Source organism: Oncorhynchus mykiss, chromosome 1 (assembly GCF_013265735.2).
Source record: "Oncorhynchus mykiss isolate Arlee chromosome 1, USDA_OmykA_1.1, whole genome shotgun sequence".
Lineage (NCBI taxonomy): Eukaryota > Metazoa > Chordata > Actinopteri > Salmoniformes > Salmonidae > Oncorhynchus > Oncorhynchus mykiss.
This window is the reverse complement of record NC_048565.1, coordinates 86,903,805-87,160,066: the sequence shown is the minus strand read 5'-3', so window position 1 is coordinate 87,160,066 and position 256,262 is coordinate 86,903,805. Positions and strand designations below refer to the sequence as shown.

General features: G+C 43.7%; 2 protein-coding genes across 2 annotated transcripts; both read left to right on the top strand.

The window, feature by feature from the left end:
• Window positions 1-110,976: 110,976 nt before the first annotated feature.
• Window positions 110,977-202,169, top strand: LOC110532959 (protein eyes shut homolog). Its single transcript, XM_036990006.1, has 14 exons — window positions 110,977-111,109; window positions 129,399-129,570; window positions 130,016-130,094; window positions 131,076-131,275; window positions 135,342-135,466; window positions 142,282-142,406; window positions 143,137-143,333; window positions 155,422-155,701; window positions 155,807-155,958; window positions 174,434-174,468; window positions 180,267-180,457; window positions 187,529-187,620; window positions 199,377-199,527; window positions 202,053-202,169. The coding sequence occupies exons 2-14, from the start codon at window positions 129,509-129,511 to the stop codon at window positions 202,167-202,169; spliced, it is 1,806 nt and encodes a 601-aa protein (XP_036845901.1). The 5' UTR covers window positions 110,977-111,109; window positions 129,399-129,508.
• Window positions 202,170-205,505: 3,336 nt separating this feature from the next.
• On the top strand, window positions 205,506-233,628 carry LOC118966043 (adhesive plaque matrix protein-like). Its single transcript, XM_036987970.1, has 2 exons — window positions 205,506-206,587; window positions 233,458-233,628. Exon 1 carries the CDS (start codon window positions 205,614-205,616, stop codon window positions 206,490-206,492), a length of 879 nt encoding a protein of 292 aa, XP_036843865.1. The 5' UTR covers window positions 205,506-205,613; the 3' UTR covers window positions 206,493-206,587; window positions 233,458-233,628.
• The last annotated feature ends 22,634 nt before the right edge of the window (window positions 233,629-256,262 follow it).

Genomic DNA, 256,262 nt, shown 5'->3' with positions numbered 1-256,262 from the left:
GCCATAAAAAAGCCATACTACGGTTTGCAACTGCACATGGGGACAAAGCTCGTACTTTTTGGAGAAAAATGTCCTCTGGTCTGATGAAACAAAAATAGAACTGTTTGGCCATAATGACCATCGTTATGTTTGGGGGAACAAGTGGGAGGCTTGCAAGCTGAAGAACACCATCCCAAACGTGAAGCATGGGGATGGCAGCATCATGTTGTGGGTGTGCTTTGCTGCTGGAGGGCTGGTGCACTTCAGAAAATAGATGGCATCATAAGGCAGGAATATTATGTGGATATATTGAAGCAACTCAAGACATCAGTCAGGAAGTTAAAGCTTGGTCACAAATGGGTCTTCCAAATGGACAATGACCCCAAGCATACTTCCAAAGTTGTGGCAAAATATCTTCAGGACAACAAAGTCAAGGTATTGGAGTGGCCATCACAAAGCTCTGACTTCAATCCTATCGAAGATTTGTGGGCAGAACAAATGTGCTGCGTGTGCCGTGCAAGGAGGCCTACACACCTGACTTAGTTACACCAGCTCTGTCAGGAGGGATGGGCCAAAATTCACCCAACTTATTGTGGAAACACAACACCAGTTGTGATCACGTAGCAGTTCAATAACAGAAACACCACTGGCACCAGTTGTGATCACGTAGCAGTTCAATAACAGAAACACCTCTGACACCAGTTGTGATCACGTAGCAGTTCAATAACAGAACCACCACTGACACCAGTTGTGATCACGTAGCAGTTCAATAACAGAAACACCACTGACCCCAGTTGTGATCACGTAGCAGTTCAATAACAGAAACACCTCTGGCACCAGTTGTGATCACGTAGCAGTTCAATAACAGAAACACCTCTGACACCAGTTGTGATCACGTAGCAGTTCAATAACAGAAACACCTCTGACACCAGTTGTGATCACGTAGCAGTTCAATAACAGAAACACCTCTGACACCAGTTGTGATCACGTAGCAGTTCAATAACAGAAACACCTCTGGCACCAGTTGTGATCACGTAGCAGTTCAATAACAGAAACACCTCTGACACCAGTTGTGATCACGTAGCAGTTCAATAACAGAAACACCTCTGACACCAGTTGTGATCACGTAGCAGTTCAATAACAGAAACACCACTGACCCCAGTTGTGATCACGTAGCAGTTCAATAACAGAAACACCTCTGACACCAGTTGTGATCACGTAGCAGTTCAATAACAGAAACACCTCTGGCACCAGTTGTGATCACGTAGCAGTTCAATAACAGAAACACCTCTGACACCAGTTGTGATCACGTAGCAGTTCAATAACAGAAACACCTCTGACACCAGTTGTGATCACGTAGCAGTTCAATAACAGAAACACCTCCGACACCAGTTGTGATCACGTAGCAGTTCAATAACAGAAACACCACTGACACCAGTTGTGATCACGTAGCAGTTCAATAACAGAAACACCTCTGACACCAGTTGTGATCACGTAGCAGTTCAATAACAGAAACACCTCCGACACCTTTGTTGAGGTCTGTTTTACGAAGTGAAGTCAAGCAAAGTAAATTAAAGCAACATAACTTGACAGCCTATAGCAATCCACTGTGTAATTAGCTATGCTAATATTCCTATATGCATGTAAATTGATGCTGTCCTGTACGAGAGGTGTACAACCATTATAACTATGTCAATGTTCATTATGTTCAATACACTGGGTTGTGTCCCAAATGGCACCCTATTCCCTTATAGTGCATTACGTTTGACCAGAGCCCCGGTTAGCTTATCACTGCTCTGGTCAAAAGTAGTGCACTATAAGGGAATAGGGTGCCATTTGGGACCGTGCTGGGTCATGTAAGGTCATATTGAAAACATAAGGGATAATTTATCTAATGTCAGACGAGAGGTCTCTCTATTATTTCTCAGTTCATTTCAATCTGAATTGTTAGGAAATTGTCTGAGTTAACTAGATGAATATATGCAAATCGAGGGATCCATATTTTAGTAACCCATCTTGAACTGAGTTTCTCTCTTTTATTTTTAGTTCAGAAGGTGGATAGCTCGGAGGAGTTTAAGATTTCACTTGAAAAGGGGATTCTTTTTAACACTTGGTTTATAATTGGTAGGAATGGGAGTTTTCATGAAACTGTTCCTTCCTCTTTCATTTTGTCTTTCCCTACAGGTGACTACTGTGAAATCAACATTGATGAGTGTCTGTCAGGGCCATGCAGACACAATAGCACGTGTTTGGACCTGGCCAATGGCTATGAATGTGTCTGTCTACCCGGCTTTACTGGTCAGTGTATCTAACTTACTGAATTGTAATGCATACTGAACTAAACAAGCATTGACAATATAACCTACTGAATATGAATCCTGTAGCTTTATCTTAGCAAACTATAGTAGGCTCTATTCACTCTAATCTGCATAGCCATATTCATGCTCTACCATAGCCTCACTGGTAGATGCTTCCAGTTTTCACCAAGAAAATCCTTCACACAGAAGTTTGTGTCCGTGGGCGGTATCATCTACAGACGAAGATGTCTGTGGAGTTTGATTGTTTTCCAGTGTACCTCTTCAACAACGTGCTGCTTAGACTGTGGTTGCCAGTGTACCTATGTTTTGAACTCTAGTGTTGCTAGGCAGCGGTGGAACAATGGAAATAGATTCCTATGGGTGAAACACCTTAATGAAATAGATCTGCCAACCCCAGGGGAGAAGAGTGAGTAAAGGGATGTTTACATGCCTGTAGTCTGGACAAAGCACATCACACGTCGACAGCGTCCCAAACGGCACCCTGTTCCCTACATAGTGCTGGACCCTGGTAGTGCGCCGTATAAGGAATAGGATACCATTTGGGATGGATCCCATTGTTGTGTTCTCTGACTAACTGATGAGGAGTGAAGACAGAAGATACACAGTTAGTTACTGCTCCATGGGCTCATTAGATCCTGTTTCCTGTGTCCAACCGAAGAGATTATTAACTGTCCTGGTTTGCATCCCAAATGGCACCTTGATCCCTTCATAGTGCACTGCTTTTTGACCCATATGCCTCTGGTCAAAAGTAGTGCACTATATATGGAATAGGGTGCCATTTGGGACGTAGGCCTGCTACTAGTCTCACTGACCCCTAAAAACATGACTTATTTATTTGTTTATGTTGTTGTTTGTATCAAAGGCGCTGGGTGTGAGTTCGACATTGACGAGTGTGCCTCTTCTCCCTGCAAGAACGGAGCCACTTGCATTGACCAGCCTGGCAATTACCACTGTCAGTGTGTGGCTCCATTCAAAGGTAATGAACACTGAGAGGGTGTGTGTGTGTGTGTGTGTGTGTGTGTGTGTGTGTGTGTGTGTGTATTCCTGCATGCGTGTCACTGTGTGCATGTGTCTCCATTTGAAAGGTAATGCACACTGAGGGAATGGGGACGATCACCAAAGTTAATTAACCTCCCTGAGCGTCCCTCTCTCACCTGCCTGAACTCATTCTGCTGCAGTCTTCAGCAACATTAGTAAGGCTTCATTCTCTGGTTGTGGCGATGCTCGACAAAGATGAAACCCATTGCTAATCCTCCAGATGGTATATCTATTTGCCTTGGTCCCCACTAAAGTGTTGTGTCTTAGTGCTGTATAGCCTTGGTCTCTACTAATGTGTTGTGTCTTAGTGCTGTATAGCCTTGGTCCCCACTAATGTGTTGTGTCTTAGTGCTGTATAGCCTTGGTCCCCACTAATGTGTTGTGTCTTAGTGCTGTATAGCCTTGGTCCCCACTAATGTGTTGTGTCTTAGTTCTGTATAGCCTTGGTCCCCACTAATGTGTTGTGTCTTAGTGCTGTATAGCCTTGGTCCCCACTAATGTGTTGTGTCTTAGTGCTGTATAGCCTTGGTCCCCACTAATGTGTTGTGTCTTAGTTCTGTATAGCCTTGGTCCCCACTAATGTGCTGTGTCTTAGTGCTGTATAGCCTTGGTCCCCACTAATGTTGTCTGTCTTAGTGCTGTATAGCCTTAGACAACTAGTGCCCTATAAAATCTGTTGAAGTTTTCACCAAATTCCGTTTTGTTTGGTCTCAAAATCACACATTTTAATAGAAAAGCAACAACATTGGATGTTCTATGTCCACAGCAATGTTTAAAGGATAATTTCACTATTTCTTTTTGATGTAAATTACATGTTATAGAAGGTTACAGATACATTTTTTTTTAGAATTTCACTTGTTTTTGAGAAACTTACCCCAACAGCAGTTGACTTCCTGAAGCTCATTTTGAAGGTTCAGATCCAGGACGTCCACTTCACGGCCGAGCCGTTGTTGCTCCTAGATGTTTCCACTTCACGGCTAAGCCGTTGTTGCTCCTAGATGTTTCCACTTCACGGCCGAGCCGTTGTTGCTCCTAGATGTTTCTACTTCACGGCCGAGCCGTTGTTGCTCCTAGATGTTTCTACTTCACGGCTGAGCCGTTGTTGCTCCTAGATGTTTCCACTTCACGGCCGAGCCGTTGTTGCTCCTAGATGTTTCCACTTCACGGCTGAGCCGTTGTTGCTCCTAGATGTTTCCACTTCACGGCCGAGCCGTTGTTGCTCCTAGATGTTTCCACTTCACGGCCGAGCCGTTGTTGCTCCTAGATGTTTCCACTTCACGGCTGAGCCGTTGTTGCTCCTAGATGTTTCCACTTCATGGCTGAGCCGTTGTTGCTCCTAGATGTTTCTACTTCACGGCTGAGCCGTTGTTGCTCCTAGATGTTTCCACTTCACGGCCGAGCCGTTGTTGCTCCTAGATGTTTCCACTTCGTGGCTGAGCCGTTGTTGCTCCTAAATGTTTCCACTTCGTGGCTGAGCCGTTGTTGCTCATAGACGTTTCCACTTCACAATAACAGCACTTACAGTTGCCAGGGACAGCTCTAGCAGGGCAGAAATTGACGAACTGACTTGTTTGAAAAGAGGCATCCTATAATGGTGCCACGTTGAAAGTCAAGCAGCTCTTCAGAAAAGGCCATTCTACTGCCAATGTTTGTCTATAGAGATTGCATGGCTGTGTGCTCGATTCTATACACCTGTCAGCAACGCGTGTGGCTGAAATAGCTGAATCCACTCATTTGACGGGCTGTCTACTTACCTCTGGCCATGTAGTGTAGGTGGTGGTGCCATAGCAACAGTTGTGTGTGTATGGAAAAAGACTGTTTCAATCTTGACAAAAGGCTATATTTTATTGCCATGTCTCCTGTGGATGACATGCTACACACTCACTCACTCACACACACTGACACTACACTCATTTCATTTGCTCACACACATATAACATGCACACTCACATACAATCATCATATATGCTGCTGCTACTCTGTTTATCATATATCCTGATGCCCAGTCACGTTACCCAAGTCAAAAGTTTGGACACATCTACTCATTCTAGGGTTTTTCTTTATTTTGACTATTTTCTAAATTGTAGAATAATAGTGAAGACTATGAAATAACATATATGGAATCATGTAGCAACCAAAAAAGTGTTAAACAAATCAAAATATATTTTAGATTTTAGATTCTTCAAATTAAACACCCTTGATGACAGCTTTGCACACGCTTGGCATTCTCTCAACCAGCTTCATGAGGTAGTCACCTAGAATGCCTTTCAATTAACAGGTGTGCCTTGTTAAAAATTTATTTGAGGAATTTGAGCCAGTCAGTTGTGTTGTGACAAGGTAGGGATGGTATACAGAAGATATCCCTATTTGGTAATAACAGCTCAAATTATGGCAAGAACAGCTCAAATAAGCAAAGAGCAATGGACATTAGACCGGTGGAAATCTGTTCTTTGGTCTGAGTCCAAATTTGAGATTTTTGGTTCCAACTGCAGATTCTTTGTGTGCTGCATGCAGGAGTGCTGCATCAGATGACCTGGCCTCCACAATCACCCAACCTCAACCCAATTGAGAGGGTTTGGGATGAGTTGGACCGCAGAGTGAAGGAAAAGCAGCCAACAAGTGCTCAGCATATGTGGGAACTCCTTCAAGACTATTGGAAAAGCATTCCTCATGAAGCTGGTTGAGAGAATGCCGAAAGTGTGCAAAGCTGTCTTCAAGGCAAGGGGTGGCTACTTCGAAGGATCTGCAATCTAAAATATATTTGTTCTAAATTATATTTGTTTAACACTTTTTTGGTAACTATATGATTCCATATGTGTTATTTCATAGTTTTGATGTCTTCACTATTTTTCAACAATGTAGAAATAGTAAACAAAACAAAAAACGTAGGTGTGTCCAAACTTTTGACTGGTACTGTACATATCTACCTCCAGTATCCCTGCACATAGGGCGGCGCGCAATTGGCCCAGTGTCGTCAGTGCCGGTGTAGGCCGTCACTGTAAATAAGAATTTGTTCTTAACTGACTTGTCTAGTTAGAATTGTAACTGTGGTATTGGAATTGACCATGTATATAGCATACCTACTTTCTCATGTTCTTCTTATTTCCTGTGTTTTTGTTGTACCTTACTTGATGCGTACTACATTGATATCGATTAACTGCATTGTTGGGATAAAAGCTTGCAAGAAAGGCATTTTCTTGTACTTGTGCATGTGACATTAAAAACTTGATGCGTGCAACATTGACTTGAGTAGTTTGCTACTATTATGGAAATCAAACAGACATCCAAATTGGCCTAATCCAGTTTTGATTACCATTTGTGTGGTGGCTGTGATTAAGGAGCAGGAACTCTCAGTGGGGTGTCGGCACCAGAGTGGGAACGTTTATTTGGTCCCTGTGCCCAAGAACACTAAGGTAACCTGCCTAAATGACTACCGACCCGTAGCACTCACGTCTGTAGCCATGAAATGCTTTGGAAGGCTGGTCATGGCTCACATCAATGCCATTATCCCAGAAACCCTAGACCCACTCCAATTTGCATACCAATGATGCAATCTCGATGGCACTCCACACTGCCCTTTCACACCTGGACAAAAGGAACACGGCAGGTAGCCTAGTGGTTAGAGCGTTGGGCCAGTAACCGACAGTTTGCTGGATCGAATCCCCGAGCTGTCGTTCTGCTCCTGAACAAGGCAGTTAACCCCACTGTTCCCCGGTAGGCTGTCTTTGTAAATAAGAATTTGTTCTTAACTGACTTGCCTAGTTAAATAAAGGTTAGAAAAATATAGACAGATTTTTTAAAACACCTATGTGAGAATGCAGACAAGTCGTTGAATGCAGGCTCAGCGTTCAACACCATAGTGCCCTCAAAGCTAAAGACCCTTGGACTAAACACCTCCCTCTGCAACTGGATCCTGGACTTCGACGGGCCGCCACCAGGTGGTAAGGGTAACAACACATCCACCACGCTGATCCTCAACACAGGGGCCCCTCAGGGGTGCATGCTCGGTCTCCTCCTGTACTCCCTGTTCACTCATGACTGCACGGCCAGGCATGACTCCAACACCATCAAGTTTGCTGATGACACAACAGCCTGATCACCGACAGCGATGAGACAGCCTATAGGAAGGTCAGAGACCTGACCGTATGGTTCAAGGACAAAAACATCTTCCTCAACATGATCAACGTGACCACTGAGTGCGTCCTGACAGGTTGCATCGCTGCCTGGTGTTGCGGTTGCACGGCTTCCAAGTCTAGGACCAAGACATTTCTAAACAGCTTCTACCCCCAAGCCATAAGACTCCTGAACAGCTATTCAAATGGCTACCCAGAATATTTGCATTGCCCCCTCCCCCCTTCTACGCTGCTGCTATTCTCTGTTATTATCTATGCATAGTCACTTTAATAACTCAACGTACAAGCACATATTACCTCAATTACCTCGTCATCGGTGCTCCCGCACATTGACTCTGTACCGGTACCCCCTGTATATAGCCTCCACATTGACTCTGTACCGGTACCCCCTGTATATAGCCTCCACATTGACTCTGTACCAGTACCCCCTGTATATAGCCTCCAAGTTGACTCTGTACTGGTACCCCCTGTATATAGCCTCCACATTGACTCTGTACCGGTATCCCCTGTATATAGCCTCCAAGTTGACTCTGTACCAGTACCCCCTGTATATAGCCTCCACAGTGACTCTGTACCGGTACCCCCTGTATATAGTCTCCACATTGACTCTGTACCGGTAACCCCTGTATATAGCCTCCACATTGACTCTGTACCGGTACCCCATGTATATAGCCTCCACATTGACTCTGTACCGGTACCCCCCTGTATATAGCCTCCACATTGACTCTGTACCGGTACCCCCCTGTATATAGCCTCCACATTGACTCTGTACTGGTACCCCCTGTATATAGCCTCCACATTGACTCTGTATTGGTACCCCCCTGTGCATATAGCCTCCACATTGACTCTGTACCGGTACCCCCTGTAAATAGCCTCCACATTGACTCTGTACTGGTACCCCCTGTATATAGCCTCCACATTGACTCTGTACTGGTACCCCCTGTATATAGCCTCCACATTGACTCTGTACTGGTACCCCCTGTAAATAGCCTCCACATTGACTCTGTACTGGTACCCCCTGTATATAGCCTCCACATTGACTCTGTACTGGTACCCCCTGTAAATAGCCTCCACATAGACTCTGTACTGGTACCCCCCTGTATAAAGCCCCGCTATTGTTATTTACTGCTGCTCTTTAATTATTTGTTATTCTTATCTCTTCCTTATTTAAAAATGTTTTTTCTTAAAACTGCATTTTTGGTTAAGGGCTTGTGTGCAGCTACAATCTCTGCCTTGTCTGGTCCTGAAACTGGCTATGTTATTGGGAGTTGTATATAGGCGAGGGGGTCATTGTACACAACTGGGCCCTACAAATGCTATGGTCGACACTCCCATCGGAGTTGGCTATACAGCCCAAAGAGATCTGGGTCCAGGCTAAGGTTGCATAACACTGATAGCCCACAGCTTTGCCTCCTCAGCATACTGTTCTATGATGAATCACTGGTCACTGACCTCTCAGTCTGTCCTGATCCTGCAGTAGAATCAGAAGCATGAACACAAGCCGGTGGGCAAAACTGTTTGATAACGACATCATTACAACAGTATTACAACCAATTCTATTCTGGACACTTTCAGATTTCGTTATCAACAAATGCGGAGGAAAGTACAGTAAATGTAAAATGCACATAAAATCAACAGTGTGATGTGTGGATACAGTCTTGTTTCAGGTGAACTGTTGTGTCTTCAACTTTGGTCTAATCATTTTCCCATAATCTCCAAATGGTTTCCTTTCATTTGCTACCATGCTTATGCATATGTGTTTCATATTTCTCTAACGATTGCATTTAGCCCTATCCATATGGGCCAACTCCCACAAGGGTTAACCCGTTGATAATGGCTGACCCTGGCCGTGACCCCACTCCTCTGCTTGGTTACATATCCTGTGTTTCTTTTGAAAATATGTTTTCTATACTGTAGCTTGTACTGGTCGTGACATGTTCTATGCTTTCACCAGGGTTGAAGACGGAGTTCAGTGTCATGGTAGATGGCTCTATAGAATTACACATTTTATAGGATCTCTGTGGATAGCTCAACACATTTTTCAACCCTCTAATGACATGTTCTATGCTTTCACCAAGTTTGAAAACTGAGACCTACTGAGTTCAGTGCCATGGTAGATCTTTAAATATTTTACCTCATGCTGTTCCAGTTTTGTAATCATGTACTTTTCCCTGCCTTTAAAAAAAAAAAAAAAAAAATCATCTTGCAGAAATTATCAGAGGTAGGAAAGATAACTACTTGTTTTGATATGTCAGGCTTGCATGGAAATGATGCTCTTCCCCAAAACCTCCTCTGTGTCCCAAATGGCACCATATTACCTATTTAGTGCACTACCTATAGTCCCTGGTCAAAAGTAGTGCACTAAATAAGGAATAGGGTGCCATTTTCGTGTTCTCATTTATTCACACTGTTCATTGCTTGGCTCTGTCATGTTTTTTTAACTGTCTTTGTTGAAAACACTTTGCCTTGTTCATATGTTTTCTTATTTAAATAGTTTTCCAAGAGTGCGCTTTCATCAAAACGTGTTTTGATACTGAGCTTCTGGCATGCTGGTTCTTCCAGCTAGCTATTATTTTAGGCCTGAGTGGAGTTTTCTGGCTTGTTATTCTGCTTTGTAGAAGTGATGTGTGCGTATTCTTGTAAATGTCTATCATTTGCTCTCGCGATAAAAATGTAACTTTCCTTGATTACATGATAACAACTAAACTTTCCCTCTGAGAAAACAGTCACGAGCATAGTGTTGCTACTATTCACGTGATTGAAGAGGTGCATGATTGTGTCAATATAGTCTGTTTTATTGTTGTGAACAAGGAGTTTTGAAAGTGACTCCAAGATGTTCATACCAAATGGAACCCTATTCCATATATAGTGTACTACTACATAGGGAAGCAACAGTAGTGTACTACATAAGGAATAGGGTGCTATTTGAGATGCATCCCTAGTGCTAAACTGGATTTCACAATAAAAACACTTTTTTTTTTTTACAGTTTTCAGTAAAAACACGTTTATTAGGTAATTTACATATTTTCTCCTAAGAAATACTTCCATTATTCTCCAAAAAGTACATTTTTTTGCATTATATAGGTAATTATACCATTTTTATTTCCGTTTTTTATTTCAGATATAGTATTCAAAAGATCAGAAACCTTCAGCATTTGAGATCTGTCGTCACACCAGAGGGAGTTTGAGACGTTACTAAGCATTGGTACAAATGAAATGTTAATGATTGACTAATTAGCAGTAAATGTATTAGCTCCCCATATTATCCAGTATATTGGCACCATCATAAAGCAGACTGTCAGTGGTGTCAACCAGGGACATACAGTTTTTCATAGTCATTCCCCACTCCCTGTTCAGTTATGTATTGTTAATTTCATTCAAAGATTTGAGATCAAATATACTTTATTACACAGATGAGCTGAAATACGTTTGAGAATGTCTTTATTTTATGCACCAGTGAGCAATTGTGTACAACAATGAACTTCTATGTCTGTCTGACACTGTTTCTCTCTGTCTGCCTGTTTGTTGCTGGTCGCTGCTCTTCCTTCTCTGTCTGACACTGTTTCTCTCTGTCTGCCTGTTTGTTGCTGGCCGCTGCTCTACCTTCTCTGTCTGACACTGTTTCTCTCTGTCTGCCTGTTTGTTGCTGGCCGCTGCTCTACCTTCTCTGTCTGACACTGTTTCTCTCTGTCTGCCTGTTTGTTGCTGGCCGCTGCTCTACCTTCTCTGTCTGACACTGTTTCTCTCTGTCTGCCTGTTTGTTGCTGGCCGCTGCTCTTCCTTCTCTGTCTGACACTGTTTCTCTCTGTCTGCCTGTTTGTTGCTGGCCGCTGCTCTACCTTCTCTGTCTGACACTGTTTCTCTCTGTCTGCCTGTTTGTTGCTGGTCGCTGCTCTACCTTCTCTGTCTGACACTGTTTCTCTCTGTCTGCCTGTTTGTTGCTGGCCGCTGCTCTACCTTCTCTTTCTGACACTGTTTCTCTCTGTCTGCCTGTTTGTTGCTGGCCGCTGCTCTACCTTCTCTGTCTGACACTGTTTCTCTCTGTCTGCCTGTTTGTTGCTGGTCGCTGCTCTACCTTCTCTGTCTGACACTGTTTCTCTCTGTCTGCCTGTTTGTTGCTGGCCGCTGCTCTACCTTCTCTGTCTGACACTGTTTCTCTCTGTCTGCCTGTTTGTTGCTGGCCGCTGCTCTACCTTCTCTGTCTGACACTGTTTCTCTCTGTCTGCCTGTTTGTTGCTGGCCGCTGCTCTACCTTCTCTGTCTGACACTGTTTCTCTCTGTCTGCCTGTTTGTTGCTGGCCGCTGCTCTTCCTTCTCTGTCTGACACTGTTTCTCTCTGTCTGCCTGTTTGTTGCTGGCCGCTGCTCTACCTTCTCTGTCTGACACTGTTTCTCTCTGTCTGCCTGTTTGTTGCTGGCCGCTGCTCTACCTTCTCTTTCTGACACTGTTTCTCTCTGTCTGCCTGTTTGTTGCTGGCCGCTGCTCTACCTTCTCTGTCTGACACTGTTTCTCTCTGTCTGCCTGTTTGTTGCTGGCCGCTGCTCTACCTTCTCTTTCTGACACTGTTTCTCTCTGTCTGCCTGTTTGTTGCTGGCCGCTGCTCTACCTTCTCTGTCTGACACTGTTTCTCTCTGTCTGCCTGTTTGTTGCTGGCCGCTGCTCTACCTTCTCTGTCTGACACTGTTTCTCTCTGTCTGCCTGTTTGTTGCTGGCCGCTGCTCTACCTTCTCTGTCTGACACTGTTTCTCTCTGTCTGCCTGTTTGTTGCTGGCCGCTGCTCTACCTTCTCTGTCTGACACCGGTTTCTCCAACTAGCTATCACAGTCTCGCGTCAGAATTAGACGTTCATCCATATTTCTAAAAACGTCAAATTTAGAAGTTGTTCCAAACATCAAAATATATCTATATTTTTTTTTATTAACTCTGGATTCTTAAGATTAGACATGAACTCTGAATGGTTAAGGTCGGGTTCAGGTTTGGGATTGGCTTAAATATCAAAACTAACTTTCTATCACTAGATTAGAATATTCAACCTTTGGAACCATCCCCATCCACAACGCCCTAGCAAAACCAAAGCCTATTTGAAGGTAACAGAGCTCACTGTTGCCCCTAGTGGTCGTTTTGCCCCTAGTGGTCGAATAGTGGCTTGTATGACAGGTGACCTGCCTGATCTTCTCTCTCCATCTGCCTATTTGTTGTTCCTACAGTATGTCGGAAGAAATGATGTCCATCTGAAAATGTTTCTCACTCGTCCTGTTTGCCTATTCATTCTTGGGCTCTGCTCTTCCTACCATACTAGAAGTAGGAACTGTGAGTTCTATGTCTGACTTTGTGTGTCTCTCCCCCCACCCCTGCTGGTTGCTGGGCCCTGCTCCCACTACCTCCTACTATAGGTAGGAACTGTGAGTTCCTCCCCTGTGAGGCCAACAACCCCTGTGAGAACGGTGCTGAGTGTGTAGAAGAACCTGATCAGGTCCATTTCCCACTGGGTTTCCACTGTCGCTGTCGACGTGGCTTCACAGGCCCCCGCTGTGAGATCAACATGGACGAGTGCAGCTCCAACCCCTGCCTTCACGGCTTCTGCTACGATGGTGAGACACACACCACTACAGCCCTATAGCGAGAATCAACAGCCCACATGTCACAAACACGTTTAATAACCACGCAGAGATAGGCCCCAGCTAACACATCTAAAAACACCCCCACACACTCTCTCTCTCTCTGTTTATCTCTCTCTCTCTCACCCTCTCTATTTATCTGTCTCTCCCTCTCTCTCTCTATTTAACTCCCTCTCCCTCTCTCTCGCTCTATTTATCTCTCTCTCTCTATTTATCTCTCTCTCTATCGATCGCTCTCTCTCTCTATCAATTGCTCTCTCTCTCTATTTATCTCTCTCTATTTATCTCTCTCTATTTATCTCTCTCTCTATTTATCTCTCTCTATTGCTCTCTCTCTCTCTCTCTCTCTATTTATCTCTCTCTCTCCCTCCCTCTCTGTCTCTCTCTCCCCCTCCCCCCCTCTCTCTCACCCCACCCCTACTCATACCTTGTGCATCACAGTTGTTTTAGCTCACTTGCTTTCTGACAGGTACTGTTCCAGTGGGTCACCACCACTGTGACTAATAAGGAGCGTTATGAGACTGGAGTTATTCCATCTGATGGTAATGACTTCATCCCAAATGGCACCCTGTTCCCTATAGGGTCCACTACTTTTGACCATGGCACATGTACCCTATTCCCTATGTAGTGTACTACTTTTGACCAGGGCAAGTATCCAGGGCACTGCAGGGGTCACCGTCTGATGAGTTCTGTAACCTAACCACTGAGAGACCATCTGATAAGTTCTGTAACCTAACCACTGAGAGACCATCTGATGAGTTCTGTAACCTAACCACTGAGAGACCATCTGAGTTCTGTAACCTAACCACTGAGAGACCATCTGATGAGTTATGTAACCTAACCACTGAGAGACCATCTGAGTTCTGTAACCTAACCACTGAGAGACCGTCTGAGTTCTGTAACCTAACCACTGAGAGACCATCTCAGTTCTGTAACCTAACCACTGAGAGACCATCTGATGAGTTCTGTAACCTAACCACTGAGAGACCATCTGAGTTCTGTAACCTAACCACTGAGAGACCATCTGATGAGTTCTGTAACCTAACCACTGAGAGATCATCTGATGAGTTCTGTAACCTAACCACTGAGAGACCATCTGATGAGTTCTGTAACCTAACCACTGAGAGACCATCAGATGAGTTCTCTAACCTAACCACTGAGAGACCATCTGATGAGTTCTGTAATCTAACCACTGAGAGACCATCTGAGTTCTGTAGCCTAACCACTGAGAGACCATCTGATCAGTTCTGTAACCTAACCACTGAGAGACCATCTGATGAGTTCTGTAACCTAACCACTGAGAGACCATCTGATGAGTTCTGTAACCTAACCACTGAGAGACCATCTGATGAGTTCTGTAACCTAACCACTGAGAGACCATCTGATAAGTTCTGTAACCTAACCACTGAGAGACCATCTGATGAGTTCTGTAACCTAACCACTGAGAGACCATCTGATGAGTTCTGTAACCTAACCACTGAGAGACCATCTGATGAGTTCTGTAACCTAACCACTGAGAGACCATCTGATGAGTTCTGTAACCTAACCACTGAGAGACCATCTGATGAGTTCTGTAACCTAACCACTGAGAGACCATCTGATGAGTTCTGTAACCTAACCACTGAGAGACCATCTGATGAGTTCTGTAACCTAACCACTGAGAGACCATCTGATAAGTTCTGTAACCTAACCACTGAGAGACCATCTGATGAGTTCTGTAACCTAACCACTGAGAGACCATCTGATGAGTTCTGTAACCTAACCACTGAGAGACCATCTGATGAGTTCTGTAACCTAACCACTGAGAGACCATCTGATGAGTTCTGTAACCTAACCACTGAGAGACCATCTGATGAGTTATGTAACCTAACCACTGAGAGACCATCTGATGAGTTCTGTAACCTAACCACTGAGAGACCATCTGATGAGTTCTGTAACCTAACCACTGAGAGACCATCTGATAAGTTCTGTAACCTAACCACTGAGAGACTATCTGAGTTCTGTAACCTAACCACTGAGAGACCATCTGAGTTCTGTAACCTAACCACTGAGAGACCATCTGAGTTCTGTAACCTAACCACTGAGAGACCATCTGAGTTCTGTAACCTAACCACTGAGAGACCATCTGATGAGTTCTGTAACCTAACCACTGAAACCATCTGAGTTCTGTAACCTAACCACTGAGACCATCTGAGTTCTGTAACCTAACCACTGAGAGACCATCTGAGTTCTGTAACCTAACCACTGAGAGACCATCTGAGTTCTGTAACCTAACCACTGAGAGACCATCTGATGAGTTCTGTAACCTAACCACTGAGAGACCATCTGATGAGTTCTCTAACCTAACCACTGAGAGACCATCTGATGAGTTCTGTAACCTAACCACTGAGAGACCATCTGATAAGTTCTGTAACCTAACCACTGAGAGACCATCTGATGAGTTCTGTAACCTAACCACTGAGAGACCATCTGATGAGTTCTGTAACCTAACCACTGAGAGACCATCTGATGAGTTCTGTAACCTAACCACTGAGAGACCATCTGATGAGTTCTGTAACCTAACCACTGAGAGACCATCTGATGAGTTCTGTAACCTAACCACTGAGAGACCATCTGATGAGTTCTGTAACCTAACCACTGAGAGACCATCTGATAAGTTCTGTAACCTAACCACTGAGAGACCATCTGATGAGTTCTGTAACCTAACCACTGAGAGACCATCTGATGAGTTCTGTAATCTAACCACTGAGAGACCATCTGATGAGTTCTGTAACCTAACCACTGAGAGACCATCTGATAAGTTCTGTAACCTAACCACTGAGAGACCATCTGATAAGTTCTGTAACCTAACCACTGAGAGACCATCTGAGTTCTGTAACCTAACCACTGAGAGACCATCTGAGTTCTGTAACCTAACCACTGAGAGACCATCTGATGAGTTCTGTAACCTAACCACTGAGAGACCATCTGATGAGTTCTGTAACCTAACCACTGAGACCATCTGAGTTCTGTAACCTAACCACTGAGAGACCATCTGAGTTCTGTAACCTAACCACTGAGAGACCATCTGATGAGTTCTGTAACCTAACCACTGAGAGACCATCTGATGAGTTCTGTAACCTAACCACTGAGAGACCATCTGATGAGTTCTGTAACCTAACCACTGAGAGACCATCTGATAAGTTCTGTAACCTAACCACTGAGAGACCATCTGATGAGTTCTGTAACCTAACCACTGAGAGACCATCTGATGAGTTCTGTAACCTAACCACTGAGAGACCATCTGATGAGTTCTGTAACCTAACCACTGAGAGACCATCTGATGAGTTCTGTAACCTAACCACTGAGAGACCATCTGATGAGTTCTGTAACCTAACCACTGAGAGACCATCTGATGAGTTCTGTAACCTAACCACTGAGAGACCATCTGATAAGTTCTGTAACCTAACCACTGAGAGACCATCTGATGAGTTCTGTAACCTAACCACTGAGAGACCATCTGATGAGTTCTGTAATCTAACCACTGAGAGACCATCTGATGAGTTCTGTAACCTAACCACTGAGAGACCATCTGATAAGTTCTGTAACCTAACCACTGAGAGACCATCTGAGTTCTGTAACCTAACCACTGAGAGACCATCTGAGTTCTGTAACCTAACCACTGAGAGACCATCTGAGTTCTGTAACCTAACCACTGAGAGACCATCTGAGTTCTGTAACCTAACCACTGAGAGACCATCTGATGAGTTCTGTAACCTAACCACTGAGACCATCTGAGTTCTGTAACCTAACCACTGAGACCATCTGAGTTCTGTAACCTAACCACTGAGAGACCATCTGAGTTCTGTAACCTATTCACTGAGAGGCCATCTGAGTTCTGTAACCTAACCACTGAGAGACCATCTGATGAGTTCTGTAACCTAACCACTGAGAGACCATCTGATGAGTTCTCAAACCTAACCACTGAGAGACCATCTGATGAGTTCTGTAATCTAACCACTGAGAGACCATCTGAGTTATGTAGCCTAACCACTGAGAGACCATCTGATCAGTTCTGTAACCTAACCACTGAGAGACCATCTGATGAGTTCTGTAACCTAACCACTGAGAGACCATCTGATGAGTTCGGTAACCTAACCACTGAGAGACCATCTGATGAGTTCTGTAACCTAACCACTGAGAGACCATCTGATGAGTTCTGTAACCTAACCACTGAGAGACCATCGGATGAGTTCTGTAACCTAACCACTGAGAGACCATCTGATAAGTTCTGTAACCTAACCACTGAGAGACCATCTGATGAGTTCTGTAACCTAACCACTGAGAGACCATCTGATGAGTTCTGTAACCTAACCACTGAGAGACCATCTGATGAGTTCTGTAACCTAACCACTGAGAGACCATCTGATGAGTTCTGTAACCTAACCACTGAGAGACCATCTGATGAGTTCTGTAACCTAACCACTGAGAGACCATCTGATGAGTTCTGTAACCTAACCACTGAGAGACCATCTGATGAGTTCTGTAACCTAACCACTGAGAGACCATCTGATGAGTTCTGTAACCTAACCACTGAGAGACCATCTGATAAGTTCTGTAACCTAACCACTGAGAGACCATCTGATGAGTTCTGTAACCTAACCACTGAGAGACCATCTGATGAGTTCTGTAATCTAACCACTGAGAGACCATCTGATGAGTTCTGTAACCTAACCACTGAGAGACCATCTGATAAGTTCTGTAACCTAACCACTGAGAGACCATCTGAGTTCTGTAACCTAACCACTGAGAGACCATCTGAGTTCTGTAACCTAACCACTGAGAGACCATCTGAGTTCTGTAACCTAACCACTGAGAGACCATAAATTATTCATCAATGCTGAGTCCTAATTTGAATAATGGATGATACATTTCAGACTTAATACAATCAAAGAAATCTCACCACACACACAAACACACACACACACACACACACACACACACACACACAGTCAAATCCCCAAGGCAGAATGTTGTTTTTCCTTCTCTGGCTGGCTGGCGATTAATCCAGGCTTCTACGTATTCCATCTCCAACAGAAATGATGAAGCAACTCCTACATCAAATGACCAGTGTGGGTTAAGGATCATAGATGACCAAAGTGATACATGATGGAAGCTGTGGTATTTCTCTAAAGAAAAAACAGATATTTGGCTTTCAGCATATTTGGCTTTTGTTCATAACATTGTCAACATATGGTTGGTCAAAAGGTGTATTATATGAGGTTATTGCGTTGCCACACACGTCGATACAATATGTCCGTCATGTCACATGTAACTAGCAGCTCTCTCATGAGACTTGAAACACACCGGGAAACACATGTAGAATATTGGGAGTGACAGAAGCTTTATGAACTGTGATCCTTATGAACTGTGATCCGTTTTCCATTAGTTGACGTGGCCTCGCATTCTTTTCTGTCGGTTGAGATCTCTGCCCACACACTGTTGAAATCCTCTCTTTCACAGTATAGTACATAAAGAAACACACAAAAACGAGATATGGAGGTCAAGTTTATTCTCCAAATGTATCAACCACATTGGCAGAAAGCCTAGTGGTTAGAGTGTTGGGCCAGTAACCAGCAGGCAGCCTAGTGGTTAGAGTGTTGGGCCAGTAACCAGCAGGTAGCCTAGTGGTTAGAGCGTTAGGCCAGTAACCAGCAGGTAGCCTAGTGGTTAGAGTGTTGGGTCAGTAACCAGCAGGTAGCCTAGTGGTTAGAGCGTTGGGCCAGTAACCAGCAGGTAGCCTAGTGGTTAGAGTGTTGGGCCAGTAACCAGCAGGTAGCCTAGTGGTTAGAGCGTTGGGCCAGTAACCAGCAGGTAGCCTAGTGGTTAGAGAGTTGGGCCAGTAACCAGCAGGTAGCCTAGTGGTTAGAGCGTTGGGCCAGTAACCAGCAGGTAGCCTAGTGGTTAGAGCGTTGGGCCAGTAACCGAAAGGTTGTTAGATCGAATCCCTGAACTGACAAGGTCAAAGTCTGTCATTCTGCCCCTGAACAAGGCACTGTTCCTAGACCAGTTAACCCACTGTTCCTAGACCAGTTAACCCTCTGTTCCTAGACCAGTTAACCCACTGTTCCTAGACCAGTTAACCCACTGTTCCTAGACCAGTTAACCCACTGTTCCTAGACCAGTTAACCCTCTGTTCCTAGACCAGTTAACCCACTGTTCCTAGACCAGTTAACCCACTGTTCCTAGACCAGTTAACCCACTGTTCCTAGACCAGTTAACCCACTGTTCCTAGGCCAGTTAACCCACTGTTCCTAGGCCAGTTAACCCACTGTTCCTAGGCCAGTTAACCCACTGTTCCTAGGCCAGTTAACCCACATTTAATAACATCCTGATGTCCACTACAGAGGACATTTAATAACATCCTGATGTCCACTACAGAGGACATTTAATAACATCCTGATGTCCACTACAGAGGACATTTAATAACATCCCGATGTCCTCTGTAGTGGACATTTAATAAGATCCTGATGTCCACTACAGAGGACATTTAATAACATCCTGATGTCCACTACAGAGGACATTTAATAAGATCCTGATGTCCACTACAGAGGACATTATAAACATCCTGATGTCCACTACAGAGGACATTTAATAACATCCTGATGTCCACTACAGAGGACATTTATAAACATCCTGATGTCCACTACAGAGGACATTTAATAACATCCTGATGTCCACTACAGAGGACATTTAATAACATCCTGATGTCCACTACAGAGGACATTTAATAACATCCTGATGTCCACTACAGAGGACATTTAATAACATCCTGATGTCCACTACAGAGGACATTTAATAACATCCTGATGTCCACTACAGAGGACATTTAATAACATCCTGATGTCCACTACAGAGGACATTTAATAACATCCTGATGTCCACTACAGAGGACATTTAATAACATCCTGATGTCCACTACAGAGGACATCTAATAACATCCTGATGTCCACTACAGAGGACATTTAATAACATCCTGATGTCCACTACAGAGGACATTTAATAACATCCTGATGTCTACTACAGAGGACATTTAATAACATCCTGATGTCCACTACAGAGGACATTTAATAACATCCTGATGTCCACTACAGAGGACATTTAATAACATCCTGATGTCCACTACAGAGGACATTTAATAACATCCTGATGTCCACTACAGAGGACATTTAATAACATCCTGATGTCCACTACAGAGGACATTTAATAACATCCTGATGTCCACTACAGAGGACATTTAATAACATCCTGATGTCCACTACAGAGGACATCTAATAACATCCTGATGTCCTCTGTAGTGGACATTTAATAAGATCCTGATGTCCACTGCAGAGGACATTTAATAACATCCTGATGTCCACTACAGAGGACATTTAATAACATCCTGATGTCCACTACAGAGGACATCTAATAACATCCTGATGTCCTCTGTAGTGGACATTTAATAAGATCCTGATGTCCACTACAGAGGACATTTAATAACATCCTGATGTCCACTACAGAGGACATTTATAAACATCCTGATGTCCACTACATAAAGGTAAAAAAACAAGCTCTTATTTAATATGAAAAAATTATCACACTGCTCTGAAAACTCATCAAACTATTCCTGCGATATTGGCCTTTTAGAAATAATCTGAATATCAAACTCACAAAAAATGCTAATTACAGAAATATACACTTACCATAAAATGTGCTAACGGGGATGGTAGCCATTTTAAAGAACCAGAAAGAATAAATTATCAAGGCGATACCCCCACACGTGATATCATTGAAAAGTCCAGGGCCCGGCTTCCCAATAGCGATGGAATTTAGGCTTCCGAGTGTTCGCTAAGTGCATCGTTGAGGCATGTGTCGATACTGATAGGATCAAAAGAAAGGAAACACTGGTCTCGGATCAGCTTTCTCCATTCAAATCTTACCTTAACATTAGAATTATTCTACAATGCTGACAACGGATCAGCTCCTAGATAGATATCACCTATGGCTGCAAATAGTCAGGTGGCTTATTGTAATGCTTACTCTATAATAATGTGCTAAATCAAGATTTGGCACATCGTTATGCTACACATCAAGAAATATGTTGAGACAAATTACAGACAGGAGCCTCTACAAGGAGTAAAATAGAACTCCATTGATTGAACATGAAATATGTTGAGACAAATTACAGACAGGAGCCTCTACAAGGAGTAAAATAGAACTCCATTGATTGAACATGAAATATGTTGAGACAAATTACAGACAGGAGCCTCTACAAGGAGTAAAATAGAACTCCATTGATTGAACATGAGATGTATTTGAATATTATTGAAGGCCTATTCATAGGTCACATGTTTCGTCACAAAATAGTTTTGAACGTTCGTTTTGGACTAGTGCCCAACTGAGCATTCTACTCAATGCGTCGTCAATGAGAGCTGATAAAGAGTTACAACATTGCCATCCGTCTAAAGTAAACTCGACGACGTGATAATGCTGGCAAAGTTGTTTGACTCCTTTAGCAATGTCATGGTATTTCCAGGCACTATAGCCTCCATCCAGAATGGCTGAGCTTATCACCACCTTAGTGCACCACTATGGTGCCGCCAATATAGGGTGGCTTGACAACGGGAGGACAACAAAAAAACATCTAAGGACGCACTTAGCTGTTCTACAAGTGGTATGAGGTAGACGTTAGATTACGAGTGTTTACAAGTGTAACGTTACGAAGGTTCTAACGATGAACTTAACCTTAAGATACTTTTGGGAAGCTCCGGGCCCAGAATATTCTCTTAAAAACTTTTTTGAGATCAGTGTCCCTTCCACGGGACGGTTGAGCTAACGTAGGCTAATGCGATTAGCATGACGTTGTAAGTAACAAGAACATTTCCCAGGACATAGACATATCTGATAATGGCAGAAAGCTTAAATTCTTGTTAATCTAACTGCACTGTCCAATTTACAGTAGCTATTACAGTGAAATAATACCATGCTGTTGTTTGAGGAGAGTGCACAGTTTTGAACATGAAAAAGGTATTAATAGACAAATTAGGCACATTTGGGCAGTCTTGATACAACATTTTTTAAAGATCAGTCTAAAACTTTGCACATACAATGTTGCAATCTAGTGGCCAAAATCTAAATTGCAGCTGGGCTAGAATAATACATTATGGCCTTTCTCTTGCATTTCAAAGTTTTTTTTTTTTTGTTCTTTGTATTATCTTTTACCAGGTCTATTGTGTTATTCTCCTACATTCCTTGCACATTTCCACAAACTTCAAAGTGTTTCCTTTCAAATGGTACCAAGAATATGCATATCCTTGCTTAAGGGCCTGAGTTACAGGCAGTTAGATTTTGTTATGTCATTTTCGGTGAAAATGGGGAAAAAATGGGCGGATCCTACGGCCCAAAAACAACTTAATTGCTGGGTCTCAGGAGGATATTATAGCATTAAAAACAGTATTCAAAAGTTGTAATAAAGATAACAGTAAGACTGTCATAAGTGGTACGTCCCTGTTCCCTATATAATGCACACATTTGACTAGAGCCCTGTGGGCCCTGGTCAAAAGTAGTGCACGGAATAGGGAGTAGGGTGTCATTTGGGAAGCAATCAGGCTTTTCTCCTGGGTACTTAATGTAAACAACATTAAGCCCCCCTGGAGGCTGTACGGCTTCAGCATGCTTCAAGTCGGCTAGGCCAACTGAACGAGTGTGCTCGCGTGCGTGCTCCCTTAAAAGACCTTCACTTGAACAACAAGAAAAAAGCAGCGATGGTGCTGTTTGTCCATTTTGAGACGTCGTAGCCAGTATACACTTCTTTAAAATAGTTGAAGATAACTCAAGAATTCTGTCATTAATTTAATGTTGATGTTTTTGCCTAGGAGATCTTAGTCAGGCAATTTTACATCTAGCTAAGTAAGATGTTTGGTGCAAATTTCTCAATGAAAGAATTTACATGAAAATGAGTCGTCTCTCGTTGAATGACAACAAATACTTAATTGAAGAATCCCTACTGTTGACCAATCACTGATGAAGGGTCATAGACTTCGGTTACCGACTTCGGCTTGCCTCCAAAAAAAATGTAGTCTGCCTGAACAGCCGGAAAAAAAAACGTCAGAAAATGTAATGATAATATATGCACAAACTCTTCCAAACTGTTTCGGCTGGGAAGGATGCAGATGCCTTTATTTGGGGCCAGTTGGCTTGAGTGGTCCTGAGAGCAGAAGGGACCGAGTGGCTGGTCGTGTCCCTCCAGGCTCACAGGCTGGCCTTCAAGACCTGGAGCTCAGCTACACCAACCAAACATGGAGTCACCAGAGATAGCAGAGACCTGGAGCTCAGCTACACCAACAAAACATGCAGTCATCATAGATAGCAAAGACATGGAGCTCAGCTCCACCAACCAAACATGGAGTCACCAGAGATATCAGAAACCTGGAGCTCAGCTACACCAACCAAACATGGAGTCACCAGAGATAGCAGAGACCAGGAGCTCAGCTACACCAACCAAACATGGAGTCACCAGAGATATCAGAAACCTGGAGCTCAGCTACACCAACCAAACATGGAGTCACCAGAGATAGCAGAGACCTGGAGCTCCGCTACACCAACCAAACATGGAGTCACCAGAGATAGCAGAGACCTGGAGCTCAGCTACACCAACCAAACATGGAGTCACCAGGGAGAGCAGAGCTCCTCACAATCCCATCCATCCAGCCCCAGTCACCCAGCCCCAGTCACCTAGCCCCATAAACCTAGCCCCAGGCCCCCTGGCCCAGCTACCTAGCCCCAGCCACCCAGCCCCATTACCCAGCCCCATCTACCCAACCCCAGCCACCCAGACCCATTTACCTAGCCCCAGTCACCCAGCCCCAGCCACCCAGCCCCAGCCACTTATCCCCATATACCTAGCCCCAGCCACCCAGCCTCATATACCTAGCCCCAGTTTTCCAGCCCCAGTCACCCTGCCCCAGCCACCCAGCCTCATATACCTAGCCCCAGTTACCCAGCCTCATATACCTAGCCCCAGTTACCCAGCCCCAGTCACCCTGCCCCAGCCACCCAGCCTCATTCCTAGCCCCAGCCACCCAGCCTCATATACCTAGCCCCAGTTACCCAGCCTCATATACCTAGCCCCAGTTACCCAGCCCCAGCCACTTAGCCCCAGTCACCCAGCCATAGTTACCCAGCCCCAGCCACCCAGCCTCATATACCCAGCCCCAGCCACCCAGCCTCATATACCCAGCCCCAGCCACCCAGTCTCATATACCCAGCCCCATCTACCCAGCCTCATATACCTAGCCCCAGTTACCCAGCCCCAGCCACTTAGCCCCAGTCACCCAACCTCATATTCCTAGCCCCAGTCACCCAGCCTCATATTCCTAGCCCCAGTCACCCAGCCTCATATTCCTAGCCCCAGTCACCCAGCCTCATATTCCTAGCCCCAGCCACCCAGCCTCATATACCTAGCCCCAGTTACCCAGCCACAGCCACCCAGCCTCATATACCCAGCCCCAGTCACCCTGCCCCAGCCACTTAGCCCCAGCCACCCAGCCTCATATACCTAGCCCCAGTTACCCAGCCCAGCCACCCAGCCTCATATACCTAGCCCCACTTACCCAACCCCAGTTACCCAGCCCCAGTACCCAGCCCCATCAGCTGGGATGAGTAATGCCACTGCCACCCATGACCTAAATCATTTAATGAGAGTAATAGCAGCTACACACACCAAAGACAGAGTGACAGCATAGATTACATGGTAAATCTTTGGGATAATGAAGGACCCATGGCTACGGGTTGTAATAAATTCACTCCCCTGGAAGAACCGTCGCAATTACCCCTGTCACTGCCACTGACTGTGTACTACTGTTGTGGTGGTCTTTGTCCCAAATGGCATTCTATTCTCTACATAGTGCACTATTTCTGACCACAGCCCTATGGGTGCCATTTGGGAGACAGACTTGGTAAGAAAAGGAGATGGCGATGAATCTCCCTTTAACATCATCAATGATTAATAAAGAGAAAATAAGAAATAGGAATTGGATTATTAGCCCTGGGAGATTTTAATTTCTGACATGGTGCACTGAAATCGGCACATTTGTAACAGTTCTTTCTCTCTCACACTTCCCTTTTCAGGTCCATTTACTATGCTGGCTTCACTAGATCACTCAAGAGAGGAAGCACATGACCAGGCTTTCATCGAGAAAGAGAGGGGGGAATAGGTAGAGAGAGGTAGAGAAAGACAGGGTGAATAGGTAGAGAGAGGTAGAGAAAGACAGGGTGAATAGGTAGAGAGAGGTAGAGAAAGAGGGTGAATCGGTAGAGAAATGTACTATCAAATCCATCCATAGTACATTGTAAGTTATACCTAATTGACATATTTCTCTCTTTTTAGTGGTAGATGGGTTCTACTGCCTGTGCAACCCTGGCTATGCTGGTGTGAGATGTGAGCAAGACATAGACGACTGTGCCAGCAACATGTGCAGCAACAACTCAACCTGCAGAGACCTCCACTTGGTGAGTTTGATTTTGGGTAAAAGGCTAGGAAGGATAAAACAATATCACGACATGCATCGTTCATGTCCATATCTAACAATATCAATATGGTATTGAATTATCGATATTGTTGCCAACCACTAATAGAAATCTACAATCCAAGAGGGTGACACATTAAAGCATGAAACAACACTTATTTCCAATGTGGTCCTTGACGTGGATTAAGTCATATATTACATGCTTATGCAGATATGAGGTGACAAAGCAGTTTTAATAATGGGCAGGGGGGTAGATAATGGAGAGTAGGGGGTCCAGCACAGAGCCCTGGGGAACACCCTGTATAACTGGAATGGAGGTGTGGCCAGTGAGGGAGTTTTCAAGTTTCTATGTATGCTTATTTCATATTATTGTATGTCTTTGGTTTTGTAACACTTGAGAACAATCCACATCTATTACTGTGTGTGTCAGTCATCACTTCAACATTTACATAGTCTAACATGCTACATCCTGTTTCTCTGTGTGTCTGCCATCACATCTTCATTTACATAGTCTAACATTATGCTACATCCTGTTTCTCTGTGTGTCAGCCATCACATCTTCATTTACATAGTCTAACTTTATACTACATCCTGTTTCTCTGTGTGTCTGCATCACATCAACATTTACATAGTCTAACATTATGCTACATCCTTTTTCTCTGTGTGTCTGCATCACATCAACATTTACATAGTCTAACATTATGCTACATCCTGTTTCTCTGTGTCTGCATCACATCAACATTTACATAGTCTAACATTATGCTACATCCTGTTTCTCTGTGTCTGCATCACATCAACATTTACATAGTCTAACATTATACTACATCCTGTTTCTCTGTGTGTCTGCATCACATCTTCATTTACATAGTCTAACATTATGCTACATCCTGTTTCTCTGTGTCTGCATCACATCAACATTTACATAGTCTAACATTATACTACATCCACACGTTTCTGTTTTTCTTTTCCTCTCTTCTCGGCCATTTCTCTTCACCATCTCTACTGTACGCCCTGTCGTTTGCCCTTTCCCTCTCTCCCTTGTTCATCTGATATGTATCTTCACACTCTTTCTTTTCACTTTGTATTATCTCTCTCTCTCTCTCTCTCTCTCTCTCTCTCTCTCTCTTCTAGCCTTTCTCCTGTTTGTTCTCCTTTCTCTCTGCTCTCTGTTTTCTCTCTCTCTCTCTTCTAGCCTTTCTCCTGTTTGTTCTCCTTTCTCTCTGCTCTCTGTTCTCTGTTCTCTCTCTCTCTCTGTTCTCTCTGTTCTCTCTCTCTCTGTTCTCTCTGTTCTCTCTCTCTCTGTTTTCTCTGTTCTCTCTGTTCTCTCTGTTCTCTCTGTTCTCTCTCTCTGTTCTCTCTCTCTCCTCTAGCCTTTCTCCTCCTGTTTGTTCTCATTTCTCTCTGTTCTATCTGTTCTCTCTGTTCTCTCTCTCTCTGTTCTCTCTGTTCTCTCTCTTCTCTCTGTTCTCTCTCTGTTTTCTCTCTCTGTTCTCTCTCTGTTCTCTCTCTCTCCTCTAGCCTTTCTCCTCCTGTTTGTTCTCATTTCTCTCTGTTCTCTCTGTTCTCTCTCTCTCTCTGTGTCTCTCTCTGTTCTCTCTCTCTCCTCTAGCCTTTCTCCTCCTGTTTGTTCTCCTTTCTCTCTGTTCTCTCTCTCTGTTCTCTCTCTCCTCTAGCCTTTCTCCTCCTGTTTGTTCTCATTTCTCTCTGTTCTCTCTGTTCTCTCTGTTCTCTCTCTGTTCTCTCTCTCTCTCCTCTAGCCTTTCTCCTCCTGTTTGTTCTCATTTCTCTCTGTTCTATCTGTTCTCTCTCTCTCTCTCTCTCTCTCTGTTCTCTCTCTCTCTCCTCTAGCCTTTCTCCTGTTTGTTTTCTGTTCTCTCTCTCTCTCTGTTGTCTCTCTCTCCTCTAGCCTTTCTCCTGTTTGTTCTCCTTTCTCTCTGTTCTCTCTCTCTCTGTTCTCTCTCTCTCTCTCTGTTCTCTCTCTCTCCTCTAGCCTTTCTCCTCCTGTTTGTTCTCTGTTCTCTCTGTTCTCTCTCTCTGTTCTCTCTCTCTCTGTTCTCTCTCTCTCCTCTAGCCTTTCTCCTGTTTGTTCTCCTTTCTGTTCTCTCTCTCTCTCCTCTAGCCTTTCTCCTCCTGTTTGTTCTCTGTTCTCTCTGTTCTCTCTCTCTCTCTGTTCTCTCTCTCTCCTCTAGCCTTTCTCCTCCTGTTTTTTCTCCTTTCTCTCTGTTCTCTCTCTCTGTTCTCTCTCTCTCATCTAGCCTTTCTCCTGTCTGTTCTCCTTTCTCTCTGTTCTCTCTCTCTCTGTTCTCTCTCTCCTGGCTCCCCTCCTCATTCGCTCCCCTCGGACTTTGCTCCCATCTTCCTTCTCTCCCCTCATGCTTCTCAAGCTACATGAGGGACAACCACACACACACACACACACACACACACACACACACGCACACATGCACGCATGCACACACACCCTCCCTCCTCCTCTAAATTAATAAACAAGGTGTTAGGATTCATACACTCCAGACTCAGAACTGTAGGGTAGAAAATAGGATACCATTTATTTCTGTTGAATAATGCAAAACTCTGTTCTAGCTGGTTAAAATGGAGACGGGGCCAGGGAGGAATCCATTTATTTCACCAGTAGTGGAGCAGAACGGCTTTAAATGAAAGATTTCCACTTAGTAGGGGAGTTGGCGAATGTTTTATAAATCCTCTCATAAGAATCTGAAGTATTTATGTTTAGTGTAAGCACTATGGTCAGAGTGAGATGATTTGTCTGATGTGCTAAGCATTTCAATTTCCACTGCCAAGGATGACTGCCATTTGTACTGTACTGTTATCCCTGTAGCATGTATCTCTTTGAATCCCATTGTTAATTATTGGAATGTATCCATTACAAGTGGATATGTCCCGTACAGCACATACTCCATGTTGCCTAGCTTCTATGATAATATTAAGAGACATCATGTATTGATTAGATGTAAAAAGTAAGCCATCAAAGATACATGAACTGTGCAGCATGTTTAACAACACACCATGATGATCAAACAGTAGACCAGACACTTGACTGTTTAACAACACCATGATGATCAAACAGTAGACCAGACACTTGACTGTTTAACAACACTCCATGATGATCAAACAGTAGACCAGACACTTGACTGTTTAACAACACTCCATGATGATCAAACAGTAGACCAGACACTTGTCTGTTTAACAACACACCATGATGATCAAACAGTAGACCAGACACTTGACTGTTTAACAACACTCCATGATGATCAAACAGTAGACCAGACACTTGTCTGTTTAACAACACTCCATGATGATCAAACAGTAGACCAGACACTTGTCTGTTTAACAGCACTCCATGATGATCAAACAGTAGACCAGACACTTGACTGTTTAACAACACCATGATGATCAAACAGTAGACCAGACACTTGTCTGTTTAACAACACACCATGATGATCAAACAGTAGACCAGACACTTGACTGTTTCACAACACTCCATGATGATCAAACAGTAGACCAGACACTTGACTGTTTAACAACACCATGATGATCAAACAGTAGACCAGACACTTGTCTGTTTAACAACACACCATGATGATCAAACAGTAGACCAGACACTTGACTGTTTAACAACACCATGATGATCAAACAGTAGACCAGACACTTGTCTGTTTAACAACACACCATGATGATCAAACAGTAGACCAGACACTTGACTGTTTCACAACACTCCATGATGATCAAACAGTAGACCAGACACTTGACTGTTTAACAACACCATGATGATCAAACAGTAGACCAGACACTTGACTGTTTAACAACACTCCATGATGATCAAACAGTAGACCAGACACTTGTCTGTTTAACAACACTCCATGATGATCAAACAGTAGACCAGACACTTGTCTGTTTAACAGCACTCCATGATGATCAAACAGTAGACCAGACACTTGACTGTTTAACAACACTCCATGATGATCAAACAGTAGACCAGACACTTGTCTGTTTAACAGCACTCCATGATGATCAAACAGTAGACCAGACACTTGACTGTTTAACAACACCATGATGATCAAACAGTAGACCAGACACTTGACTGTTTAACAACACCATGATGATCAAACAGTAGACCAGACACTTGACTGTTTAACAACACTCCATGATGATCAAACAATAGACCAGACACTTGCCTGCATGGTTGAAGAGGTTATTGTCATCCTGTATGAAGAGGATTGCTGACTGATTAATTGTGTGTTCCAAATGACATCATTGTCCCTATATAGTGTACTACTTTTGACCAGGGCCCATAGGGCACCCTATTCCCTATATAATGCCCTACATTTAACCGGGGCCCATGGGGCACCCTATTCCCTATATAATGCCCTACATTTAACCAGGGCCCATAGGGCACCCTATTCCCTATATAATGCCCTACATTTAACCGGGGCCCATGGGGCACCCTATTCCATATGTAGGGCCCTATGGGCCCTGGTCAGAAGCATTAATTTGCTCTGGATAGGAGTGTCTACTAAATGACTCAAATGTAAATGTAAATTTGGGAAGCGACCGCTGTGTTAGTTATTACATGTTTGATGTGATGCAAATCATCTTCTTCTGTTTTGTCACTGTGTTAGCGTTTATGGAAATGAACATTGTTAATGATACACCTGTGGAAGAAGCAGCGAGGCCCCCATGGGGCCCCTTCTGTAGATGTTGTTTGGTAACATTGTTTGTTGCTGTTGCAGTAATGATCTAATCTTTTATCACATTAGCATGGCTGACACACACATACATTTTCACGCGTAAGCATGTACACACACATGCGCGCAGACACACACATAGAACTGATTACTGTACATTTTGTGTTAATTGATTTTGAAAGAATTGATGCTGTTGGATTTATTGGTGTTTGGATGGATTCAGAGGCAGAGGCCATTACTGTTGAAGGAATCCTTTAGGATCCATTACTGTTGAAGGAATCCTTTAGGATCCAATACTGGTGAAGGAATCCTTTAGGATCCATTACTGATGAAGGAATCATTTAGGATCCATTACTGTTGAAGGAATCCTTTAGGATCCATTACTGATGAAAGAATCCTTTAGGATCCATTACTGATGAAGGAATCCTTTAGGATCCATTACTGTTGAATGAATCCTTTAGGATCCAATACTGGTGAAGGAATCCTTTAGGATCCATTACTGATGAAGGAATCCTTTAGGATCCAATACTGATGAAGGAATCCTTTAGGATCCAATACTGGTGAAGGAATCCTTTAGGATCCATTACTGATGAAGGAATCCTTTAGGATCCATTACTGGTGAAGGAATCCTTTAGGATCCATTACTGAGGAAGGAATCCTTTAGGATCCATTACTGATGAAGGAATCCTTTAGGATCCATTACTGGTGAAGGAATCCTTTAGGATCCATTACTGATGAAGGAATCCTTTAGGATCCATTACTGGTGAAGGAATCCTTTAGGATCCATTACTGATGAAGGAATCCTTTAGGATCCATTACTGATGAAGGAATCCTTTAGGATCCATTACTGATGAAGGAATCCTTTAGGATCCATTACTGATGAAGGAATCCTTTAGGATCCATTACTGGTGAAGGAATCCTTTAGGATCCATTACTGGTGAAGGAATCATCTAGGATCCATTACTGGTGAAGGAATCATCTAGGATCCATTACTGGTGAAGGAATCATCTAGGATCCATTACTGGTGAAGGAATCATCTAGGATCCATTACTGGTGAAGGAATCATCTAGGATCCATTACTGGTGAAGGAATCATCTAGGATATATTACTGGTGAAGGAATCCATTAGGATCCATTACTGGTGAAGGAATCCTTTAGGATCCATTACTGGTGAAGGAATCATTTAGGATCCATTACTGGTGAAGGAATCATCTAGGTTCCAATACTGGTGAAGGAATCATTTAGGGTCTGTTGCTGGTGAAGGAATCATTTAGGGTCTGTTGCTGGTGAAGAAATAATTTGTATTGTTTTTGCTCTGAACTTCATGTCACTGTATCCTTGATCCACCTATCAAAGCTCCTCAGCTATTTCAATTTTTGATGCAGTTTTATGTTTTTGTATGGACGTCTTTTCAAGGTTTTGGTTCATAACCTTGCTGGTAAAACAGCTGAAACACAGACAATACAGCTTGGTTTTGCAATAGTGTACATCTAGAAGACAGGACAGTATCACAACATGTCAATGTGAGGGACAAGGTGACAGTTCCACTGACTTGAAGTTAGTGAAAGATAAGATATTCCTAGTCTTGGTCACAGTGTTATTGTGTTCCTGGGTCAGCGGTCGTGTTTCCTGTCTCTTCCCCATTCTTCCTCTCATTATTCAGATAGACAGCCAGGTACTGGAACCCACTTCACACCTTGATAACATCCTAAATGGCACCCTATTCCCTACATAGTGCACTATTTTTGACCAGGGCGTAGTGCACTACGTAAGGTATAGGGTGCTATTTCTGCCTCAGCCTTGTTTACCATTGCAGTTGTTCGAGGTCCCTCTCTGCAGCAAAGTGTCCCACAGAGCATCAGTATCTTATTAGGGATAATTGCATCTCCATGAAGGTGATTTCAAAGGAAAAATTAGATTATGTCTTTGTCCCAAATTATACCCTATTCCCAACATAGGGAACTACTTTTGACCAGAGCCCTATGGTAGAGCCATATATAAGTAGTGCTTTATGAAGGGAGTATGGTGCTATTTTGTACTCTATATTCTCCATAGCCCGAGGTGAGGAATTGGTGTCTCCTGGAGGCATCTCAGTTATCATGAGATGACTGTTAGATTTTCTCTTTCTCCTCCTACCCTCCTCTTATCAATAGGGCCCTGCAGTGTCCTACCCTCCTCTAATGAATAGGGCCCTGCAGTGTCCTACCCTCCTCTAAATAATAGGGCCCTGCAGTGTCCTACCTCCTTATATGAATTGGGGCCTGCAGTGTCCTACCCCCCCCTCTAATGAATAGGGCCCTGCAGTGTCCTAACCCCTCTTATGAATAGGGCCCTGCAGTGTCCTACCCCCTCTTATGAATAGGGCCCTGCAGTGTCCTACCCCCTCTTATGAATAGGGCCCTGCAGTGTCCTACCCCCTCTTATGAATAGGGCCCTGCAGTGTCCAATCCCCTCTAATGAATAGGGCCCTGCAGTGTCCTACCCCCTCTTATGAATAGGGCCTGCAGTGTCCTACCCCCTCTTATGAATAGAAAGAAGCCTGCAGTGTACAAATTATATCAGACAAAGTTGAACAGCTCCCCTCCAGTTTATGAAATGCAGATTAGCAGGTGTTCAAACAGCAGCAAGCACAACACACACACACACACACACACACACACACACACACACACACACACACACACACACACACACACACACACACACACTCACACTCACACTCACTCAAACACACAAGCGCATGCACACACACACACACACATACACACACACATGAACACACACCGGACCTTAGACATACACAGGACTTTGGCTGGCATTGAAGAATTCTGTATACCCCTTGACAGTTTGACCCCCTTCGTTTTGTATGCAAAGAGGATTGTGTTAAATTAAACCTGCCTGTTCCTGGCCAGGAAACTAATAGACAACAACCCATTCATCTCCTACACCCTGATTAATTATCATAATGAAGATTTTAATGACCAACTGGAGGACAAGTAGTCCACACACTTTAACGAAGAGAAAGCAACTCAAGTAGTCCACACACTTTAACGAAGAGAAAACAACTCAAGTAGTCCACACACTTTAACGAAGAGAAAGCAACTCAAGTAGTCCACATACTTTAAAGAAGAGAAAACAACTCAAGTAGTCCGGAGACTTTAACGAAGAGAAAACAACTCAACTCTAAGCATGGTACTTTCAAAGTGGCCTTCCCGCCCCAGACAGAGGCCCAACACAGAAATATTGAAGCATTAACTACAAGCTACAAACACATCAGCAGAATCCTCCTTCGTGGCCTGATCCAACAACAGAAGGTCACACGTTCTTCCCTAAAAGCGTCCCGGGTTCAAACCAAACACAACTTGCCCTTCACAGATGTGGAGGTATTTAAAAAGTGCATGGTGACAGTTTGAGGATTTGGCTACTGAAAGTCTATGGATAGAATAATTGCGTCTGTCAAACAGGTGTCCCGATCTGCGTCATCAGCCAGACGCCTTGTCCGTGCCCTGGCAGATGATGTCCATAGGATTGTTCTGGAGCTGCTCAGTCAGGCTGGGCATTCTTTCCTGGCTATTGATGAGAGAACTGACAACACCGATGTAGCACAGTTGTGTGTATGTCCGTTATTTTCATGGAAATGACTTTAAAGAAGAGCTACTGGCACTGATTCCCCTCGAAGGACACACCACCGGGGATATCCTATTGACAAAGCTGGAAGAATTGTTTACGCAGCATAGCTTGTCATTTGAAAAAGTCAACTTTGTGGCCACCGACAGGGCTCCTGCTATGGTGGGCAGACACGGGGCCTGGGCAGCAGGTTGAAGGAAATCGCCCCACAAATGAATGGCTTGCATTGTCTCATCCATCACAGTGCGCTGAGCTAAAAGATGTGATGGATAAAGTAATGCACATAATCAACTTGGTCAGGGGGACGTCAGGCAACACAACACCATCTTTTCCGCAAGCTTGTCACAGAATCAGAGGAGGCCATCCACGATGATCTCCTGCTTCACAACAACGTGCGCTGGCTGAGTAAAGGAAAAGCAAGCTGATGACAGAATCAGAGGAGGCCATCCACGATGGTCTCCTGCTTCACAACAACGTGCGCTGGCTGAGTAAAGGAAAAGCAAGCTGGTGACAGAATCAGAGGAGGCCATCCACGATGATCTCCTGCTTCACAACAACGTGTGCTGGCTGAGTAAAGGAAAAGCAAGCTGGTGACAGAATCAGAGGAGGCCATCCACGATGGTCTCCTGCTTCACAACAACGTGCGCTGGCTGAGTAAAGGAAAAGCAAGCTGGTGACAGAATCAGAGGAGGCCATCCACGATGGTCTCCTGCTTCACAACAACGTGCGCTGGCTGAGTAAAGGAAAAGCAAGCTGGTGACAGAATCAGAGGAGGCCATCCACGATGGTCTCCTGCTTCACAACAACGTGCGCTGGCTGAGTAAAGGAAAAGCTCTAGAGCCATTCCGTGAGCTGCATGACCAGGTTGTGGAGTTTGTCAGAAAAAGCTAAATGAGGGCAGCAGCTGACCACCTTCGTATTCTGGAAATTGAGGAATTCCTCTCTAATGTAGCATTTTTGGCTGACATTCTGTCACTTAAACGGGTTAAATCTGCAGTTACAAGGAAGAGGGAAAACTTGTGGCCTTTACTAAGAAGCTTGAGTTGTTCGATTTATACTTGTCACCTGGAAGGCTACTGCACTTCAGTACACTGAAGAAACGAGGTACCAGGCCGCAGCATTGTCACAGAGGTGATGGAAGATTTCAACAAGCAGCTGAGGGACAACTTCTCCACCAGGTTTGTAAACTACATATACAGTGAGGGAAAAGTATTTGATCCCCTGCTGATTTTGTATGTTTGCCCACTGACAAAGAAATTATCAGTCTATCATTTTAATGGTAGGTTTATTTGAACAGTGAGAGGCCACCAAGTACTAAGTCATATTTTGCAGAGGGGTCAAATACTTATTTCCCTCATTAAAATGCAAATCAATTTATAACATTTTTGACATGCGTTTTTTTGTTGTTATTCTGTTATTCTAAAACCCTTGTTGGTAATCACAGAGGTCAGATGTTTCTTGTAGTTGGCCACTAGGTTTTGCATACATCTCAGGAGGGATTTTGTCCCACTCCTCTTTGCAGATCTTCTTCTTGCAGATCTTCTCCAAGTCATTAAGGTTTCGAGGCTGACCTTCGGCAACTCGAACCTTCAGCTCCCTCCACAGATTTTCTATGGGATTAAGGTCTGGAGACTGGCTAGGCCACTTCAGGACCTTAATGTGCTTCTTCTTGAGCCACTCCGTTGTTACCTTGGCCATGTGTTTTGGGTCATTGTCATGCTGGAATACCCATCCACGACCCATTTTCAATGGCCTGGCTGAGGGAAGGAGGTTCTCACCCAAGATTTGACAGTACATGGCCCCGTCCATCGTCCCTTTGATGCGGTGAAGTTGTAGTTCTGGGCTGATTCCTCACCGTTCTCATGATCATTGCAACTCCACGAGGTGAGATCTTGCATGGAGCCCCAGGCCGAGGGAGATTGAGAGTTATTTTGTGTTTCTTCCATTTGCGAATAATCGCACCAACTGTTGTCACCTTCTCACCAAGCTGCTTGGCGATGGTCTTGTGGCCCATTCCAGCCTTGTGTAGGTCTAAAATCTTGTCACTGACATCCTTGGAGAGCTCTTTGGTCTTGGCCATGGTTGAGAGTTTGGAATCTGATTGATTGATTGCTTCTGTGGACAGGTGTCTTTTATACAGGTAACAAACTGAGATTAGGAGCACTGCCTTTAAGAGTGTGCTCCTAATCTCAGCTCGTTACCTGTATAAAAGACACCCGGGAGCCAGAAATCTTTCTGATTGAGAGGTGGTCAAATACTTCTTTACCTCATTCAAATGCAAATCAATTTATAACATTTTTGACGTGTTTTTCTGGATTTTTTTGTTGTTATTCTGTCTCTCACTGTTAAAATAAACCTACCATTAAAATTATAGACTGATCATTTCTTTGTCAGTGGGCAAACGTACAGAACCCCTCACTGTAATTGCGTGTCTACATGATCCTTTCACAGTCCGCCCAGGTGGGGAATTCTCCTCCCTTGCTAAGAAAATGATACCCTCCTGGATGAGGCCGCAATTCAAACTGAGCTGATTTTAATTCCAAACATTGAGCCAAATCAGGGATGCGCTCAGGAGTGCTGAGTCCTTGTGTGCGTTGTGGCTGGCATGCTCAGAGGAATACAGGACAATAAATAAACGTGCCTTTTATGTGATAACAATGTTTGGACTGACTTACACCTGCGAGTCCTCCTTTTCCTCTATGAACGTAATGAAGACTCACGACAGGAACCTGCTTTCACGTTAGTCAATCGAGGACTCAAAATCACATCCCTCTCACCCGACATCTACAAGATCGTGCACGAGGGGAAACTTTTCCCATTAAGTAAGTAACTTTTTTTTTTAAATAATATGTTTATTATTTTACAATAAAAAAATCAAATAAAAAAGACAGCAACACTAACAATGACATTCATTGTACTGTTGAATGGGACGGCCAATTTAGAGGACAAAACTAAACTTAACTCACACGTACACAAAATAAAACAAAATCCTATTAGGTGGTACATGTATAATGTTTGTTTAGTTGTTACAGGAGCAGGTTATCCCGAGACTCCCGGTACAAGGATACAGGCATTCAGACAATGAAAACACCTTTTTTTTTCTTTACATTATTCTTTTTAGTAGGATTCCACCTTTTTGGCCAGTTGCAATTGTACGTAGGCCTAATAAATGAATACAAATAGCACTTCTATTAGGCCATTTTGTTTTCTTTTTAATAACAGTTAAGTTATTTTATATGGGCCTTCGCTCAGAAGAAATAGACCCCAATTAAGCCCTCTTGTTGTTTGTAAAATCAAATTCAAATGAAGATTATTGTTGAAATGAATTACTCGACTGGTGTAGTTTTTCTCCATCTGTTTCTTGGTGCCACTTGCAGAAGAAGTTATCTATATTTTCAGCACCAGGCGCTGTTCACCTCATATTGATTGCGCTGTGGTTGCAGCTTTACATTTCAGCATCTAAAAAAAATGGTCCGCTGCCTGCTTTATTAGTTGACTGTCTCCTGCATCCAAGTTCAAATGTAACTTTTGCATTATTTAGGTAGGGTGACTTCCTTCTTGGGCATTTGGGACTTTTTGAATCTCAGGTCCAAGATTTTTTTTTTAAATGTTTTTTTGAAAGAACAAAAATATTCATAATTAATTTGATAATATTGCTGGCAGGCCAGATTTGGCCCACAGGCCGTCAGTTGGGGAACCCTGACATAGAGCCCTGACTCCATGGAACTCTATTCCACATCAAGTAGCTCATGCAAACAGTAGAATCAGATTTTTTTAAATGATAAAAATACACTTTTGGAAGAGTGTGAAGAGACACACACACACACACACATGATAACATATGCACTATACACCCACGTACACATGTCTTTTGTCTTGTAGATATGTGGTAGTGGCCAGAGGGCATCCACTTAATGTGTTGTGAAAAGTGTGATGAAATGCAATATAATGTTTTCTTAATTGTATGTAACTGCTTTAATTTAGCTAGACTCCAGGAAGAGTAGCTGCTGCTTGGCAGTAACTAATGAGATCCATAATAAATACAAATACAATACAAATATGAATAGAAAGTCTAAAAAGAATCAGCCCTCTCCTCAAACATAGTTTACATTACTATAAATATTTTAAGAAACACACAATGCCCTGTATAATTGACTCATACACTGTCTGTGCAAAACATTAGCAACACCTTCCTAATATCGAGTTGCAACCCATTTTTCCCTTAGAACAGCCTCTAATGCTTCCCACATTTGTGTCAAGTTGGCTGGATGTCCTTTGGGTGGTGGACCGTTCTTCATACACAGGGCAAACTGTTGAGTGTGAAAAACCCAGCAGCGTTGCAGTTCTTGACACATTAAAAACGGTGTGCTTAACACCTGCTATCATACTCCACTCAAAGACACTTACATATTTTATCTTGCCCATTCACCCTCTGAATGGTACACATACACAATCCGTTTCAATTGTCTCAGGGCTTAAAAATCCTTCTTTAACCCGTCTCCTCCCCTTCATCTACACTGATTGAAGTGGATTTAACAGGTGACATCAATTAAGGATTGTATCTTTCACCTGGATTCACCTGGTCAGTCTATGTCACGGAAAGATAAGGTGTTCTTAATGTTTTATACACTCAGTGTACACAGAAGTAACAGATGCTAACAAAGTTATACCTTGAAAAGCAGGCCCTGAATATGTTAAAAAGAGGTGGGTGGTGTTTGGAATATACCGTAGTGGAAATTCCAAGTCAACCATGACTATTCCACAGATTAAAGCTACAATCTGCGATAAACGCAATATTCAACAATTTCAAAGATTTTACTGAGTTACAGTTCATATAAAGATATCAGTAAATCACAATATATTCATCATCTATGGATTTCACATGACTGGGAATACATATATGCATCTGTTGGTCACAGATACCTTAAAACAAAAGTAGGGGCGTGGATCAGAAAACCAGTCAGTATCTTGTGTGACCACCTCATGCAGCGTGCCTGTGGAATGTTGCCCCACTCCTCTTCAATGGCTGTGTGAAGTTGCTGGATATTGGTGGGAACTGGAACACTCTGTCGTACAGCTGTCGTACACGCTTCGATCCAGAGCATCGAAAATATGCTCAATGGGTGACATGTCTAGTGTGTATTCAGGCCATGGAAGAACTGGGACATTTTCAGCCTCCAGGAATTGTGTGCAAATCCTTGTGACATGGGGCCGTGCATTATCACGCTGAAACATGAGGTGATGGTGGTGGATGAATGGCACAACAATGGACCTCAGGATCTCGTCACAGTATCTCTGTGCGTTCAAATTGAAATCGATAAAATGGAATTGTGTTAGTTGTCCTTAGCTTATGCCTGCCTGCCCATACCATAACCCCTCCGCCACCATGGGGCACTCTGTTCACAACATTGACATCAATCTGCCATCTGCCCGGTACAGTTGAAACCGGTGAAGAGCACACTTTTCCAGCGTGCCAGTGGCCATCGAAGGTGAGCATTTGCACACTGAGGTCAGTTATGATGCCGAAGTTCTGTCAGGTCAAGACCCTGGTGAGGACGACGAGCACATAGATGAGCTACCTTGAGACGGTTTCTGACCGTTTGTGCAGAAATTCTTTGGTTGTGCAAACCCACAGTTTCATCAGCTGTCCGGGTGACTGGTCTCAGATGATGTGGAGGTCCTGGGCTGGCGTGGTTACTCAGGGTCTGCGCTTATGAGGCTGGTTGGATGTACTGCCAAATTATGTAAAATGACATTGGAGGCGGCTTATGATAGAGAAATGAACATTCAATTAACTGGCAACAGCTCTGGTGGACATTCCTGCAGTCAGTATGCCAATTGCGCCCTCCCTCAAAACTTGAGACATCTGTGGCATTGTGTTGTGTGCCAAAACTGCATATTTTAGTTTATTGTCCCCAGCAAAAGATGCACCTGTGCAATGATCATGCTGTTTAATCAGCTTATTGATATGCCACACCTGTCAGGTGGATTCATTATCTTGGCAAAGGAGAAATGCTCACTAACATTTTTTTGTGCATATGGAAAATGTCTGGGATCTTTTATTTCAACTCATGAAACACAGGGCCAACACTTTATGTTGCGTTGATATTTTGTTCTGTATGCATTTCCCCAGCCCTCTGTTTACCAAAACCCAAAACAAGTGGTGGGACTAATTATTTTCCTTAAGAACAAATGCTAGATTGTAGCTTCAAACATATTTCCCAGGAGAGGTCTTTTTGTAGTATAACATTCTTAAGTATTCATATGAATATAATTGAATGCTGTATTTGGTAACAGCAGTATCATGATATTACTCTAAATGTGGGAGGTTTAACTTGGGTACAATATTGGGAGAAAAAAAAACTATTGGACGATAAGCTCATTCAGTGAAACATTTGGTAACAGCAGTATCATGATATTACTCTAAATGTGGGAGGTTTAACTTGGGTACAATATTGTGAGAGAAAAAAACTATTGGACGATAAGCTCATTCAGTGAAACATTTGGTAACAGCAGTATCATGATATTACTCTAAATGTGGGAGGTTTAACTTGGGTACAATATTGGGAGAGAAAAAAACTATTGGACGATAAGCTCATTCAGTGAAACATTTGGTAACAGCAGTATCATGATATTACTCTAAATGTGGGAGGTTTAACTTGGGTACAATATTGGGAGAGAAAAAAACTATTGGACGATAAGCTCATTCAGTGAAACATTTGGTAACAGCAGTATCATGATATTACTCTAAATGTGGGAGGTTTAACTTGGGTACAATATTGTGAGAGAAAAAAACTATTGACGATAAGCTCATTCAGTGAAACATTTGGTAACAGCAGTATCATGATATTACTCTAAATGTGGGAGGTTTAACTTGGGTACAATATTGTGAGAGAAAAAAACTATTGGACGATAAGCTCATTCAGTGAAACATTTGGTAACAGCAGTATCATGATATTACTCTAAATGTGGGAGGTTTAACTTGGGTACAATATTGTGAGAGAAAAAAACTATTGGACGATAAGCTCATTCAGTGAAACATTTGGTAACAGCAGTATCATGATATTACTCTAAATGTGGGAGGTTTAACTTGGGTACAATATTGGGAGAGAAAAAAACTATTGGACGATAAGCTCATTCAGTGAAACATTTGGTGGCAGCGGTGGGATAATATTATGTGTAGCTGTGGCAGGTTTTTAGGTAGAAAACACTACAACTGTGTTCTCTTTACATAGTTGGCCTGTTGAACCAGGAAGAGGAGTGGTGGAGGGCAACGGGTGTACTGTATTACTGTATTAGGTAATGCAATCTGTGCCTGGAGGTCCTGAGCTCTGATGGCTTTCTCTTCTACCTGATAATAATTGCACCCACCTGATGTCCCAGGTATAAATCAAATCAAATGTATTTTGTAAAGCCCTTTTTACATCAGCAGATGTCACAAAGTGCTATACAGCAACACAGCCTAAAACCCCAAGCAAAATCAAATCAAATCAAATCAAATCAAATTTTATTTCAAAATCAAATCAAATTTTATTTGTCACATACACATGGTTAGCAGATGTTAATGCGAGTGTAGCGAAATGCTTGTGCTTCTAGTTCCGACAATGCAGTAATAACAAGTAATCTAACTAACAATTCCAAAACTACTGTCTTGTACACAGTGTAAGGGGATAAAGAATATGTACATAAGGATATATGAATGAGTGATGGTACAGAGCAGCATAGGCAAGATACAGTAGATGGTATCGGGTACAGTATGTACAATGAGATGAGTATGTAAACAAAGTGGCATAGTATAGTATAAAGTGGCTAGTGATACATGTATTACATAAGGATACCGTCGATGATATAGAGTACAGTATATACGTATGCGTATGAGATGAATAATGTAGGGTAAGTAACATTTATATAAGGTAGCATTGTTTAAAGTGGCTAGTGATATATTTACATCATTTCCCATCAATTCCCATTATTAAAGTGGCTGGAGTTGAGTCAGTGTCAGTGTGTTGGCAGCAGCCACTCAGTGTTAGTGGTGGCTGTTTAACAGTCTGATGGCCTTGAGATAGAAGCTGTTTTTCAGTCTCTCGGTCCCAGCTTTGATGCACCTGTACTGACCTCGCCTTCTGGATGATAGCGGGGTGAACAGGCAGTGGCTCGGGTGGTTGATGTCCTTGATGATCTTTATGGCCTTCCTGTGACATCGGGTGGTGTAGGTGTCCTGGAGGGCAGGTAGTTTGCCCCCGGTGATGCGTTGTGCAGACCTCACTACCCTCTGGAGAGCCTTACGGTTGAGGGCGGTGCAGTTGCCATACCAGGCGGTGATACAGCCCGCCAGGATGCTCTCGATTGTGCATCTGTAGAAGTTTGTGAGTGCTTTTGGTGACAAGCCGAATTTCTTCAGCCTCCTGAGGTTGAAGAGGCGCTGCTGCGCCTTCTTCACGATGCTGTCTGTGTGAGTGGACCAATTCAGTTTGTCTGTGATGTGTATGCCGAGGAACTTAAAACTTGCTACCCTCTCCACTACTGTTCCATCGATGTGGATAGGGGGGTGTTCCCTCTGCTGTTTCCTGAAGTCCACAATCATCTCCTTAGTTTTGTTGACGTTGAGTGTGAGGTTGTTTTCCTGACACCACACTCCGAGGGCCCTCACCTCCTCCCTGTAGGCCGTCTCATCGTTGTTGGTAATCAAGCCTACCACTGTTGTGTCGTCCGCAAACTTGATGATTGAGTTGGAGGCGTGCGTGGCCACGCAGTCGTGGGTGAACAGGGAGTACAGGAGAGGGCTCAGAACGCAACCTTGTGGGGCCCCAGTGTTGAGGATCAGCGGGGAGGAGATGTTGTTGCCTACCCTCACCACCTGGGGGCGGCCCGTCAGGAAGTCCAGTACCCAGTTGCACAGGGCGGGGTCGAGACCCAGGGTCTCGAGCTTGATGACGAGCTTGGAGGGTACTATGGTGTTGAATGCCGAGCTGTAGTCGATGAACAGCATTCTCACATAGGTATTCCTCTTGTCCAGATGGGATAGGGCAGTGTGCAGTGTGGTTGAGATTGCATCGTCTGTGGACCTATTTGGGCGGTAAGCAAATTGGAGTGGGTCTAGGGTGTCAGGTAGGGTGGAGGTGATATGGTCCTTGACTAGTCTCTCAAAGCACTTCATGATGACGGATGTGAGTGCTACGGGGCGGTAGTCATTTAGCTCAGTTACCTTAGCTTTCTTGGGAACAGGAACAATGGTGGCCCTCTTGAAGCATGTGGGAACAGCAGACTGGTATAGGGATTGATTGAATATGTCCGTAAACACACCGGCCAGCTGGTCTGCGCATGCTCTGAGGGCGCGGCTGGGGATGCCATCTGGGCCTGCAGCCTTGCGAGGGTTAACACGTTTAAATGTCTTACTCACCTCGGCTGCAGTGAAGGAGAGACCGCATGTTTTCGTTGCAGGCCGTGTCAGTGGCACTGTATTGTCCTCAAAGCGGGCAAAAAAGTTATTTAGTCTGCCTGGGAGCAAGACATCCTGGTCCGTGACTGGGCTGGGTTTCTTCCTGTAGTCCGTGATTGACTGTAGACCCTGCCACATGCAAGCAATGCAGGTGTAGAAGCACGGTGGCTAGGAAAAACTCCTTAGAAAGGTAGGAACCTAGGAAGGAAACAGGCTCTGAGGGGTGAACAGTCCTCTTCTGGCTGTACTGGGTAGAGAGGAACCAGGCTATGAGGGGTGGCCAGTCCTCTTCTGGCTGTACTGGGTAGAGAGGAACCAGGCTCTGAGGGGTGGCCAGTCCTCTTCTGGCTGTACTGGGTAGAGAGGAACCAGGCTCTGAGGGGTGGCCAGTCCTCTTCTGGCTGTACTGGGTAGAGAGGAACCAGGCTCTGAGGGGTGGCCAGTCCTCTTCTGGCTGTACTGGGTAGAGAGGAACCAGGCTATGAGGGTTGGCCAGTCCTCTTCTGGCTGTACTGGGTAGAGAGGAACCAGGCTCTGAGGGGTGACCAGTCCTCTTCTGGCTGTACAGGGTAGAGAGGAACCAGGCTCTGAGGGGTGGCCAGTCCTCTTCTGGCTGTACTGGGTAGAGAGGAACCAGGCTATGAGGGGTGGCCAGTCCTCTTCTGGCTGTACTGGGTAGAGAGGAACCAGGCTCTGAAGGGTGGCCAGTCCTCTTCTGGCTGTACTGGGTAGAGAGGAACCAGGCTATGAGGGGTGGCCAGTCCTCTTCTGGCTGTACTGGGTAGAGAGGAACCAGGCTATGAGGGGTGGCCAGTCCTCTTCTGGCTGTACTGGGTAGAGAGGAACCAGGCTCTGAGGGGTGGCCAGTCCTCTTCTGGCTGTACTGGGTAGAGAGGAACCAGGCTCTGAGGGGTGGCCAGTTCTCTTCTGGCTGTACTGGGTAGAGAGGAACCAGGCTCTGAGGGGTGGCCAGTCCTCTTCTGGCTGTACTGGGTAGAGAGGAACCAGGCTCCGAGGGGTGGCCAGTCCTCTCCTGGCTGTACTGGGTAGAGAGGAACCAGGCTCTGAGGGGTGGCCAGTCCTCTTCTGGCTGTATGGGTAGAGGAACCAGGCTCTGAGGGGTGACCAGTCCTCTTCTGGCTGTACTGGGTAGAGAGGAACCAATTTCTGAGGGGTGGCCAGTCCTCTTCTGGCTGTACTGGGTAGAGAGGAACCAGGCTATGAGGGGTGGCCAGTCCTCTTCTGGCTGTACTGGGTAGAGAGGAACCAGGCTCTGAGGGGTGACCAGTCCATCTTCTGGCTGTACTGGGTAGAGAGGAACCAGGCTCTGAGGGGTGACCAGTCCTCTCCTGGCTGTACTGGGTAGAGAGGAAACAGGCTCTGAGGGGTGACCAGTCCTCTTCTGGCTGTACTGGGTAGAGAGGAACCAGGCTATGAGGGTTGGCCAGTCCTCTCCTGGCTGTACTGGGTAGAGAGGAACCAGGCTCTGAGGGGTGGCCAGTCCTCTTCTGGCTGTACTGGGTAGAGAGGAACCAGGCTCTGAGGGGTGGCCAGTCCTCTTCTGGCTGTACTGGGTAGAGAGGAACCAGGCTCTGAGGGGTGGCCAGTCCTCTCCTGGCTGTACTGGGTAGAGAGGAACCAGGCTCTGAGGGGTGACCAGTCCATCTTCTGGCTGTACTGGGTAGAGAGGAACCAGGCTCTGAGGGGTGACCAGTCCTCTCCTGGCTGTACTGGGTAGAGAGGAAACAGGCTCTGAGGGGTGACCAGTCCTCTTCTGGCTGTACTGGGTAGAGAGGAACCAGGCTATGAGGGTTGGCCAGTCCTCTCCTGGCTGTACTGGGTAGAGAGGAAACAGGCTCTGAGGGGTGACCAGTCCTCTTCTGGCTGTACTGGGTAGAGAGGAACCAGGCTTTGACGGGTGACCAGTCCTCTTCTGGCTGTACTGGGTAGAGAGGAACCAGGCTCTGAGGGGTGACCAGTCCTCTTCTGGCTGTACTGGGTAGAGAGGAACCAGGCTATGAGGGGTGGCCAGTCCTCTTCTGGCTGTACAGTGTAGAGAGGAACCAGGCTCTGAGGGGTGGCCAGTCCTCTTCTGGCTGTACTGGGTAGAGAGGAACCAGGCTCTGAGGGGTGGCCAGTCCTCTTCTGGCTGTACTGGGTAGAGAGGAACCAGGCTCTGAAGGGTGGCCAGTCCTCTTCTGGCTGTACTGGGTAGAGAGGAACCAGGCTCTGAGGGGTGGCCAGTCCTCTTCTGGCTGTACTGGGTAGAGAGGAACCAGGCTATGAGGGGTGGCCAGTCCTCTTCTGGCTGTACTGGGTAGAGAGGAACCAGGCTCTGAGGGGTGGCCAGTCCTCTTCTGGCTGTACTGGGTAGAGAGGAACCAGGCTCTGAGGGGTGGCCAGTCCTCTTCTGGCTGTACTGGGTAGAGAGGAACCAGGCTCTGAGGGGTGGCCAGTCCTCTTCTGGCTGTACTGGGTAGAGAGGAACCAGGCTCCGATGGGTGGCCAGTCCTCTCCTGGCTGTACTGGGTAGAGAGGAACCAGGCTCTGAGGGGTGACCAGTCCTCTCCTGGCTGTACTGGGTAGAGAGGAACCAGGCTCTGAGGGGTGGCCAGTCCTCTTCTGGCTGTACTGGGTAGAGAGGAACCAGGCTCTGAGGGGTGGCCAGTCCTCTCCTGGCTGTACTGGGTAGAGAGGAACCAGGCTCTGAGGGGTGACCAGTCCTCTCCTGGCTGTACTGGGTAGAGAGGAAACAGGCTCTGAGGGGTGACCAGTCCTCTTCTGGCTGTACTGGGTAGAGAGGAACCAGGCTCTGAGGGGTGGCCAGTCCTCTTCTGGCTGTACTGGGTAGAGAGGAACCAGGCTTTGAGGGGTGACCAGTCCTCTTCTGGCTGTACTGGGTAGAGAGGAACAAGGCTCTGAGGGGTGGCCAGTCCTCTCCTGGCTGTACTGGATACTGAGGAACCAGGCTCTGAGGGTTGACCAGTCCTCTTCTGGCTGTACTGGGTAGAGAGGAACCAGGCTATGAGGGTTGGCCAGTCCTCTCCTGGCTGTACTGGGTAGAGAGGAAACAGGCTCTGAGGGGTGACCAGTCCTCTTCTGGCTGTACTGGGTAGAGAGGAACCAGGCTTTGACGGGTGACCAGTCCTCTTCTGGCTGTACTGGGTAGAGAGGAACCAGGCTCTGAGGGGTGACCAGTCCTCTTCTGGCTGTACTGGGTAGAGAGGAACCAGGCTATGAGGGGTGGCCAGTCCTCTTCTGGCTGTACAGTGTAGAGAGGAACCAGGCTCTGAGGGGTGGCCAGTCCTCTTCTGGCTGTACTGGGTAGAGAGGAACCAGGCTCTGAGGGGTGGCCAGTCCTCTTCTGGCTGTACTGGGTAGAGAGGAACCAGGCTCTGAAGGGTGGCCAGTCCTCTTCTGGCTGTACTGGGTAGAGAGGAACCAGGCTCTGAGGGGTGGCCAGTCCTCTTCTGGCTGTACTGGGTAGAGAGGAACCAGGCTATGAGGGGTGGCCAGTCCTCTTCTGGCTGTACTGGGTAGAGAGGAACCAGGCTCTGAGGGGTGGCCAGTCCTCTTCTGGCTGTACTGGGTAGAGAGGAACCAGGCTCTGAGGGGTGGCCAGTCCTCTTCTGGCTGTACTGGGTAGAGAGGAACCAGGCTCTGAGGGGTGGCCAGTCCTCTTCTGGCTGTACTGGGTAGAGAGGAACCAGGCTCCGATGGGTGGCCAGTCCTCTCCTGGCTGTACTGGGTAGAGAGGAACCAGGCTCTGAGGGGTGACCAGTCCTCTCCTGGCTGTACTGGGTAGAGAGGAACCAGGCTCTGAGGGGTGGCCAGTCCTCTTCTGGCTGTACTGGGTAGAGAGGAACCAGGCTCTGAGGGGTGGCCAGTCCTCTCCTGGCTGTACTGGGTAGAGAGGAACCAGGCTCTGAGGGGTGACCAGTCCTCTCCTGGCTGTACTGGGTAGAGAGGAAACAGGCTCTGAGGGGTGACCAGTCCTCTTCTGGCTGTACTGGGTAGAGAGGAACCAGGCTCTGAGGGGTGGCCAGTCCTCTTCTGGCTGTACTGGGTAGAGAGGAACCAGGCTTTGAGGGGTGACCAGTCCTCTTCTGGCTGTACTGGGTAGAGAGGAACAAGGCTCTGAGGGGTGGCCAGTCCTCTCCTGGCTGTACTGGATACTGAGGAACCAGGCTCTGAGGGTTGACCAGTCCTCTTCTGGCTGTACTGGGTAGAGATTATAAGAGTATATGGCCATTAATTCCAGATCGTTCTTCATGATGTTCAAATATTCATAGATGACCAGCAGGGTGAAATAATAATCACAGTGGTTGTAGAGGGTGCAACAGCACCTCAGGAGTAAAGTAAATGTCAATTGGCTTTTCATAGCCGAGCATTCAGAGGGTGAAACAGCAGGTGTGGAAGAAAAGGGAGGGAAAGAGAGAGGTGACAACTGCAGGTCCGGGACAAAGTAGCATATCCGGTGAACAGGTCAGGGTTCCATAGCTGCAGGCAGAACAGTTGAAACTGGATCAGCAGTATGACCTGGTGGACTGGGGACAGCCAGGAGTCTTCAGACCAGGTAGTCCTGAGGTATGGTCCTAGGGCTCAGGTCCTCCGGGAGGGAGGGAGGGAGGGAGAGAGAGACAGATGGGGGAGAAAAAGAGATGGGGTGGGAAAATTGAAGAGAGCATACTTAAGTTCACACAGATAAGACAGGAGAATTACACCAGATAAGACAGGAGAATTACACCAGATAAGACAGGACAATTACACCAGATAAGACAGGAGAATTACACCAGATAAGACAGGACAATTACACCAGATAAGACAGGACAATTACACCAGAGTGGACAGAAGGATCCTAGACCTCCGGCACATAGACTAATGCACCCACTCTTCCAAAGCACAGCCCCCACACCACTAGAGGGATATCAACAGACCACCAACTTACTACCCTGAGACAAGGCTGAGTATAGCCCACGAAGATCTCCTCCACCCCATGAGCCCGAGAGGGCCGCAAAACCGGACAGGAAGATCACGTCAGTGACTCAACCCACTAAAGCCTGGCACGACATGACGCAGCCCTCCTAGTGACATAATAGGATCAGAGGCAGAGAATCCCAGTGGAGAGAGGGGAGCCGGCCAGGCAGAGGCAGCATGGGCGGTTCTTCGCTCCAGTGCCTTGCCGTTCACCTTCCCACTCCTGGGCCAGACTACACTCAATCAGTGTAGTCTTCAGTAAAGACTTAAAGGTCGAGACCGAGTCTGCGTCTCTCACATGGATAGGCAGACCATTCCATTAATATGGAGCTCTATAGGAGAAAGCCCTGCCTCCAGCTGTTTGCTTTGAAATTCTAGGGAAAATAAGGAGGCCTGCGTCTTGTGACCGTAGCATATGTGTAGGTGTGTACAGCAGGACCAAACCGGAAAGATAGGTAGGAGCAAGCCATGTAATGCTTTGTAGTTGAGCAGTAAAACCTTGAAATCAGCCCCAGCCTTAACAGGAAGCCAGTGAGGCTAGCACTGGACTAATATGATCACATATGTATCAGTCCCTAATAAGAGGAGAAGAATGGAAATCATCAGTGGAACTCACACTGGATCCCTCCTCTATTATTTAGTGACATCATCACTGTACCATTTCACTTCCTGTATTAGAGACCTACGATGTACCACTTCACTTCCTGTATTAGAGACCTACGATGTACCACTTCACTTTCTGTATTCCAGACCTACGATGTATCATTTCACTTCCTGTATTAGAGACCTACGATGTATAATTTCACTTCCTGTATTCCAGACCTACGATGTATAATTTCACTTCCTGTATTCCATACTTACGATGCGTCATTACACTTCCTGTATTCCATACTTACGATGCGTCATTTCACTTCCTCTATTCCATACTTACGATGCGTCATTTCACTTCCTGTATTCCATACTTACGATGCTTCATTACACTTCCTGTATTCCAGACTTACGATGTATCATTACACTTCCTCTATTCCAGACTTATAATATATTATTTTACTTCCTGTATTCCAGACTTACGAGTGCCTCTGTGTCCCCGGATGGGAGGGCGAGTTCTGCCAACAGGAAATAGACGAGTGTTCATCACAGCCGTGCTTAAACAACGCCACCTGTACTGACCTCCTCAACAGCTACCAGTAGGTACCACAGTAGGGTTGTGTCTGATTCAGACATAGGACAAAGCTACAGGTAGGTACCACAGTAGGGTTGTGTCTGATTCAGACATAGGACAAAGCTACAGGTAGGTACCACAGTAGGGTTGTGTCTGATTCAGACATAGGACAAAGCTACAGGTAGGTACCACAGTAGGGTTGTGTCTGATTCAGACATAGGACAAAGCTACAGGTAGGTACCACAGTAGGGTTGTGTCTGATTCAGACATATTGGACAAAGCTACAGGTAGGTACCACAGTAGGGTTGTTTCTGATTCAGACATATTGGACAAAGCTACATGTAGGTACCACAATAGGGTTGTGTCTGATTCTGGCCTGGTTAAAGATCCCCAAACTGAAAATAACATATCAGACTGTACAGTCTGGGTCCACCCTATAGTGATAATCAGACAGTACAGTGTGGGTCCACCCTATAGTGTTAATCAGACTGTACAGTGTGGGTCCACCCTATAGTGTTAATCAGACTGTACAGTGTGGGTCCACCCTATACTGTTAATCAGACAGTACAGTGTGGGTCCACCCTATAGTGATAATCAGAGAGTACAGTGTGGGTCCACCCTATAGTGTTAATCAGACAGTACAGTGTGGGTCCACCCTATAGTGTTAATCAGACAGTACAGTGTGGGTCCACCCTATAGTGTTAATCAGACTGTACAGTGTGGGTCCACCCTATAGTGTTAGTCAGACATTGTCATTGCCATTGCATCAGTCTATACAGACACACAATAAATGCAAGGAAGCCTTGCTCAGATAGCCTGGGGTTGTCTAGCTCACTGCCCATCTTTCCTCTCACTCTCTCTATCCAAGAAAGTATGAAAAATATGAGTGTGTGAGAGAAAAGGAGGAAAATGCTCAGATAGTGATTATATTTTCCACCTAGCTAACAGCATCAGCAATAATGAACTGCAGATGGCAGGTCAAACTAATGAATCAATCAATGGCTCGCAGCATGAAGGGTTTCTGGGGATCTGTGAGTCATCAGGAGGGAAAACGGCTGTATTTGCTCAACCTAATGTGTCTTCACACTGGGGGAGAGAGAGAGATGGAGGGGGAGGATGGAGAGACTGAGAGAGATAGGGGGAGGAGAGAGCGAGAGAGAGAGAGAGGGGGAGGAGAGAGAGAGCGAGAGAGAGAGAGAGAGAGAGAGAATGTGAGGATGGAGGGAGAGGAGAGAGAGATGAGGGGGAGGAGAGAGCGAGAGAGAGGAGAGAGATGAGGGGGAGGAGAGAGAGAGAGAGAGAATGTGAGGATGGAGGGAGAGGAGAGAGAGATGAGGGGGAGGATGGAGAGACAGAGAGAGGATGGAGAGAGAGGAGGGGGGAGATAGAGATGCAGGAGGAGAAGGATGGAGAGACAGAGAATTTGAGGATGGAGGGAGATAGGGGGAGGAGATAGAGAATGTGAGGATGGAGGGAGAGTGGGAGAGAGGAGGAGGAGAGAGAGAATGTGAGGATGGAGGGAGAGTGGGAGAGAGGAGGAGGGGGAGGAGAGAGAAAATGTGAGGATGGAGGGAGAGAGAGGAGGAGGGGAGGATGGGAGGAGAGAGAGAGAGAATGTAAGGATGGAGGGAGAGTGGGAGAGAGAGATAATGTGAGGTTGGAGGGGGAGTGGCAGAGAGGAGGAGGGGGAGGAGAGAGAGAGAGAATGTGAGGATGGAGAGAGAGGAGGAGGGGGAGGAGAGAGAGAATGTGAGGATGGAGGGAGAGTGGCAGAGAGGAGGAGGGGGAGGAGAGAGAGATAATGTGAGGTTGGAGGGAGAGTGGCAGAGAGGAGGAGGGGGAGGAGAGAGAGAGAGAATGTGAGGATGGAGAGAGGGGAGGAGGGGGAGGAGAGAGAGAGAGAATGTGAGGATGGAGAGAGAGGAGGAGGAGGGGGAGGAGAGAGAGAGAACTTAAGTTCACACTGGACACCACGTGAGAGAGAGCATGGAGGGAAATAACATGTTGTTAGTTAAATCATTAACACACATCATTTATTTTGTAGAAACCATCCCCAACCTTTGTATTATATGTGAATATCAAGATCAACCAGAGCTCCCCTTTCCTATCTGTTCCCCCTTACCGCTATGTTGCTAGTTACATCATAAACACATAGGCATATCATTTATTTTTAAAGAAACAATCTCCAACCTTTGTATAGAGAACATCAATACCAACCCTAACGCCTCCTGTTTCCCCAGGTGTCTATGCCCTCAGGGCTGGGTAGGTGTGGACTGCTCTGAGGATGTGGATGAGTGTGACTCTGGGCCCTGTCTGAACGGAGCTCAGTGTCAGGAGTCACCCCTACCTGGGGAGTTCAGCTGCACCTGCCCCCCCTTCTTCAGTGGGCCCTTATGCAACATGCCCTTTGACCCCTGTGACCCTGCCCACGATCCCTGCCTGCACAATGCCACCTGCCTGACTCGTTCTGATGGAACAGCAGCCTGCAGATGCCGACCCGGTGAGCTACTATTAGTTCCTGTGGTGTATTTCAGTGAGCTACTATTCGTTTCTGTGGTGTAGACCAATGAACTACTATTAGTTCCTGTGGTGTAGTCCAGTGACCTACTATTAGTTTCTGTGGTGTAGTCCAGTGACCTACTATTAGTTCCTGTGGTGTAGTCCAGTGACCTACTATTAGATCCTGTGGTGTAGTCCAGTGACCTACTATTAGTTCCTGTGGTGTAGTGCAGTAAGCTATTTGTTCCTGTGGTGTAGTGCAGTAAGTTACTCTTAGTTCCTTTGGTCTAGTCCAGTGAGCTATTAGTTCCTGTGGTGTAGTCCAGTGAGCTATTAGTTCCTGTGGTGTAGTCCTTTGAGATACTATTAGTTCCTGTGGTGTAGTCCAGTGAGCTATTTGTTCCTGTGGTGTAGTCCAGTGAGCTATTTGTTCTTGTGGTGTAGTCCAGTGAGCTATTAGTTCCTGTGGTGTAGTCATTTGAGATACTATTAGTTCCTGTGGTGTAGTCCAGTGAGCTATTTGTTCCTGTGGTGTAGTCCAGTGAGCTATTAGTTCCTGTGGTGTAGTCATTTGAGATACTATTTGTTCCTGTGGTGTCGTCATTTGAGATACTATTTGTTCCTGTGGTGTAGTCATTTGAGATACTATTTGTTCCTGTGGTGTAGTCATTTGAGATACTATTAGTTCCTGTGGTGTAGTCATTTGAGATACTATTAGTTCCTGTGGTGTAGTCATTTGAGATACTATTTGTTCCTGTGGTGTAGTCCAGTGAGCTATTAGTTCTTGTGGTCTAGTCCAGTGAGCTATTAGTTCCTGTGGAATAATCCAGTGAGCTATTAGTTCATGTGGAATAATCCAGTGAGCTATTAGTTCCTGTGGTGTAGTCCAGTGAGCTATTAGTTCTTGTGGTCTAGTCTAGTGAGCTATTAGTTCATGTGGAATAATCCAGTGAGCTATTAGTTCCTGTGGTGTAGTCCAGGGAGCTATTAGTTCTTGTGGTCTAGTCCAGTGAGCTATTAGTTCCTGTGGTGTAGTCCAGTGAGCTATTAGTTCCTGTGGTGTAGTCCAGTGAGCTATTAGTTCTTGTGGTGTAGTCATTTGAGATACTATTTGTTCCTGTGGTGTAGTCATTTGAGATACTATTTGTTCCTGTGGTGTAGTCATTTGAGATACTATTAGTTCCTGTGGTGTAGTCATTTGAGATACTATTTGTTCCTGTGGTGTAGTCCAGTGAGCTATTAGTTCTTGTGGTCTAGTCCAGTGAGCTATTAGTTCCTGTGGAATAATCCAGTGAGCTATTAGTTCATGTGGAATAATCCAGTGAGCTATTAGTTCCTGTGGTGTAGTCCAGTGAGCTATTAGTTCTTGTGGTCTAGTCTAGTGAGCTATTAGTTCATGTGGAATAATCCAGTGAGCTATTAGTTTCTGTAGTGTAGACCAGTGAGCTAATACAGTAGACAACAATACCAGTAGTATATTTGGTGTATTCCAGTGAGCTAAAACAATGTTGGATAAAATAATGGCCTTTAGGTTGTGTAGAGCTGCCAAAATGCCCAATTAAATGTTTTTGAAATGAGAAGAAAATGTAAAAGGGTGAGCTGCACAACACAATATTATACACAGAGTGCCTTCATGTAACCTGCTTTCAGGTGGTGTAATGGTTCATAATGCCCAATTAAATGTTTAGAAGTACCCAGAAAAGATATGATGGAGCAATCTCCTACACATGCTGACTCAGTAAGCTATTATAACACTACAGATGGTTAGTACCTTGGTGTGTCCTGCTTTCAGGTGGTCTGGTGATGCCATAATGTCCAATTAAATGTTATGAAATCAAAACAGTGAGTTGTCACAAGCACAGCACACATACACTGAGTGTACAAAACATTAGGAACAACTGCTCTTTCCATGACATACAGTAGACTGACCAGGTGAAAGCTATGATCCCTTATTGATGTCAAATCCACTTCAATCCGTGTAGATGAAGTGCAGGAGACAGGTTAAATAATGATTTTGAAGCCTTGAGACAATTGAGACATGGATTGTGTATGTGTGCTATTCAGAGGGTGAATGGACAAGACAAAATATTTAAGTGCCTTTGAACGGGGTCTGGTAGGCGGTTTGAATGTCAAAAACTGCAACACTGCTGGGTTTTTCACACTCAACAGTTTCCCGTGTGTATCAAGAATGGTCACCACCCAAAGGAGTGGAGTCAATATGGTCCAGCATCCCTGTGGAACGCTTTCGACACCTTGTAGAGTCCACGCCCTGACAAATTGAGGCTGTTCTGAGGGCAAAAGGGGGTGAAACTCAATATTAGGAAGGTGTTCATAATGTTTTGTACACTCAGTACATACACGGACAACCTTGGTATAGGTCTCTCAGGTCATGAGATGAGACTTGAATGTACAATTCATTATTTATAAATGTGCGAAACAAAATATGTTTTTGTTTCAGTCAGCTGAACATGTTGACATTCCATCCATTTAGTCAGATTCTGAGAATGAGACCTGTTGTATAATAGGTGATACAAGATGGACTGGCTTTGTGTTTCTCTGTTTTCTACTAGCTTCTGAATAATTACCTGCACTGCTACAGTAGTTGCATTGCATGAGAACAGTATTTGGTTCTTACACCTCAGTGTTTTGGCCTGCAGGGGTGTGGTGTGTGTGATGTGTGTGTGTGTGTGTGTGTGTGTGTGTGTGTGTGTGTGTGTGTGTGTGTGTGGTGTGTGTGTTTGCTTGTGTGTGTGTGCTGTGTGTGTGGTGTGTGTGTGTGTGTGTGTGTGTGTGTGTGTGTGTGTGTGTGTGTGTGTGTGTGTGTGTGGTGTGTGTGTGTGTGCTTGTGTGTGTGTGTCTATGTGCCTGTAGGGTTGCTTAGCCCACATGGAGGATTGCAACAACTCTGTAGTGGCGTTTGTTCCTTATTGTCCTCAGCTTGTGGTTAGAATGATCAATGGCTCTGAGAACTAAAGAACTGAACGGAATGACCTGTAGAGTTCTGGGTTCTAACTAGACTAGTAGACTCTCCCTCCTGTGTGTGTTTCAGTGTGTGTCGGTGGGGGGGGGGGACTGCAACACCCTACCAGAGGCTGTTTTTCATTCACTGTGGCATGTATGATGAAGAACAACAGATCTTATCAAATCACTGGCCAATTCACCCTGTAGATTTGATTTGCACTTGTTCCAAGCTGTGCTGCAACAAACTGCTTATGAGGCAAGTTTGATACGTGGTAGATACATCTAATCAAATAAAACCATTTATTTGTTACATACTTCCTAAAACAACAGGTGTAGACTAACAGGGAAATACTTACAGGTCCTTCCCCACAATACAGAGATAAAGACAGGAGAGAAATAATAGAAAAGTAAAACACATAATAATAGAAGTAATAATAGATACAGAATTAGTCATGATAACGTGTCTATACTGTCTACAAGGAGTACTAGTACTGAGTCATGATAACATGTCTATACTGTCTTCAAGGGGTACCAGTACTGAGTATTGATAACGTGTCTATACTGTCTACAAGGAGTACCAGTACTGAGTCATGATAACATGTCTATACTGTCTTCAAGGGGTACCAGTACTGAGTCATGATAACATGTCTATACTGTCTGCAAGGGGTACCAGTACTGAGTCATGATAACATGTCTATACTGTCTTCAAGGGGTACCAGTACTGAGTCATGATAACGTGTCTATACTGTCTACAAGGGGTACCAGTACTGAGTCATGATAACATGTCTATACTGTCTTCAAGGGGTACCAGTACTGAGTCATGATAACGTGTCTATACTGTCTACAAGGGGTACCAGTACTGAGTCATGATAACGTGTCTATACTGTCTACAAGGAGTACTAGTACTGAGTCATGATAACATGTCTATACTGTCTGCAAGGGGTACCAGTACTGAGTCATGATAACATGTCTATTCTGTCTACAAGGGGTACTAGTACTGAGTCATGATAACATGTCTATACTGTCTACAAGGAGTACCAGTACTGAGTCATGATAACGTGTCTATACTGTCTGCAAGGGGTACCAGTACTGAGTCATGATAACATGTCTATTCTGTCTGCAAGGGGTACCAGTACTGAGTCATGATAACATGTCTATTCTGTCTACAAGGGGTACCAGTACTGAGTCATGATAACGTGTCTATACTGTCTACAAGGGGTACTAGTACTGAGTCATGATAACATGTCTATACTGTCTACAAGGGGTACTAGTACTGAGTCATGATAACATGTCTATACTGTCTACAAGGAGTACTAGTACTGAGTCATGATAACATGTCTATAGTGTCTGCAAGGGGTACCAGTACTGAGTCATGATAACATGTCTATACTGTCTGCAAGGGGTACCAGTACTGAGTCATGATAACATGTCTATACTGTCTACAAGGAGTACTAGTACTGAGTCATGATAACATGTCTATACTGTCTGCAAGGGGTACTAGTACTGAGTCATGATAACATGTCTATACTGTCTGCAAGGGGTACCAGTACTGAGTCATGATAACATGTCTATACTGTCTACAAGGAGTACTAGTACTGAGTCATGATAACATGTCTATACTGTCTACAAGGAGTACTAGTACTGAGTCATGATAACATGTCTATACTGTCTACAAGGGGTACCAGTACTGAGTCATGATAACATGTCTATACTGTCTACAAGGAGTACTAGTACTGAGTCATGATAACATGTCTATACTGTCTGCAAGGGGTACCAGTACTGAGTCATGATAACATGTCTATACTGTCTACAAGGAGTACTAGTACTGAGTCATGATAACATGTCTATACTGTCTGCAAGGGGTACCAGTACTGAGTCATGATAACATGTCTATACTGTCTGCAAGGGGTACCAGTACTGAGTCATGATAACGTGTCTATACTGTCTACAAGGAGTACTAGTACTGAGTCATGATAACATGTCTATACTGTCTGCAAGGGGTACCAGTACTGAGTCATGATAACATGTCTATACTGTCTGCAAGGGGTACCAGTACTGAGTCATGATAACGTGTCTATACTGTCTACAAGGAGTACTAGTACTGAGTCATGATAACGTGTCTATACTGTCTACAAGGAGTACTAGTACTGAGTCATGATAACGTGTCTATACTGTCTACAAGGAGTACTAGTACTGAGTCATGATAACGTGTCTATACTGTCTACAAGGAGTACTAGTACTGAGTCATGATAACATGTCTATACTGTCTGCAAGGGGTACCAGTACTGAGTCATGATAACATGTCTATAGTGTCTGCAAGGGGTACCAGTACTGAGTCATGATAACATGTCTATAGTGTCTGCAAGGGGTACCAGTACTGAGTCATGATAACATGTCTATACTGTATGCAAGGGGTACCAGTACTGAGTCATGATAACATGTCTATACTGTCTGCAAGGGGTACCAGTACTGAGTCATGATAACATGTCTATACTGTCTGCAAGGGGTACCAGTACTGAGTCATGATAACATGTCTATACTGTCTACAAGGGGTACCAGTACTGAGTCATGATAACATGTCTATACTGTCTGCAAGGGGTACCAGTACTGAGTAATGATAACATGTCTATACTGTCTACAAGGGGTACCAGTACTGAGTCATGATAACATGTCTATTCTGTCTACAAGGGGTACCAGTACTGAGTCATGATAACATGTCTATACTGTCTGCAAGGGGTACCAGTACTGAGTCATGATAACATGTCTATACTGTCTTCAAGGGGTACTAGTACTGAGTCATGATAACATGTCTATACTGTCTACAAGGGGTACTAGTACTGAGTCATGATAACATGTCTATACTGTCTACAAGGAGTACTAGTACTGAGTCATGATAACATGTCTATAGTGTCTGCAAGGGGTACCAGTACTGAGTCATGATAACATGTCTATACTGTCTGCAAGGGGTACCAGTACTGAGTCATGATAACATGTCTATACTGTCTACAAGGAGTACTAGTACTGAGTCATGATAACATGTCTATACTGTCTGCAAGGGGTACTAGTACTGAGTCATGATAACATGTCTATACTGTCTGCAAGGGGTACCAGTACTGAGTCATGATAACATGTCTATACTGTCTACAAGGAGTACTAGTACTGAGTCATGATAACATGTCTATACTGTCTACAAGGAGTACTAGTACTGAGTCATGATAACATGTCTATACTGTCTACAAGGGGTACCAGTACTGAGTCATGATAACATGTCTATACTGTCTACAAGGAGTACTAGTACTGAGTCATGATAACATGTCTATACTGTCTGCAAGGGGTACCAGTACTGAGTCATGATAACATGTCTATACTGTCTACAAGGAGTACTAGTACTGAGTCATGATAACATGTCTATACTGTCTGCAAGGGGTACCAGTACTGAGTCATGATAACATGTCTATACTGTCTGCAAGGGGTACCAGTACTGAGTCATGATAACGTGTCTATACTGTCTACAAGGAGTACTAGTACTGAGTCATGATAACATGTCTATACTGTCTGCAAGGGGTACCAGTACTGAGTCATGATAACATGTCTATACTGTCTGCAAGGGGTACCAGTACTGAGTCATGATAACGTGTCTATACTGTCTACAAGGAGTACTAGTACTGAGTCATGATAACGTGTCTATACTGTCTACAAGGAGTACTAGTACTGAGTCATGATAACGTGTCTATACTGTCTACAAGGAGTACTAGTACTGAGTCATGATAACATGTCTATACTGTCTGCAAGGGGTACCAGTACTGAGTCATGATAACATGTCTATAGTGTCTGCAAGGGGTACCAGTACTGAGTCATGATAACATGTCTATAGTGTCTGCAAGGGGTACCAGTACTGAGTCATGATAACATGTCTATACTGTATGCAAGGGGTACCAGTACTGAGTCATGATAACATGTCTATACTGTCTGCAAGGGGTACCAGTACTGAGTCATGATAACATGTCTATACTGTCTACAAGGGGTACCAGTACTGAGTCATGATAACATGTCTATACTGTCTGCAAGGGGTACCAGTACTGAGTAATGATAACATGTCTATACTGTCTACAAGGGGTACCAGTACTGAGTCATGATATCATGTCTATACTGTCTGCAAGGGGTACCAGTACTGAGTCATGATAACATGTCTATACTGTCTGCAAGGGGTACCAGTACTGAGTCATGATAACATGTCTATACTGTCTGCAAGGGGTACCAGTACTGAGTCATGATAACATGTCTATACTGTCTGCAAGGGGTACCAGTACTGAGTCATGATAACATGTCTATACTGTCTTCAAGGGGTACTAGTACTGAGTCATGATAACATGTCTATACTGTCTACAAGGGGTACCAGTACTGAGTCATGATAACATGTCTATACTGTCTACAAGGAGTACCAGTACTGAGTCATGATAACATGTCTATACTGTCTGCAAGGGGTACCAGTACTGAGTCATGATAACATGTCTATACTGTCTTCAAGGGGTACTAGTACTGAGTCATGATAACATGTCTATACTGTCTTCAAGGGGTACCAGTACTGAGTCATGATAATGTGTCTATACTGTCTGCAAGGGGTACCAGTACTGAGTCATGATAACGTGTCTATACTGTCTGCAAGGGGTACCAGTACTGAGTAATGATAACATGTCTATACTGTCTGCAAGGGGTACCAGTACTGAGTCATGATAACATGTCTATACTGTCTGCAAGGGGTACCAGTACTGAGTCATGATAACTTGGTTATATACAAGGGGTACCAGTACTGAGTCATGATAACTTGGTTATATACAAGGGGTACCAGTACTGAGTCATGATAACTGGGTATATACAAGGGGAACCAGTACTGAGTCATGATAACTTGGTTATATACAAGGGGTACCAGTACTAAGTAATGATAACGTGTCTATATAGAAGGGGTACCAGTACTGAGTAATGATAACTTATACAACGGGTACCAGTACTGAGGGGATGTGCAGGGGTACAAGGTCATTGAAGTAGACATGTACATATAACTAGGAATAAAGTGACAGATGGTCAACAGTAGCAGCAGCATGTCTGATGAGGCAAAAAGGGTTAATGCAGAGGGTCAATGTAGCTATCTGATGAACTATGTAACTATTTATCAGTCTTATAGCTTGGAGGTAGAAGCTGTTCAGGGTCCAGTTGGTTCCAGACTTGGTGCATTGGTTGTGCTTGCTGTGAGGTAGCAGAGAGAACATTCTATGACTTGGGTGGCTGTAGTCTTTGACAATTTTTATGGCCTTCCTCTGACACTGCCTGGTATAGAGGTCCTGGATAGCAGAGAGCTCAGCCCCAGTGATGGACTGGGCTATACTCACTACCCTCTGTAGCGCCTTGCCGTCAGATGCTAAGCAGTTGCCATACCAAGCAGTGATACAGCCAATCAGGATGCTCTAAATCACCAAACATTTCTGTAAAAAAAAACAAGTAGTTAAGCCTTGTGTTCCTATTTTTCTTATTTGTTTTGTGCTGTTGGCAGAAGGTCAATCAATCAAATAAATTTTTAAAGCCCTTTTTACATCAGCCGAAGTCACAAAGTGCTGTACAGAAACCCAGTCTAAATCCCCAAACACCAAGCAATGCAGATGTAGAAGCATGGTGACTAGGAAAAACTCCTTAGAAAGGCAGGAACCTAGGAAGAAACCTAGAGAGGAACCAGGCTATGAGGGGTGGCCAGTCCTCTTCTGGCTGTACTGGGTAGAGAGGAACCAGGCTATGAGGGGTGGCCAGTCCTCTTCTGGCTGTACTGGGTAGAGAGGAACCAGGCTATGAGGGGTGGCCAGTCCTCTTCTGTCTGTACTGGGTAGAGAGGAACCAGGCTATGTGGGGTGGCCAGTCCTCTTCTGGCTGTACTGGGTAGAGAGGAACCAGGCTATGTGGGGTGGCCAGTCCTCTTCTGGCTGCGCCGGGTGGAGATTATAACAGAACATGGCCAAGATGTTCAAATGTTCATAGATGAGGAGCAGGGTCAAATAATAATCACAGTGGTTGTAGAGGGTGCAACAGGTCAGCACCTCAGGAGTAAATGTCAGTTGGATCTTCATAGCCAAGCATTCAGAGTTAGAGACAGTAAGTGCGAGAGGGAGAGAGAGACGAAAGCAGAAGGTCCGGGACAAGGTAGCACATCCAGTGAACAGGTCAGGGTTCCATAGCCGCAGGCAGAACAGTTGAAACTGGAGCAGCAGCACGACCAGGTGGACTGGGGACAGCAAGGAGTCATCAGGCCAGGTAGTCCTGAGGCAAGGTCCCAGGGCTCAGGTCCTCCTTGAGTGGAGGGAGAGAGAGAATTAGAGGGAGCATATTTAAATTCACACAGGACACCAGATAAGACAGGAGAAATGCTCCAGATATAACAGACCGACCCTAGCCCCCCCGACACATAAACTATTGCAGCATAAATACTGGAGGCTGAAACAGGAGGGGTCAGGAGACACCCCGTCCGACGATACCCCTGGACAGTGCCAACCAGGCAGGATATAACCCCTCCCCACTTCAAACCACCAACTTACTTCCCTGAGACAAGGCTGAGTATAGCCCACGAAGTATAGGGTATAGTATATGAGTATAGCCCACGAAGTATAGGGTATAGTATATGAGTATAGCCCACGAAGTATAGGGTATAGTATATGAGTATAGCCCACGAAGTATAGGGTATAGTATATGAGTATAGCCCACGAAGTATAGGGTATAGTATATGAGTATAGCCCACGAAGTATAGGGTATAGTATATGAGTATAGCCCACGAAGTATAGGGTATAGTATATGAGTATAGCCCACGAAGTATAGGGTATAGTATATGAGTATAGGTGCACTTGATTCAGCAGCCCCGAGCCATAGATTGTAAAAGAAACCTTGAACACAAAGCAAAACTTTTTAAACCATGACTAGATAGAAACTCAACGAATACAGCAAAGAGACTCTGTTTTTAATTTTTATTTTATTTAACCTTTTTTAGATTCTTATTTTTCAGAGTAAATAACCCACAGACACTAGAGAAGCTTTAACCAAGTTTAATTATTCCCAATTGTGGGACTCCTATGGGACTCCCAATCACAGCCGGTTGTGATACAGCCTGGAATCGAGCCAGGGTGTGTAGTGACACCTCTAACACTGAGAGGCAACACCTTAGACTGCTGTGCCACTCGGGAGCCCAAGCTCATGTTTAAGTAAGTTAAGTAAGTATGAGTAAGTTTATGTTTAAGTAAGTATGAGTAAGTTGAAGTAAGTATGAGTAAGTTTATGTTTAAGTAAGTATGAGTAAGTTCATGTTTAAGTAAGTATGAGTAAGTATGAGTAAGTTCATGTTTAAGTAAGTATAAGTAAGTTCATGTTTAAGTAAGTATGAGTAAGTTCATGTTTAAGTAAGTATGAGTAAGTTCATGTTTAAGTAAGTATGAGTAAGTTCATGTTTAAGTAAGTATGAGTAAGTATGAGTAAGTTTAAGTAAGTATGAGTAAGTTCATGTTTAAGTTAAGTGTGACTAAGTTCATGTTTAAGTAAGTTTAGTAAGTATGACTAAGTACATTTTTAAGTAAGTAGGATTAATGTTAGGGCTGGCGCACACAGACACGCACACAGACACGCACACAGACACGCACACATACACGCACACATACACACACACAGACACACACACAGACACGCACACAGACACGCACACAGACACGCACACAGACACGCACACAGACACGCACACAGACACGCACACACACACACGCACACACACACACGCACACAGACACGCACACAGACACGCACACAGACACACACACAGACACACACACACTTTATCAGGTGTGTGTTTGTGTGTCATAGATTTGCCCTTTAACTTTTTTCTAGTTTCTCCATATCCTCAAGGTCGGCTCTCAAAGCCAACCAAAGGGTGATCTAAGGGCTAATGGTTGATTGAATATACAGCAACAACAGTACAGTATAGGGGATGACACTGTATACATGCCTTCTCTTAGCGCTTGCTTTGAATGGACTGCAAGTCATTATAGATCTCTATAGCAGTGGAATCACAGTCATGAATTTGTTCCTTTTGGTTGTGGAAATGACCCTTTTTAGTGGTCAGTCATTCACACAAGATGGATTCTTCTTCTGAGTCGCTGGCTACTAGTAATTATGTTTGTGTGATTTTTGTTGTCGTTGACCTGTCCAGGGTCTGTGTTCACAAGGCATTTCAGAGTATTAGTGCTGATCTAGGATCAGGTACCGCTGGTCTACGCAGTCATATTCATTATGATATAAAATGTCAAACTGCACTTCTACTAATGCTTTGCGAATGTGGGTCCTGGTCTCACATGTTATTGGATACAGCCAGAGTCAGACAAAACGCTCTAGAGGAAGCAGAGGAAAGAGTCTACGAGTCTAGGTCCCCCCTACACACACATACACACACACTGCACATTAGTCATGATTAACATTCACTGTTTGTAAAGTCAACACCACTCCTTGCCATGTTCTAGGTTAATTACTTGTACGAACGTTCTACATTTTTAATTGGTGGTTGTACGTCGGCCGAGGTGCGTGGCACAAAGAGTGAACCTGAAGGGCCCACATCAGAGATCGGATGATATGACTAGAGATGGCACCACGTACATTATCACACAGATAGGATGATATGACTGAAGATGGCACCACGTACAGTATCACACAGAGATGGGATGATATGACTGGAGATGGCACCACGTACAGTATCACACAGATAGGATGATATGACTGGAGATGGCACCACGTACATTATCACACAGATAGGATGATATGACTGAAGATGGCACCACGTACAGTATCACACAGAGATGGGATGATATGACTGGAGATGGCACCACGTACAGTATCACACAGATAGGATGATATGACTGGAGATGGCACCACGTACAGTATCACAGAGATAGGATGATATGACTGAAGATGGCACCACGTACAGTATCACACAGATAGGATGATATGACTGGAGATGGCACCACGTACAGTATCACACAGATAGGATGATATGATTGGAGATGGCACCACGTACAGTATCACACAGATAGGATGATATGACTGAAGATGGCACCACGTACAGTATCACACAGATAGGATGATATGACTGGAGATGGCACCACGTACAGTATCACACAGATAGGATGATATGACTGGAGATGGCACCACATACAGTATCACACAGATAGGATGATATGACTGTAGATGGCACCACGTACAGTATCACAGAGATAGGATGATATGACTGAAGATGGCACCACGTACAGTATCACACAGATAGGATGATATGACTGAAGATGGCACCACGTACAGTATCACACAGATAGGATGATATGACTGGAGATGGCACCACGTACAGTATCACACAGATAGGATGATATGACTGAAGATGGCACCACGTACAATATCACAGAGATAGGATGATATGACTGAAGATGGCACCACGTACAGTATCACACAGATAGGATGATATGACTGGAGATGGCACCACGTACAGTATCACACAGATAGGATGATATGACTGTGTGTGTGTGTGTGTGTGTGTGTGTGTGTGTGTGTGTGTGTGTGTGTGTGTGTGTGTGTGTTTAGGTGTGTGTTTAGGTGTGTGTGTGTTTAGATGTGTGTGTGTGTGTGTGTGTGTGTGTGTGTGTGTGTGTGTGTGTGTGTGTGTGTGTGTCATCAGAGATGGCATCACAGGCAGAAAGAAGTCTTGGGTAAAGTGTTTATGTAATATTAATCACACCATGTACGATTGCTATCTGGTACAAGCACCTCCACACACACTCACAAAAACTCACACACATGCATAAAAAAACACACACACACACACCTCACACTGCATTACAGGAACAAGGGTTTGTACAAGATAGAAGTATTTTAAAAGCAGAGTAAGAAGACAGGAATGGAATAACATGTTCTCACTTAAAAGACCTGTGCTTCATTTTAACAGCCGGGGGTTAAGATATTGGTGTTGCCATAGTTTCCTCAACAGAGAAGGAAGAAGAGGAGGAGGAGAAGAAGGAGGAGGAGGTGGAAGAGGAGAAGAGAAGCTAAGGGACGGGTGAAGTGGCATTAGAGTAGCATAGTAAAACAGATGGCACTCTGGGAAAAAATCATTCTTCAGAACCTCTCCCCTTCCCTCCTCTCCTTTTCTCTCTTCTCCTCTTAGAGAAAAAGCTATCTTCAAAAGCTTTGTGGATATTTTTTATATTTTTAGGAGTGGGCGAAAGGATTCTACCTTGAACCATGAAGGGTTACTGAACAGGGAGGAGCCAGAACAGCCCTTTGTCTAAGAGTGTAGGTTCAGCAGAGCAGGTTGACTGGAGACAAATAGAGCCCCTTCAGCCCCCCAGAGCCATGGTGTCACCTCTGGACCTGGTAGGCACATGGTGATGACCATGGCCACTCATGGAGCCCTTGAGTATCTGTTTGTTCTCCGTGTAACCATGGTAGCGGGAAGGGCTTTCTTCTTCAAGGGTCTCTCCTGGGAATTGAAACAGGTGTCTATAAGAAGAAAGATATTCAAGGCATTGCTAAGATAGTTCCAAACCAGTAGAAATGCTTACAGACGTAGCAGTGGAAAAACCTGTAAGGCTCTGGTCAAAAGGAGTGCACTATAAAGGGAATGAGGGGCCATTTTCCACCTGTTTGTTTCACCAGCAGGTCTCTGATGTCTCTGTTAGCTCCTCTCAGTGCCACAAGGAGCTGTTTGAGGAGAGAACCATTATATTGATGGACTTGTATTGCAGCCAGAGAGAGAGGCGAACCAAACTAAAAGAATCAGATTATCTGGCAAGGTAGAGTGAAATAATTCAGGAGCGTTGTCGTCCGTTGGTCGCTCCGCAGCGCTATGCATTTTCACTCTGCAACATGGAGCTGGGTAGGAATATCCCTCAGGTATCCCAGACCTGTCATCAACTAGGAACTGGGTAGGAATATCCCTCAGGTATCCCTGACCTGTCATCAACTAGGAACTGGGTAGGAATATCCCTCAGGTATCCCAGACCAGTCATCAACTAGGAACTGGGTAGGAATATCCCTCAGGTATCCCAGACCAGTCATCAACTAGGAACTGGGTAGGAATATCCCTCAGGTATCCCTGACCTGTCATCAACTAGGAACTGGGTAGGAATATCCCTCAGGTATCCCTGACCAGTCATCAACTAGGAACTGGGTAGGAATATCCCTCAGGTATCCCAGACCTGTCATCAACTAGGAACTGGGTAGGAATATCCCTCAGGTATCCCTGACCTGTCATCAACTAGGAACTGGGTAGGAATATCCCTCAGGTATCCCTGACCTGTCATCAACTAGGAACTGGGTAGGAATATCCCTCAGGTATCCCTGACCAGTCATCAACTAGGAACTGGGTAGGAATATCCCTCAGGTATCCCAGACCAGTCATCAACTAGGAACTGGGTAGGAATATCCCTCAGGTATCCCAGACCAGTCATCAACTAGGAACTGGGTAGGAATATCCCTCAGGTATCCCTGACCTGTCATCAACTAGGAACTGGGTAGGAATATCCCTCAGGTATCCCTGACCAGTCATCAACTAGGAACTGGGTAGGAATATCCCTCAGGTATCCCAGACCAGTCATCAACTAGGAACTGGGTAGGAATATCCCTCAGGTATCCCTGACCTGTCATCAACTAGGAACTGGGTAGGAATATCCCTCAGGTATCCCTGACCAGTCATCAACTAGGAACTGGGTAGGAATATCCCTCAGGTATCCCAGACCAGTCATCAACTAGGAACTGGGTAGGAATATCCCTCAGGTATCCCAGACCTGTCATCAACTAGGAACTGGGTAGGAATATCCCTCAGGTATCCCTGACCTGTCATCAACTAGGAACTGGGTAGGAATATCCCTCAGGTATCCCAGACCTGTCATCAACTAGGAACTGGGTAGGAATATCCCTCAGGTATCCCAGACCTGTCATCAACTAGGAACTGGGTAGGAATATCCCTCAGGTATCCCTGACCTGTCATCAACTAGGAACTGGGTAGGAATATCCCTCAGGTATCCCAGACCTGTCATCAACTAGGAACTGGGTAGGAATATCCCTCAGGTATCCCTGACCTGTCATCAACTAGGAACTGTGTAGGAATATCCCTCAGGTATCCCAGACCTGTCATCAACTAGGAACTGGGTAGGAATATCCCTCAGGTATCCCAGACCTGTCATCAACTAGGAACTGGGTAGGAATATCCCTCAGGTATCCCAGACCTGTCATCAACTAGGAACTGTGTAGGAATATCCCTCAGGTATCCCAGACCTGTCATCAACTAGGAACTGGGTAGGAATATCCCTCAGGTATCCCTGACCAGTCATCAACTAGGAACTGGGTAGGAATATCCCTCAGGTATCCCAGACCTGTCATCAACTAGGAACTGTGTAGGAATATCCCTCAGGTATCCCAGACCTGTCATCAACTAGGAACTGGGTAGGAATATCCCTCAGGTATCCCTGACCAGTCATCAACTAGGAACTGGGTAGGAATATCCCTCAGGTATCCCAGACCTGTCATCAACTAGGAACTGGGTAGGAATATCCCTCAGGTATCCCAGACCAGTCATCAACTAGGAACTGGGTAGGAATATCCCTCAGGTATCCCAGACCAGTCATCAACTAGGAACTGGGTAGGAATATCCCTCAGGTATCCCAGACCTGTCATCAACTAGGAACTGGGTAGGAATATCCCTCAGGTATCCCAGACCAGTCATCAACTAGGAACTGGGTAGGAATATCCCTCAGGTATCCCAGACCAGTCATCAACTAGGAACTGGGTAGGAATATCCCTCAGGTATCCCTGACCTGTCATCAACATGGAGCTGGGTAGGAATATCCCTCAGGTATCCCAGACCTGTCATCAACATGGAGCTGGGTAGGAATATCCCTCAGGTATCCCAGACCAGTCATCAACTAGGAACTGGGTAGGAATATCCCTCAGGTATCCCAGACCTGTCATCAACATGGAGCTGTGTAGGAATATCCCTCAGGTATCCCAGACCAGTCATCAACTAGGAACTGGGTAGGAATATCCCTCAGGTATCCCAGACCTGTCATCAACTAGGAACTGGGTAGGAATATCCCTCAGGTATCCCAGACCAGTCATCAACTAGGAACTGGGTAGGAATATCCCTCAGGTATCCCAGACCAGTCATCAACATGGAGCTGGGTAGGAATATCCCTCAGGTATCCCAGACCAGTCATCAACTAGGAACTGGGTAGGAATATCCCTCAGGTATCCCAGACCAGTCATCAACATGGAGCTGGGTAGGAATATCCCTCAGGTATCCCAGACCTGTCATCAACTAGGAACTGGGTAGGAATATCCCTCAGGTATCCCAGACCAGTCATCAACTAGGAACTGGGTAGGAATATCCCTCAGGTATCCCAGACCTGTCATCAACATGGAGCTGGGTAGGAATATCCCTCAGGTATCCCAGACCAGTCATCAACTAGGAACTGGGTAGGAATATCCCTCAGGTATCCCTGACCTGTCATCAACATGGAGCTGGGTAGGAATATCCCTCAGGTATCCAAGACCTGTCATCAACATGGAGCTGGGTAAGAATATCCCTCAGGTATCCCAGACCAGTCATCAACTAGGAACTGGGTAGGAATATCCCTCAGGTATCCCAGACCAGTCATCAACTAGGAACTGGGTAGGAATATCCCTCAGGTATCCCTGACCTGTCATCAACTAGGAACTGGGTAGGAATATCCCTCAGGTATCCCTGACCTGTCATCAACTAGGAACTGGGTAGGAATATCCCTCAGGTATCCCTGACCAGTCATCAACTAGGAACTGGGTAGGAATATCCCTCAGGTATCCCAGACCAGTCATCAACTAGGAACTGGGTAGGAATATCCCTCAGGTATCCCAGACCAGTCATCAACTAGGAACTGGGTAGGAATATCCCTCAGGTATCCCTGACCTGTCATCAACTAGGAACTGGGTAGGAATATCCCTCAGGTATCCCTGACCAGTCATCAACTAGGAACTGGGTAGGAATATCCCTCAGGTATCCCAGACCAGTCATCAACTAGGAACTGGGTAGGAATATCCCTCAGGTATCCCTGACCTGTCATCAACTAGGAACTGGGTAGGAATATCCCTCAGGTATCCCTGACCAGTCATCAACTAGGAACTGGGTAGGAATATCCCTCAGGTATCCCAGACCAGTCATCAACTAGGAACTGGGTAGGAATATCCCTCAGGTATCCCAGACCTGTCATCAACTAGGAACTGGGTAGGAATATCCCTCAGGTATCCCTGACCTGTCATCAACTAGGAACTGGGTAGGAATATCCCTCAGGTATCCCAGACCTGTCATCAACTAGGAACTGGGTAGGAATATCCCTCAGGTATCCCTGACCTGTCATCAACTAGGAACTGGGTAGGAATATCCCTCAGGTATCCCAGACCTGTCATCAACTAGGAACTGGGTAGGAATATCCCTCAGGTATCCCTGACCTGTCATCAACTAGGAACTGTGTAGGAATATCCCTCAGGTATCCCAGACCTGTCATCAACTAGGAACTGGGTAGGAATATCCCTCAGGTATCCCAGACCTGTCATCAACTAGGAACTGGGTAGGAATATCCCTCAGGTATCCCAGACCTGTCATCAACTAGGAACTGTGTAGGAATATCCCTCAGGTATCCCAGACCTGTCATCAACTAGGAACTGGGTAGGAATATCCCTCAGGTATCCCTGACCAGTCATCAACTAGGAACTGGGTAGGAATATCCCTCAGGTATCCCAGACCTGTCATCAACTAGGAACTGTGTAGGAATATCCCTCAGGTATCCCAGACCTGTCATCAACTAGGAACTGGGTAGGAATATCCCTCAGGTATCCCTGACCAGTCATCAACTAGGAACTGGGTAGGAATATCCCTCAGGTATCCCAGACCTGTCATCAACTAGGAACTGGGTAGGAATATCCCTCAGGTATCCCAGACCAGTCATCAACTAGGAACTGGGTAGGAATATCCCTCAGGTATCCCAGACCAGTCATCAACTAGGAACTGGGTAGGAATATCCCTCAGGTATCCCAGACCTGTCATCAACTAGGAACTGGGTAGGAATATCCCTCAGGTATCCCAGACCAGTCATCAACTAGGAACTGGGTAGGAATATCCCTCAGGTATCCCAGACCAGTCATCAACTAGGAACTGGGTAGGAATATCCCTCAGGTATCCCTGACCTGTCATCAACATGGAGCTGGGTAGGAATATCCCTCAGGTATCCCAGACCTGTCATCAACATGGAGCTGGGTAGGAATATCCCTCAGGTATCCCAGACCAGTCATCAACTAGGAACTGGGTAGGAATATCCCTCAGGTATCCCAGACCTGTCATCAACATGGAGCTGTGTAGGAATATCCCTCAGGTATCCCAGACCAGTCATCAACTAGGAACTGGGTAGGAATATCCCTCAGGTATCCCAGACCTGTCATCAACTAGGAACTGGGTAGGAATATCCCTCAGGTATCCCAGACCAGTCATCAACTAGGAACTGGGTAGGAATATCCCTCAGGTATCCCAGACCAGTCATCAACATGGAGCTGGGTAGGAATATCCCTCAGGTATCCCAGACCAGTCATCAACTAGGAACTGGGTAGGAATATCCCTCAGGTATCCCAGACCAGTCATCAACATGGAGCTGGGTAGGAATATCCCTCAGGTATCCCAGACCTGTCATCAACTAGGAACTGGGTAGGAATATCCCTCAGGTATCCCAGACCAGTCATCAACTAGGAACTGGGTAGGAATATCCCTCAGGTATCCCAGACCTGTCATCAACATGGAGCTGGGTAGGAATATCCCTCAGGTATCCCAGACCAGTCATCAACTAGGAACTGGGTAGGAATATCCCTCAGGTATCCCTGACCTGTCATCAACATGGAGCTGGGTAGGAATATCCCTCAGGTATCCAAGACCTGTCATCAACATGGAGCTGGGTAGGAATATCCCTCAGGTATCCCAGACCAGTCATCAACTAGGAACTGGGTAGGAATATCCCTCAGGTATCCCAGACCAGTCATCAACTAGGAACTGGGTAGGAATATCCCTCAGGTATCCCTGACCTGTCATCAACATGGAGCTGGGTAGGAATATCCCTCAGGTATCCCAGACCTGTCATCAACTAGGAACTGGGTAGGAATATCCCTCAGGTATCCCAGACCTGTCATCAACTAGGAACTGGGTAGGAATATCCCTCAGGTATCCCAGACCTGTCATCAACTAGGAACTGGGTAGGAATATCCCTCAGGTATCCCAGACCTGTCATCAACTAGGAACTGGGTAGGAATATCCCTCAGGTATCCCAGACCTGTCATCAACTAGGAACTGGGTAGGAATATCCCTCAGGTATCCCAGACCTGTCATCAACTAGGAACTGGGTAGGAACATCCCTCAGGTATCCCAGACCAGTCATCAACTAGGAACTGGGTAGGAATATCCCTCAGGTATCCCAGACCAGTCATCAACTAGGAACTGGGTAGGAATATCCCTCAGGTATCCCAGACCAGTCATCAACTAGGAACTGGGTAGGAATATCCCTCAGGTATCCCAGACCTGTCATCAACTAGGAACTGGGTAGGAATATTCCTCAGGTATCCCAGACCAGTCATCAACTAGGAACTGGGTAGGAATATCCCTCAGGTATCCCTGACCTGTCATCAACATGGAGCTGGGTAGGAATATCCCTCAGGTATCCCAGACCAGTCATCAACTAGGAACTGGGTAGGAATATCCCTCAGGTATCCCAGACCAGCCATCAACTAGGAACTGGGTAGGAATATCCCTCAGGTATCCCAGACCTGTCATCAACATGGAGCTGGGTAGGAATATCCCTCAGGTATCCCAGACCAGTCATCAACTAGGAACTGGGTAGGAATATCCCTCAGGTATCCCTGACCTGTCATCAACTAGGAACTGGGTAGGAATATCCCTCAGGTATCCCTGACCTGTCATCAACTAGGAACTGGGTAGGAATATCCCTCAGGTATCCCTGACCAGTCATCAACTAGGAACTGGGTAGGAATATCCCTCAGGTATCCCAGACCAGTCATCAACTAGGAACTGGGTAGGAATATCCCTCAGGTATCCCAGACCAGTCATCAACTAGGAACTGGGTAGGAATATCCCTCAGGTATCCCTGACCTGTCATCAACTAGGAACTGGGTAGGAATATCCCTCAGGTATCCCTGACCAGTCATCAACTAGGAACTGGGTAGGAATATCCCTCAGGTATCCCAGACCAGTCATCAACTAGGAACTGGGTAGGAATATCCCTCAGGTATCCCTGACCTGTCATCAACTAGGAACTGGGTAGGAATATCCCTCAGGTATCCCTGACCAGTCATCAACTAGGAACTGGGTAGGAATATCCCTCAGGTATCCCAGACCAGTCATCAACTAGGAACTGGGTAGGAATATCCCTCAGGTATCCCAGACCTGTCATCAACTAGGAACTGGGTAGGAATATCCCTCAGGTATCCCTGACCTGTCATCAACTAGGAACTGGGTAGGAATATCCCTCAGGTATCCCAGACCTGTCATCAACTAGGAACTGGGTAGGAATATCCCTCAGGTATCCCAGACCTGTCATCAACTAGGAACTGGGTAGGAATATCCCTCAGGTATCCCTGACCTGTCATCAACTAGGAACTGGGTAGGAATATCCCTCAGGTATCCCAGACCTGTCATCAACTAGGAACTGGGTAGGAATATCCCTCAGGTATCCCTGACCTGTCATCAACTAGGAACTGGGTAGGAATATTCCTCAGGTATCCCAGACCAGTCATCAACTAGGAACTGGGTAGGAATATCCCTCAGGTATCCCAGACCAGTCATCAACTAGGAACTGGGTAGGAATATCCCTCAGGTATCCCAGACCTGTCATCAACTAGGAACTGGGTAGGAATATTCCTCAGGTATCCCAGACCAGTCATCAACTAGGAACTGGGTAGGAATATCCCTCAGGTATCCCTGACCTGTCATCAACATGGAGCTGGGTAGGAATATCCCTCAGGTATCCCAGACCAGTCATCAACTAGGAACTGGGTAGGAATATCCCTCAGGTATCCCAGACCAGCCATCAACTAGGAACTGGGTAGGAATATCCCTCAGGTATCCCAGACCTGTCATCAACATGGAGCTGGGTAGGAATATCCCTCAGGTATCCCAGACCAGTCATCAACTAGGAACTGGGTAGGAATATCCCTCAGGTATCCCAGACCAGTCATCAACTAGGAACTGTGTAGGAATATCCCTCAGGTATCCCTGACCAGTCATCAACTAGGAACTGGGTAGGGTTATCCCTCAGGTATCCCAGACCAGTCATCAACTAGGAACTGGGTAGGAATATCCCTCAGGTATCCCAGACCAGTCATCAACTAGGAACTGGGTAGGAATATCCCTCAGGTATCCCAGACCAGTCATCAACTAGGAACTGTGTAGGAATATCCCTCAGGTATCCCAGACCTGTCATCAACTAGGAACTGGGTAGGAATATCCCTCAGGTATCCCAGACCTGTCATCAACTAGGAACTGGGTAGGAATATCCCTCAGGTATCCCAGACCTGTCATCAACTAGGAACTGGGTAGGAATATCCCTCAGGTATCCCAGACCAGTCATCAACTAGGAACTGGGTAGGAATATCCCTCAGGTATCCCAGACCAGTCATCAACTAGGAACTGGGTAGGAATATCCCTCAGGTATCCCTGACCAGTCATCAACTAGGAACTGGGTAGGAATATCCCTCAGGTATCCCAGACCAGTCATCAACTAGGAACTGGGTAGGAATATCCCTCAGGTATCCCAGACCTGTCATCAACATGGAGCTGGGTAGGAATATCCCTCAGGTATCCCAGACCAGTCATCAACTAGGAACTGGGTAGGAATATCCCTCAGGTATCCCAGACCTGTCATCAACATGGAGCTGGGTAGGAATATCCCTCAGGTATCCCAGACCTATAGTGTGTGTGTGTGTGTGTGTGTGTGTGTGTGTGTGTGTGTGTGTGTGTGTGTGTGTGTGTGTGTGTGTGTGTGTGTGTGTGTGTGTGTGTGTGTGTGTGTGTGTGTGTGTGTGTGTGTGTGTGTGTGTGTGTGTGTGTGTGTGTGTCTGTCAGTTACAGTGGAAAGAAAAAGTATGTGAACCCTTTGGAATTCCCTGGACTTCTGCATAAATTGGTCATACAATGTGATCTGATCTTCATCCAAGTCACAACAATAGACAAACACAGTCTGCTTAAACTAATAACACACAAACAATTATACATGTTCATGTCTTTATTTAACACGCCTTGTAAACATTCACAGTGCAGGGTGTTAAAAGTTTGTGAACCCTTGGATTTAATAACTGTTTGACCCTCCGTTGGCAGCAATAACCTCAACCAAACGTTTTCTGACCTGCACCATTCTTCTTTACAAAACTGTTTCAGTTCAGCAATATTCTTGGGATGTCTGGTGTGAACCACACTCTTGAAGTCATGCCTCAGCATCTCAATCGGGTTGAGGAAAGGACTCTGACTGGGTCAATCAACCAATCAAATGTATTTATAAAGCCCTTCTTACATCAGCTGACGTCACAAAGTGCTGTACAGAAACCCAGCCTAAAACCCCAAACAGCAAGCAATGCAGGTGTAGAAGCACAGTGGCTAGGAAAAAAAGGCCAGAACCTAGGAAGAAACCTAGAGAGGAACCAGGCTATGAGGGGTGGCCAGTCCTCATAGAGATTATACCAGAACATGGCCAAGATGTTCACATGTTCATAGATGACCAGCAGGGTCAAATAATAATAATCACAGTAGTTGTCAAGGGTGCAACAGGTCAGCACCTCAGGAGTAAATGTCAGTTGGCTTTTCATAGCCGATCATTCAGAGTACCTCTACCTCTCCTGCTGTCTCTATAGAGTTGAAAACAGCAGGTCTGGGACAGGTGGCACGTCCGGTGAACAGTTCAGGGTTCCATAGCCGCAGGCAGAACAGTTGAAACTGGAGCAGCAGCACGGCCAGGTGGACTGGGGACAGCAAGTAGTCATCAGGCCAGGTAGTCCTGAGGCATGGTCCTAGGGCTCACCTCCTCCTCCTCCTCCTCCTCCTCCTCCTCCTCCTCCTCAGAGAGAGAGAGAGAGAGAGAGAGAGAGAGAGAGAGAGAGAGAGAGAGAGAGAGAGAGAGAGAGAGAGAGAGAGAGAGAGAGAGAGAGAGAGAGAGAGAGAGAGAGAGAGAGAGAGAGAGAGAGAGAGAGAGAGAGAGAGAGAGAGAGAGAGAGAGAGAGAGAGAGAGAGAGAGAGAGAGAGAGAGAGAGAGAGAGAGGAGAAAGATAATTAAATTCACACAGGACACCGGATAAGACAGGCAAAATACTCCAGATATAACAGACTGACCCTAGCCCCCCCGATACATAAACTACAGCAGCATAAATACTGGAGGCTGAGACAGGAGGGGTCGGGAGACACTGTGGCCCCATCCGATGATACCCCCAGACAGGGCCAAACTGGCAGGATATGACCCCACCCACTTTGCCAAAGCACAGCCTCCACACCACTAGAGAGATATCTTCAACCACCAACTTACCATCCTGAGACAAGGCCGAGTATAGCCCACAAAGATCGGCACAACCCAAGGGGGGACGCCAACCCGGACAAGAAGATCACATCAGTGACTCAAACCACTCAAGTGACGCACCCCTCATAGGGACGGAATGGAAGAGCGCCAGTAAGCCAGTGACTCAGCCTCTGTAATAGGGTTAGAGGCAGAGAATCCCAGTGGAGAGAGTGGAACAGGCCAGGCAGAGACAGTAAAGAGTGGTTAGTTGCTTCATGACCTTTCCGTTCACCTTTCGCTTTATCCGGGTAGCCCGGAAAGTAGAGCATTGCAGTAGTCTAACCTAGAAGTGACAAAAACATGGATACATTTTTCTGCATCATTTTTGGACAGAAAGTTTCTGATTTTTGCAATGTTACGTAGATGGAAAAAAAGCTGTCCTTGAAACAGTCTTGATATGTTCGTCAAAAGAGAGGGTCCAGAGTAACGCCGAGATCCTTCACAGTTTTATTTGAGACGACTGTACAACCATGAAGCTTAATTGTCAGATTCAACAGAAGATCTCTTTGTTTCTTGGGACCTAAAACAAGCATCTGTTTTGTCCGAGTTTAAAAGTAGAACATTTGCAGCCATCCACTTCCTTATGTCTGAAACACAGGCTTCCAGGGAGGGCAATTTTGGGGCTTCACCATGTTGCATCGAAATGTACAGCTGTGTGTCATCTGCATAGCAGTGAAAGTTAACATTATGTTTCTGAATGACATCACCAAGAGGTCAAATGTATAGTGAAAACAATAGTGGTCCTAAAACAGAACCTTGAGGAACACCGAAATGTACAGTTGATTTGTCAGAGGACAAACTGATATCTTTCCGACAGATAAGATCTAAACCAGGCCAGAACTTGTTCGTGTAGACCAATTTGGGTTGCCAATCTCTCCAAAAGCATGTGGTGATCGATGGTATCAAAAGCAGCACTAAAAGGTCTAGGAGCACGAGGACAGTTGCAGAGCCTAGGTCTGACGCCATTTAAAGGTCATTTACCACCTTCACAAGTGCAGTCTCAGTGCTATGATGTGGTCTAAAACCAGACTAAAGCATTTCGTATACATTGTTTGTCTTCAGGAAGGCAGTGAGTTGCTGAGCAACAGCTTTTTTTTTATTTTATTGAGATTAATGGGAGATTCGATTTCGGCCGATAGTTTTTTATATTTTCTGGGTCAAGGGTTGTCTTTTTCAAGAGAGCCTTTATTACTGCCAATTTAGTGAGTTTGGTACACATCTGGTGGATAGAGAGACGTTTATTATGTTCAACATAGGATGGCCAAGCACTGGAAGCAGTTCTTTCAGTAGTTTAGTTGGAATAGGGTCCAGTATGCAGCTTGAAGGTTTAGAGGCCATGATTATTTTCATCTATGTTTAAAAAAAATTATATTTAACCTTTATTTAACCAGGTAGGCTAGTTAAGAACAAATTCTCATTTGCAACTGCGACCTGGCCAAGATAAAGCGTAGCAATTTGACACATACAACAACACAGAGTTATCCATGGAATAAACACAACATAGTCAATAATACAGTAGAAAAAAAGAAAACAAAAAGTCTATATACAGTGAGTGCAAATGAGATAAGGAAAGGGCGTTAAGGCAATAAATAGGCCATAGTGGCGAAGTAATTACAATATAGCAATTAAACACTGGAATGGTAGATGTGCAGAAGATGAATGTGCAGGTAGAGTTACTGGGGTGCAAAGGAGCAAGATAAATAAATAAACACTGTATGGAGATGAGGTAGGTAGATAGATGGGCTGTTTACAGATGGGCTATGTACAGGTGCAGTGATCTCTGAGCTGCACTGACAGCTGGTGCTTAAAGCTAGTGAGGGAGATAATAGTCTCTAGCTTCAGAGTTTTTTGCAGTTATTTCCAGTCATTGGCAGCAGAGAACTGGAAGGAAAGGCGACCAAAGGAGGAATTGGCTTTGGGGGTGGCCAGTGAGATATACTTGCTGGAACACGTGCTACGAGTGGGTGCTGCTATGGTGACCAGTGAGCTGAGATAAGGCGGGGCTTTACCTAGCAGAGACTTGTAGATAACCTGTAGCCAGTGGGTTTGGCGATGAGTATGAAGCGAGGGCCAACCAACTAGAGCGTACAGGTCGCAATGGTGGGTAGTGTATGGGGCTTTGACAAAACGGATGGCACGGTGATAGACTGCATCAGGTTTGTTGAGTAGAGTGTTGGAGGCTATTTTATAGATGACATCACCGAAGTCGAGGATCGGTAGAATGGTCAGTTTTACGAGGGTATGTTTGGCAGCATGAGTGAAGGATGCTTTGTTGCGATTTAGGAAGCCAATTCTAGATTTAATTTTGGATTGGAGATGCTTAATGTGAGTCTAGAAGGAGAGTATACAGTCTAACCAGACACCTAGGTATTTGTAGTTGTCCACGTATTCTAAGTCAGAGCCGTCCAGAGTAGTGATGCTGGACGGGCGAGCAGGTGCGGGCAGTGATCGGTTGAATAGCATGCATTTAGTTTCCCTGTGTTTAAGAGCAGTTGGAGGCCACGGAAGGAGAGTTGTATGGCATTGTACCTCGTCTGGAGGTTAACACAGTGTCCAAAGAGGGGCCAGATGTATACAGAATGGTGTCAGAAAGGTGTACCAGATAATCACCAGAAGCAAGAGCAACATCATTGATGTATACAGAGAAGAGAGTTGCCCCGAGGATTGAACCGGATTGAACCCTGTGGCACCCCCATAGAGACAGCCAGACAACAGGCCCTCTGATTTGACACACTGAACTCTATCAGAGAAGTAGTTGGTAATCAGGCGTGGCTGAGGTGCACCCATGACCAGTTCTAACTAGCTCTGAAACCAGATTGCATAGCGGAGAAGGTACTGTGGGATTCTAAATCGTCGGTAATCTGTTTGTTATTAACTTGGCTTTCGAAGACCTTAGAAAGACAGGGTAGGATAGATATAGGTCTGTAGCAGTTTGGGTCTAGAGTGTCACCCCCTTTGAAGAGGGCCGCGGCAGCTTTACAATCTTTGGGAATCTCAGACGATACGAAAGAGAGGTTGAACAGGCTAGTAATAGGGGTTGCAACACTTTCAGCAGATACTTTTAGAAAGAGAGGGTCCAGATTGTCTACCCCGGCTGATTTGTAGGGTTCAAGATTTTTCAGCTCTTTCAGAACATCAGCTATCTGGATTTGGGTAAAGGAGAAATGGTGGGGGCTTTGGTGGGTTGCTGTGGAGGGTGTCGGGCAGTTGACCGAGGTAGGGGTACCCAGGTGGAAAGCATGGCCAGCCGTAGAGAAATGTTTGTTGAAATTCGCAATTATAGTGGATTTATCGGTGGTGACAGTGTTTCCTAGCCTCAGAGCAGTGGGCAGCTGGGAGGAGGTGCTCTTATTCTCCATGGACTTTACAGTGTCCCAGAACTTTTTTGAGTTAGTACTACAGGATGCAAATTTCTGTTTGAAAAAGCTAGCCTTAGCTTTCCTTACTGCCTGTGTATATTTGTTCCTAACTTCCCTGAAAAGTTGTATATCACGGGGGCTATTCAATGCTAATGCAGAATGCCACAGGATGTTTTTGTGCTGGTCAAGGGCAGACAGGTCTGGAGTGAACCAAAGACTATATCTATTCCTAGTTCTACATTTTTTGAATGGGGCATGCTTAATTAAGATGGTGAGGAAGGCACTTTTAAAGAATAGCCAGGCATCATCTACTGGCGGGATGAGGTCAATGTCATTCCAGGATACCCGGCCAGATCAATTAGAAAGGCCTGCTCGCAAAATCGTTTTAGGGAGCGTTTGACAGTGATGAGGGGTGGTCGTTTGGTCGCAGACCCATTATCGATGCAGGCAATGAGGCAGTGATCGGTGAGATCTTGTCTGAAAACAGCAAAGGTGTATTTGGAGGGCGAGTTAGTTAGGATGACATCTATGAGGGTGCCCATGTTTATGGATTTGGAGTTGTACCTGGTAGGTTCATTGATAATTTGTGTGAGATTGAGTGCATCAAGCTTGGATTGTAGGATGGCCGGGGTGTTAAGCATGTTCCAGTTTAGGTCATCTAATAGCACGAGCTCAGAAGATAGATTGGGGGCAATCAATTCACATATGGTATCGAGGGCACAGCAGGGGCCAGAGGGAGGTCTATAGCAAGCGGCAACAGTGAGAGACTTGTTTCTGGAAAGGTGAATTTTTAGAAGTAGAAGCTCGAATTGTTTGGGTACAGACTTGGATAGTAATACAGAACTCTGCAGGCTATCTTTGCAGTAGATTGCAACACCTCCCCCTTTGGCAGTTCTATCTTTGTGGAAAATGTTATAGTTAGCGATGGAGAGTTCAAGGTTTTTGGTGGTTTTCATAAGCGAGGATTCTGACGCGACTAAGACACCCGAGTTGGCAGAGTGTGCTAAAGCAGTGGGTAAAACAAACTTAGGGAGTAGGCTTCTAATGTTAACATGCATGAAACCAAGGCTTTTATGGTTACAGAAGTCAACAAATGAGAGCACCTGAGGAGTGGGAGTGGAGATAGACACTGCATGACCTGGATTATCCTCTACATCACCAGAGGAACAGAGGAGACGTAGGATAAGGGTACGGCTAAATGCTATACGAACTGGCCGTCTAGCACGTTCGGAACAGAGAGTAAAAGGAGCAGGTTTCTGGGCACGATAGCATAGATTCAAGGCATAGTGTAGAGACAAGGGTAAGGTAGGATGTGAGTACATTGGAGGTAAACCTAGACATTGAGTAATGATGAGAGAGATATAGTCTCTAGAGACGTTTAAACCATGTGATGTCATCGCATATGTAGGAGGTGTAACAACATGGTTGGTTAAGGCATATTGAGCAGGGCTAGAGGCTCTACAGTGAAATAAGACAGTAATCACTAACCAGGACAGTAATGGACGGGGCATTTTGATATTAGAGAGAGGCATGCATAGCCAAGTGAACATATGGGTCCAGTGAGTGTCAAGAGATATAGTACTAAAAAACTTGAGTGTCTCCCTTTACCCTAGGTCCTGGCAGAGTTGTGCAGACTCAGGACATCTGAGCTTTGTAGGAATACGCAGATTTAAAGAGGAGTCCATCATTTGCTTTTCCTCAAAGAAGTTCATGAATTTATCGCTGCTGAAGTGAAAGCCATCCTCTCTTGGGGAATGCTGCTTTTTAGTTAGCTTTGTGACAGTATCAAAAATACATTTAGGATTGTTCTTGTTTTCCTCAATTAAGTTGGAACAATAGGATGATTGAGCAGCAGTGAGGGCTCTTCCATGCTGCACGGTACTCTTTTTCCAAGCTAGTCGGAAGACTTCCAGGTTGGTGTGGCGCCATTTCCTTTCCAATTCTCGGGTATTTTCTGTATACCAGGGAGCTAGTTTCTCATGACAAATGTTTTTTCTTTTGAGGGGTGCGACTGCATCTAGGGTTACAAGGCACAAGGTTAAATTGAGTTCCTCAGTTAGGTGGTTAACAGATTTTTGTACTCTGACAAATCAAATCAAATCAAATCAAATTTTATTTGTCACATACACATGGTTAGCAGATGTTAATGCGAGTGTAGCGAAATGCTTGTGCTTCTAGTTCCGACAATGCAGTAATAACAAGTAATCTAACTAACAATTCCAAAACTACTGTCTTGTACACAGTGTAAGGGGATAAAGAATATGTACATAAGGATATAAGAATGAGTGATGGTACAGAGCAGCATAGGCAAGATACAGTAGATGGTATCGAGTACAGTATGTACAAATGAGATGAGTATGTAAACAAAGTGGCATAGTTTAAAGTGGCTAGTGATACATGTATTACATAAGGATACAGTCGATGATATAGAGTACAGTATATACGTATGCATATGAGATGAATAATGTAGGGTAAGTAACATTATATAAGGTAGCATTGTTTAAAGTGGCTAGTGATATATTTACATCATTTCCCATCAATTCCCATTATTAAAGTGGCTGGAGTTGAGTCAGTGTCAGTGTGTTGGCAGCAGCCACTCAGTGTTAGTGGTGGCTGTTTAACAGTCTGATGGCCTTGAGATAGAAGCTGTTTTTCAGTCTCTCGGTCCCAGCTTTGATGCACCTGTACTGACCTCGCCTTCTGGATGATAGCGGGGTGAACAGGCAGTGGCTCGGGTGGTTGATGTCCTTGTTGATCTTTATGGCCTTCCTGTGACATTGGGTGGTGTAGGTGTCCTGGAGGGCAGGTAGTTTGCCCCCGGTGATGCGTTGTGCAGACCTCACTACCCTCTGGAGAGCCTTACGGTTGAGGGCGGTGCAGTTGCCATACCAGGCGGTGATACAGCCCGCCAGGATGCTCTCGATTGTGCATCTGTAGAAGTTTGTGAGTGCTTTTGGTGACAAGCCGAATTTCTTCAGCCTCCTGAGGTTGAAGAGGCGCTGCTGCGCCTTCTTCACGATGCTGTCTGTGTGAGTGGACCAATTCAGTTTGTCTGTGATGTGTATGCCGAGGAACTTAAAACTTGCTACCCTCTCCACTACTGTTCCATCGATGTGGATAGGGGGGTGTTCCCTCTGCTGTTTCCTGAAGTCCACAATCATCTCCTTAGTTTTGTTGACGTTGAGTGTGAGGTTATTTTCCTGACACCACACTCCGAGGGCCCTCACCTCCTCCCTGTAGGCCGTCTCGTCGTTGTTGGTAATCAAGCCTACCACTGTTGTGTCGTCCGCAAACTTGATGATTGAGTTGGAGGCGTGCGTGGCCACGCAGTCGTGGGTGAACAGGGAGTACAGGAGAGGGCTCAGAACGCACCCTTGTGGGGCCCCAGTGTTGAGGATCAGCGGGGAGGAGATGTTGTTGCCTACCCTCACCACCTGGGGGCGGCCCGTCAGGAAGTCCAGTACCCAGTTGCACAGGGCGGAGTCGAGACCCAGGGTCTCGAGCTTGATGACGAGCTTGGAGGGTACTATGGTGTTGAATGCCGAGCTGTAGTCGATGAACAGCATTCTCACATAGGTATTCCTCTTGTCCAGATGGGTTAGGGCAGTGTGCAGTGTGGTTGAGATTGCATCGTCTGTGGACCTATTTGGGCGGTAAGCAAATTGGAGTGGGTCTAGGGTGTCAGGTAGGGTGGAGGTGATATGGTCCTTGACTAGTCTCTCAAAGCACTTCATGATGACGGATGTGAGTGCTACGGGGCGGTAGTCGTTTAGCTCAGTTACCTTAGCTTTCTTGGGAACAGGAACAATGGTGGCCCTCTTGAAGCATGTGGGAACAGCAGACTGGTATAGGGATTGATTGAATATGTCCGTAAACATACCGGCCAGCTGGTCTGCGCATGCTCTGAGGGCGCGGCTGGGGATGCCGTCTGGGCCTGCAGCCTTGCGAGGGTTAACACGTTTAAATGTCTTACTCACCTCGGCTGCAGTGAAGGAGAGACCGCATGTTTTCGTTGCAGGCCGTGTCAGTGGCACTGTATTGTCCTCAAAGCGGGCAAAAAAGTTATTTCGTCTGCCTGGGAGCAAGACATCCTGGTCCGTGACTGGGCTGGATTTCTTCCTGTAGTCCGTGATTGACTGTAGACCCTGCCACATGCCTCTTGTGTCTGAGCCGTTGAATTGAGATTCTTGTCTCTGTACTGGCGCTTAGCTTGTTTGATAGCCTTGCGGAGGGAATAGCTGCACTGTTTGTATTCGGTCATGTTACCAGACACCTTGCCCTGATTAAAAGCAGTGGTTCGCGCTTTCAGTTTCACACGAATGCTGCCATCAATCCACGGTTTCTGGTTAGGGAATGTTTTAATTGTTGCTATGGGAACAACATCTTGAACGCACGTTCTAATGAACTCGCACACCGAATCAGCGTATTCGTCAATGTTGTTATCTGACGCAATATGAAACATCTCCCAGTCCACGTGATGGAAGCAGTCTTGGAGTGTGGAGTCAGCTTGGTCGGACCAGCGTTGGACAGACCTCAGCGTGGGAGCCTCTTGTTTTAGTTTCTGTCTGTAGGCAGGGATCAACAAAATGGAGTCGTGGTCAGCTTTTCCGAAAGGGGGGCGGGGCAGGGCCTTATATGCGTCGCGGAAGTTAGAGTAACAATGATCCAAGGTCTTTCCACCCCTGGTTGCGCAATCGATAGGCTGATAAAATTTAGGGAGTCTTGTTTTCAGATTAGCCTTGTTAAAATCCCCAGCTACAATGAATGCAGCCTCCGGATAAATCGTTTCCAGTTTGCAGAGAGTTAAATAAAGTTTGTTCAGAGCCAACGATGTGTCTGCTTGGGGGGGGATATATACGGCTGTGATTATAATCGAAGATAATTCTCTTGGTAGATAATGCGGTCTACATTTGATTGTGAGGAATTCTAAATCAGGTGAACAGAAGGATTTGAGTTCCTGTATGTTTCTTTCATCACACCATGTCACGTTGGCCATGAGGCATACGCCCCCGCCCCTCTTCTTACCAGAAAGATGTTTGTTTCTGTCTGCGCGATGCGTGGAGAAACCCGTTGGCTGCACCGCTTCGGATAGAGTCTCTCCAGTGAGCCATGTTTCAGTGAAGCAAAGGACGTTACAGTCTCTGATGTCCCTCTGGAATGCTACCCTTGCTCGGATTTCATCAACCTTGTTGTCAAGAGACTGGACATTGGCAAGAAGAATGCTAGGGAGTGGTGCACGGTGTGCCCGTCTCCGGAGTCTGACCAGAAGACCGCCTCGTTTCCCTCTCTTTCGGAGTCGTTTTTTGGGTCGCTGCATAGGATCCACTCCGTTGTCCTGTTTGTAAGGCAGAACACAGGATCCGCGTCGCGAAAAACATATTCTTGGTCGTACTGATGGTGAGTTGACGCTGATCTTATATTCAGTAGTTCTTCTCGACTGTATGTAATGAAACCTAAGATGACCTGGGGTACTAATGTAAGAAATAACACGTAAAAAAACAAAAAACTGCATAGTTTCCTAGGAACGCGAAGCGAGGCGGCCATCTCTGTCGGCGAGGTGGCCATCTCTGTCGGCGCCAGACATCCTCGGGTAGGCGGAGGGAGTCTGGAAGGGCATCTAGGAATCTTTGGGTTGTCCGAAAATTTATAGCACGACTTTTGATGATCCTTGATTGGGGTCTGAGCAGATTATTTGTTGCGATTTTAAACGTAATAAAATTGTGGTCCGGTAGTCCAGGATTATGAGGACAAACATTAAGATCCACAACATTTATTCCACGGGAAAAAACTAGGTCCAGAATATGACTGTGGGCTATTCCAGAAGACGTATTTTCTTCTGTTGATGCCATTCTGTTGTTGATTTACTTCTGTGTTTTGGGTCGTTGTCCTGGTGCATCACCCAACTTCTGTTGAGCTTCATTTGTTGGACAGATAGCCTTACATTCTCCTGCAAAATGTCTTGATAAACTTGGGAATTCATTTTTCCGTCGATGATAACAAGCTGTCCAGGCCCTGAGGCGGCAAAGCAGCTCCAAACCATGATGCTCCCTCCACCAGACTTTACAGTTGGGATGAGGTTTTGATGTTGTTGTGCTGTGCCTTTTTTTCTCCACACATAGTGTGGTGTGTTCCTTCCAAACACCTCAACTGTAGTTTCATCTGTCCACATAATATTTTGCCAGTAGCGCTTTTGAGAACTTGCAATGTTTTCTTTTTGACAGCAGTGGCTTCTTCCATGGTGTCCTCCCATGACCATCATTCTTGTTTAGTGTTTTATGTATTGTAGACTCGTCAACAGAGATGTTAGTATGTTCCAGAGATTTCTGTAAGTCTTTAACATCACTGAGCATTCTGCACTGTGCTCTTGCAGTCATCTTTGCAGGACGACCACTCCTAGGGAATAGCAACAGTGCTGAACTTTCTCCATGTATAGACAATTTGTCTTACCGTGGACTGATGAACATCAAGGCTTTTAGAGATACTTTTGTAACCCTTTCCAGCTTTATGCAAGTCAACAATTCTTAATCCTGGGTCTTCTGAGATCGCTTTTTTTCAAGGCATGGTTCACATCAGGCAATGATTCTTGTGAATAGAAAACTCACATTTTGTGAGTGTTTTTTTATAGGGCAGGGCATCTCTAACCAACATCTCCAATCTTGTCTCAATGATTGTGCTCCAGGTTAGACTCCTGACTCCAATTAGCTTTTGGAGAGGTCACATACTTTTTCCAACCAATGTTTAAATGATGTATTCAATATAGACAAGAAAAATACAATAATTTCTGTGTTATTAGTTTAAGCATGCTGTGTTTGTCTAGTGTTGTGATTTAGAGGAAGATCAGATCAAATGTGATAACTAATTTATGCAGAAATCCAGATAATTCCAAAGGGCTCACATACTTTTTCTTGCCACTGTACACATGCTAGGGCTGTTGCTGTGACTGTATTACTGCCACAGTGGAAGTCACGTGTCATGACCGCAGTGAAATTCCACTTGACGGTAATCTCCTTTTATGCTCTCTGGATATGTGTTAGTAGGACCCAACTGCTGACGATCGTCAGGTCCTAATGGCCTGGTACCCAGCCCTCTATTGTTACCATCAGATCCTAATGACCTGGTACCCAGCCCTCTATTGTTACCATCAGGCCTAATGGCCTGGTACCCATCCCTCTATTGTTACCATCATATCCTAATGACCTGGTACCCAGCCCTCTATTGTTACCATCAGATCCTAATGGCCTGGTACCCAGCCCTCTATTGTTACCATCAGGCCTAATGGCCTGGTACCCAGCACTCTATTGTTACCATCAGGCCTAATGGCCTGGTACCCAGCCCTCTATTGTTACCATCAGGTCCTAATGACCTGGTACCCAGCCCTCTATTGTTACCATCAGATCCTAATGGCCTGGTACCCAGCCCTCTATTGTTACCGTCAGGTCCTAATGGCCTGGTACCCAGCCCTCTATTGTTACCATCAGGTCCTAATGGCCTGGTACCCAGCCCTCTATTGTTACCATCAGATCCTAATGGCCTGGTACCCAGCCCTCTATTGTTACCATCAGATCCTAATGGCCTGGTACCCAGCCCTCTATTGTTACCATCAGGCCTAATGGCCTGGTACCCAGCCCTCTATTGTTACCATCAGATCCTAATGACCTGGTACCCAGCCCTCTATTGTTACCATCAGGTCCTAATGGCCTGGTACCCAGCACTCTATTGTTACCATCAGGTCCTAATGGCCGGGTACTCAGGGCTCTATTGTCCCTCCATCAGGTCCTAATGGCCGGGTACTCAGCCCTCTATTGTTACCATCAGGTCCTAATGGCCTGGTACCCAGCACTCTATTGTTACCATCAGGTCCTAATGGCCGGGTACTCAGGGCTCTACTGTCCCTCCATCAGGTCCTAATGGCCGGGTACTCAGGGCTCTATTGTCCCTCCATCAGGTCCTAATGGCCGGGTACTCAGGGCTCTATTGTCCCTCCATCAGGTCCTAATGGCCGGGTACTCAGGGCTCTATTGTCCCTCCATCAGGTCCTAATGGCCGGGTACTCAGGGCTCTATTGTTCCTCTAACCACTCTGATATCAATGCAAATGCAAGCTAAAATCACATCGAACACTGATCATCAAAACAGTGGTGTGCTTTTAAAACTCACCTCACTGTGATCAGTCAATTTGAAGAAAAAAGTTCAACAACAGGTTGAAACTGAGTGGAAAACATGGTTCTTGTTTCAAAGTCTAACACAACTAAATTGACATCTCTTTCTAAGGTGATGATTCATTTAAAACACCCACACTGTTAGAGCTTATTCATACCATAGACCTAAAAAACTGACTTAAAATAATGATTGTGCCATTATACAATACATAGCCTAATAGCCTACCGCATATTACACATGGCAGAAAAACTTTTAAAAACTGATTTAAGATATCTTTGGTACATAATTGGTCTAGCCTGTACTGCAAAATTAAACACATTTTAGTAATTGCCATTAAATGTGGATTCTATGATTATGCATACTAGATGAACTGGTTACCTTATGCTACGCTTCAAAATGTCTATCTACGAGTCTGGGAGAGAACGAATAGGCCTTGGCGATGCTGTTGGTTCATTGATTGTGCAGGGTGGCTTACAGTTGGCCTACATGTATAGTGAATTTGTATTTTATTTTTAAATAGCCTAGTAATAGGGCATTTTTTACATGTTCATAATTAATAGGCTGACACATTAACTTTAGCTACAGAATATCTCACCACCATGCATTTCCATCTCCTTCTTTCTCCCTCATTCCTTTCTCGGTTGCGAAGAGAGAGGGGCTGTCAACAGTTTAATGAAATATGTTTTGTTGTGAAAACATGTTACTATCGATGTTCCCGAACAGATTCCACTTGGTTTGCCTAATTAAGCACTGGGTAGCAGCAGGAACAGGGTTGGAAAGCCCATGGTATACAGAGTACTGGGTAGCTGCAGGAACAGGGTTGGAGAGCCCATGGTATACAGAGCACTGGGTAGCTGCAGGAACAGGGTTGGAGAGCCCATTGTATACAGAGCACTGGGTAGCTGCAGGAACAGGGTTGGAAAGCCCATGGTATACAGAGCACTGGGTAGCTGCAGGAACACGGTTGGAAAGCCCATGGTATACAGAGTACTGGGTAGCTGCAGGAACAGGGTTGGAGAGCCCATGGTATACAGAGCACTGGGTAGCAGCAGGAACACGGTTGGAGAGCCCATGGTATACAGAGCACTGGGTAGCAGCAGGAACACGGTTGGAGAGCCCATGGTATACAGAGCACTGGGTAGCTGCAGGAACAGGGTTGGAGAGCCCATGGTATACAGAGCACTGGGTATCAGCAGGAACAGGGTTGGAGAGCCCATGGTATACAGAGCACTGGGTAGCTGCAGTAACAGGGTTAGAAAGCCCATGGTATACAGAGCACTGGGTAGCAGTAGGAACAGGGTTGGAGAGCCCATGGTATACAGAGCACGGGGTAGCTGCAGGAACAGGGTTGGAGAACCCATGGTATACAGAGCACTGGGTAGCTGCAGGAACAGGGTTGGAGAGCCCATGGTATAAATCAAAATCAAATCAAATCAAATGTATTTATATAGCCCTTCGTACATCAGCTGATATCTCAAAGTGCTGTACAGAAACCCAGCCTAAAACCCCAAACAGCAAGCAATGCAGGTGTAGAAGCACGGTGGCTAGGAAAAACTCCCTACAAAGGCCAAAAGCTAGGAAGAAACCTAGAGAGGAACCAGGCTATGTGGGGTGGCCAGTCCTCCTCTGGCTGTGCCGGGTGGAGATTATGACAGAACATGGCCAAGATGTTCAAATGTTCATAAATGACCAGCATGGTCGAATAATAATAAGGCAGAACAGTTGAAACTGGAGCAGGAGCACAGTCAGGTGGACTGGGGACAGCAAGGAGTCATCATGTCAGGTATTCCTGGGGCATGGTCCTAGGGCTCAGGTCCTCTGAGAGAGAGAAAGAAAGAGAGAATTAGAGAGAGCATATGTGGGATGGCCAGTCCTCTTCTGGCTGTGCCAGGTGGAGATTATAACAGAACATTGCCAAGATGTTCAAATGTTCATAAATGACCAGCATGGTCGAATAATAATAAGGCAGAACAGTTGAAACTGGAGCAGCAGCACGGCCAGGTGGACTGGGGACAGCAAGGAGTCATCATGTCAGGTAGTCCTGGGGCATGGTCCTAGGGCTCAGGTCCTCCGAGAGAGAGAAAGAAAGAGAGAAGGAGAGAATTAGAGAACGCACACTTAGATTCACACAGGACACCGAATAGGACAGGAGAAGTACTCCAGATATAACAAACTGACCCTAGCCCCCCGACACATAAACTACTGCAGCATAAATACTGGAGGCTGAGACAGGAGGACTGAGTACTGAGGGTACAGAGCACTGAGTAGCATTAGGAACAGGGTTGGAGAGCCCATGGTATACAGAGCACTGGGTAGCAGCAGGAACACGGTTGGAGAGCCCATGGTATACAGAGCACTGGGTAGCTGCAGGAACAGGGTTGGAGAGCCCATGGTATACAGAGCACTGGGTAGCAGCAGGAACAGGGTTGGAGAGCCCATGGTATACAGAGCACTGGGTAGCTGCAGTAACAGGGTTAGAAAGCCCATGGTATACAGAGCACTGGGTAGCTGCAGTAACAGGGTTAGAAAGCCCATGGTATACAGAGCACTGGGTAGCAGCAGGAACAGGGTTGGAGAGCCCATGGTATACAGAGCACTGGGTAGCTGCAGGAACAGGGTTGGAGAGCCCATGGTATACAGAGCTCTGGGTAGCAGCAGGAACAGGGTTGGAGAGCCCATGGTATACAGAGCACTGGGTAGCTGCAGGAACAGGGTTGGAGAGCCCATTGTATACAGAGCACTGGGTAGCAGCAGGAACAGGGTTGGAGAGCCCATGGTATACAGAGCACTGGGTAGAAGCAGGAACAGGGTTGGAGAGCCCATGGTATACAGAGCACTGGGTTGCAGCAGGAACAGGGTTGGAGAGCCCATGGTATAGCGAGAGCCTGCATGCTCCTCAAACAGTGGTTGATGCGTGGGGTGAAATAAGTGTTGTTATAAACCCAGACATTTCTTGGCTTATAAGTGTGAAAGCAGAGTTTTGATGGTTGCTACTAAAAGAGGAGGATCCCAGCTGCTACTATATGTATTTCTCAGCTGCTCATATTAAGCACATGCTCCGCTATAAAACCGGAGTACCCTACCTAGCATCATTTGAATAAACAAAGTGAGGGAAAGCGGCCTCCATTCGCTATTCCAGTGCATACGGATGTCATGTATTTTTCCCCTTGCCACTGTTCCTGCCCATTTGATAATGGACCATTTGTAAATTGAAACAAATGTAGCATATTATTAAAGACCAGATTAAATTGAGAATAGTCTGATGGGTGAAAATATGATCACTTGATGAGAGAACAGCATGTGTAGCCTGAGGCAAGGAACAGAGCACATGTTTTTTTGTGACTTTCTCAAATCATCAATTGCCTATAGTCACATCATGTGGCCATATTTGTTTTGATTTCTAAGACAATCTAAGGTTCGTATCATTCATAACTAAAGTTGCCAAATAACTAAAACTAACATAGAGAACTTGTTATAAATGATCACGTTTATGCTCAACAAAGCCACTTCATATGAGCACTCGCTACAGAAAGGGAAAAATATCCTTTCTATAATATTATTCTTACTATAAAATGATATAATATAAAACAATGGCACTTATAAGCATGTCTTCTCTGCTAAATTAATAAGCCTATATCCAATGTCATGGCACATAGCCAGGTAACATACAATAGCAACTCATATTCTGTTCTTCTGAAAAACATTTTCTTCATATCATGTTTCTTTAGACTTGCCTAAAATAAATAATGGATTTATTGTGATGGTGTATATTAAATGGATTTGACTTTTTAAATTGTAGATGTTCCAAAAGGTCAGCACCCGGCCTCCCGAGTGGCGTAGTGGTCTAAGACACTACATCACAGTGCTAGCTGTGCCACTAGAGATTCTGGGTTTGAGTCCAGGCTCTGTCGCACCCGGCCGCAACCGGGAGACCCATGGGGCGGCGCACAATTGGCGCAGCGTTGTCCGGGTTAGGGGAGGGTTTGGCCAGCAGGGATGTCTTTGTCCCATCGCGCACTAGCGACTCCTGTGGTGGGCCAGGCGCAGTGGACGCTGACACTGTCACCAGGTGTACAGTGTTTCCTCCTCCGGATTGTATGTGTGGAGGTCTGGAGATGCTACATGTAAATGAACGGTCAATTACTATGAAACCGGCAGTCTTTTTCATGACAATAACCGTCTGATAAAATATCATAACCGCAACAGCCCTAGTTAGTACGTACACACAACAAGTATGTCACATGGGGGAGAAGCGTTGTGCCGTTTTCAAACCAGGTTTGTTGTTCACTTGTGCTATATAAGATGAAAGAGTTCCATGCATTCATGACGGTAAAATACTGTACGTTTCCTTGAATTCGTTCTGGACCTGGGGACTGTGAAAAGACCCCTGGTGGGATGTCTGATGGGGTAAGTGTGTGTGTCAGTGCTGTGTATAAGTTGATTATGCAAACAATTTGGAATTTCCAACACATTATTGTTTCTTATAAAAACAAGAATTGATGCAGTCAGTCTCTCCTCAACTCTTAGCCAAGAGAGACATGCATTATATTCATATTAGCCCTTTGGATTACAATGAAGAGCAAGACGTGCTGCTCTGTTCTCGGCCAGCTGCAGCTTAACTAGGTCTTTCTATGCAGCACTTGACCACATCACTGGATAATAATCAAGATAAGATCAAACTAGAGCCTGCAGGACTTGCTTTGTGGAGTGTGGTGTCAAAAAAGTGAGAGTATCTCTATTATGCACATACCTCTTCCCATCTTTACAACCATTGAATCAATATGTTTTGACCATGACAGTTTATAATCTAATTTAGTCTCCTCAGCTTGTTCAACAGCCACACTATTCATTACCAGATTCAGCTGAGATCTAGAACTTAGAGAATGATTTGTACCAAATACAATGCTCTTAGTTTTAGAGCTGTTCAGGATTAGTTTATTACTGGCCACCCATTCTATAACTCTTTGTTTAGGGTTGCAGTGATTTCACTGGCTGTGGTTGCTGATGCGTATCGGGTTGTATTGTATTGGTATTTATTATGGATCCCCGTTAGCTGTTGCCAAAGCAGCAGCTTCCTGGGTCCAGTAAAATTAAAGCAGTTTATACAATTTAAAAAAACATTACAATACATTCACAGATTTCACAACACACTGTGTGTCCTCAGGCCCCTTCTCCACCACTACCACATATCTACATCACTAAATCCATGTGTATGTGTAGTGAGTATGTTATTGTGTGTATGTGTATGTATGTGTCTGTGCCAATGTTTGTGTTGCTTCACAGTCCCCGCTGTTCCATAAGGTGTTTTTTTTAATCTGTTACTTTAATTGTAATTTTACTGCTGGCATGAGTTACTTGATGTGGAATAGAGTTCCATGTAGTCATGGCTCTATGTAGTACTGTGTGCCTCCCATAGCCTGTTCTGGACTTCGGTAACTGTGAAGAGACCTCTTGTGGCATGTCTTGTGTGGTATGCATGGGTGTCCGACCTGTGTGCCAGTAGTTTAGACAGACAGCTCGGTGCATTCAACATGTCAATACCTCTCATAAATAAAAGTAGCGATGAAGTCAATCTCTCCTCCACTTTCAGCCAGGAGAGATAGACATGCATATTATTATTAATATTAGCTCTCTGTGTACAACCAAGGGCTGACTTTACGGAATTCAAAAGTACAATTTTTGTCTTTCATCATTTGGTCCGATATACTTGGATGTGTAGTGTCAGCGTTTGTTGCTGGCATGTCATCACTAAGTTTGTTTATCTTGCCAATGAAAAAGTCATTAAGGGTAGTTTGCAGTATTCATTGGCCTTTGTGATAAATGAGCCATCTGATTCAAAGAATGAAGGAGCCGAGTTGGCTTTTATTCCCAAAAATGTAATTTAAGGTGCCCCAAAGCTTTTTTACTATCATTCTTTATATACTTTATCTTTGTTTCATAGTGTAGTTTGTTTTTATTCAGTTTTCTTAATTTGCAGTACGTTTGCCAATCAGTTGGGCTGCCAGACTTAATTGCCATCTAGAGGCGAAAGAAACGCACACCTATTTAGGCGAGGTGCTGGCTAGTGGAGTAGAACACTTTAAATTAAAGGAGAGCCGTACACTCTAGGAGCTCTAGATGCAAACAATGCATAACCTAATGTCCAACGCTTCGACAGACAAGCTGTCTTCATCAGGTTCTAATGACAAACACTGTGGTGTGACTAGTTTGTTTCTATCAAAAGGCTGCACTGAAATCCAACAGTACCACAATCTCCTTATTGTCAAGAAAGGAATTAGAGACTAAGTATTCTTGATTCTCCTGAGTTCATGCACTGACATGATCGTAACAATCGACCACCCGTCTCTGTCTCTGTGCATCAAGCACCCGCACCATGTCATTACCTCGCTCTACACTGTCAGAGAGCAAATTGTCTCTATCTTGTGTGATGAATGGAGTGCCTGGGAAAATAACTGGACCATAGAATAGCTGTGTAGCATCTTAAGGCTAGATTTCAGATATGGGAATGTGCATCCCAAATGACACCCAATTCCCTACATAGTGGCCTATGGACCAGGGCCCATAGTAGTGCACTACATAGGGAATAATGTGTGATTTGGGATGTAACTGATATCAATATGTGACTCAGATCAAAATGTCTTAAGGGGAGAATCCAAGTTTCAGTCAGTATCCCAACTCATGCTGTAATAAATGTTTTGGGTCCAACAAATTGACTTTATATCAGTTTAAAAACGTCCATCTTCCCTGAGAGCTATTCTGTTTCTGTCCTGCTCTCGACTCAGACTCCCTAATCTTTACCCCTAAAAGAACTTTCTCTATTTTCTCAGCCCTCTTTTTCACACTCCGGAACTGATTGAGTAGTATACTAAAGTACATGTGACCTCAGAAGTAGAAGTCTGAAGCTTTCTGTCTTTGATCCTTTTTGCCAACTGACCATGTATCTCTCCATTTACTTATCTTCCCATGCTGTCCATTCCATCAGACGTGTGTCTTCACAATGCACCTGGTTCAGCTGAAATCAAAGCTCTGTTGAAAGGCTTCGCCTTGACAATATCATCTGGCTTTTCAGACTCCTAAATTGTTCAGGCAAATGTAGTGTAGACCTGGCTGCACTCTTCTGAGTTGAGAGTTAGTATGCGTCCCAAAGGGCACATGATCCCCTACATAGTGCACTACTTTTGACCAGAACCCTATGGGCCCTAGTCAAGAATACTCAACTATATAGAGAATAGGGTGCCATTTGGGACAAAGCCGTAGTGTGTAGAGTTGGCTGCACTCGGCTGAGATGAGTCTGAGAGCCTTATGAAGCATCAGCCAAAGCCGTTGACTCAGTTTCTTCAATGCATCCTTCTCTACCTCTTGTATTGAAAGGGTTTTGTTTGAAAGTCTGTATTCATAGAACCAGAGGCCTGTAATGGAAGTCTCTGTACTATTTATTGTATACACCAGTCCTGTGTGACTCACACCGTCTTTTACTGAATGTACTACAACAGGGCTTTCAACATAACTGAGAACTCTGAAAAATACCAAGTCAAATTATGATGTCAGTGATCTTCAGGTCGGAAATTCTGAGCTCTAGAAAGAGTATCGAGATTCCGAGTTGGATGACCGTTCAAAATGATTTTTCCCAGTCGGAGCTCGTTTTTTTTCGAGTTCCCAGTTGTCTTGAACACACTGAATTCGGAAGTCAGAGATTTCCGAGTTCCCAGTGCTTTTGAACACGGCATTAATGCTCAGAGGGAGGAACCAAAACTCCTCTGTAGTTACGTGGGAATGCATTCGGTCACATGACAGCGCGATAGTTGTTCGATTTCACTTACTGACTTGTCAACTGAGCCAGGATCACAGTCAAACGGATTGGGAAGTAGGTCCCAAAGTGCTCTTCCGAGCATTGGAGGTGAGCAGTCATCACTCGTGTGGGACACTTACTGATGCTGTTTTCTGTTCGAAACATGCACAGCCGAGGGAAGGGGGCACAGTTCTCTTTTGAAAGATTCTCTCTCCACTGACTCGTTCACTCCTCTGTAGAATGTTTTTGTATTTCCCCTGCATGCTTGCGTTCAGTTCGTTCAGTTTCCCAATGTTACATAGGCAAGGAGACACATTTTCTTTTCATTACACAGAAAGTCAACCAAGTCCATTTTTTTTTTACATCCATTGTGAATAACAAAAGTTCCTCTCTCAATGTGAAAAATCTTTCCAACAATCCCCCTCGATAACCACCGAGCCTTGGTGTGAAATAGAACACTGTCATGCTCTCCGCATAGTTTTGCGAACAGACGTGCGCTCGGTTGTGGTTTGATGTAGTTTACATTGGAAGTTACCTGCTGCAGTATATCTCAGAGTTCTGTGCTCAGCTCTTTTGTTGCTCTCGGTGTATCCATTCTAGCTCAGTGAGTATATTATACAATGCCTCCATATGGCAGAAGGAGACACATTCACAGCTAGAGTGCAGAGGCCTGCCTGCCATCCCGCCATCGATGGAGCACCATTTGTGCAAAGGCACACCATTCGATCCCATAGAATGTGTTTTTCGTCAATATAGCCACGCAGCACACTGAACATCCCCTGTGCCGTTTCATGCTCTAATGTATTGTTCCATTTTGGAGTCACTTTTAAGAGTATGTTTCTAAACAATTCTACATTAATGTGGATGCTACCATGATTACAGATAGTCCTGAATGAATTATGAATAATGATGAGTGAGAAAGTTACAGATGCACAAACATCATACCCTCCCAAAAATGCTAACCTCCCCTGTTATTGTAATGGTGAGATGTTAGCATGTCTTGGAGGTATGCTAACCTCCCCTGTTATTGTAAGGGTGAGATGTTAGCATGTCTTGGGGGTATGCTAACCTCTCCTGTTATTGTTAGGGTGAGATGTTAGCATGTCTTGGGGGTATGCTAACCTTCCCTGTTATTGTCAGGGTGAGATGTTAGCATGTCTTGGGGGTATGCTAACCTCCCCTGTCATTATAAGGGTGAGATGTTAGCATGCCTTGGGGGTATGCTAACCTCCCCTGTTATTGTAAGGGTGAGATGTTAGCATGTCTTGGGGGTATGCTAACCTCCCCTGTTATTATAAGGGTGAGATGTTAGCATGCCTTGGGGGTATGCTAACCTCCCCTGTCATTATAAGGGTGAGATGTTAGCATGTCTTGGGGGTATGCTAACCTCCCCTGTCATTATAAGGGTGAGATGTTAGCATGCCTTGGGGGTATGCTAACCTCCCCTGTTATTGTAAGGGTGAGATGTTATCATGTCTTGGGGGTACGCTAACCTCCCCTGTCATTATAAGGGTGAGATGTTAGCATGTCTTGGGGGTATGCTAACCTCCCCTGTTATTGTAAGGGTGAGATGTTAGCATGTCTTGGGGGTATGCTAACCTCCCCTGTCATTATAAGGGTGAGATGTTAGCATGCCTTGGGGGTATGCTAACCTCCCCTGTCATTATAAGGGTGAGATGTTAGCATGCCTTGGGGGTATGCTAACCTCCCCTGTTATTGTAAGGGTGAGATGTTAGCATGTCTTGGGGGTATGCTAACCTCCCCTGTTATTGTAAGGGTGAGATGTTAGCATGTCTTGGGGGTATGCTAACCTCCCCTGTTATTGTAAGGGTGAGATGTTATCATGTCATGGCGGTGTGATATTTGTGCGTGTGTTTTATTTTCCATGAAAACAAAAACAGAAAAATACACTTTCACATTTTGTGTCAATTGTTCATAAAAAAATGACATTTGAATTGCACTTTGTAACACAACCAAATGTGGAAAAAGGCAAGGGGTGTGAATACTTTCTGAAGGCAGTGTAGGTCTTGTTCATACTACAGCCACAATGCAGTAGTATTATCATTAAGGTATTGCTCATACTACAGCCACAATGCAGTAGTGTTGTCATTTAGGTCTTGTTCATACTACAGCCATAATGCAGTAGTGTTATCATGTAGGTCTTGTTCATACTGCAGCCATAATACAGTAGTGTTTTCATTTAGGTCTTGTTCATACTACAGCCATAATACAGTAGTGTTATCATGTAGGTCTTGTTCATATTACAGCCATAATACAGTAGTGTTATGTCTCTTTTCCAGTAACTGTTATTTCTCCGCCTTTTTCCAAGGGTCCACTATATCCATGCTGATGGTGTGTGTGTGTGTGTGTGTGTGTGTGTGTGTGTGTGTGTGTGTGTGTGTGTGTGTGTGTGTGTGTGTGTTTGTGTGTGTGTTTGTGTTTGTGCGCGCAAGTGTGTGTGTGATGGGCAGTGTTGGAGCATTACCAGCAGTTGAGCTGATTTGATGATGACCCTCCATACATAATGATTAGTCTACCTGGTTAGATTGATGATGTCCCTCCATACATAATGATTAGTCTACCTGGTTAGATTGATGATGTCCCTCCATACATAATGATTAGTCTACCTGGTTAGATTGATGATGTCCCTCCATACATAATGATTAGTCTACCTGGTTAGATTGATGATGTCCCTCCATCCAGGGTGATTAGTCTACCTGGTTAGATTGATGATGTCCCTCCATACATAATGATTAGTCTACCTGGTTAGATTGATGATGTCCCTCCATACATAATGATTAGTCTACCTGGTTAGATTGATGATGTCCCTCCATACATAATGATTAGTCTACCTGGTTAGATTGATGATGACCCTCCATACATAATGATTAGTCTACCTGGTTAGATTGATGATGTCCCTCCATACATAATGATTAGTCTACCTGGTTAGATTGATGATGGCCCTCCATCCAGGGTGATTAGTCTACCTGGTTAGATTGATGATGATCCTCCATACATAATGATTAGTCTACCTGGTTAGATTGATGATGTCCCCCCATCCAGGGTGATTAGTCTACCTGGTTAGATTGATGATGTCCCTCCATACATAATGATTAGTCTACCTGGTTAGATTGATGATGTCCCTCCATACATAATGATTAGTCTACCTGGTTAGATTGATGATGTCCCCCCATCCAGGGTGATTAGTCTACCTGGTTAGATTGATGATGTCCCTCCATACATAATGATTAGTCTACCTGGTTAGATTGATGATGATCCTCCATACATAATGATTAGTCTACCTGGTTAGATTGATGATGTCCCTCCATACATAATGATTAGTCTACCTGGTTAGATTGATGATGATCCTCCATACATAATGATTAGTCTACCTGGTTAGATTGATGATGTCCCTCCATACATAATGATTAGTCTACCTGGTTAGATTGATGTCCCTCCATCCAGGGTGATTAGTCTACCTGGTTAGATTGATGATGTCCCTCCATCCAGGGTGATTAGTCTACCTGGTTAGATTGATGATGATCCTCCATACATAATGATTAGTCTACCTGGTTAGATTAATGATGTCCCTCCATACATAATGATTAGTCTACCTGGTTAGATTGATGATGATCCTCCATCCAGGGTGATTAGTCTACCTGGTTAGATTGATGATGATCCTCCATCCAGGGTGATTAGTCTACCTGGTTAGATTGATGATGTCCCTCCATCCGGGGTGATTAGTCTACCTGGTTAGATTGATGATGTCCCTCCATACATAATGATTAGTCTACCTGGTTAGATTGATGATGGCCCTCCATCCAGGGTGATTAGTCTACCTGGTTAGATTGATGATGATCCTCCATACATAATGATTAGTCTACCTGGTTAGATTAATGATGTCCCTCCATACATAATGATTAGTCTACCTGGTTAGATTGATGATGATCCTCCATACATAATGATTAGTCTACCTGGTTAGATTGATGATGTCCCTCCATACATAATGATTAGTCTACCTGGTTAGATTGATGTCCCTCCATCCATAATGATTAGTCTACCTGGTTAGATTGATGATGATCCTCCATACATAATGATTAGTCTACCTGGTTAGATTGATGATGTCCCTCCATACCTGGTGTCCCAGGTCTAAATCAGTCCCTGATTCGAGGTTAATCACCCACCTGTTGTCCCAGGTCTAAATCAGTCCCTGGTTAGAGGGGAATCACCCACCTGTTGTCCCAGGTCTAAATTAGTCCCTGATTCGAGGGGAATCACCCACCTGGTGTCCCAGGTCAAAATCAGTCCCTGATTAGAGGGGAATCACCCACCTGGTGTCCCAGGTCTAAATCAGTCCCTGGTTAGAGGGGGAAAAGCAGTCAACCGTCCATGTTTGAATTTGAGGGGACCTGGCCTTAGGGTAGTGTTTTACACATATACTGTCAACAGATATATCTTATTTTTATAGTAAATAGGTTGTACATCGATGACATAGTACATTTAAGAGTTTATGTGACACACTGGCTAAGAATACAATATGTACAACATTCCACACATACCATTTCATATTAGACCATATAAATATACACTATTGTTTTTCTCATCATGTTTAAGCCTACCCTACCAGAAATGAACACATTGTTTGAGAATCTAACATGTTACATGGCATGTCAATTACTTTATAACCTGTTTCCAATACATATGACATTACAGCTGTTTTTGAAAGCAAATTGTGTTACAATAACATGTGTTATTGTGTAGTATTGTATCTCATAACACCTTTTTAACATGTACGTTCCCGGTAGGGTAAAATAGGAGGTTACGCTAGTTATGAGCGGTGTGGTACTGTACCCTTTGTGTCATCACTGTCAAGGCTCTGTGTACCTTGGGATGTGACAGTAGCAAGGAGAACCATGGGAGCTGGAGAGAACACACATTCTCTTCCAGGGAATTATGGGACGACAGAGCTTTCTCAGGCAGAGCTGTCACTCAAACCAATGGCTAAGGCACGTCCCGTACAATATGGAATGTCAACACAATGTATGTATCTGGCTGCTACTGCCACCAAGCCAAGCACTGGCTGCTCCTGGCTGCTACTGGCTGCTACTGCCACCAAGCCAATCACTGGCTGCTCCTGGCTACTACTGCCACCAAGCCAAGCACTGGCTGCTCCTAGCTGCTCTTGGCTGCTCCTGACTGCCCCTGGCTGCACCTGGCTGCTCCTGGCTACTACTGCCACCAAGCCAAGCACTGGCTGCTCCTGGCTGCTACTGCCACCAAGCCAAGCACTGGCTGCTCCTAGCTGCTCCTGGCTGCTCCTGACTGCTACTGGCTGCTCCTCGCTTCTCCTGGCTGCTACTGGCTGCTACTGGCTGCTACTGGCTGCTACTGGCTGCTACTGCCACCAAGCCAAGCACTGGCTGCTCCTGGCTGCTCCTGGCTGCTCCTGGCTGCTCCTGGCTGCTCCTGGCTACTACTGGCTGCTACTGGCTGCTACTGGCTGCTACTGCCACCAAGCCAAGCACTGGATCTGTCCCAAATGGTACCCTATTTCCTATTTTGTGCACTACTTTTGACCAGAGCCCATATTAGTACACTATATATATGGAATAGGGTGCCATTTGGGACACAACTAGTTACTGGTGGCTCTATCATAGAGCCCAGGGAGATGGTAGAGGTGGGATTCCCAAGGCACAAAGTGTTCGTTCTCAGTGCTCAGACACTCATTCCATCATCCACATGTAGAGAGAACACACATACACACAACACACACTCATTCTATCATCCCCGTCTGGAGCGATGTGATCACTGCTCATGTCTTGTGGCGTAGTCTCGGTAGAGATGAGCGGTCGTGGATATAATAAACCCTCAGGATTAATTGTAATAGTACTGAAGAGTCACGAGTGGATTTGATGGATGTTTCAATCAAAATATGACTGAAGTCTAGGTTTCTGAGGGCCTGAATTTGACTGGTTGTATTTCTCCCGGTAGTTTTTCTGTTCGTCACAGAGGTTTCACTTACTGATCTACAAAGGATGTATACATTAGATACTATAGTCCTCATTTGAAATGAGAATGTAGATTAATTGATTCATTTGATCTACACAACACTTTAGACTGCTCCCCTCTGAGTTCATTATATAAACCAGGGTAAAAAAAATAATACAACATGCAACCAATGAGATCTACTGTAGAATGCCATTTGCACCTGGTTACAAGACTCCCATTTAGTTCCATAATGGAATTTATCGCAGGTGTGAATGTCTGGATTTTTCGGCCTGATCCAAACACCACCATTAATACTTTAATATCTAGCAAATGACTGTGCGTACTGGGTCAACACCATCTGTACTGCTGGTCTACCAGCCAGGTAAACTAGATTCTGTAGTCCTAGAGCCTCATTTATCTATAACGCCAACACAGGGGGTTTTAATTGGGTAGATAAATGCCCAGAGAAAAGAAGAACCACCATGCACTTTATTATTACCTATTATTTATTAAATAATCCTGATTTATGTGGTCAACATAAAAGGATATAACCTCAAGCTAATTAGCCCCAATGGCTGTGGTCATTAATCTCAGAGGGACTTAATATACAGGCATTCAGGAACTCAGATTTACTATTTAAGGATTTGGTTTTAAGGATTTGGTCTTTCATTAGCTTTGTTTGAACTCAAGGTACAATGTAGACTGTAGTGTTGTTTTTCTTTTAGTTGGGATTAGGCCTAGGATACAGAGAGAGAAGGGGTGGGGTGCTAAACAAAGTATGACGTTTGATCTCTGTTTCTCTGTACAAATTCCAACATATAGTGTCAATCAAAATTCTCATTAATTTTGATTTCAGTTACAGTTCATTTATGTATGAAACCCTCACATTCACAAAGTAGGGATGTTGTTAGCATAACTCAATGTACATGGTTGCTTCCTTTCAAAATGGCTTATTTCCTATAGGACTAGTATTTTTATTTAGGAGCCGAGCAGAGGAAATAGTTTACTGTATGGAGCAAAGCAGCAGCACCAACACAGCAGCAGTTAAAATACCAAATTATTACCTCTGACAGGCAGGCAGGAAGAGGAGAGAGAGAGGAAGAGCCTCTATCCCAGGCTGCCTTCCTGCTTGCCTTCAGAAGTGCCACAAAGCATCCATGCTGATCTGCTTATCCATCCTATCCCTCCCTTACCCCCCTAATGAAAACCATCCTATCCCTCCCTCACCCCCCTAATGAACACCATCCTATCCCTCCCTCACCCACTAATGAACACCATCCTATCCCTCCCTCACCCCCCTAATGAACACCATCCTATCCCTCCCTTACCCCCCTAATGAAAACCATCCTATCCCTCCCTCACCCACTAATGAACACCATCCTATCCCTCCCTCACCCACTAATGAACACCATCCTATCCCTCCCTTACCCCCCTAATGAAAACCATCCTATCCCTCCCTCACCCCCCTAATGAACACCATCCTATCCCTCCCTCACCCCCCTAATGAACACCATCCTATCCCTCCCTTACCCCCCTAATGCACACCATCCTATCCCTCCCTCACCCCCTTAATGAACACCATCCTATCCCTCCCTTACCCCCCTAATGAACACCATCCTATCCCTCCCTTACCCCCCTAATGCACACCATCCTATCTCTCCCTCACCCACTAATGAACACCATCCTATCCCTCCCTTACCCCCTAATGAAAACCATCCTATCCCTCCCTCGCCCCCCTAATGAACACCATCCTATCCCTCCCTCACCCCCCTAATGAACACCATCCTATCCCTCCCTTACCCCCCTAATGCACACCATCCTATCCCTCCCTTACCCCCCTAATGCACACCATCCTATCCCTCCCTCACCCCCTTAATGAACACCATCCTATCCCTCCCTTACCCCCCTAATGAAAACCATCCTATCCCTCCCTCACCCCCCTAATGAACACCATCCTATCCCTCCCTCACCCCCCTAATGAACACCATCCTATCCCTCCCTTACCCCCCTAATGCACACCATCCTATCCCTCCCTCACCCCCTTAATGAACACCATCCTATCCCTCCCTTACCCCCCTAATGAAAACCATCCTATCCCTCCCTCACCCACTAATGAACACCATCCTATCCCTCCCTTACCCCCCTGATGAAAACCATCCTATCCCTCCCTCACCCCCTTAATGAACACCATCCTATCCCTCCCTCACCCTCATAATGAACACCATCCTATCCCTCCCTCACCCCCTAATGAACACCATCCTATCCCTCCCTCATCCTCCTAATGAACACCATCCTATCCCTCCCTCACCCCTCACCCCCTAATGAACACCATCCTATCCCTCCCTCATCCTCCTAATTAACACCATCCTATTCATCCCTCATCCTCCTAATGAACACCATCCTATTCCTCCCTCACTCTCATAATGAACACCATCCTATCCCTCCCTCACCCCCCTAATGAACATCATCCTATCCCTCACTCAGCCCCCTAATGAACACCATCCTATCCCTCCCTCACCCCCCTAATGAACACCATCCTCTCCCTAACTCTTCCCTCCACCCCGACTCTCCCTAACTCTCCCCTCCACCAGCGACTCTCCCTAACTCTCCCCACCACCCCCAACTCTACCTAACTCTCCCCACCACCCCTGACTCTCCCTAACTCTTCCCACCACCCCTAACTCTACTTAACTCTCCCCACCACCCCTAACTCTACTTAACTCTCCCCACCACCCCTGACTCTCCCCTCCACCCCTGACTCTCCCCTCCACCCCTGACTCTCCCTAACTCTCCCCTCCACCAGCGACTCTCCCTAACTCTCCCCACCACCCCCAACTCCACTTAACTCTCCCCTCCATCCCCAACTCCCCACCTATATACTCAACTCTAACTCTCCCCACCACCCCCGACTCTCCCTAACTCTCCCCACCACCCCCGACTCTCCCTAACTCTCCCCACCACCCCCGACTCTCCCTAACTCTCCCCACCACCCCCGACTCTCCCTAACTCTCCCCACCACCCCTGACCATCCATAACTCTCCCCACCACCCCTGACTCTCCCTAACTCTCCCCACCACCCCTAACTCTCCCCACCACCCCTGACTCTCCCTAACTCTCCCCACCACCCCTGACCATCCATAACTCTCCCCATAACCCCTAACTCTCCCCACCACCCCTGACTCTCCATAACTCTCCCCACCACCCCTAACTCTCCCCACCACCCCTAACTCTCCCCACCATCCATAACTCTCCCCACAACCCCTAACTCTCCCCACCACCCCTAACTCTACCTAACTCTCCCCACCACCCCTGACTCTCCATAACTCTCCCCACCACCCCTAACTCTCCCCACCATCCATAACTCTCCCCACAACCCCTAACTCTTCCCACCACCCCTAACTCTACCTAACTCTCCCCACCACCCCTGACTCTCCCTAACTCTCCCCACCACCCCTAACTCTCCCCACCACCCCTGACTCTCCCCTCCACCCGAGACTCTCCCTAACTCTCCCCTCCACCCCTGACTCTCCCTAACTCTCCCCTCCACCCCTGACTCTCCCTAACTCTCCCCTCCACCAGCGACTCTCCCTAACTCTCCCCACCACCCCCAACTCCACTTAACTCTCCCCTCCATCCCCAACTCCCCACCTATATACTCAACTCTAACTCTCCCCACCACCCCCGACTCTCCCTAACTCTCCCCACCACCCCCGACTCTCCCTAACTCTCCCCACCACCCCCGACTCTCCCTAACTCTCCCCACCACCCCCGACTCTCCCTAACTCTCCCCACCACCCCTGACCATCCATAACTCTCCCCACCACCTCTGACTCTCCCTAACTCTCCCCACCACCCCTAACTCTCCCCACCACCCCTGACTCTCCCTAACTCTCCCCACCACCCCTGACCATCCATAACTCTCCCCATAACCCCTAACTCTCCCCACCACCCCTGACTCTCCATAACTCTCCCCACCACCCCTAACTCTCCCCACCACCCCTAACTCTCCCCACCATCCATAACTCTCCCCACAACCCCTAACTCTCCCCACCACCCCTAACTCTACCTAACTCTCCCCACCACCCCTGACTCTCCATAACTCTCCCCACCACCCCTAACTCTCCCCACCATCCATAACTCTCCCCACAACCCCTAACTCTTCCCACCACCCCTAACTCTACCTAACTCTCCCCACCACCCCTGACTCTCCCTAACTCTCCCCACCACCCCTAACTCTCCCCACCACCCCTGACTCTCCCCTCCACCCGAGACTCTCCCTAACTCTCCCCACCACCCCTGACTCGCCCTAGCTCTCTGCACCACCCCAGACTCTCCGTAATTCTCCCCATAACCCCTCTCCCTATCCCCTCACCAACCCTCAGACCTCCAATCTGTCTGTGCCGCTGCAGTATTATTAGACGTGTCCACTCCTCTGAGAGGGGAAACTGAGAGGGCTGAGGGGCTGGCAGATGAGAGATTCTACAGGGGCTACTAGTTCCATTAAAATGGACATTCTACTTCCACTCCTTCCATTCACCAGGGCCTTTGTTATCATGGAGCTTGACGTTCGCTGCCTCGCAAGCTGGCCTCTCAGGATGTAGTGAGGCTTACTGATCCATGACCAGCTCATCTATCTTTCAGGATTCCAGGGAACGAGCTGTGAAATTGACACCGACGAGTGTATCTCAGGCCCATGCCAGAACCAGGGCCACTGTCTTGACCGGGTCAACAGCTACAGGTAAAAGGGGAACCGCGAGGCACCTTATATACAGTCTGCATACCAAATGGCCCTCTGTTTCCGAACCCTATATGATCCGACCGAATGTAGTGCGCTATATAGGCAACAGGGTGGCATTTGGTACACTTCCATTCATTTTTCAACCCAGAGATACTCACTCAAACAAACAAAGATGAAAATTGCTGTCAGGTTATATGAATTATGGATTATAAACACATACCAGATGATTGATGATTTGATCAATTACCCACAATACCTGCTCCCATTTAGCACTAATTGCGCTCATGCTAATGAGTGCAATTAATTCCAAGGTGACAATTATCGAATATGGTGAAATTGAGACAAGTAGATAGTGATCTCCACAGTCTTAAGATGGTGGTTCCCTTATGATGACTCCGGAAGTAGAATGAACACGATTATATTTACCGCCTCTGAACATAGTTTAAATATATTGATAGTACGGTCACTGTACCTTTAAGCAATAAGGCCCGAGGGGGGTGTGGTATATGGCCAATATACCACGGCTAAGGGCTGTTCTTTTATGCACGAAGCAACGCGGAGTGCCTGGACACGGCCCTTAGCCGTGGTATATTGGCCATATATCACAAACCCCTGAGGTGCCTTATTGCTATTTTAAACTGCTTACCAACGTAATTAGAGCAGGACAAATAAGTGTTTTGTCATAACCGTGGAATACGGTCTGATATATACCATGGCTGTCAACCAATCAGCATTCAGGGCTCGAACCACCCAGTTTATAATATAATATATATACTACATTATGTGCTCTGTACGTTATAAGCGCATATAATGTATTTATATTTCAGATGTGTGTGAATAGTGTGATTCTGTTACACTATGCTAAGCATGACCCTGTGATATGGTTAAATGAATTGTTAAATGAACAAAGGCTCATGCCATATTTCCATAAACACTATGCAAAAATAATGCGGCTTCTTAACACGCCCTTTGGAGTGGAAATGAGGTCAGTTCAATGAGGAACCGTCTCCCCTTTTTAACAGGACTGTTTATGTGAATCCTTCTTTACAGCTTAGTTTAACGTTTAGTTCAGCAGTCACAAACTAAAAGGTCCCGATCAATCGAGATCCGAAGTGTAATTAATATCAGATAAAGTCCTCTTCATTGATCTGTTATTTCATCCTTTTTTCCTTCCTCACACGTGCCACTACGAGTAAACAAATTGATTTTCTATTTTGTATGCAAGAGAGGAGATCAATATTAATGATTGCCTTTGTTTTCAGCTGTGACTGTGAGCCTGGGTTTTCTGGCCGACACTGTGAGGAAGACATCAACGAGTGTGCCTCCAGACCCTGCCAAAATGGAGGCGTTTGCCAAGACCAGGTTAACAGGTTGGTACCTACAGTACCAGGACAATATTCACTTTAATATTTACCTTACCCCGTTACCTTACCTGGTCATTTAAGCTATCACTAAATGAATCATTGAAGCCTTAGCTAGCTAGCTAACACCGTCTTTATCTCATTTGTTTACCTGTATCCCAAATGGAACCCTATCCCCTGTATATCCCCTGTATTGTGCACTATAAGCCCTATGGGCCCTGGTCAAAAGTAGTGCACTATAGACGGAATAAGGTTACATTTGGAACGCATCCTATCTCTCTGAAGTATTTGTTTTTGAACAAAACAAGTTTAAAATGAGCCCCATGAGGTAGCTATGTTAAACCTAGCGGGGTTATTCTTCGAAGCGGTCCGGCTTGCATCCCAAATGGCACCCTATTCCCTACATAGTACACTACTTTTGACCATTACAGGGTGAAGTGCACTGTGTAATGCATCATTTGGGATGCAGCAGCAGTCTTATATAACAGGCCTTTCTTCATCCTTGACATAGTTAAGCTGCCATACTAAAGACAGCAGAGTGCATTCAGCAGGAACACATCATGACTCTAGATTGGGTTTCCTTTCCTCCACGGGGTAGTCTTCTTCTTCTCGAGGTAGCTCTCTCTCTCTCTCTCTTTCTCTCTCTCTCCACTCTTCTCTCTTTGTCTTTCTCCTTCACTTTCTCCCTCTTTCTCTCTCTCTCTCTCTCTCTCTCTCTCTCTCTCTCTCTCTCTCTCTCTCTCTCTTTCTCTCTCTCTCTCTATTCAGCCCCCCTCTCACCTTCTCTCTCTCTATCTTTCTCTCTCCACCCTTCATCTTTCTCCTTTTCTTTCTCCCTCTCTCTCTCCTCCTCTCTCTCTCTCTCTCTCTCTCTCCCTCTCTCGCTCTCTCTCTCTCTCTCTCTCTTTCTCTCTCTTCACCCCCCTCTTGCTCTCTCTCTCCACCCCTCTCCCTTTCTTCTTCTCGTTCTCCCTCTCTCTCTACCTCTCTCTTTCCTCTCTCTCTCTCTCTTCACCCCCCCCTCTTGCTCTCTCTCTCGCTCTCTCTCTTCACCCCCCTCTTGCTCTCTCTCCCTCTCTCTCTCTCTTCACCCTCTCTCTCTCCCTCCACTGTCTTTAATGGGAGTCCTGGGGCTTGTAGTAGGAGGCTGTAGTCCGACAGATGGGCAGAGAAGTCCCAGGGCCAATTTAAGTCCTAAATGGTTTGTCTCCAGTTTGTCTCCTGTCATGATACCTGCTCCCATGGCGACCCAGCATGCACTGCTCATAGCGATCCCCTGACTTGGCAGTTCTGGGAGTTCAGTTAAGGTGTGTCCACCCCCCTGTAATGACTCTCTGGTGAAAGCAGACCCTGGATGCATCCCACATGGCCCCCCACTCCCTTTATAGTCAGTAGAGTCCAGACAATCTGTTCCTCTATTTACTCTGCTGCTCAAACCATCCATTTACTGTACATGGAAATCTGTCTGTATAGGGTACATTAAGAGTGTTGTCCCCTATAGCAGTGAGCTGTAGTGGTGTCCCCTATAGCAGTGAGCTGTAGTGTTGTCCCCTACAGCAGTGAGCTGTAGTGGTGTCCCCTATAGCAGTGAGCTGTAGCGTTGTCCCCTATAGCAGTGATCTGTAGTGCTGTCCCCTATAGCAGTGAGCTGTAGTGGTGTCCCCTATAGCAGTGAGCTGTAGTGTTGTCCCCTACAGCAGTGATCTTTAGTGGTCTCCTATAGCAGTGAGCTGTAGTGGTGTCCCCTATAGCAGTGAGCTGTAGTGTTGTCCCCTGTAGCAGTGAGCTGCAGTGGTGTTCTCTATAGAGCTGTAGTGTTGTCCCCTATAGCAGTGAGCTGTAGTGCTGCCCCCTATAGCAGTGATCTGTAGTGTTGTACCCTATAGCAGTGATCTGTAGTGTTGTCCCCTATAGCAGTGATCTGTAGTGTTGTCCCCTATAGCAGTGAGCTGTAGTGGTGTCCCCTATAGCAGTGAGCTGTAGTGGTGTCCCCTATAGCAGTGAGCTGTAGTGGTGTCCCCTATAGCAGTGAGCTGTAGTGTTGTCCCCTATAGCAGTGAGCTGCAGTGGTGTTCCCTATAGAGCTGTAGTGTTGTCCCCTATAGCAGTGAGCTGTAGTGCTGTCCCCTATAGCAGTGATCTGTAGTGTTGTCCCCTATAGCAGTGATCTGTAGTGTTGTCCCCTATAGCAGTGAGCTGTAGTGTTGTCCCCTATAGAAGTGATCTGTAGTGTTGTCCCCTATAGCAGTGATCTGTAGTGTTGTCCCCTATAGCAGTGATCTGTAGTGTTGTCCCCAATAGCAGTGATCTGTAATCGTGTCCCCTATAGCAGTGAGCTGTAGTGTTGTCCCCTATAGCAGTGAGCTGTAGTGTTGTCCCCTATAGCAGTGAGCTGTAGTGTTGTCCCATATAGCAGTGAGCTGTAGTGTTGTCCCCTATAGCAGTGAGCTGTAGTGTTGTCCCCTACAGCAGTGAGCTGTAGTGGTGTCCCCTATAGCAGTGAGCTGTAGTGTTGTCCCCTATAGCAGTGAGCTGTAGTGTTGTCCCCTATAGCAGTGAGCTGTAGTGTTGTCCCCTGTAGCAGTGAGATCCAGCATCTCATTGTACTGTTGTTGTGGTGGTTGGTTTAAGGAGCTGATGATGGAAGGTTTATAATGCATTCTAAGTGCAGAAGTAAGGGCTTCCTGTAAAGCTGCTGTCATTTAATGACATGCTGTTTGTTCCCTGTTAGGGCCTAAAGTCATAGGAGGATAGATGGAGAAAACAGGCATCAAGTCATAGGAGGATAGATGGAGAAAACAGGCATCAAGTCATAGGAGGATAGATGAAGAAAACAGGCATAAAGTCATAGGAGGATAGATGGAGAAAACAGGTATCAAGTCATAGGAGGATAGATGGAGAAAACAGGCATCAAGTCATAGGAGGATAGATGGAGAAAACAGGGATCAAGTCATAGGAGGATAGATGAAGAAAACAGGCATAAAATCATAGGAGGATAGATGGAGAAAACAGGGATCAAGTCATAGGAGGATAGATGAAGAAAACAGGCATAAAATCATAGGAGGATAGATGGAGAAAACAGGCATCAAGTCATAGGAGGATAGATGAAGAAAACAGGCATAAAATCATAGGAGGATAGATGGAGAAAACAGGCATAAAGTAGATGGAGAAAGGAGGGTAGATGGAGAAAACATCAAAGGAATTGGCAGTGTTCTCTACTATCAATAATGCCAATATGAAAACAACTGTAACATTTCAAATGGACAGGAGGGCACTTCATACAGAATGACTTAGGATACTACATCACTTATATCAATTATACACACTCTTCACTTGAGTGCTACATTAAGAAATCTTCTCTAGCCATTTTGGGTAAGTGTTTGGTCACCCTATGGGTGTTGTGTTTGGTCACCCTATGGGTGTTGTGTTTGGTAATCCTATGGGTGTTGTGTTTGGTCATCCTATGGGTGTTGTGATTGGTCATCCTATGGGTGTTGTGTTTGGTCATCCTATGGGTGTTGTGTTTGGTCACCCTATGGGTGTTGTGTTTGGTCATCCTATGGGTGTTGTGTTTGGTCACCCTATGGGTGTTGTGATTGGTCATCCTATGGGTGTTGTGTTTGGTCATCCTATGGGTGTTGTGATTGGTCATCCTATGGGTGTTGTGTTTGGTCATCCTATGGGTGTTGTGTTTGGTCATCCTATGGGTGTTGTGATTGGTCATCCTATGGGTGTTGTGTTCCTGTGAATACAGTTAAATACAGTAGTATAATATTGTCCTTCCACCTCTAAATGTTGTTGTTCTTTTTAATACTGCCTGAACTATTCAGCTTCCTATAATCATTGTCATCCCATCACTAATAGTTGTTCTTGTTACTGTCTAGGTTCCACTGTAATTGCCCAGCTGGATATTTTGGCACCCTGTGTGACCTGGATATTAATGAGTGTGAAGTTTCACCTTGCCTTCACGAGGCCGTCTGTATCAACAAACCTGGAGGCTTCAAGTGTGTCTGTCGCCCTGGAAACGCAGGTAAAGGTTATTTCATTTTAACCCATTTTAACCCAAATTCTAAAAGCTACTTTCCCCGTTAGGGCCACCGTAGGACTCCTTTACCCCTCGGTGACAAAGAGATCAATGTGAGAGGGCTACAGCTTATCAGGACCGTGGGGGGTCTAGATGGCTGCTTCATTATATCAGGACCATGGTGGGTCTAGCTGGCTGATTCATGATATCAGGACCGTGGTGTGTCTAGATGGCTGCTTCATGATATCAGGACCATGGGGGGTCTAGATGTCTGCTTCATTATATCAGGACCGTGGTGTGTCTAGCTGGCTGCTTCATTATATCAGGACCATGGGGGGTCTAGATGGCTGCTTCATTATATCAGGACCATGGGGGGTCTAGATGGCTGCTTCATGATATCAGGACCATGGGGGGTCTAGCTGGCTGCTTCATTATATCAGGACTGTGGGGGGTCTAGATGGTTGCTTCATTATATCAGGACCATAGTGGGTCTAGATGGCTGCTTCATTATATCAGGACCATGGGGGGTCTAGATGGCTGCTTCATGATATCAGGACCATAGTGGGTCTAGATGGCTGCTTCATTATATCAGGACCATGGGGGGTCTAGATGGCTGCTTCATGATATCAGGACCATAGTGGGTCTAGATGGCTGCTACATTATATCAGGACCATGGGGGGTCTAGATGGCTGCTTCATGATATCAGGACCATAGTGGGTCTAGATGGCTGCTTCATGATATCAGGACCATGGTGGGTCTAGATGGCTGCTTCATGAAATCAGGACCATGGGGGGTCTAGCTGGCTGCTTCATGAAATCAGGACCATGGGGGGTCTAGCTGGCTGATTCATGATATCAAGACCATGGTGGGTCTAGATGGCTGCTTCATGATATCAGGACCATGGTGGGTCTAGCTGGCTGCTTTGTGATATCAGGACCATGGTGGGTCTAGATGGCTTGCTTCATGATATCAGGACCATAGTGGGTCTAGAAGGCTGCTTCATGATATCAGGACAATAGTGTGTCTAGATGGCTGCTTCATGATATCAGGACAGTGGTGGGTCTAGATGGCTGCTTCATGATATCAGGACCGTATTGGGTCTAGCTGGCTGCTTCATGATATCAGGGCCATAGAAGGTCTAACTTGCTGCTTCATGATATCAGGACTGTGGTGGGTCTAGATGGCTGCTTCATTATATCAGGACCATGGTGGGTCTAGCTGGATGCTTCATGATATCAGGACGATTGTGGGTCTAGATGGCTACTTCATGCTATCAGGACTGTGGTGGGTCTAGATGGCTGCTTCATGATATCAGGACCATGGTGGGTCTAGCTGGCTGCTTTATGATATCAGGACCATGGTGGGTCTAGCTGGCTGCTTCATGATATCAGGACCGTATTGGGTCTAGCTGGCTGCTTCATGATATCAGGGCCATAGAAGGTCTAACTTGCTGCTTCATGATATCAGGACTGTGGTGGGTCTAGATGGCTGCTTCATGATATCAGGACCATGGTGAGTCTAGATGGCTGCTTCATGATATCAGGACCATGGTGGGTCTACTTGGCTGCTTCATGATATCAGGACCATGGTGGGTCTACTTGGCTGCTTCATGATATCAGGACCATAGTGGGTCTAGCTGGCTGCTTCATGATATCAGGAACATGGTGGGTCTAGATGGCTGCTTCATGATATCAGGACTGTGGTGGGACTAGCTGGCTGCTTCATGATATCAGGACTGTGGTGGGACTAGCTGGCTGCTTCATGATATCAGGACTGTGGTGGGACTAGCTGGCTGCTTCATGATATCAGGACTGTGGTGGGACTAGCTGGCTGCTTCATGATATCAGGACTGTGGTGGGACTAGCTGGCTGCTTCGTGATATCAGGACTGTGGTGGGACTAGCTGGCTGCTTCGTGATATCAGGACTGTGGTGGGACTAGCTGGCTGCTTCATGATATCAGGACTGTGGTTGGACTAGCTGGCTGCTTCATTATATCAGGACCAGGGTGGGTCTAGATGGCTGCTTCGTGATATCAGGACTGTGGTGGGACTAGCTGGCTGCTTCATGATATCAGGACTGTGGTGGGACTAGCTGGCTGCTTCATTATATCAGGACCAGGGTGGGTCTAGATGGCTGCTTCATGATATCAGGACTGTGGTTGGACTAGCTGGCTGCTTCGTGATTGTCTGATGCTGGAACTGGCTAAAACAAACCTTAAAGAGAAACTGTCTGCAACACAATGGGTGATCATTTTAATTAATCGTATTGTACACACAGCACAGTTCCCTTTGATATGATGTTTCAAGAGTGGTAACAGGAGATACATCCACAGTACTTGTTTTAATCTAAAGGTAATCTGTCTTCAACTGTGTCTACATTCTGTTGGGCTGTTATTTCATTAGGCTCTTTAGTTTCACCACTACATTCTGTTATTTCATTAGGACTCTTTAGTTTCACCACTACATTCTGTTGGTCTGTTATTTCATTAGGGCTCTTTAGTTTCAGCACTACATTCTGTTGGTCTGTTATTTCATTAGGCTCTTTAGTTTCACCACTACATTCTGTTGGTCTGTTATTTCATTAGGCTCTTTAGTTTCACCACTACATTCTGTTGGTCTGTTGTTTCATTAGGCTCTTTAGTTTCACCACTACATTCTGTTATTTCATTAGGCTCTTTAGTTTCACCACTACATTCTGTTGGTCTGTTGTTTCATTAGGCTCTTTAGTTTCACCACTACATTCTGTTATTTCATTAGGCTCTTTAGTTTCACCACTACATTCTGTTATTTCATTAGGCTCTTTAATTTCACCACTACATTCTGTTGGTCTGTTGTTTCATTATGCTCTTTAGTTTCACCACTACATTCTGTTGGTCTGTTGTTTCATTAGGGCTCTTTAGTTTCACCACTACATTCTGTTGTTTCATTAGGGCTCTTTAGTTTCACCACTACATTCTGTTGTTTCATTAGGGCTCTTTAGTTTCACCACTACATTCTGTTGTTTCATTAGGGCTCTTTAATTTCACCACTACATTCTGTTGGTCTGTTGTTTCATTAGGGCTCTTTAGTTTCACCACTACATTCTGTTGTTTCATTAGGGCTCTTTAATTTCACCACTACATTCTGTTGGTCTGTTGTTTCATTAGGCTCTTTAGTTTCACCACTACATTCTGTTATTTCATTAGGGCTCTTTAGTTTCACCACTACATTCTGTTGTTTCATTAGGGCTCTTTAGTTTCACCACTACATTCTGTTATTTCATTAGGGCTCTTTAGTTTCACCACTACATTCTGTTGTTTCATTAGGGCTCTTTAGTTTCACCACTACATTCTGTTGTTTCATTAGGGCTCTTTAGTTTCACCACTACATTCTGTTGTTTCATTAGGGCTCTTTAGTTTCACCACTACATTCTGTTGTTTCATTAGGGCTCTTTAATTTCACCACTACATTCTGTTGGTCTGTTGTTTCATTAGGGCTCTTTAGTTTCACCACTACATTCTGTTGTTTCATTAGGGCTCTTTAATTTCACCACTACATTCTGTTGGTCTGTTATTTCATTAGGGCTCTTTAATTTCACCACTACATTCTGTTGGTCTGTTATTTCATTAGGCTCTTTAAGTCACCACTACATTCTGTTGGTCTGTTGTTTCATTAGGGCTCTTTAATTTCACCACTACATTCTGTTATTTCATTAGGGCTCTTTAATTTCACCACTACATTCTGTTATTTCATTAGGGCTCTTTAAGTCACCACTACATTCTGTTGGTCTGTTGTTTCATTAGGGCTCTTTAATTTCACCACTACATTCTGTTGTTTCATTAGGGCTCTTTAATTTCACCACACTATTGTTGTTTTACTCCGCTACCATCCATTTAGGACATGTTTTACACACAAGACACCTATATTGAGCTTTTTTTGTTGTTGTTAGAGGACCAATCTAATCCTGCTTCCTGTCAGCTGGTTGGAAGATTAATTTCATTTGTCTTCTTCACTGTATCATCAATTTATCCTTTTCCAGTGGAAACAGGGGAGGGTGGAGGGGGGAACTCTCGGAGGTATTGCCACTCTGGAGAGCAACAGAAGAGCCTGACACGCATGGCCCAATTCCCAACTGAAGATGCTTTTTTTATTCTTAGACCCCTATGCGCTCAGCCTCGGCTGCTTCCCAAATAACACTGTATTCCCTGTACGGTGCACTACTTTTGACCAGGGCCTTGGTCCAAAGTATTACACTATATAGGGAATAGGGTGCCATTTTGGATGCAACCATTGTACAAGTCATTACTTTCTCCCCTTCCCTCTAAGCTGGTCTGAGGAAACAGATAGTGTCTGCCCCAGGGAGCAGGGCCAGAGGATATATTTTGGATTGGTTCAACCAACCGACTTCAGCTTCCAAAGAAATATTTGCTCTAATAAGACATGTAACATAACTTTTTCAAGAGAAGAGAGGGAACAAAAAAAGTGTGTGTGTAAAAAAAGAGAGAAAAGAGGAAAGAATGGAAGAAAAATAGGAGATGAAAGAGTGGAAGGAAAACGAGAAGGATTTGGCAAAACGTTAATATGGCTTCGGTCTAGTGGTTGAATTGGCTGCTCGGGGGCTTGATCTAGGCACATAATGATTTGTAAATTGAAAATGTGTTTTTATGCAGCTGCTATAGTGTGTCATCTGCTCCCGCCAGTGAAATACTGTAACTCATTGTGTCACTTTGATGCTATTATCAAATTTATTCTCATATTGCTTCGCTTCATCCATCAGGGAAGGCAAAGCCCCTCTCCAAATGGGATGTCAACATTCATTCCAACTCGTTTCAATGGTTGACATGAAAATATAGTCATCAGGTGTTATAGCGAGGGGCTTTTACATTCATTTGAATACAGATTTATGGGAGAATAAATGGTGGAGTTTTCAGAATACATGCAAGCGTCAGAAATGTGTTGATGTAATGAATTTTGTTATCAGTAGGAAATTGCACATATGAGCAATATCATGCTCAAACTAAAACACATTTGGAATCTTATTTAGGTGAATCATCTACAGTGTGAGAAATATGCAACAAGGGATCTTAGATTTGGTATGCTATTTGTTTTATTTTGTCAAAAGGTAAAAAGTGAATTTCTGTCACATAAAACTAATACAGAAGTCTGATTTAAAACACTATTCAAGGTCTGGTTGGTAATTATGGCCCCATGCAATCCCCAAAACATTCCTGCATGGAATATTTTACCACCAGCACTGATGAAATTGTTATTTGGTTGTGCGAACCACAGTTTGGCCAGGTGGCTGGTCTCAGATGATGCCGGATGTGGAGGTCCTGGGCTGGTGTGATTACTTGTGGTCTGTGGTTGTGAGGTCAGTTGGACATACTACCATATTCTCTAAAATGAAGTTGGAGGCAGCTTGTGGTAGAGAAATTAACATTAAATTCTCTGGCAACAGCATGCCAATTGCGCACTCCCTCAAAATTGAGGCATCTGTGGCACTGTGTTGTGACAAAACTTCACATTTAGGAGTGGCCTTTTATTGTCCTTAGCGCAAGATGCAATGATCATGCTGTTTACTCAGCTTCTTGATTGTCTTGGCAAATAAAATAAAAATCTCACTGACAGGGATTTCCCGTAGACAAATGTCAACAACTTAGTGTATGGAACATTTCTGGGATCTTTCATTTCATCTCATGAAACATGGGACCTACATGTTGCGTTTATATTTTTGTTTAGTATATACAGTACCAGTCAAAAGTTGACACACCTACTCAATCCAGGGTTTTTATTTGTACTATTTTCTACATTGTAGAACAATAGTGAAGACATCAAAACTATGATGCACACATGCACACTACCATAAAACACAGCCTGATTATGTCAACATGTATGGAATTGTTCCCAACGTATATTAACTATACATTTGTAATCATATTATATAAAGAGCCTCAACCTGTACTTCCTTAACAGGGGTCTAGGGAGAAGATGATTAATACATCTTGACACCTGGCTTTGTGAAAAATGAAGAGCAATACAGGAGACGGATTTAAAAGCTGTTAGGATTCATCCCAATCTTAACCTTCTTAAAGGCTCATACAGGAGAATCCATCTGAGAGAAACAAAAGAGAGACATTAAATAATAATCGTCCAGCTTCTATCCTCAATTACCTCTCGCAGCTGGAACTTTTCAAATCCACATAATTGTTCTATTCAGAGAGAGAAGAAAATAGGTTGTGAATGCCTGCTGAGAACAGGAGAATGGAGGATTACATGTACAGTAGTGTGCAAATTAATACATACCTACAGGAGAAAATGTACTTCCTCAAATAATACATACCTACAGGAGAAAAGGTACTTCCTCAAATAATACATACCTACAGGAGAAAAGGTACTTCCTCAAATAATACATACCTACAGGAGAAAATCTACTTCCTCAAATAATACATACCTACAGGAGAAAATGTACTTCCTCAAATAATACATACCTACAGGAGAAAATGTACTTCCTCAAATGATGCATACCTACAAATATACTTCCTCAAGTTAATACATACCTACAGGAGAAAATGTACTTCCTCAAATAATACATACCTACAGGAGAAAATGTACTTCCTCAAATAATACATACCTACAGGAGAAAAAGTACTTTCTCAAATTAATACATACCTACAGGAGAAAAGGTACTTCCTCAAATTGTAAAATAACATAACTACAGACGGGTCTATTGTGTAGTAGAACTGTCCTTATTGTTAGACCTGCTGATAAAACTGAAATTAAACGTATTGTCACATTCCCCAGCAAGAAAACGAAATAATGTCACTCAAACAGAAGGCATAACTAACAAAGTCACTGACAACAACCAAAAGGAAACAGGTGGGGTTTTAGGAGGGGTTCTGAAAGACACTCAATGGGGAACTCCACTGAAAGTTGACTAGCAACAACAACTGGACCGTAAAAGACAGCCACCATGAGTGCCCACTACATTTGCCTAAGAAGAGGCAAACAAAAGAAAAACCCACACCAAACTTAAAGACAGGAAGCAAACCAAAAAGGTGGCGCGAAACAAAATCAGGGAAATCAGACAGACTAGGGAGAGCCAACAAAAGGTGTTAACCATCTGCATCTATTAAGACAACAGGAGCACTGGGCCAGACACTCTTAAATAGCACCTGGGCCAATCGGTGCGCCCTATGTGCTAACGAAGTATACGTGCTAAAGTCCAACCACAAAACATAAATGGAAAAACCAAAACCTGTAACAGTATACTGAACAAAAATATTAATGCAACATGTAAAGTGTTTGTCCCATGTTTCATGAGATGAAATAAAAGATCCCTGACATTTTCCACACGTTGAAATAAAATATTCCAGAAATATTCCATACGCACAAAAAGCTTATGTCTCTCAAATTTTGTGCACAAATTTGTTTACATCCCTGTTAGGGAGTATTTACTCTTTGCCAAGATAATCCATCCACCTGATAGGTGTGGCATATCAAGAAGCTGATTAAACACCATGATCATTACACATCCCTTGTGCTTGGGACAATAAAGGGCCACTCTAAAATGTGCAGGTTTGCACACGACACAATGCCACAAATGACTCAAGTTTTGAGGGAGCGTGCAATTGGCATGCTGACTGCAGAAATGTCCACCAGAGATGTTTCCATAGATTTGAATGTTGATTTCTCTACCATAAGCCGAAGCGGCTTATAAAAGTAATTTAAGAGAATTTGGCAGTATGTCCAACCGGCCTCACAACCACAGACCACGTGTAACCACGCCAGCCCAGGACCTCCACATCTGGCTTCCCCACCTGCGGGATCATCTGAGACCAGCCCCCTGGAAAGCTGATGAAACTGTGGGTTTACACAACCAAAGAATTTCTGCACAAACTGTTAGAAAAAAGTCTCAGGGAAGCTCATCTGCATGCTCGTCATACTCACCAAGGTCTTGACCTGACTGCAGTTCGGTGTCGTGACTGACTTGAGTGGGCAAATGCTCACCTCCTAATGCCCATTGTCATGCCATTAATCCGCTGCCATCACCTCATGTTTCAGCATGATAATATATGGCCCCATGTTGCAAGGATCTGTACACAATTCCTGGAACTGAACATGTCCCAGTTGTTCCATGGCCTCCATACTCACCAGACATGTCACCCATTGAGCATGTTTGGAATGCTCTGGATTTACGGGTACGACAGGGTGTTCCAGTTCCCACCAATATCCTGCAACTTTTTCACAGTCATTAAAGAGGAGTGGGACAACATTCCACAGGCCACAACCAACAGCCTGATCAACTCTATGTGAAAGAGATATGTCATGGTGAATGAGGCAAGTGGTGGTCACACCAGATACTGACTGGTTTTCTGATCCACACCCCTAATTTTTTTAAAGGTAAAGTATATGTGACCAGCATATGCATATCTGTATTCCCAATCATGTGAAATGCCTAGATTAGAGCCTACATTTATTTAATTTATTTGAGTATGGAAATAGCCTAACTGTAATACATTGACTGATTTCCTCATATGAACTGTGACTCAGTCAAATCTTTGAAATTGTTGCATGTTGCGTTTATATTTTTGTTCAGTGTATGTATTGCTTTTATTGTGTGGTTGACTATATATAATATATTATAATATATATAATTACAAGACCACCATGTTTGGATTGATTCTTAAATGGAATTTAAGGAGGAAATTGTTGTTCATGGATTTGTTCTATACACAATCACCCAGTCATTAACATGTCATTTACATCTAACAAAACAAGGGTGAACCTACAAATACCCTCTGACTTTTATTTACTGAATCAGCTCATTTACTGTAAAGCTTGTTTTTAATTTACAATAACATATTTTCAGCTGTAATTTCATTTAAAACACGAGTTGTATGCGTGGTCAGTAAAGTAGCAGGAATGTCTCGTTGTGTTTATAGAAGGCTTGCTGAAGCAGAAATAAAGGACTCGTCCAAAATGTCATGTTATTCCCTATATAGTACACTACTTTTTAAGAAGTGCACTATATAGGGAATAGTGTGCCATTTTGGGACGCAATCGAAGTCATTAAGACTGAACTAGCAGGTCAATATGGAGGGAATTGTCACTGGCTGCTCTGAATGAGCATATTGAGACTGTTTAATTAAAACATGTTAATTATCTACATTATTCACATTCATTAATTTATTAATTTATGTAGGCCATCTGCAAAAGACAAACAAAATAGATTTAGGCAGCAAGACAGAGCTGTAAGGTTATTCATAAGAACAGTTTTATAACAGGAGGTAATAGGGAGCATTTCTCCAGCCCCATCCTTCAGCTTTTAACCGAAACTGGGGCAAGGAGACGTTTTGTTATTGTTTCAACTGCGGATTGGCCCTTTAAGCGTGGACTAATTGAAATTTGACCAGGGCCAGATGACACTCTATTCCCTATTTAGTAGGGTTGGGCCATGTCAACAGCAGTGACTGTCTGACCAGGCACAGGCTGTCTTACTATAGTGAGCTAGGTTATAGAACTTCATCATGATGAGGAAGAGGCTGTCTTAACGTAGTGAGCTAGGTTGTAGGGCTACATCATGATGAGGAACGGGCTGTCTTAACGTAGTGAGCTAGGTTATAGGGCTACATCATGATGAGGAACAGGCTGTCTTAACGTAGTGAGCTAGGTTATAGGACTACATCATGTTGAGGAACAGGCTGTCTTAACGTAGTGAGCTAGGTTATAGGACTACATCATGATGAGGAACAGGCTGTCTTAACGTAGTGAGCTAGGTTATAGGGCTACATCATGATGAGGAACAGGCTGTCTTAACGTAGTGAGCTAGGTTATAGGGCTACATCATGATGAGGAACAGGCTGTCTTAACGTAGTGAGCAAGGTTATAGGACTACATCATGATGACGAACAGGCTGTCTTAACGTAGTGAGCTAGGTTATAGGGCTACATCATGATGAGGAACAGGCTGTCTTAACGTAGTGAGCTACTGTTGTTTGTACTATTGTTTGTTCTATGTCTTATGAAACTATGATGGAGAATATCCTATGCCTAGGCTTAGGGCTGGGGTAGGTAACTAGATTCAGTCGCTGGCTTAGGATATACACTTTCATTCAGGTTATTTTTGAAGCCCCAACATCTTTAGGACAACACCTTCGTGAACTAGAATATTTGGGAAATTAGCTGCTGCTCATAACTTGAACATGTGTTAAAGCTTTTATGATAGACCTAGTAGAAGGATAGGTTATTGACCATCTGTTATGATAGACCTAGTAGAAGGATAGGTTATTGGCCATCTGTTATGATAGACCTAGTAGAAGGATAGGTTATTGACCATCTGTTATGATAGACCTAGTAGGATAGGTTATTGACCATCTGTTATGATAGACTTAGTAGAAGGATAGGTTATTGACCATCTGTTATGATAGACCTAGTAGAAGGATAGGTTATTGGCCATCTGCTATGATAGACCTAGTAGAAGGATAGGTTATTGACCATCTGTTATGATAGACCTAGTAGAAGGATAGGTTATTGACCATCTGCTATGATAGACCTAGTAGAAGGATAGGTTATTGACCATCTGTTATGATAGACCTAGTAGAAGGATAGGTTATTGACCATCTGTTATGATAGACCTAGTAGAAGGATAGGTTATTGACCATCTGCTATGATAGACCTAGTAGAAGGATAGGTTATTGACCATCTGTTATGATAGACCTAGTAGAAGGATAGGTTATTGACCATCTGCTATGATAGACCTAGTAGAAGGATAGGTTATTGACCATCTGCTATGATAGACCTAGTAGAAGGATAGGTTATTGACCATCTGTTATGATAGACCTAGTAGAAGGATAGGTTATTGACCATCTGTTATGATAGACCTAGTAGAAGGATAGGTTATTGACCATCTGCTATGATAGACCTAGTAGAAGGATAGGTTATTGGCCATCTGTTATGATAGACCTAGTAGAAGGATAGGTTATTGACCATCTGTTATGATAGACCTAGTAGAAGGATAGGTTATTGACCATCTGCTATGATAGACCTAGTAGAAGGATAGGTTATTGGCCATCTGTTATGATAGACCTAGTAGAAGGATAGGTTATTGGCCATCTGTTATGATAGACCTAGTAGAAGGATAGGTTATTGGCCATCTGCTATGATAGACCTAGTAGAAGGATAGGTTATTGACCATCTGTTATGATAGTTAAAGTGACACTCCAATCTACTTTTTACCTCATGTAACAGCTGATTTACATAACAAAAGACACATCTCAATAGGTGTTCCAGGTATGTCATGACATAGTACAGAAAGGTGGGGGGGAGCTTCCTGTTTTGTTCTCTATTGCTCCTCAGTTGTTCTTCAAGCAGGGGGGGGGGGGGGGGGGGGGGGGGCGATGGCATCACGGATTTCCATCAGACCTACTCCTTGAAGCTAGCAGTTTTTTACTCAAAACATATTTTTTTTTACCCTTTAGTGTGTGTACTTTACTGTATTTATACTTGCGATTTTTAACAGTAAAAGTTTTAAAAATTGCTGGAGGATGGAGTGTACGTTATAAAAATATAAATAACAATGTTTTAGGCTACAGCCTAAAACATTGGGCATTAGGCTACAGCCTAAAACATTGGGCATTAGGCTACAGCCTAAAACATTGGGCATTAGGCTACAGCCTAAAACATTCGGCATTAGGCTACAGCCTAAAACATTGGGCATTAGGCTACAGCCTAAAACATTGGGCATTAGGCTACAGCCTAAAACATTGGGCAGTAGGCTACAGCCTAAAACATTGGGCAGTAGGCTACAGCCTAAAACATTGGGCAGTAGGCTACAGCCTAAAACATTGGGCATTAGGCTACAGTCTAAAACATTGGGCATTAGGCTACAGTCTAAAACATTGGGCATTAGGCTACAGTCTAAAACATTGGGCATTAGGCTACAGTCTAAAACATTGGGCATTAGGCTACAGTCTAAAACATTGGGCATTAGGCTACAGTCTAAAACATTGGGCATTAGGCTACAGTCTAAAACATTGGGCATTAGGCTACAGTCTAAAACATTGTTATTCATATTTTTCATAATGTATACTCCATCCTCCAGCGATTTAAAAAAAAAATCGCAAATTAGACAGAGAAAGAGAGAAACAATATTTTCTGACTGAACATTTTGTGCTGCTGTCCTAATGTGTGCTGTCCTGCTGTGTACTGTCCTGCTGTGTACTGTCCCGCTGTGTGCTGTCCTGCTGTGTACTGTCCTGCTGTCCTGCTGTTTTGCTGTGCTGTGTACTGTCCTGCTGTCTTGCTGTGCTGTGTACTGTCCTGCTGTCTTGCTGTGCTGTGTACCGTCCTGCTGTTTGCTGTGTTCTGTCCTGATGTGTTCTGTCCTGCTGTGTACTGTCCTGCTGTGTGCTGTCCTGCTGTCTTGCTGTGCTGTGTACCGTCCTGCTGTTTGCTGTGTTCTGTCCTGATGTGTTCTGTCCTGCTGTGTACTGTCCTGCTGTGTGCTGTCCTGCTGTGTGCTGTCCTGCTCTGTGAGGTGTTCTGTCCTGATGTATTCTGTCCTGATGTGTACTGTCCTGCTGTGTGCTGTGTTCTGTCATGATGTGTGCTGTCCTGATGTGTGCTGTCCTGCTGTGTACCGTCCTGCTGTGTGCTGTGTTCCGTCCTGCTGTGTACCGTCCTGCTGTGTGCTGTGTTCTGTCCTGCTGTTTTGCTGTGCTGTGTACTGTGCTGCTGTCTTGCTGTGCTGTGTACTGTCCTGCTGTCTTGCTGTGCTGTGTACTGTCCTGTTGTGTACTGTCCTGTTGTGTACCGTCCTGCTGTGTGCTGTGTTCCGTCCTGCTGTGTACCGTCCTGCTGTGTGCTGTGTTCTGTCCTGATGTGTTCTGTCCTGATGTGTGCTGTCCTGCTGTGTACTGTCCTGCTGTTTGCTGTGTTCTGTCCTGATGTGTTCTGTCCTGATGTGTTCTGTCCTGCTGTGTGCTGTGTTCTGTCATGATGTGTGCTGTCCTGATGTGTGCTGTCCTGCTGTGTTCTGTCCTGATGTGTACTGTCCTGCTGTGTGCTGTGTTCTGTCCTGCTGTGTGCTGTGTTCTGTCCTGCTGTGTGCTGTCCTGCTGTGTACTGTCCTGATGTGTTCTGTCCTGATGTGTTCTGTCCTGATGTGTACTGTCCTGCTGTGTGCTGTCCTGCGCTCTGCTCTGTGCTGTTCTGCTGTGTTGTGTACTGTCCTGTTGTGTGCTGTCCTGCTGTGTTGTGTACTGTCCTGTTGTGTGCTGTTCTGCTGTGTTGTGTACTGTCCTGTTGTGTGCTGTCCTGCTGTGTTGTGTACTGTCCTGCTGTGTGCTGTCCTGTTGTGGGCTGTTCTGCTGTGTGCTGTCCTGCTGTGTTCTGTCCTGATGTGTTCTGTCCTGATGTGTACTGTCCTGCTGTGTGCTGTCCTGCGCTCTGCTCTGTGCTGTTCTGCTGTGTTGTGTACTGTCCTGCTGTGTGCTGTTCTGCTGTGTTGTGTACTGTCCTGTTGTGTGCTGTCCTGCTGTGTTGTGTACTGTCCTGCTGTGTGCTGTCCTGTTGTGTGCTGTCCTGCTGTGTGCTGTCCTGCTGTGTGCTGTCCTGTTGTGTACTGTCCTGCTGTGTACTGTCCTGTTGTGTGCTGTTCTGCTGTGTTGTGTACTGTCCTGCTGTGTGCTGTCCTGCTGTGTTGTGTACTGTCCTGTTGTGTGCTGTTTTGCTGTGTTGTGTGCTGTCCTGTTGTGTGCTGTCCTGCTGTGTGCTGTCCTGTTGTGTGCTGTCCTGCTGTGTTGTGTGCTGTCCTGTTGTGTGCTGTCCTGCTGTGTACTGTCCTGCTGTGTTGTGTGCTGTCCTGTTGTGTGCTGTCCTGAAGTGTGCTGTCCTGTTGTGTGCTGTCCTTCTGTGCGTTGTGAGACTTTACTTCGCGGCGTCAGTCAAGTTCAAATAGACTAAACCATTGTTTGTCACATCATGATGTCGTCACCGTCGACGATGCCTGTCAATAATCGTCAATATATGATGCTATAGTATCGTAATATCACCCAATCATACTACAGTGCCTTCAGAAAGTATTCACACCCCTTGACTGACTTGTTCCACATTTTGTAGTGTTACAGCCTGAACTTAAAATGGATTATTGAGATTTCTTGTCACTGGCCTAAATAACAATACCCGGAAATGTCAAAGTGGAATTATGTTAGATTTTTTTTTTAAACAATTTAATTAAAAATGAAAAAAATGAAATCTCTTGAGTCAATATGTTTTCAGGAGTAAATATTTGCTTAACAAGTCACATAATAAGTTGCTTGGACTTTTGAGTGACTACCTCATCTCTGTACCCTACACATACAATTATCTGTAAGGTCCCTCAGTCGAGCAGTGAATTTCAAACACAGTTTTAACCACAAAAACCAGGGAGGTTTTCCAATGCCTCACAAAGAAGGGTGGGTACCTATTGGTAGATGGGTAAATAAAAGCAGAGATTGAATATCCCTTTGAACATGGTGAAGTTATTAATTACACTTTGGATGGTGTATTAATACACCCAGTCACTACAAAGATACAGGTGTCCTTCCTAACTCAGTTGCAGGACAGGAAGGAATCCCCTCAGGGATTTCACCATGAAGTCAATGGTAACTTTTGAAAACATTTACAGCATTTAATGGCTGCGACAGGTGAAAACTGTGGGTGGAACAACAACATTGTAATTACTCCACAATACTAACCTAATAGACAGAGTGGAAAGAATGAAGCCTGTACAGATTAAAAATATTCCAAAACATGCATCCTGTTTGCAACAAGGCACTAAAGTAATACTGCAAGAAATATGGCAAAGCAATTTACATTTTGTCCTAAATACAAAGTTATGTTTGGGTCAAATCAATACAACCCATTACTGAGTACCACTCTCCATATGTTCAAGCACACTGGTGGCTGCATCATGTTATGGGTATGCTTGTAATCGTTAAGGACTGGGGAGTTGTTCAGGATAAAATATAAATGGAATGGAGCTAAGCACAGGCAAAATCCTAGAGTAAAACCTGTTTCAGTCTGCTATCCACCAAACACTGGGAGATGAATTCACTTTTCAGTAGGAAAATAATCTAAAACACAAGACCAAATCTACACTGGAGTTGCTTACCAAGAAGACACTGAATGTTCCTGAGTGGCCGAGTTACAGTTTTGACTTAAATCGGCTTGAAAATCCATGGCAAGACCTGAAAATGTGTGTCTGGCAATGATCAACAATGAATTTGACAGAGCCTGTAGAATGTTGAAAGAATAATGAGCAAATGTTGCACAATCCAGTTGTGGAAATATTTTAGAGACTTACCTAGGAAGACATTCAGCTGTAATTTCTGCCAAAGGTGCTTCTACAAATTATTGACTCAGGAGTGTGAATAGTTATTTAAATTAGATATTTCTGTATTTCATTTTCAATCCATTTGCAAACATTTCTAAAAACGTGTTTTCACTTTGTCTTTATGGAGGATTGTTTGTAGATGGCTGAGAATTACATATATTTGTTTTATCAATTTGGAATTCAGGCTGTAGCACAACAAACTGTGGAATAAATCCATGGGTGTGATTATTTTCTGAACGCACTGTATATAGTGCACTACTTTTTATTGGGCCCTGGGCAAAAGTAGTGCACTATATAGAGAATAGGGAGCCATTTGGGACGTAGTCCATGATATATTCCTATAGTTTTGAAATTGTCCAGGTCCTAGATTTGCCTAGTGAGTCATTCAGTTCCTTGATTAGCCCAGTGAGTCATTCAGTTCCTAGATTAGCCCAGTGAGTCATTCAGTTCCTAGTTTAGCCTAGTGACTCATTCAGTTCCTAGTTTAGCCTAGTGAGTCTTTCAGGTCCTAGATTAGCCTAGTGAGTCATTCAGGTCCTAGATTAGCCCAGTGAGTTATTCAGGTCCTAGATTAGCCCAGTGAGTCATTCAGTTCCTAGTTTAGCCTAGTGAGTCTTTCAGGTCCTAGATTAGCCTAGTGAGTCATTCAGGTCCTAGATTAGCCCAGTGAGTTATTCAGGTCCTAGATTAGCCCAGTGAGTCATTCAGGTCCTAGATTAGCCCAGTGAGTCATTCAGGTCCTAGATTAGCCCAGTGAGTCATTCAGGTCCTAGATTAGCCCAGTGAGTCATTCAGGTAATAGATAAACCATCTATAGAGACCATTGTTATTTACTACAGACCAGGGACCCCCTAGATAATCCATCTATAGAGACCGTTGTAATTTACTACAGACCAGGGACCCCCTTGATAATCCATCTATAGAGACCATTGTTATTTACTACAGACCAGAGACCCCCTTTGATAATCCATCTATAGAGACTGTTGTTATTTGGGTCAACATACCGTTTATTCACCCATCATTAGTAGCATGCTGCCTGAGTGATAATATAGATGACATCAGCACAATGCTACAGTATAGATTCCCTAGTCAGCAACACATTGTTGAATGGTGATCTATATTCTCCATCTCTTGCTAGAGTAAAGCAGGGCTATAAGTTTTCCTTATATACTGAACATACCTGGGTTCAAATACTACTTGAAGTCTTTAAAATACTTATAGTGTTCCGGGAGTGCCAGATGGGCAGGGTTTGGGAGTGCCAGATGGGCGGAGTTTGGGAGTGCCAGATGGGCGGGGTTTGGGAGTGCCAGATGGGCAGGGTTTGGGAGTGCCAGATGGGCAGAATTTGGGAGTGCCAGATGGGCGGGGTTTGGGAGTGCCAGATGGGCGGGGTTTGGGAGTGCCAGATGGGCAGGGTTTGGGAGTGCCAGATGGGCAGGGTTTCGGAGTGCCATATGGGCAGGGTTTGGGAGTGCCAGATGGGCAGGGGTTGGGAGTGCCAGATGGGCGGGGTTTGGGAGTGCCAGATGGGCGGGATTTGGGAGTGCCAGATGGGCGGGGTTTGGGAGAGCCAGATGGGCAGGGTTTGGGAGTGCCAGATGGGCGGGGTTTGGGAGTGCCAGATTGGTGGGGTTTGGGAGTGCCAGATGGGCGGAGTTTGGGAGTGCCAGATGGGCAGGGTTTGGGAGTGCCAGATGGGCAGGGTTTGGGAGTGCCAGATGGGCAGGGTTTGGGAGCGCCGGGTGGGCAGGGTTCGGGAGTGCCGGGTGGGCGTGGTTTAGGAGTGCCAGATGGGCAGGGTTTGGAAGTGCCAGATGGGCAGGATTTGGGAGTGCCAGATGGGCGGGGTTTGGGAGAGCCAGATGGGCGGGGTTTGGGAGTGCCAGATGGGCGGGGTTTGGGAGTGCCAGATGGGTGGGGTTTGGGAGTGCCAGATGGGCGGGGTTTGGGAGTGCCAGATGGGCGGGGTTTGGGAGTGCCAGATGGGCGGGGTTTGGGAGTGCCAGGTGGGCAGTATTTGCAGTTTTGCGGTTATGATATTAGTTTCGTTGCGCCAGGCAAGCTCAATCAAATCAAATCGTATTTGTCACATGCTTTGTTAACAACAGGTGGACTAACAGTAAAATACCTACTTACAGGTCCTTCCCAACAATACAGAGGAAAGACAGGAGAGAAATAATAGAAAGGTAAAACACGTAATAATAAATAACAATCCTGCACAGATAATGTATATAATAATATTTCAAATAGTGTTTGATCCCAGGTGTGGTACTGAATGGCTGTGTGCAGTTGTTAATGGGATTTCCACGTGACAGCAACTGTATTAGACAGTGATAATGTGTTTTCACAATTAGATTCACCCAAGTGAAGACAGGTCGTGAGGACTGTTCCTCTGACTGTCTAATCAGGTGATGGTAACAGTGTTGAGGAAGATGTATTATTGCAGGGGTGAAGACACCTACAGACCTGTGGTTATACAGTGTCTGGTGCCACCTTTACTGTGAGCTGAACAACAATATGTAACACAGGATTAGATATTGCACAGTCTGTCCATTGTATATGCTGCAACCTAATGCAACAAACATAACGTACATAATGTCATGTATGCCGTACTACACAATGCAAACATACACAACTTTATGGAAGCAGTCATCTCTCTTCACCTACACTTGCGTCTCTGTCTTGCTGCCATTATTGAAAAACCTTGACTGTTTCTGCTACAAGTACAGTCATTGAAGCGAGAGAGTGTTCACCCTGTATTGATTCAATGTATTGAGGTGCATCTAAACTCAAATCAATTATTTAACCAGCCATTTCACCTCTTTCCATGATCGAGAACTCACAGTAAACATGTATTGTGTTGGTACATGTTCATATTCTATGTGCTGTGTGGTATAATATATATAATGTGTTTTCTATGTTAATATATGTCATTTATTCCCAGGGACGTGGTGTGAACTGAGCATAGACGAGTGTGTGTCGAACCCGTGCCAAAACGGCGGGAGCTGCGTGGATGGTCCCAATCGATACCAATGCTTATGTGCTGGAGGCTTCATGGGTTTCCATTGCGAGACCAACTTTGATGAATGCATGTCGGGCCCCTGTCTTCACGGGAGGTAAACAACGGAAGCGTTCATTACCAGTAAAACTGTTAGTGCTTCTCCTGCTGAATATAAAACGCCAGTCCAGGGAAGGAGATGTGTGTTGTTTAGAAAAATTGTAAATGAAGTGTTTGTTGTTTTTAAAGGAGAAAAAAAAGAAAATGGTTGCGGAAATGGAGGATAGAAATGGTGTGAAATGGTGTGTAATGGTGTGTAATGTATAAGAGTGGGAAATAGGGCTTGTGTACTGTACACACTTTGTACCTACTATATGTCCATTTGACCTCAATTACCTCAGTTTACATTCCCATGATAAGCAAATAGTGATTTCAGATATTTGCCTTCTCTCAGTGTTTAGTCTTTTTAATATACTAGAGGCCTAGACCAGAGTGGGACCTGGGACTTGGCAACGCTATATAGGCCTGTTTTGTTATGTTATGTTTCTCTCTTATCTTCCCAGGTGCATTGATGGAGTGGATGTGTATTACTGTCAGTGTGAATTGGGATGGACTGGTGCCAGATGTGAAATGAACATTGATGTGAGTTGAGCTGAGTGATAGTTGGGTATCTGGTAAGACCATCCTGCATGGGACTCATCATCATTACATAACATGGTCTCATTAGAATATGTTAAAATAGTGTCATTTCGCTAAACATTGTAGTTATATTTCAGCCAAACTGACAAATTAGTTATTTGTAATTAACAATGACCTATGACTTATATTTCACTATAGTGACATAAAATAGTGTCATTTCACCATGGACTTTTTATATTTTGTAATAGTGACTGTGCATCACATCTCATTATTGTACAACATTCCAAAACATGCAAACCAGGAAGATCCAGATGATTAGTCTCTATTCTAATCAGACCAGAGCTGCTCCAGTGTACCGTCTCATCTCCTTTCCCCATCCACAAGCCACATCGATTCTCCTACAGCATAAGTCAATTGAGCTACATGATCATGTAAGCATTGTATAAATACCTGATTAAAAGGAATCGCCTCACCCTAATCCCTAATTGATTTTAATACCCAGCCCAGCTTCAGTAGGCCTCCAGAGAGAGCACTGCACTGATAGAATAGAATGCTAAGGCAGCCGGAATGTCTCTCTGAGGTTCCGCTCTGGAATGCGCAATCAGAGGCTCTTATTGTCTCGGTTTAAAGACCCCATTCTAATCTACAATTCTGCACATACTCTTTTAACTCATTATCCAACATAGTCAATTACGCATTTTAACAGTCATGTTTTCATACAGGCCTATGTATTCATATTCAAGTCATTCTCTACGATATTCTGTTTATCTCTATAGCTGTGTTAGAACCACCATGCAGTTGTGGATATTTATAGTTAGTGTTTTCGTTCAGAGTAGGAGTGCTAATCTAGGATCATGTAATATCAATATTATGATCTTAAAAGGTGCAAGTAAACTGGTCCTATATCAGCACTTCTACTCTGAGACACTATAAATACAGGCCCTAGGTCTCGTGTTTTACATGATGCTATTTCCCCATCTATAGGAGTGTTCTTCCAGTCCGTGTCTGAATGGTGGCTCCTGTGTGGACTTGATTGATAAATATGCGTGTTTCTGCCTGGATGGATACACTGGAAAGAACTGTGACATTGACATAGACGTCTGTCTCGAAACCCCCACCAATGTCACCCTGTGTTTAAATGGAGGGACTTGTCTCGATGGCCAAGGCTCCAATTTCACCTGCAGGTCAGTGAATCTATTCATCATGTAGTCATGTGTATGTATAATACAATACATATCAATATATACAAATCTGTATATAATATCTACATGTAGAAACTTGGATTCTTTTATATGTATTTTTCAAATAATCCAATATATTACAGTATTATAGCACCTCAAACATTTACCTGTTTGGATACACAGATTTTTGCTCCAAGGACTCATTTTAATCATTGATAATAAAGACATACTGTATATATATACATGTGTATAACAAGTTACAAAGCCTGATACCTGTTGGCTGTAAGTGAAGTAATACAACATTATCCAGTGTTATGATCTGCATGTTTTGACACAGTCTCTGTATTATGAGTTGAATTAAACCACCGCCTCCCATCAGACTGAAGTCACGCTGCCCCCTCATCTCTCAGATTGACATGCATCTGATTGGTTTAATGTCAGGTTGCCACAGCAACAGAACCGTGTCATGTCATTTCCTATTAACACGCTCTCCCTCCCCTGTGTGATGTATGAAGTCTAGCTCAATCAGTGGAGTCTGGTCTCACTTTAAATCAGAGGACTGTTCATAGTAATGACTGGACTGGAATGAATGAAACTAAACACATCAAACACAATGGTTTCCATGTGTTTGTTACCGTTCCATTGATTCCAGTCCAGCCATTACAATGAGCCGTCCTCCCTCCCTTCACATTGTGAATATAGCCAGACACTGCACTGCAGTAATAGGGTGTAGATTTGCCACAGCGTGGGTCCCCTCGACGTCTTGCTGTTAATTACATTGTCTTAGCTGTAGCACATATGCTCAGGTTCAGGGCCGTAAGTCACTGTGGTCTAGTGTAAAGACAGAGGGTCGCATCCCAAACAGTACCCTAGTCCCTACATCTTCTGACCAGAGCCCTATGAGTCCACTGTAAAAGGGAACAGTCATTTGGGACGCAGACAGAGAAGGGCTGCCTGCCTGCTGCAGGAATGTTTAGTCTGTTATCAACAGTTGGAGGACAGTTGGGTGTCATGCTGCAGCATCTGGCTCTGTATACTCAATTATAATTCAATGTTTATTTTTTGTGAAATGAATGCTGAAGTTGTGTGCATATGCTTTACTTTCCGTATGCTGGGTTTTCTTTTTGGTTTTACAAATGCTGCATTTTTATGGGTATGCAGTATATGCCATATGTTGAAGTGATTTAGAAAAGAAGACGTGTTCTGTTGTCTCCGTTTCCTTGGTGACGAGTCACATGTCAATCTAATGTGTCTTTAACACGAAATGACACAATGTATTGTAATCATAAACTGTACGTGAGGGAATATAACACTCTTTCTCATTAGGATAATGGATACAAGCATGGATGTTATAGGTTGCAACCAGCGACAGACTGCATGCAGTTCAGTCCATTTGGTATATAGAGATCCATCCAATATTATGCGTGGTGTCAGGATTGCAACAGATTGGATGGTTGAATGTGATGTCTGGATTTGATGGCAATTCGACCAGCCTCGGGGACAAGCAGCATGGAGACAGTTTAAGCCGCAGTTCCATTTCCTAGCTAGGTAATGGTTGGATGTTGGTTCTGTTCCAAACGGCACCCTATTCCCTTTATAGTGCCCTTTATTTGACCAAAACCCTAGGGGGTTCTGGTCGAAAGTAGTGCACTGTTTACAGGTAGGTGATAGGGTTCCATTTGGGACGCAGGTAGTGTCTCCTTGAAGTAAGACGTCCGTTCTCAATCTGCTGGCGTCTCCAGAGATTTGAGGAGTCCTATGCGAATGCATTTCAGCCACATTATTATAATACCCATGGACATGAATAGGACTTGGATGGTGAGAATGCATTCTAGAGATTGTTACTTTATGTTGTGTGTAGTAAAAAGTGCTTTTCCCCCCCAAGCTATCACTGTCAATACTGCAGAGTAGTCTAGACCGGTTTTGTGCTACTTATGTGCCACTGCTATACTTAATATGGTAACACTTTACTTGACACCCAGCGTCATAACTATGTCATAATGTGTCATAACAGCTGACACAACGTGTCATAACCTGTTATAATATGGTCATAACACTGTCATGACACATATATTTAGACCTGTTATGACATATAATTGAGTTATTTTATGGCTGGTTATGACACCTACATAAGAGTGTTTAAACCCACAAAGCAAAACATTCCACTACACCATAGCCTACGTGTCAACAGGATGTTTACGTTATATATTTTATTTTTAGTGGACCATATTTAAAGTATCATTGTAATTGTGCAAACATTGATGTCGGCCATGCACCTACCCCAGTTCTCTGTTTCTGGTGACTGGGATGAATGTAGGAGCAGATTTCAGGAGCGGGACAAGACACCCTCTTTTAGACTGATGACTGACATAAGGGCATGTACGTGACAGGCCTATCTGGATTATATGATTATGATGGTCATAATGCTTCTTGACAGTGTCATAAAGTCTGTTTTCTTAGTCCAAGTAAAGTGACACAGGATGTTCATAATGCTACATGACAGTGTCATAAAGTCTGTTTTCTTAGTCCAAGTAAAGTGACACAGGATGTTCATAATGCTACATGACAGTGTCATAAAGTCTGTTTTCTTAGTCCAAATAAAGTGACACAGGATGTTCATAATGCTACATGACAGGGAAATAAAGTGTATTTTCTACAAATGATTTAAAATATGATGCAGCATCTGGCTCTGTATACTTCTTGTTTTTAGCTGATAGGAGTGGAAGCCGGTGTGTTCGTCTGCTGCAAAAGCCCATCAGTGACAAAGACTGAGGAGCTGTGCATTCCGAGATGTCTTTCTGCACACCACTGTTGTACTGTGCCTTTATTTGCCTGCATGTGGCCCGCCTATTAGCTTGCACCATTCTTGCTATTCTCCTTTGACCTCTCATCAACAAGCTGTTTTATTTGCCCACAGGCCTGCCGCTGACTGGAAGGTTTTTGTTTGTCGCACCATTCTCAGTAAACCCTAGACTCTGTCGTGCATGAAAAGCCCAGGAGGCCGGCCGTTTCTGAGATACTGGAACTGGTATGCCTGGAACTGGTATGCCTGGCACTGGTATGCCTGGAATTGGTATGCCTGGAACTGGTATGCCTGGAACTGGTATGCCTGGCATGGACAATCAGACCAAACTCAAAGTCGCTTTGGTCACTCATTTTGCCCATGCCCACGATCACTCGAACAGAAACTGGATGTCTCGATGCCTGCTTTGCACACTCTTGGCATTTTCTCAACCAGCTTCACCTGGAATGCTTTTCCAACAGTCTTAAAGGAGTTCCCACATATGCTGAGCACTTGTTATCTGCTTTTCCTTCACTCTGCGGTCCAACTCATCATCTGATGCAGCACTCCATCATTCTCTTTCTTGGTCCAATAGCCCTGTATGTTATATGTGTTATATGAGAGCATCCTGACCGGTTGCATCACCGCCTGGTATGGCAACTGCTCAGCATCTGACCATAAGCTTCCTGCCATCCAAGACCTATATAATTGGCGGTGTCAGAGGAAAGCCCATAAAATTGTCAGAGACTCCAGTCACCCAAGTTATAGACTGTTTTCTCTGCTACCGCACGGCAAGCGGTACCGGAGCGCCAAGTCTAGGACCAAAAGGCTCCTCAACAGCTTCTAACCCCAAGCCATAAGACTGTTGAAGAATTCATAAAATCGCCACTGGACAATTTACATTGACCCCCCCTCCCTTTTGTACACTGCTGCTACTCACTGTTTGTTTGCTATCTATGCATAGTCACTTCGCCCCCACCTACATGTACAGATTACCCCCACTAGCCTGTACCCCTACATGTACAGATGACCTCAACTAACCTGTACTCACGCACACTGACTCAGTACCGGTGCCCCCTGTATATAGCCTCATTATTGTTATTTTTATTGTGTTACTTTTTATTATTACTTTTTATTTTAGTCCAGTTGGTAAATATTTTCTTCTTATTGATCTGGTTAAGGGCTTGTAAGTAAGCATTGTATTCGGCACATGTGACAAGTAAAGTTTGATTTGATTTGATATGATATGTTAAATGACATCTATGCAATATCCTTGTCTTCTCCCAGTTGTCCAGCAGGTTTCATAGGGGACTTCTGTGAGATGGACGTTAATGAATGCTGTTCAGATCCATGTCTCCACGGGGCTATCTGCCGAGACCTGCTTAACGGATACCTCTGTCACTGCAGGGCAGGTGAGTACATTAACTAAGATTGGTAACAGTTATAATGCATGACAAGGCGGTTATAATGAAGCAATAAGGCCAAAGGAGGTGTGGTATATGGCCACTCCACCACGGCTAAGGGCTGTTCTTAAGTGCGACGCAACGTGGAGTGCCTGGATACAGCCCTTAGCCGCGGTACAGTATATTGGCCATATACTGTACTGTACCACAAACCCCCCATGTGCCTTGTTGCTATTATAAACTGGTTACCAATATAACAAAGTATGTTTGCTTCATACTCATGGCAGATTTTCTGATATACCACAGCATTCAGCCAATCAGCATTCAGAGCTCTAACTACCCAGTTTATAATGCATTCTATGACCTGGTTCATGGCTACCTCTGCCACTTCAGGGCAGGTAAGTCACTGGACAACAACTAAGATCGGGGGTGCAACTCAATAGTAGGAAGGTGCTCCTAATGTTTTGTACACTCAGTGTATATATTAATGTTATATGAAATATATACCTGGTTAACGCTGACGCTCTAAATGCAGAGTAGGTAAGTTACTGGAATGTAGATTGGTCACAATAAGTCACTGGACATGGACTCAGATCGGCTTTATCGCTATTCTAGCAGGCCTATGTGTTGCAGAATACTGATGTTGTACAATGATGATTGACATTATCAATCATTTTTTTATGATTCAAAGCAAATCAATCTATTTTTCATCTCACAGTAAAATCAGATAACAGGCCTAGATCTCTTGCAAAACACGTTGCAATAGATTATAAATCATTTTCTTACCACTTTAATTATTTATGGTGAAAAGCTAGCACAGCATCTCTTCAGGTGTGGGTGGATCAATACTTGTATTTTGCTTACAGCTAAAGCATTAATTTGACACTTTAGTAATTTAGCAGACAGATCTGTGTCTGCCCTATGTGCTCTCACTACTGGTGTCCACCAGGGCTCAGATCACCGCCGCTTGACAGTACCCCTGCTTACAGTGTAGTGGGCAGTAATACAGTTGAAGTCAGAAGTTTACATACACCATAGCCAAATATATTCAAACTACATTTTTCACAATTTCTGACATTTAATCTTAGTAAAAATGCCCTGTCTTAGGTCAGTTAGGATCACCACTTTATTTTAAGAATGTGAAATGTCAGAATAGTAGAAGAGATAATTATTTATTTTAGCTTTTATTTCTTTCATCACATTCCCATTGGGTCAGAAGTTTACATACATTCAATTAGTATTTGGCAGCATTAGCCTTCCACAAGCTTCCTACAATAAGTTGGGTGAATTTTGGCCCATTCCTCCTGACAGAGCTGGTGTAACTGAGTCAGGTTTGTAGGCCTTCTTGCTCGTACACACTTTTTCAGTTCTGCCCACAAATTTTCTATAGGATTGAGGTCAGGGCTTTGTGATGGCCACTCCAATACCTTGACTTTGTTGTCCTTAAGCCGTTTTTCCACAACTTTGGAAGTTTGCTTGGGGTCATTGTCCATTTGGAAGACCCATTTGCAAACAAGCTTTAACTTCCTGACTGATGTCTTGAGATGTTGCTTCAATATATCCACATCATTTTACCTCCTCATGATGCCATCTATTTTGTGAAGTCCACCAGTCCCTCCTGCAGTAAAGCACCCCCACAACATGATGCTGCCACCCCTGTGCTTCACGGTTGGGATGGTGTTCTTCGGGCTTGCAAGCCTCCCCCTTTTTCCTCAAAACATAACGATGGTCATTAGAGCCAAACAGTTCTATTTTTGTTTCATCAGACCAGAGGACATTTCTCAAAAGAAATACGATCTTTGTCCCCATGTGCAGTTGCAAACCTTAGTCTGGCTTTTTTATGGCGGTTTTGGAGCAGTGGCTTCTTCCTTGCTGAGCGGCCTTTCAGGTTGTGTCGATATAGGACTCGTTTTCCTGTGGATATAGATACTTTTGTACCCGTTTCCTCCAGCATCTTCACAAGGTCCTTTGCTGTTGTTCTGGGATTGATTTGCACTTTTCGCACCTAAGTATGTTCATCTCTAGGAGACAGAACGCGTCTCCTTCCTGAGCGGTATGACGGCTGCGTGGTATCATGGTGGTTATACTTGCGTACTATTGTTTGTACAGATGAACGCAGTACCTTTAGGCGTTTGGAAATTGCTCCCAAGGATGAACCAGACTTGTGGAGGTCTACATTTTTTTTCTGAGGTCTTGGCTGATTTATTTTGATTTTCTCATAATGTCAAGCAAAGAGGCACTGAGTTTGAAGGTAGACCTTGAAATACATCCAGAGGTACACCTCCAATTGACTCAAATGATGTCAATCAGCCTATCAGAAGCTTCTAAAGCCATGATGTCATTTTCTGGAATTTTCCAAGCTGTTTAAAGCTACAGATAACTTAGTGTATGTAAACTTCTGACCCACTGAATTGTAATACAGTGAAATTTAAGTGAAATAATCTGTCTGTAAACAATTGTTGGAAAAATTACATGTGTCATGGACAAAGTAGATGTCCTAACTGACTTGCCAAAACTATAGTTTGTAAACATGAAATGTGTGGAGTGGTTGAAAAAACAAGTTTTAATGACTCCAACCTATGTGTATGTCAACTTCCGACTTCAACTGTATGTGTATATACAGTGCATGTGATATTATAAATACCTCATGTGATTTGTAATAAGTCTAAACAATTAGCCTGTTCAAATGTTTATCTGACTCCAAAAGATAAATATACACGTCAGCATTAGGCAATGAGTTGATGTAGATGAGCAAGAATTGGTCTGAGAATGTTCGATATCAAAGGTATATATTTAATTAACATTGTTCAATGTATGGATTCACATACAAGGCATTACAATTCAGTTACAAGCATTAACAAGCATTATAAAGCATTATTCCAAGCCTATAGACACTAAGGTTAACGTACAGGATAAAGCATGAACAACGCGATGCTTATTAGATCAGAGGCCTAGAAGCCTAAGAAATGAGAATTGATCATGCAACCTTCCTCCATGGACTGGATACAGGATAAGAGACAGAAATAACAAATGCATTTAATTCCATTTATAACATATGAAGGTGCAACCTTTCAACCCAAAACCAACCACTTTTGACCAATCAAACGATACTAACGATACTTGTTGGTCAGGTTTACAGTGCTCCCCATGTCGGTGTCCTTTTGGCTTAGGAGTCTGTTCCCTCACCCCTTTCTCTGGAAGGGGTCTTCTGAGGACAGACAGCTCTGTAGCTCAGAGCTCACAGCATAGGAATGAAACATTTTAGATACCACAATTCGATGGGAGATGGAGGCTAGGTGGTTCGACTTGAATTCACCCACTTAGACACAGCTACTCATCCGTAGCTTGGGAAGAAAAATATTTCTTTGTCTTCAAACTTGTTTGGGGTTCGTTGACCTTCTAGACCTTGGCTGCAGCTTGGGTCACGTAGTCTTCCTGTAAATTATATACTCACAGGTTTTATACCCTTGGGTCAGAAATGGGCGTAACTGCCTTTAGGGCAATTCTCTGGGCGTACCAAGTTAATGAGGCATGGTCTAGATTTTATTCAAATCCAATTTTAGACAATTAACTTAACATTTCATCTTCCCCAAAACATTCTCTTTGATTTGGATATTTTCCGTACAATGTATAAACATCAAACATATACTAGGAAAACTCTTCACATTACAATGTTTTCGTAATAACGTAATCTATTAACCTTTAATAACAAAACAAAAATGATATACATTATCATATTCCATCTATCGTCATGACCACCATTGTGACTGACGGAAAGCATTGTTCCAAAGTCCCTTTATTTCATGTTTAATGTTCTGAGGCTGGTTCTCCACAGTAACAGGACAAAGGAATTTGTCTGTGGCCTGAGATTTACCAGGGGCGTGAGGGGTCATAAAAAAAAACACATCTTCAGACCCCTAGATCTCTCCTCCTCTGTTGGGGTTGAGAGATAATCTGTAGGGTTGTGGTCTCCTGTAACCTGGTCAGGACAGTCATGATAGTATTATTCTATAGCATTCGATAGTCAGTCCTCTGAATACTGTAACAGGGAGGAATATTTTGGCCCCTCAAAGGGGGAAGGGTTGACTAGTCATTTGGCATTGTCCTCTGTCTTCCAACTCCAGGTGTCAGAGAGCACATAAATTAGGGCCGAGCCTACAACAGCTGCCTCTGAAAAAACACAGAAGTACTAGTAATAATTGCGTAGCAGAGGTGAAAGACACACCTCCCAGCACTGATTGCTGATTGCCTGGCAAAGGTGAAGAAAACGTCCCCTACAATACACCACTCCCACAAATTAGCAAGACTGTTACACAAATAGGCCTGAAACTAATCCACAAGTCCACAATGACAGTCACAAGTACAGAGCAGTCAGACAGTTCAAACAGCAATGATTAAGTAGACTAATATGTAAAACAGAACACGTAAATGCAATTGCCCTACAAGACAATACCAGCATCTACTTATTGGATAAAAAAAAAAGACTTGCTGCTTTTGTAATAGCTGATGTCCTTCTAAACACCTAGCCTATAGCCTCATCAAAACACCTAGCCTATAGCCTCATCAAAACACCTAGCCTATAGCCTCATCAAAACACCTAGCCTATAGCCTCATCAAAACACCTAACCTATAGCCTCATCCAAACACCTAGTCTATAACCTCATCAACACACCTAGCCTATAGCCTCATCCAAACACCTAGCCTATAGCCTCATCAAAACACCTAGTCTATAGCCTCATCAAGACACCTAGCCTATAGCCTCATCCAAACACCTAGCCTATAGCCTCATCCAAACACCTAGCCTATAGCCTCATCAAAACACCTAACCTATAGCCTCATCAACACACCTAGCCTATAGCCTCATCAAACCCCCTAGCCTATAGCCTCATCCAAACACCTAGTCTATAACCTCATCAACACACCTAGCCTATAGCCTCATCCAAACACCTAGCCTATAGCCTCATCAAAACACCTAGTCTATAGCCTCATCAAGACACCTAGCCTATAGCCTCATCCAAACACCTAGCCTATAGCCTCATCCAAACACCTAGCCTATAGCCTCATCAAAACACCTAACCTATAGCCTCATCAACACACCTAGCCTATAGCCTCATCAAACCCCCTAGCCTATAGCCTCATCCAAACACCTAGCCTATAGCCTCATCCAAACACCTAGTCTATAGCCTCATCAAAACACCTAGTCTATAGCCTCATCAAAACACCTAGTCTATAGCCTCATCAAAACACCTAGCCTATAGCCTCATCAAAACACCTAGCCTATAGCCTCATCAAACCACCTAGCCTATAGCCTCATCCAAACACCTAGCCTATAGCCTCATCAAAACACCTAGTCTATAGCCTCATCCAAACACCTAGTCTATAGCCTCATCCAAACACCTAGTCTAAAGCCTCATCAAAACACCTAGTCTATAGCCTCATCCAAACACCTAGTCTATAGCCTCATCCAAACACCTAGTCTAAAGCCTCATCAAAACACCTAGCCTATAGCCTCATCAAACCACCTAGTCTATAGCCTCATCAAAACACCTTGCCTATAGCGTCATTAAAGCACCTAGCCTAAAGCCTCAATAATACACCTAGCCTATAGCCTCATCAAAACACCAAGCCTATAGCCTCATCAAAACACCTAGCCTATAGCCTCAACAAAACACCTATAGCCTCATCAAACACCTAGCCTATAGCCTCATCAAAACACCTAGCCTATAGCCTCATCAAAACACCTAGTCTATAGCCTCATCAAAACACCTAGCCTATAGCCTCATCAAAACACCTAGCCTATAGCGTCATTAAAACACCTAGCCTATAGCGTCATTAAAACACCTAGCCTATAGCGTCATTAAAACACCTAGCCTATAGCGTCATTAAAACACCTAGCCTATAGCGTCATTAAAACACCTAGTCTATAGCCTCATTAAAACACCTAGTCTATAGCCTCATCAAAACACCTAGCCTATAGCCTCATCAAACCACCTAGTCTATAGCCTCATCAAAACACCTAGCCTATAGCCTCATCAAACCACCTAGTCTATAGCCTCATCAAAACACCTAGCCTATAGCCTCATCAAACCACCTAGTCTATAGCCTCATCAAACCACCTAGTCTATAGCCTCATCAAAACACCTAGCCTATAGCCTCATCAAACCACCTAGTCTATAGCCTCATCAAAACACCTTGCCTATAGTGTCATTAAAGCACCTAGCCTAAAGCCTCAATAATACACCTAGCCTATAGCCTCATCAAAACAACTAGCCTATAGCCTCAATAATACACCTAGCCTATAGCCTCATCAAAACACCAAGCCTATAGCCTCATCAAAACACCTAGCCTATAGCCTCAACAAGACACCTATAGCCTCATCAACACACCTATAGCCTCATCAAAACACCTAGCCTATAGCCTCATCAAAACAACTAGCCTATAGCCTCATCAAAACACCTAGCCTATAGCCTCATTAAAACAACTAGCCTATAGCCTCATCAAAACAACTAGCCTATAGCCTCATCAAAACAACTAGCCTATAGCCTCATCAAAACAACTAGCCTATAGCCTCATCAAAACACCTAGTCTATAGCCTCATCAAAATCTCTGTCTCTCCATGAAACTTTGTGTGTGTGTGTGTGTGTGTGTGTGTGTGCTCCCCAAAAAAAGAAGCCAAGCAGCAAATCGAAGGAATCTGATTGATATTCTCTTAAGAAGGTGGTGGATGTGAGTGAAGCTAGGGCTCACCGCACTGCAAGTACACACACACATCCCACCTCCCTCCACACTGCGGTGCTCAGTCTGTGGGCTTTGTTCCTTGGCAGGTTGGACAGGCCTTCACTGTGAGTTGGACATTAATGAGTGCCTTCCGCAGCCCTGCAACCAAGGGATGTGCATCCAGAACGAGCCTGGCTACGGCTACACCTGTTTCTGTCGTCCTGGATTTGTGGTGAGGCTTACCCAGCACACTCTTCCCTTATTTCATCCTTCCCTCTATCCTCCTTCATCCCTGTTGCCTCCCCCTCTTTCTCTATCTCTGTGTGAATCTCTCTCTCGCCCTTCTTTCCTTTGCTCTTTTCCACGTCTGAAATGTTAGCATTTCTTTCAATATGTTCTTCATCTTCTTTCTTCTCCCAGAATGTGATGGTATTATATTTACCATCCTAGTCATGGCAGGATAAGGCAGTTCCATCTGGCACCCTATTCCCTATACAGTACACTACCTTTGACCCGAGCCCTATGAGCCCTAGTCAACAGAAGTGCACTACGCAGGGTGTCAATTGACAATAGGGTGCCATTTGGGCCATGTTCAGAGAGAGGTTATTTAGTTCAGTCTCCACCACTGTAGATGTCATCCGCAGGCATTTGTGATCATCTCTCCTGCTGCTACACATCATTTACACCCTTATTAAGGTGGCCTGAATCCTGTCTTCATTACCAAGCCCATGTGTGTCTCAAATTGAACCCTATTCCCTGTGTAGTGCCCTACTTTTGTCCATGACCTCACATCATAGATGGAATTATGCTAATGGCTAATAAAATAAACAAATATTTATGTTAGATTAGATTATATAGCTATGGTATAATGTCTATATATTTTACTATTTCTATGGTCAACTAATGTTTATCTATATTTCTGTTTCTATAGTCTAACGTCTATCTCTGTTTTACATGTACAGGGGAGGAACTGTGAGCACAATTACGATGACTGCCTGCTCCAGCCGTGTCCGGGAGGATCCTCCTGTGTTGATGGTATCAACGAGGTCAGCTGTCAGCCAGTCGAGGGAGACATGTCCTCTGTGCCCTGGGAGCCTTCTATGACACAAACCCCTCAGGGATCCCTGCTCACCACGTCACCAATGTCACCAGTGTCACCGTACAGTGAACAACCAACAGGTATGGAGGTCAATCGTAAAGACCACAGTCATATAACAGTTGGGTCAGTACTTTGTGGTCAGGTCAACCGTAAGATCAGCCATTAGATCACACAACCATAACCTGGTTATTTTATAACACCAATGACATAACACCAGTGTCGCCGTAAAGTGTGAATCCAGTGGAAGGCTGAACAACCAACAGGTATATAGATCAATCTTTGAACTTCTGTTATAGTTGGTTCAGCACAGCCTGTATGTGATCTAAGGACATATGTTTCCATGCTCACCACACCACTGTCACCAGCGTACTGCAAAGGTAATATTTTGTGTTGATAGTGTTACGGAAGCAACTAGATGGCCTATTGTTAACACTGTACTCGGCTAAGTCTAGGGCTTCATAATGGTTCTGTAACCTGATTGGATGTGTGCAGTAATGTGACAAGTAAGCGTATGCAACCAGGTGTTAAATGTGTGTAACCAGGGGACATCAACCTTACCCTGGTCCAGGGTCAACTCTGTTATGGTATGTATGTAACCAGGGGACAGCAACCTGGTCCAGGGTCAACTCTGTTATGGTATGTATGTAACCAGGGGACATCAACCTTACCCTGGTCCAGGGTCAACTCTGTTATGGCATGTATGTAACCAGGGGACAGCAACCTGGTCCAGGGTCAACTCTGTTATGGTATGTATGTAACCAGGGGACAGCAACCTTACCCTGGCTCAGGGTCAACTCTGTTATGGTATGTATGTATCCAGGGGACAGCAACCTTACCCTGGTCCAGGGTCAACTCTGTTATGGTATGTATGTATCCAGGGGACAGCAACCTTACCCTGGTCCAGGGTCAACTCTGTTATGGTATGTATGTATCCAGGGGACAGCAACCTTACCCTGGTCCAGGGTCAACTCTGTTATGGTATGTATGTATCCAGGGGACAGCAACCTGGTCCAGGGTCAACTCTGTTATGGTATGTATGTAACCAGGGGACAGCAACCTTACCTGGGTCCAGGGTCAACTCTGTTATGGTATGTGTGTATCCAGGGGACAGCAACCTTACCCTGGTCCAGGGTCAACTCTGTTATGGTATGTATGTATCCAGGGGACAGCAACCTGGTCCAGGGTCAACTCTGTTATGGTATGTATGTATCCAGGGGACAGCAACCTTACCCTGGTCCAGGGTCAACTCTGTTATGGTATGTATGTAACCAGGGGACAGCAACCTGGTCCAGGGTCAACTCTGTTATGGTATGTATGTAACCAGGGGGCAGCAACCTGGTCCAGGGTCAACTCTGTTATGGTATGTATGTATCCAGGGGACAGCAACCTGGTCCAGGGTCAACTCTGTTATGACCTCTTGATCGGCCATTCCAAGCAGATTTGTTTATTTGTTCTAAAGATGACCAAAATAAACACGTACACAAAAGGAAACAAGAGGCATGCCTGAACTAAAGATTCAAATCTCAACCTCGTGGCCTCATGGTCACCAAATAAACCAGCAGCTTCACCTCTTGCCAGCTGGTACACTGACTGACCCGTCACCTGATGACGTGCTTATCAAGGCCTCCTGGCACCAACCAGCCCTTGACTTGGTTGGTGCTGCCACCTGGGGGATGGAGTGTGGAAGTGTATCCTGGTAGAGTGTGTTGCTAACACTAAACGACCTCTCCATGTCTTAACAGTAGGTCAACCATAAGATCGCAGTCATATAAATACCAGTTGGGTCAAAATGAGTTATTTTATTACGCCAATGTCAAAACACCACTTTTATAATGTCGTAACACCAGTGTTAAAATGTTATAACACCAGTGTCATGAGGTTATACCACCAGTATCATAATGTCGTAACACCAATGTCATAATGTCATAACACCAGTGTCATAATGTCATAACACCAGTGTTATAACACCAGTCTCAGAAGATCATAACACCAGTGTCATAATGTTGTAACACCAATGCCATAATGTCATAACACCAGTGTCATAATGTCGTAACACCCGTTTTATAATGTCGTAACACCAGTCTCAGAAGGTCATAACACCAGTGTCATAATGTCGTAACACCAATGTCATAATGTCATAACACCAGTTTTATAATGTCGTAACACCAGTGTCATAATGTCGTAACACCAGTGTCATAATGTCATAACACCAGTGTTGTAACACCAGTCTCAGAAGGTCATAACACCAGTGTCATAATACCATAACACCAGTGTCATAATACCATAACACCAGTGTCATAATACCATAACTCCAGTGTCATAATACCATAACACCAGTGTCATAATACCATAACACCAGTGTCATAATACCATAACTCCAGTGTCATAATACCATAACTCCAGTGTCATAATGTCGTAACACCAGTGTCATAATACCATAACACCAGTGTCATAATACCATAACACCAGTGTCATAATACCATAACACCAGTGTCATAATACCATAACACCAGTGTCATAATACCATAACACCAGTGTCATAATACCATAACTCCAGTGTCATAATACCATAACACCAGTGTCATAATACCATAACTCCAGTGTCATAATACCATAACTCCAGTGTCATAATACCATAACTCCAGTGTCATAATACCATAACTCCAGTGTCATAATACCATAACACCAGTGTCATAATACCATAACTCCAGTGTCATAATACCATAACACCAGTGTCATAATACCATAACTCCAGTGTCATAATACCATAACTCCAGTGTCATAATACCATAACACCAGTGTCATAATACCATAACTCCAGTGTCATAATACCATAACTCCAGTGTCATAATACCATAACTCCAGTGTCATAATACCATAACACCAGTGTCATAATACCATAACTCCAGTGTCATAATACCATAACACCAGTGTCATAATACCATAACTCCAGTGTCATAATACCATAACACCAGTGTCATAATACCATAACACCAGTGTCATAATACCATAACTCCAGTGTCATAATACCATAACACCAGTGTCATAATACCATAACTCCAGTGTCATAATACCATAACTCCAGTGTCATAATACCATAACACCAGTGTCATAATACCATAACACCAGTGTCATAATACCATAACTCCAGTGTCATAATACCATAACTCCAGTGTCATAATACCATAACTCCAGTGTCATAATACCATAACACCAGTGTCATAATACCATAACACCAGTGTCATAATACCATAACACCAGTGTCATAATACCATAACACCAGTGTCATAATACCATAACTCCAGTGTCATAATACCATAACACCAGTGTCATAATACCATAACTCCAGTGTCATAATACCATAACACCAGTGTCATAATACCATAACTCCAGTGTCATAATACCATAACACCGGTGTCATAATGTGCTAACACCAGCACATGTAGCACACTCTGGTTTAATCAAAAAGAAAGCAAGCACAAATAAGCTATAATCTGCAAATCAATTCATTAAAAATGTAATACTGACAACAAAAACTAATACGCCAAACAAACTCAACTCCATATTACAAGAATGATGATATTAGACAGTAATGCGCTTCCTCACCGAGATAGAATCAAAATAAATAAGTTGTGTTAGAGGTTTGAGAAACTCATGAATATATCTAAACTAGGTCACTATCTAAACAGCCCCAGTGCCCTTGGTGCTGCTGCAAATAGACTCAGAGTCCTTCTGCAGTCTGCAGCAATCCTTGGCACCTCCGAATGGAACCTTAGAATACTCAGCTACCGACCAGTTAACCACATAGGTCTACTCAGTTCTATCAAACATTTACCAAACAGAGGAAGAAAAATTGACACTTTTATTTGTCTCGTATACCTCCATGACATACATTGGAAGCAAGCATGTGAATTTTAAACAGTGAGGAAATAAATGTGTTTTCGTTACACATATCACACATACGCTACATGACCAACTCCATATTATGTGGACACCTGCTCGTCAAACATCTCATTCCAAAATTCTGGTCATTAATATGGAATTGGTCCCCCCTTTGCTGCTATAACAGCCTTCACTCTTCTGGGAAGGCTTTCCACTAGATGTTGGAACATTACTGCCGGGACTTGCTTCCATTCAGCCACGAGCATTAGTGAGGTTGGGCACTGATGTTGGGCGATTAGGCCTGGCTCGCAGTCGGCGTTCCAATTAATCTCAATGGTGTTCAATGGGGTTACGGTCAGGGCTCTGTGCAGACCAGTCAAGTTCTTCCACAACTATCTTGACAAACCATTTCTGTATGGACCTCGCTTTGTGCACGAGGGCATTGTCAAGCTGAAACAGAAAAGGGCCTTCCCCAAACTGTTGGCTCAAAGTTGGAAGCACAGAATCATCTAGAATGTCATTGTATGCTGTCGCGTTAAGATTTCCCTTCACTGGAACTAAGGGGCTTAGCCCGAACCATGAAAACCAGCCCCAGACCATTATTCCTCCTCCGCCAAACTTTACAGTTGGTACTATGCATTCGGGCAGGTAGCATTCTCCTGCAATCCGCCAAACCCAGATTCGTTCCGTCGGACTGCCAGATGGTGAAGCGTGAATCATCACTCCAGAGAACGCTTTTCCACTGCTCCACAGTCCAATGGTGGCGAGCTTTACACCACTCCAGGCTACGCTTGGCATTGCACATGGGGATCTTAGGCTTGTGAGCGGCTGCTCGGTCATGGAAACCCATTTCATGAAGCTCCCGACGAACAGTTCTTGTGCTGACATGCTTCCAGAGGGAGTTTGGAACATGGTAGTGAGTGTTGCAACACCTGCATTGCTTGCTGTTTGGGGTTTTAGGCTGGGTTTCTGTACAGCACTTTGAGATATCAGCTGATGTACGAAGGGCTATATAAAATAAATTTGATTTGATTTTGATTTGTTGCAACCAAGGACAGACCATTTTTACCCGCCACACACTTCAGCACTTGGCGGTCCCGTTCTGTGAGCTTTTGTGGCCTACCACTTCGCTGCTGAGCCGTTGTTGCTCCTAGACATTTCCACTTCACAAAAACAGCACTTACAGTTGACTGGAGCAGCTATAGCAGGGCAAAATTTTGACAAATGGACTTGTTGGAAAGGGGGCATCCAATGATGGTGCCACGTTGAAGGTCACGCAGCTCTTCAGTAAGGCCATTATACTGCTAATGTTTGTTTATAGAGATTGCATGGCTGTGTGCACGATTTTATACACCTGTCAGCAACGGGTGTGGCTGAAATAGCCGAATCCACTAATTTGAAGGGGTGTCCACATACTTTTGTATATAGTCTATAGTGTATACTCCGTTTTATTTGGATTTGAAACATTGAGGAAAATAATTATAATGTATTCTCTTATCACCATATATGAGACATTGGAAGCAAGGAAAGTTAACAATAGTTGAATCTCCTGCCTGGTCAAGGTCGACTGTACTTTCTGTCCCTGGACAATAGTGTATACAAACCTGATGTACTGTAGCGTTGTAGGATGAGGATCAATGAGGATCCTGTATAGCAAACAGAGTTGTCTAAAGGGACTCTATGGCTGCCTCCCATATCATACCCTATCCTTTACAAAGTGTACTATATGGACCAATTAGGTGCCTTTTGATTAGTAAAACGTGTTGACAATTCTGTCATAAAGAGCACAAGTTCAACTTAATAAAAACCACTTGAGGAAGATGTCAGCTTGACGTCGAAACGTAATTCACTTGTTCTCATGCTGTACAATGGTTGCCCATAACAGTTTTGACGAGTTCACATTAAATCAGCCATGAATCCCCTTGAAATGAAAGCTTGTTGTGTGTAACAGAGAAAGGCAATTGAATTCAAGCTTCACAAAAAATAAAGTAAATTGTTCAAACATTTAAATGTTTTATTTAGCTACGCAAGTCAGTTAAGAACAACGTATTATTTACAATGATGGTATACCCCAGCCAAACCCAGACAACGCAGGGCCAATTGTGCGCCGCCCGATGAGACTCCCAATAAGGTCCGGATGCGATGCAGCCAAGAACCAGGTACTGCAGTGTGTCTCTTGCACTGAGAAACAGTGTCTTAGACCACTGCGCCACTCGGGAGCCCGTTTCTGGCCTGTCTATCTGTGGGTAACATGGCTGACATGTTATGATCAATCTACTCAGTTTTCCACCACAAAACACCAGAAAAAAAAACAACTGTAGAATCAACTCACCTGCTTTTATAAAATATATTTAAAAAGGAATATTTTCACTGTATTAAAACAAGAGTTCAGTTCAGGTAACAGGGCTGACCTGAAAATGAATCACTAGTAACAATAAATAAATAATCATCTTCAGAAATGACTGTCAAAACAACAACATAACTAGGGCATTACAATGATGGTGAAACTTGGAGAAATGCTGGGGTTAAGTGGGTTAAAATCTTCCTAGAAGTGACAAAGGATGCACAGGAAATGCTGAATTTTGTCACTATTTGTAAACAATTTCTTCTTAAAAGGAACTAATTTCGTGGAACGCCCCATATATGGAATATAGTAAATAACCCGGTTATTATATGGAATATAGTAAATAACCTGGTTATTATATGGTACATAGTAAATAACCCAGTTATTATATGGGATATAGTAAATAACCCGGTTATTATATGGAATATAGTAAATAACCCGGCTATTATATGGAATATAGTAAATAACCTGGTTATTATATTGAATATAGTAAATTACCCAGTTATTATATGGAGTAGTGCACAATATGTCACCCACCACCTGGATTCAGTCTTAATGTAGCAACATTTGAAATTGTGTTTTTTACATTGGATAAAAGTAGAGACTCAGAGCTACAAAATGGTATATCATACCATATCATTTGAGGAACAATGGGAAAGTCATTCTCCTTTTGAAGTTGATCAACTTGTAAACTCACTTTTGAGAAAATGGCCTTTAAATGTTTTGGTATCTAGTGAAGAGCTCTTCTTTGTCTACACCCATTCAGCATCGTTCACACCCTCTTAAGCTTTAGCCACACCCATCTCGTTTCACTCTCGGAGCGCACACCTGACGCTCTGGCCGATGATTGGATAACATGAAAACAGCCTAGCCAGCTCTGCTGGCAACAATTTCATTGGGATGCAGCCAATGGCTTTCTTTATGGTCTCTACAGTATGTGAGATAGAGAGTGTTGAACTCAATATAGTGGAAGATGATGGGCACCTTAAAATTCGCACACCACTCTTGGAGGAGAAGGAAAGCTTACAGCAGATACACCTCAATAATGATCGTCACAGCCCAGAACTGTTATCAATGGCCGCCACGTTTGACAGGGATACAATGACATACTGTAAGCTGTTTTCTATGAACTGGTTTACAGTAACAGGGATGAAATGACATACTGTAAGCTGTGTTCTATGAACTGATTTACAGTAACAGGGATGAAATGACATACTGTAAGCTGTGTTCTATGAACTGGTTTACAGTAACAGGGATGACATGACATACTGTAAGCTGTGTTCTATGAACTGGTTTACAGTAACAGGGATGAAATGACTTACTGTAAGCTGTGTTCTATGAACTGATTTACAGTATCATGGATGAAATTACATACTGTAAGCTGTGTTCTATGAACTGGTTTACAGTAACAGGGATGAAATGACATACTGTAAGCTGTGTTCTATGAACTGGTTTACAGTAACAGGGATGAAATGACATACTGTGAGCTGTGTTCTATGAACCGGTTTACAGTAACAGGGATGAAATGACATACTGTAAGCTGTGTTCTATGAACCGATTTACAGTAACAGGGAGAGCTAGCCTACTCTGTTTATTGTGCTCTGTTTCTACGTCCATGATTTTGGTCCAAGTTGTCATGACAATGCGCTGGCGGGGAAAAACGTTTGTTGCGTGTGCCTTGATTGAACCATTTTATGGGGTAAAAGTGTGGTAATTGGTTAAAATTGGGATCCCTATTTTTCAAGTGCAGTGATTTGACTGTGTTATGTGGTACGCGTAAGGTGATTGGTCAATTTTGCAAAGGCTTGCGTAATATGAAGAGAAATGTTGATTTTTGTAAAAAAAAAAAAAAATTGTGATTACAGAATCTTACAATCCTGGAGGTACTGATGTAATAGCAGCTGTATAAAACCCTTCAGACTTCAGTTAAAGAGAGACAGGTGATTCATAGAACACACTTCCTTGGTTCCTTGGTTGCAGCTCAGTTGTTAGAGCATGGTGCTTGCAACGCCAGGGATGTGGGTTCAATTCCTGTGTTGGACAAGTATGGAAAAAGTATGCAGTCGCTCTGGATAAGAGAGTCTGCTAAATGACTAGAATGTAAAATGTTCCTTTGTCTTGGTTATCTATGGGTTGTGTGTTTCCCTGTGTGAGGACAATCGGACAACCCATGGAAACAGTATATAATTTGGTATACTTGTTTTATTTTTTCACCTCGACAGCTTAGTTGCTTACTGTTCTGTAAATGCCATCAGGTTGTTCCTGTTCAGGGTTAACTAAATGAGTTTGTGTTTTAATGTGTTGTTTTGACAGTTCTGCTAATTGGGTATGTTTTTGACCATTTTATATAGTCTGTTGGCTGTTGCGTAACCTTACTGGCAAGACACGGAGTCGTGTATGTGTCATCGGCAGTTCATGAATATTCATGAGTTGGGGCCTGGCTGCATACAAATATCCCTGTCTCTATTTGTCATCCCAGCAGTTGGTTCATGTTCTCTGTGTTTATGTAACTGGCAAACAGACACACGTGCAAATACACACAAACACACACACAAATGCATACATTTGCAAGCACACACACATACACAAATGCACACATGCACACACACACACACACATACACACAAATGCATATTTCTTAATTGTTAAATATTTTCTTAACTCTTCTTGAACTGCACTGTTGGTTAAGGGCTTGTAAGTAAAGCATTTCATGGTAAGGTCTACACTTGTTGTATTCGGCATTTCACGGTAAGGTCTACACTTGTTGTATTCGGCACATGTGACAAATACAGTTTGATTTGATACACACACACACACACACACACACACACACACACACACACACAAACACAACACACTCAAACACACACACACACACACACTCAAACACAACACACTCAAACACACACACACACACACACACTCAAACACAAACACACACACACTCAAACACAAACACACACTCAAACACAAACACACACACACTCAAACACAAACACACACACACTCAAACACAAACACACACTCAAACACAAACACACACACACTCAAACACAAACACACACTCAAACACAAACACACACTCAAACACACACACTCAAACACACAAACTAATGCTCTACTACAGATCTGGCCAAATGGGACCGATGCACATCAGTTACTTTGAACGCTTGGAACAATAACTCTCTAATGTTGTTAATTCTCTGGTAATGTCATATTAGACTGTATGTACATGGTTTACAGAGAGAGAGATGACTCTCTGGTAATGTCATATTAGACTGTATGTACATGGTTTACAGAGAGAGAGATGATTCTCTGGTAATGTCATATTAGACTGTATGTACATGGTTTACAGAGAGAAAGATGACTCTCTGGTAATGTCATATTAGACTGTATGTACATGGTTTACAGAGAGAAAGATGACTCTCTGGTAATGTCATATTAGACTGTATGTACATGGTTTACAGAGAGAGAGATGACTCTCTGGTAATGTCATATTAGACTGTATGTACATGGTTTACAGAGAGAGAGATGATTCTCTGGTAATGTCATATTAGACTGTATGTACATGGTTTACAGAGAGAAAGATGACTCTCTGGTAATGTCATATTAGACTGTATGTACATGGTTTACAGAGAGAGAGATGACTCTCTGGTAATGTCATATTAGACTGTATGTACATGGTTTACAGAGAGAGAGATGATTCTCTGGTAATGTCATATTAGACTGTGTGTACATGGTTTACAGAGAGAAAGATGACTCTCTGGTAATGTCATATTAGACTGTATGTACATGGTTTACAGAGAGAGAGATGATTCTCTGGTAATGTCATATTAGACTGCATGTACATGGTTTACAGAGAGAGAGATGATTCTCTGGTAATGTCATGTTAGACTGCATGTACATGGTTTACAGAGAGAGAGATGATTCTCTGGTAATGTCATATTAGACTGTGTGTACATGGTTTACAGAGAGAGAGATGACTCTCTGGTAATGTCATATTAGACTGTGTGTACATGGTTTACAGAGAGAAAGATGACTCTCTGGTAATGTCATATTAGACTGTGTAACACTCGTCTGATGAAGAAGGAGTGGACCAAAGCGCAGCGTGGTACGTGTTCATGATATTTGTTTAAATCTGAACACTAGAACAAAAATAACAAAGTGAGAAACGAACAGTTCTGTAAGGTAACTAAAACTATACAGAAAACAACTACCCACAAACCCAGGTGGGAAAAAGGCTGTCACGTTCTGACCATCGTTCGTGTGTGTTTTCCTTGTTTTAGTGTTGGTCAGGACGTGAGCTGGGTGGGCATTCTATGTTGTGTGTCTGGTTTGTCTATTTCTATGTTTGGCCTGATATGGTTCTCAATCAGAGGCAGGTGTTAGTCATTGTCTCTGATTGGGAACCATATTTAGGTAGCCTGTTTGGTGTTGGGTTTTGTGGGTGATTGTTCCTGTCTCTGTGTTTGTTGTCACCAGATAGGCTGTATAGGTTTTCACGTTACGTTTGTTGTTTTTGTATTGTTCGTTTTTATTCTTTATTAAACAAGTATCAAGAATACCACGCTGCATTTTGGTCCGACTCTCCTTCACCCAAAGAAAACCGTTACAAAGGCTACCTAAGTATGATTCTCAATCAGAGACAACGATAGACAGCTGCCTCTGATTGAGAACCACACCCGGCCAAACACAAAGAAATAGAAAACATAGAAATAAAGAAACTAGAATGCCCACCCTAGTCTCACCCTGGTCTAACCAAAATAGAGAATTAAAGTGTCTCTATGGCCAGGGCGTGATAGACCATATGTATATGGTTTACAGAGAGAGAGATGATTCTCTGGTAATGTCATATTAGACTGTGTGTACATGGTTTACAGAGAGAGAGATGATTCTCTGGTAATGTCATATTAGACTGCATGTACATGGTTTACAGAGAGAGAGATGATTCTCTGGTAATGTCATATTAGACTGCATGTACATGGTTTACAGAGAGAGAGAGATGATTCTCTGGTAATGTCATATTAGACTGTGTGTACATGGTTTACAGAGAGAGATGATTCTCTGGTAATGTCATATTAGACTGCATGTACATGGTTTACAGAGAGAGAGATGATTCTCTGGTAATGTCATATTAGACTGTGTGTACATGGTTTACAGAGAGAGAGATGATTCTCTGGTAATGTCATATTAGACCATATGTATATGGTTTACAGAGAGAGAGAGATGATTCTCTGGTAATGAGAGAGAAGGAGAGAGAAAGAGAAGGAGAGGGAGAGAGAGTTGTGAGGAAAACTCTCAAAAGAGTGAATACTCACAAAGCGGCAGGCCCAGATGGCATCCCTGGCTGTGTCCTCAGAGTGTGTGCTGGCAGGCGTCTTCTCGGAAATGTTCAACATGTCCCTATCCCAGGCTGTAGCCCCCCCCTGCTTCAAGGAGACCACCATCGTCCCTGTGCCCAAGAAAAATAAAGTGAAATGCCCAAATGACTATCGCCCATTGCACTCAACCCAGTCATCATAAAGTGCTTTGAGAGGTTGGTCATGGCCCACATCAAGGCCAGCATGCCAGGCACACTGGACCCATCCAATTTGCTCTAACACATCTGGACAACAGGAACACCTATGTGAGAATGCTGCTCATAGACTACAGTTCAGCATTCAACACTGCTGTTCCCTCCAGGCTCGACACCAAGCTCAGAGCCCTGGGTCTAGACACCACCCTCTGCAACTGGATCCTGGACATCCTGATGGGCAGACCACAGGCTGTGAGGATGGGCAACAACACCTCCACCACACTGACTCTTAACACAGAGGCCACCCCAGGGGTGTTTCCTCGGCCCACTGTTGTACTCCCTAGTCCTGACGTGAACCAACACCACCACCACTCTTAGCAGAGACGCTGATGTGCACTCTTGACAAGGCGGCTGAAGAAATTTGGCTTGCCACCCCAGGTCCTCTCCAAATACTGCCGCTGCACCATTGAGAGTGTCCTGACCGGTTGCATCATGGCCTGGTATGGGAATTGCTCCATCTACAACCGCAAGGCCATCCAGCGGGTGGTGAAGATGGCCCAGTACATCACTGGGACCGTGGCCCTCCGGCGGGTGGGGAAGACGGCCCAGTACATCACTGGGACCTTGGCCCTCCGGCGGGTGTTGAAGACGGCCCAGTACATCACTGGGACCGTGGCCCTCCGGCGGGTGGGGAAGACGGCCTAGTACATCACTGGGACCGTAGCCCTCCAGCGGGTGGGGAAGACGGCCTAGTACATCACTGGGACCGTGGCCCTCCGGCGGGTGGTGAAGACGGCCCAGTACATCACTGGGACCGTGGCCCTCCGGCGGGTGGTGAAGACGGCCCAGTACATCACTGGGACCGTGGCCCTCCCGCGGGTGGGGAAGACGGCCCAGTACATCACTGGGACCGTGGCCCTCCGGCGGGTGGGGAAGATGGCCCAGTACATCACTGGGACCGTGCTCCCACCCATCTAGGACATCTACTTGGTGAGGAAGTCCTGCAGCATCATCAAGGACCCAACACACTCCAGCCACAAACTGTTCTCTCCCTTACCGCCAGGCAGACAGTATCGGAGCATGAGGTCTGATACCAACAGGATCAGAGACATTTTCTATCTACAAGCCATCAGACTGCTGAACACTTGAACTGGCCTGACAACCTGCACTGACAGCTCACTTTCCAGCCCACTTTCCAGCTCACATTCTCAAACACATAGATCCCCCGAACGCAGCTCACTCTCCAGATCCCAATCACCTGAATTCTGATCACCTGTTCACACACCTGTATGTCATTATCACACACTATTTAGTTTATTTCTTTGCACCCCATCATTGCGAGGTATTGTTATTATTTTTGACACACTTCTATTCGGACCTCTATTTTCCCTGTAATTTGATCCTCCTGTGTATGATAAATGTAAAAACTAGGTGATTTATTGAATATCTGAAACATACAATATACTTGCAGTGAAGCCGCTCAACAACTGCATCATACCAGTCATCCAACAGTCCCCCCCCCCCCCCCCCCCCCCAAGAAGAAAAAAAAATAATCAAATGAATTCCGTTCCCCACCCCCAAGAACCCCCCCCCAATGCACCAACAGCCAAGAGAATGAACCAAAGAGAAAAAAGGAAAAGACAGAAGAAAACAGCAAACAACAGAAGAAAACATGCCAAAAAAAAGAATACATTTAAAACAAAGGACATCAAGAACAACAGAAATCCTAACAGCAATGCCTACTTTATATGTGTGTGTTCTTGTATGTGTTTATTTGAATGAGAGTGTGTATATGCATGTGTACAAACACCTGCACAGCATCAGCCTCAGGCAAACCGGCATTAGTTGTAAAAACAATGCCCCTCAGTGTCATGCAAACTGACTTTTTATAATGTTATTTTTTATTTTTTATACTTTTATCTTTGACCATCATTCTATCTCCCACACAGAAACTCCACTCTCACTTGTCTCCAATTCCACATCCCAACCCTCAGCTTCCCTCAGCTCATCCCATCTATCTCTGCTGGCCACCCACTTCGGGTTTCTACGCAACACATATCTTTCAACTATGCTGTGCAGCATGACAATGATCCCAAACACACCGCCCGGGCAACGAAGGAGTGGCTTCGTAAGAAGCATTTCAAGGTCCTGGAGTGGCCTAGCCAGTCTCCAGATCTCAACCCCATAGAAAATCTTTGGAGGGAGTTGAAAGTCCGTGTTGCCCAGCAACAGCCCCAAAACATCACTGCTCTAGAGAAGATCTGCATGGAGGAATGGTCCAAAATACCAGCAACAGTGTGTGAAAACCTTGTGAAGACTTACAGAAAACATTTGACCTCTGTCATTGCCAACAAAGGGTATATAACAAAGTATTGAGATAAACTTTTGTTATTGACCAAATACTTATTTTCCACCATAATTTGCAAATAAATTAATTAAAAATCCTACAATGTGATCTTTTGGATTTTTTTTTCTCATTTTGTCTGTCATAGTTGAAGTGTACCTATGATGCAAATTACAGGCCTCTAATATTTTTAAGTTGGAGAACTTGCACAATTGGTGGCTGACTAATTACTTTTTTGCCACACTGTATATATCAACTCATACATCCATACATCGTACATCCTGATTCCTGTGCCATGGAATCGGTACATCAAAAATCTCTTCCTAACTATTTTGCAATCTGTATGGCACAGTTGTCAACATCCTGGTCCTCAAATGAAATGGGTATACTTTCCTATGTATGCTATTTTTATTCCTCCGACAGTTTTGATCCTTTATATTGGGCAGACAGACCTTCTCCCGCTGCCACCTGCCTCCTCCATTTTTGTGGTAATGCTGTAATCAATTGGTTGTACTCTTGGATTGAGCAGACCTTCCCGTACAATTCTGATAACTCCATGAAGGACATAACTCTACCATTCCAATTTACAATATAATTTAAGAACAAAATACCCTTTCCCATAAATACAGGTATTTTATCAACCAGCACATTTGAGTTCAGCCATAATATTTGTTGTACCTTTTCAGGGGGATGCAATTTAAATTGTAGCTAGTTCTGCAATGCTTGTTTGAAAAAGAGAGATACTTTGAAAAAAAGTATAATTTTCAATTAATCGAAAATGAGACAGGGCAATCTGCACAAAGGCAAAAAGGCCATTTTTAAACAATGGATGAGCTTTTCTTATTAATCTACTTGAGAACCATTTAGGGTTCAAATAAAACTTTTGAATGAGTGAAGCTTTTAGAGAGAGGTTTAGTGCTTTTATATTTGATGATCTCAACCCACCCAATTCATATTAATTATATAGATAGGCACGTCTTATTTTTGTCTGGTTTAGCGTCCCAGATAAAGCAGAATATTTTTTGCTCAAATGATTTGAAAAGCGAATCATCAGGATCAGACAGAGGCATAAGTAACTGAGTGAACAGAGATATGACTAAGGAGTTAATCAGGGCAATTTTTTAATAAATAGACAGGTATTTACCTCTCCATGATTGTAGGATCTTGTCTATTTTAAGTTTTCTATTGAAATTCATTGTGGAGAGCTTATTTATATATTTTGTGATATGAATACCGAGTATGTCAACTTCACCATCAGCCCATTTTATAGGTAAACTGCAGGGTAATGTAAAAGTTGTATTTTTTAAAAGATCCAATACGTAATATTGTACACTTATCAAAATTAGGTTTTAATCCAGAGAGTACAGAAAAGTTATCTAGATCTTCAATGAGACATTGCAGGGATCTAGCTTATGGACTTAATATAAAACTTGAGTCATCGGAATACATCGACACCTTTGTTTTTAAGCCTTGGATTTCTAATCCTCTCATGTTGTTATTGGATCTGATTTTAATAGCTAGCATTTCGATGACCATAACGAATAGATGTGGTGACAGCGGACACCCTTGTTTAACTCCTCTTGACAATTCAAAACTCTCTGAGAAGTAGCCGTTATTCACTATTTTACACCTGGGTTGCTATGCATTAGAGAGACAATAGAGAGAGAGGGAGAGAAGAGAAGAGAAAAGAGAGTGAGAAGAGAGCGATATCAGGTGTGTGTTTATGTATAAGTCTCTATGTGTAAGCTAGCATGTAATTGAGTACGTGTATGTTCATATCCACTTCATAATGTTCAGTTATTTTTACAGTACCCATACCTTCTTTTTTTTTGTAACCTGAAGTCCCTGTAGAATTTAGTACAGCCATGGTGTTATGGAGCTGTCTCGGAATAGCTGTCCGTCTATAAAGGGTTTGTATGATAGTTTTGGCCTGCCTCACTGACGACGCATTTTGAGGCTGTATTTATTGTAGCTGGGGATTTTAACAAGGCTAATGTGAATACACGGCTCGCTAAATTTCATCAGCATATCGAATGCGTGACCCGGGCTGGCAAAATTCTGGACCATTGTTACTCTAACTTCCGCGACGCATACAAAGCCCTCCCTCGCCCTCCTTTCGGCACATCAGACCACGACTACATTTTGTTGCTCCCAGTCTATAGGCAGAAACTAAAACAGGAAATACCCATGCTCAGGTGTATTCAAACCTGATGCGACCGATCTGATTCCATGCTTCAAGATTGCTTTGATCACGTGGACTGGGATATGTTCCGGATAGAGTCAGACAACAACATTAATGTATACGCTAATTCGGTGAGTGAGTCTATTAGCAAGTGCATCGGTGATGTTGTTCCCACTGCGACTATTAAAACCTTCCCCAACCGGAAACCGCACAAAACTGGCGCAGCGATCCACTGCTTTTAATCATGGCAAAGCGACTGGAAACATGACCGAATACAAACAGTGTAGCTATTCCCTCCGCAAGGCAATCAAACAAGCTAAGCGTCAGTATAGAGACAAAGTAGAGTCACAATTCAATGGCTCAGGCACGAGAGGTATGTGGCAGGGTCTACAGTCAATCACGGACTACAAAAAGAAAACCAGCCCCGTCACAGACACCGATGTCTTGCTCCCAGACAAGCTAAACCACTTCTTTGCTCGCTTTGAGGACAATACAGTGCCACTGACACGGCCCGCCACCAAAACCTGCGGGCTCTCCTTCACCTCAGCCAACATGAGTAAAACATTTAAACGTGTTTACCCTCGCAAGGCTGCCGGCCCAGACAGCATCCCTAGCCGCGTCCTCAGAGCATGCACAGACCAGCTGGCTGGTGTGTTTACGGACATATTCAATCAATCCCTATCCCAGTCTGCTGTTCCCACATGCTTCAAGAGGGCCACCATTGTTCCTGTTCCCAAGAAAGCTAAGGTAACTGAGCTAAACGACTATCGCCCCATAGTACTCACTTCTGTCATCATGAAGTGCTTTGAGAGACTAGTCAAGGATCATATCATCATATCACCAATCGCAATCACACTGCACACTTCCCTAACCCACCTGGACAAGAGGAATACCTATGTAAGAATGCTGTTCATCGACTACAGCTCAGCATTTAACACCATATTAATCTCGAGACCCTGGGTCTCGACTCCGCCCTGTGCAACTGGGTCCTGGACTTTCTGACGGGCCACCCCAGGTGGTGAAGGTAGGAAACAACATCTCCTCCCCCACTGATCCTCAACACTGGGGCCCCAAAAGGGTGCATTATCAGCCCTCTCCTGTACTCCCTGTTCACCCATGACTGCGTGGCCATGCACTCCTCCAACTCAATCATCAAATTTGCAGACTACAGTGGTAGGCTTGATTACCAAGATGGCCTACAGGGAGGAGGTGAGGGCCCTTGGGTGTGTGGTGTCAGGAAAATAACCTCTCACTCAACGTCAGCAAAACAAAGGAGATGATTGTGGACTTCAGGAAACAGCAGAGGGAGCACTCCCCCTATCCACATTGACAGGACCGTAGTGGAGAAGGTGGAAAGTTTTAAGTTCCTCGGCGTACACATCACAGACAAACTGAAATGGTCCACCCACACAGACAGTGTGGTGAAGAAGGCACAACAGCGCCTCTTCAACCTCAAGAGGCTGAAGAAATGTCACTTGTCACCAAAAACACTCAAACTTTTACAGATGCACAATTGAGAGCACCCTGTCGGGCTGTATCACCGCCTAGTACGGCAACTGCTCCGCCCACAACCGCAAGGCTCTCCAGAGGGTAGTGAGGTCTGCACAACGCATCGCCGGGGGCAAACTACCTGCCCTCCAGGACACCTACACCACCCAGTGTCACAGGAAGGCCAAAAAGATCATCAAGGACAACAACCACCCGAGCCACTGCCTGTTCACCCCGTTATCATCCAGAAGGCGAGGTCAGTACAGGTGCATCAAAGCTGGGACCGAGAGACTGAAAAACAGCTAACAATCTCAAGGCCATCAGACTGTTAAACAGCCATCACTAACATTGAGTGGCTGCTGCCAACATACTGACTCAAATCTCTAGCCACGTTAATAATTATAAATTGGATGTAATAAATGTATCACTAGTCACTTTAAACAATTCCACTCGATATAATGTATACACACCCTACATTACTCATCTCATATGTATATACTGTACTCTATACCATCTACTGCATATTGCCTACGCCGTTCGGCCATCGCTCTTCCATATATTTCTATGTACATATTCTTATTAATTTCTTCCACTTGTGTGCATAAGGTAGTTGTTGTGAAATTGCTGGATTACTTGTTAGAAATTACTGCACGGTCAGAACTAGAAGCACAAGCATTTCGCTACACTCGCATTAACATCTACTAAATCAAATCAAATCAAATCAAATTTTATTTGTCACATACACATGGTTAGCAGATGTTAATGCGAGTGTAGCGAAATGCTTGTGCTTCTAGTTCCGACAATGCAGTAATAACAAGTAATCTAACTAACAATTCCAAAAACTACTGTCTTGTACACAGTGTAAGGGGATAAAGAATATGTACATAAGGATATATGAATGAGTGATGGTACAGAGCAGCATAGGCAAGATACAGTAGATGGTATCGGGTACAGTATGTACAAATGAGATGAGTATGTAAACAAAGTGGCATAGTATAGTATAAAGTGGCTAGTGATACATGTATTACATAAGGATACCGTCGATGATATAGAGTACAGTATATACGTATGCATATGAGATGAATAATGTAGGGTAAGTAACATTTATATAAGGTAGCATTGTTTAAAGTGGCTAGTGATATATTTACATCATTTCCCATCAATTCCCATTATTAAAGTGGCTGGAGTTGAGTCAGTGTCAGTGTGTTGGCAGCAGCCACTCAGTGTTAGTGGTGGCTGTTTAACAGTCTGATGGCCTTGAGATAGAAGCTGTTTTTCAGTCTCTCGGTCCCAGCTTTGATGCACCTGTACTGACCTCGCCTTCTGGATGATAGCGGGGTGAACAGGCAGTGGCTCGGGTGGTTGATGTCCTTGATGATCTTTATGGCCTTCCTGTGACATCGGGGGGTGTAGGTGTCCTGGAGGGCAGGTAGTTTGCCCCCGGCGATGCGTTGTGCAGACCTCACTACCCTCTGGAGAGCCTTACGGTTGAGGGCGGTGCAGTTGCCATACCAGGCGGTGATACAGCCCGCCAGGATGCTCTCGATTGTGCATCTGTAGAAGTTTGTGAGTGCTTTTGGTGACAAGCCGAATTTCTTCAGCCTCCTGAGGTTGAAGAGGCGCTGCTGCGCCTTCTTCACGATGCTGTCTGTGTGAGTGGACCAATTCAGTTTGTCTGTGATGTGTATGCCGAGGAACTTAAAACTTGCTACCCACTCCACTACTGTTCCATCGATGTGGATAGGGGGGTGTTCCCTCTGCTGTTTCCTGAAGTCCACAATCATCTCCTTAGTTTTGTTGACGTTGAGTGTGAGGTTATTTTCCTGACACCACACTCCGAGGGCCCTCACCTCCTCCCTGTAGGCCGTCTCATCGTTGTTGGTAATCAAGCCTACCACTGTTGTGTCGTCCGCAAACTTGATGATTGAGTTGGAGGCGTGCGTGGCCACGCAGTCGTGGGTGAACAGGGAGTACAGGAGAGGGCTCAGAACGCACCCTTGTGGGGCCCCAGTGTTGAGGATCAGCGGGGAGGAGATGTTGTTGCCTACCCTCACCACCTGGGGGCGGCCCGTCAGGAAGTCCAGTACCCAGTTGCACAGGGCGGGGTCGAGACCCAGGGTCTCGAGCTTGATGACGAGCTTGGAGGGTACTATGGTGTTGAATGCCGAGCTGTAGTCGATGAACAGCATTCTCACATAGGTATTCCTCTTGTCCAGATGGGTTAGGGCAGTGTGCAGTGTGGTTGAGATTGCATCGTCTGTGGACCTATTTGGGCGGTAAGCAAATTGGAGTGGGTCTAGGGTGTCAGGTAGGGTGGAGGTGATATGGTCCTTGACTAGTCTCTCAAAGCACTTCATGATGACGGATGTGAGTGCTACGGGGCGGTAGTCATTTAGCTCAGTTACCTTAGCTTTCTTGGGAACAGGTACAATGGTGGCCCTCTTGAAGCATGTGGGAACAGCAGACTGGTATAGGGATTGATTGAATATGTCCGTAAACACACCGGCCAGCTGGTCTGCGCATGCTCTGAGGGCGCGGCTGGGGATGCCATCTGGGCCTGCAGCCTTGCGAGGGTTAACACGTTTAAATGTCTTACTCACCTCGGCTGCAGTGAAGGAGAGACCGCATGTTTTCGTTGCAGGCCGTGTCAGTGGCACTGTATTGTCCTCAAAGCGGGCAAAAAAGTTATTTAGTCTGCCTGGGAGCAAGACATCCTGGTCTGTGACTGGGCTGGATTTCTTCCTGTAGTCCGTGATTGACTGTAGACCCTGCCACATGCCTCTTGTGTCTGAGCCGTTGAATTGAGATTCTACTTTGTCTCTGTACTGGCGCTTAGCTTGTTTGATAGCCTTGAGGAGGGAATAGCTGCACTGTTTGTATTCGGTCATGTTACCAGACACCTTGCCCTGATTAAAAGCAGTGGTTCGCGCTTTCAGTTTCACACGAATGCTGCCATCAATCCACGGTTTCTGGTTAGGGAATGTGTTAATCGTTGCTATGGGAACGACATCTTCAACGCACGTTCTAATGAACTCGCACACCGAATCAGCGTATTCGTCAATGTTGTTATCTGACGCAATACGAAACATCTCCCAGTCCACGTGATGGAAGCAGTCTTGGAGTGTGGAGTCAGCTTGGTCGGACCAGCGTTGGACAGACCTCAGCGTGGGAGCCTCTTGTTTTAGTTTCTGTCTGTAGGCAGGGATCAACAAAATGGAGTTGTGGTCAGCTTTTCCGAAAGGGGGGCGGGGCAGGGCCTTATATGCGTCGCGGAAGTTAGAGTAACAATGGTCCAAGGTCTTTCCTCCCCTGGTTGCGCAATCGATATGCTGATAAAATTTGGGGAGTCTTGTTTTCAGATTAGCCTTGTTAAAATCCCCAGCTACAATGAATGCAGCCTCCGGATAAATTGTTTCCAGTTTGCAGAGAGTTAAATAAAGTTCGTTCAGAGCCTTCGATGTGTCTGCTTGGGGGGGGATATATACGGCTGTGATTATAATCGAAGAGAATTCTCTTGGTAGATAATGCGGTCTACATTTGATTGTGAGGAATTCTAAATCAGGTGAACAGAAGGATTTGAGTTCCTGTATGTTTCTTTCATCACACCATGTCACGTTGGCCATGAGGCATACGCCCCCGCCCCTCTTCTTACCAGAAAGATGTTTGTTTCTGTCTGCGCGATGTGTGGAGAAACCCGTTGGCTGCACCGCTTCGGATAGCGTCTCTCCAGTGAGCCATGTTTCAGTGAAGCAAAGGACGTTACAGTCTCTGATGTCCCTCTGGAATGCTACCCTTGCTCGGATTTCATCAACCTTGTTGTCAAGAGACTGGACATTGGCAAGAAGAATGCTAGGGAGTGGTGCACGCTGTGCCCGTCTCCGGAGTCTGACCAGAAGACCGCCTCGTTTCCCTCTCTTTCGGAGTCGTTTTTTTGGGTCGCTGCATAGGATCCACTCCGTTGTCCTGTTTGTAAGGCAGAACACAGGATCCGCGTCGCGAAAAACATATTCTTGGTCATACTGATGGTGAGTTGATGCTGATCTTATATTCAGTAGTTCTTCTCGACTGTATGTAATGAAACCTAAGATGACCTGGGGTACTAATGTAAGAAATAACACGTAAAAAAACAAAAAACTGCATAGTTTCCTAGGAACGCGAAGCGAGGCGGCCATCTCTGTCGGCGCCGGAAGTACTAGCCATGTGTATGTGACCAATAAGATTTGATTTGATCTGAAAGCTATGATCCCTTATTGATGTCACTTGTTAAATCCACTTTAAATAATTGTAGAGGAAGGGGAGGAGACAGGTTAAAGAGAGATTTTTAAGCCTTCAGACATGGATTGTGTATGTGTGCTATTCAGAGGGTGAATGGGCAAGACAAAAGATTTAAGTGCCTTTGAGCGGGGTATGGTGGTAGATGCCAGGCACACCGGTTTGAGTGTGTCAAGAACTGCAACACAGCTGGGTTTTTCACATTCAACTATTTCCTGTTTGTATCAAGAAGGACATCCAGCCAACTTGGCACAACTGTGGGAAGCATTGGAGTCAACATGGTCCAACATCCTTGCGGAATGCTTTTGACACCTTATAGAATCCATGCCCCGGCGAATTGAGGCTGTTCTGCGGAGAAAAGGGGGGTGAAACGCAATAACAGGAAGGTGTTCCTAATGTTTTGTACACTCAGTGTATATATATATATATATATATATATATATATATATACATACACTGAGTGTACAAAACAGTTACAGTTATGTGGAGTTACAGTTATGTGGATGTTTATGACTAGAGTCTCTCTATATAGTTATATATATAACTATATAGAGAGACTCTAGTCATTAACATCCACATAACTGGTTTCAAACAGACACACTACAAATCCTCACAACAAGAGGAACCCAAACTGGGGTTTTAATGATTCCTCCTGAAATTACAACTGACTACTGAGGTGTGTTGACAGTGTAGCACAGATCATTAGGATATTGTCAGCCACGCCAAGGGCAGATTTCTAGATGAAAAGAAACATATTCACACAGAACTATCAATTGCTTCTCTGTGGTTTGGAGATTTGTCTTGCAATGCTTTGAGATTTTTTTTGTTAATTTTTGTAATGCTAACTGCACTTTACAACTTATTTTGTGTGTTAATATACAGGAATCAAATCAATGTTTATTTGTCACGTGCGCCGAGTACAACAGGTGTAGGTAGACCTTACAGTGAAATGCTTACTTACAAGCCCTAACCAACAGTGTAGACCTTACAGTGAAATGCTTACTTACAAGCCCTAACCAACAGTGTAGACCTTACAGTGAAATGCTTACTTACAAGCCCTAACCAACAGTGTAGACCTTACAGTGAAATGCTTACTTACAGGCCCTAACCAACAGTGTAGACCTTACAGTGAAATGCTTACTTACAGGCCCTAACCAACAGTGTAGACCTTACAGTGAAATGCTTACTTACAAGCCCTAACCAACAGTGTAGACCTTACAGTGAAATGCTTACTTACTACAAGCCCTAACCAACAGTGTAGACCTTACAGTGAAATGCTTACTTACAGGCCCTAACCAACAGTGTAGACCTTACAGTGAAATGCTTACTTACAGGCCCTAACCAACAGTGTAGACCTTACAGTGAAATGCTTACTTACAAGCCCTAACCAACAGTGTAGACCTTACAGTGAAATGCTTACTTACTACAAGCCCTAACCAACAGTGTAGACCTTACAGTGAAATGCTTACTTACAGGCCCTAACCAACAGTGTAGACCTTACAGTGAAATGCTTACTTACAGGCCCTAACCAACAGTGTAGACCTTACAGTGAAATGCTTACTTACTACAAGCCCTAACCAACAGTGTAGACCTTAGAGTGAAATGCTTACTTACAGGCCCTAACCAACAGTGTAGACCTTACAGTGAAATGCTTACTTACAAGCCCTAACCAATTGTGCATTTTGTAAGTAAAAAAATAGGGATTAGGTAAACAATAGATAAGTAAAGAAATGTAAAAAAACAGTCAAATTAACAGTAGCGAGGCTCTATACAGGTGGTACCGGTACAGAGTCAATGTGCGGGGCCACAGGTTAGTCGGGTTAAAAAAGGTAATATGTACATGAATGTATAGTTAAAGTGACTATGCATAGATGATAAACAGAGAGTAGCAGCAGCGTAAAAGAGGAGTTGGGGGGTGGCAGGACATAATGCAAATAGTCTGGGTAGCCATTTTGTTACCTGTTCAGGAGTCTTATGGCTTGGAGGTAAAAGCTGTTGAGAAGCCTTTTGATCCTAGACTTGGCGCTCCGGAACCGCTTGCCATGCGGTAGTAGAGAGAACAGTCTATGACTGGGGTGGCTGGGGTCCATTTTTAGGGCCTTCCTCTGACACCGTCTGGTGTAGAGGTCCTGGATGGCAAGCAGCTTAGCCCCAGTGATGTACTGGGCCTTACCCACTACCCTCTGTAGTGCCTTGCGGTCGAAAGCCAAGCAGTTGCCATACCAGGCAGTGATGCAACCTGTCAGGATGCTCTCTATGTTGCAGCTATAGAACCTTTTGAGGATCTGAGGACCCATTTGTGCCCTCAACACGACTGTCTTGGTGTGTTTGGACCATGTTAGTTTGTTGGTGATGTGGACACCAAGGAATTTGAAGCTCTCAACCTGCTCCACTACAGCCCCGTCGATGAGAATGGGGTCGTGCTCGGTCCTCCTTTTCCTGTAGACCACAATCATCTCCTTAGTCTTGAATCCGGTGGTCAGTTGATTCGTGGTTTATCCTTATGGCTTTAATGTACGCGTCAATACAGTTGAAGTCGGAAGTTTACATACACCTTAGCCAAATACATTTAAACTCAGTTTTTCACAATTCCCGACATTGAATCCTAGTAAAAATTCCCTGTCTTAGGTCAGTTAGGATCACCACTTTATTTTAAGAATGTGAAATGTCAGAATAATGGTAGAGATAATTATTTATTTAAGCTTTTATTTCTTTCATCACATTCCCAGTAGGTCAGAAGTTTACATACACTCAATTAGTATTTGGCAGCATTGCCTTTAAATTGTTTGACTTGGGTCAAACGTTTCAGGTAGCCTTCCACAAGCTTACCACAATAAGTTGGGTGAATTTTGGCCCATTCCTCCTGACAGATCTGGTGTAACTGAGTCAGGTTTGTAGGCCTCCTTGCTCTCACACGCTTTTTCAGTTCTGCCGCCACATTTTCTATAGGATTGAGGTCAGGACTTTGTGATGGTCCTCCAATACCTTGACTCTGTTGTCCTTAAGCCATTTTACCACAACTTTGGAAGTATGCTTGGGGGCACTGAGTTTAAAGGTAGGCCTTGAAATACGTCCACAGGTACACCTCCAATTGACTCAAATGATGTCAATTAGCCTATCAGATGCTTCTAAAGCTATGAGATCATTTTCTGGAATTTTCCAAGCTGTTTAAAGGCACAGTCAACTTAGTGTATGTAAACTTCTGACCCACTGGAATTGTGATATGCTGAAAGTTAAATAATCTGTCTGTAAACAATTGTTGGAAAAATCACTTGTCATGCACAAAGTAGATGTCCTAACCGACTTGCCAAAACTATAGTTTGTTAACAAGAAATGTGTGGAGTGGCTGAAAAACGAGTTTTAATGACTCCAACCTAAGTGTATGTAAACTAGTTTTAATGACTCCAACCTAAGTGTATGTCAACTTCCGACTTCAACTGTATATAATAACAATCAAAATGTCTTTCCACCTCAAGAAATTACAAAGTGCATCCTGAATTAATTTGGTTTCTTGTTCAATTGACTGGTCATGCTGAAATCCTGAATAGTTGTGAATGTACACTATACATCAAATTCACATTTTAAACTACCGTGTTGTCAGGATGTAAAATAAGCTTTTGTCCTGTGATTGTACTGGATCACCCTTTAAAATGACTCATTAGATAGTGAGGGATGTGGATTTAATCCTACTAATAAGATCTCCATGCTCTGTAATTGACTATGTGTATTAATGAATCATCATCTAGTGACCTTGGCTTATCAATGCCACTTTCCCGACATTCAGTTCATAACCAGTACAGCAGTGGCTGTAGTGTAGTTGTAGGGAATTCATTGTAGCTTACAGGCAGGCTCATGTAGAGGTGCTCCTGATGTGAGACATTTGTTGAAAGATCATAGAATCCCTAGAATGTTGTCAGCCAGCACACGTACAAAAAGCTCAGCCCATCACGGAGATATAGATTCTCTTCAGCTGATCACCTTGAAGCGGTTTTCCACCTATATTTGCTATTCCCAGATAAAAGTCAATATAGAGAGGGCCATGAAGAATAGACTAGTAAACTCTTATATCCACAGAAGGCTCTACCCTTAACAGAAAAACCACATGATTTCACATCAAATTTGAATTGTTAAATTATTGGGACAACATGTGTTTTTGGAACACTTCACACGTTTTCACATGTGTAGTTTAATGTTTTCACATGTGTAGTTTAATGTTTTCACATGTGTAGTTTAATGTTATCACATGTGTAGTTTAATGTTATCACATGTGTAGTTTAATGTTTTCACATGTGTAGTTTAATGTTTTCACATGTGTAGTTTAATGTTTTCACATGTGTAGTTTAATGTTATCACATGTGTAGTTTAATGTTATCACATGTGTAGTTTAATGTTTTCACATGTGTAGTTTAATGTTTTCACATGTGTAGTTTAATGTTATCACATGTGTAGTTTAATGTTTTCACATGTGTAGTTTAATGTTTTCACATGTGTAGTTTAATGTTTTCACATGTGTAGTTTAATGTTATCACATGTGTAGTTTAATGTTATCACATGTGTAGTTTAATGTTTTCACATGTGTAGTTTAATGTTTTCACATGTGTAGTTTAATGGTATCACATGTGTAGTTTAATGTTTTCACATGTGTAGTTTAATGTTTTCACATGTGTAGTTTAATGTTATCACATGTGTAGTTTAATGTTTTCACATGTGTAGTTTAATGTTTTCACATGTGTAGTTTAATGTTTTCACATGTGTAGTTTAATGTTATCACATGTGTAGTTTAATGTTATCACATGTGTAGTTTAATGTTTTCACATGTGTAGTTTTAATGTTTTCACATGTGTAGTTTTAATGTTTTCACATGTGTAGTTTAATGTTTTCACATGTGTAGTTTAATGTTATCACATGTGTAGTTTAATGTTTTCACATGTGTAGTTTAATGTTTTCACATGTGTAGTTTAATGTTATCACATGTGTAGTTTAATGTTATCACATGTGTAGTTTAATGTTTTCACATGTGTAGTTTTAATGTTTTCACATGTGTAGTTTAATGTTTTCACATGTGTAGTTTAATGTTTTCACATGTGTAGTTTAATGTTTTCACATGTGTAGTTTAATGTTTTCACATGTGTAGTTTAATGTTTTCACATGTTGCTTTACGTGTTGTTACCTATTGTCACATGAACTTCACATAAGATCACATGAAATTCCAGTGTTTTTTCCATAAGGGTAGAATACTGATCCATATTTGTATGAGACTCAGTTGGCACAGCACGGGCTCAAATACATGATTCTAATACTTGTCTTTGAATGGTTTTTATTGTAGTTTTTATCAATTAAAACAAACACTATACATCTGACTGTATCAAATAAGGTTTATATTCCGATAGGCCTATGTCCTGTGCTTCCAATGAGTGTAACTTTACCTCTCAATGTACATCTGACTGTATCAAATAAGGTTTATTTTGATAGGCCTATGTCCTGTGCTTCCAATGAGTGTAACTTTACCTAACTGTCCATGCAACATTTTCATTGCCTCATGAGTATTAAACAGACATACACGGACTTCCATATTACTTCCACATTTGGTACCAACTTCTTCGTCTTGTGCAGGGGATTAAAAATACCACATTTACATCACAGTAGCACATCACATCAGAAATACAAGAACACTTTCAATCAATCAACGACACAGTGAAATTCATATTGTTTGTCTCAGTCTGACAGAGGTAGCTAATGACACAGTGAAATTCATATTGTTTGTCCCAGTCTGACAGAGGTGAATAACAACAGTGAAATTCATATCGTTTGCCTCAGTCTGACAGCGGTAGCTAACGACACAGTGAAATTCATATTGTTTGTCCCAGTCTGACAGAGGTGAATAACAACAGTGAAATTCATATCGTTTGTCTCAGTCTGACAGAGGTGGCTAACGACACAGTGAAATTCATATTGTTTGTCTCAGTCTGACAGAGGTGGCTAACGACACAGTGATATTCATATTGTTTGTCTCAGTCTGACAGAGGTGTCTAACGACACAGTGAAATTCATATTGTTTGTCTCAGTCTGACAGAGGTGGCTAACGACACAGTGAAATTCATATTGTTTGTCTCAGTCTGACAGAGGTGGCTAACGACACAGTGAAATTCATATCGTTTGTCTCAGTCTGACAGAGGTGGCTAACGACACAGTGAAATTCATATCGTTTGTCTCAGTCTGACAGAGGTGGCTAACGACACAGTGAAATTCATATCGTTTGTCTCAGTCTGACAGAGGTGGCTAACGACACAGTGAAATTCATATCGTTTGTCTCAGTCTGACAGAGGTGGCTAACGACACAGTGAAATTCATATTGTTTGTCTCAGTCTGACAGAGGTGGCTAACGACACAGTGAAATTCATATTGTTTGTCTCAGTCTGACAGAGGTGGCTAACGACACAGTGAAATTCATATTGTTTGTCCCAGTCTGACAGAGGGGGCTAACGACACAGTGAAATTCATATCGTTTGTCTCAGTCTGACAGAGGTGGCTAACGACACAGTGAAATTCATATTGTTTGTCTCAGTCTGACAGAGGTGGCTAACGACACAGTGAAATTCATATTGTTTGTCTCAGTCTGACAGAGGTGGCTAACGACACAGTGAAATTCATATTGTTTGTCTCAGTCTGACAGAGGTGGCTAACGACACAGTGAAATTCATATCGTTTGTCTCAGTCTGACAGAGGTGGCGAACGACACAGTGAAATTCATATCGTTTGTCTCAGTCTGACAGAGGTGGCTAACGACACAGTGATATTTATGTAAGGAGTAGTACAGAAATTCTGCAATTTTGTGGTGTTTTTTTTACCATTACTCATAACTTCATAATACATTTGAACAGTAAACAACAAGTAATCCTTCATGTGCTGTCAAGCACCAAATCATTTTAATTTAGCTGCTTCCAAACACTAATGTAAAGTAGGCATGAGCCAGCCGTTCACATAGTTGCTAATACACTGTACACCAAGGTAGTAAATTACATTGAGAGGGGTTAAGTAAGACACACAAAGGACAAATATTTTCATTAAAAAAAACTTAGGAAGAATGGGAACTTAAAATCAATTAATGAAGCCAACTATAGACAGCGGGATGTAATTGATATGGACTTAATGTCTCCGATATAACATAATAGCAGGACGTGAGTCTTCTTCTGTGGTTGATTTGTCAGGCAGCATAATGAACTGACTGATTGAAGGTGTCATCGGACTGAGATAAGATAAGGTCATGAACCTCTCCCTGGCCTCTTGTAATCTTTCCCCTGGGGGGGTGGGGGGGGGGCATGTTTTATTAGCTAAATGGATGGAAACAGACAGTGCCTGTGCAATCCTGTACTCAACTTGAATGGGAAAAAAATAATTTATTTGAATGTTTCTACATGATGTTGACAATCTTAAAGGGGCAAGCTGAGATTCAAACATCTATAAAGTGGTCACTCTGCCTAACGGATGTGTCAATCACAGATTGGCTCTTTAACGAACATAGCACACTGTATCTACTTTTGATTCCCTATACATTATATATATATATACACTACCGTTCAAAAGGTTGGGGTCACTTAGAAATGTCCTTGTTTTTGAAAGAAAAGCTTTTTATTTTGGCAGTTAAATCCACTGTTCCTAGGCCGTCATTGAAAATAAGAATTTGTTCTTAACTGACTTGCCTAGTTAAATAAATAAAAATAACATAACATTGATCAGAAATACAGTGCAGACATTGTTAATGTTGTAGCCAGGATGGTAACTACATTAAAGGCCAGTTATACTGGAGGATGATAGCTACTGGAGGATGATAGCTACTGGAGCATGATAGCTACTGGAGGATGATAGCCAGGATGGTAACTACATTAAAGGCTAGTTATACTGGAGGATGATAGCTACTGGAGGATGATAGCTACCGGAGGATGATAGCCAGGATGGTAACTACATTAAAGGCTAGTTATACTGGAGGATGATAGCTATTAGAGGATGATAGCTACTGGAGGATGATAGCCAGGATGGTAACTACATTAAAGGCTAGTTATACTGGAGGATGATAGCTACTGGAGGATGATAGCTACTGGAGGATGATAGCCAGGATGGTAACTACATTAAAGGCCATTTATACTGGAGGATGATAGCTACTGGAGGATGATAGCTACTGGAGGATGATAGCCAGGATGGTAACTACATTAAAGGCCAGTTATACTGGAGGATGATAGCTACTGGAGGATGATAGCTACTGGAGGATGATAGCCAGGATGGTAACTACATTAAAGGCCAGTTATACTGGAGGATGATAGCCAGGATGGTAACTACAGTAAAACCTGATAATTTAAGGTAGCTAGTGGAAAAGGAGAGACCTGGGAGAGACACTGGAGCTAACTGTTAATGAGGCATACCCCTGCCTCGTGGCAGCAGTTAGCAGCCACTCATGAACACACACACACAAACACGTGCGCGCACACACCAGCCTCAGACTGCATCAAAGCCTACATCAGACCAAACAAGGGCTTTAAAATTAATGAATGGCTTTGTCTCTGAGGGGTAATTTTCCATCATCAGCATTGGCAAACCCTATTGTCAGGGACTGAATAGGGAGGGAGGGAGAGCGGGGAGAGGGAGAGCAAGAGGGAGAGAGCACACCGTTGTTAGCTTGCATTTATCCTCATTAATTCTCAGATCACAGTCAATTCTCTTTCTCTCTCCCTGATAATTCTCTCTTTTTCTCTCTCTCTCCCTGATTAATTCTCTCTCTCTCTCTCTCCCTGAAAATTATCTCTCTCTCTCTCCCTGAAAAATCTCTCTCTCTCGCTTCCTGATAATTCTCTTTCTCTTCCTGATAATTCTCTCTCTCTCTCCCTGAATATTCTCTTTCTCTTCCTGATAATTATCTCTCTCTCTCCCTGAAAATTATCCCTTTCTCTCGCTTCCTGATAATTATCTCTCTCTTCCTGATCATTATCTCTCTCTTCCTGATAATTATCTCTCTCTCCCTGATAATTCTCCCTTTCTCTCGCTTCCTGATAATTATCTCTCTCTTCCTGATCATTATCTCTCTCTTCCTGATAATTATCTCTCTCTCCCTGATAATTCTCTGTCTTTTCTTTCTCCTCAGGGTATTGGTCCTATTCCTGTCCAGAGAGAAGGAGGGTCAGACGGAGGGGGGGGGGGGGGGGGGGGGGGGGGTGTTAAGGTTAGCCCATCTACCCTGGAGGCCACCCTGCGTCAGATCAAACAGGCTGGTCTATTGGGACTCAAAGTCTAACTGATATTGATAGAGGTCTCGCTTCTAGCAGCTCGATAAATCACGACAACAACCTAAAAGAGGCTGAGTTCTGAGGTGTAGCCATTTAACAGTGATCTGTCTGTCTGATGTCTGGGGTGTAGCCATTTAACAGTGATCTGTCTGATTTCTGATGTGTAGCCATTTAACAGTGATCTGGCTGGCTGATTTCTGAGGTGTCGCCATTTAACAGCGATCTGTCTGATTTCTGATGTGTAGCCATTTAACAGTGATCTGGCTGATTTCTGAGGTGTAGCCATTTAACAGTGATCTGGCTTATTTCTGAGGTGTAGCCATTTAACAGTGATCTGGCTTATTTCTGAGGTGTAGCCATTTAACAGTGATCTGGCTGATTTCTGAGGTGTAGCCATTTAACAGTGATCTGGCTTATTTCTGAGGTGTAGCCATTTAACAGTGATCTGGCTTATTTCTGAGGTGTAGCCATTTAACAGTGATCTGGCTGATTTCTGAGGTGTAGCCATTTAACAGTGATCTGGCTTATTTCTGAGGTGTAGCCATTTAACAGTGATCTGGCTTATTTCTGAGGTGTAGCCATTTAACAGTGATCTGGCTGATTTCTGAGGTGTAGCCATTTAACAGTGATCTGGCTTATTTCTGAGGTGTAGCCATTTAACAGTGATCTGGCTTATTTCTGAGGTGTAGCCATTTAACAGTGATCTGGCTTATTTCTGAGGTGTAGCCATTTAACAGTGATCTGGCTTATTTCTGAGGTGTAGCCATTTAACAGTGATCTGGCTTATTTCTGAGGTGTAGGCATTTAACAGTGATCTGGCTTATTTCTGAGGTGTAGCCTTTTAACAGTGATCTGGCTTATTTCTGAGGTGTAGCCATTTAACAGTGATCTGGCTTATTTCTGAGGTGTAGGCATTTAACAGTGATCTGGCTTATTTCTGAGGTGTAGCCATTTAACAGTGATCTGGCTTATTTCTGAGGTGTAGCCTTTTAACAGTGATCTGGCTTATTTCTGAGGTGTAGCCATTTAACAGTGATCTGGCTTATTTCTGAGGTGTAGCCATTTAACAGTGATCTGGCTGATTTCTGAGGTGTAGCCATTTAACAGTGATCTGGCTTATTTCTGAGGTGTAGCCATTTAACAGTGATCTGGCTTATTTCTGAGGTGTAGCCATTTAACAGTGATCTGGCTGATTTCTGAGGTGTAGCCATGTAATAGTGATCTGGCTGATTTCTGAGGTGTAGCCATGTAATAGTGATCTGGCTTATTTCTGAGGTGTAGCCTTTTAACAGTGAAAAGAAGAAATAGAAGAAGAACTACAATACAGGTGTATTAGGGAGCGCTTATGATTATAACAGGGTTTTTCAGACGGGTTGGGGCTATTTTTTGTCAACAAATAGCAACGTTTGTCGCAAACGAGGAATACAGTACATAAAGCATGATGAGATTCTCTAATGCTCTCTCTGCCCCAAATTACTGGAGTCTGAGTCAGTCTCTTAAAACGGTCTGCGTCACTACCCTCAATAAACTTCCAGGCATTAGAACAAGCCTTCCTGAAATGTCACATAATTGCCTTACTGACACGGATGATATGAAGCGGAATATCATGGTATACAATGAGCCATGTAATAAAGTTGTATGATTAAATTCCTTTCAGCCTTTCTTCTCTTACCTCCGCCTCTCTACCTTCAGTATATTATGTCATTTACATGCTTCACGGCTTGTAGCAAAGCAATCCTATTTACCCCTTTACAGCCCATAAATGGAAGAGGTGTGAGGGCTTTTAACAATCGCAGGACAATATATTTTTTCATTCACAGAGCTCAAAGGGTCTATGCTGTTAATGTGTGATTTTATTATCAGTTTATATGTTTGTAAAGACTACAGTATTTGGGGTCGTGCAGCAGAAATGTTTTCCCTCTTATGAAATCTGTCAACATTCCTTCCTCATAAATACGTTTGCAAACATATCAGAATTCTTCAAGAGTGCATTGATGGAAAAATGAATTCCCATCATGCTTTAAGTTTTTCTGCCAGTCAACAGAAAACATTTTTCTACGAGCAGCTTCTACCAAGTCTCCGTGGCCCTATAGTGTTTACCCATCGGAGAGCACCAGCACAGTGGTTTTTCATATCATCATTTTCTTTCCAGTAACTCCACCCTGGCTTTAATTCCGCTCTGGTGAATGCAGACTAATCAATCTCTCTCAGTTACCATCTGCATGTCCTTAGCCATTGTCTTCGTACTGTACTGTACAGTCTGGCTTGTGGATCGTCAGTCTCCTAAGTGAACTAGAAGAGCTACATATGCTTTGTGTTGAGTGTTCTTGCTTGCATCTATCTGCTTTAGTAAATATTTAGACAATAACCATGTCCATGTTTGCACTTGTTGTGAATCATTTTCTACCCCAGTTTGATTACCGTAAGGTTTCTTGTAGTGTGCTCATGTTTAGATAGTAAAAGCCCATCTCCACTCCACACCTCCACTGAGAAAAGCATAAAAAAAGGATGATCACTTTGTCACCTGCGATGAATAAAGCTAATATTTCCATATACCCTGCCAATTAGAGACAAATACAAGACACGCCAAGGCTACGGTCCACCCTCGTCTTTACCTCATTATAGGCAGGGTAGGGCCACATTTCAGAACTCCTAATGTGCATTCCAAATGGCACCCTATTCCCTATATTCCAATGGGGCCTTGGTCAAAAGTAGTGCACTATATAGGCAGTAGGGTGACATTTGGGACGTAGACCTAGTTGATCTAGAATTGTGATGGCTTGTGTTTCCAGCTGTGAGGCTTTCCTCTTTCCTTTTAATCAGTGTTCAGTGCTGGACAATTACAGGCCCTAATATTCATAAAGAACCTTCGGTTAGAGAGAGACATGGCTTTGAAAGAGGGTAGGCTGGGATGTCTGACTGCATTAAACAGCGAGAGGGCTTGAATTGATCCGTGACTCCTGCAGACATTTTACGTCTTAGCTTTGAGGAAAAGATCTTTACCCTGGACAATAAATACAAATGTTAATGAATTGCTCTGCATTCTGGGACTAAGAAATCCATTCCATGTGATGTTTTCACAGTTGATAGTGGCAGCCAATGTTGACGTAACTATTGTACAGTTAAAACTCCCATCACCATTACTGTGTTATGCATTGAGTCTGAGTGAGTTTAGAAGTGAGATAAAGACTTAATAATGAGCCTCCAAAATATGCATTCAGTAACAGGTGCCATACAGTCTATGTATTGGCACCACAAGATAACACACAACTGACTCATGTAAAGGAGATTTGTAGGGGGCCTATATATTTTGTTATTCATGGTATACCAGTGATGAACTCTCAAGAAAACCAAAGAAACACAGCTCCCTGCCTCCCCTGACACGCTGTAGGAGGGGCAATCACAATCAGAAGCCTTTGATACATTATTTCTGTTCAGATCCATATTTCATATTTCTATGAAGAACGCTAAGGCTCCATCCCAAATGGTACCCTATTCCCTATATAGTGCACTACTTTTGATCAAATGTAGTGCACTGTCTACAGAAGAGCGAGTCATTTGGGAGGCATCCTAGAACTCTCTATGGAGCGTAATTACATTTCAAGGCTGGCGTTGTAACTTATCACACACTCAGTTGAAGGGTCCTTTTTTTTAATAATTTTGCCCCAGACCCCTGGCGCTGCTTCCTAGACTGACAAACTCAGTAGGGATGACGTGTTGCATTGCAGCTGAATAGTGGCATACCAATCAGACAGTTTTCATATAAGTAGAAGTCAAAAGTTTACATATACACTTAGGTTTGAGTCATTAAAACTCGTTTTTCAACCACTCCACAAATGTAGTTTTGGCAAGTCGGTTAGGACATCTACTTTGTGCATGACACAAGTAATTTTTCCAACAATTGTTTACAGACAGATTATTTCACTTATAATTCACTGTATCACAATTCCAGTGGGTCAGAAGTTCAGTAAATTGACTGTGCCTTTAAACAGCTTGGAAAATTCCAGAAAATTATGTCATGGCTTTAGAAGCTTCCGATAGGCTAATTGACATAATTTGAGTCAATTGGAGGTGTACCTGTGTATGCATTTCAAGGCCTACCTTCAAACTCAATGCCTCTTTGCTTGACATCATGGAAAAATCAAAAGAAATCAGCCAAGACCTCAGAAAAGAATTGTAGACCTCCACAAATCTTGTTCATCCTTGGGAGCAATTTCCAAACGCCTAAAGGTACTGCGTTCCTCTGTACAAACAATAGTACGCAAGTATAAACACCATGATACCACGCAGCCGTCATACCGCTCAGGAAGGAGACGTGTTCTGTCTCCTAGAGATGAATGTACTTTGGTGCGAAAAGTGCAAATCAATCCCAGAACAACAGCAAAGGACCTTGTGAAGATGCTGGAGGAAACAGGTACAAAGTATCTATATCCACAGTAAAACGAGTCCTATATCGACACAATCTGAAAGGCCGCTCATCATGGAAGAAGCCACTGCTCCACAACCGCCATGAAAAAGCCAGACTATCGTTTGCAACTGCACATGGGGACAAATATTGTACTATTTGGAGAACTGTCCTCTGGTCTGATGTTTGGAGGAAAAATGGGAAGGCTTGCAAGCTGTGAAGCACAGGGGTGGCAGCATCATGTTGTGGGGTAGCTTTGCTGCAGGAGGGACTGGTGCACTTCACGAAATAGATGGCATGATGAGTGAGGAAAAATGTTGTGCATATATTGAAGCAACATCTCAAGACATCAGTCAGGAAGTTAAAGCTTGGTTGCAAATGGGCCTTCTAAATGGACAATGACCCCAAGCATGCTTCCAAAGTTGTGGCAAAATGGCTTAAGGACAACAAAGTCAAGGTATTGGAGTGGACATCACAATGCCCTGACCTCAATCTTATAGAACATTTGTTCTATTTGTTTTTCAGAACTGAAAAAGCATGTGTGAGCAAGGAGGCCTACAAACCTGACTCAGTTACACCAGCTCTGTCAGGAGGAATGGGCAAAATTCACCCAACTTATTGTGGGAAGCTTGTTGGAGGCTACCCGAAACGTTTGACCCAAGTTAAACAATTTAAAGGTAATGCTACCAAATACTAATTGAGTGTATGTAAACTTCTGACCCACTTCTGAATGTGATGAAAGAAATAAAAGCTGAAATAAATCATTCGTTCTACTATTATTCTGACATTTCACACTCTTAAAATAAAGTGGTGATCCTAACTGGCCTAAAACAGGGAATTTTTACTAGGATTAAATGTCAGAAATTGTGAAAAAGTGAGTTTAAATGTATTTGGCTAAGGTGTATGTAAACTTTCAACTTCAACTGTTTCAACAAGGTATTTATTTATATTAACTCATGAAGTCAGTTAAGAACAAATTCTTATTTACTATGCCAGCCTAGAATAGGGTTAACTGCCTTGTTCAGGGGCAGAACTGCATATTTTTACCTTGTCAGCTCGGGGATTCGATCTAGCAACCTTTCAGTTACTGGCCCAACCACTAGGCTACCTGCCTCCCCATAAGATACAGACAATATATAGGAGACAAAATCATCACTTCTATACATTCGACACAATAGCCAATTTCTCAGTGCTCTGTACTGTGAGGGTGTTTTATGAAATATTACACTTTTCTAAGTTGCTCGTCATCTCCCCGTCTCTCTCCCACCCCCTTTTCCCATCTCCAGACTCCAGCTACGTCCAGTACTCTGGTAATTCCTACTTGGAGTTTGAGGGCATAGACCTCGGTGCCAACAACAACATCACTGTGAGGTTTCAGACCCAGGAGGCCCAGGGGACCATTCTGTACGTTGACCAAGGAGCAGTGACCAGGGGCTTCTTTTTCATGAAACTCTTCATCCAGGAGGGAATGCTACAGGTGAGGCTTTTTCTGAGTACCAAATGGCACCCTATTCCTATATAGTGCACTTCTTTTGACCAGGGCTCATGAGACTCAATAACTTGAAAGATAAAGGTTTTGTCCCAAATGGCACCCTATTCTCTATATCTGCTATGGGAGGCCCTATGGGCTCTGGTCAACAGACTACATAGGGTTATGTTTGGGACACAGCCTCTATGTTTCTAGTCTCTATGAAGTCTTTGATTATTTTCTGTTTCATTGTTGTTTACAGTACTTTACTGCCTATATCGGCTGATGCAGCCTAGAATTGTGCATGTTTTGTGGACTATAGTGCTTTGTGGTATGTTTTTTACCAAACAATTGATGCACTATGTAGCAGACTATTATCATCACCCTGTTCTGATGTAGCAGACTATTATCATCACCCTGTTCTGATGCATCATGTAGCAGACTATTATCATCACCCTGTTCTGATGCATCATGTAGCAGACTATTATCATCACCCTGTTCTGATGCATCATGTAGCAGACTATTATCATCACCCTGTTCTGATGTAGCAGACTATTATCATCACCCTGTTCTGATGTAGCAGACTATTAGCATCACCCTGTTCTGATGTACCATGTATCAGACTATTATCATCACCCTGTTCTGATATAGCATACTATTATCATCACCCTGTTATGATGCACCATGTAGCAGACTATTATCATCACCCTGTTCTGATATAGCATACTATTATCATCACCCTGTTATGATGCACCATGTAGCAGACTATTATCATCACCCTGTTCTGATGTACCATTTATCAGAATATTATCATCACCCTGTTTTGATGTACCATTTATCAGACTCTTGTCATCACCCTGTTCTGATGTAGCATACTATTATCATGACCCTGTTCTGATGCACCATGTATCAGACTATTATCATCGCCCTGTTCTGATGTACCATGTAGCAGACTATTATCATCACCCTGTTCTGATGTACCATGTAGCAGACTATTATCATCACCCTGTTCTGATGTACCATGTAGCAGACTATTATCATCACCCTGTTCTGGTGTATCAGACTATTATCATCACCCTGTTCTGATGTACCATGTAGCAGACTATTATCATCACCCTGTTCTGATGTACCATGTAGCAGATTATTATCATCACCCTGTTCTGATGTACCATGTAGCAGACTATTATCATCACCCTGTTCTTATGTACCATGTAGCAGACTATTTGCATCACCCTCCTCTGATGTACCATGTAGCAGATTATTATCATCACCCTGTTCTGATGTAGCAGACTTTTATCACCACCCTGTTCAGATGTAGTATGTATCAGACTATTATCATCACCCTGTTCTGATGCATCATGTATCAGATTATTATCATCACCCTGTTCTGATGTAGCAGACTATTATCATCACCCTGTTCGGATGTAGTATGTATCAGACTATTATCATCACCCTGTTCTGATGCATCATGTATCAGATTATTATCATCACCCTGTTCTGATGTAGCAGACTATTATCATCACCCTGTTTTGATGCACCATGTAGCAGACTATTATCATCACCCTGTTCTGATGTACCATGTAGCAGACTATTATCATCACCCTGTTCTGATGTACCATGTAGCAGACTATTATCATCACCCTGTTCTGGTGTATCAGACTATTATCATCACCCTGTTCTGATGCACCATGTAGCAGACTATTATCATCACCCTGTTCTGATGTACCATGTAGCAGATTATTATCATCACCCTGTTCTGATGTACCATGTAGCAGACTATTATCATCACCCTGTTCTTATGTACCATGTAGCAGACTATTTGCATCACCCTCCTCTGATGTACCATGTAGCAGACTATTATCATCACTCTGTTCTGATGTAGCAGACTTTTATCACCACCCTGTTCTGATGCACCATGTATCCGACTATCATCATCACCTTGTTCTGATGCCACATGTAGCAGACTATTATCATCACCCTGTTCGGATGTAGTATGTATCAGACTATTATCATCACCCTGTTCTGATGCATCATGTATCAGATTATTATCATCACCCTGTTCTGATGTAGCAGACTATTATCATCACCCTGTTTTGATGCACCATGTAGCAGACTATTATCATCACCCTGTTCTGATGTAGCAGACTATTATCATCACCCTGTTCTGATGCACCATGTAGCATACTATTATCATCACCCTGTTCTGATGCCACATGTAGCAGATTATTATCATCACCCTGTTCTTATGTAGCAGACTATTATCATCACCCTGTTCTGATGCACCATGTAGCAGACTATTATCATCACCCTGTTTGGATGTAGTATGTATCAGATTATTATCATCACCCTGTTCTGATGTAGCAGACTATTATCCTCACCCTGTTTTGATGCACCATGTAGCAGACTATTATCATCACCCTGTTCTGATGCCACATGTAGCAGACTATTATCATCACCCTGTTCTGATGTAGCAGACTATTATCATCACCCTGTTCTGATGTATCAGACTATTATCATCACCCTGTTCTGATGCCACATGTAGCAGACTATTATCATCACCCTGTTCTGATGTAGCAGACTATTATCATTATCCTGTTCTGATGTATCAGACTATTATCATCACCCTGTTCTGATGCACCATGTAGCAGACTATTATCATCACCCTGTTCTGATGCACCATGTAGCAGACTATTATCATCACCCTGTTCTGGTGCCACATGTAGCAGACTATTATCATCGCCCTGTTCTGATGTACCAGACTATTATCATCACCCTGTTCGGATGTAGTATGTATCAGACTATTATCATCACCCTGTTCTGATGCATCATGTATCAGATTATTATCATCACCCTGTTCTGATGTAGCAGACTATTATCATCACCCTGTTTTGATGCACCATGTAGCAGACTATTATCATCACCCTGTTCTGATGTACCATGTAGCAGACTATTATCATCACCCTGTTCTGATGTACCATGTAGCAGACTATTATCATCACCCTGTTCTGGTGTATCAGACTATTATCATCACCCTGTTCTGATGCACCATGTAGCAGACTATTATCATCACCCTGTTCTGATGTACCATGTAGCAGATTATTATCATCACCCTGTTCTGATGTACCATGTAGCAGACTATTATCATCACCCTGTTCTTATGTACCATGTAGCAGACTATTTGCATCACCCTCCTCTGATGTACCATGTAGCAGACTATTATCATCACTCTGTTCTGATGTAGCAGACTTTTATCACCACCCTGTTCTGATGCACCATGTATCCGACTATCATCATCACCTTGTTCTGATGCCACATGTAGCAGACTATTATCATCACCCTGTTCGGATGTAGTATGTATCAGACTATTATCATCACCCTGTTCTGATGCATCATGTATCAGATTATTATCATCACCCTGTTCTGATGTAGCAGACTATTATCATCACCCTGTTCTGATGCACCATGTAGCATACTATTATCATCACCCTGTTCTGATGCCACATGTAGCAGATTATTATCATCACCCTGTTCTTATGTAGCAGACTATTATCATCACCCTGTTCTGATGCACCATGTAGCAGACTATTATCATCACCCTGTTTGGATGTAGTATGTATCAGATTATTATCATCACCCTGTTCTGATGTAGCAGACTATTATCCTCACCCTGTTTTGATGCACCATGTAGCAGACTATTATCATCACCCTGTTCTGATGCCACATGTAGCAGACTATTATCATCACCCTGTTCTGATGTAGCAGACTATTATCATCACCCTGTTCTGATGTATCAGACTATTATCATCACCCTGTTCTGATGCCACATGTAGCAGACTATTATCATCACCCTGTTCTGATGTAGCAGACTATTATCATCATCCTGTTCTGATGTATCAGACTATTATCATCACCCTGTTCTGATGCACCATGTAGCAGACTATTATCATCACCCTGTTCTGATGCACCATGTAGCAGACTATTATCATCACCCTGTTCTGGTGCCACATGTAGCAGACTATTATCATCGCCCTGTTCTGATGTACCAGACTATTATCATCACCCTGTTCTGATTCACCATGTATCAGACTATTATCATCACCCTGTTCTGATGTAGCAGACTATTATCATCACCCTGTTCTGATGCACCATTTATCAGACTATTATCATCACCCTGTTCTGATGCACCATGTAGCAATCTATCATCATCACCCTGTTCTGATGTATCAGGCTATTATCATCACCCTGTTCTGATGCACCATGTAGCAGACTATTATCATCACCCTGTTCTGATGTACCATGTAGCAGATTATTATCATCACCCTGTTCTGATGTACCATGTAGCAGACTATTATCATCACCCTGTTCTGATGTAGCAGACTTTTATCACCACCCTATTCTGATGCACCATGTATCCGACTATCATCATCACCTTGTTCTGATGCCACATGTAGGAGACTATTATCATCACCCTGTTCTGATGTAGCAGACTATTATCATCACCCTGTTCGGATGTAGTATGTATCAGACTATTATCATCACCCTGTTCTGATGCATCATGTATCAGATTATTATCATCACCCTGTTCTGATGTAGCAGACTATTATCATCACCCTGTTTTGATGCACCATGTAGCAGACTATTATCATCACCCTGTTCTGATGCACCATGTAGCAGACTGTTATCATCACCCTGTTCTGATGCACCATGTAGCAGACTATTATCATCACCCTGTTTTGATGCACCATGTAGCAGACTATTATCATCACCCTGTTCTGATTCACCATGTAGCATACTATTATCATCACCCTGTTTGGATGTAGCAGACTATTATCCTCACCCTGTTTTGATGCACCATGTAGCAGACTATTATCATCACCCTGTTCTGATGCCACATGTAGCAGACTATTATCATCACCCTGTTCTGATGTAGCAGACTATTATCATCACCCTGTTCTGATGTATCAGACTATTATCATCACCCTGTTCTGATGCCACATGTAGCAGACTATTATCATCACCCTGTTCTGATGTAGCAGACTATTATCATCATCCTGTTCTGATGTATCAGACTATTATCATCACCCTGTTCTGATGCACCATGTAGCAGACTATTATCATCACCCTGTTCTGATGCACCATGTAGCAGACTATTATCATCACCCTGTTCTTGTGCCACATGTAGCAGACTATTATCATCGCCCTGTTCTGATGTACCAGACTATTATCATCACCCTGTTCTGATTCACCATGTATCAGACTATTATCATCACCCTGTTCTGATGTAGCAGACTATTATCATCACCCTGTTCTGATGCACCATGTATCAGACTATTATCATCACCCTGTTCTGATGCACCATGTAGCAATCTATCATCATCACCCTGTTCTGATGTATCAGGCTATTATCATCACCCTGTTCTGATGTACCATGTAGCAGATTATTATCATCACCCTGTTCTGATGTACCATGTAGCAGACTATTATCATCACCCTGTTCTGATGTAGCAGACTTTTATCACCACCCTGTTCTGATGCACCATGTATCCGACTATCATCATCACCTTGTTCTGATGCCACATGTAGGAGACTATTATCATCACCCTGTTCTGATGTAGCAGACTATTATCATCACCCTGTTCGGATGTAGTATGTATCAGACTATTATCATCACCCTGTTCTGATGTAGCAGACTATTATCATCACCCTGTTTTGATGCACCATGTAGCAGACTGTTATCATCACCCTGTTCTGATGCACCATGTAGCAGACTATTATCATCACCCTGTTTTGATGCACCATGTAGCAGACTATTATCATCACCCTGTTCTGATTCACCATGTAGCATACTATTATCATCACCCTGTTTGGATGTAGTATGTATCAGATTATTATCATCACCCTGTTCTGATGTAGCAGACTATTATCCTCACCCTGTTTTGATGCACCATGTAGCAGACTATTATCATCACCCTGTTCTGATGCCACATGTAGCAGACTATTATCATCACCCTGTTCTGATTTAGCAGACTATTATCATCACCCTGTTCTGATGTATCAGACTATTATCATCACCCTGTTCTGATGCCACATGTAGCAGACTATTATCATCACCCTGTTCTGATGTAGCAGACTATTATCATCATCCTGTTCTGATGTATCAGACTATTATCATCACCCTGTTCTGATGCACCATGTAGCAGACTTTTATCATCACCCTGTTCTGATGCACCATGTAGCAGACTATTATCATCACCCTGTTCTGGTGCCACATGTAGCAGACTATTATCATCGCCCTGTTCTGATGTACCAGACTATTATCATCACCCTGTTCTGATTCACCATGTATCAGACTATTATCATCACCCTGTTCTGATGTAGCAGACTATTATCATCACCCTGTTCTGATGCACCATGTAGCAATCTATCATCATCACCCGGTTCTGATGTATCAGACTATTATCATCACCCTGTTCTGATGCACCATGTAGCTGACTATTATCATCACCCTGTTCTGCTGTACCATGTAGCAGATTATTATCATCACCCTGTTCTGATGTACCATGTAGCAGACTATTATCATCACCCTGTTCTGATGTATCAGACTATTATCATCACCCTGTTCTGATGCACCATGTAGCAGACTATTATCATCACCCTGTTCTGATGTACCATGTATCCGACTATCATCATCACCTTGTTCTGATGCCACATGTAGGAGACTATTATCATCACCCTGTTCTGATGTAGCAGACTATTATCATCACCCTCTTCGGATGTAGTATGTATCAGACTATTATCATCACCCTGTTCTGATGCATCATGTATCAGATTATTATCATTACCCTGTTCTGATGTAGCAGACTATTATCATCACCCTGTTTTTATGCACCATGTAGCAGACTATTATCATCACCCTGTTCTGATGCACCATGTAGCAGACTATTATCATCACCCTGTTCTGATGTACCATGTAGCAGATTATAATCATCACCCTGTTCTGATGTACCATGTAGCAGACTATTATCATCACCCTGTTCTGATGCACCATGTAGACTGTTTATTCTCTGTACTGTGTTTCAGTATGTATTCTCCTGTAACCGAGAGGAAGGGATCAGAAGGATCAATACATCCATCCGTGTTGACGACGGCAATCCATACATCGTCTACGTCAGGTGGGTTTACTTTCTTAGGGATTTTGGGCCGCTTTCCCCTATACAGAATAATCCTAGTCCTGGACAAAAAAGTGCTTTGAATGGAGAATCAGGACAGGGTTTAATCTATGTCTGGGAAACCACCTCCTAAAGATCCAATGAAGCTGTTTCAATCTAAATATCAAATCATTTCTTGGTAACAATTAAGTACCTTACTGTGATTTGTTTTCAATTCAAATTCTTAGCAAAGAGCAATTTCTCAAGCAATAATTTTGCTAGGACTGCCTGGGAGTGGTCTGAGTGGGGAGGGGACACTGAAAACCAGCTGTTATAGGCAGAGAGGTTTGGAACTCTCTTTCTTGTTGGTCTAATAACTAATTTACGTTTGGTGATGTCACCAGGCAGGCCAAAACTCCATCCCACCAAACAAAACAGGCTGAAATTTCAGGCAGTCTTTTCAAACAACTCATACACTAAAAGGGCATTATCATCATTTTCACAATTCCACAGTATTATTCCAGCCTCATAGTGTGGAAATGTATATAAAACACAGACAAATTCAGTTTTTGACTGCACTGGGCCTTTAATGAAAACATAAGCCTACTGCATAGAGGCTGGTACATGGTTAAAACAAGTTGTAACGAAGCATTATACCTGTAGGCCTAAAGAATCATCAGAATGGTTTACAAACCTGTAATGACATGGTAAATACAACATCATAAGCCTCATAGAATTAGCTTGAGATATGAATTTGTACCGATTGACATGCCCAATATGTTCCTAAGTTGTTTTGGGGTGTCAAAATACAATATCTCCAGTGAATGACAAGAGTTAGGCAGTTTCAAAATGATAAACTGATCAGCGCTCTAAAGTAATAAAAGTGGCCCTGCAGCTTCAAAATGTTTCTCATTTAAGGCTAAGGGCTGCTGGCTGTGACTTGATGCCAATTCCTCATTTTAAGTGTATTAGTCTGTCATGTCTGTTTTTCAATTGAATAAAAACCAGCATCACTTGAAAATGCAACAGCAGCACAAATCCATCATTACGCCCTGGCAGCAGCCAGTGTAGAGACAGAGAGAGGGAGAGCTGGCATAACCAGTATAGAGACAGAGAGAGGGAGAGCTGGCATAACCAGTGTAGAGATAGAGAGGGAGGGCTGGCATAACCAGTGTAGAGATAGAGAGGAGAGGGAGAGCTGGCATAACCAGTGTAGAGACAGAGAGAGGGAGAGCTGGCATAACCAGTGTAGAGATAGAGAGGAGAGGGAGAGCTGGCATAACCAGTGTAGAGACAGAGAGAGGGAGAGCTGGCATAACCAGTGTAGAGACAGAGAGAGGGAGAGCTGGCATAACCAGTGTAGAGATAGAGAGGAGAGGGAGAGCTGGCATAACCAGTGTAGAGATAGAGAGGAGAGGGAGAGCTGGCATAACCAGTGTAGAGATAGAGAGAGGGGAGAGCTGGCATAACGAGTGTAGAGACAGAGGGGGGGAGAGCTGGCATAACCAGTGTAGAGATAGAGAGAGGGGAGAGGGAGAGCTGGCATAACCAGTATAGAGATAGAGAGAGAGAGAGCTGGCATAACGAGTGTAGAGATAGAGAGAGGGGAGAGGGAGAGCTGGCATAACGAGTGTAGAGATAGAGAGAGGGGAGAGGGAGAGCTGGCATAACCAGTGTAGAGACGGAGAGAGGGGAGAGGGAGAGCTGGCATAACCAGTATAGAGACAGAGGGAGGGAGGGCTGGCATAACCAGTGTAGAGATAGAGAGAGGGGAGAGCTGGCATAACTAGTGTAGAGACAGAGGGAGGGAGAGCTGGCATAACCAGTATAGAGATAGAGAGAGGGAGAGCTGGCATAACCAGTGTAGAGACAGAGAGGAGAGGGAGAGCTGGCATAACCAGTGTAGAGATAGAGAGGGATGGCTGGAATAATCAGGGTAGAGAGAGAAGGAGGGAAGAGGGAGAGCTGGCATAATCAAATCAAATTGTATTGGTCACATACACATTGTTAGCGGATGTTATTGCGACTGGAGCGAAATGTTTGTGATTCTAGTTCTGACAATGCAGTGATATCTAACAAGGAATTCACAATGATTACGTTATACACACACAATGTAAGGGGATGGAATAAGAATATGTAAATACAAATATATGAATGTGCGATGGCCGTGCGCCATAGACAAGATACAATAGATGGTATAAAATACTGTACATACATACATACATACATACATACCTGCATACATATGAGATGAGTAATGTAGGATATGTAAACATTATTAAAGTGGAATTATTTAAAGTGACTAGTGATACCTTTATTAAATCCATGTATTAATTAAAGTGGCCAGTGGTTTGAGTCAGTATATTGGCAGCAGCCTCTTTATGTTAGTGATGGCTGTTTAACAGTCTGAACAGGCCTTGAGAGAGAAGCTGTTTTTCAGTCTCTCGGTCCCAACTTTGATGCACCTGTACTGACCTCGCCTTCTGGATGAAAGCGAGGTTAACAGGCAGTGGCTCGGGTGGTTGTTGTCCTTGATTATCTTTTTGGCCTTCCTGCGACAACGGGTGCTGTAGGTGTCCTGGAGGGCAGGTAGTTTGCCCCCGGTGATGCGTTGTGCACACCTCACTACCCTCTGGAGAGCCTTACGGTTGTGGGCGGAGCAGTTGCCATACCAGGCGGTGATACAGCCCGACAGGATCCTCTCGATTGTGCATCTGTAAAAGTTTGTGAGGATTTTAGGTGACAAGACAAATTTCTTCAGCCTCCTGAGGTTGAAGAGGTGCTGTTGCACCTTCTTCACCACGCTGTCTGTGTGGGTGGACCATTTCAGTTTGTCCGTGATGTGGTACACTGAGGAACTTAAAACTTTCCACCTTCTCCACTACTGTCCCGTTGATGTGGATAGGGGGGTGCTCCATCTGCTGTTTCCTGAAGTCCACAATCATCTCCTTTGTTTTGTTGACGTTGAGTGTGAGGTCATTTTCCTGACACCACACTCCGAGGGCCCTCACCTCCTCCCTGTTGGCTGTCTCATTGTTGTTGGTAATCAGGCCTACCACTGTAGTATCGTCTGCAAACTTGATTATTGAGTTGGAAGTGTGCGTGGCCACGCAGTCATTGGTGAACAGGGAGTACAGGAGAGGGCTGAGAACGCACTATTGTGGGGCCCCAGTGTTGAGGATCAGTGGGGTGGAGATGTTGTTTCCTACCTTCACCACCTGGGGGCGGCCCATCGGGAAGTCCAGGACCCAGTTGCACAGGGTGGGGTTAAGACCCAGGGTCTAGAGCTTGATGACGAGTTTGGAGGGTACTGTGGTGTTAAATGCTGAGCTGTAGTCGATGAACAACATTCATACATAGGTATTCCTCTTGTCCTGATGGGTTAGTGCAGTGTGATTGCGTCGTCTGTGGACCTATTGGGGCGGTAAGCAAATTGGAGTGGGTCTAGGGTGTCAGGTAGGGTGGAGGTGATCTGATCCTTGACTAGTCTCTCAAAACACTTCATGATGACAGAAGTGAGTGCAACGGGGCAATAGTCATTTATTTAAGTTACCTTAGATTTCTTGTGAACAGGAACAATGCTGGCCATCTTGAAGCATGTGGGGGCAACAGACTGGGATAGGGATTAATTGAATATGTCCGTAAACACACCAGCCAGCTGGTCTGTGCATGCTCTGAGGACGCGGCTAGGGATGCCGTCTGGGCCGGCAGCCTTGCGAGGGTTAACACGTTTAAATGTTTTACTCATGTCGGCCATGGAGAAGGAAAGCCCACAGTCTATGGTAGCGGGCCGTGTCGGTGGCACTGTGTTGTCCTCAAAGCGCACAGAGAAGTTGTTTAGTTTGTCTGGGAGCAAGACGTCCATGTCTGCGACGGGGCTGGTTTTCTTTTTGTAGTCCGTGATTGACTGTAGACCCTGCCACATATGTCTCGTGTCTGAATTGTCCGTTGAATTGCGACTCCACTTTGTCTCTATACTGACGCTTTGCTTGTTTGATTGCCTTGAGAAAGGAATAGCTACACTGTTTGTATTCAGTCATGTTTCCAGGAGCCTTGCCATGATTAAATGCAGTGGTTCGCGGTTTCAGTTTTGTGTGAATGCTGCCATCAATCCACAGTTTCTGATTAGTGACAGAGGGAGGGAGAGGGAGAACTGGCATAACCAGTGTAGACACAGAGGGAGGGAGGGAGAGGGAAAACTGGCATAACCAGTGTAGACACAGAGGGAGGGAGTGAATGAGGGAGAGCTGTCATAACCAGTGTAGAGACAGAGGGAGGGAAGAGGGAGAGCTGGCATAACCAGTGTAGACACAGAGGGAGGGAGAGAGAGGGAAAACTGGCATAACCAGTGTAGACACAGAGGGAGGGAGGGAGGGAATGAGGGAGAGCTGGCATAACCAGTGTAGAGAAAGAGGGAGGGAAGAGGGAGAGCTGGCATAACCAGTGTAGAGAAAGAGGGAGGGAATGAGGGAGAGCTGGCATAACCAGTGTAGAGAAAGAGGGAGGGAATGAGGGAGAGCTGGCATAACCAGTGTAGAGAAAGAGGGAGGGAATGAGGGAGAGCTGGCATAACCAGTGTAGAGAAAGAGGGAGGGAATGAGGGAGAGCTGGCATAACCAGTGTAGAGAAAGAGGGAGGGAATGAGGGAGAGCTGGCATAACCAGTGTAGAGAAAGAGGGAGGGAAGAGGGAGAGCTGGCATAACCAGTGTAGAGACACAGGGAGGGAGAGGAGAAAACAGGTCTCCAAGCTTCACCTCGACTAAAGCAAATCTTTAGTGATGGGCTGATGACCACAGCCTCCATCTCTGTCTGATCCAGAGATAGAGCCACCACTGGGACAAGGATGGGCCTCCATCCCTCCCTCCTTCCCTCTATCCATCCCCAACATCACTGCTTCACCCACCTGTCCACCAGCCTGCTTCATTATAACGTTTGAACCTTTTAATAGATCTTCCCGTCCAAGACGAATTTCAATATGTTTAATAGAAATCCCCAGAGGCTGGGGCTGCATGGCTTCTGAAGGGTGGTGTCCCAAATGGAACTCTATTCCCTACATAGTCCAGTACTTTTGACAAAAGTAGTGCACTAAATTGGGAATAGGATGCCATTTGTAATGCTTCTCAAGGACTCTGTCTGTCTGAGGGGCCTGGTGCCCTCTGGCTAGAGGCCAGGCAGTCCTTTTTCTCTGGCAGAGCGATCCTAAATTAACCACCTCCCTCCCTCCTCCACATCCTCCCTCCTTCCCTCCTCCACATCCCCCATCTCTCTCTTTCCGCGCCGGCTCTGGAGGAAGGACTTAGGTAGCCCCGGGTCTCTCTCTCTCTTCTCTCTCACCCCGATAGTTGTGCCACAGCCACCAAACACCACACAGCCAGCCTGCAAATGACAGGTTTAACAAATCAGGGTTGATTGCTTCCTAGACCTCCCTCCCTCTCTCCATCCTTCCATCCCTCCCCTCGACGAGGGGGTATCAGTAGGCACCAGGGAGGGAGGGATAGAGGGATGTAATGAAAGAGGGAGGAAGGGGAAGCACATCTGTGGACAGAGTACCCTCCAGCTGCACATAGTTATCCCAGAATCAGGTAATTATCTCCTCTCCCCTGTTGTTTGGAAAAGGGGCTGAATTAGCTTTGGAAATCTCCCAGTGGATCCTCACGGCTCGGCTCAGTGATGGCTCAGGCTCCAGTCCAGAGCAGGCTGGCTGTCCGACTCCAATACGCACAAGGTGTCTGAAGAGGGTAGGGGAGAGGAGAAGGAAAAGGGGAGGGAAGAGGGGAAGGAAGTGGGGAGGGAAGAGGGGAGGGAAGAGGGGAAGGAAGAGGGGAGGGAAGAGGGGAGGGAAGAGGGGAAGGAAGAGGGGAGGGAAGAGGGGAAGGAAGAGGGGCAGGAAGAGGGGAGGGAAAAGGGGCAGGAAGAGGGGAGGGAAGAGGGGACGGAAGAGGGGCAGGAAGAGGGGAGGGAAGAGGGGAGGGAAGAGGGGAAGGAAGAGGGGAGGGAAGAGGGGCAGGAAGAGGGGAGGGAAGAGGGGCAGGAAGAGGGGAGGGAAGAGGGGCAGGAAGAGGGGAGGGAAGATGGGCAGGAAGATGGGCAGGAAGTGGGGAGGGAAGAGGGGAGGGAAGAGGGGCAGGAAGAGGGGAGGGAAGAGGGGCAGGAAGAGGGGAGGGAGGAGAGGAGGGAAGAGGGGAGGGGAAGGAAGAGGGGATGGAAGAGGGGATGGAGGAGGGGAGGAGGGAGGGAGGGGAGGGAATAAGGGAGGGAGGGAAGAGGAGATGGAGGAGGGGAGGGGAGTGAAGAGGAGAGGAGGGAGGGAGGGGAGGGAATAAGGGAGGGAGGGAAGTGGAGATGGAGGAGGGGAGTGAAGAGGGTGGGGAGTGGAGGGGGGAGGTAAGTGGGGAGGGGAGAGGGGAGGGAAGTGGGGAGGGAAGAGGGAAGAGGGGAGGTAAGTGGAGAGGGGAGGTAAGTGGGGAGGGGAGGGAACAGGGGAGGTAAGTGGGGAGGGGAGAGGGGAGGAAAGTGGGGAGGCGAGGGAAGAGGGGAGGTAAGTGGGGAAAGGAGGTAAGTGGGGAGGGGAGAGGGGAGGTAAGTGGGGAGCTAAGAGGGGAAGGAAGTGGGGAGGTAAGACGGGAAGGAAGTGGGGAGTTAAGAGGGGAAGGAAGTGGGGAGGGGAGGGATGAGGGGAGGTAAGTGGGGAGGTAAGTGGGGAAGGAAGAGGGGAGGGGAAGGAAGAGGGGAAGGGGAGGGGAGAGGGGAGGTAAGTGGGGAGGTAAGTGGGGAAGGAAGAGGGGAAATGGAAGGGTATAATAAAATAAAAGGGTATAAGTGCCCAGAGGAAAGTGGAATAAAAATACCTTCAGGTTAAATGTGACTCTGCTTCCCTGTCTCATCGGCCGGCCTTTGGTTGTGGTTGCTGCTGTTTATGGAGCTGCTGTTTATGATTGGTTTATTCTCATGGCACCCTAAATAGTTGAAATAGCTTATTGTAAAGGACTGTTGGGACAGAGATAAATCCACATATAGAATCATGTAGATTATGTACTGCATTTGAAAGACATCGAAAATCTCCATACCACCAGAGTCAAAATTATCAGATACACTTTTCATTAACATATCAGTCTACATGACATGATACCTGCTGTATCTGAAGTCCACCCTTACATAGATGATAGCATCTAGTGTTTCATTACTCTGAGCCTTGATTGAGACATGAAATGATCCCTGAGTAACTGTGCCATGTTAAAAACACATTGATTCACTATCCTTACGTCTTAACTTTAGTTCAATATTTCATTATCAAATCAAATCATAATCTAATTTTATTTGTCACATGCGCCAAATACAACAGGTGTGGACCTTACCGTGAAATGGTTACTTGCAATCCCTTAACCAACAATATAGTTCAAGAAATAGTTACGAAAATATTTACAAAATAAACTAAAGTTAAAAAAAATATATACAAAAAAATACAGAAAAGTAACACAAGATAATGACATAACAATAACGAGGATATATACGGGGGTAAGATGCACTCACGAGTCAATACGGGTCCCATAAAGTTGTGCACTATTGTGTACAGTGATACCCAATTCGTATGATATGTTACAAATGATTATGTGCATTTGTACAATATGTTAGGATTTTGTACGTGCTTAAGATCCATTTCTCTTCAACATGTTCACTAGCATACTACTTAGTATGAGGCAATATACTGACATGAATTCTATGTGGTATATTAGTGTGGATATTGGAACAGAACTAACATGTCTATAATATAAATAAGATTGTGAATGCCATGCCCTGCTACTGTTTATGCTCTAGCAAGGCAATTCATGCCTTAATGCCTGCTGAATCATGTGAGAATGATGTTTGGATGTGGTCGGATGACTGATTAGTAGACAGAATGTAGTCAGATGACATATGGGTAGAGAGAATGTAGTCGGGTGACATATGGGTAGAGAGGATGTGGTTAGATGACATATGGGTAGAGAGGATGTGGTTAGATGACATATGGGTAGAGAGGATGTGGTTAGATGACATATGGGTATTGAGGATGTGGTTAGATGACATATGGTTAGAGAGGCTGTGGTTAGATGACATATGGGTATTGAGGCTGTGGTTAGATGACATATGGGTAGAGAGGATGTGGTTAGATGACATATGGGTAGAGAGGATGTGGTTAGATGACATATGGGTAGAGAGGATGTGGTTAGATGACATATGGGTAGAGAGGATGTGGTTAGATGACATATGGTTAGAGAGGATGTGGTTAGATGACATATGGGTATTGAGGATGTGGTTAGATGACATATGGGTAGAGAGGATGTGGTTAGATGACAAATGGGTAGAGAGGATGTGGTTAGATGACATATGGGTAGAGAGGATGTGGTTAGATGACATATGGGTATTGAGGATGTGGTTAGATGACATATGGGTATTGAGGATGTGGTTAGATGACATATGGGTAGAGAGGATGTGGTTAGATGACATATGTTTTTCCTAGCCACCGTGCTTCTACACCTGCATTGCTTGCTGTTTGGGGTTTTAGGCTGGGTTTCTGTACAGCACTTTGAGATATCAGCTGATGTACGAAGGGCTATATAAATAAATTTGATTTGATTTGATATGTGTAGAAGGTGCCAGAGTGTCTCAGGAGGGTAACTCCTTGTCAGTGGTTGCCAAATAAACGATCACCAGTACTATTTCTGTTATACATAGGGAATATATAAACTATTTATAATGGCCTAATTTATGGTATAATGTGTTAGATTGGGAGCATTGATGGGGAATAGATATAATGATATGGTTCAGTTTGTGTTCGATGTGGAAGTACATTACATTAGCTAGGTCTGAGACATCATGGTGCTGCTCCTCTGTGTTTGTGCTTTAATGTTATGATGAGCCTCCAAGCCATGCTGTCAGCCTTGCTGCTCTCAGCAGGCATGGCCACCTGTAGTTGAAGAGAGAGAACGTGAAAGAGGTGGAGGGGGCTGGGTGGGGGGATGGATGGAAAGAGAGGGGGAGTGAGTGAGTGAGTGAGTGTGAGAGTGAGAGAGAGAAGGGGAGGGGCGGACAGACGGAGTGGACGGACGAAGCTTGCCTTACAATATCCTCTCACATGTCACTCCAACTGTGTCATTTTGAAATGAATGAGGATAGCTGGCTGAAGATGGAGGGAGACGAGAGGATGTTGTTTGTGACTCTGTCACGGTTGAGCATCCAATCAACAGAGACATATTTGTAATCAAGTGGAAGAGAAAAGACACTATGGGAACTAAACTATCGAGTCCCAAATGGCACCCTATTCCCTATATGCCCTGGTCAAAAGTAGTGCCCTATACAGGGAATAGGGTGGCATTTGGAACACATCCACATAAAAACATCTGGTAATTATAACACAGCTTCAACCTAACCACTGCAATCTCACGTCGTGACTCTTAAGTCAACAGGCCATGTTGGTGCTTGTTGCAACCCTGCTGAAGCTCTTTCCACCCAAAACATGACTTATAAGATATCCATTACGGTGTGGGACGATGTTCAACATGACCAAAGTGCTGGAGTTTTTTTTTACTTTTCAAAAGGATATGTTTCAACATCATTTAGGTTGTACAAGCCAGAAGTTGAAATGAAAGTTGATGTATTGCAGCATGTGTCACGTAGCTACAACGTTAGTCCAGAGGGGTAATATCCTAGATTCAACTCAATGCAGTGCACAATATACACGACAGGACCAAACGTATGTGGATACCATCTCGTCAAACATCTCATTCCAAAATCATGGGCATTAATATGGAGTTGGTCCCCTCTTTGCTGCTATAACAGCCTCCACTCTTCTGGGAAGGCTTTCCACTAGATGTTGGAACATTGCTGCAGGGACGTGCTTAAATTCAGCCACAAGCATTAGTGAGGTCGGGCACTGATGTTGGGCGATTAGGCCTGGCTCGCAGTCGACATTCCAATTAATCACAATGGTGTTCGATGGGGTTACGGTCAGGGCTCTGTGCAGACCAGTCAAGTTCTTCCACAACTATCTTGACAAACCTTTTCTGTATGGACCTCACTTTGTGCACGGGGGCATTTTCATGCTGAAACTGGAAAGGGCTTTCCCCTAACTGTTGCCACAAAGTCGGAAGCACAGAATAGTCTAGAATGTCATTGTGTGCTGTAGCTTTAAGATTTCCCTTCACTGGAACTAAGGGGCCTAGCCCGAACCATGGAAAACAGCCCCAGACCATTATTCCTCCTCCTCCAAAACACTATACATGTGGGCAGGTAGCATTCGTTCCATCAGACTACCAGATGGTAAAGTGTGAATCATCACTCCAGAGAACGTGTTTCCACTGCTCCAGAGTCCAATGGTGGCGAGCTTTACACCCCTCCAGCCGACTCTTGGCATTGAGCATGGTGATGCAAGGCTTGTGTGCGGCTGCTGGGTCCATGAAAACCCATTTCATGAAGCTCCTGACGAACGGTTATTGTGACGTAGCTTCCAGAGGCAGTTTAGAACTCGGTAGTGAGTGTTGTAACCAAGGACAGGCTACGCTTTTCAGCGGTCCCTTTCTGTGAGCTTGTGTGGCCTACCAATTCATAGCTGAGCCGTTGTTTGCTCCTAGACATTTCCACTTCACAACAACAGCACTTACAGTTGACCGGGGCAGCTCTATCAGGGCAGAGGCCAATCTACTGCCAAATGTTTGTCAATGGAGATCGCATGGCTGTGTGCTCAATTTTATACACCTGTCAACAATGGATGTGGCTGAAATAGCCGAATCCACAAATTTGAAGGGGTGGCCACATACTTTTGTATATATAGTGTATACCTGGTATATATAGTGTATACCTGGTATATATAGTGTATACCTGGTATATATAGTGTATACCTGGTATATATAGTTTATACCTGGTATATATAGTGTATACCTGGTATATATAGTGTATACCTGGTATATATAGTGTATACCTGGTATATATAGTGTATACCTGGTATATATAGTGTATACCTGGTATATATAGTGTATACCTGGTATATATAGTTTATACCTGGTATATATAGTGTATACCTGGTATATATAGTTTATACCTGGTATATATAGTGTATACCTGGTATATATAGTGTATACCTGGTATATATAGTGTATACCTGGTATATATAGTGTATACCTGGTATATATAGTTTATACCTGGTATATATAGTGTATACCTGGTATATATAGTGTATACCTGGTATATATAGTGTATACCTGGTATATATAGTGTATACCTGGTATATATAGTGTATACCTGGTATATATAGTGTATACCTGGTGTATATATAGTGTATACCTGGTATCCTTGGAAACACTGGTCTTATTCATTAGTACCCTTCTCACTCAGTTCAACCTGTTTTCTGTGTGAAGATATTAAGGCAAAACAGTCATGAAATAAGCATTAGGAAAGCTGTTAAAGTAATTGTGTACTCCTCAGGCAAGCCTAATAGAAACCTATTACAATAAGGCAGTTTAGTCTTATAATGTCCATTGGTGATATTTATGTAAAACACCATCATTAGTTTTGAATATTTACGTTCATTAAGCAAACATATTACAACCCTTTTAAAAATGTTGGTTTTCTAATAATACAGAAACTATTCCAATATGACATTTAGTTTAGTTTTTTTAATTTGGAAATGTATATTGAGAACCTCTGTATTTCCTGTGAACATATTTCCTGTGAACATATTTCCTGTGAACATATTTATTGTTAACATTTTTCTTGTGAACATATTTCTTGTGGACATTTGTTACAGACAACAACTGGCGCCATGCGAAGCGGAGGTGGTCGTGTCTGGGTATGAGAGAGTCAGAAGCCAGCCCAGCAACTACTGGTCAGGACTCACCATACAGAGAACGAGCCATCTGTTTATAGGGGGCTTGCCTCGTCGATACCTGCCATATCAGGTGAGTTAGTGTGGTTTCTGAGGTCTATACCTATTGACAATACATATCGGTAGTAATATGTGATGTTATATATACTATATAATTTAATCCCTATCAAATCCAAATAAAATCTCATTTTATCCCACTTTGTAACAGTAAATGTGTTTATTTTAATAATTTTGGTAGGCATTGTGCATGCTCTTTCTTTTGTCGCTGACACAACCTCCTCTCCTTGGAGTGTAATTGAAGTGCAATTTACTACATACATAATACCCAAGTGTTTAACATAATACACAGTTTACTACATACATAATACCCAAGTGTTTAACATAATACACAGTTTACTACATACATAATACCCAAGTGTTTAACATAATACACAGTTTACTACATACATAATACCCAAGTGTTAAACATAGTACACAGTTTACTACATACATAATACCCAAGTGTTTAACATAATACACAGTTTACTACATACATAATACCCAAGTGTTTAACATAGTACACAGTTTACTACATACATAATACCCAAGTGTTTAACATAGTACACAGTTTACTACATACATAATACCCAAGTGTTAAACATAGTACACAGTTTACTACGTACATAATACCCAAGTGTTTAACATAGTACACAGTTTACTACATACATAATACCCAAGTGTTAAACATAGTACACAGTTTACTACGTACATAATACCCAAGTGTTTAACATAGTACACAGTTTACTACATACATAATACCCAAGTGTTTAACATAGTACACAGTTTACTACATACATAATACCCAAGTGTTTAACATAGTACACAGTTTACTACATACATAATACCCAAGTGTTTAACATAGTACACAGTTTACTACATACATAATACCCAAGTGTTTAACATAGTACACAGTTTACTACATACATAATACCCAAGTGTTTAACATAGTACACAGTTTACTACATACATAATACCCAAGTGTTTAACATAATACACAGTTTCTGGTACTTCTATTGTATTACATAGAATCCTGTTGTATACCATTTGCTCCAGTACTCTTCATAGGCATAGTATAAAACACCCTATTCCCTATATAGTGCACCACTTTTGAATACAGCCCAATGGGTCCTTGACAAAAGTAAGTAGTACACTATGTAGTGAGTATGGGGTAATGAGGGGCACACCCTATAGCTGCAGTATGACATCATACAACCCTGAGTGTCTGTTACTGAATTAGCCGAGTCAGGAATAATGTAATGTATGTCAAGGATCATGTAATGCATGTCAAGGATAATGTAATGCATGTAAGGGATAATGTAATGTATGTCAGGGATAATATAACGTATGTCAGGGATAATATAACGTATGTTAGGGATAATGTAATGTATGTCAGGGATAATATAACGTATGTTAGGGATAATGTAATGTATATCAGGGATAATATAACGTATGTTAGGGATAATGTAATGTATGTCAGGGATAATATAACGTATGTCAGGGATAATGTAATGTATGTCAGGGATAATATAACGTATGTTAGGGATAATGTAATGTATGTCAGGGATAATATAACGTATGTTAGGGATAATGTAATGTATGTCAGGGATAATATAACGTATGTTAGGGATAATGTAATGTATATCAGGGATAATATAACGTATGTTAGGGATAATGTAATGTATGTCAGGGATAATATAACGTATGTTAGGGATAATGTAATGTATGTCAGGGATAATATAACGTATGTTAGGGATAATGTAATGTATATCAGGGATAATATAACGTATGTTAGGGATAATGTAATGTATGTCAGGGATAATATAACGTATGTTAGGGATAATGTAATGTATGTCAGGGATAATATAACATATGTCAGGGATAATGTAATGCATGTCATGGATAATATAACGTATGTTAGGGATAATGTAATGTATGGCAGGGATAATATAATGTATGTTAGGGATAATGTAATGTATGTCAGGGATAATATAACGTATGTTAGGGATAATGTAATGCATGTCATGGATAATATAACGTATGCCATGGATAATGTAACGTATGTCAGGGATAATGTACTGTATGTCAGGGATAATGTAACGTATGTCAGGGATAATGTACTGTATGTCAGGGATAATATAACGTATGTTAGGGATAATGTAATGTATGTCAGGGATAATGTAATGTATGTCAGGGATAATGTAATGTATGTCAGGGGTAATGTTACGTATGTCATGGATAATGTAACAAATGTCATGTGGTAATGTAACATATGTCAGGGATAATGTAATGTATGTCAGGTATAATGTAATGTATGTCAGGTATAATGTAATGTATGTCAGGGATAATGTAACGTATGCAATGGACAAGGTTCTAAAGAGGGTCTTGTACTACTATAGCGATACGTTATACAAGGATCCTTGGCTTGGTTATTAGGTTCCTTCCAATATGTTGACAACATCAGTCAGTTCTACAGTATATTACTTTTCAGTGATGTGTGTCCTGGTAGCCTACCTTATTGAAAGCAACAGTCTAATAAAGTATTGTTTCTGTCGCCCTAAGGGAGCCCAACCCTTCTCCAACTACACCGGCTGCGTAGAAATAATTGAAATGAATAAGCTGCGGGGATTCTACACATCCAGTGCCGTTGCCGGCAGCAACGTAGACGACTGCAGGTAAAATAATTAGATTTTCAAAGAGTCACTGGACTTAATAATATTTGTTTCCCTCTTTTGGGGCCCATTTGTCCTCCAGTGTTCCTGTTTGAAAGAAATAAAGAACTGTTTTTTTTCTCTTGGGATACGTGCACATGCATGCAAGTATCACGCACATGCACACTCACACACTGGCACACTCACATGCTCTCACACACACACTCAAACACTGGCACACTCACATGCTCTCACACACACAGGCACACAAGCGCATACAGACATCAATCTCAAAGCATGTTTACATGCAAGGTGTGGGTGGGGGCACAGCCTCATATAAAATGCTTTAACGTTATAGTGTGGTAAATCCCTTCATCAGTTCACCAACAGTAGATACAGTCTGTAGTGGCGATTCCCTATGATCTTCCACTGGCACAGGAGAGAGCTGTCCATAACATGTCCACAAACATCAGCTTTCTAAACTTTTTTAAACTCTTTTTGGGGTGAATTTCTCATTTATTGGCATATAAAATATAAATTGCTCCAAAACACATATTCCTATATAAAAGGTGCAGAGAGATGCATTCTATAAGCTGTGATACGGTAACAACTGCATGTGCTCTCCTCACCTGTGATAACCCTTCCTGGTCACCTGTGTTACCTATATATACACACGTGACCAGTGACCCATGACCCCAAAATATAGTGCCCTCTAGTGCACAAAACAAGTAAAAAAATAACCCTTGACAGACAACTCATACACAACACATAAACAAGCCAAAACAGCTCCTACACAGTCAATATATGATGTGACCATTGTCTGAACACCACAGCCATGGACTGGAACACGATGGTGTAGAACAATGGTGTTCCATTGGTTGAAGGCTTGTTCTTAGTGTTCTTAATTGGAACGTTCTTGATTGGATGGGCTGCTGCACTCACTGTGACACACACACACACACACAAAGAGATGCTCTGCTTTTTTGACACCACACTCCACAAAGCAAGTCCTGCAGGCTCTAGTTTGATCTTATCTTGATTATTATCCAGTGATGTGGTCAAGTGCTGCAAAGAAAGACCCAGTTAAGCTGCAGCTGGCCGAGAACAGAGCAGCACGTCTTGCTCTTCAGTTTAATCAGAGGGCTGATATAAATACTATGCCAGTCTGTCTTGGCTAAGAGTTGAGGAGAGACTGACTACATTGCTTCTTTTGTTAATAAGAAACATTAATGTGTTGTAAATTCCTAATTGTTTGCATAGTCAACTTACACACAGCTCTGACACACACACTTATCCCACCAGACATGCCACCAGGGGTCTTTTCACAGTCCCCAGGTCCAGAACAAATTCAAGAAAACGTACAGTATTTTACAGAGCCATTACAGAGTGCATGGAACTCCCTTCCATCTTATATAGTGAACAGCCAAACCTTGTTTCAACGCCTCTCCCCCATGTGACCTACTTGTTGTGTGTATGTACTGACATGTATGTGGAACTAATAGATGCACACACACACACACACACACACACACACACACACACACACACACGTTGTAAAGTCTTTTGTCTGTAATGTATTTTCCGTGATGCTTCGGGCATCTGATTCAGAGGGGTTGGGTTAAATGACTCCTTCACCTCTGACTCAGAGGGGTTGGGTTAAATGACTCCTTCACCTCTGATTCAGAGGGGTTGGGTTAAATTACTCCTTCACCTCTGATTCAGAGGGGTTGGGTTAAATGACTCCTTCACCTCTGATTCAGAGGGGTTGGGTTAAATGACTCCTTCACCTCTGATTCAGAGGGGTTGGGTTAAATGACTCCTTCACCTCTGATTCAGAGGGGTTGGGTTAAATGACTCCTGCACCTCTCTGATTCAGAGGGGTTGGGTTAAATGACTCCTGCACCTCTCTGATTCAGAGGGGTTGGGTTAAATGACTCCTGCACCTCTCTGATTCAGACGGGTTGGGTTAAATGACTCCTGCACCTCTCTGACTCAGAGGGGTTGGGTTAAATGACTCCTGCACCTCTGATTCAGAGGGGTTGGGTTAAATTACTCCTTCACCTCTCTGATTCAGAGGGGTTGGGTTAAATGACTCCTTCACCTCTCTGATTCAGAGGGGTTGGGTTAAATGACTCCTGCACCTCTCTGATTCAGAGGGGTTGGGTTAAATGACTCCTGCACCTCTGATTCAGAGGGGTTGGGTTAAATTACTCCTTCACCTCTCTGATTCAGAGGGGTTGGGTTAAATGACTCCTGCACCTCTCTGATTCAGAGGGGTTGGGTTAAATTACTCCTTCACCTCTCTGATTCAGAGGGGTTGGGTTAAATGACTCCTGCACCTCTCTGATTCAGAGGGGTTGGGTTAAATGACTCCTGCACCTCTGATTCAGAGGGGTTGGGTTAAATTACTCCTGCACCTCTCTGATTCAGAGGGGTTGGGTTAAATGACTCCTGCACCTCTCTGATTCAGAGGGGTTGGGTTAAATGCGAAGACACATTTCAGTTGAATGCATTCAGTTGAACAACTGAGTAGGTATCCCCCTTTGCCTTTGCCTTACCTAATGGGGATCTAAAATCAACACACTGTGTAAAAAACTCTTGCTGATCCCTGTGTGTGGATTAAATTAGGGCTTGTCCCAAATGATACTATGTTCCCTATTTAGTGCACTAGCCTACTTTTGACCAGAGCTCATAGGGTTATGCCATTGTGCACTATATAGGGAATAGGCTGCCTTTTGTGACTCATCCTATATGTTGAGATTCCTAAATATCTGCCCATTGTGTAAGTAATGAATTGATTGTGGTTCCTGTGGGATCGCTGCAGTTAAACCATTAATGTATTATGATGCCTGTTACTAGGAGGCAGAAAACACTGACCTTCATCACATGACTAACACGTGTATCATGGAGGGCCTGTATACAGACAGTTAGGAGTTGTTTATCACAAAGCCTATTTTCAGGACAGTGGTCTTGGTTGTTTTTATTGATATCACTGCATTATGTATTTGCTGTGTTAAATCTATATTTGGATTCAACAGAGTGCTACCGTGTGAGCCCTTACAAAACTGTTTTTCACTCTACTGGTCAATGCCAATTGATTTTCTGGTAACGTTTTACATGAAGATATGTACAGCTTTTGAGTAGTACTGTTAATACTGCCAGTGCAGCCTTAAGCTCAGTATTCCTTGGCAAGAGGCAAGCACACAATTTCAACTGTTTATTGTAGATATATAAACTAGAAACAAATACTGAACCGTTTCTAACCTACTTATAGAGTTAGAGTCCTTTATGATGTATACTTCATGTAAAGTCTTCCTTTCTTTTGGTGAGTTATTGTATTCTATGAATACTATTCCAGGTCCCGATGGGCCCCACCAGGTACCCCAGATGCCTTCACTAGAAGTCCATATGATTGGACCACCATATCCACCACTCTGAGAGGTCAAGGTTCAGCAGGAGTCAACACATCTGTATGGACCCAGCCACCATCCTCCCGACCACCACCAGTTCCTACCCGCCCCTGGCAACTGGCTCCTACCAGTCCCTGGCAACCGGCTCCCTCCAGTCCCTGGCAACTGGCTCCCTCCAGTCCCTGGCAACCAAGTTCAGTTCCTACCCGTCCCAGGCAACCAAGTCCAGTTCCTACCCGTCCCAGGCAACCAAGTCCAGTTCCTACCCGTCCCAGGCAACCAAGTCCAGTTCCTACCCGTCCCTGGCAACCAAGTCCAGTTCCTACCCGTTCCAGGCAACCAAGTCCAGTTCCTACCCGTCCCAGGCAACCAAGTCCAGTTCCTACCCGTCCCAGGCAACCAAGTCCAGTTCCTACCCGTCCCAGGCAACCAAGTCCAGTTCCTACCCGTCCCTGGAAACCAAGTCCAGTTCCTACCCGTTCCAGGCAACCAAGTCCAGTTCCTACCCGTCCCAGGCAACCAAGTCCAGTTCCTACCAGTCCCAGGCAACCAAGTCCAGTTCCTACCCGTCCCTGGCAACCAAGTCCAGTTCCTACCCGTCCCTGGCAACTAAGTCCAGTTCCTACCAGTTCTTGGCAACCAAGTCCAGTTCCTACCCATCCCAGGCAACCAACTCCTACCCGGCCACCATCAGTCTCTACCCATCCCTGGCAACCAGCTCCCACCCGTCCCTGGCAACCAGCGCCTACCCGGCCACTACTGCCAATTCCTACCCGGCCCTGGCAAACAGCCACTACCCGCCCTCGGCCACCACTGCCAGCTCTTACTCGTCCCTGGCAACCAGCTCCTACCCATTCCCCACCACCAGCCCCTACCCAGCCACCAACAGCTCCCATGCAGCCAACACCACCACCAGTCTGCCATGCTGCCGTCTGTCTTAACGGTGGGACCTGCCATGAGCTGCAGAGGCCCAGTGGAGCTCTGTCCTTCTACTGCGACTGCCCCCTACACTTCACTGGACGCTTCTGTGAGAAAGGTAGGTCTATGATTCTGTTACATACTATTTACACTAGGTAGCATACAAGTAGAATACAGCAGTGTATTGTCACTAAAAGTGTAACCACTTTGGTGGCATATGCTCCTAAATAAATAATTTTCTGTGCAACCTGGAATTTTTATTTGGGAACACCAGTGCGCCTAGAATTAAAATCACCCAGATAATAATTGTTGTAATGATTAAGCTTCGCTTTACCGCGGCCTCCGAGTGCCACAGAGTCCTCTCTCTCCCTCTGAGGCTGCATGCTTCCTGTTCTCTGACCACACACACCAAGCACCGCCTCCTGTCACTCAAGCAGGCAGTACACAGCTCCTCCATGCTGTTTATTCTCTCAGCATGCTGTCAATTTATCCACTCTACCAAAACAAGAACGATGCTGCTTTCCACATTACTTCTACATGTGAATCCAGATGTTTTCTATGTTATACTATTATTTTGTGTATCTTGCTCTGTGCAAAATGCTAATTAGTTAGTTACGGTAGCTAGCGTGTGCCTAGCATAAAGCTAATCGCAAACTAGCTAAATGCCATTTAGCTAAATGCTCTAGCTGGGGCAAAGCAAACGTTAGATCTAATACAGGCTGGTACCAGTAGTGATCAGCATATTGTTTGTTCTATGGCATGTTCTGAATCAGGTAGCCTATTATTTAAAATATTTGTCAAAATATAACATCTCTATTAAAATGTGATTAGGGTCCCCTGGGAAACACTGACAAACACTTTGGTTTTTACCCTGTCATAACTCCTACCTGGCTTTTTCATGTGTTTTCATGCCAAACAACACCAACCATAGAATTACAATGATCATTATATTAAGAGGATTCAAACTGTTTGCCCCAGTGTTTTGATCTATATCGCAAGTCAAATCACAATTAGATTTGTTTGCCCATATCGCCCTAACAACCTGGTAGCTTAAATGGTACCAGTAAATGCAAACGTTTGGTGGGACAGAAAGAAAGAACAACTGATATTTTCTTCCTGAAAGGAACATGTATTTTTTTCTTCATGAGATGTGCTTAAAAATGAATTAGGATTCACATAGGCCCAATGTAGACTATGTCTCAATCAATTAAAAATTATGTGGTGCTCCTACATTTTTAAGATAGGAGAACCAGTCCTACAAATTAAAAAGTACGTGTTGCTCCTAACTTTTTGAAGATAGGAGAACCAGTGCTACCAATGAAACGTGATAATTCCGAGCCCTTTGTATTGGGCATGCTTTCTATGTGGTATGCTACTGTACTAGTATGGACATTTATCTGGGTTCCTCTGTGAGAAAGGTAGGCTTCTAATACCCTTTTCACACTATCATGCCACTCAAACCGTAGGCATTCTGTGTTTACTCTAATATCTTCCTTTCACATTGTCCATTCCTGCACCAAAAATGGTTATTCGGTTGTTCCCATAGGAGAACCCTTTGACAAACCCATTTTGGTTCCAGGTTGAACCCTTTGGGTTCCATGTAGAACCCTTTCCACAGAGGGTTTTACATGGAACCCAAAAGAGTACTATCTGGAACCAAAAAGTGTTAGCTTATGGGCTACAGCCACAGAACCCTTTTGGAAGCCTTTTTTGTAAGAGTGAACAGGTCTCTCTGATCTTCCCTGGCTAGCACACATACTGGCTACTGACTAGAGCTGTCTACTGTCTTACTACACATACTGGCTACTGACTAGAGCTGTCTACTGTCTTACTACACATACTGGCTACTGACTAGAGCTGTCTACTGTCTTACTACACATACTGGCTACTGACTAGAGCTGTCTACTGTTTTACTACACATACTGGCTACTGACTAGAGCTGTCTACTGTCTTACTACACATACTGGCTACTGACTAGAGCTGTCTACTGTCTTACTACACATACTGGCTACTGACTAGAGCTGTCTACTGTCTTACTACACATACTGGCTACTGACTAGAGTTGTCTACTGTCTTACTACACATACTGGCTACTGACTAGAGCTGTCTACTGTCTTACTACACATACTGACTAGAGCTGTCTACTGTCTTACTACACATACTGGCTACTGACTAGAGCTGTCTACTGTCTTACTACACATACTGGCTACTGACTAGAGCTGTCTACTGTCTTACTACACATACTGACTAGAGCTGTCTACTGTCTTACTACACATACTGGCTACTGACTAGAGCTGTCTACTGTCTTACTACACATACTGGCTACTGACTAGAGCTGTCTACTGTCTTACTACACATACTGGCTACTGACTAGAGCTGTCTACTGTCTTACTACACATACTGGCTACTGACTAGAGTTGTCTACTGTCTTACTACACATACTGGCTACTGACTAGAGCTGTCTACTGTCTTACTACACATACTGACTAGAGCTGTCTACTGTCTTACTACACATACTGGCTACTGACTAGAGCTGTCTACTGTCTTACTACACATACTGGCTACTGACTAGAGCTGTCTACTGTCTTACTACACATACTGACTAGAGCTGTCTACTGTCTTACTACACATACTGGCTACTGACTAGAGCTGTCTACTGTCTTACTACACATACTGGTAACTGACTAGAGCTGTCTACTGTCTTACTACACATACTGGCTACTGACTAGAGCTGTCTACTGTCTTACTACACATACTGGCTACTGACTAGAGCTGTCTACTGTCTTACTACACATACTGGTTACTGACTAGAGCTGTCTACTGTCTTACTACACATACTGGCTACTGACTAGAGCCACTGTCCTATGAGCAGGGTTGGGTCAATACCATTTACATTTCAGTCAATTCAAAAAGTTCCCTGACATTCCAGTTCTCTTTAATGCTTTTCCATGAGGAAAAATTGGAATTGGAATTTGGTTTACTTTCTGTATTGACTCGAATTGAAATGGAATTGACCCCAATGCTGCATCCGAGGCATATAAACATGCTAGGGTATGGAGTAGGGTTAGTACTATAGAAATGTAATTACTAGAACGGTACGCCACATTCAAGTCAACATGTACACATGCTAGGGTACTGAGTAGAGTTAGTACTATAGAAATGTAATTACTAGAACAGTACGCCACATTCAAGTCAACATGTACACATGCTAGGGTATTGAGTAGGGTTAGTACTATAGAAATGTAATTACTAGAACGGTACGCCACATTCAAGTCAACATGTGCACATGCTAGGGTATTGAGTAGGGTTAGTACTATAGAAATGTAATTACTAGAACGGTACGCCACATTCAAGTCAACATGTACACATGCTAGGGTACTGAGTAGGGTTAGTACTATAGAAATGTAATTACTAGAACGGTACGTCACATTCAAGTCAACATGTACACATGCTAGGGTACTGAGTAGGGTTAGTACTATAGAAATGTAATTACTAGAACGGTACGTCACATTCAAGTCAACATGTACACATGCTAGGGTACTGAGTAGGGTTAGTACTATAGAAATGTAATTACTAGAACAGTACGCCACATTCAAGTCAACATGTACACATGCTAGGGTATTGAGTAGGGTTAGTACTATAGAAATGTAATTACTAGAACGGTACGCCACATTCAAGTCAACATGTGCACATGCTAGGGTACTGAGTAGGGTTAGTACTATAGAAATGTAATTACTAGAACGGTACGTCACATTCAAGTCAAGATGTACACATGCTAGGGTACTGAGTAGGGTTAGTACTATAGAAATGTAATTACTAGAACGGTACGTCACATTCAAGTCAAGATGTACACATGCTAGGGTATTGAGTAGGGTTAGTACTATAGAAATGTAATTACTAGAACGGTACGCCACATTCAAGTCAACATGTACACATGCTAGGGTATTGAGTAGGGTTAGTACTATAGAAATATAATTACTAGAACGGTACGCCACATTCAAGTCAACATTTCTGTCACTTGTGGACCGGCAGCCGTATTGACTATACCCATGAGGGGGCTTATGGGTAATCCCAAGGTAATAGAGTGACGCCGAGACTCTGATTTTTCACTTTCAAATGTCTTTCAAACAAACACAAATGATTGCACTGTTAAACAAACCATACAACTCTATGCACAAGACCCACTTTTAACAATTTCCTCTGAAAATCTACTTGAAGAACAGTGCAGATGAAAAGTTTGGTAACAGAATGACGGTTTGTGCTGTTGGTGCCCTCATTCTATTACCAAACTTTGCATATGCGCTTGGTTACCGTGGAATTGCCCTTATCCATTCTAGTAATAATTATATTTCTATGGCTTCTGAGGCTCACAGCCCACTGACCCTGTGGTTAGTAGGTATTAAACACATGCTGGGGTTGACTGGGGCTCCCACTGACCCTGTGGTTAGTAGGTATAAAACACATGCTGGGGTTGACTGGGGCTCCCACTGACCCTGTGGTTAGTAGGTATTAAACACATGCTGGGGTTGACTGGGGCTCCCACTGACCCTGTGGTTAGTAGGTATAAAACACATGCTGGGGTTGACTGGGGCTCCCACTGACCCTGTGGTTAGTAGGTATAAAACACATGCTGGGGTTGACTGGGGCTCCCACTGACCCTGTGGTTAGTAGGTATAAAACACATGCTGGGGTTGACTGGGGCTCCCACTGACCCTGTGGTTAGTAGGTATACAACACATGCTGGGGTTGACTGGGGCTCCCACTGACCCTGTGGTTAGTAGGTATACAACACATGCTGGGGTTGACTGGGGCTCCCACTGACCCTGTGGTTAGTAGGTATTAAACACATGCTGGGGTTGACTGGGGCTCCCACTGACCCTGTGGTTAGTAGGTATAAAACACATGCTGGGGTTGACTGGGGCTCCCACTGACCCTGTGGTTAGTAGGTATTAAACACATGCTGGGGTTGACTGGGGCTCCCACTGACCCTGTGGTTAGTAGGTATAAAACACATGCTGGGGTTGACTGGGGCTCCCACTGACCCTGTGGTTAGTAGGTATAAAACACATGCTGGGGTTGACTGGGGCTCCCACTGACCCTGTGGTTAGTAGGTATAAAACACATGCTGGGGTTGACTGGGGCTCCCACTGACCCTGTGGTTAGTAGGTATTAAACACATGCTGGGGTTGACTGGGGCTCCCACTGACCCTGTGGTTAGTAGGTATAAAACACATGCTGGGGTTGACTGGGGCTCCCACTGACCCTGTGGTTAGTAGGTATTAAACACATGCTGGGGTTGACTGGGGCTCCCACTGACCCTGTGGTTAGTAGGTATTAAACACATGCTGGGGTTGACTGGGGCTCCCACTGACCCTGTGGTTAGTAGGTATAAAACACATGCTGGGGTTGACTGGGGCTCCCACTGACCCTGTGGTTAGTAGGTATTAAACACATGCTGGGGTTGACTGGGGCTCCCACTGACCCTGTGGTTAGTAGGTATACAACACATGCTGGGGTTGACTGGGGCTCCCACTGACCCTGTGGTTAGTAGGTATTAAACACATGCTGGGGTTGACTGGAGCTCCCACTGACCCTGTGGTTAGTAGGTATAAAACACATGCTGGGGTTGACTGGAGCTCCTACTGACCCTGTGGTTAGTAGGTATAAAACACATGCTGGGGTTGACTGGAGCTCCCACTGACCCTGTGGTTAGTAGGTATAAAACACATGCTGGGGTTGACTGGGGCTCCCACTGACCCTGTGGTTAGTAGGTATTAAACACATGCTGGGGTTGACTGGGGCTCCCACTGACCCTGTGGTTAGTAGGTATAAAACACATGCTGGGGTTGACTGGAGCTCCCACTGACCCTGTGGTTAGTAGGTATAAAACACATGCTGGGGTTGACTGGGGCTCCCACTGACCCTGTGGTTAGTAGGTATTAAACACATGCTGGGGTTGACTGGGGCTCCCACTGACCCTGTGGTTAGTAGGTATTAAACACATGCTGGGGTTGACTGGGGCTCCCACTGACCCTGTGGTTAGTAGGTATAAAACACATGCTGGGGTTGACTGGGGCTCCCACTGACCCTGTGGTTAGTAGGTATAAAACACATGCTGGGGTTGACTGGAGCTCCTACTGACCCTGTGGTTAGTAGGTATAAAACACATGCTGGGGTTGACTGGGACTCCCACTGACCCTGTGGACTAAATACTGATCACAACTAAATAGAGATCACACCAAAAAACCTATCTCGACTAAATACTGATCTCGACTAAATACTGATCTCGACTAAATACTGATCTCGATTAAATACTGATCACACCTAAAAACCTATCTCGACTAAATACTGATCTCGACTAAATACTGATCTCGACTAAATACTGATCACAACTAAATACTGATCACAACTAAATACTGATCACGACTAAATACATTTTGAATCAGTTAAACATGTGCCACATTAGAGATACATCATTAAATATGTCTAATATAATGTTATAATCTGTATCATAAGATATTGTAAATGTAATAACGTGTTATACCTGTTGGCAAAGTGTTGCCACAATGTGTTGTTAGATGGCCAGGGATCACTTGAAAAATAGATGTTCATCTCAATGTGTCTCTGTGTGTTAGATGGCCAGGGATCACTTGAAAAAGAGATGTTAATCTCAATGTGTCTCTGTGTGTTAGATGGCCAGGGATCACTTTAAAAAGAGATGTTAATCTCAATGTGTCTCTGTGTGTTGTTAGATGGCCAGGGATCACTTGAAAAAGAGATGTTAATCTCAATGTGTCTCTGTGTGTTAAATGGCCAGGGATCACTTGAAAAAGAGATGTTAATCTCAATGTGTCTCTGTGTGTTAAATGGCCAGGGATCACTTGAAAAAGAGATGTTAATCTCAATGTGTCTCTGTGTGTTAGATGGCCAGGGATCACTTGAAAAAGAGATGTTAATCTCAATGTTTCTCTGTGTGTTGTTAGATGGCCAGGGATCACTTGAAAAAGAGATGTTAATCTCAATGTGTCTCTGTGTGTTAGATGGTCAGGGATCACTTGAAAAAGTGATGTTAATCTCAATGTGTATTTGTGTCTCTGTGTGTTAGATGGCCAGGGATCACTTGAAAAAGTGATGTTAATCTCAATGTGTCTTTGTGTCTCTGTGTGTTAGATGGCCAGGGATCACTTGAAAAAGTGATGTTAATCTCAATGTGTCTTTGTGTCTCTGTGTGTTAGATGGCCAGGGATCACTTGAAAAAGAGATGTTAATCTCAATGTGTCTCTGTGTGTTAGATGGCCAGGGATCACTTGAAAAAGAGATGTTCATCTCAATGTGTCTCTGTGTGTTGTTAGATGGCCAGGGATCACTTGAAAAAGAGATGTTCATCTCAATGTGTCTCTGTGTGTAAGATGGCCAGGGATCACTTGAAAAAGAGATGTTAATCTCAATGTGTCTCTGTGTGTTAGATGGCCAGGGATCACTTGAAAAAGAGATGTTCATCTCAATGTGTCTTTTCTGGTTAAATAAAGGACAAATAAAAGATATGCTTTACTGCAAGACCGTTGTATCCAGATTAAGGGCTGTGATATTCCTGATGTTCATCCTGATGTTATCCTCTATTGTGCTAACAGCCTTTTCATTGTATTCCTATCTTCTACATCAGCTGATTGAACACGTTGTCCTACTGGTGTCAATAAGTCAATGTTCAGCTGCTGAGCTAATTTGCTGAGTCATAAGTTAATGTATCTCTATCGATGCGAGATCAGACATTTTGGCGCATATGGGCTGTGTCTGAAATAGCACCCTATGCACTCTATACAGTGCACTACTTTTGACCAGGGCGCATAGGGCTCTGGTCAGAAATAGCGCACTATATAGGGAATAGGGTGCCATTTCAGACAGTCATGCACTGACTTGAATTCATTAATCATCCTAGATATTTCTTTTTCTCATTCCTTTGGTACCAAATAAAACTGAGTATCATTGCACTTTGAGCAAGAGTATTTGGAATTAATTATTGTTCTCTCAAGACCATACCAGTTTATAATTTTATGAATATAAATTATTCTAAATATCTAACCACATCTTTTCAAAAACAGAGATTTAATTAATTTTTAATTTTTGTTCCTATTTTTGTATTAAAATTGAAAACATGAATTTTATACATGAGTGAAGCCGAGTGAAGTTGTCATGTTCTTTTTGCAACTTTATAGAATGGATGTAAAACCAATTATTAATGGATGTTAGATGGTAATGGATGTTAGATGGTAATGGATGTTAGATGGTAATGGATGTTATATAGTAATGGATGTTAGATGGTAATGGATGTTAGATGGTAATGGATGTTAGATGGTAAAGGATATTAGATGGTAAAGGATATTAGATGGTAAAGGATATTAGATGGTAATGGATGTTAGATGGTAATGGATGTTAGATGGTAATGGATGTTAGATGGTAATGGATGTTATATAGTAATGGATGTTATATAGCAAAGGATGTTATATAGTAAAGGAATGGATGTAAAACCAATTATTAATGGATGTTAGATGGTAATGGATATTAGATGGTAATGGATGTTATATAGTAATGGATGGTATATAGTAAAGGAATGGATGTTAGATGGTAATGGATGTTATATAGTAATGGATTTTATATAGTAAAGGAATGGATGTTAGATGGTAGATGGTAATGGATGTTATATAGTAATGGATATTATATGGTAATGGATGTTAGATGGTAATGGATGTTATATAGTAATGGATGTTATATAGTAAAGGAATGGATGTTAGATGGTAATGGATGTTATATAGTAAAGGATGTTAGATGGGAATGGATGTTAGATGGTAATGGATGTTATATAGTAAAGGATGTTATATAGTAAAGGAATGGATGTTAGATGGTAATGGATGTTAGATGGTAATGGATGTTAGATGGTAATGGATGTTATATAGTAAAGGAATGGATGTTAGATGGTAATGGATGTTAGATGGTAATGGATGGTAGATGGTAATGGATGTTATATAGTAATGGATGTTATATAGTAAAGGAATGGATGTTAGATGGTAATGGATGTTATATAGTAAAGGATGTTAGATGGGAATGGATGTTAGATGGTAATGGATGTTATATAGTAAAGGATGTTATATAGTAAAGGAATGGATGTTAGATGGTAATGGATGTTAGATGGTAATGGATGTTAGATGGTAATGGATGTTATATAGTAAAGGATGTTGGATGGTAATGGATGTTATATAGTAAAGGATTTTAGATGGTAAAGGATGTTATATGGTAAAGGATGTTAGATGGTAATGGATGTTAGATGGTAATGGATGTTAGATGGGAATGGATGTTATATAGTAAAGGATTTTAGATGGTAAAGGATGTTAGATGGTAATGGATGTTAGATGGTAATGGATGTTATATAGTAAAGGATGTTAGATGGTAATGGATGTTAGATGGTAATGGATGTTATATGGTAAAGAATGTTATATAGTAAAGGAATGGATGTTAGATAGTAATGGACGGTAGATGGTAATGGATGTTAGATGGTAAAGAATGTTATATAGTAAAGGAATGGATGTTAGATGGTAATGGATGTTAGATGGTAATGGATGGTAGATGGTAATGGATGTTATATAGTAATGGATGTTATATAGTAAAGGAATGGATGTTAGATGGTAATGGATGGTAGATGGTAATGGATGTTATATAGTAATGGATGTTATATAGTAAAGGAATTGATGTTAGATGGTAATGGATGGTAGATGGTAATGGATGTTATATAGTAATGGATGTTATATAGTAAAGGAATGGATGTTAGATGGTAATGGATGTTATATAGTAAAGGAATGGATGTTAGATGGTAATGGATGTTAGATGGTAATGGATGTTAGATGGTAATGGATGTTAGATGGTAATGGATGGTAGATGGTAATGGATGTTATATAGTAATGGATGTTATATAGTAAAGGAATTGATGTTAGATGGTAATGGATGTTAGATGGTAATGGATGGTAGATGGTAATGGATGGTAGATGGTAATGGATGTTATATAGTAATGGATGTTATATAGTAAAGGAATGGATGTTAGATGTAATGGATGTTAGATGGTAATGGATGTTAGATGGTAAAGAATGTTATATAGTAAAGGAATGGATGTTAGATGGTAATGGATGTTAGATGGTAATGGATGTTAGATGGTAATGGATGTTATATAGTACAGCAATGGATGTTAGATTAAAGGTATAAATAATAAAAAAAGAGTGCCTGAAAGGTCAGAATGTTCATTTTGCAGAGATCAATAACTGTCTTCAGGTGACAAACTGATTAGGTTTCTGTGTTATCAGGGAGACATATGAGGTGCAGGTTATCTGCTAGAGTGCAGGGCCCATATTCATAAAGCATCTCTGAGTAGGAGTGCTGATCTAGGATCAGTTCTGCCTTTTAGATAATAATAAGTAAGATTACATGGACAGGGGGGACCTGATCCTAGATCAGCACTCCTTCTCTGAAACACTTTATGAATACGGGTGACAGTAATTGACTGGGTGACTTTTATCTCACACTCATCAGACTCACTCATAACACACACACACACACACACACACACACACACACACACACACACACACACACACACACACACACACACACAAGGTGACAGTAGTTATGTGGGATGTGGCTGTTCAAACCAGTCATATGAGTCAGTTGTAGGAGCAGACAGTCAGAACCGTGCACTAGGCCTATCTATCAGTATAGGCAGGTCAGCTACCAGACAGACAGTCAGAACCGTGCACTAGGCCTATCTATCAGTATAGGCAGGTCAGACACCAGACAGACAGTCAGAACTGTGCACTAGGCCTATCTATCAGTATAGGCAGGTCAGACCCCAGACAGACAGTCAGAACTGTGCACTAGGCCTATCTATCAGTATAGGCAGGTCAGACACCAGACAGACAGTCAGAACCGTGCACTAGGCCTATCTATCAGTATAGGTCATCCCCCAGACATCCTATCTATCGGCAATCAAAAACGGTATCTCACAATGCAATGCTGTATCTTGAAATTTCTTGGCTTGCAATGTCTCGCAACTTCGGGTAAAGCAGGGCCTATCATCAATGAATAGGCTAGGACATTCTACAAGAAACCGACCGAAGACAGTACAACAGACCAAAGACTGCAGGCAGGCCAGCACGAGGGAGAGAGAAGAGGTGCAGGCAGGCCAGCACGAGGGAGAGAGAAGAGGTGCAGGCAGGCCAGCACGAGGAAGAGAGAAGCGGTGCAGGCAGGCCAGCACAAGGGAGAGAGAAGAGGTGCAGGCAGGCCAGCACAAGGAAGAGAGAAGCGGTGCAGGCAGGCCAGCACGAGGGAGAGAGAAGAGGTGCAGGCAGGCCAGCGCGAGGAAGAGAGAAAAGGGGGCAGGCAGGCAGGCAAGCACGAGGATGAGAGAAGAGGGGGCAGGCAGGCCAGCGCGAGGGAGAGAGAAGAGGGGGCAGGCAGGCCAGCACGAGGGAGAGAGAAGAGGGGTGCAGGCAGGCCAGCGAGAGGGAATGTCTTGGTAATCTGTATCTCGCAATTTCTTTTCTTGCATGCCTCGCAAGTTCCCCAAAGTAGCCTAAAGTCGGGTGTACACTATGAGATGTTGAGATCAGAGACAAAATCCCCAAGTCATTGGCTACTCACCGACGTTTAATGTCAACTGATCTGTGTGCTACCTATCCCATCCTTAAGCAGGCCCAGACGGCCCAATATTTTCAAACAATTTTGATTTCATCAGCACAAAATCTGCAATGATCTTGTAGTGTGAGATGTGCAACTACAAGATTTCAGAACGGTGATCAGCAATAGCCAATGAGATCTCGACTAGTAGCGATGACTACTACTAGGATGCTTTTGTACTTGCCAAAGTGTTAAATTGTTACAGCTCTGACAAGCTCTTTACACACAATGTTATTCAACTCAAAATGTATTGGCTAGATACTTCAACTCTGTATATGTCAAGCATGAATGTCTGACTGAAAACATTTTTGAGGCTGCTTTGAGCCACAGCTTGTCGTAGCTACGTTAAATCTGATCACATCATCACATCATTGTTTTAGTGAGACAGCGTGGTATGGAGAATCCTCAAGACCAAGTGAAGAATCTTGTCTGTGCCACATTGTTTCTTCTGCGCACCACGACGTTGGCAAGACAACAAACTCCTGGAAAGACGGTCATTTAATGTGAGAGGCTTAGCAGTGTTACTGTTTTATAAGTCGTGTGGTGTCCGCCCGGGCCTTTATAGCCTACCATCTAGTTAGCAACTTTGATGGGGGTAGGGGCCACAAACAATCTGCTCGCGAGGCTGCATACCCAAATCCACACCCCCCCATCAAAATGTTTTGCTGTTTTACAGGGTGTAGAGAAATGTTTGCAGTTTTTAATATGACATCTGAGTGAGACTAACAAACAAAATCAATAGGGGACCCCCGGCCCGTAATTCATGATACCATGATAACAACAAGTTTAGATAGCTGACCTCTGACTTAGCAATCTAAAGAATGTTAGCTGAACCTGGGCTAATTGACTGACTATTAGTGACTGAGCCGAGGGCTTTCAAAAGGGGGGGCTTCCCGCGGGCCACCAGTTGCCATCCCTGAGTTAGGCTATAACAAGGAAAATAATATGTTTTATGATAACTGCACTGTGATTAAAATTTTGTGGGGTGAAAAACAATGTTTCTCATTTAGGGATTTTTCTTAACATTAAGGATCCCAACTTTGTTTAAATGTTTTAGTCAGAATTTAGATGTGGCAGTTTAAACAGTGGCACTACTGGATACAGTCATTTCAGTTCACTGTTGTCACTGTGTTGTTAGATAACTGCCTAGCAACATGTTCCTTTTTCACTTCCTTCATTTCACTTTAATTTAAACTGATCTCTAAAAATATAGCTCATAGTGGTGCAAAACTTTACATCCTCTCAGCGCAAAATACTGGGATAAACAGCAAGGGAATAGCCTACATTGCATAAGACTGGTGGGGAATCATTAAGTGATGTGATGACACTGTGACCTTTTCTCCAAACCAGCCAGGAATGAACTATTTATGCAGTGGATAAGCCTTCTACGTTGACACCTGAAATCACATTGAATGTGTCGCTAAACACTGTTCAAAGTAGTGACACAACCTGTAGTCCCTCTCTGTCTCAACTAAAACCCTGTACTAGGTCTGTTTGTGTACCCTTCCACCCTCTTTTGACACCTTCGCTGTGCGTTCTCAGATGTTGTTAGTCTCTCTATCTGCCTCAGCAAAGCAACAGAGTCTCCTATATTATCTCCAGGGCTGCAATGGGCTAGCTCATTTATAGCCTATATTACAGCCCCATCTGTCCCATGGGAAAGAAATACCAAATTATCACCCAGAACCTTAAAGGAATTTCCTTGAGTGTTTAATATTAGTATGCAGCCTACCCCCCCGCTATATGTGTGCAAAATCTCTCTGCACGGCCCTAATGTATTTTATATACATAACTTGACCTATACTAATGAGTGAGATGTGCTTGGTGACAAATTTGTTTATAATATTGATTCAGCAGAGCTAGCTAGCTGGTAGACAGAAATAGAGGCATCTAATATTGATTCAGCAGAGCTAGCTAGCTGGTAGATGGAAATAGAGGCTTCTAATATTGATTCACCATAGCTAGCTAGCTGGTAGATGGAAATAGAGGCTTCTAATATTGTTTCACCATAGCTAGCTAGCTGGTAGACGGAAATAGAGGCGTCTAATATTGATTCACCAGAGCTAGCTAGCTGGTAGACGGAAATAGAAGCATCTAATATTGATTCACCATAGCTAGCTAGCTGGTAGACGGAAATAGAGGCATCTAATATTGATTCAGCAGAGCTAGCTAGCTGGTAGACGGAAATAGAGGTGTCTCCAGAGAATAAAAAGGAAGTACTAGATGAACTCTTAACCTGGATGTATTTTAGCGTATCACAACATGTCAAAAGTAGTACCGTGTATTTGGTAATTTACTCTCATATGCACTGAGTATACAAAACATTAGGTACACCTGCTCTTTCCATGACATAGACTGACCAGGTGAATCCAGGTGAGCGGGAAGCACTGGAGTCAACATGGGCCAGCATCCCTGTGGAAAGATTTTGACACCTTGCAGTCCATACCCCGATGAATTAAGGCTGTTCTGAGGGCAAAAAGGGGGTGCAACTCAATATTAGGAAGGTGCTGGGTCACAGTGGAGAAGGGTTCTTACAATAGCTAAAAATGTCATACAGGAATATTCAAATTAAATTATATTCAAAAATCTCATATTATTTTGTGATACAGTACCTTTACCGTGGTCCTAAGAGGAAAGGTTTATTATCTTCCTTATAAATGAACAGTCGATAACATCAACATACACTCTTAGAGAAAAAAGGCTAAATGTTTCCGAAAAGGTTCTTCAGCTGACCCCATTGGTCGGAGAACCCTTTCTGGCACCAAAAGGGTTCTTCAATGGGTTCTCTTATGGGGACAGCTGAATAACTTTTTTAGGTTCTAGAGAGCACCTTTTTTTTCTAAGATTGACGAAAACAATTTGTAATGAAAGAATAATAATCAACTAAACAACAATGAGATCCATTCACTTGTTCTCCTGGAGTTTGTTTTCCCAGACGTCCATTAATGACGCTCTATAGCCTATACCACGGTTCATCACACTCGTAACGCCGCCCTCCCCTAAACACCAGCGCCCCATTCCCTATATAGTGGACTACTTTTGACCAGAGCCAATGGGCTATCCCATAGTGCTTCAGTCCAAAGTAGTGCACTATGTAGGTAATGGGTTGCCATTTGGGACGCATCCCAGCGCTGGCATGCTGCACTATTTTATGCTGAGTTAAACAGATTGGTATAGAGTTGAAAGGCATCCCAGTCCCAGCGTATTAACCACGGTGCAATCTCATGTGACGCACTGAGCACTCTGCTAGTGATGGGCTTCGCTAGTCAGTCCCCCTTCGTCCCTCATACACTCGCGCTCACACATGTACACACACACGCACACACGCACACATGCACACACACACACACACACACACACACACACACACACACACACACACACACACACACACACAAACGCTGTTTGACACACTCACACACACACACACACACACACACACACACACACAGACACTGTTTGACACACTCACACTCACACACTGACAGCCTGAAGTTTGAAGTAGAAGTCTAAAGGCTGTCATGCTGACAAAGTCCCTGGTCTAGAAGTGTATTATTGTAAAACAGTAATATGCCTGTACCACAGCAACTTAGTATATTATTGTAAAACAGTAATATGCCTGTACCACAGCAACTTAGTATATTATTGTACCACAGTAATATGTCTGTACCACAGCAACTTAGTATATTATTGTACCACAGTAATATGTCTGTACCACAGCAACTTAGTATATTATTGTACCACAGTAATATGTCTGTACCACAGCAACTTAGTATATTATTGTACCACAGTCATATGTCTGTACCACAGCAACTTAGTATATTATTGTACCACAGTAATATGTCTGTACCACAGCAACTTTACGGGGTGACAACAACACTGCTGCATCCTCTCACATATTAGATTAAGTCACAGACACCTGTCTGTTTGTTTGTCTGTTCCCTGCCTGCCCCCTATCTGTTTGTCTGCTTCCTGCCTGTCTGCCTGCCCGCCTTCCCCATGTCTGTCTGCCCCCTGTCTGTCTGCACCCTGCCCCCACCACCCTCCCTGCCCCCTGCCTGCCCCATGTCTGTCTGCCCCCTGTCTGCCCCGTCTCCCCCCAGCCCACTGTCCCGTCTCTGCCTGCCTAACCCCTGCCTGTCTGCCCCGTCTCCCCCCAGCCCACTGTCCCGTCTCTGCCTGCCTAACCCCTGCCTGTCTGCCCCGTCTCCCCCCAGCCCACTGTCCCCTGTCTGCCTGCCTAACCCCCTGCTTGTCTGTCCGCTGTCTGCCTGCCTAACCCCTGCCTGTCTGCCCCGTCTCCCCCCAGCCCACTGTCCCGTCTGCCTGCCTAACACCCTGCTTGTCTGTCCACTGTCTGCCTGCCTAACCCCTGCTTGTCTGCCCCGTCTCCCCCCAGCCCACTGTCCCCTGTCTGCCTGTCTGCCCCGTATCCCTCCAGCCCACTGTCCCCTGTCTGCCCCGTCTCCCCCCAGCCCACTGTCCCCTGTCTGACTGCCTGCCCCCTACCTGTCTGCCTGCCCACCTGCCTGTCACAGGATTGATAACTTGACCAGTCAACTCTCTCTCTCTCTCTGCTCCCTGCTAGTTATAATGACATACTGTACAGTATCATCTAATGACTCGTTTATTATGTTCATGTGTAGGCTAACAACTACAGTAATAATACTTTCCATTTACAAGCCTTGTTGGGGCACACTGGCATACCATTTACATAGCATGACCAATACATCGCTTCACTAGCTATTAAGCAAGTATGGACATTGGAACCTGGCCTATCATATGCTTCATCCTGGTGACCAGGCCAGACCCTGCTTTCTCAAGCAGCCTGGTCACACAGGTACTATTCAGTCAGAGCCAGGTCAGCTGTGTGTGCAAACCATTAATCTCTGATAAATGATCTTTATCAGGCAAGACACAGTGGGTCGTAGACCCTGACAAAAGAGTCTGTCAGGTCTGTAAGCCTTAAATTGAAAGATAAGTGATCACCAAAATGAGTAGCAGAGTAAAATGAGGATGGGGGCTAGAAAATAAGTCATGAGCAGCGAAGCAGCTAATTATTCACACTGGTTTCTGGATCCATCATGACCCTCAACACGCCTCATTTCCCCAAGTCCTAACTCTTCATAGGTTTGTTTTGCATTTGGAGGATATTGGCCCATTGTTGAAATTAACAAAAAGGGCTTGATTACTACTAACAAACTCAGATTGTCCCTAATATTGTCCCTAATCCCACCGCTTTAAAAACAAACGCAAACAAGCAAAGGTGCATTTCTGGATAGTATGGGGATGTTATGGCAATGTTATGGGGATGTTATGGCAATGTTATAGGAACATTATGTTGAAGGTATGGTTACATTATTACAAAATAAATGCTTAATAATGGGGAATGGTGGGGTATGGGACTGAACAGCCCAAACCATTAGCATTGACAGGAATACTGAACAGCCCAAACCATTAGCATTGACAGGAATACTGAACAGTCCAAATCATTAGCATTGACAGGAAGACTGAACAGCCCAAACCATTAGCATTGACAGGAATACTGAACAGTCCAAATCATTAGCATTGACAGGAATACTGAACAGTCCAAATCATTAGCATTGACAGGAATACTGAACAGTCCAAGTCATTAGCATTGACAGGAACACTGAACAGTCCAAGTCATTAGCATTGACAGGAATACTGAACAGTCCAAGTCATTAGCATTGACAGGAATACTGAACAGTCCAAATCATTAGCATTGACAGGAATACTGAACAGTCCAAGTCATTAGCATTGACAGGAATACTGAACAGTCCAAGTCATTAGCATTGACAGGAATACTGAACAGTCCAAATCATTAGCATTGACAGGAATACTGAACAGTCCAAACCATTAGCATTGACAGGAATACTGAACAGTCCAAATCATTAGCATTGACAGGAACACTGAACAGTCCAAGTCATTAGCATTGACAGGAACACTGAACAGTCCAAATCATTAGCATTGACAGGAATACTGAACAGTCCAAATCATTAGCATTGACAGGAATACTGAACAGTCCAAATCATTAGCATTGACAGGAATACTGAACAGTCCAAGTCATTAGCATTGACAGGAACACTGAACAGTCCAAGTCATTAGCATTGACAGGAATACTGAACAGTCCAAGTCATTAGCATTGACAGGAATACTGAACAGTCCAAATCATTAGCATTGACAGGAATACTGAACAGTCCAAGTCATTAGCATTGACAGGAATACTGAACAGTCCAAGTCATTAGCATTGACAGGAATACTGAACAGTCCAAATCATTAGCATTGACAGGAATACTGAACAGTCCAAACCATTAGCATTGACAGGAAGACTGAACAGTCCAAATCATTAGCATTGACAGGAACACTGAACAGTCCAAACCATTAGCATTGACAGGAAGACTGAACAGCCCAAACCATTAGCATTGACAGGAACACTGAACAGCCCAAACCATTAGCATTGACAGGAAGACTGAACAGCCCCCAGCTCCAGGCCCTCGGCCCTCGGCACCCAGCCCCTAACCTCCATCTCTAGCCGCAGACCCCAGCCCTAATCCTCTGACATGTTACTACTGTACCCTGACAGTCACCAGTCCTAATCCTCTGACATGTTATTACTGTACCCTGACAGTCACCAGTCCTAATCCTCTGACATGTTACTACTGTACCCTGACAGAGTCACCAGTCCTAATCCTCTGACATGTTACTACTGTACCCTGACAGTCACCAGTCCTAATCCTCTGACATGTTACTACTGTACCCTGACAGTCACCAGTCCTAATCCTCTGACATGTTACTGCTGTACCCTGACAGTCACCAGTCCTAATCCTCTGACATGTTACTACTGTACCCTGACAGTCACCAGTCCTAATCATCTGACATGTTACTACTGTACCCTGACAGTCACAGTCCTAATCCTCTGACATGTTACTACTGTACCCTGACAGTCACCAGTCCTAATACTCTGACATGTTACTACTGTACCCTGACAGTCACCAGTCCTAATCCTCTGACATGTTACTACTGTACCCTGACAGAGTCACCAGTCCTAATCCTCTGACATGTTACTACTGTACCCTGACAGTCACCAGTCCTAATACTCTGACATGTTACTACTGTACCCTGACAGTCACCAGTCCTAATACTCTGACATGTTACTACTGTACCCTGACAGTCACCAGTCCTAATCCTCTGACATGTTACTACTGTACCCTGACAGTCACCAGTCCTAATCCTCTGACATGTTACTACTGTACCCTGACAGTTACCAGTCCTAATCCTCTGACATGTTACTACTGTACCCTGACAGTCACCAGTCCTAATCCTCTGACATGTTACTACTGTACCCTGACAGTCACCAGTCCTAATCCTCTGACATGTTACTACTGTACCCTGACAGTCACCAGTCCTAATCCTCTGACATGTTACTACTGTACCCTGACAGTCACCAGTCCTAATACTCTGATATGTTACTACTGTACCCTGACAGTCACCAGTCCTAATCCTCTGACATGTTACTACTGTACCCTGACAGTCACCAGTCCTAATCCTCTGACATGTTACTACTGTACCCTGACAGTCACCAGTCCTAATCCTCTGACATGTTACTACTGTACCCTGACAGAGTCACCAGTCCTAATCATCTGACATGTTACTACTGTACCCTGACAGTCACCAGTCCTAATCCTCTGACATGTTACTACTGTACCCTGACAGTCACCAGTCCTAATCCTCTGACATATTACTACTGTACCCTGACAGAGTCACCAGTCTTTGGTCCTTTGTGTGGAAGCCAACAGATCATCATTACCACCTGGTGGAGTCCCTGACCTGAGTAGGATCATCCTCCACCATCCTCCACTTCTCCCTCATCCCCCCTCCATCCACCCCCCCTCCATCCACCCTCTGTTAAAGTCATCCCCCTCTCCTCTGCCCCCCCTCCATCCAGCCCCTTTTAAAGTCACCCCCCCTCCTCCAGACCCCTCCATCCTGCCCCTGTTAAAGTCATCACCCTCTCATCCATCCCCCTCCATCCTGCCCCTGTTAAAGTCATCACCCTCTCCTCCATCCCCCTCCATCCTGCCCCTGTTAAAGTTATCACCCTCTCCTCCAGACCCCTCCATCCAGACCCTGTTAAAGTCATCACCCTCTCCTCCAGCCCCCTCCATCCAGAACCTGTTAAAGTCTTCCCCCTCTACTCCGCCCCCCCCTCCATCCTGCCCCTGTTAGTCATCACCTTCTCCCCCAACCCCCTCCATCCTGTCCCTGTTAAAGTCATCCCCTTCCATCCAGACCCTGTTAATGTCATCATTCTCTATTCCAGCCCCCTCCATCCAGACCCTGTTAAAGTTATCACCCTCTCCTCCAGCCCCCTCCATCCCTGTTAGTCATCCCCCTCTACTCTGCCCCCCCTCAATCCTGCCCCTGTTAAAGTCATCACCCTCTCGTCCAGACCCCTCCATCCAGACCCTGTTAAAGTCATCACCCTGTCCTCCAGACCCCTCCATCCAGACCCTGTTAAAGTCATCACCCTCTGTCATCCTCTGGGGAGATAACACAGCGGCCAGGCAGACCTGACTGGGCCCTTCTGCCTGCTCATAGCCTAACTGTCAGGGTGGGAAGAGGGGACAGTGAGAGGGAAGGATAGCTTTTTCTGAACATTTTATCTTGTTTCTTTTAGCCAGTAGTATTTCCAATTGCTTAGATTATAGATTATTGCAGTTATATTTTTGTGGTGATGGAAAAAAGTCAGAGGAATGTGTTCATAATAAAAAAACAGGAGTATGTTCACTGTAATATACTAGGAGTATGTTCACTGTACTATACTAGGAGTATGTTCACTGTACTATACTAGGAGTATGTTCACTGTACTATACTAGGAGTATGTTCACTGTAATATACTAGGAGTATGTTCACTGTACTATACTAGGAGTATGTTCACTGTAATATACTAGGAGTATGTTCACTGTACTATACTAGGAGTATGTTCACTGTAATATACTAGGAGTATGTTCACTGTAATATACTAGGAGTATGTTCACTGTACTATACTAGGAGTATGTTCACTGTAATATACTAGGAGTATGTTCACTGTACTATACTAGGAGTATGTTCACTGTAATATACTAGGAGTATGTTCACTGTAATATACTAGGAGTATGTTCACTGTAATATACTAGGAGTATGTTCACTGTAATATACTAGGAGTATGTTCACTGTAATATACTAGGAGTATGTTCACTGTAATATACTAGGAGTATGTTCACTGTAATATACTAGGAGTGTGTTCACTGTACTATACTAGGAGTATGTTCACTGTAATATACTAGGAGTATGTTCACTGTAATATACTAGGAGTATGTTCACTGTAATATACTAGGAGTATGTTCACTGTACTATACTAGGAGTATGTTCACTGTAATATACTAGGAGTATGTTCACTGTACTATACTAGGAGTATGTTCACTGTAATATACTAGGAGTATGTTCACTGTAATATACTAGGAGTATGTTCACTGTAATATACTAGGAGTATGTTCACTGTACTATACTAGGAGTATGTTCACTGCACTATACTAGGAGTATGTTCACTGTAATATACTAGGAGTATGTTCACTGTAATATACTAGGAGTACGTTCACTGTACTATACTAGGAGTATGTTCACTGTAATATACTAGGAGTATGTTCACTGTAATATACTAGGAGTACGTTCACTGTACTATACTAGGAGTATGTTCACTGTAATATACTAGGAGTATGTTCACTGTACTATACTAGGAGTATGTTCACTGTAATATACTAGGAGTATGTTCACTGTAATATACTAGGAGTATGTTCACTATACTATACTAGGAGTATGTTCACTGTAATATACTAGGAGTATGTTCACTGTACTATACTAGGAGTATGTTCACTGTACTATACTAGGAGTATGTTCACTGTACTATACTAGGAGTATGTTCACTGTACTATACTAGGAGTATGTTCACTGTACTATACTAGGAGTATGTTCACTGTAATATACTAGGAGTATGTTCACTGTAATATACTAAGAGTATGTTCACTGTACTATACTAGGAGTATGTTCACTGTAATATACTAGGAGTATGTTCACTGTAATATACTAGGAGCATGTTCACTGTACTATACTAGGAGTATGTTCACTGTAATATACTAGGAGTATGTTCACTGTAAAATACTAGGAGTATGTTCACTGTAATATACTAGGAGTATGTTCACTGTACTATACTAGGAGTATGTTCACTGTAATATACTAGGAGTATGTTCACTGTACTATACTAGGAGTATGTTCACTGTAATATACTAGGAGTATGTTCACTGTACTATACTAGGAGTATGTTCACTGTAAAATACTAGGAGTATGTTCACTGTAATATACTAGGAGTATGTTCACTGTACTATACTAGGAGTACGTTCACTGTACTATACTAGGAGTATGTTCACTGTAATATACTAGGAGTATGTTCACTGTACTATACTAGGAGTACGTTCACTGTACTATACTAGGAGTATGTTCACTGTACTATACTAGGAGTATGTTCACTGTACTATACTAGGAGTATGTTCACTGTACTATACTAGGAGTATGTTCACTGTAATATACTAGGAGTATGTTCACTGTAATATACTAAGAGTATGTTCACTGTAATATACTAGGAGTATTTCCAAACTGCTTTATTATACTTGTATGATTGATAACTTTCCATGTTATCTGATGAGCTGATTAAATGAGCTGAAGAAAAGCTTAATGGTCAGAGAAATAGAGTGCTAACCAGATGGTAATTGTCCTCGTCTCGTCTCTGGACTCATCACTCACTATGAACTATATACAACATGCTCTTATTAGAATATGGCAAAATAGTGTCATTTAACCAATGTAGTTGTGAGAGGCTATACGGACGCTCCTGGTGCTCACAACTATGAGGTATGTTGCTAAACTGAGAGCCACAAATGTAAGCTAAGCTAGCTAGTTGTCTCCCAGTGTAGTTAGTTATACAGTATGTTACCTGATCTGACATATTTGTTAGGTCACATAGCATGTTTAGGGTAAGAGACAGAAATATCATAAAACTAGGTTGTAAATATGTGTAAATGAAAACAGTTAAAGCTATAGATACAATGGTCTTCTGAGCTCAGCTTGATGATAGTGTTGTCTAATGGGTGAGCGGCATGTCTAGATTAGAGTCTTTATTATCCCACATATCTAGAGTAGAGTAGTATTTTTTTATCCCACATATCTAGAGTAGAGTAGTCTTTATTATCCCACATATCTAGAGTAGAGTCTTTATTATCCCTCATATCTAGAGTAGAGTCTTTATTATCCCTCATATCTAGAGTAGAGTCTTTATTATTCCACATATCTAGAGTAGAGTCTTTATTATCCCTCATATCTAGAGTAGAGTCTTTATTATCCCTCATATCTAGAGTAGAGTCTTTATTATTCCACATATCTAGAGTAGAGTCTTTATTATCCCTCATATCTAGAGTAGAGTCTTTATTATCCCACATATCTAGAGTAGAGTCTTTATTATCCCACATATCTAGAGTTGTGTATCGGAGGACGCAGGAGGGATTGGTCCTTGTCTTATTATCCCACATATCTAGAGTAGAGTACAGGCTTTATTATCCCACAAGGGAAATTCATTTAGCTATAGTAAAAAACGATGGACACGTGACAATAAATACACACATGTTTTTATTTTTTTATTTTTACCCCTTTTTCTCCCCAATTTCATGGTATCCAATTGTTGTAGTAGCTACTATCTTGTCTCATTGCTACAACTCCCGGCTCAGGAGAGAGGAAGGCTGAATGTCATGCGTCCTCCGATACACAACCCAACCAGCCGTACTGCTTCTTAACACAGCGCGCCTCCAACCCGGAAGCCAGCCACACCAATGGAGGATACACCGTGCACCTGGCAACCTTGGCTAGCGCGCACTGCGCCCGGCCCGCCACAGGAGTCGCTGGTGCGCGATGAGACAAGGAGATCCCTACCGACCAATCCCTCCCTAACCCGGACGACGCCTAGGCCAATTGTGCGTCGCCCCCCGGACCTCCCGGAGTCTGGGCGCGAACCCAGGGACTCTGATGGCACAGCTGGCGCTGCAGTACAGCGCCCTTAACCACAGCGCCACCCGGGAGGCCACAACAGAATGTTTTAATATAGAATATTGACCTATTAGTTTTAGTCCTGCTGTCACGCCCTGGCCATAGATTCTCTATTCTCTATTTTGGTTAGGCCAGGGTGTGAATAGGGTGGGCATTCTAGTTTCTTTATTTCTATGTTGGTGTGTTTCCCAATCAGAGGCAGCTGTCTATCGTTGTCTTTGATTCGGGATCATGTATAAGTTGTTATTTTTCGTTTGGGTTTTGTGGGTAGTTGTTTTCTGTTTATTGTCTGCACCTGACAGGACTGTTTCGGTTTTCCCTCTTTGTTATTTTGTTTGGTGTTTTGAGTATTACATTTATAATGAACACTTACCACGCTGCGTTTTGGTCCACTCCTTCATACGATTATCGTTACAGAACTACCCACCTAAAAAGGACCAAGCAGCATGTTCAAGAGGAGCAGGGATCCTGGGCCCGGGAGAAAAGAGAGTGGAGGACATCCTGGACCTGGGAGGAGGTAATGGCAGGGGACAAGACCCTGCCATGGAAACAGGCGGAGGCAGTGAAAGAGGATTTTTTTTTGGGGGGGGGGGGGGGTACATGAGGAGAGTGGCAGAGTCAGGGTTCAGACCTGAGCCAACTCGTTGTGCTTACCGTGGGGAGTGTCTCCAGTGCGCATTCATAGCCTGGTTCCCTGCATTGGCCGGGCTAGAATGGGCATCCAGCCAAGACGGATGGTACACCTCCTTGGAGCAGGATATCCTGCGCCGGCTCTGCGCACTGTGTCTCCGGTGCGTCTGCACAGCCCAGTGCGTCCTGTGCCAGCGCCCTGCATTTGCAGGGAGAAAATAAACATCCAGCCAGGACGGGTTGTGCCAGCTCTACGCTCCAGACCTCTAGTGCGCCTCCACAGTCCAGTACGTCCTGTGCCTCATCCCCACACTCGCCCTGAGGTGCGTGTCTTCAGCCCGGTGCTACCTGTACCGGTCCCACGCATCAGGCCTCCAGTGCGCCTCCACAGTCCTGTGCCTCCTCCCCGCACTCGCCCTGTGGTGCGTGTCTTCAGCCCGGTGCTACCTGTACCGGTCCCGCGCATCAGGCCTCCAGTGCGCCTCCACAGGCCAGAGCTTCCGGCGACAATTCCCAGTCCAGAGCTTCCGGCGACGTTTCACAGTCCGGAACCTCCAACGATGGGCCACTGACCGGAACCTCCAACGACGGTCAACAGTCCGGAACCTCCAGCGATGGGCCACTGACCGGAACCTCCAACGATGGGCCACTGTCCGGAACCTCCAACGACGGGCCACTGTCCGGAACCTCCAACGACGGGCCACTGTCCGGAACCTCCAACGACGGGCCACTGTCCGGAACCTCCAATGACGGGCCACTGTCCGGTACCTCCAACGACGGGCCACTGTCCGGAACCTCCAACGACGGGCCACTGTCCGGAACCTCCAATGACGGGCCACTGTCCGGAACCTCCAACGACGGGCCACTGTCCGGAACCTCCAACGACGGGCCACTGTCCGGAACCTCCAACGACGGGCCACTGTCCGGAACCTCCAACGACGGGCCACTGTCCGGAACCTCCAATGACGGGCCACTGTCCGGAACCTCCAATGACGGGCCACTGACCGGAACCTCCAACGACGGTCAACAGTCCGGAGCCTGTTTCTGTTTATTGTTACCTGACAGGACTATTTCGTTTTTCCCTCTTTGTTATTTTGTTTGAGTGTTTTGAGTATTAAATGTATCATGAGCACTTACCACGCTCAGTTTTGGACGATCGTTACACCTGCTGTATGTGATGTCATGGGGATGTTTAATATAGAATATTGACCTATTAGTTTTAGTCCTGCTGTATGTGATGTCATGGGGATGTTTAATATAGAATATTGACCTGTTAGTTTTAGTCCTGCTGTATGTGATGTCACGGGGATGTTTAATATAGAATATTGACCTATTAGTTTTAGTCCTGCTGTATGTGATGTCATGGGGATGTTTAATATAGAATATTGACCTATTAGTTTTAGTCCTGCTGTATGTGATGTCATGGGGATGTTTAATATAGAATATTGACCTATTAGTTTTAGTCCTGCTGTATGTGATGTCATGGGGATGTTTAATATAGAATATTGACCTATTAGTTTTAGTCCTGCTGTGTGTGATGTCACGGGGATGTTTAATATAGAATATTGACCTATTAGTTTTAGTCCTGCTGTATGTGATGTCATGGGGATGTTTAATATAGAATATTGACCTGTTAGTTTTAGTCCTGCTGTATGTGATGTCATGGGGATGTTTAATATAGAATATTGACCTATTAGTTTTAGTCCTGCTGTATGTGATGTCATGGGGATGTTTAATATAGAATATTGACCTGTTAGTTTTAGTCCTGCTGTATGTGATGTCATGGGGATGTTTAATATAGAATATTGACCTATTAGTTTTAGTCCTGCTGTGTGTGATGTCACGGGGATGTTTAATATAGAATATTGACCTATTAGTTTTAGTCCTGCTGTATGTGATGTCAAGGGGATGTTTAATATAGAATATTGACCTATTAGTTTTAGTCCTGCTGTATGTGAGGTCATGGGGATGTTTAATATAGAAAATTGACCTGTTAGTTTTAGTCCTGCTGTATGTGATGTCACGGGGATGTTTTAATATAGAATATTGCCCTATTAGTTTTAGTCCTGCTGTGTGTGATGTCACGGGGATGTTTTAATATAGAATATTGCCCTATTAGTTTTAGTCCTGCTGTGTGTGATGTCACGGGGATGTTTTAATATAGAATATTGCCCTATTAGTTTTAGTCCTGCTGTGTGTGATGTCACGGGGATGTTTAATATAGAATATTGACCTATTAGTTTTAGTCCTGCTGTATGTGATGTCACAGGGATGTTTTAATATAGAATATTGACCTATTAGTTTTAGTCCTGCTGTGTGTGATGTCATGGGGATGTTTAATATAGAATATTGATTGACCTGTTAGTTTTAGTCCTGCTGTGTGTGATGTCATGGGGATGTTTAATATTGACCTGTTAGTTTTAGTCCTGCTGTATGTGATGTCACGGGGATGTTTAAGAATCATTTTATAATGAATGTTTTTCTTTTCAGATACCACAATATTCATCCCCTCGTTCAACGGCACATCGTACTTGGAGCTGCCTCCCCTTGGCTCTCTGCTGCAGTCTCCTGGTGCCAGCGCAGATCCCTCTCACCCTGCCAAAGACACCACTGTTACCCTGTATCTGACTGTCAAAACCAGAGCTACACAGGGCACCATCCTCTACAGTAAGTACAAGCATGGCATTCCACTTTTGTTTCCTTTGTTTAATCAGGAGATTACGTCCTTTTACAAAGGAGAACTGAGAACAACATGATATGAGCAAAACCCAGAAACACAATGCACCAATGCAGTACAAAGTACAATAGTGACAAGAGCTTCGGATCAATGTTTTCTGGAGCTACTAGAGGAGATGATTTCTGGAGCTACTAGAGGAGATGTTTTCTGGAGCTACTAGAGGAGATGTTTTCTGGAGCTACTAGAGGAGATGTTTTCTGGAGCTACTAGAGGAGATGTTTTCTGGAGCTACTAGAGGAGATGTTTTCTGGAGCTACTAGAGGAGATGTTTTCTGGAGGCTACTAGAGGAGATGTTTTCTGGAGCTACTAGAGGAGATGTTTTCTGGAGCTACTAGAGGAGATTAAGGTGCAATAAAGTAGGAAGGTGATGAAGCCTTTAGTCTCTCAGTGTATATGATTTTGAATGGTTCATTTGTCTTATCGTTTTCTCTAAATGAAGCTGCAAATCTGTTATGAACATTCATAATGTTAAATAAGCTATGTTCATGAGTTCCATTATCAGATAACATTGTTGTGAGAATACGGTTAAACTATATTAATTATTAAACAATGAGGCAATGAGAAGAATTAGAATGACACAAGGAATATAAATAAAAGATGAATCGTTTGCAGCAAAGTACTGGAGGAAAGACCAGAATGATCCTTCTTGGTAGCACTTTACTTGACACCCAGCATCATAACATGTTATGACACGGTCCTAACCATGTCATAATATGTCATAACAGCTGACATAACCTGTCATAATATGGTCATAACACTGTCATGACCCATATACTTACATCTGTTGTGACATATTGCGTTATTTTATGGCTGGTTAATGACACCTATATAAGAGTGTCAAAACCCACATTTATTCAAACGTATTTTTCCCTGCCAAGAAGTTCTCTTTCGTTCGAAAGTTTCTTAAGTCCTTTGTTGATGCTGTAAATATTTTTTTACAGACATTTTTTTTCCAACATATTTTAAATAACATGAAGAAAATACACTTTGACACTGTCAAGAAGCATTATGACCATCATAATCATATAATCCAGATAGGCCTGTCACGTACATGCCCTTATGTCAGTCATCAGTCTAAAAGAGGGTGTCTTGTCCTGCTCCTGAAATCTGCTCCTGCATTCATCCCAGTCACCAGAAACAGAGAACTGGGATAGGTGCATGGCCGACATCAATCTGTACGTAATTACAGTACAATTGAAATTTAATATGGGCAATTAAATATATAATATAAACATACTGTTGACACGTAGCCTATGGTGTAGTGGAATGTTTTGCTTTGTGGGTTTTAACACTCTTATGTAGGTGTCATAACCAGCCATAAAATAACTCAATATATATCATAACAGGTCTCAATATATGTGTCATGACAGTGTTATTACCAGTTATGTCAGCTGTTATGACATGTTATGTCAGCTGTTATGACATGTTATGTCAGCTGTTATGACATGTTATGTCAGCTGTTATGACATGTTATGTCAGCTGCTATGACATGTTATGTCAGCTGCTATGACATGTTATGTCAGCTGCTATGACATGTTATGTCAGCTGTTATGACATGTTATGTCAGCTGTTATGACATGTTATGTCAGCTGCTATGACATGTTATGTCAGCTGTTATGACATGTTATGTCAGCTGGCTGTCAAGTCAAGTCTTAACTCTTTTTGAGTATCAAACTAAGGTCATAAGGTAAGGTAAACAGTTAACACCCATTATTACTCTGAGATGTAGCTTTCAATGTATTTATTTTTCTGGAAAACCCTTTGTCTGAACTGTACATCCTATATTTAATCAGGTCAAATGAAGCGCTACCAATTCATCAAAGAAAAACGGTGTTTTAACGTGATTGTTGTATGTGGACAAAGTATTTTTAGGTGGACCGTAGATGCAGCATAGTGGGTTTGATTCCCGTGACCACCCCTTTGTAAAGATGTATTCATGCACGATGCACTATATACCATGTTCACAAAAATGTATTCATGCACGATGCACTATGTTCACAAAGATGTATTCATGCACGATGCACTATATACCATGTTCACAAAAATGTATTCATGCACAATGCACTATGTTCACAAAGATGTATTCATGCACGATGCACTATATACCATGTTCACAAAGATGTATTCATGCACGATGCACTATATACCATGTTCACAAAGATGTATGCACTCACTTTACTGTGAATCGCTATGGAAACTTCAGAAGACAAGGAGAAGCTGCCGACTCCAAGAGCTCTGACGCAATCATGTATTATTCACCAACGTTTCAACAGCAAGCTGTCTTCAGGATTTCATTGGACTTGTGCAGGTGTTTGTAATCATGACCGACTGTGGCATGATATTATTGGTCAATTTAGAACCATCCATAATACATATAAATGAATGGATATCAGACGATCATAGATACAATTTCATCATAATTAAACACAATATTATTTGCAAAAACTCAATAATCACAGGAATGGTTTCAGATCAAAGTCAATGTGTGATTGTTTTTTGCAGGTTCTTTTGATTCAACAGAATTGGTTATAACTGTGTTTCAAGGGAGGCGTGTGACAGCTATCAGCCCTCAACAAACTATTGCGATCAGTTGGTTTCCTGTAAAGATCTGTGCATAGATCATAGTCCTCGCAAATATCAAAAGATCAAGGCAACTGATTTGACGTGCGTCAGATTGCATCGTGAATCTCAGGTGCTCAGAACAAGAGTTAAGAAAAGCATGGAACTCCTGGTCGCTTTGGATAAAAATGCTAAATGGCGTTTGTTATATTATTATAATGATTGTATTCAGGAATTGTATTGGTTGGAAAGATGTAAAGTAGAGTTACCCCTCAGTGAAGTTGTAGCAACTTTTTAATATATACTGAGTTGTAGTCCTGAGCATATCAAACATTAGGAACACCTTCCTAATATTGAGTTGCAACCCCCCCCCCACAAACTTTTTCCAACCAGAACAGCCTCAATTCGTCAGGGCATGGACCCTACAAGGTGTCGAAATCATTCCACAGGGATGCTGGCCCATGTTGACTCCAATGCTTCCCACAGTTGTGTCAAGTTGAATGGATGTCCTTTGGTTGGTGAACCATTCCTGATACATACAAGAAACTATTGAGCATGAAAAACATAGCTGCGTTACATGTCTTGACACAAACCGTTGTGGTTGGCACCTACTACCAGACCCCTTTCAAAGGCACTTCAATCTTTTGTCTTGCCCATTCACCGTCTGAATGGCACACATATACAATCCGTTTCTCAATTGTCTCATGGCTTAAAAATCATTCTTTGTATTTGAATTTATTATGGATCCCCATGCAGCAGATACTCTTCCTGGGGTTTATTATGGATCCCCATGCAGCAGATACTCTTCCTGGGGTTTATTATGGATCCCCATGCAGCAGATACTCTTCCTGGGGTTTATTATGGATCCCCATGCAGCAGATACTCTTCCTGGGGTCCACCAAAATTATAGCCGGTTATACCATTTTAAAAACATTACAATACATTCACAGATTTCACAACACACTGTGTGTCCTCAGGCCCCTACTCCACCACTACCACATATCTACAGTACTAAATCCATGTGTATGTGTGTGTGTGTGTGTATAGTGCGTTATTGTGTATGCGTATGTCTGTGCCAATGTTTGTGTTGCTTCACAGTCCACACTGTTCCGTATGGTGGTTTTTATCTGGTTTTTATCTGTTTTTTAAATCTAATTTTACTGCTTGCATCAGTTACTTGACGTCATGGCTCTATGTAGTACTGAGTGCCTCCCATAGTCTGTTCTGGACTTGGGGACTGTGAAGAGACCTCTTGTGGCATATCTTGTGGGGTATGTATGGGTGTCCGAGCTGTGTGCCAATAGTTCAAACAGACAGCTGTGTGCATTCAACATGTCAATAACTCTCATGAATACAAATAGTGATGAAGTGAATCTCTCTGCTGCCCTGTTCTGAGACAATTGAAAAGTCATTTTTTTGTGGCACCTGACCACACGACTGAACAGTAGTCAAGGTGTGACAAACCTAGGGCCTGCAGGACCTGCCTTGTTGATAGTGTTGTTAAGAAGGTAGAAACTAGGGCCTGTAGGACCTGCCTTGTTGATAGTGTTGTTGAGAAGGTAGAAACTAGGGCCTGCAGGACCTGCCTTGTTGATAGTGTTGTTGAGAAGGTAGAATCTAGGGCCTGTAGGACCTGCCTTGTTGATAGTGTTGTTGAGAAGGTAGAATCTAGGGCCTGTAGGACCTGCCTTGTTGATAGTGTTGTTGAGAAGGTAGAAACTAGGGCCTGCAGGACCTGCCTTGTTGATAGTGTTGTTAAGAATCAAATCAAATCAAATCAAATGTATTTATATAGCCCTTCGTACATCAGCTGATATCTCAAAGTGCTGTACAGAAACCCAGCCTAAAACCCCAAACAGCAAGCAATGCAGGTGTAGAAGCACGGTGGCTAGGAAAAACTCCCTAGAAAGGCCAAAACCTAGGAAGAAACCTAGAGAGGAACCAGGCTATGTGGGGTGGCCAGTCCTCTTCTGGCTGTGCCGGGTGGAGATTATAACAAAACATGGTCAAGATGTTCAAATGTTCATAAATGACCAGCATGGTCGAATAATAATAAGGCAGAATAGTTGAAACTGGAGCAGCAGCACAGTCAGGTGGACTGGGGACAGCAAGGAGTCATCATGTCAGGTATTCCTGGGGCATAGTCCTAGGGCTCAGGTCCTCCGAGAGAGAGAAAGAAAGAGAGAATTAGAGAGAGCATATGTGGGATGGCCAGTCCTCTTCTGGCTGTGCCGGGTGGAGATTATAACAGAACATGGCCAAGATGTTCAAATGTTCATAAATGACCAGCATGGTCGAATAATAATAAGGCAGAACAGTTGAAACTGGAGCAGCAGCACAGCCAGGTGGACTGGGGACAGCAAGGAGTCATCATGTCAGGTAGTCCTGGGGCATGGTCCTAGGGCTCAGGTCCTCCGAGAGAGAGAAAGAGAGAAGGAGAGAATTAGAGAACGCACACTTAGATTCACACAGGACACCAAATAGGACAGGAGAAGTACTCCAGATATAACAAACTGACCCTAGCCCCCCGACACATAAACTACTGCAGCATAAATACTGGAGGCTGAGACAGGAGGGGTCAGGAGACACTGTGGCCCACTCCGAGGACACCCCCGGACAGGGCCAAACAGGAAACCTCTAAGAAGGTAGAAACTAGGGCCTGCAGGACCTGCCTTGTTGATAGTGTTGTTGAGAAGGTAGAAACTAGGGCCTGCAGGACCTGCCTTGTTGATAGTGTTGTTGAGAAGGTAGAATCTAGGGCCTGCAGGACCTGCCTTGTTGATAGTGTTGTTGAGAAGGTAGAAACTAGGGCCTGTAGGACCTGCCTTGTTGATAGTGTTGTTGAGAAGGTAGAAACTAGGGCCTGCAGGGCCTGCCTTGTTGATAGTGTTGTTGAGAAGGTAGAAACTAGGGCCTGCAGGGCCTGCCTTGTTGATAGTGTTGTTAAGAAGGTAGAATCTAGGGCCTGCAGGACCTGCCTTGTTGATAGTGTTGTTAAGAAGGTAGAATCTAGGGCCTGTAGGACCTGCCTTGTTGATAGTGTTGTTAAGAAGGTAGAATCTAGGGCCTGTAGGACCTGCCTTGTTGATAGTGTTGTTAAGAAGGTAGAATCTAGGGCCTGTAGGACCTGCCTTGTTGATAGTGTTGTTAAGAAGGTAGAATCTAGGGCCTGTAGGACCTGCCTTGTTGATAGTGTTGTTAAAAAGGTAGAGCAGCGCTTTATTATGGACAGACTTCTCCCCATCCTAGATACTGTTGTATCAAACTGTTTTGACCATGACAGTCCAGGGTTACTCCAAGCAGTGTGTTACTTTATCCTGTCTCCTCCCCTTCATCTACACTGATTGAAGTGGATTTAACAAGTGATCATACAGTTGAAGTCAAATACATTTAAACTCAGTTTTTCACAACTCCTGACATTTAATCCTAGTAAAAGCCTCCCCCTTTTTCCTCCAAATATAATGATGGTCATTATGGCCAAACAGTTCTATTTTTGTTTCATCAGACCAGAGAACATTTCTCCAAAAAGTATGATCTTGTCATCTTTGTCATGACCTTAGTTATCTTAGTTTTCTTTATTATTTTGGTTAGGTCAGGGTGTGACGAAGGTGGTATGTGTGTTTTTTGACTTGTCTAGGGTTTTTTCGTATATCTATGGGGTTTTGGTTTGTCTAGGTATATGTAGGTCTATGGTGGCCTGAATTGGTTCCCAATCAGAGACAGATGTTTATCGTTGTCTCTGATTGGGGATCCTATTTAGGTTGCCATTTTGGTTTTGTGGGTTGTTGTCTATGTGTAGTTGCATGTCAGCACTAGTTGTTTATAGAGGCACGTTTTGTTTAAGTGTCCTTCGTTAAATAAAAGGGAGAATGTAATTCCAACCACGCTGCGCCTTGGTCTCCTCATTATGATGAACGTCACAGATCTTTGTCCCCATGTGCAGTTGCAAACCGTAGTCTGGCTTTTTTATGGTTTTGGAGCAATTGCTACTTCCTTGCTGAGCGGCCTTTCAGGTTATGTCGATATAGGACTCGTTTTACTGTGGATATAGACACTTTTGTACCTGTTTCCTCCAGCATCTTCACAGGGTCCTTTGCTGTTGTTCTGGGATTGATTTGCACTTTTCGCACCAAAGTACGTTCATCTCTAGGAGACAGAAAGCATCTCCTTCCTGAGCGGTGTGACGGCTCCGTGGACCCATGGTGTTTATACTTGCGTACTATTGTTTGTACAGATGAACGTGGTACTTTCAGGTGTTTGTAAATTGCTCCCAAGGATGAACCAGACTTGTGGAGGTCTACAATTATTTTTTTGAGCTCTTGGCTGATTTCTTTTAATTTTCTCATGATGTCAAGCAAAGAGGCACTGAGTTTGAAGGTAGGCTGAAATACATACACAGGTATGTACACACACCTCCAATTGACTCAAATTGTCAATTAACCAATTAATCAGAAGCTTCTAAAGCCATGACATCCTTTTCTGGAATTTTCCAAGCTGTTTAAAGGCACAGTCAACTTAGTGTAAATAAACTTCTGACCCACTGGAATTGTGATAGTGAAATAATCTGTCTGTAAACAATTGTTGGGAAAATGACTTGTGTCAAACACAAAGTAGATGTCCTAACCGACTTGCCAAAACTATAGTTTGTTAACAATAATTTTGTGGAGTGGTTGAAAAATTAGTTTTAAGGACTCCAACCTAAGTGTATGTAAACTTCTGATTTCATCTGGTCAGTCTGTCATGGAAAGAGCAGATGTTCTTAATGTTTTGTATACTTGCTGTACATTTTATCAGATGCTTTTATACAAAGTGTCTCTCAGTACAGTGAGTGCATACATTTGAGTGTAGCCTTTATGACCGCCAGCACCCTGGCGTTTCAAGCTTCACGCTCTTACCAGCTGAGCCACACTGGAGTTAATGGAACAGCTATTCTCAGCTGCAGATGAATCCCTTTGAAGCTGCACAACGCATCCATTCCAGTCATGACTTCTCAGAGAGATTGGATGAGTCCCAAATATAACACCCTATTCCCTATATAGTCCACCACTCTTGACCGGGCCCCATAGTGCACTATGTAGGGAATAGGGTGCCATTTGTGACACAGAAAAAGACACCTGTTGCTGTGAGTCAGCTTTCAGTTGGTCACAAATCTATTCCGTCTTTTCCATGGAAACCAATGAGGTTGTGTTTAAAAATGTCCTCTTGTTAAGGTTAACACGTTAGAGATATGCCATTCACTAACCACGTCCGTCCCTGATATAAAGTCATACTTGGTATATCCTGTTGGTCGCCATGGTTTCCCAGGACCTTTTAATGATACGTTCATTTGTATTTATTTTAACTCTTTTATCCTTATGAGTTGTTAAGTCTTAAGAAACAAGATATTGTACCTTTCAAAACTTTTAGGAATATTTCAGTCATTTGTTAAAGTACAAAGAAGTGTCTTAACTCAGCAGCAATGAGAATACATCATATTCCTCCTAAGAACAGTTAACCCACTGTTCCTAGGCTGTCATTGAAAATAAGAATTTGTTCTTAACTGACTTGCCTGGTTAAATAAAGGTCTAATTAAATTGCTTCTGCTGTTATTGGATGGGTAGATTGTTTTAATTATCCCCATCCCATATATCTTCATGCATTGACTGTGTCCCAAATGGCACCCTATTCCCTATAGGGCATTACGTTTAACCAGAGACATGCAGTATGGGCCCTGGTAAAACAAAGCAAAGTAGTGCACTAGAAAGGAAGTGGGGTGCCATTTGGACGCACTTTGTTTAGCGAGGGACAAAATGACAGATTTTTCAAAAGACGGATTTCTCACTTTATATCTTAACCAATGCTGTTCTGACAGTGTTTATATATCCATTAAATATATATATATCCACAATACATCATGTGATCAGCCTCTTTACCAACTGGGTGGTTTGTAATATACCGTCATCACTGCATGGTTCACAATGTAAGCTGGGAGTTTATCAACAAACACTCATTTGAAAAGTTCCAACAGTGGAGTTGTGAGAGAAACACTGCAGGATATCGAGGCCTGACTTTCACTAATGGTTCCAGCAGTAGGGTTGGAGTTGTGAGAGAAACACTGCAGGATATCGAGGCCTGACTTTCACTAATGGTTCCAGCAGTAGAGTTGGAGTTGTGAGAGAAACACTGCAGGATATCGAGGCCTGACTTTCACTAATGGTTCCAACAGTAGAGTTGGAGTTGGGAGAGAAACACTGCAGGATATCAAGGCCTGACTTTCATTAATGGTTCCAACAGTAGAGTTGGAGTTGGGAGAGTAACACTGAAGGATATCGAGGCCTGAATTTCATTAATGGTTCCAACAGTAGAGTTGGAGTTGTGAGAGAAACACTGCAGGATATCGAGGCCTGACTTTCACTAATGGTTCCAACAGTAGGGTTGGAGTTGTGAGAGAAACACTGCATGATATCGAGGCCTGACTTTCACTAATGGTTCCTTTGTCCCTATAGGAGCTGTGCGATATGGTCTCAGAGTCTCCTGCCTCTACAATTCACACACAAAATAAACCTAAACCATTCTGTGCTCAGTAGTGATGTGTTTTCCAACCTCATTATGTGTTGTTAGATTGGCTTTTTCCTTCCCAATTGTACACATTGTGTAGAATAGCACTAAGGAGACAGGGTTTATAAATCCTCCACATCCTTTAGGTATTGAGAATAACAATCTCCCTTTAGTAGATTTATAAACCTGAAATACATTACATTCCTTGTATTTTTACTGCAGGTTCATTCTCTTTTCTAAGTTATATTTTAGGAAAAATACTTAAGATAAAACAACCAGACTAAATAATGCATTTTGTTGTTAAATTTGTTCCATGAATGAGGAACTTTAATCACTAATACCATTGATCATTTCTAACTCACTGAGCAAGACAAAATCACCCTTTTGAGGATAAATTCTATAAATATTGGTGGATAAATTATATATATATTGGCTGATAAATTATGTATGTATTGGAGGATAAATTATATAAATATATTGGAGGATAAATTATATATATGTTGGAGGATAAATGATATAAATATGTTGGGATAAATTATATATACAGTGCCTTGCGAAAGTATTCGGCCCCCTTGAACTTTGCGACCTTTTGCCACATTTCAGGCTTCAAACATAAAGATATAAAACTGTATTTTTTTGTGAAGAATCAACAACAAGTGGGACACAATCATGAAGTGGAACGACATTTATTGGATATTTCAAACTTTTTTAACAAATCAAAAACTGAAAAATTGGGCGTGCAAAATTATTCAGCCCCCTTAAGTTAATACTTTGTAGCGCCACCTTTTGCTGCGATTACAGCTGTAAGTTGCTTGGGGTATGTCTCTATCAGTTTTGCACATCGAGAGACAGACATTTTTTCCCATTCCTCCTTGCAAAACAGCCCGAGCTCAGTGAGGTTGGATGGAGAGCATTTGTGAACAGCAGTTTTCAGTTCTTTCCACAGATTCTCGATTGGATTCAGGTCTGGACTTTGACTTGGCCATTCTAACACCTGGATATGTTTATTTTTGAACCATTCCATTGTAGATTTTGCTTTATGTTTTGGATCATTGTCTTGTTGGAAGACAAATCTCCGTCCCAGTCTCAGGTCTTTTGCAGACTCCATCAGGTTTTCTTCCAGAATGGTCCTGTATTTGGCTCCATCCATCTTCCCATCAATTTTAACCATCTTCCCTGTCCCTGCTGAAGAAAAGCAGGCCCAAACCATGATGCTGCCACCACCATGTTTGACAGTGGGGATGGTGTGTTCAGCTGTGTTGCTTTTACGCCAAACATAACATTTTGCATTGTTGCCAAAAAGTTAAATTTTGGTTTCATCTGACCAGAGCACCTTCTTCCACATGTTTGGTGTGTCTCCCAGGTGGCTTGTGGCAAACTTTAAACGCCACTTTTTATGGATATCTTTAAGAAATGGCTTTCTTCTTGCCACTCTTCCATAAAGGCCAGATTTGTGCAATATACGACTGATTGTTGTCCTATGGACAGAGTCTCCCACCTCAGCTGTAGATCTCTGCAGTTCATCCAGAGTGATCATGGGCCTCTTGGCTGCATCTCTGATCAGTCTTCTCCTTGTATGAGCTGAAAGTTTAGAGGGACGGCCAGGTCTTGGTAGATTTGCAGTGGTCTGATACTCCTTCAATTTCAATATTATCGCTTGCACAGTGCTCCTTGGGATGTTTAAAGCTTGGGAAATATTTTTGTATCCAAATCCGGCTTTAAACTTCTTCACAACAGTACCTCGGACCTGACTGGTGTGTTCCTTGTTCTTCATAATGCTCTCTGCGCTTTTAACGTACCTCTGAGACTATCACAGTGCAGGTGCATTTATACGGAGACTTGATTACACACAGGTGGATTGTATTTATCATCATTAGTCATTTAGGTCAACATTGGATCATTCAGAGATCCTCACTAAACTTCTGGAGATAGTTTGCTGCACTGAAAGTAAAGGTGCTGAATAATTTTGCACGCCCAATTTTTCAGTTTTTGATTTGTTAAAAAAGTTTGAAATATCCAATAAATGTCGTTCCACTTCATGTTCGTGTCCCACTTGTTGTTGATTCTTCACAAAAAAATACAGTTTTATATCTTTATGTTTGAAACCTGAAATGTGGCAAAAGGTCGCAAAGTTCAAGGGGGCCGAATACTTTCGCAAGGCACTGTATGTTGGAGGATAAATGATATAAATATGTTCATCTTCATACACATATTGGAGGGATGCCACAAGGACAGGAAGTTATCAGAGGTGAAAAGTTGATGGGATTGCTCTTGATGTCAAGTTAGCAAAGCCTTTTTACTTCTAACCTTGTCACACACACACACACACACACCCTTCCCTGTCACATTATCTGCTTATGTATGGTTCACCTGCCACCGGCTATCTGACAGCGTTTATCTTGTGTTGCTTCCCATCAAACGCCTCATAAATTCCCTCTATAGATTAGAACAGGATGACAACATGCTCACTCTGACAACATCAGGTTTTCCCTGTCATCGTCTCCTTTCTCTTCTCTTTACACACACACACAGAGAGAGAGAGAGAGAGACACAGATACACACAACCCACCACAATTTTAATAATGAGGAATGTACATTAAACATGTTGTGTTCACTGTTAAGTCTATACCAAGAAGAAGGAACAAGTCAATGAACACATTTAATTACATGCTATTTGTCACATGCTTTGTAAACAACAGGTGTAGACCAACAGTAAAATACATACAGGTCCTTCCCAGCAATACAGAGGAAAGACAGGAGAGAAATAACAGGAAATTAAAACACGTAATAAGTAATAATATATAAAGAATTAGTAATGATAACATGTCTATACTGTCATAATAACATAATAACATGTCTATTCTGTCTGCAAGGGGTACCAGTACTGAGTAATGATAACATGTCTATACTGTCTACAGGGGGTACCAGTACTGAGTAATGATAACATGTCTATACTGTCTACAAGGGGTACCAGTACTGAGTAATGATAACATGTCTATACTGTCTACAAGGGGTACCAGTACTGAGTAATGATAACATGTCTATACTGTCTACAAGGGGTACCAGTACTGAGTAATGATAACATGTCTATACTGTCTGCAAGGGGTACCAGTACTGAGTCATGATAACGTGTCTATACTGTCTGCAAGGGGTACCAGTACTGAGTCATGATAACGTGTCTATACTGTCTGCAAGGGGTACCAGTACTGAGTCATGATAACATGTCTATTCTGTCTGCAAGGGGTACCAGTACTGAGTCATGATAACATGTCTATACTGTCTGCAAGGGGTACCAGTACTGAGTCATGATAACATGTCTATACTGTCTACAAGGGGTACCAGTACTGAGTCATGATAACATGTCTATACTGTCTGCAAGGGGTACCAGTACTGAGTCATGATAACATGTCTATTCTGTCTGCAAGGGGTACCAGTACTGAGTCATGATAACATGTCTATACTGTCTACAAGGGGTACCAGTACTGAGTCATGAAAACATGTCTATACTGTCTGCAAGGGGTACCAGTACTGAGTCATGATAACATGTCTATACTGTCTGCAAGGGGTACCAGTACTGAGTCATGATAACATGTCTATACTGTCTGCAAGGGGTACCAGTACTGAGTCATGATAACATGTCTATACTGTCTTCAAGGGGTACCAGTACTGAGTCATGATAACATGTCTATTCTGTCTGCAAGGGGTACCAGTACTGAGTCATGATAACATGTCTATTCTGTCTGCAAGGGGTACCAGTACTGAGTCATGATAACATGTCTATTCTGTCTGCAAGGGGTACCAGTACTGAGTCATGATAACATGTCTATTCTGTCTGCAAGGGGTACCAGTACTGAGTCATGATAACATGTCTATTCTGTCTGCAAGGGGTACCAGTACTGAGTCATGATAACATGTCTATTCTGTCTGCAAGGGGTACCAGTACTGAGTCATGATAACATGTCTATACTGTCTGCAAGGGGTACCAGTACTGAGTCATGATAACATGTCTATACTGTCTACAAGGGGTACCAGTACTGAGTCATGATAACATGTCTATTCTGTCTGCAAGGGGTACCAGTACTGAGTCATGATAACATGTCTATTCTGTCTGCAAGGGGTACCAGTACTGAGTCATGATAACATGTCTATTCTGTCTGCAAGGGGTACCAGTACTGAGTCATGATAACATGTCTATTCTGTCTGCAAGGGGTACCAGTACTGAGTCATGATAACATGTCTATTCTGTCTGCAAGGGGTACCAGTACTGAGTCATGATAACATGTCTATACTGTCTACAAGGAGTACCAGTACTGAGTAATGATAACTTCGTTATATATAAGGGGTACCAGTACTGAGTAATGATAACTTGTCTATACTGTCTGCAAGGGGTTCAGGTACTGAGTAATGATAACTTGGTTATATACAAGGAGTACCAGTACTGAGTAATGATAACTTGGTTATATACAAGGGGTACCAGTACTGAGTGGATGTCCAGGGGTACAAGGTCATTGAGGTAGATATGTACATATAACTAGGAATAAAGTGACAGATAGCAGCAGCGTATCTGATGAGGCAAAAAAAGTTTGTGCTGAGCCGCCCGGGTGGTGCAGTGATTTAAGGCACTGCATCACAGTGCTAGCTGTGCCACCAGAGACTCTGGGCTCGATCGCAGCCGGCCGTGACCGGGAGGTCCGTGGGGCGACGCACAATTGGCCTAGCATCGTCCGGGTTAGGGAGGGTTTGGCCGGTAGGGATATCCTTGTCTCATCGTCGCACTAGCGACTCCTGTGGCGGGCCGGGCGCAGTGCACGCTGACCAGGTCGCTAGGGGCACGGTGTTTCCTCCGACACATTGGTGCAGCTGGCTTCCGGGTTGGATGCGCGCTGTGTTAAGAAGCAGTGTGGCTTGGTTGCGTTGAGGACTCATGACTCAAGACCTTCATCTCTCCTGAGCCCGTATGGGAGTTGTAGCGATGAGACAAGATAGTAACTACTAAAAACAATTGCATACTGCGAAATTGGGGTGAAAAAAGGGGTACAATTTAAAAATAAAAAAGTTTGTGCAACAAGGCTCACTGCATATAGTCCAGGTAACTATTTACCTAACTATTTACAAGTCTTATGGTTTGGAGGTAGAAGCTGTTCATGGTCCTGTTGGTTCTAGACTTGGCGCTCCGGTACCGCTGGCTGTGAGGTAGCAGAAAGAACTATGGTGGCTGGAGTCTTTAACCATTTTTAGGGCCTTCCTCTGACACCGTCTGGTACAGAGGTCCTGGACGGCAGGGAGCTCGGCCTCAGTGATGTACGCACTACGCCCTGTATTGCCTTGCCAATCAGTTGCCATACCAAGCGGTGATGCAGCCAGTCAATATGCTCTTAATGGGGCAGCTGTAGAACTTTTTGTAGATCCTAGGGCGTGGATCCTAGAAAGTCCAGGATCCAGTTGCAGAGGGAGGTGTTCAGTCCCAGGGTCGTGAGTTTAGTGATGAGCTTGGAGGGCACTATGGTGTTGAACGCTGAGCTGTAGTCAATGAACAGCATTCTCACATAGGTGTTCCTGTTATCCAGGTGGGAAAGGGCATTGAGGACTGCGATAGAGATTGAACACAGATAAGGAAGTGCCGATGGACTCCGCTGTTTAGAGGAATTAAACACAGATTTGTGTCCTAATATATTTATCACAATGTCAATACACAGGGTTCATGTCTGTGCGTACGTTCACTCTGATCTGGTCATTATCAAAGATGCTCTTGCAGCAGTCGAAAATGCACCAACCAGAATGCAGTGCAGGGTGCAAACCGGGGGTTAAAAAGACTGAATGTTCATGAAGCACAGGGAAGAACACAGCATCCCCTTTCATCTGTCTGGGTTTCTGCAGCCCACAGAGAGAGAGGAGGCAGCCCTTCTCACATACATTAGAGGACAGGAACTGAAAGAGAAAACTCCTGAGATCAAACCGTTAATCAGAGGAGAAGAACCAGGAAGACGTAGCAGCATGCTACATCAAGATGCAGATAATATTTCTTAGCCCAAACCCGCTTCTATCCTTTCACTCATCCCCCTCTCCTCTCCTCTCCTCTCCTCCACGCGCCTCCCTCCCTCCCTGAAGCGCCGAGTGAGACTCCCTTTGGGCTTAACTTGTCAGCCAGCAGGAGAAAGAGAGAGGGGAGGGGGATAGAGAGAAGGGGGGGGAGTTATAGAAGGGAGGGAGAGAGAGACAGCGAACAGGTGACAGGCAAGTGTTGACTAAAGGACAAACGCTCTGTTCCGCCTAGCGCAGAGTAACAGGGCCATGGGGACAGTAGAACAGTCATTTGTCATGTCCTCGCCAATAGAAGAAAATAAAAACTACAGAAGGGAAAATGTAAGACTCGAATAGTGAACATAAACATCTATCCTATAGAAAGGCTGAAGGGGTCAACATAAACATCTATACTATAGAAAGGCTGAAGGCCCAACATAAACATCTATACTATAGAAAGGCTGAAGGGGTCAACATAAACATCTATACTACAGAAAGGCTGAAGGGGTCAACATAAACATCTATACTATAGAAAGGCTGAAGGCCCAACATAAACATCTATACTATAGAAAGGCTGAAGGCCCAACATAAACATCTATACTACAGAAAGGCTGAAGGGGTCAACATAAACATCTATACTATAGAAAGGCTGAAGGCCCAACATAAACATCTATACTACAGAAAGGCTGAAGGGGTCAACATAAACATCTATACTATAGAAAGACTGAAGGGGTCAACATAAACATCTATACTATAGAAAGGCTGAAGGGGTCAACATAAACATCTATACTATAGAAAGGCTGAAGGGGTCAACATAAACATCTATACTATAGAAAGGCTGAAGGGATCAACATAAACATCTATACTATAGAAAGGCTGAAGGGGTCAACATAAATATCTATACTATAGAAAGGCTGAAGGGGTCAACATAAACATCTATACTATAGAAAGGCTGAAGGGGTCAACATAAACATCTATACTATAGAAAGGCTGAAGGCCCAACATAAACATCTATACTATAGAAAGGCTGAAGGGATCAACATAAACATCTATACTATAGAAAGGCTGAAGACCCAACATAAACATCTATACTATAGAAAGGCTGAAGACCCAACATAAACATCTATACTATAGAAAGGCTGAAGGGGTCAACATAAACATCTATACTATAGAAAGGCTGAAGGCCCAACATAAACATCTATACTATAGAAAGGCTGAAGGCCCAACATAAACATCTATCATAGGAACGTCAAGCAGCGTAATTCTTCCCCACATATATCACAGCACAATAGAAGACAGTTGTCTCTGGAATTAGAAAGGAAGGGAGTTTTAAATAGCTGAGCCAGTTTTAGTCTGTGTGATGGTGCGTTCTCCCCCTCTCTCTCTCTCTCTCTCTCTTTTGTTGTTTAATAGAAAGGGAACCCACAGCAGAACAAATGAACACAATGCTCCTCTAAAGCACTGGCATTAATTTGGTTTCAGTACTGAGAGGGGCTCTGTCATTGAACTGGCCAGGATACAGTTTCATTCTGGCACTAGGCTAAATGAGACAGCTGTTACTTATGCTGTTATAGAAGATGTGAAGCGTATTCTTAGTGGGGCCACAGAATTCAATTGGTGTAAATGTTTTACACACAAGAATATACTCTAGACCGGGGGTTGATTTCCTGGACACAGATTAAGACGAGGCCTGAACTAAAAAGCTCTAACTGGAATCTCTACTGAAATATATCATATATTTTTAGTCCAGGGCTGAATATAACCCTCCTGCTCCAACCACTCCAGTCTGTGAGTGTTTGTGCTTATTTCGGGTGGGTTGGAATCAAAGCAGAAGACACATTTCTGTGGACTGAAAGGAAAATGAATAAATGAAGTGTCTTATTCTCCCTATTGTAACGTTTGATAGAATGATTCAGATCATTTAACTTCCCTTGAAGTTCCCTTGAAGTTCCCTTGAAGTTCCCTTGAAGTTCCCCTGCACTTCCCTTGAAGTTCCCTTGAATTTCCCTTGAAGTTCCCTTGAAGTTCCCCTGCACTTCCCTTGAAGTTCCCCTGCACTTCCCTTGAAGTTCCCTTGAAGTTCCCTTGAAGTTCCCTTGAAGTTCCCTTGCAATCCTCCCAAGTTTGGCAGCACTTTACGTGAACTGAACATACGTCATAGCAGAATCATAACATCGACATAACTTACTTTTTTTCTCAGATTAAATGAAGATATGCTCATTCATGTAAATAAACTGCCACCCAATTAACATCCCTTACAAGAAAAGCACAACCACTTGCACCACTCAAGTCAAAACAGCTTCCAGTTGAAACAGCTTCCAGTTTAAACAGCTTCCAGTCAAAACAGCTTCCAGTTGAAACAGCTTCCAGTCAAAACAGCTTCCAGTCAAAACAGCTTCCAGTCGAAACAGCTTCCAGTCGAAACAGCTTCCAGTCGAAACATCCTCCAGTTGAAACATCCTCCAGTTGAAACATCCTCCAGTTGAAACAGCTTCCAGTTGAAATAGCTTCCAGTTGAAACATCCTCCAGTTGAAACATCCTCCAGTTGAAACAGCTTCCAGTTGAAACAGCTTCCAGTTGAAACAGCTTCCAGTTGAAACAGCCTCCAGTTAAAACATTGTTAAGAGAATTCTGTTCTCAAGGTTCATGAACTGAACTTCAATTAAATATTCTCGGTCTGTAACCCAGAGATTGTAAGGTTCTGGTTGAAATGAAATAGACAGAGGCCAGTCTACAATAGTCAGAAACATTTATTCTCGAGCTCTGCCAATCATGTCATGTACAGTGGTTTATATACCTTTCATTTTGTCAAAAATGTCCCTCCTCCTCTCAGACAATGACAATGCTGCTTTTCAATTTTATTCCAACACATATATTGCTTATCATATGCTACAACATGTTACACAATCTACTGCAAGTCCAACGGTTTCTCCCCTCCTTGGGTGGGGGCGAGACATCTTTCCTGTTGTTAGTTTCACTGTGGTCACAAGTTGTCTGTCACAAGTTGAAACATGCTACAGTTGAAACATCATCCAGTTGAAACATTCTACAGTTGAAACATCATCCAGTTGAAACATGCTACAGTTGAAACATGCTACAGTTGAAACATCCTCCAGCTGAAACATCCTCCAGTTGAAACATGCTGTCCAGTTGAAACAGGCTGTCCAGTTGAAACAGGCTGTCCAGTTGAAACATGCTACAGTTGAAACATCATCCAGCTGAAACATCCTCCAGTTGAAACATCATCCAGCTGAAACATTGTCCAGTTGAAACATGCTCCAGTTGAAACATCCCCCAGCTGAAACATCCTCCAGCTGAAACATCCTCCAGCTGAAACATCGTCCAGCTGAAACATCGTCCAGCTGAAACATGCTACAGTTGAAACATCCTCCAGCTGAAACATCCTCCAGCTGAAACATCCTCCAGTTGAAACATGCATTATCCACTCAGTCACAAGTTTCCAGATGACCATGGTTCGTAACGTCTGATCAGTCAGTCATAGCGGCTGTTGTGTTCAACATGCTGACAGTAGATTCCCCCCTCTGTATCATGTGTGGACTTGTATCTGTCAGACGTAATTGATCTTAACGACATACACGGGCCAGACTACTTGTCTGTGTTTAGACAGGCAGCTATTTTTTTCACTAGTTGATCTTTTGACCAATCAGATCAGCTCTGAAAAGGATCTGGTGTGAAAAGATCTGATCTGATGAGTCAAAAGACAAATTAGTGTGGGAAAAATATCTGAATTGTGCTGCTACCTGTCTAAATGCAGGCTTAGGCATGCACATAGCTCCCTGACCTCATAGACATCATGTCTCAGCCTCCCTTTCAACATGTCCTCATGGTTTTCCTCATCAGAGTACTTTTCATTATCTTTTATTCATATACATTAATGAACCCTAGATCATTTGATCCTTTATCTGATCTGCACATACTGTGGAGTATACCTCATTTATATATGGTGCATATGCAGACTTATACGTTATCGTACTTGGTGTTTCAGTACGATAGTATTGAAAATAATAGGCAATTAAGTGAGCTATTATGCTCCCGAAGACCTCTCATGCGTATACCAATTTATTCAATGTATTCATGGGTCATTCTAATGGGGAGAGTACATAGACAGCCATTAGTTAAGACACAGTGTGTACTGTCACACAGTGATGGCTAATCAGCCACATGCTTGGGAGGGCACAGCCACACAGCTTAAAACTACATGTCTTGTGTATTTCTACATGACATCTTTGTTTGGCGCTCCAAAGATATTTTTAGCATCTCGATTGGGTAAGGTGATATACACTACCGTTCAAAACTTTGGGGTCATTTAGAAATGTCCTTGTTTTTGAAAGAAAAACAAATTTTTGGTCCATTTAAAATAACATCAAATTGATCAGAAATATAGTGTAGACATTGTTAATGTTGTAAATTACCATTGTAGCTGGAAACGGCAGATTTTTTGTGGAATATCTACATTTATCAGCAACCATCACTCCTGTGTTCCAATGGCACGTTGTGTTAGCTAATCCAAGTTTATCATTTTAAAAGACTAATTGATCATTAGAAACCCTTTTGCAATTATGTTAGCGCAGCTGAAAATAACTTTCTTCTGAAACTCGTCAGTCTATTCTTGTTCTGAGAAATGAAGGCTATTCCATGCGAGAAATTGCCAATAAACTGAAATCTCGTACATTGCTGTTGACTACTCCCTTTGCAGAACAGCACAAACTGTCGCTAACCAGAATAGAAAGAGGAGTGGGAGGCTTCGGTGCACAACTGAGCAAGAGGACAAGTGCATTATAGTGTCTAGTTTGAGAAACAGACGCCTCACAAGTCCTCAACTGGCAGCTTCATTAAATACTACCTACAAAACAACGAAGGTTGAAAGTCATGCGTCCTCCAATACACAACCCAACCAAGCCGCACTGCTTCTTAACACAGCGCCATCCAACCCGGAATACTTTGTAACAGGTTTCCAAAATTAAAATAACTTGGAGCTGATTTGCTCTTGTTTTTACAGTCTTGTATGTCCCTAACAATTTTGAGGGGCTGAAAAAAAATAGCCCACGAGCCACCAACTGGGGAACCCTTCCCTCTGGTTGGTTTCCCAAAGGCAGATGAAGCCCAGTTGGTCCCTCTGGGTTGGTTTCCCAGAGTCAGATTAAGCCAGTTGGTCCCTTGAGATTGGTTTGAAGCCCAGTTGGTCCGTTGAGGTTGGTTTGAAGCCCAGTTGGTCCCTTGAGGTTGGTTTGAAGCCCAGTTGGTCCCTTGAGGTTGGTTTGAAGCCCAGTTGGTCTCTGGTGATAAAAAGACCCAAAAGAGAGTGTGTCTGGATATTAGTACAATATTCAGAAATATTGACTCATTCTTTTAAGATACAAATAATGCATCTCTTTTCAATAGCTTGCATGTCAGGTACTGCTGTGAAAGAAATTCCGATTTTAACTTACTGGAAAATTGTTTTGTTATTTTCATTCAATCCAACATAAGTTTTCTGTTAATAGAAATGCATTGTGGGTGCTGAAAGGATGGAAATTGGTTTTAAATTAAATTCCAAACGATTCCTATTCACATATTGTATCTCCGTCAAATTGGTAGTTGAAGTCGGAGATTTCTTTGAGAAGATCAGAATTGTTAAAGAATAGCCTGAATAGACTACCCAAATATAGGCCACTAAATCCAAACCAAAATAGGCCACTTTTGAAATTATTTTGAACTGATCGTATTATCTCTGCTCTTTTCAGCTCGGGAAGAGAATTTAGGAGATCGGTTTCTCCACGTGTTGCTCCAGGATGGGATCCCTGTGGTAAAACTGGGATGTAGTGGTGTCCAGGTGTTGAATGCAGACGCAGGCCAAACCATCAACACTAACAGGCAGACATCCATCAGAATACGGTAAGAAGTGCTTATTTTATTTCTTTTTTGGATAAATACAGAGGTCAGTTGAAGAAGGAAGACAAATGTGGGAAGAATGGAAGGTCGCAGGGTGGTTTTAGAACCCATGACCAGAGAGGCCATGTGTGGTCCAGTTAGCAGGCCTTTCACTGACCGGACTCTTTTATTTCATATACCTATGCCACTTAGCAGATTATTTTACCAAAGCTACTTACAGGACAGTAAGTCATACATTTTTCGTACAGTATGTGATGATCCCTGCGGGAATTGAACTGATGACCTTGGTGCAGCTAGAGTCACAATCTCTAACTATTCCCCACTGTATCTTACCTCATCCTATTCCCCACTGTATCTTACCTCATCCTATTCCCCACTGTATCGTACCTCATCCTATTCCCCACTGTATCTTACCTCATCCTATTCCCCACTGTATCTTACCTCATCCTATTCCCCACTGTATCTTACCTCATCCTATTCCCCAATGTATCTTACCTCATCCTATTCCCCACTGTATCTTACCTCATCCTATTCCCCACTGTATCGTACCTCATCCTATTCCCCACTGTATTGTACCTCATCCTATTCCCCACTGTATCTTACCTCATCCTATTCCACACTGTATCTTACCTCATCCTATTCCCCACTGTATCTTACCTCATCCTATTCCCCACTGTATCTTACCTCATCCTATTCCCCACTGTATCTTACCTCATCCTATTCCCCACTGTATCTTACCTCATCCTATTCCCCACTGTATCTTACCTCATCCTATTCCCCACTGTATCTTACCTCATCCTATTCCCCACTGTATCTAACGATGTCATAATATGTCATAAAAGCTGACGTAACATGGTCATAACACTGTCATGACCCATGTATTTACAGCTGTTGTGACATATATTATGTTATTTTATCTCTGATTGTGACACCTACATAGGCATGTCAAAAGCCACAAAACCAACCACACAAGGCATAACATTCCATAGCCTACTTGTCAATAGCATGTTCATGTTACATGACATTTTCTGAACGTGACAGTGTCATAAAGTGTATTTTCTGAAAGTTATTTAAAATATAATGAAAATAAGTAACAGGACTGTAAATAATTAATTACAAACTTTCAAAACGAAAGGAAACTTTTTGGCTGGGAAAAAAAAATCATTTGAAAAAATGTGGATTTTGACACTTTTATGTAGGTGTCATAGCCAGCCTTTAAAATAACACAATATGTCACAACAGATGTAACTATATGGGTAATGACAGTGTTATGACCATATTATGACAAGTAATGACACATTATGTCAGCTGTTATGACATATTACGACATGGTTATGACTGTGTCATAACGTGTTATGACGCTGGGTGTCAAGTAGAGTGTTTACCCCTCATCCTATTCCCCACTGCCTGCCAATTCACCATTATCTTGAGATCCTTTCATGAAATACCCTATGTTCAACCGTGAAATCACTCCAATGGAAAGGGGATCGGAGAGTCCGTATTCACTAAGCTTCTCATAGTAAGACTGCTGATCTAGGACCAGTTTA

Bases quoted from the DNA above. Each gene is read 5' to 3' on its own strand.
- LOC110532959 (XM_036990006.1), top strand. From the start codon at position 129,509: ATGGGTTTCCATTGCGAGACCAACTTTGATGAATGCATGTCGGGCCCC. The intron at 129,571-130,015 runs GTAAACAACGGA...TTATCTTCCCAG, and splicing joins GGCCCCTGTCTTCACGGGAG to GTGCATTGATGGAGTGGATG. The intron at 180,458-187,528 runs GTGAGGCTTTTT...ACTGTGTTTCAG, and splicing joins TCCAGGAGGGAATGCTACAG to TATGTATTCTCCTGTAACCG.
- LOC118966043 (XM_036987970.1), top strand. From the start codon at position 205,614: ATGGACCCAGCCACCATCCTCCCGACCACCACCAGTTCCTACCCGCCC.